This window comes from Coregonus lavaretus, assembly GCF_964263955.1.
Source record: "Coregonus lavaretus genome assembly, chromosome: 6".
NCBI classification, from domain to species: Eukaryota; Metazoa; Chordata; class Actinopteri; order Salmoniformes; family Salmonidae; genus Coregonus; species Coregonus lavaretus.
Genome location: NC_139993.1, coordinates 1182393 through 1470750, shown reverse-complemented (window position 1 = coordinate 1470750; position 288358 = coordinate 1182393). Strand labels below are relative to the sequence as shown.

Genomic DNA, 288358 nt, shown 5'->3' with positions numbered 1-288358 from the left:
CTGACACCTCACCCTAACATCCCCTTTAATTCTTCACTTCAGCAAAACATGGTACAGCCTTCTGAGCTCTATTTTGCCCAATTGGTTTTCAAAAAAGGATAATGGGAAGCAAAACGCTCTTCAATCGGTAGTAGTGGAGAGACTGCTGAGAAATTTATATTCTGTCAGGCGTGCTCAAACATTTGACGCGTACACAGGTTTTAATTGCAGGAAATACTGAACGTTCATTCCCTGGGTATTTGGTCCAAAAAACAAACCCCTGAGCTCATGTAGATAATAGATTTGTGTTTGCTGAAGTCAACACAATGCAAGTTCCTTTTGTTTGTGCGTTGGCTATGGACCCCAGAAGATCACTCGCGTCAGGGTCTTTGAAATCGAAAATGTTTCAAGCTAAACGCATCCACATAATCACATTTTGAGTGGTTATTGAAATGCAAAGCCCCTAATGAATGTGAGACTATTTGGGGAACAGAAACTAGGTGTTAAATTGGATGAATGGCATATTAAGTGGGGAAACTTTAGGCAGTGATGCCATGTGGGAACTTTTTGTGCAAGCTTAATGGAAGTGGTTCAGAACCATGCTTGTGTAATGAGTAACCTTAGCTGAGACGTGAAGACTTGCATTAGCTCCCCGAGCTAATGCCTACCCAGCTAGCACAGTGGATCTGGGCTTATTCCAGCTGAGAGTCGGGGCACTATTCCAACTGTCATAAACTGCCACTAGAGCTCGACCATCAAGACGGTAGGTAGACCCCCTTTTGTTAAGATGGAAACAAAATAGCTAGCCAGCTAATTAGTCTTATTTTGTTACAGTTCTAACGTTAAAGGTAATATATTTATGATATTTTGTTTGTGGTATCGTTTGTTAAATGGTCTGGTAAAATGATCGGGAAATCAAGAGTACGTTCACGTTATGTGTTTCTGTGATTGTGTTTACAATATAACGTTAAACTTCAACGGTAAATAATATTTCTTATCCAATTTGGACATTAAGTAACTTGATTATTTTTGTAATAATATTCTGCAGAAAAGTATGTTAAAAAGTTATTTTACTGCCGCTTAAGTTACCAGTGTGAAAAGGCAGGTTGCAGTAGCCTAATGTTAATTTATAGGACTGAGTAGGATATCAACACATAAAACGACTAACGTTAACGTTAAGGGATTTCTAACATGTTTCAAGGCCAGTTTCATAATCAGCAATCAGTTTGTGTTGTCTGTGATGTTAATTTACAGCAAACTGCTAACCATCCTCTTCTGATTAATCAAGGTGAGTGTTCTCTGAAAATGACACAGGTTTTTGAATGTTAATGTTTCACTTTGACACCTAGAAATCTCTGCTCTTGTCTCTCTAGTCTGCCAGCTAATTCCAGCAGTAGCCTCAGCTCTTCCTCCTGCAGCCAGCCAGCTATTCAGCCAACAAAGGTGATTAAGGTTCCTAAAAATTAATGCAAGTCGCTATAAATGCCCTTTAGTAATTCAGTTAATCAATGTGTGTTTTAGAGCTCTGGCCCTCAACATCAGCATTTGTCAGAAATGACTGAGAAGTATTCAGAGTATAGTGTGACTTCAAACATCCGGCGAAAGTGTACTGCAAACGTGTCAAGATTTCTGACATCTATCCAACAAGGGCAGTCTACACTTAATGTAGAAAATGCTGCTGTTCCTCAGACATTTTATGTCCAATGAGGCCGCTGAGGAAATGTTGTTCAGTGGTCAGGACTTTGAGGATGAACTGTTTGTGGATGCTTTGGTGGACACTGCAGGTGTGGGAGAAGGTGGAGGTCAGGGTGAGGTTGATGATGCTGAGGAGAACATTGATGATGAGGGTGGTGATGTCGAGGAGATGGTTGACGATGAGGTTGAAAGTCCAGCGGACCGTTTCAAAGGCTACTTGGTGAATTGGGCTCTTGAATGTGGAATAACAAGAAGAAGGAGAGTGAAGTTGTGACTTCATCATGGGTCCAGGATGGCATGAGCTACTGGCCCCCTTATACATCCACAGAACGCTGCACAAGGGCAGTGAAACGTCAAGAAGCACCTGACGAAACATGGGGTTTGTTTGATGTTAACATCAGGTACACTAGAGGTGAGTTAATGTTATATTTGCAGTCAACTATTTATAACTGACATCAACCTTCTGAGACAACAAAATGTATCTGCAATCTAAACACAATACATTGATATTCCCTTACAGACACATATGAAGAGGCTCGCCGTAAGCTTCCTATGGCTGTGGTCCAATCTGATCTTCAGACTGAGGAGGAAGATGACCACCCCGCATAGATGAAGAGAAAAGGAAGGTATAACAACTACAACAAATATACTTTTTTAAAAAGTGGATGGCCTAAATATCCAACATATGTTTACTTCACTGGTCGTTCTTATGAGTTCAATAACCATATCTTTAACATCAGGGGCACAAATATGCAAATATTCAGTGCCGCTGAAAGTGAGGATGAGGGACCAAAGGAAAAGTTTCCACTCAAGGACCAGTCAAACCCCTCGAAAGGTTTGCCACCTGCACCATTTATCAGACCTCCAGAGGACAGACGAGAGACACCTGGGAATTCTGATAGGCCAACAAGGCTTGAGCCAAACATTCAAGAACAGCAGCAGCCAGTGTGTGATCGTAAGTGTTACATGTAAGGTACATACAGTGAGGGAAATAAGTATTTGATCCCCTGCTGATTTTGTACGTTTGCCCACTGATAAAGACATGATCAGTCTATAATTTTAATGGTAGGTTTATTTGAACAGTGAGAGACAGAATAACAACAAAAAAATCCAGAAAAATGCATGTGAAAAATGTTATGAATTGATTTGCATTTTAATGAGGGAAATAAGTATTTGACCCCTCTGCAAAACATGACTTAGTACTTGGTAGCAAAACCTTTGTTGGCAATCACAGAGGTCAGATGTTTCTTGTAGCTGGCCACCAGGTTTGCACACATCTCAGGAGGGATTTTGTCCCACTCCTCTTTGCAGATCTTCTCCAAGTCATTAAGGTTTTGAGGCTGACGTTTGGCAACTCGAACCTTCAGCTCCCTCCACAGATTTTCTATGGGATTAAGGTCTGGAGACTGGCTAGGCCACTCCAGGACCTTAATGTGCTTCTTCTTGAGCCATTCCTTTGTTGCCTTGGCCGTGTGATTTGGGTCATTGTCATGCTGGAATACTCATCCACGACCCATTTTCAATGCCCTGGCTGAGGGAAGGAGGTTCTCACCCAAGATTTGACGGTACATGGCCCCGTCCATCGTCCCTTTGATGCGGTGAAGTTGTCCTGTCCCCTTAGCAGAAAAACACCCCCAAAGCATAATGTTTCCACCTCCATGTTTGACGGTGGGGATGTGCTTTCTTGAGCAGGGGGACCTTGCGGGCGCTGCAGGATTTCAGTCCTTCACGGCGTAGTGTGTTACCAATTGTTTTCTTGGTGACTATGGTCCCAGCTGCCTTGAGATCATTGACAAGATCCTCCCGTGTAGTTCTGGGCTGATTCCTCACCATTCTCATTATCATTGCTCCACAAGGTGAGATCTTGCATGGAGCCCCAGGCCGAGGGAGATTGACAGTTATTTTGTGTTTCTTCCATTTGCGAATAATCGCACCAACTGTTGTCACCTTCTCACCAAGCTGCTTGGCGATGGTCTTGTAGCCCATTCCAGCCTTGTGTAGGTCTACAATCTTGTCCCTGACATCCTTGGAGAGCTTCTTGGTCATGGTGGAGAGTTTGGAATCTGATTGATTGATTGCTTCTGTGGACAGGTGTCTTTTATACAGGTAACAAACTGAGATTAGGAGCACTCCCTTTAAGAGTGTGCTCCTAATCTCAGCTCGTTACCTTTATAAAAGACACCTGGGAGCCAGAAATCTTTCTGATTGAGAGGGGGTCAAATGCTTATTTCCCTCATTAAAATGCAAATCAATTTATAAAATTTTTGACATGCGTTTTTCTGGAATTTTTGTTGTTGTTATTCTGTCTCTCACTGTTCAAATAAACCTACCATAAAAATTATAGCCTGATCATTTCTTTGTCAGTGGGCAAACGTACAAAATCAGCAGGGGATCAAATACTTTTTTCCTTCACTGTATTGTGGCCCCCACCAACATCAAAGTTGCCCACCCCTGATCTATAATGTGATTGTGTTGGTTATGTTGTTTATATTTATCTTTGTTATCCTTTCTAACTTTAACTACTTAAAGAATGTGAGGGATAAAACACAACTGTGTTCGGTTTTGTATTTTTGCAGCAATTCTTCGTGAGATCTTAACCTCCGTAGAAATGATTAAGCAACAGCAAAAGCTGATTTTGCTGCAGCTGCAAAAGCTCCAGGCGAACAGTTCAACCCTGGATGAGGTTCCAGATTTGACAGACCTTTGACTTCCAATGTCCTCGCTGGAAGAATTGAGGAGAGTTGAGGGCCAACTTTCAGATTTAAAAAAGAACCTGGTATGACAAGATATCATTATATCATTACATGTATTGCTGAAAAGTAATCAACCAAGCCACAATCTGATGCAGAGTACCATTCCAGCTTTCTTCAAATTAGTATTATATTCATCATATACGAGTTTTTGTTTTTTAGACCATGTATTTGGGACTGTCTGGAGGGATGACCACCAAGGAGAATGTGTGGGGAATCCTCTCAAAACTCCTTACAAATGGCCTGGCCATGAAAATGAATTGGGGAGGGGCCAATTGGAAACAGGCTTTTGAACCTCTTGCCTTAAAAAGTGTTGTTATCGGTAAGTTTGCTTTCAAGGCCACTGCGTGGGGCAGAGAGGCATAATGTCACAGAAGTGATTAATTAAATAAAACAGGCCAGCATGTCAATTTGATTGTCAGCAGGGAAGTTCATTATTACAACATAGTTTTCAAGGCAGGAAGAATATAATGAACTGGAAATATTTTATAAAAAGCCATTGATAAATCTATTTTGTAGGGATATGGGTGTTGCATAAACAATTAGTCATATTTCAGGGAGTATTTCAATAAGTGTTCGCAGCCATTCTGAAGTTCCTGATGTGGAGATAGAAAAATACATAAAACGATGGATGCAGCTAGCCCCTGACAGAGCTGGAGGGAGAAAAAGGAGAGAGAGAGCGAGTGAGAAGTGACCAGACCTTGGAGGGGTGATGGAGAAAACGGAATGCCTACCAGAGCTTAAATAGAAAGAAAGCTTAAATTAGACAAAATCAAACTATTTCTCATTGTTTCTGTGAGAAAAAAATAAAATGTAGTCTTTCCTGTTTAAGTAGTATTTTAGTATTTTGATCCTTTGTGCAAGGCAATTGATCAGCATTAAAAACTTTGTGGATGGGTATAATTTGTGTGTATAAAATGTATAATAGTAATATTTAAAATGACTAAATCTGGTAATTTTGTATACATTTATTAAAATTTGCATCGGGCCACTTCTGGGGGGATTCTGGTAAAATGCTGGCAAAGTCGGCAGAATTCCGGTAGACTGAAGTGGCCCGATGTACTTGGGCCGATTCTGGGCAGTCATTCATTTTGATTCTGGGCCCATTCAATCAGTTCCAGCCCCCAGGAAGATGGCCACTTCTGGGCCGATTCCTCATTGCTAGCTGGGTAGGCTTTAGCACAATGGGCTAACACGGTCTTGTGGTGTACAGGTGACCCAGGTTTCAACCCACAAGCACAGAGTTGATCTAACATAACAATGCTGGTCTGGTAAACATCTGAATATTCAAGGATTTCCAACGAGTGATCGACAAAGCTTTAGATAAAAGCTATCCAACTTTGGTTTAAACTTTGAGACATTTTGTAGATTCACACAGTAGCTTGTGTTAATTGAGACAATTTACTGACGCCACTGTACGCCCATAAAATAAACCCAAACTGAGAGTGACATAAAGACATACGGCATATAGCATATGTGTGAAACATTTTAATTTAATCATGCAATTATACAGGACTTGTCATTGCTAATCATGGTGTAAATCAGACCCTGAGGATTAAAGTGAGCTGCATACTGTATCTCATTTGCAAAGTGTAGGCTAGCACAGCTGCATGGAACACGCGCGCACACACACACACTAATTCTCTCTCTCTCTCAATATCTTAAGATCAGTAGATCACCATCAGAAAAAGTGCCAGAAACAACATGCCCCCTGGCTTTGAACAACTTTTCCAAAATCTACACCCTGATTAGACTAATGTAATCAAGCTTTTGATTAAGAACAACCGTAACTCAGCCAGGAGTCCTTGTTAACAAGGACTTACATAAACATGAACATGAATTTCTAATAAATAAGAAAAACAATACATTATATTATTTGTGTTTATAAACTGGGTGGTTCGAGCCCTGTTTGTTTGGTTACCATGGCAACTACTGTAGCTATCTAGTAAACTTGCTAGCTACTTCAGTGGATGTTGAACACATTTCTACTGGCAAATGAACACATTTCTAGTGGCAAATGGGTTCAATTATAGCCATGGTATAAAAGGGATAATCAACTCTGGGATCTATGTGTTCTCTGGAAAATAATGAGCACCTTCCACATTGTTAATTCTTTTCCATAGAACGCGTAGCCCTTCGTCGAGTCACGACACCATAACCATAATACAGTTTATACAACGGTGGGTCTAATCCTGAATGCTGATTGGTTAAAACCTGTTCCACAAATTACCACCGGCAAAATCTATGACGTTAAAATGCCTATTTACTCTGTTCCATCTGACTGCGCAATCCACTGTCTCATCAGCCCAGCCAAGCAATTTATAAACTTGATCTCCACTATAAAAAGCTAGACATTATCTCACATTTCTTTTAGACTAACATTTAGTTTTCAACAGCGGAGATTTGTATAAACCTTGCTGTCTGTCTCCGACATTAGCAACATTGTTTCAATATTTAAATTTGATCTCCAGCTGTCCTATAGTAATGAACAAGTCGGGAAGAGACAGAAAGGCAGGCAGCATTTCTCAGCCAGTCGAAATCATGAATCAGTTGGCATAATTTTCATGGATATATACAAAGAAATGTCAAATTAAAAAAGGTAAAACTAAACAAAGCGCAGCTAGTTTGCAGTCTTTCCAGCTTCAGTATGAAGTGATTGTGTTAGCTGTGTTGTTGGCTAGCTCCTCTGAACAACAGTGTCCTGACGAGTGAGCACATTTTCTATGCCAGGCGAAATCATGCTCATTAGCTCATTGTTATGGATGTATCCAAATAAATGTCACTAGAAAACAGCTTAAACAAATGCAAATACAGCTACTTTGCTGTTATTCTGGCTGCATAATAACGCTTTTTGACGTGTGTGTAAGTTAGCCGTAGTTCGCTAGCTAGCAAGAAAGGAATAAGAATGTTGCGAGCCAGTATGGCAACCGAACTGATAGAATGAATGACCAGCCTGCATGGTTAGCAACCCTAGATTTGTGTTAGGACTATATCTTGTGGAAAGATGAAATAGTATGAATAAATTCATTAAAATAATGTTTTTAATGAAAATATGTCAATCAATATTTGAATATGTTGGTAACCTGTTGTATAAAAGTGATAATGCCCTCGAAGCCAGTGTTTGGAGGATATATGTGACTAGTTTCAGGAAACTAGGCATATGTTGTGGGTCACTACTTCACAGGAGAGCCATTTGAATGTAAACTTTTTTTTAAAAATCTAAATGCTTTTTTGGCAGAAATACCTTCTGGAACATGTGACCTTTCATGTGCCTTAATAACAAACTTGTATGCCATCTGTAAATAAGAATAAAATAGTTAAATTACAAGCCTAGCTGGTTAAGCCACAGAAAAAGACAGCAACCTTCCCACATGCCGAGAGAGGAGTTCGGATTTGTCTGCCATATAGCACGCTTCTGTCTATTTGAGCTGGGCAGTATGTGTAGGTAATCCTGTCTAACGCGGCTTTAAAAAAAAGTTATTGTGTAGTGGAGCTGCGTAAGTGTTGCTCTCCACTTTCTGGAGGATCTAGTTTTGAAATCAGTGGAATTAGAGTATGATAGCTAAAGAGATGGAGAAAACACCTGTCTCCGGATTACATCTTCAAACTAAGGGCAACCATGGCATCTGTAACAGGGATGATGTACAGTGAGGGGAAAAAAGTATTTGATCCCCTGCTGATTTTGTACGTTTGCCCACTGACAGAAATGATCAGTCTATAATTTTAATGGTAGGTTTATTTGAACAGTGAGAGACAGAATAACAACAAAAAAATCCAGAAAAAACGAATGTCAAAAATGTTATAAATTGATTTGCATTTTAATGAGGGAAATAAGTATTTGACCCCCTCTCAATCAGAAAGGTTTCTGGCTCCCAGGTGTCTTTTATACAGGTAACGAGCTGAGATTAGGAGTACACTCTTAAAGGGAGTGCTCCTAATCTCAGTTTGTTACCTGTATAAAAGACACCTGTCCACAGAAGCAATCAATCAATCAGATTCCAAACGGCCAAGACCAAAGAGCTCTCCAAGGATGTCAGGGACAAGATTGTAGACCTACACAAGGCTGGAATGGGCTACAAGACCATCGCCAAGCAGCTTGGTGAGAAGGTGACAACAGTTGGGGCGATTATTCGCAAATGGAAGAAACACAAAATAACTGTCAATCTCCCTCGGCCTGGGGTCCCATGCAAGATCTCACCTCGTGGAGTTGCAATGATCATGAGAATGGTGAGGAATCAGCCCAGAACTACACAGGAGGATCTTGTCAATGATCTCAAGGCAGCTGGGACCATAGTCACCAAGAAAACAATTGGTAACACACTACGCCGTGAAGGACTGAAATATTGCAGTGCCCACAAGGTCCCCCTGCTCAAGAAAGCACATATACAGGGCTGTCTGAAGTTTGCCAATGAACATCTGAATGATTCAGAGGAGAACTGGGTGAAAGTGTTGTGGTCAGATGAGACCAAAATCGAGCTCTTTGGCATCAACTCAACTCGCCGTGTTTGGAGGAGGAGGAATGATGCCTATGACCCCAAGAACACCATCCACACCGTCAAACATGGAGGTGGAAACATTATGCTTTGGGGGTGTTTTTCTGCTAAGGGGACAGGACAACTTCACCGCATCAAAGGGACGATGGACGGGGCCATGTACCGTCAAATCTTGGGTGAGAACCTCCTTCCCTCAGCCAGGGCATTGAAAATGGGTCGTGGATGGGTATTCCAGCATGACAATGACCCAAAACACACGGCCAAGGCAACAAAGGAGTGGCACAAGAAGAAGCACATTAAGGTCCTGGAGTGGCCTAGCCAGTCTCCAGACCTTAATCCCATAGAAAATCTGTGGAGGGAGCTGAAGGTTCGAGTTGCCAAACGTCAGCCTCAAAACCTTAATGACTTGGAGAAGATCTGCAAAGAGGAGTGGGACAAAATCCCTCCTGAGATGTGTGCAAACCTGGTGGCCAGCTACAAGAAACATCTGACCTCTGTGATTGCCAACAAGGGTTTTGCAACCAAGTACTGGCTGTATGATCTTAGTATTCGTATCTCAGAGCCATTTGCTTGGCTAGTTAGAGCCTAATGTTAGCTAGCTAACATTGAACCTGGTTGGTTAGCTACCTGCAGATTCATGCAGGGTAGTAACGTCATGAGTTGGGATTATGGTTCATTGTTTACCTAGCTAGCTACATGTCTTAAAAAAAGACTCCACTATGCAAGTAACCATTTCGGGTGCGTTCGTAAATTCAGTCTGAGTATGCCAGAACGCAGAATAACTGATGAATTTACGAACGCACAACACCCGTTGAATATGGCCGGTGTCAGTAAACGTCGGCAAAAAAGCGTAATTAAATTGTTGCCAGCAGCACAGTTACAGTCACCAACACTCTGGATAACATGAAAACAGCCTAACCAGCTCTGCTAGCTGTTTTCATGTCACCCAGAGGTAAACAATGGACCATAATCCCAATTTTGTGTCTGGAAGTAGCTAGCAAGCTAGCCAATGTTAGCCAGTTAGCTTGAGTGCTTGACTGCCGTTGTGAGTTCAGAACGCTCGGATCAACCCTACTCATCGGGCCAGAGCGTCAAGTGTGCGCTCTGAACGCTCCGAAAGCGAAACGAGATGGGTGGGGCTAAAGCTTAAGAGGATATCACACACAGGCACACACACACACACACAAACACACACACACACACACACACACACAGTATTGTAAAACTAACCTTGTGGGGACACACAATGCAGTCCCATTCAAAATCTTATTTTCCCAAACCCCTACCCTTACCGTAACCCTAACCTTAACCCGAAAACCTAACCCTAAACCTAACTCTAGCTCCTAACACTAAAACTAACCCTAGCGCCTAACCCTAAACCTATTTCTAACCCTAACACTAATTCTAACCCCCTAGAAATAGCATTTCACCTTGTGGGGACCAACAAAATGTCCCCAGTTGGTTAAAAAAAAAAAGTTTACTATTTTTCTGGGGACTTCTGGTCCCCACAAGTGTAGTTAAACACGTCCACACACACGCACACACACATACACACAGCGGATTGTCCAGGCAGGATCCTAGTGGACCATGAAATTAATCTAGCGTGATAAATTATTCATTATTTTAGTTGCCCCTTTTTATCCCAATCTATCTCTGGAAGAATCCTTGAGAGTATTCATGTTGACAATGCAGAACAGAACTGGACACGGCGTTAGCTGCTTGTTTGTTATCCTTAGAAACATGAACCTTAACACTGTAGTACTAAGTGACGCTAAGGCTGTTTGTGTCATCATACTGTAATTTATACTATAATAATATGTCCCAAGGCCTTTATATGTGATATTCAAGCTGTACCTAGTGATAGTGTAGAAGGCCACCTCGGTAATTTATAATACCTCAAGGTTTATTCGTTTCATCTCTCAATCTCTGAGGAGGAGGCTTTTGTTGGATTTATCTGGGAATAGAATGTAATATAATATAATAGTTCTATACCAAGCTATTTCATAATCTGGAATTCTTAGTCAGAAGTTGGTCAGAGAAAGGATCAGGGTGTGTACTAGTAAATGAAAACATGTCATACAGTATAATACAGTTTTAGTTATAGCCTGTTAGAAGATGATTTCAAGTACTGTTTTCACAAACTGTGCGTGGCTCTTAAAGGAACACTTTTTTAAAGAAACTTCCATCCATTAAGTGATCCACATCTAGGGTTGCCAAGCTACTGGTCATTTACCAAAGTTACCGGAATCTTTTGTAATTTTGGTAATTAACAGGTAATTTATGGCAATCTATGGTAACTTTGGTAATTTATACTTGAATAACTTTTAAAACATGTATTAATATATGAAGAGTTTATTTCCAAAACGCTATATCCACCAATTTTTCACATTTGTGTTTTTTCGCTAGAAATGACTGCATATGGGTACCTTCGTGTGTGTAAAATATGACTGTCCTCAGATGTTTTATTAATAGATTTTAGATGTGTATTATTATAATATTTTTTGGCAAAACACTATATATCCATTATTTAGCTGAAATGGAATGTTAGTATACTCTATATTTGACTGTGATATGTGGTTGTCTCACCTAGCTGTCTTAAGATGAATGCACTAACTGTAAGTCGTTATGGATAAGAGCATCAGCTAAATGATTAAAATGTAAAATGTGAATGTTTTACATGCAGCTCTCATGTTACAGTATTGATTGATTCATAAAAATAAAAAATATTGATGTCACAAATGTATCATTTCATTTGTACAGTTATTTATTAAAAATGATATTTGTGTAAAACATAGCAGTACTACTTATTTCTCTGAGAGTGAGGCAGATATATAGTGTTTTGCAAAAAAACATGATTATTTGTCTCTTTGAAATGAAACCATCAAGTGATAGATTTCAAACAAATACATGTCTGTCATTGAACATACTATAATTAGATAGTTAAAAAAACACATATCTCTTTCATAAGTTCTTTAAAAATAAAAGTTAATTTACAAACATTTCTGAAACTCTTGGTAACGCTTTACTATAGGTGTCCTTATTCATGCATTCATAAAGTCTTTATAACAGCTATATAACACATTACAACATTTGTCATAACCTGACATAAGTGCTTTTAAATAGTTATGAGTAATGGCATAAGTTCATCCTGTTGTTATATGCTCTAATGTCAGCTGTTAATAACAACTGCTATTATACAGTCTGTATGACAACTTACAGTGAGGGAAAAAAGTATTTGATCCCCTGCTGATTTTGTACGTTTGCCCACTGACAAAGACATAATCAGTCTATAATTTTAATGGTAGGTTTATTTGAACAGTGAGAGACAGAATAACAACAAAATAATCCAGAAAAACGCATGTCAAAAATGATATAAATTGATTTGCATTTTAATGAGGGACATAAGTATTTGACCCCTCTGCAAAACATGACTTAGTACTTGGTGGCAAAACCCTTGTTGGCAATCACAGAGATCAGACGTTTCTTGTAGTTGGCCATCAGGTTTGCACACATCTCAGGAGGGATTTTGTCCCACTCCTCTTTGGAGATCTTCTCCATGTCATTAAGATTTTGAGGCTGACATTTGGCAACTCGAACCTTCAGCTCCCTCCACAGATTTTCTATGGGGTTAAGGTCTGGAGACTGGCTAGGCCACTCCAGGACCTTAATGTGCTTCTTCTTGAGCCACTCCTTTGTTGCCTTGGCAGTGTGTTTTGGGTCATTGTCATGCTGGAATACCCATCCATGACCCATTTTCAATGCCCTGGCTGAGGGAAGGAGGTTGTCACTCAAGATTTGACGGTACATGGCCCCGTCCATCGTCCCTTTGATGCGGTGAAGTTATCCTATCCCCTTAGCAGAAAAACACCCCCAAAGCATAATGTTTCCACCTCCATGTTTGACGGTGGGGATGGTGTTCTTGGGGTCATAGGCAGCATTCCTCCTCCTCCAAACACGGCGAGTTGAGTTGATGCCAAAGAGCTCAATTTTGGTCTCATCTGACCACAACACTTTCACCCAGTTCTCCTCTGAATCATTCAGATGTTCATTGGCAAACTTTAGACGGGCATGTATATGTGCTTTCTTGAGCAGGGGGACCTTGCGGGCGCTGCAGGATTTCAGTCCTTCACGGCGTAGTGTGTTACAAATTGTTTTCTTGGTGACTATGGTCCCAGCTGCCTTGAGATCATTGACAAGATCCTCCCGTGTAGTTCTGGGCTGATTCCTCACCGTTCTCATGATCATTGCAGCTCCACAAGGTGAGATCTTGCATGGAGCCCCAGGCCGAGGGAGATTGACAGGTCTTTTGTGTTTCTTCCATTTGCGAATAATCGCACCAACTGTTGTCACCTTCTCACCAAGCTGCTTGGCGATGGTCTTGTAGCCCATTCCAGCCTTGTGTAGGTCTACAATCTTGTCCCTGACATCCTTGGAGAGCTCTTTGATCTTGGCCATGGTGGAGAGTTTGGAATCTGATTGATTGATTGCTTCTGTGGACAGGTGTCTTTTATACAGGTAACAAGCTGAGATTAGGAGCACTCCCTTTAAGAGTGTGCTCCTAATCTCAGCTCGTTACCTGTATAAAAGACACATGGGAGCCAGAAATCTTTCTGATTGAGAGGTTGTCAAATACTTATTTCCCTCATTAAAATTCAAATCAATTTATAACATTTTTGACATGCGTTTTTCTGGATTTTTGTTGTCTCTCACTGTTCAAATATACCTACCATTAAAATTATAGACTGATCATTTCTTTGTCAGTGGGCAAACATACAAAATCAGCAGGGGATCAAATACGTTTTTCCCTAACTGTATGTCATATGTTAACTGAATAAAAATGTAAACACAACATGTAAAGTGTTAGTCCCACGTTTCATGAGATGAAATGAAAGATCCCATACATTTCTCTCAAGTTTTGTGCACACATGTTTTTACATCCTGTTAGTGAGTACTTATTATTTGCCAAGATAATCCATCCACCTGACAGGTGTGGCATATCAAGAAGCTGATTAAACAGCATGATCATTACACAGGTGCACCTTGTACTGGGGACAATAAAAGGCCACTCTAAAATGTGCAGTTTTGTCACACAACGCAATGCCACAGATGTCTCAAGTTTTGAGGGAGTGTGCAATTGGCATGCTGACTGCAGGAATGTCCACCAGAGCTGTTGCCAGAGAATTGAATGTTCATTTCTCTACCATAAGCCGCCTCTCACGTCGTTTTAGAGAATTCGGCAGTATGTCCAACCGGCCTCACAACCGCAGACCACGTGTAACTACACCAACCCAGGACCACCACATCCGGCTTCTTCACCTGCGGGATCGTCTGAGACCAGCCACCCGGACAGCTGATGAAACTGAGGAGTATTTCTGTCTGTAATAAAGTCATTTTGTGGGGAAAAACTAATTCTAATTGGCTGGACCTGGCTCCCAAGTGGGTGCACCCCTGCCCAGTCATGTGAAATACATATAATAGGGCATAATTCATTTATTTATTCAATTTACTGATTTCCTTATATGAATTGTAACTCAGTAAAATCTTTGAAATTGTTGCATGTTGCGTTTGTATTTTTTCCCCAGTATAAATGCTTCAGAAGTGTCTACATACCAGATGTTATAACATGGCATTATATAATTTATCAAACTCTGTGTCACATTATTACATTGAATGGAATGATGGGTGTCATAACCACATCACATGTTGTTATAGTGTGAACAGACACCTTAAGTAAAGTGATTGATTTGAGGTGTAAAACAATTATGAATGTGCTTAATATCACAGTTGAGAGTATTACAAAACCATTCAGAATCTCCAAGAAACAATGGGCAAATTGGAGCACAGATGTATTTAGGATTTTTTTTATTTAGTCAACAAGACAATAAACAGATTGGACCACGTCCAGATATACAAAATATACATTATTATAATAACATCAACTTGCCAAAAAGCAAATTGAAGCAAATATATTTTGACAACAAAATCACAACAGGATTTGTGAAAGCTGTGAAAAAAGGAAGATGTGCAGTCTACAATAACAATGACAGATACATGTATATTATTTATTTGTCACATGCTTCGTAAACAACAAGTGTAGACTAACAGGGTCCTTTTCCAACAATTCAGAGTTAAAGATAAAAAATATATAAATAGTGACACAATAAGTAAATACACAGTGAATAACGAATAAGTTGGGTATATACACAGGGTACCTGTACTGAGTCGATGGGCAGGGTTACGACGTAATTGCGGTAGCTATATACAGTGAGGGAAAAAAGTATTTGATCCCCTGCTGATTTTGTACGTTTGCCCACTGACAAAGAAATGATCAGTCTATAATTTTAATGGTAGGTTTATTTGAACAGTGAGAGACAGAATAACAACAACAAAAATCCAGAAAAACGCATGTCAAAAATGTTATAAATTGATTTGCATTTTAATGAGGGAAATAAGTATTTGACTCCCTCGCAATCAGAAAGATTGAGCTCTTTGGCATCAACTCAACTCGCCGTGTTTGGAGGAGGAGGAATGCTGCCTATGACCCCAAGAACACCATCCCCACCGTCAAACATGGAGGTGGAAACATTATGCTTTGGGGGTGTTTTTCTGCTAAGGGGACAGGACAACTTCACCGCCTCAAAGGGACGATGGACGGGGCCATATACCGTCAAATCTTGGGTGAGAACCTCCTTCCCTCAGCCAGGGCATTGAAAATGGGTCGTGGATGGGTATTCCAGCATGACAATGACCCAAAACACACGGCCATGGCAACAAAGGAGTGGCTCAAGAAGAAGCACATTAAGGTCCTGGAGTGCCCTAGCCAGTCTCCAGACCTTAATCCCATAGAACATCTGTGGAGGGAGCTGAAGGTTCGAGTTGCCAAACGTCAGCCTCGAAACCTTAATGACTTGGAGAAGATCTGTAAAGAGGAGTGGAACAAAATCCCTCCTGAGATGTGTGCAAACCTGGTGGCCAACTACAAGAAACGTCTGACCTCTGTGATTGCCAACAAGGGTTTTACCACCAAGTACTAAGTCATGTTTTGCAGAAAGGGTCAAATACGTACAGTGGGGGAAAAAAGTATTTAGTCAGCCACCAATTGTGCAAGTTCTCCCACTTAAAAAGATGAGAGAGGCCTGTAATTTTCATCATAGGTACACGACAACTATGACAGACAAAATGAGAAAAAAAAATCCAGAAAATCACATTGTAGGATTTTTAAATAATTTATTTGCAAATTATGGTGGAAAATAAGTATTTGGTCAATAACAAAAGTTTCTCAATACTTTGTTATATACCCTTTGTTGGCAATGACACAGGTCAAACGTTTTCTGTAAGTCTTCACAAGGTTTCACACACTGTTGCTGGTATTTTGGCCCATTCCTCCATGCAGATCTCCTCTAGAGCAGTGATGTTTTGGGGCTCTCGCTGGGCAACACGGACTTTCAACTCCCTCCAAAGATTTTCTATGGGGTTGAGATCTGGAGACTGGCTAGGCCACTCCAAGACCTTGAAATGCTTCTTACGAAGCCACTCCTTCGTTTCCCGGGCGGTGTGTTTGGGATCATTGTCATGCTGAAAGACCCAGCCACGTTTCATCTTCAATGCCCTTTCTGATGGAAGGAGGTTTTCACTCAAAATCTCACGATACATGGCCCCATTCATTCTTTCCTTTACACGGATCAGTCGTCCTGGTCCCTTTGCAGAAAAACAGCCCCAAAGCATGATGTTTCCACCCCCATGCTTCACAGTAGGTATGGTGTTCTTTGGATGCAACTCAGCATTCTTTGTCCTCCAAACACGACGAGTTGAGTTTTTACCAAAAAGTTATATTTTGGTTTCATCTGACCATATGACATTCTCCCAATCCTCTTCTGGATCATCCAAATGCACTCTAGCAAACTTCAGACGGGCCTGGACATGTACTGGCTTAAGCAGGGGGACACATCTGGGTCTGCAGGGTTTGAGTCCCTGGCGGCGTAGTGTGTTACTGATGGTAGGCTTTGTTACTTTGGTCCCAGCTCTCTGCAGGTCATTCACTAGGTCCCCCCGTGTGGTTCTGGGATTTTAGCTCACCGCTCTTGTGATCATTTTGACCCCACGGGGTGAGATCTTGCGTGGAGCCCCAGATCGATGGAGATTATCAGTGGTCTTGTATGTCTTCCATTTCCTAATAATTGCTCCCACAGATGATTTCTTCAAACCAAGCTGCTTACCTATTGCAGATTCAGTCTTCCCAGCCTGGTGCAGGTCTACAATTTTGTTTCTGGTGTCCTTTGACAGCTCTTTGGTCTTGGCCATAGTGGAGTTTGGAGTGTGACTGTTTGAGGTTGTGGACAGGTGTCTTTTATACTGATAACAAGTTCAAACAGGTGCCATTAATACAGGTAACGAGTGGAGGACAGAGGAGCCTCTTAAAGAAGAAGTTACAGGTCTGTGAGAGCCAGAAATCTTGCTTGTTTGTAGGTGACCAAATACTTATTTTCCACCATAATTAGCAAATAAATTCATTAAAAATCCTACAATGTGATTTTCTGGAGAAAAAAAATCTCAATTTGTCTGTCATAGTTGACGTGTACCTATGATGAAAATTACAGGCCTCTCTCATCTTTTTAAGTGGGAGAACTTGCACAATTGGTGGATGACTAAATACTTTTTTTCCCCACTGTATTTTCCTCATTGAAATGCAAATCAATTTATAACATTTTCTACATGCGTTTTTCTGGATTTTTTGTTGTTATTCTGTCTCTCACTGTTCAAATAAACCTACCATTAATATTATAGACTGATCATGTCTTTGTCAGTGGGCAAACGTACAAAATCAGCAGGGGATCAAATACTTTTTTCCCTCACTGTACATATAGGTAGGGGTAAAGTGACTAGGCAACAGGATAGATAATAGACTGAGCTGTAGCAGCAGCGTATGTGGTGAGTGTGAAAGTGTGTGTGTGTATGTGTGTGTGAATGTGTGTGTGAGTGTTTGTGTGGTGTCAGTATGCATGTGTGTGTCAGTTATGTGTGTGTGTGTGTGTGTGTGGGCGTATGTAGCGTGTGTGTATATGTGTGTGTTTGGGGTGTCAGTGTAAGTATGTGTGGGTAGAGTCTAGGTTGTGTGCATAGAGTCAGTGCAGGAGAGTTAGTTAAAAAAAGGGTCAATGCAGATTGTCCGGGTAGCCATTTTGATTAGCTATTTAGCAGTCTTGTTTAGCAGTTTAACTCTTACTAGCTAACGTTATTATTATCCATGTTATTTGCTGTGGCTAGGTTTGCTAACATGAGCCGGCATCTGCCTTCTCCCGGGAGAAGACAGATGCCAGCTCATGTAGCAAACCTAGCCACAGCAAGTAGCTAATGACAAAGTGAAAACAAGTTTAAAACATTTCTGGCAAATTCATTGAAAATGAAATACAGAAATATCTCATTTACATAAGTATTCACACCCCTGTGTCAATACATGTTACAATCACCTTTGGCAGCGATTACAGCTGTGAGTCTTTCTGGGTAAGTCTCTAAGAGCTTTGCACACCTAGATTGTACAATATTTGCACATTTTTCTTTTTTAAATTCTTCAAGTTGGTGGCCATTTTCAAGTCTTGCCATGGATTTTCAAGCAGATTTATGTCAAAACTGTAACTAGGCCACTCAGGAACATACAATGTCATCTTGGTAAGCAACTCCAGTGTTTATTTGGCCTTGTGTTTTAGGTTATTGTGCTGGCGAACATGTCTCCCAGTGTCTGTTGGAAAGCAGACTGAACCAGGTTTTCTTAGAGCATTTTGCCTGTGCTTAGCTCCATTCCGTTTCTTTTTGTCCTAAAAAAACTCCCTAGTCCTTGCCGATGACAAGCATACCCATAACATGATGCAGCCACCACCATTCTTGAAAATATGAAGAGTGGTACTCAGTGAGGTTGTGTTGGATTTGCCCCAAACATAATACTTTGTATTCAGGACATAAAGTTAATTTCTATCCCACATTTCTTGCTGTTTTACTTGAGTGCCTTATTGCAAACAGGATGCATGTTTTGGAATATTTTTTTATGTACAGGCTTCCTTCTTTTCACTGTCATTTAGGTTAGTATTGTGAAGAAACTACAATGTACAACAGCCATTAAACTCTGTAACTGTTTTAAAGTCACCATTGAAATCCCTGAGCGGTTTAATTCCTCTCCGGCAACTGAGTTAGGAAGGACTCCTGTATCTTTGTAGTGACTGGATGTATTGATACACCATCCAAAGTGTAATTACTAATTCCACTATGCTCAAAGGGATATTCAATGTCTATTAATTTTTTTTCCATCTACTAATAGGTGCCCTTCTTTGCGAGGCATTGGAAAACCTCCCTGGACTTTGTTGTTGAATCTGTGTTTGAAATTAACTGCTCGACTGACGGACCTTACAGATAATTGTATATGTGGAGTACAAAGATGAGGTAGTCATTCAAAAATCATATTAAACACTATTATTGCACACAGAGTCCATGCAACTTATTATGTGACTTAAGCAAATGTTGCCATGACAAAGCCATATTATACTTATTGACTCAAGACATTTCAGCTTTTCATTTGTAATTCATTCGTAAAAAGATAATTCCACTTTGACATTATGAGGTAGTGTGTAGGCCAGTGACACAACATGTCAATATAAACCATTTGAAATTCAGGTTGTAACACAACAAAATGTGGAATACTTTCTGAAGGCTGTTTATTGTTGGTTAACACTTTTAATGCGGGATGGTTAGCCTAAAAAGGTTACCAATGTTTTTATTCGCAAAGAAATAAGAGGAGGAGAGGGACTGGTGTGGGAGAAAGAAAGAAAGCAAAAATATTTTAATTGCCACCCACTTTTGTATCAGATTATTGGACTGGCATGCTACTCTGTATATCATACTTCATTCATCACATCCAAGACCTTTAGAAGAGACATGATCAAACAGAATAGACTCAAGGCGTACACATGATCAGACAGACAAAGAAATTGGAATTGCTGAGAAATCTTCTTATCTTGTTTCTGATCTCACATTACTCCAACAAAATAGTCTGGCATTACAAAATAAAATTGAAGCGTGGTATTTACTGTGAGCTATCTCAACTCCCCGTTGAGGTGTCACTCTCTTGACGTGTCCATAATATTCAGACACCAACCAGGGATCTCAGATTTCAATGCTCTCACAGCAACCATGTTCAAAATGACATAACTAGAAACAAGTAGCCAGAAATAGATGTAGGCCTACAAGTAGTAACTGCATAGAAGAAGCTGCTAGTAGAAGTAGTAATAGCTACATGTAGAAGTAACAGTAGAAGTGGTAACTAGTGGTAGCTAGATTTGCTATCAAACTATGTTTGGTGTTCAAAAGGACAAGTTGAAGGTCTCCTTGTTTCTCAACACGGTGGCTAGCTTCCGTTTGAACTCTCACCTCTAGAACACCCTTTCCGAGACATTCCTTTAAGCCCCGTGTCAGCGATTATAGGGTGGCTTGTATTCCTCTGCGTGTGATTTGAAGCCTGGGTGACATTTACCAGTAGATTGACCCCCAGAAAGACCTATTTTATAACCTTACATGGCAGTCTTGAACCGCGTGTCGGCATGAATGATCTGATTCTGGGTTTGTTGGGCTGAAATAGTGTTTCTGGAAAAGGAGGGTTGAAGAGCGCACTGGTGGTGGTGAGTCATGGCTAAGGATTGTGTTATGGCAAGATAACATTGGTTTGATCTACGCTGAAAAAAAGATAAACACATTTACATTTCAGCAGACACTCATATCCAGAGGGACTTACAGTAGTGAGTCCATACATTTTCATTCGTACTGGTCCCCTGTGGGAATCAAACCCACAACCATGGCATTGAAAGTGCCATGCTCTACCAACTGAGACACATGGGACCTGCAACACGTAAAGTGTTGGTCCCAAGTTTCATGAGATGAAATAAAAGATCCCAGAAATGTTCCTTACGCACAAATTAGTTTACATCCCTTTTAGTGAGCATTTCTCCTTTGCCAAGATGATCCATCTACCTGACAGGTGTGGCATATCAACAGGTGCACCTTGTGATGGGGACAATAAAAGGCCACTCTAAAATGTGCAGTTTTGTCACACAACACAATGCCACAGATGTCTCAAGTTTTGAGGGAGTGGACAATTGGCATGCTGACTGCAAGAATGTCCACCAGAGCAGTTGCCAGAGAGTTGAATGTTCATTTCTCTACCATAAGCCACCTCCAACGTTGTTTTAGAGAATTTGGCAGTACATCCAACCGGCCTTACAACCGCAGACCAATGTATGGAGTCATGTGGGTGAGCGGTTTACTGATGTCAACGTTGTGAATAGAGTGCCCCATGGTGGGTGTGGGGTTATGGTATGGGCAGGCATAAGCTACGGACAACGAACACAATTGCATTTTATCGATGGCAATTTGAATGCACAGAAATACAGTGACAAGATCCTGAGGCCCATTCTGAGGCCCATTTTTAAAAAAGGTATATGTGACCAACAGATGCATAACTGTATTCCCAGTCATGTGAAATCCATAGAGTTGGGCCTAATGAAATTATTTCAATTGACTGATTTCCATATAAGGGAAACGGAAAGGGGGATACCTAGTCAGTTGTACAACTGAATGCATTCAACTGAAATGTGTCTTCCGCATTTAACCCAACCCCTCTGAATCAGATATATGAACTGTAACTCAGTAAAATCTTTGAAATTGTTGCATGTTGCGTTTATATTTTGGTTTAGTATATTTCTTGGGTAACACGGTAACTCAATACCTATAGGTTTGTCATTGCCTCAAAATGATTGGCCCCAGTGGCCTATAGTAATGGACTCATCGAACCTAATGTGGATTTCCCGTTTGTCTACCGATCGTTCAGAGTTCTGTTGACGTCTGACTGCCGACATTTTCGCACGATTCTACATGTAAAATTGTTTCGCAAAGTACTCTAGGCAGGCAAAAACTATTGGTGTATCCGAGCCCTAAAGTGGAGATAAGATAAGATCATATTCCCTAATTAACCAATTGCTCTTTTGAATTGAGACAACTGCTTTTGCACGATAGGCAGTATCTTTACACATGCATAACATTGATGATAATCATTTTACCATATCCTTGGTTTTATCTATGGATCTCTACAGACAAAGCAACATACATTACATTCTGGATGAAGTCATCACAATTGACTAAGGTTGTCCAAAGGCAGTATTATCACCTATGTCCCTTTGCTCAATAATTATCGTCCCTCCCTCCCTTTTTCTCTGTCTCTCTCTCGCTCTCTCTTTCTCTCTCTCTACTCTCTCTGCAAACAAAATGGCTTATCCGGTGTCCCATCTGAATGACATGGAGATAATTATCGAAGGAAGGCCTCATCGGAATTCACCAGAAGCCCTCTCTTTCTATGAGACAATGTTACTATTGTGCTAAAATCCCTGTCAGCTATTTTCATCATATCAGCAGCCAGATCTGGTTGTCACTGAATTCATAGCAGAGGGTAATTACCTTATACGCTCTGGAAAAATAGGGCGGCGGCAGTTAACAGCTTGAGTGAGATGGGTTTCTCGACAAACCAACCAACACCCTAGGGTTGTCTGGCAACTGAGGGAAGAGATGGAGAGATGGAGGGATGGAGAGAGAGAACGATGAGAAATACAGTTACAATCAGGGGGGAGAAAATGAGATGAAGAAAAATACTGTATGATTACTATTCTGTCCAATTAGTGTTTACTGCGAGGAAACAAAATGGCGGGCGGCGGCTGTGATGAGTGTGATTAAGTCGTAGTCCCTGAGCGAATTAGAAGTTGAGCCACTGTGCATTAGGTCGGATTGTGGATTTGGAATTGTGCAAATGACTTGTCGCTGTGTTCTGGTAGGAACAACATTGAGAATTTGTGCCATTTTATAGCAATGTTTGGAAACTGTGGACTCCAGAACAGTTTTAACGAGATACATTTCTCATGAAGTTCATGTACAGTATCTGTCATTAAAATGTTAATTACATGCAACGCTGGGACTGTGCTTTTTAGCAGTGATGTTTTTGACAGTTTGGTGGCTTGAACTGGGGCCCAAACTCTAGGCCCTACTCCTATTAGCATCCAAAGAGACACGAAAACAGCAATGGTGTTATATGTAATGATAACTGACCTTAAGCTATACAGAATCACCAGTGTTTGACTTAGACTGAAATAGGTGCCGGTACTCATTTTGGTTGGCAATTTAGGTGCAGGAGCTCCACAATAATTTCTATAAGAGGAACAGGAGCTCAAGCAGTAGATAATGTGAGGTGCCGGTACTCAGCTCCGGTAAGCTCCTGCCCAAGTCAGGCACTGAGAATCACAATAACATACCTTTATGGTTGAAGACAACAGCCTACATAATCTGTAGGCCTAATGTTCATTACAAAAACACAGAGGAATGATTCAGTCGATTCTATTTCCTCTCACCCTATCCATCACCATTCAGGTGAGACACCTTTTTAATGAATCTGGATCACACCAAATGATCACATTTATCATATAGACATGCGCAATTCGCCAAAGTGTTGTTTGAAATGGAAAGAGGGACTGACAGGAGACATATTCCCCCATCAATCGTGCCTCCACCCTGGGACTAGAATAGATTTGAGAAGTGCCGAATAATAATGTTTTGTTCTCCCCATAGACACATAGTTAATGAAACACGCTTTTGGAAATGTCATTTTGTAAAGTAGCATTTCATGCATGGAGTAGTCTGAGTGGTGCTTTATTCTCCTATTAACAAGCTGTACTGTATGTAGCTACTACAGAGGAAGACAATGAACAGCACAAGTAATCAAAATCGAACCAGGCTAACATTTAGTCATGCAAATAATGAGAGGACGCTTACATAAAAAGGTATGTTGATAACAGGACACAGAGCATTTATTATGTAGCAACCTCCAAGGTTGATTGGGTAGGAAAACATGGAACGATTGATCAGATTATTTGAAAATAATCACCAAAATGACATCTAGAACCTAAATAGCCTCAACAACACTACAGTAACTCCCGATATATCTATATCACAGCATTTAACCACTGTGACACTCTACACCCATCCCTCCCAAACGTCAATATAAATAGCCTATTCTCCACGTTCTATCAACTGGTGGCAGTATAAGGCAGTACAATCTTGTCATAAAGACTTCCTTGTTTTTTCATGGTGGTACCAACGATCCAACATTCCCCGGCCCTCTCGATCTTTCACGGCCCAATCAGAGCCTCCCATTCTGGAGGCGTGCCAGGTGAGAGAGTTGCTGAGTGACCAGCTAGGCAGAAGACCAACCAGTGTTTATTTAGTACTGAGAGAGAGAGAGAGAGAGAGAGAGAGAGAGAGAGAGAGAGAGAGAGAGAGAGAGAGAGAGAGAGAGAGAGAGAGAGAGAGAGAGAGAGAGAGAGAGAGAGAGAGAGAGAGAGAGAGAGAGAGAGAGAGAGAGAGAGAGAGAGAGAGAGAGACAGAGAGAGAGACAGAGACAGAGAGACATGGTTTGTTGGCAGGGAAGATGGCATCAGGGAGATTGATGAGGTTGCTGGATTTAATTACTTTTATTGGTGTTTTTGGCACAAGGTATGTTTTTAGGGAATACAAATCACAGGCGTTGCAGGATTCACAGGATGGGCTAATCTCTCTTCTTCTCACTCTAGTTTGTCAGTCATCATACCTGGAGAGAGACCATATGTAAGACATACGTTCCTCTCTAGGAGGTGTGGAAATATCAATGAAATACAAAGGTTTGGGAGAATTTCTTGACACGTTTTGTGTCTGTTTGAGGTGTCAGGATAGAATAAGCAGCTGTCCTTAAATTAACCCAATGTAGACCTTTATACAGTTTTAGCACAACATGATGTTGCCCAATAAAAACACAATGTAATATTAATATCTCTTTATGTAGACAGATGTTATGCCCAGTGAGTCAAAGGACAGATGTTGAGAGAGAGAGAGACACACCAAGGGAAAGAGAGAGAGACATGAAGAAAGAGAACGAGAGAGAGACAGAGACAGAGAGACATCAAGGGAGAGAGAGATAGAGAGAGAGAGAGAGAGAGAGAGAGAGAGAGAGAGAGACAGACAGACAGACAGACAGACAGACAGACAGACAGACAGACAGACAGACAGACAGACAGACAGACAGACAGACAGACAGACAGACAGACAGACGAGAGAGAGAGAGAGAGAGAGAGAGAGAGAGAGAGAGAGAGAGAGAGAGAGAGAGAGAGAGAGAGAGAGAGAGAGAGAGAGAGAGAGAGAGAGAGAGAGAGAGAGACAGAAAGACAGAAAGACAGAAAGACAGAGAAACAGAGAGGTATATTGCTGAAATGACCCCTATATGTTGGCAGGTAATTTTTGAGCCGTATTGTGCAGTTGCAACAGTGAAGGACCTCCTCAGGCTTCTCAGCTGGCAGGAGATAAAGGATAGCTACAGTAGAGGAAATGTCTGTCTGTGTGTGTGTGTGTGTGTGTCTGAGTGAGTGAGTTGGTCTAGAGAGCCTGTGTGTGTGTGTGTGTGTATGTGTCAGTGAGTGAGTTGGTCTAGAGAGCATGTGTGTTTGTGTGTGTGTGTGTGTGTGTGTGTGTGTGTGTGTGAGAGTGTGTTGGTCTAGAGAGCCTGTGTGTGTGTGTGTGTGTGTGTGCGTGCATGTGTGAGTTGGTCGAGAGCCATAACCTTCAGAAGACTGGTAATCACCCCCTTAGCTGTCGGTAGTTGAAGAGACACAGTACAGGAGGCTCTGTTGATGTGGTGATGACTGATGACAATAGGTGTTATTCTGAGGTGTGGTTTGGGAGGGGGGATTGTATGATTGTATCCACTACTAGATGAGTCTTGTTTATAGGAATGATGACATGGTGTGTGTGTGTGTGTCTGTTCTTCCGTTTGTGTGTGTGTGTGTTTGTATGAACTAACTATTCAGCACATTGTTTTTGATAAGACCGGACATGTGAGGTCTCTTAGGGGGGAGTAATGTAATGCAATGTTTTATTGACTCGATAGAGGATTGTGAAACTCCTGTCAGATGTGGAGAGGACGGGTAGAGACAAAGGAATGATGCACGAAGAGAGATAAATAAGAAATTGCCTTCTGTTTTCAGTGTTCATTTTCAGTGCTGCTGGAGTCAAAGCGTAAATTATTACTTCACATGAACATCCTGATGCCTTGAGGGCAGTTCACTACTTCCATTTTGAGGCAAACGTCCTCACTACCTTATCTTCCACCTTGCTCAGCTAGCATAACAAGTATGATGAAAATGTGGAAAGTCAGGGTTTATCAGGAAATAGGGATCCCCAACCCCCAATTCCAAACAAATGCATGAGATTATAGTGATATTTTTTTCGTTAAAGTGAAGAATTGACAGCAGGGAGAAAGAACTTCGAAGGAGACAACATGAAAAGTATTGAATATGTCACGTATTGATCAGGGAATTTGGCCTGTCTTAGTTTACATGTTCATCTCCTGCAAACAGTCAGACACACATATAGAGTACAGAACCAAAACAACCAAAAATGTGTCTCTGTCCTAATACTTTTGGACCTCAGCATACAGTGGGGGAAAAAAGTATTTAGTCAGCCACCAATTGTGCAAGTTCTCCCACTTAAAAAGATGAGAGAGGCCTGTAATTTTCATCATAGGTACACGTCAACTATGACAGACAAAATGAGAATTTTTTTTCCAGAAAATCACATTGTAGGATTTTTAATGAATTTATTTGCAAATGATGGTGGAAAATAAGTATTTGGTCAATAACAAAAGTTTCTCAATACTTTGTTATATACCCTTTGTTGGCAATGACACAGGTCAAACGTTTTCTGTAAGTCTCCATGCAGATCTCCTCTAGAGCAGTGATGTTTTGGGGCTGTCGCTGGGCAACACGGACTTTCAACTCCCTCCAAAGATTTTCTATGGGGTTGAGATCTGGAGACTGGCTAGGCCACTCCAGGACCTTGAAATGTTTCTTACGAAGCCACTCCTTCGTTGCCCGGGCGGTGTGTTTGGGATCATTGTCATGCTGAAAGACCCAGCCACGTTTCATCTTCAATGCCCTTGCTGATGGAAGGAGGTTTTCACTCAAAATCTCACGATACATGGCCCCATTCATTCTTTCCTTTACACGGATCAGTCGTCCTGGTCCCTTTGCAGAAAAACAGCCCCAAAGCTTCACAGTAGGTATGGTGTTCTTTGGATGCAACTCAGCATTCTTTGTCCTCCAAACACGACGAGTTGAGTTTTTACCAAAAAGTTATATTTTGGTTTCATCTGACCATATGACATTCTCCCAATCCTCTTCTGGATCATCCAAATGCCTCTAGCAAATTTCAGACGGGCCTGGACATGTACTGACTTAAGCAGTGGGACACGTCTGGCACTGCAGGATTTGAGTCCCTGGCGGCGTAGTGTGTTACTGATGGTAGGCTTTGTTACTTTGGTCCCAGCTCTCTGCAGGTCATTCACTAGGTCCCCCCGTGTGGTTCTGGGATTTTTGCTCACCGTTCTTGTGATCATTTTGACCCCACGGGGTGAGATCTTGCGTGGAGCCCCAGATTGAGGGAGATTATCAGTGGTCTTGTATGTCTTCCATTTCCTAATAATTGCTCCCACAGTTGATTTCTTCAAACCAAGCTGCTTACCTATTGCAGATTCAGTCTTCCCAGCCTGGTGCAGGTCTACAATTTTGTTTCTGGTGTCCTTTGACAGATCTTTTGTCTTGGCCATAGTGGAGTTTGGAGTGTGACTGTTTGAGGTTGTGGACAGGTGTCTTTTATACTGATAGCAAGTTCAAACAGGTGCCATTAATACAGGTATCGGGTGGAGGACAGAGGAGCCTCTTAAAGAAGTTACAGGTCTGTGAGAGCCAGAAATCTTGCTTGTTTGTAGGTGACCAAATACTTATTTTCCACCATAATTTGCTAATAAATTCATTAAAAATCCTACAATGTGATTTTCTGGATTTTTTTTCTCAATTTGTCTGTCATAGTTGACGTGTACCTATGATGAAAATTACAGTCCTCTCTCATGTTTTTAAGTGGGAGAACTTGCACAATTGGTGGCTGACTAAATTATTTTTTTCCCCCACCTGTTTAACTGCATAGTCATACTGCTTACTAAATATTGTTTGGTAAGGACAAAACATAGCATCCCTGAGGCATTACTGTTTTCAGTGCATCAGAAGCAATCTGCCTTGCTCAATACTGTCTGCCACCACGGACCTTTTATTTTCTCCTTGCAAAAGAATAGTCTGCGTCCCGAATGGTACCCTATTCAAATTTTTAAGTGCACTTGGCAACACTTGCCCCTGTGGACCCTGGTCAAAAGTAGTGCACTATATAGAGAGAGAATAGGGTGCAATTTGGCACATAGCCTAGTCCTGGGTTTCCATTAGCGATTAAACACTGCAAAAGAGGTAATTTGCAACAGATTTGTACCTCGAGGCCCTAACCATTGTCACCCAATTTCAGCTGTATTATTCTGCACCCCTAGAATCAAGTGACCTGTCCTCTGCCTCCTCTCCCTTTTCTTCTCACATTTCACTCTAAAGAGAGAGGGATAGATGTGGAGAGTCCTGTTTGGGAGTTATTTTGTCCTGGCTGGTGATTACAAAGGCCCCAGATAGTGTGTGTGTGAGTGTGTGTGGTGTGTCCAACTTGAAGTGGTCCTTTGGTTGATGGCGCCTCACAGGATGCCCTGCTCTCTCCAAGAAACGGGCAAGTTGTCCTGTCTTCAATAACATCCCTCCCCTGAGGAAAAGTCATTGGCATTTCTAGTTGTTTGTCTGCTCAGTTTTGAGGACTGCTACGTGTTCATCAGTCCCAGTTCTGTTCATTTTGACACTTTGCTGATACCTTGGTGTGTCTGGTTCCTGGAGAGGAAACGGGAAACTGAAATGGATCCCCCTGTAAGACAGTCATAGGTGTGTCTGTTTGATATTGAGTGTCGGGGACTGAACCTGGCAAGTGCACCGAAACATGAGGCAGATTGATGAGGCATTAAGTGATGTCATTTGGCACAAAATGGCCACCCTGCACCTGAGACTATTTCTCCCAGTTTCCCTAGTGAACACTGATTGATAGGTGTCACAGTGGTGGGAAGGTTCGTCCAGAATGCCGCCCATTATCCTGACTAGGAAGAGTTATTCGCCTCAACTTTAGTTTAGCGAAATGGAGGAGCGGGTCAGAGGTATTGAAATAATAAGCAACTGAATATAAAGTTGATATAAACTTTAAAGGCCTCAACTTATTACAAAGTTTCTATTGAATAACTTGAACTATGTTGATTTTTCTGTTAAAAGAAAGGTTCATGCCTTGTGGGTATATTTACTGACTGCTATTGAGAGCTACAAGACTGATTAATTGAATGCATGTTTCCAAATCCGAGAGACTAAGTTGTAATAGGTCAACAGGAATATTCCAGATACTTTGAGGGAAGAGGTCTTAAATTGTCAAAGTGTTCTTGTCCGAGCCAATTGAAGGATTAAGCTGGAGGGATCAAGGAGTGTGTGCATGCATGAATCAAAGGCCCTGTTCAAATACACACTCTCTGTTTGGATTTCAAATGAGTGGAGGCATCAACTACTTTGATAATGCATATAGATTTTTTTCTTCTACTTTCACTTTGCGTTTCAAGGACTTTTGCCGAAGTGTAAATATCACTTTGCTACACTTGCAAAAAATATTATAGTATATCTTACGTAATGGCAGATGACAGAGAAAAAATATGCTTTGCTTTTAGATGTCAGGTTCGCTCTTGAAGTGAAAAATATTTGTTTGCAGGTGAAGTTATTCTTTGATTTTGACAAGGCTGCGTTTCTGAAAAACATGTCCTGATCATAAATTAATCTGTTGACAACTGTACAGAGGCGTAGGCAGGAATTGCCATATGGCTGGGCCTGAGTAAAAGTGACTGGGCCAACATTTTCCAGCCAAAATACATCAGTCGTGTAGTCGTGGTGCATGGAGATGTGGGTATACTCTAATTTTGCCCCAACATTTCCCAAACGTCCTGTCTGGCGAATGAAAAGAGCCCTGTGTGAAAAATGCTATGAGAAACAGATGTAGGCTACTCGGAATGACCTAAAATCATGGCAATGCGAAATTCATCCATCATGATATCCAGAATTAAATAATAGGCCTAACCCTTATGGATGATATGTTAGGCTAGATAAGCACAGAGGTAAGAAAATGAACAGATTTCTGTGGTGGTGCGTTACATGAGAACGGGATACTCGAGGAGTTCCTACCCTTCATAGCACCTGAAAGCTTGGATGCTAGTCGCTGCTGATTCATCTCTGTATTGTGCGTTTTGCTAGAGGATATTTATTGGTTACAAAAAAAGGCGTTCAGATAGCACACTGGACGCTCTGGCCGAGGAGTAGGGTTGATCGGAGCGTTCAACGGCAGTCAAGCACACAAGCTACAGTGCCTTGCAAAAGTATTAATCCCCCTTGGCGTTTTATTTGTATTTTGTTGCATTACAACCTGTAATTTAAATTTATTTTTATTTGGATTTCATGTAATGGACATACACAAAATAGTCCAAATTGGTGAAGTGAAATGAAAAAAATAACTAAACAAAAAATTCGAAAAAATAAATTACGGAAAAGTATGTATTCACCCCCTTTTGCTATGAAGCCCCTAAATAAGATCTGGTGCAACCAATTACCTTCAGAAGTCACATAATTAGTTAAATAAAGTCCACATGTGTGCAATATAAGTGTCACATGAGCTGTCACATGATCTCAGTATAAATACACCTGTTCTGAAATGCCCCAGAGTCTGCAACACCACTAAGAAAGGGGCACCACCAAGCAAGCGGCACCATGAAGACCAAGGAGCTCTCCAAACATGTCAGGGACAAAGTTGTGGAGAAGTACAGATCAGGGTTGGGTTCCAATTTTTTTTTTGAAACTTTGAACATCCTATGAGTACCATTAAATCCATTATTAAAAAATTGAAAGAATATGGCACCACAAAAAACCTGCCAAGAGAGGCCCGCCCACCAAAAGATCCTACATCTGTAGGTAATTACTCTCTTAGTATCCTTAGGGTAAAAGTAAGAGAGAAACCGTTGTGAGTTTGCAGAGAGAGTAAAGCAAACAGTGAATTAGCTTACTTTGATTAATGTTCTTCTATGCTAAAGTCTTTCTTCTCCCTCTCATTCATTATCTCTCTCTCGTTCATTCTTTCTCCCTCTCCCTCCACCTCCCCCTCTCTCTTTCTTTCCTTCTCCCTCTCTCTCACTTTCTCCCTCACTCCCCCTTTTCACTCATCCCATCATTCTCTGTCCCTTCCTCTCTCCATCTTTCTCTCACTCACCCCCTTCAGCTCTCCTTCTAATCATTAGTTTGTGCCACTACACAGCTGCACCACGACATATCACATACAGTGCCTTGCAAAAGTATTCATCCCCCTTGGCGTTTTTCCTATTTTGTTGCATTACAACCTGTAATGTAAATTGATTTTTATTTGGATGTCATACAATGGACATACACAAAATAGTCCAAATTGGTGAAGTGAAATTAAAAAAATAACTTGTTTCAAAGAATTCTGAAAAATAAATAACAGTAAAGTGGTGCGTGCATATGTATTCACCCCCTTTGCTATGAAGCCCCTAAATAAGATCTGGTGCAACCAATTACCTTCAGAAGTCACATAATTAGTTAAATAAAGTCCACCTGTGTGCAGTCGAAGTGTCACATGATCTGTCACATGATCTCAGTATATATACACCTGTTCTGAAAGGTCCCCGAGTCTGCAACACCACTAAGCAAGGGGCACCACCAAGCAAGCGGCACCATGAAGACCAAGGAGCTCTCCAAACAGGTCAGGGACAAAGTTATGGAGAAGTACAGATCAGGGTTGGGTTATAAAAAAATATCTGAAACTTTGAACATCCCACGGAGCACCATTAAATCCATTGTTAAAAAATTTAAAGAATATGGCACCACAAAAAACCTGCCAAGAGAGGGCTGCTCACCAAAACTCACGGACCAGGCAAGGAGGGCAATAATCAGAGAGGCAACAAGGAGACCAAAGATAACCCTGAAGGAGCTGCAAAGCTCCACAGCGGAGATTGGCGGATCTGTCCATAGAACCACTTTAAGCCGTACACTCCACAGAGTGGCCAGAAAAAAGCAAACACGTTTGGTGTTCACCAAAAGCCATGTGGGAGACTCCCCAAACATATGGAAGAAGATACTCTGGTCATATGAGACTAAAATTGAGCTTTTTGGCCATCAAGGAACACGCTATGTCTGGCGCAATAGTTATGGGTGAATAGTTATGCACGCTCATGTTTTTTGTTTTTTTGTCTTATTTCTTGTTTGTTTCACAATGAAAAATATTTTGCATCTTCAAAGCGGTAGGCATGTTGTGTAAATCAAATGATACAAACCCCCCCAAAAATCCATTTTAATTCCAGTTGTAAGGCAACAAAATAGGAAAAATGCCAAGGGGGATGAATAATTTCGCAAACCACTGTAACTGGCTAACTTTGGCTAGCTACTTCCAGACACAAATGAGAGAACACCTCACTCTGACCATTTTACTCACCCTAGCAGAGCTAGTTAGGCTGTTTTCATGTTATCCAGAGCATTGGTGACTGTAACTGTGCTGCTGGCAACAATTTAATCACGCTTTTTTTGGTTTATTGACACTAGCCATATTCAACGGGTGTTGAGCATTTGTAAACTCATCAGTTATTCTGCGCTCTTGCACACTCAGACGAGAGTGCTCTGAAATCGGAGTAGATTGCCAGAATTAACAATGTTAATTGAAACGCACAATGACTATACCACTTAGCTAAGAATGACGTGAATAATCAAGTCAATAAACATTGGGTAGCTAGTTAGATAGCAGATAGTTAATATACTGCCTGGCAAGTTCGACGTATTAGTAGCCAACTATAACGTTAGGTAACTAGCTAACATACCGGTACATCCTGCTGTAATACTATGCGGTTCATAAGGATAGCGTAGATAACAAATTGGCAGCCAACATAACGTGTAACGTAACTTATTTGAAAAGTCATTACTTTATTACATTGCTCAACATTTTCTTAACATTTGTCATAATTAGTTAAATCAATGTATTTGTATCCGCTCTCGTCGGACTTCGGCTGCATATTTTACGCCATTTTCTTCAAATCTGAAAACGTTGTGTAGACATGCCCATTTTCTGAAGAATTGCATTATAGGCCCTAAAAGCACAGAAATAGTGTCCAGTACTTGTATACTTCGTATTTTGGCAAATTTAGTACAACATCCAGGAACTTTTGGCATACTAACTATATCCATATTATGACCAATAAGCATACTATATACTCAATTCATGTCACAAATAGTACGGTTAGTGCGGTTAGTATGAGTATTCGAACACAGCTCATGATTTCTCTATTGTACTACATAATTGACACGGTGTATACCTCCAATACACTACTTTGATACGCATCAGTGGGGATTAAGAAGTGAGTATATGCAATGCCCACTGAAAAAAAACATGAGTATCCCCTCACTGCCCGACATATCTAAGTGAAAATGAGTGCAATCACATTGTATCAGTGGAGACTGCTGAGGGGAGGACGACTCATAATAATGGCAGGAACAGAGCAAATGGAATGGCATCAAACACATAGAAACCATGAGTTTGATACCATTCCACTCTTTCCGCTCCAGCCATTACCACGAGCCCGTCCTCCCCAATTAAGGTGCCACCAACCTCCTGTGCATTACATCATTTAACACATAACACAGCAAATGTCCCTTGACAAACAAGCCCGTTATTATTGCCAATAGGCAGCGCAAGTGCACAACTACACAGCTACCGCTGACAAAACAGGCCGATTGTCTGAGTCCCACAGTAAACAAACATAATACAATACACAACATTTCTACCACCTACATAAAGTATTCAGAGAGAGAGAAGGAGAGAGAGAGAGAGCGAGAGAGAACAGAGAGAGAGAGAGAGAAAGAGAGAGAGAGGGAGAGAGAGAGCGAGAGAGAACGAGATTCTACAGCAGCAGACAAGTGCAGTGGGAAAATAGGAGAAAATATACTGTCACAAAATACGGATAATGAATGAAGCGTTCAGTTTGACAGTCCAACCTCATGAAATAAACAACATATTATCAGATCAGATCGACCACTCCCACTCAAAGGAGCGATCTACGAGCACAACAGGTGGATTCAGGACCATGGACAGCGCATCTGCCGGACAGCAGCTCGGCACTAGATTGGAATATGGACAAACAGCTTATTGCACTATTGCACAAGAAAGAATATAATGCCCTGAAAGTGTTTTCATTAAGCCCAAAAATGCACACTTTTTGTCATATGAAAACAGCCAAACACAATACAATGCACACACTTTAGACCTGTATCTCGAACTGTACGGCGGGCATGAAATGAATAGCTTACTTTGAATAAGCAAACGCTACTGTATAGGCATTCAGGCATGGAAACATAAAATCATTAACTATAATACCACGGAGGGTATGAATTAATAGCTCACTTGAATCAACAAACATAAACCTGGCCTACCAAGGCAGTCATGAAAACATGACATCATCATACATAGCCTAATATCACAGCGGGTATGAATACAATAGCTCACTGGAATCAAACACATACAGTGCCTTCAGAAAGTATTCATATCCCTTGACTTATTCCACATTTTGTTGTGTTACCTCTGAATTAAAAATTGATTAACTATGTTTTTTTTCTCTCTCACCCATCTACACATAATACCCAGTAATGACAAAGTGAAAAAAAGTTTTTTGATTTTTTTTCAAAGCTATTGAAAATGAAATACAACTTTTGACACTACCGGTCAAAAGTTTTAGAGCACCTACTCATTCAAGGTTTTTATTTATTTGTACTATTTTCTACATTGTAGAATAATAGTGAAGACATCAAAACTATGAAATAACACATATGGAATAATGTAGTAACCAAAAAAGTGTTATATATTTTATATTTGAGATTCTTCAAATAGCCACGCTTTGCTTTGATGACATGCATGGTGTACATGGTATACAGTGTATTCGGAAAGTATTCCGACCCCTTGACTTTTTCCACATTTTGTTACGTTACAGCCTTATTCTAAAATTGATAAAATAGTTTTATTTTCTCATCAATCTACACACAATACCCCATAATGACAAAGCAAAAACAGGTTTTTAGAAATGTTAGCTAAATAAATAAAAACCCGGAAATATCACATTTACGTAAGTATTTAGACCCTTTGCTCAGTACTTTGTTGAAGCACACTTGGTAGCGATTACAGCCCCAAGTCTTCATGGGTATGATGTTACAAACCTGAGCGCACTGGAGCAGGTTTTCAAGGATCTCTCTGTACTTTGCTCCATTCATCTTTCCCTCGATCCTGACTTGTCTCCCAGTCCCTGCCACCTAAAAACATCCCCACAGCATAATGCTGGTCACCCCCATGCTTCACCGTAGGGATGGTGCCAGGTTTCCTCCAGACCTGACTCTTGGCATTCAGGCCAAAGAGTTCAATCTTGGTTTCATCAGACCAGATAATCTTTTTTCTCATGGTCTGAGAGTCCTTTAGGTGCCTTTTTGACAAACTCCAAGTAGGCTGTCATGTGCCTTTTACTGAGGATTGGCCCAGCCAGAGCCCGGACTTGAACCCGATCAAACATCTCTGGAGAGATCTCAAAATAGCTGCTGCGACGCTCCCTATCCAACATGACCGAGCTTGAGAGGATCTGCAGAGAAGAATGGGAGAAACTCCCCAAATACAGGTGTGCCAAGCTTGTAGCGTCATACCCAAGAAGACTCAAGGCTGTGATCCCTGCCAAAGGTGCTTCAACAAAGTACTGAGTAAAGAGTCTGAATATTTAAGTAAATGTGATATTTCCGTTTTTTATTTTTAATACATTTGCAAACATTTCTAAAAACCAGTTTTTGCTTTGTCATTATGGGGCATTGTGTGTAGATTGATTAGGGGGAAAAAACAATTTAATCCATTTTAGAATAAGGCTGCAACGTAACAAAATGTGGAAAAAGTGAAGTGGTCTGAATACTTACTTAGTGTCGAGGTTGGAGGGAACAATAGTATTGAATACTGAACTGTAGTCAATGAACAGCATTCTCACATACTGTAGGTGTTCCTCTTGTCCTGATGTATTATGGCCGTGTGAATAGTGATGAAAATGGCATCTTCCATGGATCTGTTGGAGCGGTAGGTAAATTGGAGTGGGTCCAGTGTGCCTGGCATGCTGACCTTGATGTGGGAAATGATTTGAAAGAAAACAGTGTCCCTTGTCGAATTGTATTCCAGCCAATAAAACTGTCCATTCCACTTCCATGAGAAGTAGTAGTGGTACCATATGATTGCAATATAACCAATTAGATCCCTGGAACCTACTACTGCATTCTTCAACATTTCTGATTAGTCAGGAGACAACACAAACAACAAATCAAATTCATTCATTATTTTATTATATATATATATATCTATATATATACTGTGTGTATATATATATATATATATATATATATATATATATATATATATATATTTTTTTTTTTAAGCGATCCTGATTGGGTGGGCCAGTTCAATCTGGCCTGGCCCCACCATGGCTTCGCCTCTGCAACTGTATAAATGAACTGCAAAAATGATTATATATTCAGATTTTAAACCATATTCTCAATTTCTAGCTCTCAGCAGTTAGCAACCCATTTCACATATATCAAGCACACTTTTACAATATACTATCCCTTTGTTAGAAGAGATGTTATGCAAAGCGGGTAAGCATGAAAATCACCATCCATTATTTTGTGAAGTTTACACATTACCCTCTTCATGTCGCTATATAAAACTTCGTACGAACATGAAACATGAAGGATTTTGCCTGCTCATGCTTATGAATGAGGTTTTGAATGTGCAATAATGTTGTTCCTAGGAGATAAATAAAGCAATCTCCACTAATCGTTTTAATAAACCCCTTGGCTCAAGCACACTTCAGGAGTGGTAGCTACTCCTACGTATTGTACCCAGGCTTCATGTTGAGAGGAGCACTTGTACAAACACCACAGGGACTCTCACTATGGTTGAGAAAAGACAGCAGCCACTACATTCTATGCTTGTTATTTCTCTCATATACACCAACCTGAATCATTATGCAATAACTCGAAGAGCCATTTTCTCTGGCACTAACTGACCAGTCATTTAGGATATTATCCATTCGTTTTTGGATTCAAATCCTGCACTTTTAAGAGTCTACTAGGAATTTTAGAGCAGTGTGCCTTATTATGACAATTTAATATAGTCAGCTCACTATAGCAACCGAACATGATTCGTTAGTTGATTGATTGACTATTGATTGACCCATTGGAATGTCTCATCTACGATCTACGGTCCCCTCTATCCTGGGTAGGAACTGTTATGTTAGCTGATGAATGACTGTAAGGAGGCTTGTGATTTCATTACAGTATTGACTATAGCTTCTGGATCAACATAATCCACAAGTGTTAAGGACATTAGATGCAATTGCATTTTGATTGGGTTGATCCTCGTTGATGGACACCCATTCACCCAACCCTGGTTCATCCACCCCGACCACATGACTAATCCCTCTGTGTATCAATCAATTAGTGACCAGTTGAAACTAGTATTTCTCACATATACATTACCTCATGTACAACCATTTTAATGTATGTGAAGTTAACATGCTTGGATATTTCAGTTACCTGTATAGCTACAGTGCCTTCAGAAAGTACTCACATCCCTTGACTTTTTTCACATTTTGTTGTGTTATAAAGTGGGATTAGAATGGATTTCATTGTCATTTTCTGTCAACAATCTACACAAAATACTCTGTAATGTCAAAGTGGAAGAACAATTATAACATTTGTAATAAAATACAAATATATCTTGATTAGATAAGTATTCAACCCCCTGAGTCAATACATGTTAGAATCACTTTTGGCAGCCATTACAGCTGTGTCTTTCTGGGTAAGTCTCTAAGAGCTTTCCACACCTGGATTGTGCAGCATTTACCCATTATTATTTTCAAAATTCTTCAAGCTCTGTCAAATTGGTTGTTGATCATTGCTACATCACCACTTTCAGGTCTAGCCATAGATTTTCAATTAGATTGAAGTCAAAACTGTAACTCGGCCACTCAGGAACATGCACTGTCTTCTTGGTAAGCAACTCCAGTGTAGATTTGGCCTTGTGTTTTAGGTTATTATGTCTGGTGGAAAGCAGACAACCAGGTTGTCCTCTAGGATTTTGCCTCTGCTTAGCTCCATTCCCCAGTCCTTAACGATTACAAGCATACCCATAACATGATGCAGCCACCACTATGTTTGAAAATATGGAGAGTGGTACCCAGTAATGTATTTGCCCCAAACATAACACTTTTGTATTCTTTGTAGTGACAGGGTTTATTGATACACCATCCAAAGTGTAATTAATAACTTCAACATACTCAAAGGGATTTTCTGTCAGGCTTTTTTTACCCATCTTTTTGACCTTATTTTGCCAGGCAAGTTGACTGAGAACACATTCTCATTTACAGCAACAACCTGGGGAATAGTGGGGATGAATGAGCCAATTGGAAGCTGGGGATGATTAGGTGGCCATGATGGCCAGATTGGGAATTTAGCCAGGTCACCAGGGTTAACACCTCTACTCTTATGATAAGTGCCATTGGATCTTTAGTGACCACAGAGAGTCAGGACACCAGTTTAACATCCCATCCAAAGGACAGCACCCTACACAGGGCAATGTCCCCAATCACATTGGGATATTATTATTTTTTTGACCAGAAGAAAGAGTGCCTCCTACTGGCCTGACAAGACCACTTCCAGCAGCATGTGGTCTACCATCCAGGGACAGACCAGGACCAACCCTGCTTAGCTTCAGAGGCAAGCCAGCAGTGGGATGCAGGGTGGAAGTGGGGTGCACACTTCAATCTACCAATAGGTGCTCTTCTTTATGGCATTGGAAAACCTCCCTGGTCTTTGTGGTTAAATCTGTGTTTGAAATTCACTGCTCGACTGAGGGACCTTACAGATAATTGTATGTGTGGGGTACAGAGATGAGGTAGTCATTCAAATATCATGTTAAACCCTATTATTGCACACAGAGTGAGTCCATGCAATTTATTATGTGACTTGTTAAGCAAATGTTTACTCCTGAACTCATTTAGGCTTGCCATAACAAAGGGGTTGAATATTTATTGACTCAAGATCTTTTCATTTTTAATGAATAAAAAAACTAATTAAAAAAATAACATAATTCCACTTTGACATTATGGGGTATTGTGTGTAGGCCAGTGACAAAAAATCTCAATTTAATTTATTTTACATTCAGGCTGCAACACAACAAAATGTGTAAAAAGACAAGGCTTGTGAATACTTTCTGAAGGCACTTGATAAAACAACATGTTTGGCGTAATCGGCATTAAATCGGGGCATTATCACCAGCATTGATCTGCGGCCAATTTTAACCTCATTAAGCGGCTTCAGACGTTTCTAGCCCAAATTGTGAATCAGCAAAAAAAGTGTTGGGTGTGGGGAGGGAAAAACCAATCGCCGCCCGCTGCCCGCCATGATATTCACTCGTTTATGAATCCTCGGAGGGTGTAAAGGTTAAGAACTGTCATCAGATTAGCCATTGATTTCAATTAGTGCTGCCTGCACTAAACAACCTTTGTCTGTCTGCGATCACTGCTCGGGTATTGATTTGCCAGGCTTGTTCCATTACGTTTGATTGCTGCCGGGGCACTGTCAGTTCTGAGAACCTGATTACCGACTTTTCTCGCTCCCCCACATTTCCAACCACCCCTTTTTAGATAGATCCAGGAATAAAGGTGTATAAAGGTTGCTAATAAGGTTAGCCCACGCACTGCTTCCATATTGGTACTTTGAGAGGTCAAACGGAGATATTATGGCTGTGGTAAAGGAAACAAAATGGCTGCGAATGGCTCATTATGAACTGGGTACAGAGAGGCCTGGGTAACTGCAAACAGCACAGTCAGGTCAGACAATACACTATATACACTGGCTGACCAAGAGTAAGGGCACAATACAAAGAGTCTTACAGCAGTGTTATAATAGGACAGTAGTTAGTTCAATTACACCAGTTTGTGATTTCGAAACGCTTTCACAGATAATTCCGATTGCATGTAAAGATTTTGTTGTATTATTGAACAGCAAGGGTAAAACATTTCATAATTTCTCCGGGAGAAAATATACTGATTTCTTTTCCCATACAAACTGAAGTAAATTCATTGGGCCCCCACACTGATCTACAGTACATCAATATTTTAGCCTATTCCACCATAGTCTATACTCAGTGGCAGCCATGCTAGTACAGGGCATTAAAATTGGAACTGAGCCTCGTCTCAAAATAGCTGCATCGCTACAAATGTCATCACCCCTTCGCTTGCTTAAATTAAACGTGTTTCAGGCAATTAATGTCCTATAAATGCCTATTACCATCCTGACGCTTGGAAGTTATGGAGTTTCTTGAAACTTTTAAATTAGTTTATTGATCCTCTTTGTTCTACCTTGACCCCCTTATCTCATCGAAATATGTGTTTTCTTGAAAACATTTTTTATTTGTTATGCGACGGAAATTGGTTAATTGAATGTAATTGTAATTATTATTTACTTGTCTGATGTATTTATCTAAGTTAACGATAATTTTATTAAGTTCAGCAAATGGTAGATGTTATCTGTAGAAGTGTACATGAAATAATTTGTTTTTACTCTGTGATCTGTACCACAGTGTTACATACACCAAGTGAATCACTAATTAAGGCTTTAAGACTTCCAGCAAATGGTTTTTACATTGGCAGAACACTTTAGCGGAAGAGGATTTTTTTTTGTCAGACCACACTCCCACTCATTCCCCCAAAATAGAAGCATTACTGTCATTTATAAGTGTTCAAGGCTTCACACATTTCCTAGCCACCCAAAATCAATACTAGAAAGTTGCTAATTGGCCAGTAATTTTAGAATTTCCAGGTGGGCATTCAGAGAAGACAAGTTCTGTTTGTACTGTATAGAATTAATCAAGAGAATCTTCAATTTTCCTTTGATCGTTATTTAAGGACCCAAATAAAAAGGAATACTTCCTACATGGCTGCTCATTGTTGCCCGTTGTCAGGGTTGAGTGTAGAGGTGGTGTAGAATCAGGCGCAGGACACACAGAGGTTACGAACAGCGTCTTTAGTAAAGTCCAAAATGAGCCAAACACGGCAACAGGCTACAGGCGAACTTTACGCACAACAGTAAAGTATGCTAAGGCGCACAAAGTGCGGAACTCTCTCTCAAAACACAAAGAGAACAGAAAATGTCGAACTAGCACACAACGTGACACGGAAACAATTACACACAACACCTGGCCAAACTCAAGAGAACTAAATAGGACACCTAATAAACACTAATAAGGAACAGGTGTAGCAACACAGACAAAACCAATCAAACATAGAAACATAGAATGGTGGCAGCTAGTACTCCGGAGACGACGACCGCCGAAGCCTGCCCGAACATGGAGAAGGCGCAGCCTCGGCCGAAACCGTGACACCCGTTCACTGGGCTCTCATTTGAACTAATTATTTGCTAAAGAGAAGTCCGGGTGAGGCATGAAGAATATGAATCAATTACGATATTTCTCAGCTTTCGCTTTTGATAAAGAACAAGAAACCACTAATGAGCTAGTCTGGAATCCCTGGAATCGCTGGGAATCCATGGTGGGTCAGTGTCTTTTCTCTTCTGAGGTCTGGCATAACACAAAGAGACAGTTCAAAGCTCCTCCATAGCTCAAAGCCATTTAGTAGCCTCCAATCCCTTGCACAGATAAAGAGGACAGTAATTAAAATAGAGAGGGATAATCAGGTTTTTTGACATGTATCTTTTTATTTTATTCTCTGCAGGCCATGGCGTTGTAGAGGACAGAGGACGTTATCTAGATTCTAGGCTACTACTGTACTGTGTAACAATGCTGTTTTCCATTTTTGAGGCTGGGTGAAGGTGATTAAGATGATTACATTTCTAGGGTTACATGATTCCTCTTGTGTATAACTGTACTGGACAGTCCATGTCTTATACATCTAATGAATAAGGTCCTGCTTTGAAAGGCCTCCATGACAGAGGAGGATGCCACATACCTGTTACACCAGAGGACTGTCAGGTCCCCCGCTTAATCGATATCATTGCGACGATGGAAGAAATATGAATGTTTTTCCTCCATATTAAAAGTCCTCTCTGTAGCTCCCTTTGGAGGATTGTTTCACCCCTTCAACTCTGCGGAGGGAGAGTGGTTAGAATTCTGTGTGATAGATTACAAGGCTATAATCTCGCCTCTTGAAAGGCACACAGTGTGGTAGGGATGGGATGCCACGGTGGTAGATAAAAGGATCTTAATGTCTAGTGCATGGTGCTGATTTAAATATAAGCAATGCTAAAACACAAAGTAGACTAGAGAAGAGTTGAGGAATATTTAAACAATTCAAATATGAGCAATGCATAGCCAATCCCAATGCGACCAGTTTCGGCCCAGTTTGGGAAACATATTTGATATAAATGTGTTTTTTAAATATATGAATAAGACTAGGTTGGCTCTGTCTTATGGTTAAGTAATGAATTAATACTGAGTGTAGTTAATTACAATAAATGTAGTCCATGTTTTATGCACAAGGGTAAACAGAGGAGCAGATTATACAGTATATAAAAAATTAATCTAACTATAGTAGCTTTTTAGATATTTTTAGATCTTAGAGTTAGATCTTGATCCCCTGTAGCTCAGTTGGTAGAGTATGGCGCTTGCAACGCCAGGGTTGTGGGTTCGTTTCCCACAGGGGTCAGTATGAAAATGTATGCACTCACTAAGTATAAGTCGCTCTGGATAAGAGTGTCTGCTAAACGACTAAAATGTAAATGTAAATCATATTAATATACTGGCTCTATGTCTTAGGCACTGATTGAAGATTAAATTAACATTAACTAAAAATAGCTCTCTGTATTGTCTTAAGTCTTCACAAGGTTTTCACACACTGTTGCTGGTATTTTGGCCCATTCCTCCATGCAGATCTCCTCTAGAGCATTGATGTTTTGGGGCTGTCGCTGGGCAACACAGACTTTCAACTCCCTCCAAAGATTTTCTATGGGGTTGAGATCTGGAGACTGGCTAGGCCACTCCAGGACCTTGAAATGCTTCTTACGAAGCCACTCCTTCGTTGCCCGGGCGGTGTGTTTGGGATCATTGTCATGCTGAAAGACCCAGCCACGTTTCATCTTCAATGCCCTTGCTGATGGAAGGAGGTTTTCACTCAAAATCTCACGATACATGGCCCCATTCATTCTTTCCTTTACACGGATCAGTCGTCCTGGTCCCTTTGCAGAAAAACAGCCCCAAAGCATGATGTTTCCACCCCCATGCTTCACAGTAGGTATGGTGTTCTTTGGATGCAACTCAGCATTCTTTGTCCTCCAAACACGACGAGTTGAGTTTTTACCAAAAAGTTATATTTTGGTTTCATCTGACCATATGACATTCTCCCAATCCTCTTCTGGATCATCCAAATGCACTCTAGCAAACTTCAGACGGGCCTGGACATGTACTGGCTTAAGCAGGGGGACACGTCTGGCACTGCAGGATTTGAGTCCCTGGCGGCGTAGTGTGTTACTGATGGTAGGCTTTGTTACTTTGGTCCCAGCTCTCTGCAGGTCATTCACTAGGTCCCCCCGTGTGGTTCTGGGATTTTTGCTCACCGTTCTTGTGATCATTTTGACCCCACGGGGTGAGATCTTGCGTGGAGCCCCAGATTGAGGGAGATTATCAGTGGTCTTGTATGTCTTCCATTTCCTAATAATTGCTCCCACAGTTGATTTCTTCAAACCAAGCTGCTTACCTATTGCAGATTCAGTCTTCCCAGCCTGGTGCAGGTCTACAATTTTGTTTCTGGTGTCCTTTGACAGCTCTTTGGTCTTGGCCATAGTGGAGTTTGGAGTGTGACTGTTTGAGGTTGTGGACAGGTGTCTTTTATACTGATAACAAGTTCAAACAGGTGCCATTAATACAGGTAACGGGTGGAGGACAGAGGAGCCTCTTAAAGAAGTTACAGGTCTGTGAGAGCCAGAAATCTTGCTTGTTTGTAGGTGACCAAATACTTATTTTCCACCATAATTTGCTAATAAATTCATTCAAAATCCTACAATGTGATTTTCTGGATTTTTTTTCCTCAATTTGTCTGTCATAGTTGACGTGTACCTATGATGAAAATTACAGGCCTCTCTCATCTTTTTAAGTGGGAGAACTTGCACAATTGGTGGCTGACTAAATACTTTTTCCCCCACTGTAGTACAAGAGCCCTTTGGGCCCAGGTCAAAACTAGTGTACTAAATTGGGAATATGATGCCATTTGGGACTCAGATGAGGATTTCTAGGACTAGGAGATAAAGGAGGCCAGATTTACAGCATAAGCTTGCCAGTCCCAACTTTCAGCCTTTTTCAGTAGATCTGAAGGATTAGCTGACAGCTAACGCATCTGCTCAGACATGACTACATCTATGACTACATCTGTATGGAATCAATATCTCATACTTTTGTGAAATTGAATTTCGGAGCGAGTATGGAAGAGATGCTGAGCCGGGCCAGTTATTGGAGAACTTAGAGAATGTGATTTCACCCACAAAGGTGTTGGAAGAATGAAGGTTCTTGTGTCTTTTCATTATTTCTATCGCCTTATGAAAACATGCTTAGCATTTTAACTGGATAATCGCCTTTGTAAGAGATAGCATGCTAAACAGGTATTAATTGTTGAAAAACGATTCCATATGTTCCCTTGCTGTTCTTGACTAGGTATAGGTAGAGTATAGGCACTGTATTTTTTTAGATTATTCCAATACAATTTAGGCAACAGTACAATACAATAACACCTACATCATCACAAACTTCATACTGAATACTAATAGACCTGTATACCAAAACACATACTGTAACAGCCATTCCATTTCATGTTTTTGGATACAATTGTGCAGGTTCCAAAGACACACAAAATAGACAAGGAGTGCACATTCACATCTCTGAAAGATAAGCATTTGCGCTTTCTTTCCCCAGTAGGACAAAAACGACATGAGAATCCTCTCAGACTTCTAATCAGCGCAGTAGCTTTGCTCTCTGCATGGAAAACACTTGGGCAGAGAGATCTACTTGTAAGAAGAGTGGATTCTTAGATCATAGATACACATATGCTATCTTAATTTGATCACTCTCTCTGTTGTCGCAACGCAGGAAATGCAAACTTGTAGTGTATTCAAGGTTTAAAAAGGCTTCTAAAGTTTGTAATTTCCACTTTAAAATGTCAGACTTGATTTGCCCTCACAAAAAATGCATCAACCCCTCGAAAATGTCCATTAATTATAACCCACATAATAATTCAAAATTCCTGTTGTTGCAGGATTATTTTCCTGCTGTGAGAAACTGGTCAAATTAAGACATACTACGTCTGTAAAATACGCCTAATCAATACAATTATCAGCAAACTCTGAAGCATTGTTGCTATACAGTCTGTCGATGTTGATCCAGGTAGAGCCCCAGCATATGTTACAAAACATGCCAGCCAGCCTGTGAATAAATCTACTCTTGCCATGTCTTAGGGTCCTAGGCCTGCCTAGCTACACCTTAACCCAGTGTTTCCAAACCCTGGTCCTCACGTACCCCCAACTGTACACATTTTTATTGTAACCCGGGACAAGCAAACCTGATTCAACTTGTCAGCTAATCATCAAGCCCTCAAAGAGTTGAATGAGGTGTGTTTGTCAAGAGCTACAACAAAACGTTATACTGTTGGGGGTACTCGAGGACCAGGGTTGGGAAACACTGCCTTAACCTGTCTGAATGTGTGCTTTTAGCGTTGTATTTAATCATACATAATTTCTCTATCTCATTTGGGTTTTCTGAATACCAGTATACAATAGGAGAACAGGGCTATACATTTTGTTCAACAAGTGACTTAGTTTGACAACATTTGCCCTTGTAAATACATCTATAATGAATTCACATTGCACAAAAAATGTCCTTGCACAACCCCCCCTGTAAGTGCTAACCAACTGCTGATTTGTAATTCTAATACAAGGCGGAAAAAAGCAGGGTTGTTTTCTTGTGCGAGGTCTAGCTGGAGCAACTATGATTTAGTTTGCTCTGATACCTACCTCATTATAACGACAGCAGCTCTTGCAAAACAACAGTGAATACCGTCACCTAACTATTAACTCCAATTAGTAATTTCATGCAGACTTCTCAAGGCTATAACAGCCATATTCATATCAGAGCATCTAGATCCATTTAACCAGCAAAATCATCAACATACGCTCATACAATGTGTTACATACAGTGGGGAGAACAAGTATTTGATACACTGCCGATTTTGCAGGTTTTCCTACTTACAAAGCATGTAGAGGTCTTCAACTGTGAGAGACGGAATCTAAAACAAAAATCCAGAAAATCACATTGTATGATTTTTAAGTAATTAATTTGCATTTTATTGCATGACATAAGTATTTGATACATCAGAAAAGCAGAACTTACTATTTGGTACAGAAACCTTTGTTTGCAATTACAGAGATCATACGTTTCCTGTAGGTCTTGACCAGGTTTGCACACACTGCAGCAGGGATTTTGGCCCACTCCTCCATACAGACCTTCTCCAGATCCTTCAGGTTTCGGGGCTGTCGCTGGGCAATATGGACTTTCAGCTCCCTCCAAAGATTTTCTATTGGGTTCAGGTCTGGAGACTGGCTAGGCCACTCCAGGACCTTGAGATGCTTCTTACGGAGCCACTCCTTAGTTGCCCTGGCTGTGTGTTTCGGGTCGTTGTCATGCTGGAAGACCCAGCCACGACCTATCTTCAATGCTATTACTGAGGGAAGGAGGTTGTTGGCCAAGATCTCGCGATACATGGCCCCATCCATCCTCCCCTCAATACGGTGCAGTCGTCCTGTCCCCTTTGCAGAAAAGCATCCCCAAAGAATGATGTTTCCACCTCCATGCTTCACGGTTGGGATGGTGTTCTTGGGGTTGTACTCATCCTTCTTCTTCCTCCAAACACGGCGAGTGGAGTTTAGACCAAAAGCTCTATTTTTGTCTCATCAGACCACATGATCCACTCTGGATCATCCAGATGGTCATTGGCAAACTTCAGACGGGCCTGGACAAGCACTGGCTTGAGCAGGGGTACCTTGCGTGCACTGCAGGATTTTAATCCATGACGGCGAAGTGTGTTACTAATGGTTTTCTTTGAGACTGTGGTCCCAGCTTTCTTCAGGTCATTGACCAGGTCCTGCCGTGTAGTTCTGGGCTGATCCCTCACCTTCCTCATGATCATTGATGCCCCACAAGGTGAGATCTTGCATGGAGCCCCAGACCGAGGGTGATTGACCGTCATCTTGAACTTCTTCCATTTTCTAATAATTTCGCCAAAAGTTGTTGCCTTCTCACCAAGCTGCTTGCCTATTGTCCTGTAGCCCATCCCAGCCTTGTGCACGTCTACAATTTTATCCCTGATGTCCTTACACAGCTCTCTGGTCTTGGCCATTGTGGAGAGGTTGGAGTCTGTTTGATTGAGTGTGTGGACAGGTGTCTTTTATACAGGTCATGTGTTCAAACATGTGCAGTTAATACAGGTAATGAGTGGAGAACAGGAGGGCTTCTTAAAGAAAAACTAACAGGTCTGTGAGAGCCGGAATTCTTACTGGTTGGTAGGTGATCAAATACTTATGTCATGCAATAAAATGCAAATTAATTACTTAAAAATCATACAATGTGATTTTCTGGATTTTCTGGTCTCTCACAGTTGAAGTGTACCTATGATAAAAATTACAGACCTCTACATGCTTTGTAAGTAGGAAAACCTGCAAAATCGGCAGTGTATCAAATACTTGTTCTCCCCACTGTATGTAAGACAGGATAAAACAATGTTCTTCCCTTGCTCCTTTGGTCCCCGCTTGTCACAGAAATGATTATCTCTCACACTAATAGCATAAACAGTGGGGGTTCCCCGCTTCATTTGCTCAATGACGGAGGACAGTAATGCGCCTTATTCAATTTTCCAGCGTTTTGTACAGTACATTAAGGCTGCGGGTTGCGCTTCAGCCTCTTTATCAATGTTCTTGGACATTATGAAGGTCCACATTTGTAGTGTTAATGTCTTTATGATAAACTCTACCACCCTGTAAATCTTTAACCTTGTAAACTGGAGCAAAAATAAATCCAACATGTATTGGCATTCATCAATCCAATCTAATTCTGATGAACAATTTTTTATTACTGGATTACTATGTAACAACATATTACTGGAGTAGTCACACAGTTATTGCACAGGTACACGATCAACTGAATGTAAAGTATAAAATAAACGTAATGTAAAGGTATAAGATAAACTTAATGCAAAGGTAAAGGATAAACTTAATGTAAAGGTAAAAGATAAACTTTATGTAAAGTTATAAGAGAAACTTAATGTAAAGTTCTAAGAGAAACTTAATGTAAATGTATAAGATAAACTTAATGTAAAGTGTTACCCAATAGCATCATAGTTTTCACATGTTTTCATATGCTAATTAGGAACCATGGCAAGAAGCCTACATAGCTCTCAAGGCTTTTCACTGATGAATAAATGACAACAATTCTGCCGTTCCCTTCAAAATCCCCCGCAATACCTTCATTCACCCCCTTCCCCTCTTTCGCCTGTGAGTTGTGTGTGCAGCAAAGGGCCCATAATTGACTTCCTTCTTGTCTTATTAAAGGGGAACGCGCCAGGATAGATCCCCTGAGCCTTTCCTCTGGCCTTTATTAGAATCTTGAGCAAACACAAGCCACACAGAGACGGATAAACGGTTTTATACCTAGCCCTTTCCTGCAATCAAATGACCTAGTGGCCTCATGGGTGGAAGGTTATTCATATTTTTCATAACTTCATAATGAATAAACATAATATATAATTAAAATTCATTAAAAAACGCTGAAAATCTGGTGTTTCTATGTCAAAGAGTTTAGTTATATTTCAGTCTTATACAAAGTGTAATATTGGGATGCAAACTCAAAACTGAATACATTTCAACGCTATATCTGACATGGTACAGGTGTCTTCTTTTTTTAAGCCCATAACCACATGTGTGAGGTGTATACATTTGTTTCAAAGTAGATTTGTTTAGCCCCAGCAAGAAACACTCTGTGTGACCCTGATTTAGCCAACTGCAGTAAAAGGTTAATGGCTCCTCTTATCAAGGTGTTTTTATTTTCTCTGTTGTTCATTAAGGGTAAATACTGCTTGTGCATTATACGACAAGACTTAGAAGATGTTAATAGGACTCGTTATGTGAGAGATCAATGAATTATTGCAGTAAATTGACAGAAATAACAACAAACGTACAAACACTGCATTCCTTTCAGTTATATTATGCACATTGTCATTGATTCAATCATTAACTTCATTTTTGGGATGATAAATGCAATTACAATTGGATTTGTGGCTGTTTCACCCACATTATCTGTCAATGTTAAATCAAATATCAGCAGTTTTGAAGGCCTTATCGTGTCTTGGGTTAGTTGCTCCGTCTATCCTTCACATTAATCTCTCTGCCCCAAAATGAAGTCTAACTGTCATCCAAAATACTCAGCTCACATTTCATGTCAAGATTCGGAACTTGGGGCCTATTGTTCCTATCCAAAAACGTTGATTTTTGGAGCATTTTCTTTCTACTTCCTCCTTCTGTTCTCTTGTTCTGTCTTGAGGCTTCTTACAGTTTTTCTCAATTGCTAAAACACTAAACCCTATTGTCTGAACCAAATGCTCAGTTGCCTGAACCCACTGATTGAATCAATCACTCTTTTGGCAAAACCATAAGCACTTTTCACCTGTTTAGACATAACTTGCCAACACATTTTCATTGTGATGTACCCGTGCTGCATAATGGTGAGCACAGGTGACAAAAGTCAAACACAATTAGAGCACAGGTGTCACCACTTGAACACAACAACTCAAAATTGATCACACTTGTGGCTAATGATGTGAGGGAACATATACAGTAAGCCAGTTCAGAGAGCACTGGATAGAAATCTGAGAGGAAGAGTTCGTGTGAGAGGTGGTCGAGGTGGTCGAGGTGGTCGAGGTGGTCAGCGAAGACAAAGAACAGTAATATCTGATGAAATCAGAGCTACTGTGATTGACCATGTTCTTGTCCATGGTATGAGCATGAGGGAGGCTGGACAAAGGGTACAACCAAACATCAGTAGATTCACTGTGTCCACCATAATCCGAAGATTTAGAGAAGAGAACAGGTAATTACCTTTTTTTGACATTATAGTACAGTATGTAAATGTTGACAGCAATTACTGTATGACATACTATATACTGTACCACAGTATACTGTAAGTAAATATATGTTTCAGTACATCACTGTACCAATGTACTGTAGTATTGTAATGGAGGGTTGGTCTAACTGTTTGTAGGCCTAGTATTCCATGTATATTTTTTGTAACTCCATGTTCTCTTTTTGTAGAATTGAAAGACTGCCACATGGGGGTGGGAGGACAGGTATGTTCTCCCCACACCAAGAGACCCTAATTGTTGATATGGTCCGTGAGAACAATGCCATTAAACTGAGCGAAATTCAGCAGAAGATCATTGAGGACCATTTACATTTTGAGGGTATCAACAGTGTCAGCCTCTCTACTGTTGATCGTGTCCTCAAGCGCAACAGACTGCGCATGAAACAGCTATACAGAGTGCCCTTTGATCGCAACTCAGACAGAGTCAAAGAGCAAAGATTCCAGTATGTACAGGTTGGCATATATCCAGACACATTCAATGTTGATTACTATAAGTAGTGATTTACTGTAGTGGCCTAAATCACTTTTTCCGTATCACTTACAAAACTATATCTATTTCTACAGAGGGTTTTTCAACTGGATGCAATGGAAAGACCCCATCAATACATCTACATGGATGAAGCTGGGTTTAATCTCACCAAAAGGAGAAGGAGAGGCCGTAATGTGATTGGCCATCGGGCCATTGTTGGTGTTCCTGGGCAGCGTGGTGGCAATGTCACATTATGTGCTGCCATCAGCAATCATGTGGTTGTCCACCATCATGCCAACCTGGGGCCCTACAACACTCACCAGCTCCTCATTTTCCTCAATCACATGCGAGATGCTTTGTTAGGGCAGCAGGATGAGCATCCCATCTATGTTGATGTTTGGGACAATGTGAGTTTTCACAGAGCCCTCCAGGTTAGAGAGTGGTACAATATGAACCAAGGTTTTATCAATCTTTGCCTTCCACCGTACTCCCCTTTCCTAAACCCCATTGAGGAATTCTTCTCCTCATGGCGGTGGAAGGTATATGAACGCCAACCTTACACCAGGGTAAATCTCCTGCAAGCCATGGGACTTGCCTGTGGTGACATAGGTGTGGAGGCATGCCAAGCCTGGATACGGCATGCCAGGGTTTTTTTCCCCCGTTGCCTGGCCAGACAAAATGTGGCCTGTGATGTGGATGAAGTCCTGTGGCCTGACCCAGTACGGAGACATGATGCTGTGGCTGAGTAATGCACTTATTTGTATATTTTTGTACTTTATTTTTACATGGGCTTACTGTACACAAGTGGCAAACGCATAAGATTTCTGTTGTTTTTACAAGTGCTACATGTAAATGCACAAGATTTCTGTTTTGTTTTTTTGTACAAGTGCTAAATGCACAGTTTTTTTTTGTTTTGCAACATGCATTTAGCCTACAGTGAGCAATAAACATTTATTTCTCCAGCTTCATGTCCTGAGCATTGTGTTTTCTATTTTTCTACGTAGTGTTTAGTGACTGTTCAGTGGTGTTTTTTATTTTGATTGACTCGGGGCACGATTTGACAACATAGTTCAGTTTTGAGCACAGATTGAACTGTTTTGAGGTGAAAGTTTGGTTTTGCAAGAAGAGTCTGATGTTTTGTGAATGTAGCTTGAAAATGGGGTTTTGTGTTCACAGTTAAGAGAAAAGGAGAGCAGCTTTCAAGAAATGTGTCTTAGCAATCGAGAAAAACTGTAATGCAGCAGTGATTTGTGAGGTCCACAAACAAAGACAGGGTTGATGGACTCACAGCAGCCACCCTACTCTAACTTCCTTCTGGTTCAGTAAAGCGTGTTGGTTTAACAAGTTCATGACATCCAATGTTCAAGAATTTAATCCCTCCGGGGAGGCAACAGAAATATCAAAACCGTTCCCTGTTGCTGCCGTTGTGTGTGTCTTGCCTCACCCACACACACAGATGAGCGCATGCACGCACGCACTACAGCACTTCTCTGCCAACAGTAGAGAGGCAGTACAGTAAGCAATCTTAACTGAACCCCCCCCCCCCCCCCCCCCCCCTCCCCTCCAACGCTCTTGGCTGCGCTGGCTGATTTCTACTTCATGGGCCCTATTTAAAATAACGCTGACGTGCTAACAAATCTGACAATTAGCTCTTTTTCTGTTTTAATAACTCCGCTGCAGTAACAATGAGTTCATATTTCCTTCTACTCCACCACACGCTGAGGTGGAGGGTGGGGACCTGAAGAAGAAGACGGCCTTGGAGAAGAGTTAATATGTGCAATTACCACAGCTTCGCTCTTTGACAGGTGTTTTTTAAACATTGCCTGTGAGAAAGTCCCTATACATAGCAACGTACTGTACAGAACATGTCACCCACCACACTATTAGCAGTGCAAAGCCTTTCTACAGTGTCAGTGGCCATTGTTAACAATGTTTACTTTACATTTTAGTAATTTAACAGCCACTCTTATCCAGAGCGACTTACAGTAGTGAGTGCTTACAGTAGTGAGTGCATACCTTTTCATACTGGTCCCCCGTGTGAATCAAATCCACAACCCTGGCATTGCAAGTGCCATGCTCTACCAACTGAGCCACATGGGACCATATCTGATTTTCATGAAAGAGCAAGGGATCTTGTATTAACATGCCCTCAGCCTGGCCTACTGTGGAGGTATATTCTCTTTATGTACTGACTACTGGAGCCTAGTCATCCTTCCTTACATTCATTTGACTCCCTGTGCTACAGCAAATTTGTGTTTGCATTATCGTTGCGGATCTGGACTTCTGCGAGGGATTGCCGACAAAGGCATTCAATTATCTTGACGAGGGAATATTTAGTGTTCGTTGCAGACCCAGTTGAATGGACCGGGTCCTTTTGAAGAGAAATCCTTCACAAGTGGTGCTACTGTCTCTATGCCTCAGTGTCTCCTTGTGTGTCTGAATGCACCGTCTCCCCACTTGGTATTTTTATTAACTAAAATTAGGTTTCTGACACTCCGAATATAAGCAATAATTGAAAACCGTCTTCGAAGAGGTTTCTTGCAACGTTGTGCAAAAATGACTAGGTTGTAGGCCTACAGCGTCACTCTCTAACAAAAGGGTATTGTGCTAATGCATCTAAGCTACAAAAGGCACATTATAATATTTATGATTTTATCAAATTAGGCAGAGGCATGCCATTGGCTCTTGGCAACGGTTGCTGTGCTTCTTTCTTACTGACACGTGCTAATTTCTGTAATTGTGTGAACGGAACAAGACCATTAATGGGCATTCATTTTTAAAACAAATTAATATATTTTTTATGTAGTACCTTCCCCAATAAGATATTTGAATTTGTCAAATGTTCATTTCAGTTTATGTGACTGGGAGCACCCTCAGCCTAGCATATTCCACTTTATATCAAGTTACCCTACACCTGTATAGTTACACTGTAATTAGTCTAGTAATAACATGTTAATAACTGTGACTTTGTCATGAGGTTATGTTCACATTATGTGCATAATGCAGTAAACTATTGGTGAATATCTGATTTTCCATGCCACCTCCACATTTACAAAGGTAACTTTCCCATATATAGTCTTCAAATACTCAGTATAGTAACCATTCATAAGATACCAAGACCGAAGACCAAATAATACAACAAAAGAGCTCTGATGATACAACCGGGAGAGTACTTTTTCAAGGACAACATAAAACATATTTCATTTACAACACAGCCTCCTGTAGCTCAGTTGGTAGAGCATGGCGCTTGCAACGCCAGGGTGGTGTGTTAGATTCCCACGGGGGGCCAGTATGAAAAATGTATGCACTCACTAACTGTTAGTCGCACTGGATAAGAGCGTCTGCTAAATGACTTAAATGTTTTTAAAGTGTATATTAAAGGTATAAACTAATCCAATCCTAACAGATATTTCAATAGACGTCACACCCTCAAAGAGCCTGTGTTCGGTTTTGATGCTGAAAATAATTTATGAATAATATGCCAGTGCAACCTTGATGTGTTGGCCATGTAGATTGTTTCAAAGAGGGTTTTGAGCTAAAGCTCAGTTTTTTCTTTCTGAAGGCAATTTCGTTGTTAAGAATCTCCTCATCGACAAGCTAATAGTCAACAGTGTCAGTGTAGTTGTCGGGCTTGAGATAAAAGTAAGAGGACATGTAACTGGTCACTGGTGATGACTTCAGAATCACTCGGTCTCTGATATCCGTACTAGGTCATGTAAGGTGCTTAATGCAGTTGTATACCAGCATTGCCTGCAAATGTGTTACCCAAAAGTTAGGCTATACTTTACAAAGCGAGTGTTACCTAAATTACTTTTCATCAATGAATTCTCAACTTATGTCTTCAATCTTAATCAGCAAAGTGGTCCGTCAAGGAGCAGGAAAATCGTATCTTTCACACACAAGCAATAAAGCATGTCGACTAGTCTAGTGGCTGTATTAATATTGGCAGACGAAGGTGAAAGCGCTTTTGAGACTAAAGAAAAAAAAACGTCTCTCAAGAGTGTTATTGTCCGTGACAACTAATCTCTATGCATCTCTATGCATTATTAAGAGACTAAACCAGAGAATGATCGAGAGGAAGAAGAGAGAGAGAGAGAGAGAGAGAGAGAGAGAGAGAGAGAGAGAGAGAGAGAGCGAGAGAGAGAGAGAGAGAGAGATAGAGAGAGAGAGAGAGAGAGAGAGAGAGAGAGAGAGAGAGAGAGAGAGAGAGAGAGAGAGAGAGAGAGAGAGAGAGAGAGAGAGAGAGAGAGAGAGCGGAAGGAAGGAAGAAGAGATTCAAGCCGATGCAAGCCATGGCCCCATATTTTGATCTAGAGGACTTGTGTCAAAAGCGGTGACATAAATGATGTATCTCGCAGGGCCCATCAATAACTCCCAAAGAGCTCCTAATGGAGGTATAAAACTGGACAGATAAGAAGTTTGGCCAGGAGCATCCATAAATCACCGGCTCAGAATGACCTATATAAAAGTGGCCGTGACAGGCACACATAAATTACAAATGGATACTGTATTATAAGAAGTATTACTATTATTTTAATTTTCTAGGCACCATGGACACCTTGAGTACATATAATATATTAAATATTCGGATAAAGTGCTGCGGTTTACAGCACATTAGGGCAATGTGTCATGAGCCCTCTCACTCCACCGGGTTACCACCTTAATTTGTTTCCACTATCTTCCACTCTGCTCACCACTCTCTCTACTCAGCCTAACTAGCTCCACCTGTCCCTGCTCTGCTCTGCTCTATTACTCTGCCAGCTGCGCTGCATTACCCACTAACCTCTCCCAGTATTTAAAGCCCTGTCTTTCAGCTCTCCTTTGTCAGATCGTCTGCAAAGCTCACACCCGGAACCTGTATGCTCGCGCTTCTGGCTCACCCTTGTTTTGTGACCCCGGACCTGCCTGATTCTTGGATACTCTTCTGCCCCAGGAAAACCAGACCTGCTTTCTGCCATAACGACTCCTGACTACTCTTCGATCCCGGTAACTCTGACCAGCCTTCTGCCTTGCTACAACGTATTTGGATTTCCCTTGAACTGTACTTCTGCCTTGTTTCATCCGCCCCGTTGTGTCTGTGTTTCCCCCCCCAGGACTTCTGGACCACCCACCACCGGCGTCATAGGACGCATCGCTGCCACTGGGGGGGGGCACAGACCCAGCACATTGGACGGAATCCCTGTTATTCCCAGTAACCCCTGGAGCCTTCACTCACTCCCTACTTCCCTTTTCCCTTAAGTTTTAATAAACTTTCTGGTGTGACGCAATTGTGGTCCTCTGGTCGTCTGTCTGAACCGTGACAGTACGATCTGACCATCATGGACTCAGCGCACACTTCCCCCGACATGGAACCCGACGAACCTGAGCAACCCACCGCCATGCTACGCCTGGAACACACTGAGAGAGGGCTAGCCCGCATGAGCGGCGACATCACCTCTCTGCTTCAGGTCGGCCACCAACAGCATCAGCAGTTCCAGCAGCACCAGCAGCAGTTCCAGCAGCAGCAACAACAACTCGCCATGATCATCCAACTCCTCACCAACCTTACCCCAGCCACTCCGCCCACCGGCCCGTTTCCAGGCAGTCTGCCCACCAGCCCTGCCCCCGAGTTACCTGCCCCGGTCATTGCAGCCGCTGCTCCGGAACCCAAGATTGGAAACCCCGAGCGGTTCAACGGCGATTCAACCCAGGTCCGGCCATTCCTGACTAGCTGCCGACTTCAGTTCTCCTTGCAGCCAAGGACCTTCGCCACGGAGGGGGCTAAAGTTGGGTATGCCATCACTCACCTGACGGGCCGAGCTCGACTCTGGGGAACAGCAGAGTTCGAACGTCAAACCCCCGCATGTGCAACCTTCGACCTGTTTGCTGAGGAGATGCTGAAGGTGTTTGACCTGGATTCACCAACCGCGGAGGCGTCTCGTGAACTGTTCAGTATTCGACAAGGCAGACGTACAGTCGCAGACCATTCCATCGACTTCCGAACCCTGGCAAGACGAAGTTCTTGGAACACACCATCGTTGGTGGACGCGTTCTTCCATAGCTTGGCTGACTATATCAAGGACGAGTTGGTCTCCCATGAACTGCCTTCCACTCTTGATGAAGCCATCGCACTGACTGTCCGGATCGACAGAAGGATACAGACCCGTCGTCGTGAGAGGGGGCGCCAAGGTCCACCAACTACCGGCATTCGGAGAGATCCGACTGGGCTCCTGTCATCTACTGCCACTCACCCAAGTCAGCTTGATCAGTCTGAGCCTATGGAGATTGGGCGAGCCTCTCTCACTCCTGCAGAGCGCCAGCGCCGCTTCACCTCAAACCTCTGCCTCTATTGTGGAGGTGGTGGACATCGTGTGGTAACCTGCCCTTTAAAAGCCGAAGCTCACCGGGCATAGGGGGAGTCCGGTTGAGCTCAATGACCATCCAGTCCTCCGACCGCAAACCCCTGCTGCAAGTTCACCTCCGCCTCTCTGACTCAACTCACACCCTGGCTGCTCTGGTGGATTCTGGCGCCGAAGCCAACATAATGGACATCAAGCTGGCACGCCAACTGGGACTGGAGAACCTCCGTTTGACACCTCCTATTCCTGCCCGGGCACTGGACGGACACTTACTCGGATCGGTCACTCATGTCACGGCCCCGGTCTCGATGGGTCTGTCCGGAAACCATCAAGAAACTATCCAGTTTCACCTGCTCCCCTCTCCAGGCCAACCCCTCATCCTGGGTTACCCATGGCTCCGCCGGCACAACCCTCAGCTCGACTGGGTGACCGGGGTGATCAGGGAGTGGGGAGAGGACTGCCACCGAACCTGCCTGCTTGCTGCCGCACTACCCCCTCGGCCAGTACCTACTAACTCCGCTCCTGACCTCTCCAATGTCCCAGAATGCTACCATGGTCTCAGAGAAGTGTTTAACAAAGCAAGAGCCACATCTCTGCCCCCTCACCGACCGTACGACTGTGCCATCGACCTCCTCCCTGGAACAGCCCCTCCAAAGGGCCGTCTTTATTCGTTGTCTGCTCCTGAAAGAAGGTCCATGGAGGACTACATCAATGACTCTCTGTCCGCAGGATTAATCCGTTCATCTTCATCTCCTGCTGGTGCTGGCTTCTTCTTTGTGGGGAAGAGGGACGGATCTCTTCGCCCCTGCATCGACTACAGGGGACTCAACGACATCACAGTGAAAAACCGTTACCCTCTGCCTCTGCTCACCTCTGCTTTTGAGTTGCTCCAGGGAGCCACTGTTTTTACCAAGTTGGATCTCAGAAACGCTTACCACCTAGTGCGGATCCGGGAGGGAGATGAATGGAAAACCGCATTCAATACACCAACAGGCCACTACGAGTATTTGGTTATGCCTTTTGGCCTCACCAATGCTCCTGCTGTGTTCCAGGCTCTAGTGAATGATGTACTGCGGGACATGTTAAACAAGTTTGTCTTCGTTTACCTGGATGACATCTTAATCTACTCCAGAAACCTGTCTGAACACACCCGCCATGTCCAGCAAGTCCTTCATCGTCTTCTGGAGAATTCCCTCTACGCCAAGGCAGAGAAATGTGAGTTTCACGTCAAGACAGTGGCCTTCCTGGGGTACATAGTGGCAGAGGGAAGTATCCAAATGGATCCTGCCAAAGTATCAGCAGTCACTTCATGGCCAGTTCCGGAGAACAGAAAGAAGCTGCAACAGTTTCTGGGGTTTGCTAACTTCTATAGAAAGTTTATCCGGAACTACAGTACCGTTGCTGCCCCTCTCACTGCTCTAACCAGCACCAAGCAACCCTTCACCTGGACCCCAGCAGCCGACAAAGCCTTCAGTACCCTCAAGGTAAGGTTCACCTCCGCTCCCATCCTCCAGATGCCTGATGTGGACCGGCAATTCATTGTGGAGGTGGACGCCTCGGATGTGGGAGTTGGTGCTGTGATTTCTCAGTGGGCTGCGGAGGATAGGAAGCTCCATCCCTGTGCCTTTTTCTCACGTCGGTTGTCCCCCTCTGAGTGCAATTACGACATAGGGAACCGAGAGCTGCTGGCTGTGAAGCTTGCCTTGGAGGAGTGGCGTCACTGGCTGGAGGGGTCCACCATTCCATTTCTCGTTTGGACCGATCATAAGAACTTGGAGTACATCCGCACGGCCAAACGGTTGAACTCCAGGCAGTCCCGCTGGGCCCTGTTCTTCACCAGGTTTAATTTCACTCTGTCATACCGGCCTGGATCACGCAACACCAAGCCAGACGCCCTCTCCCGTCAATTCCAGAAGGATGACACCCCCTCCAAGGATCCTGTGTCGATTCTGCCAAGTCCCTGCATCGTAGCAGCTCTGACCTGGGCTGTTGAGGAACAGGTGCTGGAAGCTCTCCGTAACCAGCCAGGTCCCAGCACTTGCCCCGCTGACCGCCTTTTTGTCCCCGAAAACCTGAGGTCCCAGGTCGTTCAGTGGGGACATGACTCCCGCCTAGCTTGTCACCCTGGCTCCACCCGCACTTACAACCTGCTCGCCCAGAGGTTCTGGTGGTCCTCTCTGAGAAAGGATGTACGGGAATTCGTCCAAGCCTGCCCCATCTGCAACCAACACAAGTCGTCCTGCCAGCCCCCAGCCGGATTGCTGCAGCCCCTGCCTGTGCCCAGACGTCCCTGGTCTCACATCGCCCTTGACTTTGTCACGGGGCTGCCCCCTTCAAGTGGCATGACCGTCATTCTCACCATAGTTGACCGATTCAGCAAGATGGCACACTTCATTCCCCTCCCCAAGCTCCCAACCGCCAAGGAGACCGCCCAGGTGGTCCTGGAACACGTCTTCCGGATCCACGGACTGCCAAAGGATGTAGTTTCTGACCGTGGTCCACAATTCTCCTCCGCTTTTTGGAAGGAGTTCTGTCACCTGCTGGGAGCCACAGTCAGTCTGACTTCCGGATTCCATCCCCAATCCAATGGGCAGTCAGAGCGGGCAAATCAGGAGCTCGAGAAGGCACTGCGATGCATGACTTCACGCAACCCCCACTCCTGGTCGCAGCAATTGACATGGGTGGAGTACGCACACAATTCTCTGACCTGCTCTGCCATCGGTATGTCCCCTTTCCAATGTGTTTATGGATACCAGCCTCCTCTATTTGCCAGCCAGGAAGGGGAGGTTACTTGCCCATCTGCACTTGCTTTTGCCCGTCGATGTCGCCGCACCTGGTCACAAGCCCGAGCCACACTCCTCAGATCCGTTGCCAGCTACACTACCGGGGCCAACCGTCGGAGAATTCCTGCTCCCACCTACCATGTTGGTCAAAGGGTGTGGTTGTCATCGAAGAACCTGCCACTCAGGGTGGAGTCGCAAAAGCTGGCACCTCGGTTCATTGGCCCATTCCCTATCATAAGAGTGATTAGCCCAACTGCTGTCCGGCTCCAACTGCCTAATTCCTTGAGGGTGCACCCCACTTTCCATGTGTCTAAGATTAAGCCCATTCATGAGAGTCCGCTGGTCCCTGCTGCGCCTTGTCCTCCTCCTCCACAGCTCGTCGATGGTGGTCTGGTTTACACCGTCCGCCGCCTGCTTCGGTCCAGACGGAGGGGTAGGGGTCTCCAGTACCTCATTGACTGGGAGGGCTATGGACCTGAGGAAAGGACCTGGGTGCCAGCTAGTCGGATTGTGGATAGGACTCTCATCACCGCCTTCCACCAACGGCATCCTGATCAACCTGCAATCCGTAGGGGCCGCCCCAGAGGGGTCCCTAACCGTCCTGCCCGCTCGGCTTCCTGTCCTGTGCCTGATCCTGTCTCGGGACCTGTCCCATCTCCCGACCACGGCCCTCCGGCTTCCTCCGAGGATGAGGACGTTCACTCGGACCGTTCGGAGGAGTTCTAGCCCTCCTCCGGCTCCCCTCCTCCCGCCCGGCGTGGTGTTGCTCTTGGGACTTCTGGGGCCGTCCCTTGGGGGGGGGGTTCTGTCATGAGCCCTCTCACTCCACCGGGTTACCACCTTAATTTGTTTCCACTATCTTCCACTCTGCTCACCACTCTCTCTACTCAGCCTAACTAGCTCCACCTGTCCCTGCTCTGCTCTGCTCTATTACTCTGCCAGCTGCGCTGCATTACCCACTAACCTCTCCCAGTATTTAAAGCCCTGTCTTTCAGCTCTCCTTTGTCAGATCGTCTGCAAAGCTCACACCCGGAACCTGTTTGCTCGCGCTTCTGGCTCACCCTTGTTTTGTGACCCCGGACCTGCCTGATTCTTGGATACTCTTCTGCCCCAGGAAAACCAGACCTGCTTTCTGCCATAACGACTCCTGACTACTCTTCGATCCCGGTAACTCTGACCAGCCTTCTGCCTTGCTACAACGTATTTGGATTTCCCTTGAACTGTACTTCTGCCTTGTTTCATCCGCCCCGTTGTGTCTGTGTTTCCCCCCCCAGGACTTCTGGACCACCCACCACCGGCGTCATAGGACGCATCGCTGCCACTGGGGGGGGGCACAGACCCAGCACATTGGACGGAATCCCTGTTATTCCCAGTAACCCCTGGAGCCTTCACTCACTCCCTACTTCCCTTTTCCCTTAAGTTTTAATAAACTTTCTGGTGTGACGCAATTGTGGTCCTCTGGTCGTCTGTCTGAACCGTGACACAATGTGATTTACAGTACAGAGTCAATATTGTCAGCAATTGAGGCTTATGCTATAGTGATTGATTTGTCCTATTAATATCAACACTAAAGTTTTCATTTATGGTGTCAGATACCTGTTTTTGCATGACCATTATCTCTGGGCAACTTCCTTGAACAACTATATGTCTGGTTTACCAAATACCAAATATCCTTTGTACAAGGTTTTTTAACTAACTAAACTAACTAAGTAACTAACTAACTTACTAACTAATCCCTGTTGTTTACGTGTGACTGTACTTGTTTGATTAATCAGCCAATACAGTTTGATGAGTGAGGAACAGAAACATTTCCATCATGACCTTGAAAAGATAATGACTTTGCGGTTTAGAGTTGAATCCCTGGGGGATACTCCATTTTGGGGCTCCAACCCTATTTGACATATGAGGTATATTATCACCTACCTCTTCAATATAACAAGAAAATGACCTTTCAACATAACATAGAGTTGGAGATGAGAATGAACTCATCGAAGATGAATTGCAAAACCATGTACACTGCCTTCGTACATCAAACTTCACATCTTGCCTCAAGCCACCTTTCCAAACCCCAGACAAAATTATGTCTGAATCTCCACTGTAGAGCCAAACATGGAATGAATGCCATTTGTGATGAAATTCTACATGATCGGTTTGATCTCACAGTGCATTACTTCCCTGTTCTTTTAATCTTTCATCAGCATCAACCTCTTGAAAAGCTCCAACTGTACTGTCCCAATCACTATTACTGTAATGAAGAATGCTCCAGCTGCCCCATTTATAACTAGAGCCTAGCCTACATCAGCAGTATGGAACCGAGTCAGACAGTAGTTGCAGTGAAGCCTTTAATGCTTCCTACTCCTGAATAAATGTCTGTTTTTAGGTAGCAAGGCTCATTTCCCAAAGACGTCAGGTAGAACGTTTTGGATGGTCCAAAACTTCTAACAACCCTCTCTTCCCCATTCAACGCATGATAAGATGTCTGGGATTTGCAGGAAATTCAGCTGAACTGCAAACTTGCATCATTTCCCCGTCCTCTAGCATAGGCCCGGTAATCAAGTGAAACTGGTTGAGACAGCTCTTCCACCTTGCATTGCTAACAGAGCTGAATGAAAGAGTTCTGGCCACTGACTGGTGGGTGAAGTAGTTTGTCCCGTTCTGTAACAAGTTCTGTCCAACGCTTGAGCAATGGGAAAGGCAGCTGCCTTTGCCTCACTCACCACAGAGAATGAGAGAGATGGAGAGACTGAATGAGTGAGAGGGAGAATGAGAAGAGAGAGAAGGAATGACAGACAGAGAGAGAGAACAAGACATAACACTAGAGAGAGAGAGTTAAAGAGACAGAGCAAGAGAAAGGATGAGAGCGAGAGAGAGTAAAAGAGAGAGAGAGAGACAGAGAGAGAGAGAGAGAGAGAGAGAGAGAGAGAGAGAAAAAGAGAGTGCAAGAGAGATAGTGCATGAGAGCTGAAAATCATTTAAAGCTAAATGCCAACTAAGAATAGACTTTGAATCAATCAAGCACAGCTGTCTGGCAGCAGAACTAATATGTCCCTTAGAAAGCAACGCCTTCCCCCAAAGTCTGCAGCCTGGGCCGGACATAATGTTTTCACAGCACATCGCTGAAATATTAGCACTGTTAAAAGACAAACATTTTTCTACTTCTTGAGATTCACTTTTGTGAACCATGTAAAATGCAATAACAAATTAGGTATTTCTGAAGAAGATAATTACTTTCGAAACGATGAAATGGTCAATAAACAGAACATCTCTGAAATATTAGCAGTCAAAGCACATTCTTTTTTACTCCTTCTACTTCACATAATATCCTACACAAATGGGGATTAAGTATCACTAGAGAAGAGTATGACTTCAGCAACAATGAATTGGTCGATAAAAGACGAGAACATTGTGTTTCGTCGATTCCTGTTGCCTTTTAGCATGCCTTCAAGCATGTTTTCACCAGATAAAAATACCTTGATGAAAATAACTTCCTAACACATTATATTTTTGACCACTTATAAAGAACATGACATTTATCATGCAGCAACTACATTGAAATTGTCCCTCCAAACAGCTCCCCTGCCTTTGTACCAGTATATCAGTTACTGGTCTTGTGTTCTTGCTTTGATTTAACAACCCAGAGCTGCTAGCTTCCTATCTCCTGAGAGTTAGAGTGACCTGTCTTGATTCTAAGCCTGTGTGATGGACTCTCTATACCCCTTCTCTCCAACAAAAAGGTCAATTTAAACCTTAAAAGCTAGATGGAGTCCTGCAGCTTTGCACATTTCTCAGATGTATTTTGTGGAATACAGGTCTAGTTTCTCAGCACTTACAGCTATTGAGAAAGAAGCCACAAGAAGTCCTGGAGTCTGGACACAGTGACCTGGTATGACATCTCTGTTATGTGTCAAATAATGAGGAATTCTCATGTGCTGAGGTTAACGCTATTAGTTCATTGCATGCATGAAGCCATGAACATTCAAGACAACAAAGTCTGGTCCTTAACTTGTAGAAATACACTTTTTGTATGTACAGTGGGGAGAACAAGTATTTGATACACTGCCGATTTTGCAGGTTTTCCTACTTACAAAGCATGTAGAGGTCTGTAATTTTTATCATAGGTACACTTCAACTGTGAGAGACGGAATTTAAAACAAAAATCCAGAAAATCACATTGTATGATTTTTAAGTAATTCATTTGCATTTTATTGCATGACATAAGTATTTGATACATCAGAAAAGCAGAACTTAATATTTGGTACAGAAACCTTTGTTTGCAATTACAGAGATCATACGTTTCCTGTAGGTCTTGACCAGGTTTGCACACACTGCAGCAGGGATTTTGGCCCACTCCTCCATACAGACCTTCTCCAGATCCTTCAGGTTTCGGGGCTGTCGCTGGGCAATACGGACTTTCAGCTCCCTCCAAAGATTTTCTATTGGGTTCAGGTCTGGAGACTGGCTAGGCCACTCCAGGACCTTGAGATGCTTCTTACGGAGCCACTCCTTAATTGCCCTGGCTGTGTGTTTCGGGTCGTTGTCATGCTGGAAGACCCAGCCACGACCCATCTTCAATGCTCTTACTGAGGGAAGTAGGTTGTTGGCCAAGATCTCGCGATACATGGCCCCATCCATCCTCCCCTCAAAACAGTGCAGTCGTCCTGTCCCCTTTGCAGAAAAGCATCCCCAAAGAATGATGTTTCCACCTCCATGCTTCACGGTTGGGATGGTGTTCTTGCGGTTGTACTCATCCTTCTTCTTCCTCCAAACACGGCGAGTAGAGTTTAGACCAAAAAGCTCTATTTTTGTCTCATCAGACCACATGACCTTCTCCCATTCCTCCTCTGGATCATCCAGATGGTCATTGGCAAACTTCAGACGGGCCTGGACATGCGCTGGCTTGAGCAGGGGGACCTTGCGTGCGCTGCAGGATTTTAATCCATGACGGCGTAGTGTGTTACTAATGGTTTTCTTTGAGACTGTGGTCCCAGCTCTCTTCAGGTCATTGACCAGGCCCTGCCGTGTAGTTCTGGGCTGATCCCTCACCTTCCTCATGATCATTGATGCCCCATGAGGTGAGATCTTGCATGGAGCCCCAGACCGAGGGTGATTGACCGTCATCTTGAACTTCTTCCATTTTCTAATAATTGTGCCAACTGTTGTTGCCTTCTCACCGAGCTGCTTGCCTATTGTCCTGTAGCCCATCCCAGCCTTGTGCAGGTCTACAATTTTATCCCTTATGTCCTTACACAGCTCTCTGGTCTTGGCCATTGTGGAGAGGTTGGAGTCTGTTTGATTGAGTGTGTGGACAGGTGTCTTTTATACAGGTAACGAGTTCAAACAGGTGCAGTTAATACAGGTAATGAGTGGAGAACAGGAGGGCTTCTTAAAGAAAAACTAACAGGTCTGTGAGAGCCAGAATTCTTACTGGTTGATAGGTGATCAAATACTTATGTCATGCAATAAAATGCAAATTAATTACTTAAAAATCATACAATGTGATTTTCTGGATTTTTGTTTTAGATTCCGTCTCTCACAGTTGAAGTGTACCTATGATAAAAATTACAGACCTCTACATGCTTTGTAAGTAGGAAAACCTGCAAAACCGGCAGTGTATCAAATACTTGTTCTCCCCACTGTATCTTTCAAATAGCTATATAGAGTTTTACAAAGAATACTTAAGCCTCCTTCCACTTGTGCTTGTGAAAAGCTCATCGCTGCCAACAATGATATAATGGATATCAAGTGAAACTCAGGCTCGCAAAAATCCCCATGTCCCCATTTATCACTCTAAATCATTTCCTGCAGATTTCTCAAGACCACATTTATTGAATGCATCTATCTTTCTCTCGCTGGAGCCGCAGACAGAAACCGATGATCCTGTGTAGCTCAGTTGGTAGAGCATGGCGCTTACAATGCCAGGGTTGTGGGTTCGATTCCCACGGGGCACCAGTATGAAAACATGTATGCACTCACTAACTGTAAGTCGCTCTGGATAAGAGCGTCTGCTAAATGACAAAAAATGTAAATGGTCAGGAGCCTGGAGATTTAAGGACTACCCTAGCCCCACAGAGCAAGGTTGACAATTCTTCTAAATGGTAACCACTGTTCATCTCAGGCACACATTTTGCCAGCACACACACACATGGCTTGAGAGACAAAAGTTAAATGGCTGTATATTCAACTCTGTTGACTGGAGTGCTTGAGATCAAGGCTTGTCTTTAGTGTTGTGAAATGTTAAGTGCTTAGTACAAATCAAAGACATGTCCTGTAGCCTTACTGTAGTAACACAGATGTATGTAAACTGTTGACAAAACTGCAAATTCCAGCTCATCAAACATTGATTACATTTTGCTAACTTTAGGTATCCATGAATAGTTGTGACAGGTTGATACCAGTTCAGAAACAACACCTGTGATGCTATGCTTTGTAATTTAAAGTCTGTTTTAAGATAGTGCTTAACACAGCACTGTGCCTGGAGTCTCAATCTCAACCACTAAATGGGTTAAAGAGATTACCATTTGCACAATTTAAGATATTAACTATGCCCCCTCAGTGTTGTGTAGCTTAAAATGACTGAAAATGTATTCCGCCATTATGCATGAGTGCAACCCCCCCCCCCCCCCCCCCCTCTCTACCCCCCTCCATAGAAATTGCTTCCTGCTTTTGCATGTGACCAGCCAAGAGGTTGCGACCCTCATTAAAAGATGGAGTCGGAGAAGCGGAGAGGGACTTTTTTTTTTGATTGCTGAATAGACTGCAGCCGAATTAGAATAACGCTTTGAAAAAGGTTTGTATGTTGAGCTGGCTGCTGCTGCTGGCTGCTGAGAAAATGTTTCCTGTTTCGCCCGCAGTACCATTTCTATACGTAATCACCTAGCTCATGAAAATTGCAAAGGTAGCGGTGAATTATTTAAAATGCCTAGCGATGAAAATTATGTGTTGCATGGTGTCATAACTATCCATGGTGGTCCAGAGTAGACGTGCGAGTCAAAAAAGCGAGGAAAGTAGATAAAAAGAAATCTTGGTAACTGATTTTTCTTTGTCATTCATTTATAGTGCTCACATTTGATATTCCTCTGTTCTCAATATTTATTTATTGGTACTCTAGGGGCTTTCTTAAACCCAGCCAGGGTACTGTAGGACTCGAGAAGAGATGGAACGAGGAGAGAGTGAATGGAATAAGAAGTCGGAATAAAAACATATATGCATATTTTACATTGCAAAAATATGGGTTACTATATACGTTTCCTAAGGGTTATTCATGTCCAAGATCATTTACCATAGATACACTACAAATATGTTGTTTTTATCTCATTATAACATATTCATTAAAAGTCTAAGAGTTTATTGTTTTCTTTCTGCTGGCCAAAGAGGAAGCACAGTCATTAGGAGAGAAAATATTGAAAATAGTTTGGTGTTTAACACCTGGGGGGTTCTGGACTGATATGAGATGATTAACTGCAATCTTAATGTAATCTTTCATGTTTTCCACCAACACACTGCTCTTCACTGTAATACAACCTTGTGCAGTAAGTTAAAAAGCAGTTAGGAGTCGAGCAAGGAGTAAATTAAAACGATGTTTCATATTGTGTTAGTGCAGATATATAGGTTATTAACAACGAGAGTAATGATGCAACGTTTTATGATATAAGGTAATGGCTATATTGTGTAATCACAACAGCTATCAAACCAAGCCAGGCATGCATTAACTACGGGTTGATTCAAGCAATATTTATTTGTAATGAGCTCATGAAGCATTATTGGTCATAAAACTGTTCATATCTAACCCAGTGGGGGTTATTGTGCTTTTTGAGTCATGCTGAGGTCCTCATAATGATGGTGGCTTATGAGGTCGGTCTTTATAATGCTGGTGGTTGATGAGGTCCTTATAAATACATATTAATCACTGAAATATGAATCACTTTCTGTCTGCGACAACTGGGAAGAGGATGGAATTGGAATCTGGTATTTTAATGAAGTTACAGTACAGGCTAAACATGTACATGACCACTGCAGCAGAGGGGAAGTACTGTAGGTCTTGGATTTGGTTCCCCTAGCAAACTTTTTCCTTTCATTCCTTTTTCCTTTCATTCAATGCAACTAACAACTCACAACCAAATAAGTAAATTCATTATAATTCACAATTATGTCTTTAAATACAGTAATGGGGTTTGGCCAGGAGAATAAGTGTGATGACATTATACTTCAACACAGATATGTAATTAGGCAATGACCTTTTAATGCTGTCTGGTGATTTTAACTGTTGTTTTCTTCCACCGAAAATCTATTCTAGTCAACTCACTGCAACTACGGTGATTTGCTTTTCCCTCAGATCTAGTCACTAAGCCCAGGGTAGCAATTGGCCTCACATAATCACTGCCTCATGGGTGTAGCCTTCACAGCATTTATATGCAGATTGCTTGTTAAACATTTGATGGCCGCATACTACCAGTGCCTTGGCAATTTCCCAAACCCCCTAATGTCAAATGCAGTGTTTGTTTTTAAACTGAGCCGTCCCCAATTCCAGAGTATCTTTTTTTCTTAAAGAAATCTTTAATTACCTTTCTATAACTACCTAAAAATATGAACAAACTTTGTCAACTCCCGTCACCTTTTCCCCTGCTTCATTAGTCAGTATTTCACTGCCCGAGTGTCAATGGCACATTTGCAGGCTTTAATTAATTTGGCTTTTTATGATAATAAGACACCTGAAATATTATCGGTGACATAATCCATTTAAACAATGACCCTACAGTGATGTATGTCTCATTCCAAAGTCTTTATGATGAGCCATTTTCCATGCAATATACGATCCGAGGGTGTGTATGTGTTATGAATAACCATCCATCTCATTCCCATTTAAAAAGCCAGTTCCCCAGCTGTATTCTCAAATATATTTGAATACTGCAATGGATGAATAAGAGGTAAATATTGTGCATAATGGCTCATATTTCATGGCAACCCTGCAAAATATTAATGTCTGTATACCGAGGTGTTGCCATGCCGTGCACATCAATACTGGTAGTCAACAAGCAAGCAATCATATTTCTTGAAGATATATAAACACAGTCGTTTCTGTGACAGGCCTGCTGTTTTACATTGTTTTTACCTAAGGTTTAATTTTGGCTGCTACATGACGGTTATTTTTCCAAGTTTTGCAGAATGATGATTGTTCAAAACAAATATTACGTTTCCCCATTTGCCCTTTAAATGTAGATCGTACAGTGAGGCAAAAAAGTATTTGATCCCCTGCTGATTTTGTTTGTTTGCCCACTGACAAAGACATGATCAGTCTATAATTTTAATGGTAGGTTTATTTGAACAGTGAGAGACAGAACAGCAAAAAAAAAATCCAGAAAAAACCCATGTCAAAAATGTTATAAATTGATTTGCATTTTAATGAGGGAAATAAGTATTTGACCCCCTCTCAATCAGAAAGGTTTCTGGCTCCCAGGTGTCTTTTATACAGGTAACGAGCTGAGATTAGGAGCACACTCTTAAAGGGAGTGCTCCTAATCTCAGTTTGTTACCTGTATAAAAGACACCTGTCCACAGAAGCAATCAATCAATTAGATTCCAAACGGCCAAGACCAAAGAGCTCTCCAAGGATGTCAGGGACAAGATTGTAGACCTACACAAGGCTGGAATGGGCTACAAGACCATCGCCAAGCAGCTTGGTGAGAAGGTGACAACAGTTGGTGCGATTATTTGCAAATGGAAGAAACACAAAAGAACTGTCAATCTCCCTCGGCCTGGGGCCTCATGCAAGATCTCACCTCGTGGAGTTGCAATGATCATGAGAACGGTGCGGAATCAGCCCAGAACTACGCGGGAGGATCTTGTCAATGATCTCAAGGCAGCTGGGACCATAGTCACCAAGAAAACAATTGGTAAGACACTACGCCGTGAAGGACTGAAATCCTGCAGCACCCACAAGGTCACCCTGCTCAAGAAAGCACATATACATGCTGAAGTTTGCCAATGAACATCTGAATGATTCAGAGGAGAACTGGGTGAAAGTATTGAAAGTGTTGTGGTCAGATGAGACCAAAATCGAGCTCTTTGCCATCAACTCAACTCGCTGTGTTTGGAGGAGGAGGAATGCTGCCTATGACCCCAAGAACACCATCCCCACTGTCAAACATGGAGGTGGAAACATTATGCTTTGGGGGTGTTTTTCTGCTTAGGGGACAGGACAACTTCACCCCATCAAAGGGACGATGGACGGGGCCATGAACCGTCAAATCTTGGGTGAGAACCTCCTTCCCTCAGCCAGGGCATTGAAAATGGGTCGTGGATGGGTATTCCAGCATGACAATGACCCAAAACACACGGCCAAGGCAACAAAGGAGTGGCTTAAGAAGAAGCACATTAAGGTCCTGGAGTTGCCTAGCCAGTCTCCAGACCTTAACCCCATAGAAAATATGTGGAGGGAGCTGAAGGTTCAAGTTGCCAAATGTCAGCCTCGAAACCTTAATGACTTGGAGAAGATCTGCAAAGAGGAGTGGGACAAAATCCCTCCTGAGCAAACCTGGTGGCCAACTACAAGAAACGTCTGACTTCTGTGATTGCCAACAAGGGTTTTGCCACCAAGTACTAAGTCATGTTCTGCAGAGGGGTCAAATACTTATTTCCCTCATTAAAATGCAAATCAATTGATAACATTTTTGACATGCATTTTTCTGGATTTTTTTGTTGTTATTCTGTCTCTCACTGTTCAAATAAACATACCATTAAAATTATAGACTGATCATGTCTTTGTCAGTGGGCAAACGTCCAAAATCAGCAGGGGATCAATTACTTTTTTCCCTCACTGTATCCATTATCATCTGAATGTCTAAAAGTATGACGTTTTAGGTACTCAATGGCATATAGTGATTGACTTGGAAACACTATTATGTCATAACTTGCAATAAAGTATAACTGCCTTTTCTGTGATGCAGATCCTTCAGGTCTTAAACACAGTTGATCAACTCAAACCTCCGCTAGTTTACATTTTAGTCATTTAGCAGACACTCTTATCCAGAGCGACTTACAGTTAGTGAGTGCATACATTTTCATACTGGCCCCCCACGGGAAACAAACCCACAACCCTGGCATTGCAAGCACCATGCTCTACCAACTGAGCTACACAGGGCTGGTTGTTGCAACATGTAGGTTGTAGCACCATTAAGCACACTGCAGATTCTAAGAATACTAAAATAACAGCTTTAAACCAAGTGTACAGCTTTTGCTCTATTCCAAGTTCTCTCAAATTCAAGTCTGTCGACACCTGTGTTTTGTCAAGGTGTCAGACACACAGAAAGCTGCATTTTCTACCTCCTCATTACCCATCATCCTTTGCTTCCTTAGCTCCTTCTCAACCCCCGCGTTACAAAACAAAACAACAACCTCGATCCGACACAACCCTATTTAGACTGCCACAGTGAAATACGCACTGACACAGGTTTGGCATCTTGCCCTTCCAACCAATTTGATTAAATATAATCTCATTGTCCTGGGCTAATGAATGCTAGCGCAATATCAGTCACCTTTGTCCAATAAACACTACAGCCAGCTAGAGGAACATGATCTCTTGAAAATGCATCCAATCTGATGATATATCAGCCAAACATAATGATTGATTGACTGTTTCACTCACTAAAGCCCTTTTATAAAGCCATAGATTGCCGAGCCGCCATCTTAGCCAAAACCACGATTCCCGCCGATAAATCGTCCATGCCGATAGGGCGACTATTTAATCATAAATATGTATAGTGAACTCAATCACTCAGCATGTCATATATACACCACTGTCCTGGCCAACAATTTAAGTCTGCGTAAACAAATGTGTTATTTATTTAGGTTCATGTGAGGGTGTGAAGGCGTTTGCGGTGTGAAATGTAATGGTCAGCTGTTTTCAGGTGATTTGTTTTTCTACTGTGTGTGTTTTGGGCCATGTTAATATGGCAAGTGTGTACGAGCCATTTCCATGATTGAAAATGTTTATGTTATATCCCTACTAGAAATAGAACACTTTGTTATTTTCCTTTGAGGAACACGGTTTCTTCCATCATGTATGCACTGCAGTATGTGTATCTAGCATGTTAGTTTTTCAGATGATTTGGTAGTAAACTAAAGCTAAAATGCATTTAATATGTACAGAGCTATGTCCACTTTTGGGAATAAACACATTACCAACACATTGACATTTCCCAACCACAAACTCTCTGAGTGAATACATTTGGAGGAGCATGGCCATGAAGATCCCCAGGAGACCCAGTACTACTGCCCCTTCATGAAACCCAAGGAAACCCCAAGTGAGTGGATCCATGTGTATTGGTAACAGCCTGACTGGGTCTGGGCTAGATAGTTTACAGTCACAGAGCCGTGGAGCTGGGTGCTGCGATGCAAAACAAATCATGAGATCTCTCTACAGGCTACTAGCATTTTTCATCTCTTAAAGACATGATGCATTAAACCTGAACGTTACATGTTGACAACCTTGCAGGGTAAACAGGTGGCATAGTCAGCATCATTCCTCCCTTAGACATTAATATTGATACATCCACTTGTTCTATTAATTGAGTTAATGTGAAATTACACAGTCAAAACATTGAGGGATAATTTTGTGATTGTTTCTCACATGGGTGGTCAAAGAGGGACTAAAGGTGAGAATGTAGTGACGGCAACAATAATATTCGACTTGCTTCTCTGTGCAATTATTCAGCAACGCATCACAACAGGGGATAACTGCTAATAGTTCGTGAGAAGCAAGACACATCTCTTATTAAACGTTTTTCTCAGACTGGCAGTACAAGAACAGCGACCGTGTTGCAATTAAATTCTGGCCCGCACCTCATATTAGTGCTTAATTAAATTTTTCACAATTATATCATTTGCAAACTCTTCCCCGGGTCAAAGTTGTCAGGGTGGCGAGGGGGTAGAAACTTAAAGACATCATTATCTCGGATACACTAATAATTATACTCTCAGTCTGGTGACTCTGATCAGATGTGAGGTCAATTACAAATATACCTATTTGCATAGAGGTGCATGCAGTAGAGGATGCATATTCAACCTGACGAATCACGACATTGCTACCCTGCTGCATAAAATCCTCCATTGAACACGTTTGGTACATCATAATAGGAGGTGGTGTGTGTATGGACCAACTTGGCATATTAGCTCAGTTTTGGTTTTAGTCAATACATTTTTTTATTTTATTTAAAGGCTTTTTAAAGACTAGTTTTCGATCGCCTCAATGTAAATATGGACTCCTGCACAATCTTCATTTGTTGTAAATAAACTTCAAGGCCCTGGTATTTCAAGGATCTGTTGTGTGCAGGGTCTTCCTATCAGATTATCTATGACCTCGGCGTTGGATATCCTCACTCCATTCATATGCGGGTTGAAGCTCTTGGATCATGATCCATTGATCTGCTGGTTTAAGAACAGCCAGTGGTCATCAAAAATAAAGATGTGACTCTTTCAGCTCTAACATGGCACTGAAACACTGTCACAGTGTGTAGAATAGCGGACCCAGAGTTGCCAATGGAGGTGATAGGTGGGAATGAGGAGGACCCGTGGTTGTAGAGAAAATAGTATATGATATATTGCAAATTTGGGATTTTCAGGAAACATGGCTTTGCTTGAAAAACAGTTGTCCATAGCAGCAACATTCAGGATACAAGAAACTCACAAAAATGAAAGATGATGGCGAGTCTAAAGCTCAGCCCCTCAATTAGCTATTCAAAATATTGCCTAGTCAGATCATCATTAATCTGTTCCAGCTGGCTGATAGGCCTTATTAGGTGCATACTGTTAAGTGTAGCACAGAGAATTTTCAACCAACCTTTAATTGGCGATACTTCCTCAATTCCCAACTTGGAAGACAACATGTCTTCTAAACTTCCATGGCTAGTTTCAAGGGGTTCGTTTGAATTTACAAAATACAATTATTTATTTTGCTCCATGAAGTAAACCAACAATGTGTACGCCACCATCTTATCTATTTCAAATCTTCTCGCATTGTTCAAGACAGGCGAGTGTCATCATTACATGCGGCACATTGGGGTGTACACCCACCCGTTGCTATCAATGAGAAAAGATTGGAAATAGACAAGATGGCGGCGTACATATTGTTGGATTACATCATGGAGCAAAACATGTATTTTATTTAATAACGGGGCAATTTCTAAATTCAGACGAAGTCACTGCAACTAGACAACATCACCTACAGTTGAAGTTGGAAGTTTACATGCACTTAGGTTGGAGTCAAACTATACATTTACATTTTAGTCATTTAGCAGACACTCTTATCCAGAGCGACTTACAGTTAGTGAATACATATTTTTTTATACTGGCCCCCCGTGGGAATCGAACCCACAACCATGGCGTTGCAAACACCATGCTCTATCAACTGAGCTACATCCCTGCCGGCCATTGCCTCCCCTACCCTGGACGACGCTGGGCCAATTGTGCGCCGCCCATGAGTCTCCTGGTCACGGCCGGCTGCGACAGAGCCTGGATTCGAACCAGGATCTCTAGTGGCACAGTTAGCACTGCGATGCAGTGCCTTAGACCACTGCGCCACTCAGGCGCATAGTTTTGGCATGTCGGTTAGGACATCTACTTTGTGCATTACATTTTTCCAACAATTATTTACAGACAGATTATTTCACTTATAATTCACTGCATCACAATTCCAGTGGGTCAGAAGTTTACATACATTAAGTTGACTGTGCCTTTAAACACAGCTTTAGAAGCTTCTGATAGCCTAATTGACATAATTTTGTGATGAGTGTGATAGGAGTCAGGCGCAGGAGAGTAATACGCATCCAAAGAGTTTATTCCGTCGATAAACAGTTGCGCAAGCATGCGACAACAACACTCAGGCACAGGGGAAAATACTACCCTGGCAACAACAAGGTAAGGGTAGCTCAATCGAGCTACACACAACTCACAACAAACAATCACCCACACAGACAAGGAAGCAGAGGGAACACTTATACAATGACTAATTGGGGATAAGGACCAGGTGTGTGTGATTAATTAGACAAGACAAGTGGAGTGATGATAAATGGATCGGCAGCAGCTAGTAAGCCGGTGACGACGAACGCCGAAACCTGCCCGAACAAGGAGGGAGGCAGCCTCGGCGGAAGTCATGACAGTACCCCCTCCCTTGACGCGCGGCTCCAGCAGCGTGCCGACCCCGGCCTCGGGGACGGCCAGGAGGACGCGGAGCAGGGCAGGATGGCGACGGTGGAAATCCCGTAACATGGAGGGATCGAGGATATCCCTCACCGGGACCCAGCACCGTTCCTCCGGACCGTACCCCTCCCACTCCACGAGGTACTGAAGGCCCCCCACCCGACGCCTCGAATCCAGGATGGAACGGACCGAGTACGCCGGGGCCCCCTCGATGTCCAGAGGAGGTGGAGGGACCTCCTGGAGCGGACCAGCTACTACCGGCCTGAGGAGAGACACATGAAACGAGGGGTTAATATGGTAATCAGGAGGAAGTAATAACCTATATGTGACCTCGTTGACTCTCAGGACTTTAAATGGCCCCACAAACCGCGGGCTCAGCTTCCGGCAGGGCAGGCGGAGGGGCAGATTCCGGGTCGAGAGCCAGACCTGATCCCCCGGTACAAAGACGGGGGCCTCACTGCGGTGGCGGTCAGCGTTGGCCTTCTGACGACACACGGCACATTGGAGGTGAACGTGGGCAGCATCCCACGTCTCCTCCGCGCGCCGAAACCAGTCATCCACCGCAGGAGCCTCGGTCTGGCTCTGGTGCCACGGTGCCAGAACCGGTTGGTAACCTAGAACACACTGGAAAGGCGTTAAGTTAGTGGACGTACACCTTCACGTCCTTAGCCAAGGTAGGCCACCAGTACTTTCCGCTCAGGCAGCGCACTGTACGGCCGATACCTGTGTGACCAGAGGAGGGTGACGTGTGTGTGCAGTAGATCAGACGATCACGGATAAGAGCAGGCACGTACTGCAGCCCATCTGGACACTGAGGTGGAGAGGGATCTGTGTTTAATGCCTGCTCTATATCCGCGTCCATCGCCCATACTACCGGCACTACAATGCAGGAGGCCGGCAGTATGGGAGTGTTGTCTCTGGGCCTCTCCTCTGTGTCATACAGCCTGGACAGCGCGTCTGCCTTCACGTTCTTCGTACCTGGGATGTATGATAGAGTGAAATCAAACCGGGTGAAGAATAGGGCTGGATGTACTCCAGGTTACGGTGGTCCATCCAGATGAGGAAAGGGTGTTTTGCCCCCTCAAGCCAACAGCTCCCGATCACCAACGCCGTAGTTCTGCTCCACCGGGCTGAGCTTCTTCGAAAAGAACGCACAGGGGCGGAGCTTGGGTGGCATACCCGAGCGTTGAGACAGGACAGCTCCTATCCCAACCTCGGACGCATCCACCTCCACTACGAACGCTAGTGATGAATCGGGGTGGGCCAGTACTGGGGTTGAGGTGAACAGACCCCACAGTTTACTAAAGGCCAGGTCAGCCTCAGCAGACCAGCGGAGCCAGGACGGCCCACCCTTCAACAGGGAGGTAATGGGAGCTGCGACCTTGCCAAAGCCCTGGATAAACCTCTGATAATAGTTGGCAAAGCCAAGGAAGCACTGCACCTCCTTAACCGTGGTTGGAGTCGGCCAATTACGCACGGCTGAAATGCGATCTCCCTCCATCTCCACACCTGAGGTGGTAATGCGATATCCAAGGAAGGAGACGGACTTCTGGAAAAACATACACTTCTCTGCCTTAGCATAAAGGTCATTTTCCAACAGTCGGGCCAGCACCTTGCGAACCAGGGACACATACTCGGCGCGCATAGTGGAATACACCAGGATGTCATCGATGTAGACCACTACACCACGACCAAGCATGTCCCGAAACACCTCGTTCACAAAGGACTGGAAAACTGAGGGAGCATTCATCAAACCATAGGGCATCACCAGGTATTCATAATGCCCCGTGGTTGTGCTAAATGCTGTCTTCCACTCATCTCCCTCTCGGATATGCACCAGGTTGTACGCACTCCTGAGATCTAATTTGGTGAAGAAGCGCGCCCCATGAATTGATTCAATCACTGAAGGAATGAGGAGGAGAGGATAACTAAATCTTATCGTCTTCCTGTTCAGTGGTCGATAATCAATGGACGGGCGCAGACCTCTGTCCTTCTTCTTCACAAAGAAGAAACTCGAGGAGGCAGGTGAATTGGAGGGACGTATATACCCCTGGCACAGGGACTCGGTGACATATGTTTCCATAGCCACCGTTTCAGCCTGTGACAGGGGGTATATATGACTCCTGGGAGGTACAGCGTCTACCCGGAGGTTTATCGCGCAATCCCCCGCCCGATGAGGTGGTAATTTAGTAGCCTGCGTTTTAGAGAACACTTGCGCCAGATCTAGGTATTCAGGGGGAATGCGCACAGTGGAGGTACTGTCTGGACTTTCCACCGTGGTTGCACCAACGGAAACACCTAGACACCTACCCTGACACTCTCGCGACCACCCCGTGAGAACCCTCTGCTGCCATGAAAAGGTGGGGTTGTGGAGCGCTAGCCAAGGGATACCTAATACCACAGGGAAAGCAGGAGACTCAATAATGGAAAAAGTCACCTGCTCACAATGATTCTCCTGGGTAATCATGGTGACTGGTGCAGTAACTTCCTTAACCAACCCGGACCCTAATGGTCAACTATCAAGTGCTCTGATGGGGCGTGGAATGGATAGGGGAATCAATGGAATGCCTATACGGTCTGCGAATGCCCATAAAGTTCTCAGCTGCGCCTGAATTGACTAGTGCCTTACACTGGGGAACATCCATGTGCTCAGGAAAGGAGACGAGTATTTTACAGTGCGCAGCAGAGGGCTCTGAACGAGTGTGGGTGTTCGATACCTGGGGTGATGCGAGAGTGCCCTGCCTGCCGCCTCCAGGACCAAAAGAACGTTGACTACGACGTGTGGTGAAATGTCCCATCGTGCCACCAGAGTGGCACTGTCGCTGTCCTCCTCCGCTCTCTCGGCCGGCGGCTCCACCCAGCTCCATCGGCTCGAGGTCCGAGTCTTCCGGGGTGGAAACGGGCAGACCCCTACCAGGACGTCCTCTGGCTGCCAGCAGGTTGTCCAACCGAATGGTCATGTCCACCAGTTTATCGAAGGACAACATGGTGTCCCGGCAGGCTAGCTCCCGTCGGACGTCCTCCCGCAGATGGCACCGGAAATGGTCGATCAGGGCACCGCTCGTTCCACCCGGACCCCGCTGCCAGCGTCTGGAACTCCAACGCGAAGTCCTGCGCGGTCCTCGTCCCCTGCCTCAGGTGGACCAGTCGCTCACCCACCTTTCGACCCTCGGGCGGGTGGTCAAATACCGCCGAAGAGGCGAGCGAACTGCCTGTAGTCCTCCAACGCGGCTCCTCCCTCGTTCCACACCGCGTTGGCCCACTCCAGGGCTTTCGCACAGAGGCAGGAAACGAGGACAGACACCTTCTCCCGCTCCGATGGTGCCGGCCTAATGCTGGCGAAGTAAAGCTCCAATTGGAGGAGGAATCCCTGGCACAGCGCCACTGTCTCCTCAAATGCCCATGGTCGGGATATCTGGATCCCTCCTGGTGTTGGGGTGTAGGTGGCTGTTTCCGGTTGGCCAGCTGGTCTCGACAGATCGGGTCTGGTCCTCTCCAGGCGTTGGACGACCTGAAGAACCCGATCCATTGCTTCCCCCAAGCTGGCCAGCATCTTGGAGTGCTCCTGGACCCGTGCCATGACTCCAGGCATGCGCTCTTCTCCCGCTGACTCCATAGCGGGTGGGTGATTCTGTGATGCGTGTGATAGAAGGAGTCAGGCGCAGGAGAGTAATACGCATCCAAAGAGTTTATTCCGTCGATAAACAGTTGCGCAAGCATGCGACAACAACACTCAAGCACAGGGGAAAATACTACCCTGGCAACAACAAGGTAAGGGTAGCTCAACCGAGCTACACACAGCTCACAACAAACAATCACCCACACAGACAAGGAAGTAGAGGGAACACTTTGGGGATAAGGACCAGGTGTGTGTGATTAATTAGACAAGACAAGTGGAGTGATGATAAATGGATCGGCAGCAGCTAGTAAGCCGGTGACGACGAATGCCGAAACCTGCCCGAACAAGGAGGGGAGGCAGCCTCGGCGGAAGTCTTGACACATTTGAGTCAATTGGAGGTGTACCTGTGGATGTATTTCCAGGCCTACCTTCAAACTCAGTGACTCTTTGCTTGACATCATGGGAAAATCTAAAGAAATCAGCCAAGACCTCAGAAAAAAACTGTAGACCTCCTCAAGTCTGGTTCATCCTTGGGAGCAATTTCCAAATGCCTGAAGGTACCACGTTCATCTGTACAAACAATAGTACACAAGCATAAACACCATGGGACCACGCAGCCATCATACCGCTCAGGGAGGAGACATGTTCTGTCTCCTAGAGATTAACGTACTTTTGTGCGAAAAGTGCAAATCAATCCCAGAATAACAGCAAAGGACCTTGTGAAGATGCTGGAGGAAACAGGTACAAAAGTATCTATATCCACAGTAAAACGAGTCCTATATCGACATAACCTGAAAGGCCGCTCAGCAAGGAAGAAGCCACTGCTCCAAAACCGCCATAAAAAAGCCAGACTACGGTTTGCAACTGCACATGGGGACAAAGATCGTACTTTTTGAAGAAATGTCCTCTGGTCTGATGAAACAAAAATAGAACTGTTTGGCCATAATGACCATTGTTATGTTTGGAGGAAAAAGGGGGTTGCTTTCAAGCCGAAGAACATCATCCCAACCGTGAAGCACGGGGGTGGCAGCATCATGCTGTGGGGGTGCTTAGCTGCAGGAGGGACAGGTGCACTTCACAAAATAGATGGTATCATGAGGAAGGAAAATTATGTGGATATATTGAGGCAACATCTCAAGACATCAGTGAGGAAGTTAAAGCTTGGTCGCAAATGGGTTTTCCAAATGGACAATGACCCCAAGCATACTTCCAAAGTTGTGGCAAAATGGCTTAAGGACAACAAAGTCAAGGTATTGGAGTGGCCATCACAAAGCCCTGACCTCAATCCTATAGAAAATGTGTGGGCAGAACTGAAAAAGCGTGTGCGAGCAAGGAGGCCTACAAACCTGACTCAGTTACACCAGCTCTGTCAGGAGGAATGGGCCAAAATTCACCCAACTTATTGTGGGAAGCTTGTGGAAGGCTACCTGAAACGTTTGACCCAAGTTAAACAATTTCATGGCAATGTTACCAAATACTAATTGGGTGTATGTAAACTTCTGACCCACTGGGAATGTAATGAAAGAAATAAAAGCTGAAATAAATCATTCTCTCTACTATTATTCTGACATTTCACATTCTTAAAATAAAGTGGTGATCCTAACTGACCTAAAACAGGGAATTTTTTACTAGGATTAAATGTCAGGAAATGTGAAAAACTGAGTTTAAATGTATTCGGCTAAGGTGCATGTAAACTTCCAACTTCAACTGTACCTAATAATGCCTTCTAGCCAGCTGGAACAATAATAATGTTCTGACCAGGCAATATTTTTAATAGCTTCCACTCAATAGGGTTCCTACTGCAGCGAAGACTAGGCCTAAGTGCTTAACAGCATAACTAGGGATTACCCCTTTTCCAGTTCTAAACAGAGCCTACTGTAACTCTGCCCTTTACCAGGACTAATGTGTCAACCAGGACAGCTAAAATCAACATGGAGCCAGTTGTAAAATGTTGTTCAACCCTGAGCTTAGAGTTTAGAGAAACCCTGAGCTTAGAGAAAATAACATAATTTCTACCTTTGCTCCTAAAGCCCACACACAGCTATTAACCAATGAGAATGTACAGCTGAACTTTACTTTGTTAATTAGACCAGGCAATACTATAAAAAAATGATTTTAGTTAATTGCATTCATTATTTAAATTACCATATTTAGTCAAGTACGCTTTAGTTTAAAAGACATAGAGCTGCATCAAATAGAACATGATTAGAGCTACTACTTAGGGACACTGAAAGCATGGCTGAGCAGCGCACTAATTATCTAACTTACCACACCTGTGTAATCAACTTGGTAGCAAATAATAATGTATATATTGTAAACCCTGGAATACAGATGCTATGTATTGGTCAATGAGAGGCTTAGAAGCCACCAGTCGGCCATATTGGAACTCCCCAGAAGAAGCAGTCTCCCATTAGAATTCTACAGTCTTTCAATTAAATGTTTCAAAGAAAACATTACATGTATTTAAGTAGTTTTTTTGTTGTAGTGGGGGCAGTAACATTAGAACTTTCAAAAAATTATACTTTAAGGAAAATGTTTTTATATATATATATATATATATATATATATATATATATATATATATATTAATGTTTATGTTTAGCTCACATTATATAATTTCAAGTATGCATTAAGGTGTCTGTAATAGAACAAACGTGGCAGAAACAAATGTAGACATTAATATATGCATTTCTAGAAGCTTCCAAATTATTTTTTACAATTGTGAGGAAGTGCCAAGATGGAGGCACAGTGCCTTCAAAACAGCGACTTCAAATCATTGGTAGCAAACAATACAAAAAAATGATATAGCCAGAGATGTGTATATAATGACGAGATGCTCATGTCTCCACCCTAACAATGGGAGTCGTTGTCCCAAAGGCAAGAAGGCAGGTCGTCACTAGTTACCACAGCCACAAAGTTATAAACCCCGCCCATTTATGCAATTTATCTTCTTAACAATCGGAGTCGTACTTTTAAGCATTTTAGATTATATTAACTTTATGAAATACATTTTAAAGACCTTTTAAAATGGTGATAAGGCCAGGCTACCTCATCACACAGTGTGCAATGGCAAATAATGTCTGGCAAAATATCAAAAAAAAGTATAATGCTTTATCAAACAATGTCACTGTGTGAGAGAGAGCTTCATTTTCACCATAGCAGCTCTTTGAAAGGACATCCCAGCATCCCAGCATCAGTACAAGAGAGGGAGAGACTGATGCGCCTATTGAAATAAAAGCCAGGCATCTGTCGTATCATTTTTAAAGACACTCGATTCATGAATAAATCATCATAGAGGAGCACAAGGGTTGAGGTAAACAATTGTTTTTAAAGTCACAACTGCAAGATCTAAAACTTTAATCCCATAACAGATTGTTCTGTTGTAGACTGGTGTGTCCAAATTTGAGGCTATGCTTTCCACTTTCAGTACAGTGAGCTTCTGAAATTAGAGCCATTAATAATTATCATTGCTTCACTCCAAAGGCTCCCGGTAATGTTCAGTCTGCAGCAAAATATTAATATTTCAGCCCCGGTAGGGAAAGCTTTTAAAGTAGTCGCTGATCTAATCCCTCAAATGGATTGAGAGTGATCGTTTTCCCTCTCTCTTACCTGGGCTCCTCCAAAAACCTTTCAGCAGCAGATGATGTTGATGAGAGTACTAAAGAGATTAGTATAGAGTTGTGTTGACAGACCATTTTATTTCTGATTGTGGATGGCCCATCTTCAGTCCCTTTGTTCGTTCCTGTTAGTAGGGCACTTAGGAACTGAAATAAGTTTAACTAAATAAAACTGAACTGTATCAAGTTGAACTAAATAAAACTGAACTGTAATAAGTTGAACTAATTAAAACTGAACTGTAATAAGTTGAACTAAATGAACAATAGGGCTTAAGTGTGTTCACTAAACTACCGTAAACAACAGTAAATCAGACATCAAGTCATTCACAAACTGCCTTTATGGAAATTACATTAAATAAACTGAATATTCAGTACTCTATAAGAAATAGGAGTTATGCGTTTCTAGAAAGCCGGAACAAATCTATAGTATTCGAGCTTTGTGTGTGATTTGACTTACTTGATTTATTCCTGTTAGCCCCTAGTGTAGCAAGGGCCCTCATGCTTCTAGCTTTCTGTGTGAATTATACTTCTTTCCTAAACCTTCTCAAAGGAACCACTGTGTATGAATGGGAAACGACTCTGTTAATATTCTGGAAGATCATTATTTCTTTGTTGTTGATAATAACTGCAACCATTCACAATAGCAGCTCTATAGTCCAATTAAGTACCCTGCATGAAAACATAAATTTGGAGGGTAAGTGAATTAAGGAGAGTGCAATAAGGGCTTGATCAAGTACAGCGGGTCGCTCCCTAATTGCACAGTGTGGCAAAACCTCTCTTCAAGATCACCCAATGTGAAAAATGTAAAAATTAAGAATCACTTTCCACAACGTAATCAAAAAAAATAAGTGTTTTATGCATTGAACGAAAAAGTTTATCTGACGATATATTATATTGGCTGGCTTCAGTGGGTCCTTTTTATAAAAGCTACTGTACATGTATAATGCTTTTATGACTGAGGCTTTTGGTTTTAGCTGGATGACATCATTGCTAAGCTCTGGCTTGGTTCATTAGAGGAGATATCTCATTACCATAAAACCTGTGTCTCTCAGTTCTGTTTAAACGGATAATCCATTTATCCATGTCCCAATGCCTCACTATATCCACCAGACCTTGGGGTGGATTCAACTCAAACTGAGACAATTTAGAGGAAAGGAATTGAAATTTGATTCATGAATTGGAAACGTGGGTGTTAACTTAACCACCCACAGTCAAGCCTACTTTTGTGTATTTTCATTCATTGCCATTGGGCTTCTGATTCTCCCAAAGTCTGAGTTTGGGTTTGAAACCTCATATTGTTATGGATGGACGGTTGGGCAATTAATCTTTCCTAGAAACAAACATCCCAAAACAGTGGAAATTGAAAGTGTTGAACTCTGCTGTTGAACTCTTCACAATGAGTCACTGCCAACTGATTGCTCCTGACCCGACTATTGAACCCGGCAGAACCCCACAGAGGGTGAATACCAAATAAAGGCTATAATACGGGAAACATCTCCATTCAATAGAACTCTCTGTTTGAGACTCCACAAAGTGGAAAGAAAAGAACCATTCACTTGATCTCTTGTCTTTTCTAGCTTTTCCTGGAGCTGGAGACTTTCGATTTTTTCCAAGACTTCAGTTCCTCCTTTTCCCTTTATTCCAGTCACCACTTGTTCTCCTCTCACCCCTTTAGAAAAAGATCCCTTTGGTTGCATTTAGAAAGGCAGCCCAATTCTGATATTTCCCCCCCACTAATTGTTCTTTTAACCAAAAGATCTGATGTGAAAGGATCTGATGTAGTTGGTCAAAAGACCAATTAGTGGAAAAAAGATCAGAATTGGGCTGCCTGTCTAAACACAGCCTATATGTAAATCATGTATTGGACAACTTTCTTGTTCAAGAGCTACTGTCACGAAGGGAATGTTTTGGCAGATAACTATATAAAAAGCCATGGCTTTTCTAGGTTGTGTCTGGCGATTTCAATTACTTGTTTGTGTTGGTGTTGCGAGCCTGTTTAACAGAGCCTGGGGTTTATGCTATCTGTGGCTGTGGTGTGGAAATGTGGCCCTGGGAGCTTCACTAGGGAAATGCAGGGATGCAGTAAAACTAATTGAATCCCAAATGTATGAGTAATAGTTTCATCTGTTTAGCACGGAGGCCCAGTTGATCAGCTGTCACAGAAACTTCTAACCAGAAATAACAATTATAACCTAAAAAAGGGGTTTCCGTGACTAAGTTACATTTCATGTAACTATTTGGGTTACAAACGAGACATACATTTGCTTGTTTTTGAAAGAGTCCTTCCGTGAAGTTTCTTATATGCCCTTCAGAAATCTTACCCAACATATTCTAAGGCTAGTCTGAATCCCCTACACTCCACACACCTCTACAGTCATCTTCAATCAGCTGGCATCATATACCTAACCACCCTCCTTATGCGTCACGATACTGTACACTCCTCTCTCCCGGTCCCTCTTTCTGTGTGACTCATTGACCTTGTCGTGCATTCATAGTCCAAGTGCATACTACTACACTACAACTGGGTACAAATCAGACAAAGTAGGGTCTGAATATCATATTCCGCGACATCCATTTCTGCTATTGACAGGGCATCGATTCTGTGTGAATGGATGGCGTGTCCAGACTTGGATGTGAGATGATGGTGTGTGAGACTGTACCACCCAATCACACACATGCAGGTGCATACACACACACACACACACACACACACACACACACACACACGTGCACACATGAAACACACAATCGCACATGATACACACACACATGAAACGCATGCCCACCCACGTACGCACACACACACACACACACACACACACACATACACACACACACACACACACACACACACACACACACACACACACACTCAGCCAGGCAGCCATCTCCTCAATCACCATCACTCCCATCCTCATGTCCATTGGTGTCTGCCTCAGTGTGTATGTGTGTGTGCCTGTGTGCACACTGGGGGAAGAACAGCTTGATAAGTGTCTTCCTGCCACGTGGGGCCTGTCCATCTCAGGACCATTAATCCAATCCAAAATGTCTGCTTAATGCAGTGTGCCACCGAGAGAGGCAATACTTAATATATTTGATGTCTCTGGTAGGAAGTCAGGGGATTTAGCCCTTTAGGCCACCATTAGAGGATAAACATTCCAGTACAATGGGAATTATATTGGAATTCTATACCAATGATGGAGAATGAAACCTTTAAAAATACACATTGGGAATTGGATAGCCTACCACTGAACAAAGTCCTTAAAAATTACCCTTAGATCAGTTTTTAATCTGAGATCGATGTTATAGGTTACATGGATGAAAGCCAAGAAAATCCATCTTTTTATATTTCCATTTATTGTATCAACAACTATTTTTGTATGAATAGAAGAAAAAAAACTGTCAAGGTGGTTTGTGTTCATTTGTATTTCCCTCTATGCATTTAAACGCTCATTAGCATAACAATTACCGCATACATAATACATAACGTATAACGTCATTAAAAGGAAGAGAAAAACAAACAGCTACATTTCTGGCGTGTTTGTGTTTTCCCCTAAGTTACTGACATTGACCATTTGCACAGTCTATAGGGACCTGTGCCGTTTAAATGGGAATACTCTTCTTTCTGATGTGTGAAGAGAAAATAACAATATCTCATTATGATAACCGTACCTAGGCTATATGTTTACTCTAGTGTTCTACACTGGTGGCATCTCTCACGTTATGAAACATTTTCAGATAAAACAATTATTGACAGCGTCAATTTGGCAAGGAGGCACGTTCTAGCAAGTCTCAGGTGAACTTGAGTCTCTTAGATATTGAATGTATCACGTAGGCTAGTGTATTAACGACCTCACATTGCTTATGATGTTCTCACATGTAGAGAGATCATCTAATATAATAATAATAATATGCCATTTAGCAGACGCTTTTATCCAAAGCGACTTACAGTCATGTGTGCATACATTTTTACGTATGGATGGTCCCGGGGATCGAACCCACTAAAGCAGGGGTTTCAAACTCATTCCAAGGAGGGCCGCGTGTCTGTGGGTTTTTGTGTTTTCCTTTCAATTAAGACGTAGACAACCAGGTGAGGGGAGTTCATTACTAATTTGTGTCCTTAATTCATCAATCAAGTACAAGGGTTGAGCGAAAACCCACAGACACTCGGCCCTCTGTGGAATGCGTTTGACACATGTGATCTAAAGTATAGATTCTATATTAATTGTCATGCCCATATAGAGGGTATTTAAATCTTAATGATTGCTTAATAAATAATATGTCTATGTGATCCGTGACATTATGCGTAATTGGAGTTTAATTAATATTTTCCAATTTCACCCCACCCCACATTGACACCCCCAAAGAATCATAAAAGCAATAGTATTTAAAGAGAGAGCGAATAAGATGACTATTACAGATGTACGATAAATGCAAACAAATTGTTTATTACGAAATTATTAATGCGTCGTGCTGGGTGAAGGGAAAACACACAGACGCAAGAAGAAATCTCGCCTATCTTTTCCCTGGATTCTGCCAGCTCCTCCCCCCCGCGCGCAGGGCTGCATTCGATCAAATCCTTCAACTGGGACCACTTCGCCGAATCGCACTTTTTAACACTGCAGAATAATTGGACGCGCCACAACTTGCGAGGAGTTCTGTTGCTTAACATCAATAACAGTCACAAAGGGAAGAGAAGAAGAGAGTAAAAAAGGACTTGTATCCAGACTGAGCATCTTTCTCACTATGGAGAGGGGGGTCAGAATTTGCCCTATCTGGCACACTAGCGTTTTTTGGTTTCTGCTTTTGATAATTATATCTTTCTTTCTAGCGGTTAAATCAGAGATAACTTGCAGATCATGTCAGCGGGGAGATAAGGGGCGTATTAAGGAATTACTGCTTAAAACGGACACACGAGAATTCGCAACAGGGTACGGAGGGGAAGTTATTGGAAATGGAGCCGGGGCAACTGCTCCACCGAGTTTAAATTCTGCAAGTGCCGAAACTCGACCGCTTGAATGCGCATCTGGGTCTGATGAATGCATCCAGGGGAAATACATCTACTCAAGGCGAAAACGGAATACTGACATGCTCCTCCATTCCAAGACCGCACTACTTGGTGGAGGAATGCACTACGGTAGTGGTAAACAGAGAGAATTCACCCGGCGCGGTGAGTACAAAGTTTCCAACCTCAAAATGAACGTTCATGCAGGCAAGACAGATGTCGGGAAGGCTCGCGAAGATTTAATTCCCGGCATCTCACACAAGCACCGAGTTCGTAGGAACAGCCCGAGAGCTAATATTGGGGATGATAAAGTGAAGTCCTCCGGATCACCCCAAAGAAGGGAGACGCTGCCTCTGAGTTACTCGCGAGAGGGCATCACCTCACCGGCTGGGCGCAGCAGAGTGACACGGTCCGAATTGCGATGGAGCACCGAGGACAGGAGAGCGGCCAGTTCGAGGCAGGACGAACTCAAACTCACCAGTTCAACCTTCGCATTGACCGGAGATTCCGCTCACAACCAAGCCATGGTGCACTGGTCTGGGCAAAATAGCAGTGTAAGTGAATACTTGTTCAGTGGTTTTAAAATAATATTTGGTCTATGTGCGAATTCATGCAGCGCATCAATGGAGAGAAAATGTAGCCATCAGTTTGACTTTGGTGAAATTGCCAATAACTTAGGCCTACTAAAGGTGTATGTGTGTGCGTGCGTGCGTGCGTCCGTGTGTGCGTGCGTGTGATGTAGCGCGCATAGAGTGTGGGATTGGCAGGATTCATTCCGAGGCAACAGTGTGCGTGCTGTTCATCCCCAGTATAATTGCCAAAGCCTATTCGACATGCATCTCTTTTGTTGTTAAGTGATATCATCAAGTGATTGAACAATCATCTGAACAAATCATGGCAAAGACACTCACAGACAGTTAACACAATCACCTCAGCATTTGCGTATCCGAGACAGTTTCCCCATGCGTTTCAGAGTGAATCTGTCTGACCCAATTCCTCATTACCCACACTTAGTCCTGTCTGTAACGAAACTGATTTCATTTCAACACATCACCAGCTCTCATGCCCCCAGTTAGTCATGGCAGAAATGAGGTCCCCCATGCCTCCAGGTGTTTCTGAGGTGGCTTGAAAAACCAACTTCCAAAGTTTGACCTTATACACTTGAGGTGGGGGATATCAAATACACCAAAATGTATGACCTATTTCTTCTGTTGAGTAGTTAAATAGTCATTCTAGTCTCTTGTCAAGGGTTTCCAAATACACAGTGGTGCACATTTTTGTTCCTACCCAGCGCTAACACACTCTACTCTATTCTACCCCGTGTAGCTCAGTTGGTAGAGCATGGCGTTTGCAACGCCAGGGTTGTGGGTTCGATTCCCACGGGGGGCCAGTATGAAAATGTATGCACTCACTAACTGTAAGTCGCTCTGGATAAGAGCGTCTGCTAAATGACTAAAATGTCAAATGTAAATGTACTTAACTCTACTGTACTGAACCCTACTCTATACTGTACTGAACCCTACTCTATACTGTACTTAACCCTACTCTATACTGTACTGAACTCTACTGTACTGAACCCTACTCTATACTGTACTGTACTGAACTATACTGTAGTGTAATGAACTCTACTGTGCTGAACTTTGATGTCCAAACTTGTGAAACGTAGACATCTATGATTGGTTCAGATTTTGTCTGGTCTGGATCAACCATATTTGGTCTTATTTGGGGGAAGAGCTCATAAACATACAGTGAGGGAAAAAAGTATTTGATCCCCTGCTGATTTTGTAAGTTTGCCCACTGACAAAGACATGATCAGTCTATAATTTTAATGGTAGGTTTATTTGAACAGTGAGAGACAGAATAACAACACGAAAATCCAGAAAAACGCATGTCAAAAATGTTATAAATTGATTTGCATTTTAATGAGGGAAATAAGTATTTGACCCCTCTGCAAAACATGACTTAGTACTTGGTGGCAAAACCCTTTTTGGCAATCACAGAGGTCAGACGTTTCTTGTAGTTGGCTACCAGGTTTGCACACATCTCAGAAGGGATTTTGTCCCACTCCTCTTTGCAGATATTCTCCAAGTCATTAAGGTTTCGAGCCTGATGTTTGGCAACTCGAACCTTCAGCTCCCTCCACAGATTTTCTATGGTATTAAGGTCTGGAGATTGGCTAGGCCACTCCAGGACATTAATGTGCTTCTTCTTGAGCCACTCCTTTGTTGCCTTGGCCGTGTGTTTTGGGTCATTATCCTGCTGGAATACCCATCCACGACCCATTTTCAATGCCCTGGCTGAGGGAAGGAGGTTCTCACCCAAGATTTGACGGTACATGGCCCCGTCCATCGTCCCTTTGATGCGGTGAAGTTGTCCTGTCCCCTTAACAGAAAAACACCCCTAAAGCATAATGTTTCCACCTCCATGTTTGACGGTGGGGATGGTGTTCTTGGGGTCATAGGCAGCATTCCTCCTCCTCCAAACACGGCGAGTTGAGTTGATGCGAAAGAGCTCCATTTTGGTCTCATCTGACCACAACACTTTCACCCAGATCTCCTCTGAATCATTCAGATGTTCATTGGCAAACTTCAGACGGCCCTGCATATGTGCTTTCTTGAGCAGGGGGACCTTGCGGGCGCTGCAGGATTTCAGTCCTTGACGGCGTAGTGTGTTAGCAATTGTTTTCGTGGTCACTATGGTCCCAGCTGCCTTGAGATCATTGACAAGATCCTCCCGTGTAGTTCTGGGCTGATTCCTCACCGTTCTCATGATCATTGCAACTCCACGAGGTGAGATCTTGCATGGAGCCCCAGGCCAAGGGAGATTGACAGTTCTTTTGTGTTTCTTCCATATTGCGAATAATCGCACCAACTGTTGTCACCTTCTCACCAAACTGCTTGGCGATGGTCTTGTAGCCCAATCCAGCCTTGTATAGGTCTACAATCTTGTCCCTGACATCCTTGGAGAGCTCTTTGGTCTTGGCCATGGTGGAGAGTTTGGAATCTGATTTATTGATTGCTTCTGTGGGCAGGTGTCTTTTATACAGGTAACAAGCTGAGATTAGAAGCACTCCCTTTAAGAGTGTGCTCCTAATCTCAGCTCGTTACCTGTATAAAAGACACCTGGGAGCCAGAAATCTTTCTGATTGAGAGGGGGTCAAATACTTATTTCCCTCATTAAAATGCAAATCAATTTATAACATTTTTGACATGCGTTTTTCTGGATTTTGTTTTTGTTATTCTGTCTCTCACTGTTCAAATAAACCTACCATTAAAATGATAGACTGATCATTTCTTTGTCAGTGGGCAAACGTACAAAATCAGCAGGGGATCAAATACTTTTTTCCCTCACTGTAATAGCCAGTATGTAGAGTAATACCCAAATTTGCAAAGGAGGATACTGCATATTATACCTTTGTGTACCTATTTACGATACATCACCAGGAAGAGAATGACATTCGTAGCCATAATTATGCATTTCTGTGTAGTACAGATCAGGGACCCATGATGATATTCCGTTACCGTAATTCCGTTACCGGGTATAAATTCAAGTCAATGTGTCATGTCATAGCTGACACCCCATTCTTTCTGCAGACATCGTTGAATCTTAATTCAGAGCAGCATTTACGATTTCTTTGGAAAATGTGGACACAAAAAAAACGATGGGAGATTTTACCAAAATTCTGTTACCAAAACGTTGCATCTGCACAGTTCATCCAGTAAATGTGTTTTTGCAAAATGTTCAGTGTAAATTGTTAAAAGTAGTCCTTGTGCATAGAGTTGAATGGTTTGTTAAACTTTGAAATTAATGTTTTTTGTTTGACATACATTTTCATAGAAAAATCTGATTCTGTTACCATGGAATTGCCCAGCATCATCACCACCATATAGCCACACGGAACCTGTGCTATTTTGTGATATGAATAGATTGGGTTCTAATTGTGTGCAACTGTAAAACAATTCCCCCCTCTCTTTTCACTTGTGACGCAAGCAACTTTCTAATGAGCAAGAATAGGTCCCCTGCATTAAATATGTAGAGTTGTTGCTGTATGCAGAAATAGATAGAGCCTCTTAGATTTTTCCCATCTGAGCACAAGTGCAAATAAACAGATGAGTTGACGATGCGTCATGGAGCAGAAATGGAAGTGTCTGTCTTTGTGTCGTTATATGGGATGTGTGCTGCTGCTGCTGCTGTATATCTAACCTATTGGGCATTTACATAGTTCAGGGGATTAATGATCCCATATGCTGTGTGTGTGTGCCAGATTAGAATATGAAGGAATGTGCCTTCTCATAATAGCCCAAGAGACAGTGGTGGATTAAGTGATGGAGGGATGGAGGCATGCAGTAGAAGAGATGGGAGGTCTGGGTCTCTCTCTCTCTCTCTCTCTCTCTCTCTCTCTCTCTCTCTCTCTCTCTCTCTCTCTCTCTCTCTCTCTCTCTCTCTCTCTCTCTCTCTCTCTCTCTCTGTGTGTATTAAATACTGTATGATTTTACATGTAGATGATGGATGATTCATCTGATCATATCCAGTAAGATAAAAAAAAATGAAAAAAGTTTTCTATCTAGTTCAATTATGGAAATGTCTGTGTCAAAAAGCAGTTGATATAATTTGTGCATTCTGATCATTGTTAGGAGAGACGTTGGGACAGGCTTGGGATTTTAAATCTCATGGAAAGGTTACAGCAAAACGCCGGAGTCCCATCGGGGGATATGTGGCAATGGCATATTGCTTGCATGCACATAAAAGTGTGTCAGGAGACTGCATATTTACATTATTGAAATGTCAGGGCATTAAGTACTTTGCTTGTCACTCAAGATAACAAGTTGCAGCCTGACATAATCAATCCATGTAACAAGTTTACTCCGCAGCTTTGGACTGCCTCGGAAGATGTAGAATGTGCCCACATGCATCATGGGTGTTAATATGGATTGAGTGGTATGGAAGTCAACTGCCCAATCCTGAATCGACCCCTAAGCCAATCGCCTTACGCACTTGTGGAGATCTGATAGGTTAAGTGTACGTTTTAACCATATTGCTTACACCAATCAAATCCTCTCGGATCTTCACAAGTGCATAGGGTGTAGGGCTTAGGGGTCCATTTGACATTGGGCCAACATAGCGTTGAAGCTTCATCCTTGAATTCATTTTGCCACAGTACTCCTCAGTATCGGATATTGCTCAGAAACGTCTTCACTTTAGTCATAGCAGATCTGGGTTTAAATAGTATTTGTTTTCTGTCAAATACTTCAACTGTGCTTGATTGAGCTTGCCTGGCGCAATGGAACCAATGGAATAGTCCCAAAAGTGCCAACCCCGCCCATCTAGGACTCCATGAACCCAGGTCTGAGTCATAAAAACAGAATCAATAGAACCAGAACCAAAGCCAGACTTGAACCAATCCAGGAGCCATACTCAGATTCCATTTTCCCAGTTGAGGCAGTTCTTTCTAGAGTCTTTGACAACTCAAGACAATGACAAAACCCTTACTGAAAATGAAACGAGTTCTTAGCCACACAATGATCAAACATACTTCGAAACAAAAGCGTTTGTCAGAGAAGTTTCTTCTTGAGCTGAAAAGAAGTAGAAAATCAAACGTTTTTGTAGCCAATTAGTGAGTGAGTTGATCACATATAGTTTGTAGTGAAGTGTGTTGTGAGAAACCAGCTCACACCAGCTGTCTCGGTTTGACGACGGTCTCACTCTGGCTGTTCCTATGTGTTGAGGGAATCTATTTATGGTTCTGTACAGCAGTCGTCTCGTACAGCAGTGGTGGCACATTTACAGCAAAAAAAAGAGAAACAGTCCTCTTTCAAACTAACATCTCTGATGTTTTTCTACCTCATCAAATATTCCATAATTTGCTTGTTTTCCAACAATTTGACGGTGTCAATGGGTCCCGCTTGTAGTAGTGGCCACGACGTAGCTAGTCATGTTAAACCAAGCAAATTTACAACCTGTTATCCAAGATGGCTGAAAATCAAACAGGCAATTTAAATGATGCTAAACTGACAGACCCACACAATCAGGGCCACTGCAGTTAAACAAGAGAATACAACCATTCAAATGTACTATTACATATTCATTGGCCCTGCCAGAAATGGTCAGAGAGGAGTTTGTGTTTGCTGTTGCTATTTCTTTCCATTCATTTGGCACTTTATTATTATCCTGCACCACCAACTGTGCTGTTCCTGTATTCCCACTCCTCACACCCCAACTCCCATGTACAAAACAGTGAGTCACAGAGTTATATCACTTGAATACGAACAACAATAACAGCAGCCTAACAAAGGCGCAGTGCAATCCACTCTTTCAATTATCCCCCGAAGAAAGTAGTCATAGAAACACATTTACTTGCATTGCAATGGGATTCCCTCCGAACTACAGTGGCTAAGGGGCTAATGATAGTACTGAGCAACTGGTAAATATCTGGTCATATTCTATAACATATACAAATATTTGTCATACTGTGCTACATTCAACAGTTGAATTTGGTGGTTGTGGTACACACTAATAAACAGATGAGTTGACGATGCGTCATGGAGCGGAAATGGAAGTGTCTGTCTTTGTGTCGTTATATGGGATGTGTGCTGCTGCTGCTGTATATCTAACCTATTGGGCATTTACATAGTTCAGGGGATTCATGATCCCATATGCTGTGTGTGTGTGCCAGATTGGAATATGAAGGAATGTGCCTTCTCATAATAGCCCAAGAGACAGTGGTGGATTAAGTGATGGAGGGATGGAGTCATGCAGGTAAATATCTGGTCATATTCTATAACAGATACAAATATTTGTCATACTTTGCTACATTCAACAGTTGAATTTGGTGGTTGTGGTACACACTAATATTCAGTCGTGTAGACAGACATACTATCTTGTGATAACTACTGTATCAATGCCATATGATTGGCCTACTATCTTACTAGAGAACACTTCCCAAGCTCTGTCCCCCCCCCCCCCCACCACCACCCACCCCTGGTAGGAGAGTTAACTCTGATGTCTGTCTGGGATAATTGAGCCGCAGGTATGTGCTGGGTCAGGCACTGATCTGGCGGCGGGCCTGCGGAGGCCGTCACAGTGCACTAACCAGCGTTTATTTACCGGTCTGGCTAACACAGCCCTCCCTCGTTTGCCTGTAAACAAAACCCCCCATGCCCAGTTTTGCTCTTCGCTTCTCGCTTTTCTTTCTCAGACAACTCCCAGAGGAATTATTCACAAATAATAAAGACTGCCTGAGTTGGAAAGCTAAACAAAATCTAGTAGCGATATTGAAAGCGTCAGCTTTCCTTTTTGTTATAGAGCCCCAGACTCTGCATACATGGACAAATAATAAAACAAAGTTTGTAAGTAATGTACCTGGGTAGCACTCTAATCCCACCATCGGAGGCCTCAGGAGTGCACACTTCATTTCAGTAAGTGCCCTTCCCCTGTCTCCCACCCTCCTCCACTTGCACTCACTGTTGGATCCTGTCTCAATCATATTTTCTTTCACGTTTGCTTGCCCTGGACAATATTCCAGGTCCGTATAGTGTTAAGTGTAGTAGATTAGTAATTTACCAATAGAGATTGAATCAAGTAAAAGCCAACTGGTAGATGTTGCTTGCTGAGAGCTTGGGTGTAAATAGATGTGGTTCAATTTCAAGGTTTATCAGTGTAATTATATGTTCTTTCCAGTGGATTGTAGGTGAAATAATTGTGTTTTACATGCATGGTTTGGTGTCAAGATGTTGGACAGCAGGGATGGGAAGCCATTGGAGCACGTTACTGCTGTAAAATAAAATATACTTATCTATCTTATCTGTCGTTAACTATACAATATATTATTTAATTCAAACCCATTCATTTTTAATATGTTTATAGATTTTATAGTGTTGATAATAGATAAGAAAGTATTTTATCAACCACAAAGTGCCAATTTGTTTGCGCTAGCCAATTCAGCTGAAATGAACAACAAAACATGTGTCATATTCCTTTTTGAAAGTACTCCTAGTTTACCTTTTGACAAATGTTGATTCATTTGGATAACTAACTCGCACTCAAATAACAGTCAGTGGTGCAGTCATACAAGTGCTAATTCTCCCTCTCATCACATCACACATCTGGATGGATTCCCTCTCCATAATATCCAGTGACACATCACATACCAGGCAGGTGGTTGTGGTAATGGCATATTATCCTCCCACCACTCTTCTGGTTCCCCTCTCCTGCTGAGTGGTGGCATTATTTAAAGCCATCTCATGCGCACACGCATGCACACAGAGGCACACATACACACACACACACTGAGGCAGACGGCGATGGACATGATGATGGGAGTGATGGTGATTGAGGAGATGGCTGCCTGGCTGAGTGTGTGTTGGTGTGTGTTTGTGTGTGCTGTGTGGGAGAGAGGAGAGGTGTGCTTAGCAGGGCCATGCCATTAGAGGTACATTGAAGCGTGGTGCAAAGGCCTGGCTTCAAGGTGGAACACGATCATGGATCAGGTTCTGTGAGAATTCATCACTGTTTGGATATATATGATTTATGTATATACTGAAGAGTATGCAGACGTCTGAGGATGACTCAAATATGGAAGGGGTTTATAAGAATGACTGAATAATGAATCAGGTTTTTCCTTCTGCAGGTGTTTCAGGAAAAGGCTAAATTACTTGTCAATGAGTAGGAAATAGTAATATGTATATATGTTGTGATGGGTGTTATGGTTGGTGTCATGCATCAGCTTAGACTACTTTAAAACAGAAACCCTTTTGACTTCCGGTAGAAAAGTTATCATGTGTTCACAAGTTATCATGTGTTCACATGTGGATACTGTTGATGTCCACACCTGCTTCAAAACTGCAAAAAGGCACGGAAAATATGAATAATTGGTGGCATCATATTCTTACAATTACTTGAGTAGGGAAGCAGAAAATGCATTTTGTGTATCTCAAGTGGTTGATTTCCTTGATTGCCATGTTATTGAGTTGATTATCTTCTGTGTACTTTCGTCTCTGCTCTCCATATGGAATAGAATGGGCCCAGTGCAGAGTTTTCATATTAGATCAGTTTTGTCAGATGTAATATTTCTCATTTCAGATTTGATTGTAACTGTTGAGTTTCACATTCAAGGCCTAGCCACTTTGGCTGTGAATTGAACCACTCATGTTCATAGCGCCAGTAAGTGGAGTTTGTCCTTTAACCAGACCTGAACAGAAATAGTAGAGGTTACAACTTCCAGTAGGAGGATGGTTGAATATCGGGACCGTTCATACCACACATCGTGCTAATCCCATTGAAATGTTGGACATTTGACACAGTATGAGGAACATTTGATACATCAAGCCACATTTCCACGTCTATCTTGCTAATCACATCGAAATATTGAACGTTTTATACATCCATCTAACAACATTTCCCCCGGTTGCGAGATAAGGCATTTGAACGTCAGCTTTGTAAGCAATCCACGGCAACAGCTGCATGAATCCAAATCTGATCATTATGCCCCTTCAGTAAACAGCTACAGCGAGATCGAGACGGATGAAAAATACAAGATGAACGTTTATTGAATAGGTTGTGTTGCAACACACAGAGAGGCAACACACTCCTCCTGACACATAGGCCCTGCATCAAGATGCCAGAATGAGTTCAGCGTTCAGCTGCCCTGTTCGTCTTCTTCTCTCTCCTCTTAATCTCAGGCACATAGGAATGAATTGGGATGAATCGCTGTGCACAGAGTGTATCCACATTAGTAGTTTCCTCGGAGCTCGTAGCAGCTCGTGTCCCCTTTAGCCATTCAGATTGACAAGGATGATTGTTGGCAGCTATTGAAAGACAGTCGGAGGTCCTCTTTAGGCAGCCAGACAGTCCCATCTAGGCCCATCTCCGCACTGATCAGGTGCAGAATTGTATGTGGCACAAATTGAATCCCAGGCAATCTGTAACCCAGAGGAGTACGGCTGAAAGCGAAGATAAAAATGATTTTTTTTTCAATGGAGAAATGCTGGGGAGGCAGACGGGGTGAAAGAGATGAGGTGGGATGAGATGACTGGCTCCAGTCTATTGATCAGGTCCAGAGTTAGCAAGGAGACAGAGACAGGGGAGGAGGGGGGAATGGTAACCCAGCCCCAAAAAATGTAGAATGGCGTTTGCTCTCCTTAGGAACCATCAGCCGACATGTGTTTCTCTTTTCAATAAGCGGCTGGTTATGTCTGGCGCCGTCTAGGGGCACAGCGACAAAATCAAACTCGAGATAAACCTTGTTTTTGCCCCACTTACGCTCTCAAAAACCGACATACAAGGGACGTTCAGATTCAAAACCAAAAAACGAATGGCAAAGTTCTCTGTTCTCCTTTTCTTTTACTACCACACCCACTGGAGGTAGTTTTAATAGATTACAATGGATGACCTAGAGGAGTGCTTTACCAGATGGCATTACTGTGCATTAACGTCTATACGTTCCCTTCTTTACGTGATTTGGCTCTGTATCAGCTTCTGCTCAGAGCTTCTTTTTAATCGTGGGCTGAGAAATGACAATGCTATTATAGAGAACATATATTCTGTTTCTTTTTTTCACCCTATTTTTATATCGCACTGGTTAATTAAGTCCAGACAATATTTCTCCAGCTAAACTGAAGGCCGTGTGTGTGTGTGTGTGTGTGTGTTTGAGAGAGAGACAGAGAGAGAGAAACATCGATAGATAGAGTGAGAGGGGTAGATAGAAAGATGGAGAGTGAGAGAAAGAGGGATGGAGATGGACAGAGAGCGAGAGAAGGGAGTGAGAGAGAGAGATGGCCCCTCTGGGGAAGGCCAGAAAGTCTAATCAATCTTACATGTGTAATTGACATTCCCCCTAGATGTTATTAAACATGCAGCTCGCTGTTGCCCAGGACAAACTGAGAATTCTAGCTGCCCGCTTCCGCCGCTACCTGCCGACAACCACCTGACAACATTAAACAACTGGAAAAAGGTTTACCACAATGGTGTGGTTGCACACAAAATGGGTAGAGTTCCTGCTATTGGTTACAGGATTTACTACAGTACAATACTGGATTGTGTCATGAATAAAGCCAGATAGAAAAAAGGAACAGAAAAGAAACTAAGAATTAACTTGTTAATTTAGATAAGATCTCTGCTCTTAAAGTGAAGAGGAGTAGTGAATATGCATAAGTAGAATCAACAAGTTAACATGATGATTTATCTGTAGAATTAACCTTTTAGTGAACAGATTCAACTCAATCTTCTATGGTATGTAAATTACATCCTGTTAGATGAAAAAGCACATCAGCTATACCTGGCACGCATTGGTGACTGTTCACACTCTACCGATCATTTCAGTGTATATTCCCTTGGCAACATACATATTGGACTAACTACTTACAATTTCAGTGTATTCCCTTGAGAATACTGCAGATTGGACTGTGAAAAACTAACCCTTTCAGCTGTCTTTTCGTGAACCTGTAAGGGCTCAATTCTTCCCTCGGTAGCTTTAGATATTCTAGTCAGGTGAGCGGTGGCCCTATTAGCAGATTGAATAGAGAGGTATTAATATTAAATGAGGATTTATGGAAGAAAAAAACCTTCCCTAGAATGCAACATCAAACAGCTGTGAGTGTGGAGAGGAAGGGCCCCCCTGTCTTGAAAAGGCGAGAGACATATCAAAGGCAGGTGTGAATTAATATGTTAAATAAATAATGTCCAGAAAATGTTCATTCCTTTGAATCTCTAAGCTGGCGCGCTCATATGAAAATATACATAACTTTGAGGCACAAAAACAAACCGATGTGTAATCTCGTTGTTTACACAGTAAGATGATGTTTGTTCAGTAAATTAGTTTGGCATGTTTTTTTTTGTGTGAGAAATCTGATACTGACTGGGCTTTTAAAGTTCTTTTTTTAGCGTTCTGATATGTGCCTCGGACCGGTTCCCACCCGATTTGGTAGATTTGGAAACCGGACTGACATTTTGGTTCTGTCTTTGAAGTAAGGAATGGTTTGGATGCGACTGCCGGAGATAAGGCTGGTGGTTTTGGCGACTCCCATCTGTGTGAAACCTCATTGAAAGACACGTCAGAGACGGATGATACTACCTGCCACATCTGCCTGCCACAACTACCCGCATCCAAATGCATTTACCTCAACAGGGCTCATCACTGCCGAATTACCGTGTAGCCTTCAGATGAAGCTTTGATCGGGCCGCTCTCAATGTCGCAGCTCCCGGAGCCAACCGTCAACCAGCCATCCGGTCATCAGTCTCCATTAGCTGCCACCAAAGTGACTGTTTTGACACCACACATAGGCTAGGCTACAGTAGAGGCATCCTGGCTGGACTTCATCTTTATTCTCATAGACTAGAGACTGGCTGTGGATGTCCGTTTCTCTTGTTGTTGTTTTTCAGTCTTTTGTCTAATGTGTGTAATTGGGTCGTAGGTGTTCAGTGGCTTTGAATCCCATCACCATGGGCTAATCACCATCATCCACCAACCTCACTGTCATCCTCATTTACCAGATCTGATTTCCTGCATCTAAACGTTGTCACATATTAAATGTGCCTAGAATATAGTTGCATTAAAAGGGATGCTTTTTGGTGTGTAATTTCTATGTAAAGTAGTGGAGGGGGAGAGTGGGAGTGCAGGTGGCGGTTGATTGATAGTGTCTGACTACAGCGGGGCTTAGCTCATTAGTATTTTGGGGCTTTCGATTGGTGCGCCAGGAAACAGGGGCTTAATTCATTCATCCACTCAGCAGCGATATGCTCCTGGGGTTCACTGGGCCTAAATAAAGGTTTCTACCATTCAGACAGCAATGAATTCTCAGCACTCTTCATTGACATGGAGTTCAAAAGAAATCACCCAAGACTAGATAAAACGTCTGGCAGTCTTGGTCAATTTAGTTCTGTCTCTGTGTATTACCCCTTTCATACTTCTTTGTACTGCCAAGATGCTCCAGATAGATGGGAAAGACTAGAGAGACCGAGGATATGGATATCTACCTTCACTCTTTCCCAAAGACCTTCATGGAGGAAGCTTGAGTGAGTCCTCTTGCGAGATTAGGTGATACTGTATTAGATTATTTTAGCATGAGTTGCGATAGAGAAGGCACATTTTCAACCTGCCAGATAGGGGCTCATGGGAGCGCTGGTGGTGCGACACTGTATTACCTCCCAACTGCCTCCAACTCTAGGATCTAAAGGAGTTTGTTTGTACATTCCATTATTAATTAATCAGTAATTTATTAATTATACATAAGTGTTTTTTTCTAAAGCAGGTGGGCCTTTTGATATTTAAATTATGTTTTTTAACGGGGTCCGGCCTTTATTTTGATTAAGGAAAAACAACATCAATCAAATTCAATCAATCAAATGTATTTATAAAGCCCTTTTTACATCAGCAGATGTCACAAAGAAACCTAGCCTAAAACCCCAAACAGCAAGCAATGCATAATAAAATAATGTGCTTGACCAAACATCTGGAGTGTTTCTTTGTTTGGTACTCGGGGTGAGTGCTTCAGTCACTACAGTGCCTTACAAAAGTATTCATCCCCCTTGGCATTTTTCCTATTTTGTTGCATTACAACCTGTAATTTTAAATGGATTTTTATTTGGATTTCATGTAATGGACATACACAGTGAAATGAAAAAAATAACTTGTTTCAAAACATTATAACGAATAAATACCGGAAAAGTGGTGCGTGCATTTGTATTCACCCCCTTTGCTATGAAGCCCCTAAATAAGATCTGGTGCAACCAATTACCTTCAGAAGTCACATAATTAGTTAAATAAAGTCCACATGTGTGCAATCTAAGTGTCACATGATCTGTCACATGATCTCAGTATATACAGTGGGGAGAACAAGTATTTGATACACTGCCGATTTTGCAGGTTTTCCTACTTACAAAGCATGTAGAGGTCTGTACTTTTTTATCATAGGTACACTTCAACTGTGAGAGATGGAATCTAAAAAATCCAGAAAATCACATTGTATGATTTTTAAGTAATTAATTTGCATTTTATTGCGTGACATAAGTATTTGATACATCAGAAAAGCAGAACTTAATATTTGGTACAGAAACCTTTGTTTGCAATTACAGAGATCATACGTTTCCTGTAGGTCTTGACCAGGTTTGTACACACTGCAGCAGGGATTTTGGCCCACTCCTCCATACAGATCCTTCAGGTTTCGGGGCTGTCGCTGGGCAATATGGACTTTCAGCTCCCTCCCAATTTTCTATTGGGTTCAGGTCTCGAGACTGTCTAGGCCACTCCAGGACCTTGAGATGCTTCTTATGGAGCCACTCCTTAGTTGCCCTGGCTGTGTGTTTTGGGTCGTTGTCATGCTGGAAGACCCAGCCACGACCCATCTTCAATGCTCTTTCTGAGGGAAGGAGGTTGTTGGCCAAGATCTCGCGATACATGGCCCCATCCATCCTCCCCTCAATACGGTGCAGTCGTCCTGTCCCCTTTGCAGAAAAGCATCCCCAAAGAATGATGTTTCCATCTCCATGCTTCACGGTTGGGATGGTGTTCTTGGGGTTGTACTCATCCTTCTTCTTCCTCCAAACACAGCGAGTGGAGTTTAGACCAAAAAGCTATATTTTTGTCTCATCAGACCACATGACCTTCTCCCATTCCTCCTCTGGATCATCCAGATGGTCATTGGCAAACTTCAGACGGGCCTGGACATGCACTGGCTTGAGCAGGGGGACCTTGTGTGCGCTGCAAGAGAGGGCCGCCCACCAAAACTCACGGACCAGGCAAGGAGGGCATTAATCAGAGAGGCAACAAAGAGACCAAAGATAACCCTGAAGGAGCTGCAAAGCTCCACAGCGGCGATTGGAGTAAAATAAGCAAACACGTTTGGTGTTCGCCAAAAGCCATGTGGGAGACTCCCCAAACATATGGAAGAAGGGACTCTGGTCAGATGAGACTCAAATTGAGCTTTTTGGCCATCAAGGAAAACGCTATGTCTGGCGCGAACCCAACACCTCTCATCACCCCGAGAACACCATCCCCACAGTGAATCATGGTGGTGGCAGCATCATGCTGTGGGGATGTTTTTCATCGGCAGGGACTGGGAAACTGGTCAGAATTGAAGGATGGATGGATTGCGCTAAATACAGGGAAACCTGTTTCAGTCTTCCAGAGATTTGAGACGGGGACAGAGGTTTACCTTCCAGCAGGACAATTACCCTAAGCATACTGCTAAAGCAACACTCGAGTGGTTTAAGGGGAAACATTTAAATGTCTTGGATTGGCCTAGTCAAAGCTTAGACTTCAAGATTTGCTGTACACCAGCGGAACCCATCCAACTTGAAGGAGCTGGAGCAGTTTTGCCTTGAAGAATGGGCAACAATCCCAGTGGCTAGATGTGCCAAGCGTACAGAGACATACCCCAAGAGACTTGCAGGAGGGGAGGGGAGGGGGGGGGGGGGGGATAGTTATGCACGCTCAAGTTTTCTGTTTTTTGGTCTTATTTCTTGTTTGTTTCACACACAAAAACAAATTTGCATCTTCAAAGTGGTAGGCATGTTGTGTAAATCAAATGATACAAACCCCCTAATAATCCATTTTAATTCCAGGTTGTAAGGCAACAAAATAGAAATAATGCCAAGGGGGTGAATACTTTCTCAAGCCACTGTACGTCTTTTTTAGGATGTTTAAGAGGCAAAACCAGACCAATATTTTCAGTCATTTCAACAATATACATCACCAAGTCTGTTTCATCCCCTTTCTTACTTATCTGAAGACTGGATCAATTTACACAGCCACTGTATTATAAAACCTTATTGCTATTCACCTTTGTAATATAATCATGGTAATTCCAAGTCATTTTCTAATTTTAGCAGTTAAAGAAGATTACATCCATTTTCATTTAATTCTATAAAAGCAGACTAACTGAACCATAATCACCCTCATCTGTCATTTTGTAATTTTCACTTTGACAACTGTTTAAGATGTTTTTTCACACACCGCTAATTAACATCTACTTTTTAATCAAGTAATTATCTAATTAGTGGAACTTTTGAATCGAACTTAAAAGCCTGTGCTAGCAGACAATAAACCATAATGATTACTTCTAACACACAATATGATTATCACTTAGGTCTTTGTAAATGAAATCACTCCTACACATACAATGGTCCATTCATAGGCTGTCCATTCAACACCATTCAATGCTTTCAATTCCAACTTTTATGTGGTATTCCCCTTTAACAGAGGCATATGTACACCTGAGACCAGTAGGAAGTCAACTTTGACCTTTCCTCTCCGCTTGGTACCCTTCCAGTCAGAGATGGTGCCATGCTGGGTTGTGCCATCCAAATCAAAGTGGACTCTTTCCTCCTCTGGCGGCCTGCCAGATCCTACTATGCCAGGTTTGACAGGTGCTCATGGCCCCGATGCAGGGACCCAAGGCAGGTAGCCCTCCCCAGTCCCCAGGCCAGATGGCCCAACCCTGGGGCTACGTCACCGAGACCTCCCCCTGGGGCCGTCGGCCACTGTCCACTGGTCATCACCACCAGGGGTGCCAAGAAAACCTATTACCATCCCCTTTTAAATTTAAATCGGAGAGATCAAAGAATCAAGAAACTGAGCTTTTAGTGAACTTAGGTAACACATGGTGCCTCAGAGTAGAGTCACTTTCCTAGCGCTGCTCTTCCCATGTCTGATACCCTGCCCACTGTGATTTAGAAAGGGCAATCAAGGCGGATTTCATCTTGAGATTACTTTGCTGTTAACATTAAAGCATATCATCGTAGGATAGCATGGCAGAGGACTCTTTTAGGCTTTAAACATACTGTACCAGCAGTGCTTGATTGCAAGTAAATCAATCCACGGACAATCAAATAGAAAAAATACTATACCATGCAGAGGATGGCGAGAGGAGCTCAAAGCATAACCGTCCAGTCTTTCCACATAACGCACACATCCCTCCAGGCTTGTCCAAGGTCAAGGTCGGTTGGCAGAACTGACTGTGCAAGCATATCTATTCACTTCATATCTGTAAAAACCTCGACTGGTTGTCTCATGCGAAATAACCCAGGGTCTGCAGAGCTGTTGCCTACAATGTTATCTCTTTGGATGAAGAGATTTGTGGATGTGGATAACAAGTTTAAAATGGTGTTTATACAAATGCAGATGATTCCCCAAGACGATAAGTGCTGTGTTTGAACAATACAGGGGGACGCAATCCCACAAACAACACGCTTTTGTGGATGTTCAATGTGATTCTGAATAATTATTTGACTACCAAACCATTTGCACAAAGACAAAAGATTAAATTGAATTTAATCAATTATGCTGACATACAAAAATATAAATGCACATGCAATAATTTCAATTTTCCCCACTAAAGGGCTTTATTACAGACAGAAATACTCCTCAGTTTCATCAGCTGTCCGGTGGCTGGTCTCAGACGATCCCGCAGATGAAGAAGCCGGATGTGGAGGTCCTTGGCTGGCTTACACGTGGTCTGCGGTTTTTAGTCCGGTTGGATGTACTGCCAAATTCTCTAAAATGACATTGGTAAAGAAATGAACATTCAATTCTCTGGCAACAGCTCTGGTGGACATTCCTGCAGTTAGCATGCCAATTGCACACTCCCTCAAAACTAGAGACATCTGTGGTGTTGTGTGACAAAATTGCACATTTTAGAGTGGCCTTTTATTGTCCCCAGCACAAGGTGCACCTGTGTAATGATTATACTCTTTAATCAGCTTCTTGATATGCCGCACCTGTCAGGTGGATGGATTATCTTGGCAAAGGAGAAATGCTCACTAACAGGGATGTAAACAAATTTGTGCACAAACATTTCTGGGATCTTTTATTTCAGCTCATGAAACATAGGACCAACACTTTACATGTTGTGTTTCATATTTTTGTTCAGTATAGTTTGTAGGCTATTGTTTGCACATTCCATTTTGTCATAATTTCCTTTTTAAATTTTGCTGGATAAGCTATGGTATCTCACCAGAGAATAGTACCATCAACTCAACAGCAGTTGTCTATAGGGAATAACGGTAATATTAGAGACCAGTAAAGTAAAGGTACTACTGCAACACACTCTTAGAAAAATTGGTTCCAAAAGGGTTCTTCGGCTGTCCACATAGGATAACCCTTTTTGGGTTCCATGTAAAACCCTCTGGGGAAAGGGTTCTACAAGGAACCCAATATGGTTCTACCTGGAACTAAAAAGGTTATACCTGGAACCAAAAAGGGTTTCTCAAATGGTTCTCCTATGGGGACAGCCGAAGGACCCTTTTAGGTTCTAGATAGCATCTTTTTCTCTAAGATTGTATGGTAGCTCTTGTATTCCTCTGTTGATCAGAGAAATAACAATATTTGCTTTGTGTGTTGGCACCTCAATGCCAGATCTCTCTCCCTCCTTTGCTCTCTCTCCTGTCAGATTTTGACTGAATTGGGTTAGACATGTGAGGCACAAAAACAGAAGCATCACTGATGAAAATGACAATGCATCTGTCATGTTGTTATATTGAGATGTAAAAAAAAAAATACCTTCCAAGCAACAGCAACTTATGTAACCACGGCAAACCACAAACTTATGCGACAGTTGTGTTGCTTACATACAAAAAAGACTGTATATACATTGTGAAAAAAAGTTGAGATCTCTTATAATATGCAAATGTGGTACGCCTATGTTGAAAACTATTTGGCACTTAAAGGGAAAATCCACAAAAAAACTATCTAGAAAATTAAATGCAAAACAGTTTGGGACTGAATCAACAGTAGACTAATGAACAAAAACGGAATTCAAGATTATTTTTGTGAAAGCCCTATGGATATCAATGCCTGATAGTGTGCTGCAGAATAACATATTCAAAGTCTATTCTGTTTGGAGTGGTGGTGTGGCATCTGTATTTGGTATTCAAATTCCTTTCTGACCCACACACCATCATGGATCGTGGTGTCGTGCACAAGGACCTGTCTTGTCTGTCTCCTTGTGCATGCTGGTGAGTAGACAGGGCCTGATTCCTCCTCCATGTTGTCTCTTGTTTCCCTGCCTGCTGCTTCTCCTCCTTCCTGTTTTATCTTTGCCACATGCCTTCCCACCTCCCAGAATAAATGTGACAGCTAGACATCGTGCCAATGTGTAAGATGCCTAAGTTTAACTGCTGAACATGTTCAACTGTTAAACACTGATATTGTTGTTAACTACTGAAAAACACTGATACTCTCTGAATCCTCTCACAGAAAGGTATATGTGAGGAAATAAAAATAAATGGTGCATTTGTAAAAACTGAGCTAATATAATTCAGAAGTTTGACTCCATCTTGAATTTGTGTTTTTATGACTCATGCCAGAGAGGTGATTAGATTGCATCATGATACAGTCTGCTGTACAGCCTAGTTTACTGACTTAGCTAATTTAACCATCCAGATATTTGTTTGTAAACAGGCGAGACATTCGGCCAGCATTTTCATGTGAGATTAAGTTATTGCATTTGATTTACTTCTCACTACTGGAGATTAATTGGAATATTGCGTTAAATATATCTCTAGCAAGGGAGTGTGTGTGTGGGCGTGTTTTTTTTGTGTTGGTGGGATATCTTCCCTTTGTGGTCCTTGAGCATTCACGAAGTCTGGACTTGTTTGAAGTTATCTATTTTTATCTGAGGGAAATTTTTGTTTATGTGTGCGTCGTATGCAAGAGCTTCCTCCACCTGGGACTCTTAAATATTGCTGGTTTGAGCACTTTTACTTTTTAACAAGCACATTTTCAGTTGCTGCAGCTTTTTTTATGCGTCTGTTTCCAGTGCTGCTGAGGTCGTACGAAGCGCTCGTTCGCTCGCGCTGTGTTTCCTAGGTTTTCCCTCTCCTCTCGCTACACCTCTTCATCTGAATAGCTCTGTCCTTAAAACCTGAGTACCTCAGCTTCCCCCAACTCCTATGGCAGGGCCCCGTAGATAGAGAACAGGTATGCTACCTAATGAGATTTCCTCTATCTTTTCCCCCTTGCCCGGGGATCTACGAACCGAAAGCCTGCTTAGTTCAAACGGGTAGCTAACTTATTACCGTATTCCTCAGTCGAAAGACTCCTTCAGATTCACACCTCAAGCAAATTCCCATCATGTTTGATCCGTCAGCCCCGGCTGAATTGATGTGAGGTAAATCAAAGGTGCTGCACTCTGGCAGGATGAAAGGGAGGAGACAAGCTGTGCACCACAAGTCTTCTACTTCGGCTTTCCAAGCTTTTTTTTAATTACTTAGAAATAAAAAATATATAGATTATTGGTTAAGTTTTGGTCGGAACTAACGAAGACATTGGCTCGTTAGAGTGTAGCCCATATAACGTTATGTAATTTTTTGGGGCATCAAGTCCCTGTATGGAGGGTAATTACAGTAGAATAATTGGATACTTTTCCATGACAGGCTAAAAAGTCTACATACATTGATGGCATTGGGATAACACTGATTGGTAACTTCTTATTAGTATCTTGAAGGTGTCATTTTATGGTTGAATTGAGTTAGGCCAGTTTTCCATCCATTTATATGGAATTCTTCAATTGAGCACTTATAATAGGCGCCTAACAAATGGCGAGGTCATCGCCTCTGGATAGCACCTGTCTGAGCTTTGTACTGTACAAGACTTTGACATAGACTTTAACACTTCAACCCCAACGCTCAAAGGATGAATTTTCTGCTCAAGGGATGGATTCTTTTTCCCATCCAGAGGAAATCGAGGAAGTCGTGATTGCCAAACAGATGACGTAACATATTGGGTAATTCTCTGATAAGTCTTTGGCATTCTTTAGTTATTCATGAGGTTGTTATGGCAATAGTATCAGAGACAACGTTAGGATTCGTAGGAGAGAGAGAGAGTGAAGTCTCTGCTAATGGAATCTGCTAATGAATAGAGTGAGGGCAGTCTTTTCATGACCATCAATCATTTAATTGTTAATTTCAATGATTAATGTTGGCTTCAGTTTCATCCACCAGAGTTGCCTGTCTGTTGCTGCACGTATTCTGTTCATAGGATGATTTCAAAGCCTGTGTAACTGGGAAGGGATCCACAGATCGCACTCCAATGCAGTGCTATGTGTTTGGTGGTACATGGACTTACACAGTGACAGAATTAAGATGAACGTATGACCAATGTCGACTAAAGAGGGAATACATTTTTCCATGTACTTCAAGTTTAAGTTTAGCTGGATTCATTAAACATGAGATTGAAAAGTAATACACTATATATACAAAAGTATGTGGACACCCCTTCAAATTAGTGGATTTGGCTATTTCAGCCACACCTGCTGCTGACAAGTGTATAAAATAGAGCACACATTTTACATTTTTACATTTAGCAGATGCTCTTATCCAGAGCGACTTACAGTTAGTGAGTGCATACATTTTTCATACTGGCCCCCTGTCAGAAACGAACCCACAACCCTGGTGTTGCAAGCACCATGCTATACCAACTGAGCTACACGGGGCTAGTTGTTGCAACATGGAGGTTGTAGCACCATTAAGCACACTGCAGATTCTAAGAATACTAAAATAATGGCTTTAAATCAAGTGTACACCTTTTGCTCTATTCCAAGTTCTCTCAAATTCAAGTCTGTCGACACCTGTGTTTTGTCAAGGTGTTTATTACATATTGTCGATCATCGTCATTTCCAACTATGTTTATGTTGTTGGTGGCAAAACGTCAACATTTCATTATATGAACATTGAACGATATATAAATGAGTTGTCATTATTGTACATAAAGCAAGTGGTGGTAAAACCAGTAGCAACAGCCCATTTGTTTATCTTTACTGTATGACTAGGTTTTGTTAGGCATTACACATCCAAAGATGGGGGGATATTGAGTGAATGAATCGCAATCAAACGCATTTAGCCACAAATTGGATGGACATCTGCTCTCCTCGCCTGATTGTTGACACATTTCTGTTGATTTACCCATTTCTCTAAATAGATGTGATAATCAAGCTCAATAGTGTAACTTGGCGAGTTTAGTGTAGTCTTGTTGAGTGTTTTCTATGGTCTTTCCCTCCATAGGGCCATAACTCTCTTTTTAATGTCAGTGTCATCTTTTATTTTGACTCCGACCTGTCAGCAGCCAAGGAAGGAAAGAGGCTGTTTATCACCATCAGTCACTGTGTGTAGGGTGTTATTACATCAAGCAGGTAGAGGGTTCCTATCTCTTTGATATATACGCTATGTGCTGTGCACATTTACAAAGCAAAGCATTGCTTTTATTGAAGTTTCCGGTTACACTTAACATTAGTGTTCTTATTTTGGTGTTGTTATTCATAGGTTCTTGCAATCAGAGGACTAGTTTAGACTATATTAGCTTAGGATAAGAGAAGATAATATATTTTTTAACTTACTCGTATACGGTTAAAAAAAAAGCGTCCGGAGCTTTTTATTAAGTGATTAGATTCCACTCTTTTTCTGCAAAGTGGACACATTGTGACATGAATTGACATAAAATTACTCTTGCATATATTTTCTGCAGTGTGTGTCAATGGTTTGCTGGATAAGGCTCACCCATAAAGTGCATTACTAGTTCCTTTACTTCGAGAACATGCTTTCACATCACAAACAAGTGCATCAGCAATTTCTTAAATTAAAGTGGTGAAAGTTGTACAGGAAAGCCAATTTCATTTAATCTATAGGTTCAGACAGAAGGCTATTCCCCCAGTTAGAATTAGAATTAAATGACTTCATCTATCCTTAGCTGGTGAAGAGACCACAACCCTGCTGAGTTCTTTAACAAACATATAATATGAAAAAGTTACAGCAAAGAAAAGATTAAGTCAAAGTAGGTACTCTTCACTTAGATTCAAATGAATATATTTATATGTAAAAGTTTGGATTCATATGACTATAACAGGAGAGTTAGGAAGATATTAAGTAATAGCGCGAAACAACAGATGTACAAATTATTAATTATATCTGAAGACTGTATTTAATTATTTGCCAACCACATTCCATTGTATGATAATTAAGTTATGCTAGGTCTTGCTGAAGGCAGCATATTATCTCAAAACATCTAAATATAAGTTACAAAATATTGTTGTCACGAGCTGTGATGATGATTATTATTATTATTATTTATTATTATTGTTTTTTAAACAGTCATGCATTATGGATTTATATAGATTTATTATGAAACATTGTAAGATGTTATTTGGCTGTATGTAAAGGTGTTACCAGATACTTAAATAGTTATTTTTGTTGTACAACTTATCCTGGACACACAGGAAACCAGTTTGATTGAATAGTGCTTGAATTTCTAGTTTCTGTTAAACACACGGCAGGTGCCAAGGCAACCGGCTCGCTGTTGAATTTGATCGCTTTGTGTTTGGACTAGTTTCCTCTATAAAAGGCAGCTGGAGGATTAGGGCTTTACGCAGGGAACTACACATCCCTGAATAATTTGGCCAAATTATGCACTGTCATATGCCACTCACTGCTAAAAGCCTCACTAGGCAAATGTTTGTGTTCCTCTCATTTGTTATTGTGAAAGTAATCTAGTTGGTTGTTAGGTGTATCGTACCTTTAATCTAAGTAAAAAGCAATGTAATGTTTATGCTGTTGTTTTCTGTGTTTCCGTAACGTAGCAGGACGTTTTTTGCTTTTGTTCTTCACAGAATTTAAGTGCCAAGTTTCCTGACTTTTCTGAAAGAAGATAATAATGTTTTCTGCTAGTAGATATCAAAATTGGGTAGCTGTAAGTAGGGCTGGCACAATTACCGTACAACCATGTAGCTGACTGTTATGGATGAAGACTGTCATGAAAATAAAATTACCGCCACCGTTACATTTTTGTTGTTGTATTTCTTATAGCTTTTGGGAGGAATGAACAGCTGACTGAAGACAGGATGGCAGTTGAGTCAGTTTCTGCGATGACATGGACTCTTAACAACGTGATGAAATGTGTCCTTTGCTGAAACAAGCAAGGTGTCGGTATTTAATAGAAAGTCTCGGCCCGCCCACCTGTGGGGAAAGCAACCTGTGGTTACCTAGGTTACCTCATTGCCTCACAGCAAATACTTTTCAAACACAATTTTATTTTTGTCTGCTTATTTTAGTCAATTATAAAACTACTTTAAGCATAGTATAACATGTCTAAAGATTACTTTTCAACATTGCCTGCTCCTGAGTGTTCTCTCTACTTAGAAAAAAACGTAATATTGTAGGGCTTCCCTCATGCCCCTTTATATGATGGCGCTAGCAGCCACATGAGTGAGTGAGTGCTAGCTAGCTACCAACTGGAACATTAGCTAGCCAAACCAACAACACAAAAAGACTATACAGCTACAAATCAAATCAAATCAAATCACATTTTATTGGCCACATGCGCCGAATACAACAGGTGCAGACATTACAGTGAAATGCTTACTTACAGCCCTTAACCAACAGTGCATTTATTTTTAATAAAAAAGTAAAATAAAACAACAACAAAAAGTGTTACAAACAGACTATACTAAACAAGTAAAATGTCTTACCTGTGATTAAATGTTTTCCACACACATAGCTATGTTTAGCCTACCTGGACACCGGGTCCCCACATTTCCCACTCTCCCACGCCGAATAGCCTGAAGCCACAGGGTTCTTCTCGCAGGCTATTTCACTATGTGAGAGCATTGCGAACCGTAGGTCGGGATTTTTGACCTGGTTACATATACATTGAACAACACAGCAGCTTTTCGGCATGTTTTGTTATTTCTGTATAACAAAACATCGACAACAAAGTCAGTGGCGTGTATTCATGGATGCCAAGGGAAGCCAGGCTTCCCCCAAAAAATTACCAATAAAAAACATACAAAATAATGTATCTTTCGTCTCTCTGTGTTTCATAAATGTCCATCATTTTGCAAGAGGCTGAATGTATCTCACCAGAGAAAGCATCCAGCGAACGAAACAGTGCCCCTCAAAAACTAAAAGCGTGTACTACTGTATAGACTGGATGGCATTGGCATTTCTCTACAAGTAGGGTGAGTCAACATCATGTTTTTTTCTACTTGCACACACACACACACACACACACACACACACACACACACACACACACACACACACACACACACACACACACACACACACACACACACACACACACACACACACACAGCAATCAGTGCCATGGACAGCCACATCATATTTAGCTTAAGTTGATTGGACTAAATTGTTTTTGGTATCTTTTAGTTGTTACTGTATTAGACTAAGCATAGGTGATTTGATGATGTTGAAATGATGCTGGAATAGTGGAGGCAGCTCCTGTTTTCTTTGCGACTTGCGGTAACTCTCCGTGGTTCTAAATCAATAGTTGTTTATTGGTCCGAAAATGTCGGAAACCTTACCTTGCTTGACCATGCTGTAGGTCATGTTACATGAAATATGTTTTGTGGACTTCACCAGACAGATCTTGCTCTCCGGTTTTTTTATGAAACAAAGGTGTGGTTGAATTTATTCTGCCACTTTGTCTTCTTATTGTCTCGGCCTTAGGCCTATATATCACGGTGTCAAGGCATATGAACTAAGAGGTTATAGAGCAAACAACGCCATTATCCAACACAGGTTATAATATGGCTTTCTTTCCCTGGCTTGGCTTCCCCGGTGATTTTACCCATGCACCGCTACTGGACGAAGTTGGCTCTTTTACACTGGGGGTCAATGGGAAAGAATGTTTGTTTTCCCCAATTTGTGGGCGTGGTCAAGGGGAATTCCTTATTATTATGTGAATATTAACTCAGACTATGGCTGCCTGGTATTGTGATGCAATCATTTCCATGGTAATGTAGAATGTTCATTCAAATGATGTTAAATGATGTGGCTCATGCAATGGAATGTATTTTTTTGTGAGATTAATCAACAAATCACAGCACATATTGATGGGTACACTTCCTGCTTTTACTTCCTGCTTTGCTACTATGCGTAAACTTGCAATGGCCGCCAGTCCACCCATTATGCCATCATTGACTTGAATGATGCCCGTTCTATTCATTTTATTACTATGGCAGCACATACCATAGTAAAATAATGCTATTTGAACGGTTATTTGTCTGGCCAATTACCATCATCCAAAATTAATTAACCGTCACAGCCGTAACTGTAAGTCAATGTTTTTTTTTTTTAGTTGCAACTTTAGGCTACATTGCATTATAAACAGAACATTCCCTCAGTGGTATAAAATAACCGAAGGCATCTAACAATCTCCTCCATTTATTGATCAATGCTTCTATTCCCTTTTTACTTCCTCCCTGTTCTTTGGCACTGATCGTGGAATTCAAAATGAAAGACCTATGTAAAGAATACCTTTTTCTGGGAACACACTTCTTATTAAATGATGACTGTAGGTGTATGACACGACAGTGATTTCTGCTAACACATACACTACATGGTGTGAGCTGCCATCTTATTTATAGGAACTGTTTATTATTTATGCCGGTAAATTACTAATGAGCCTCATTGGTGGGTTAAGTACAAGCTTCTGTAGCTTTTTCTTTCTCTTACTGCATTGGGGATGTTCTGAAAACATTGCACAAAGGTCATAATTCTGCTTTGGAAAAAAATGTCTTGGCTTAAGTTAAATAAATGTGTCTGCTTAATGCAATACAAATAAGGAGGTATATATTGTTTTTAAGGAAACAGAAGCACAGTATTGGCAAGGTAAGATTCATGTGAATCACTTCAATTGGAGGATGATACAATCCAGATCCTCTTTGAATAATAGCAATTAGTTACCTTAGCTACATTATTCCCCTCAAGCCCTGAGCCAAGTAAATCAAACCCTAAATAACAGTAGCTTTAGCTGCCAGTCTTAAATTTGTCACGCGGTGCCTCGAGAGATCCAGAGCTATAGGCCGGAGCTAAATTTGCTGTCTGTAGTAGGATAGCTTCGAGAATAGACTCACACTACTCGACTCAGGGCTTCTGGGCTTTCCAGAACATACCGCACATGATTTATGTGGATTTTCACCTAAATCCCTATTCCAAGAACAGTGTCTGAGGGGCGGAACAACCTGTCATGGAATGAAACCTAACTCTCTCCTCCTAGCACCTGCTCTCTGCAGTGTTATGATATTGTCATGGTCGGCTCTGGATAATCGTTGAGTCTTAGCATATTTGAAATCAGTACACGTTGCTTATTATTTGGCTAAATGTTGTCTTGAAACAAGACCTGGGTTCATATAGTATTTCAAATCTTTTAAATAGTTAAGCTGTGTTAAATTGAGCTTGTCTGACACAATGGAATCAATTGAATTGACCCAAAATTGCTAACTCCACCCATCTGGCACTCTAGTCAGGCTCAATCAAACAAACTATTCAAAAATAGTGTTTGAACCCAGGTCTGCATGAAACACACCGTCAATTAGGCATAGCAATGACCCACAATACAGTAACACTTTATTTGGATAGTCCATCTGTAGACGTTCTACAGCAGGACTGCCCAACCCTGTTCCTGGAGAGCTACCGTCCTGTAGGTTTTGGCTCCAACCCTAATCTAGCACACCTGATTCTATAGAGCATCTACAGATGGACTATCAGGACTATCTAAATAAAGTGTGACCCACAATCCTTCTCAATGGCTGCGAAACCAGACTTTTCTCAGTGACATGAATTAGCAGCGTTCCCTAGACCTTGCATTTGTCAGTGGCTAACGACCAGCGTCCCTCCCCTCCGCTCGGGTGTTGCTTTACCTATAATAGTGGATTGATTTGTGACTCCCAGGCAAACTGTCTGGGAGTGAGTGAGTCGAAAGTTATCATTGAACTCATTAAAGTTTGTATTATCCAGTGTTTAGCATACTGATTATGGAAAGAGGAGCCATCTGCTTGAGGGACCAGGGCTCCCCTAACAGCCATGTGTAATTCAACCAAACAAAGTTTGCCTCTCCATCCAAGATGGCCGCCCTGGGGGGAATAGCCAATGCTTCTGTTGCTCTGCTCTGCACACTACAGGAGCAGGTGTATCTTGTGATTGAATCAATACAGTAGTATGTGGCTGTTCCTTTGATGTCTTCCCTTCCCGACGCGTTCGTCGCCGATCTCCTATCGGCCAAACATTCATTAATGAAGTCTCTCATTAATCAGTTCCACACAATTGGATTGGCTGATTTAAATTGAGTCACGGTGCCTTGTCAGGGGGGTAATATCTCTGAAGTTCCCCCCACTCTGGACACAATGACACCATTTATCTTTGGTTCCTATTCACAGGCTTTGGCTGCTGTTTGGCAGCTGTGGATGACACAATGCTGTCGAGATGGGGTGATATTTAGGATAATGATCGTTTTCGCCTGAATGTATGTGTTATGCTTGCTTTTGCTGGAATTGATAGAAGGGGAGTTGATGCACGGTTGATTATAGATGATGGTAACCTTTAATGGAGTAAATAAGATAAGCAAAACAATGGATCACAAGCAAGACAAATAGTGCCAACACTAAGTAAAGAAAGCTGGAGGTTTACTTTTACAGTGTCTCTTAAAACTTCTATGAAAAGGTTTATGAAAACTAGGACAGCAGACCATTAAGTACCTTTGTACTTTTGACAGAAGGGGGGGAGTGAATTGATTTGATGTGATGGATTTCTCTGCTATTTCCTTGATTACTGCTAAATCATTCAACAGATATGGTGGAGAACACCTGATTGCTGTTATTAAATCAACAGAGATAAATGATGAATTAGAAAACCATTAAAGTGACACGCCCCGTTCTTATCCCACAGATGGGCTTTCATCACTCATTTATTTGAGAAGTCTTTGAGGAGAGTTTGAGGAAGTTTCACAGGACGTTTCAACAAATCATGGTTGGTTGAGCGTCTGCTCAGACCACAGCTGTACATTTGTTCACTGCAAAGCCTGACCAATAAGGTCCTCTGATATGTTTACAGGTATCTAATGTATTTAGTAGTCAATTTTAGTGTCTTATTTAAGTCCTCACTAAATTTCTCACAGCTAATAAAGCTGGGAAACTTCTCAGGGGATAAGAGATGTTCATTACCTTTCAAAGTTCAATGGGTTTTTATCTTTTCTGTTAAGAGGGTTTTAAGCACCTTGTTAAGTTGCCCATTAATTCAGTCCATATTGATCTCTCATCGTCCGCTGGAGTGCTGGCCAACTATCATATTTCCCCAAAACTACCTCTTGTCTTGGTAAAATGCTTACATACTAATTATTTTTGAAAAGTTGAACCCGCACAACCCCTTACTCAAACCATTAGTAATCAATGTTGTTTTATATTTCACCGTAAGTGGTAATTATTTGTACTAGTGTTGCAATTAGGTACTGATGTGAAGCGGCTGCTCTTTACTCAGGTGTTGATGTACATGTTTAACTTATGGCACAGAAGGGAGTATTTTACCAGAAAGTCAGGATTAATCATTAGGACTTTTTAGACTCGTTTTTCCTCCACTCTCATTGGTCATCCATATTTCTTCAATAGTCTGCCATATTGATCATATGTCATGCAAACGTCTTCGATGTTTCCCTTTACTCTATCCAGTCACTATTCCTTATTATCAACAGCACAAACGAACAGTACAGTAACACTCCTGTCATTTCCGAAACTGTGATGAGGTGATTTGGAAGGAGTCAGGCGCAGGAGGGTAAATCACAGAATAACAGGATTTATTCTGAAGCACAAAGTTACGCATAATGCGTCAGAACACTCAAGTGAGCAAAACAGGCGCACTGGAAAATACAAGGCACACGGGGAAATATCCCGGTGATACAAAATACACGGAGCTCCACCGAGCTACTCTATCCTCCACAATAAACAATCACACACAAAGACAAGGGGGCAAGGGAACACGTTATACAGATACTGATGAGGGGATATGAACCAGGTGTGTGTAATAAACAAGACAAAACAAATGGAATGATGAGATGAGGAGCGGCAGTGGCTAGAAGGCCGGTGACAACGAACGCCGAAGCCTGCCCGAACAAGGAGAGGAGGCAGCCTCGGAGGAAGTCGTAACAGAACCAATCAACACAACTTTTCTCACCCGCCCCCAAAACTCCCAAGTTCACATCAAATAGCAAAGTCAGGCACCTTTGTCATAAACATTCTTTCCAAACGTTTCCCTCTGATTACCTCCAAACCCATCCTTCTCTATCCTCCCATCCCTTCCCCTGCTGGGAGATGTAGTCAATTATAGCTGTAGGCATCTGTCCATCTAGACCCCTCCCGGCCCTGCCAGGCTCTAGGTGATTGATCCTGGTTCCCCAGCGAGGCTCAGCCCCAGCCATGGCTCCGGCCCAAGGCACCGCCACACGGCCACCTCTCAGCCTCCCTTCAGGGGGAGACCTTTTGTTCTCATCACCGCTGAGAACGATCTGAGGACGATGACCTGTCTGAAGTGATTGAGCTCTCCAGCATGTGAAACGGTGGCGGAGGAATACATTTCGCACCTAGGAGGAAGGGGGAGGGATGGAGGACTGTACGCCAGGGGGATGGCAGAGACGAAGGTCACGGGCAAGGCAGGGAGGCAGACAGGCATCACTCAGAATATATGACTGCTGGTTTGACACTTGTATGATCGGCGTGTTCGAGGGTTGTAGCAATGATGGAAGTGATAAGTAAACTTAGTGATTCAATGGTGCTTGTTCTGGTGCGTTTGTAAGATAATAACCTTTTGATTGGTCATTTGTTTTCATCTAGAAATCCTAAATGATCCCAAAATAGTTCCAACAGATGTTGAATGTTGACTCCTTGAAGTACTTCACTTTGTCACATAGGCTTATACATTCAACTTTTGGATATGCTCATCTTTTTGTGTCCTTCATGGTTATTAAGAGACCAGTAGCAGTCCAACATGATGGCTTTGTTCCAATATAAACATTAGCATGCCACTTAGTATGAAGCAATGTATCGAGCAACTGGTATGCTACTGTAGCATAGACATTGGAACTTGGCCGATGTTTTGGTTTACAGCTGTGGATAGAGACCACTTCATATGATGCGGTTCAACGTCAGAGGAAGGACACTAGAGAAAACAGGAAAAACACAATTATTGATTTCTATGCTGTATTGCCAGTTATGCAGACTACCTTGAGTTGGCACGTCCTTAGCATACTCTGTGTGTTGATCCTTTGCTGTGCTTTGTACTGTTTACTGTTAACATATACTGTAGACTTGAGAGAAGCTGGCTGTGAGTTTATAACTAAGATACTATTGGTCAGCTCTAGAAGACTGATTGAAAGGCTGGTGTAAGTGTATAGAACATACAGTACATAAATCCAGTTGCATTATTGAACATAGGGTGACATGATCATCAAGCTCACGTTTGATCGTTCTACACTCTCTAAACGTTGTGTACACTGAGTGAACAAAATATTAAGAACACCTGCTCTTTCCATGACGTAGTCTGACCAGGTGAATCCAGGTGAAAGCTATGATCACTTGTTAAATCCACTTCAATCAGTGTAGATGAAGGGGAGGAGACAGGTTAAATAAGGATTTTTAAGCAATGAGACAATTGAGACATGGATTGTCTATGTGTGCCATTCAGAGGGTGAATGGGCAAGACAAAAGGTTAAAGTGCGGGGTATGGTAGTAGGTGCCAGGCCCACTGGTTTGAGTGTGTCAAGAATTGCAACACTGCTGGGTTTTTCACACTCAAAAGTTTCCCGTGTGTATCAAGAATGGTCCACGACCCAAAGGACATCCAGCCAACTTGACACAACTTTGGGAAGCATTGGCGTCAACATGGGACAACATCCCTGTGGAACACTTTGACACCTTGTAGAGTCCATGCCCTGACGAATTGAGGCTGTTCTGAGGGCAAAACAGGGGATGTGCAACTCAATATTAGGAATGTTTTGTACACTCAGTGTATATTTCCATTATAAAATGACTAAGTGGGATGTAGGGACACATTGTGCATCAACGCGTTAGTAAAAGTTCAATCACACACCCATAATGACAAGCAATTTATATAGAAAATAATTTCAAAAAATGCTCATATGGAACAACTTTAGAAACGAAAGCTCCAAAAACCCACCGTTAATTCATTTGGGTTATAAATATGATGCAGCTGCTCCCGGCTTCTCCAAACCTGGTTTAGAGGGAGAAAAAATGTCATTGATGCATGATCATTTGCTGGTGGAAATGATTGATACCAGCCATTGGATGGACTAAATTGCCACAATTTGTTTAGATCCCTCTGCAGAGAATATCTGAGCATGAATAAAACATGATCGGTCATTAGTATGTAACTGAGAGGGATCTTGTGAGCTTCGGCACAAATTTGTCTCCTCTGTTTCTATGGAAGACGTGCTACCCGGCAGACCTAAACATATATGTCTTGTCACTTACGGTCTGCCCATGCCTGAAATTTTAAACATGCCAAATAAAATGTTGTTATGTATGAGGATTGTTGTGCTTATCGTATCTAAGGTAGGATTAATGGGAAAGTGACTTACTTTGTGGAATGGCTGTCCCTCCTGTCTTCTACCACGATTCATTTCAGTATTGTCACTCAATGCTCATAGGATCTGCCTTCATTTACCTCTTAAGAATATTATTAGATGAATATTGACTCATGTCTGTGCACCTGCTATGCTGTATATCCAGAGGTACGTTGTATTACGTGAACCTATCATTTTATGGTCAATTGGGTAATGCCCCAAGTGTATGGTAGGGCAATGCTAATGATACAGAACAAACAACCTGCCAGTATGATTTCATGACACTTCAACATATTATCGATTCATTATAAATATAAATAACCTGAGGTGTAAGCAGCTAAAGAAGTTCCTGTGAGAACGAAGAACAAAAAAACATCTCTGCAGAATAATTTTTCTACCTCATCTTATGTTTAAGTATAGAGAACAGCGTCAAGGAACGGAGAAGGCTTCAGAAAATAATTAGTCTCCATAGAGGGAGAGAAGAGAGATACTCATTTCTTTCCATCCGTGGGCCTTTTTTTTGTACAGGACTTTCTTTTCCATCAATCCCAGAGAACAGAGGTACCGTTCTGTTCTTCTTACCTGTGATGTTTGCATCTATTTACTCAGACGTGAGCATCTGAAGTAATTAAACAATAATAAACCCAGACAGGCAGGAAAACTGGGGAGGAAATCGAGAGCTCATTGGGCAGATGATACCGCTGTCGATTTGTTGCTGTTCCTCTAATGACACCTGAAAAACAGAGTTGTGCAGAATAACCCAGACTGGCCTCAGCATGGGATGTCATTTATTGACCAATGATTATCAGTTACGGTACATAATGCTTTGTGGAGGAGCTTGTAAGTGAAAATTCTAGCTTCATCTCATTTTACTATGAACATCATCCCCAAACTGAAAAGGTCTATAATGATCAAATGGAGCCATCACTATTATCATCACAACCAAGAACAGAAAACTGTCCAATAGCAATCCCCTGTAGTTTCTTTCCTGGGTCTGGTATAATAAAAAGATCTAGGCGATACTCTCCTCTCCTGATTTAGCGACCGATATCGACACTGCTGGCGTCTATGCAATTTGGCAGTCGCCTGGGCCCCGACAATGGCCCACATGCAAATTGAGGAGACAGCATGACATTTAAGTAAGCACCATGCCTTCTCCTTTGACTTCAGCTCTCCCTCCGGCGTCTAACCCCTGTCCCATCTTGAAAGCTGATGCAAGCGGTGCGAAGGCTTCGGTATTGGATTCCCTAAAGGAGGAATGGAGAGAGACTCAGTGTCAGCCTTTTATTCGGAAGGCACTGTGGTAAAGGAACAGGCAATCTGGAACAGTATGGGAGATGCATTGTCCATGGCATGGCTTTTATGGTGGGAATGGCAAAGATGGGTTTTGAGAAAATTGTGTTAGACTCCATGTAGAGTTCATTGTAGAAGACTTCCTCTGGGCGGACTGTGGTTACCACTTGTGGCTGAGCGAACCATGTTCACAAAGGTGAAAACCCCCAGATATTACAGGAGCTATTCATGAACCTCAATGGACAACAATAGGGGGTCAGCCTCACATGGGTAGCCTAAAAGCAGTAGATATCAAAGATGTTGATAAATGAAGATAGTTCGCTCAGGCCAATTTTTGTCAGTTCTGGTCTACTTAACTGGGTTTGTCTCCTATAGACACCAGTTGGATCTGGTATACTTAGTTCATTTACTTTTTCATTGAACCAGAAAGAAAACAGAGTGGGGTCTCTCGCTTCCTCTTCCGTCTCTGGTAGATATCTTTCCAACACTTCCTGTTCCGGTTTTCAGTACTTACACCTTAGCATGAAGAGTTTCTACAGATCTTCTACAAATCTGATGAATCTCCATCAGACTGGTTGCAGTTAGCCTGAATTTCCTCTTAGCTTTCTCCTCATGTACCTGGAATACACTTTTTAAAACTCCAGTGCTAGCCGTTTAAAGAGTATGAGGTGTAGTGTGGGCTGCAGGTGTGTGGTTCACTGGCCTCGATGCAACAGGGCAGAGGAGCGGTAGAGAGGTAACTGAACTACCCACTACCCATCAACCCCGCTGTGGCCTTTTCATTGGACCCCAGCTGAACGCTCCTACACTGCTCCCCAAGAGCCTCCACTTCCTGGTATTTAAGATAAGGTCCAGGAGGGAAGGAAAGACAGGCAGAGGGAGGATAGAAAGAGAGAGAAGTAGTCAAAGAGAAAGAGAGAGAGAGAGAGAGAGAGAGAGAGAGAGAGAGAGAGAGAGAGAGAGAGAGAGAGAGAGAGAGAGAGAGAGAGAGAGAGAGAGAGAGAGAGAGAGAGAGAGAGAGAGAGAGAGAGAGAGAGAGAGAGAGAGAGAGAGAGAGAGAGAGAGAGAGAGAGAGAGAGAGAGAGAGAGAGAGAGAGAGAGAGAGAGAGAGAGAGAGAGGGGTAGTCAAAGAGAGAGGGAGAGAGAGAGAGAGAGAGAGAGAGAGAGAGAGAGAGAGAGAGAGAGAGAGAGAGAGAGAGAGAGAGAGAGAGAGAGAGAGAGAGAGAGGGAGAGGGAGAGGGAGAGGGAGAGGGAGAGGGAGAGAGAGAGAGGGAGAAGTAGTCAAAGAGAGAGAGAGAGAGAGAGAGAGAGAAGTAGTCAAAGAGAGAGAGAGAGAGATAGGGAGAGGGAGAGGGAGAGGGGGAGGGGGAGAGGGAGAGGGGGAGGGGGAGGGGGAGGGGGAGGGGGAGAGAGAGCAGAAAGAGAGAGAAGTAGTCAAAGAGAGAGAGAGAGAGAGAGAGAGAGAGAGAGAGAGAGAGGGAGAGGGAGAGGGGGAGAGAGAGAGTAGAAAGAGAGATAAGTAGTCAAAGAGAGAGAGAGAGAGAGAGAGAGAGAGGGAGAGGGAGAGGGGGAGAGAGAGGGAGAGAGGGAGAGGGGGAGAGAGAGTAGAAAGAGAGAGGGAGAGAGAGAGTAGAAAGAAAGGGAGGGAGACAGAAAGAAAGAAAGAGAGCTAGCGAGAGAGAGAGGTAGTCACAGAAAAGTAGGGAGGGAGAGCGAGAAAAGGAAAGAGAGAGTTAGACAGGGAGGGAGTGTGAGAATTGTATTTTGTTATGAACCGTGCTGGCGGCTGCATGGGATTTCCCATGGGACTGAGTGTAAACAGACCGTATGGGGAGTCGAGTGATCTCTTAATTTCTCACCCGCTTCTCCGCAAACCATTGGGGCTTCGCTCAACGTTCAGGGATTTTAGTAGAAACATTTTAATTAAGAAGCCAATCCCGCTGAGTGCAGGTTTAGACTAAATTTAGTTAACACATTTTCCTACATCTCCCCAGATTTGAATTTGGACTGAATTTTAATTTCCCTCCCCAAATGATAACCTACCTTTTGAAATCAAGTAATCTGGATGAAGTTGTCCCAGAATATGAGTAGTAATACAATGCAGTGCGGATGTCTTGGCCCTATGTAGCCACAGAAGCCAGCATTAGGTTCGAGATTTAGTTGATGGCATAGTGCCCTTAAAGTCCTTGGCATATTGGGTCTGAAGTCACAGTCCTCAGTAAACACATTGTCAGCACTAAAGGATTATTTCTAATCTATTTGATCTCATTTAAATGCTCAATGGCATGCAATCATGCTTAAAGGCCCAGTGCAGTCAAAAACGTGATTTTCCTGTTTCTTTAATGATATTTCTACACTGTGATGGTAATGCCCTTTTTGTGTAATAGCTGTATGAAAAAAGAGTTTTTGACCGTCGCATAACATCACAATGCGATCTGATTATAATAGACCAATGAATGTTTATCGTTTAATTTGCATATATCCGCCTAGTTCTGATGCTGGCCCTGCCCAAAAGCAAGAGAGACTGAAGTATGGCTGTCTTCCATCCGAACAATCACTTTGTCTGATTTGGCTTCGATTTATTTTTCATAATCAAGTGTCAAAAACTTCAGTCCGAATCGCCGCACATGCACAGCACACTTTGCTTCGGACTGCATTGCAAATCAGGCTAGGTACACACATGGCTAGGTACACACATGGATTTCCCAGCAGCTCCGATCTTGAAACAGGCGTCAGCAGTAACCATTCAAGTAAGTGTCTAGATGGTTATTTTTCTATTATCAGTAAAGGACATGCTATTCATGGGTTGCATGCTTCGTCACAATATTGTTTTGAATGTTCTCTTGAGGACTGATGCCCGAATGAACTTTCTACTACTCAATCAATGCATTTTCTGAGCTACACTATATATATATATATACAAAAGTATGTGGACACACCTTCAAATTACAGGATTCGACTATTTCAGCCACACCCTTTGCTGACGGGCGTATAAAATCAAGCACACAGCCATGCAATCTCCATAGACAAACATTGGCAGTAAAATGGCCTTACTGAAGAGCTAAGTGACTTTCAACATGGCACCGTCATAGGATGCCACCTTTCCAACAAGTCAGTTCGTCAAATTTCTGCACTGCTAGAGCTGCCCGGGTCGACTGTAAGTGCTGTTATTGTGAAGTGGAAACATCTAGGAGTGGCGCAGCGGTCTAAGGCACTGCATCTCAGTGCTTGAGGCGTCACTACAGACCCCCTGGTTCGACTCCAGGCTGTATCACAACCGGCCGTGAATGGGAGTCCCATAGGGCAGCGCACAATTGGCCCAGCGTCATCCGGGTTTGGCCGGTGTAGGCCGTCATTGTAAATAAGAATTTGTTCTTAACTGACTTGCCTAGTTAAATAAAAATAAAAGAAATAAAAAACAATGGCTCAGGCCATACAAGCTCACAGAACGGGACCGCCGAGTGCTTAACCGCGTAGCGTGTAAAAATAGTCTTTCCACGATTGCAACACTCGCTACCGAGTTCAAAACTGCCTCTGGAAGCAACGTCAGCACAATAACTGTTTGTTGGGAGCCTCATGAAATGGGTTCCCATGGCTGAGCAGCCTCACACAAGCCTAAGATCACCATGCGCAATGCCAAGCGTTGTGTAAAGCTCGCCGCCATTGGACTCTGGAGCAGTGGAAACGCGTTCTCTGGAGTGATGAATCACGCTTCACCATCTGGCAGTCCGACGGACGAATATGGGTTTGGCGGATGCCAGGAGAACCCTACCTGCCCCAATGCAGAGTGCCAACTGTAAAGTTTGGTGGAGGAGGAATAATGGTCTGGGACTGTTTTTCATGGTTCGGGCTAGGCCCCCTTAGTTACAGCATACAATTACATTATAGACGATTATGTGGTTCCAACTTTGTGGCAACAGTTTGGGGAAGGCCCTTTCCTGTTTTAGCATGACAATGTGCCGTACACAAAGTGAGGTCCATACAGAAATGGTTTGTCGAGATCGGTGTGGAAGAACTTGACTGGCCTTCACAGAGCCCTGACTTCAACCCCATTTAACACCTTTGGGATGAATTGGAACGCCGACTGCAAGCCAGGCCTAATCGCCCAACATCAGTGCCTGACCTCACTAATGCTCTTGTGGCTGAATGGAAGCAAGTCCCCGCTGCAAGTCCTCGCTGCAACATCCAGTGGAAAGCCTTTGCAGAAGAGTGGAGGCTGTTAAAGCAGCAAAGGGGGGACCAACTCCATATTAATGCCCATGATTTTGTAATGAGATGTTTGACGAATAGGTGTCCACATAATTTTTGGTCATGTAGTGTACGTGCTGATAAAGATTTAGTCTAAAGTGCATTATAGTGACTTGGTAAAGATTGACATTTCTAAAGGAGGCAAATCAGTAGTAGGAAAACCTTTTGTCATCACTGACTTTAGATGGAGTATAGCATTAGCTAGCTAGCTAAGATTGAGGGACAGGACTTTAGCTAGCTAACATTAGCATTGCTAGCTAGCTATTTTTGACAAACTTTTCTAGCTATGCCAATTGCCATCTCTCTAAAGTAAATTTGATGACATGATAATGATGGCAAATTTGTTTCCTACTAATTACTTGCCATTGTATTTCCGGCCCACTATAGTGTCTCCTCAGATAATGTTAGCTAGATTGCTAGCTAGCCTGTTGACTGTTTTTCAAGCTGCAGTCAGTCAGTCACCCAAGGCGGACCAAGGTACAGTAGCCTACTTGATTTGGGAAAAAACTGATTCTGATTGGCTGGGCCTGGCTCCCCAGTGGATGGACCTGGCTCCCAAGTGGGTTGGCATATGCCCTCCTAGGCCCACCCATGTCTGCGCCCCTGCCCAGTCATGTGAAATTCATAGATTAGGGACTAATGAATTTATTTAAATTGACTGATTTCCTTCTATGAATTGTAACTCAGTAAAATCTTTGAAATTGCTGCATGTTGCATTTATATTTTTATATGCAACAATTTCAACGATTTCACTGAGTTACAGTCCATAGAATGAAATCAGTCAATTTAAATAAATAAAGTAGGCTCTAATCTACAGGCATACATTGTCATAATATTTCAGTTATGGACTATCAGATATGAAATTATGTTACATGTTTTCTCAAATGTTAGAATGAAAACCTTTCCATTCATGATCCCCTTATGTCCTAAAGGGTAATCACTGAGGAAGGCCTGCAGGATGAGGTCATGGACTTCTGGGAGGAAGATGCTTTTGATGAGGAGCTACTTGGTGAAAATGAGGACGAAGAGTATGAGACACACACAGACAGGACAGACAGGACAGACAGGACAGACAGGACAGACAGGTGAACATGGACTGGCAGAGAAGCAGCTGAACTGGTTCCCCCTCTAACCCTCCTAGGTTGATTCTGGTGGAGGTGGCTGCTGTACATACCAAGCTGGTGTAGAAATGCTCTAGCCTGGTCCCATATCTGTCTATGCTGTCTTGCTAACTACTAATGTATGATAGTTGACATGACATGTTACCATAATAGTTGGCTATACATAGGATTTGGCAATATAACACAAACAGAAGATCATGCTAACATTTGGCTGATTGTCAGAACAGAAAGAGTGAAACTTCAATGTGCTTGAGGACTACTGTAGAAAGTGTTGGCTTTGTTACAGGAGAGATAGAAAGGGGAATATGACGTGGTTTGCTTGTGTGGAACCTGAATGTGACGGTAAATGGTTGTGTATGATGTTATGGTTATGATGGGGATGTAACTTGCACTTTGTTTTCAGGTTTGAATGAGACAATGTATTCCCCTAACCTTAATCTTTCAATAAATGTATTGTTTTATTAATATTATAATAGTTGTGTTATGTATTTCCTTATCATATGTAAGACTCAATGCTTTCTGTAATTTATTTTGTTGAAGATTTAATTTACTATCTGGATAAGAAAGTGTCTGATCATGAAAAATTCCATAGAATCAGACACTAAAACAGAATCAGAAACAGGTCTTCCTTATTTGGTAAGAATCAGAATAGAAATACATTTTACTGTGAGTTAAACCTTCCAGAGCTTTAATTGTAAAACAATAACTTGAAATGATACTTACATGCCATGATTTTGACTTTCATTGTCAACTTGTTTACGATCTGTTTATTATGTTAAGTAAATAACTGACAAGAGAATTTATGAAGATGACAACCTTTCATTTCAGTCTGGTTTATTTACTTTCAAAAACAGAAAACATTCCGAAATGTGTAATTCAATAGTGTTTACTCATTAGAAACATTTAAATAAATTATAATCTCCAGTATCATCACAGTCTTTTTTGCAAAATTATGAAATAGACTTTGTGATGATACTGCAGATTATACCATGGGTGTCTGCATCTCAGAGGCCTAAAACAGCAAGTAGTACTAAGTTTGACTTACTGTGTTTGTCCTCTGAGACGCAGCGACCTATAGTCTGCCCTGTAGATGATCATGGCATTCTGCAATTAATAGATGGCAAACAGGGTATAAACCAGGATGGTCCACCATGTAAACAGGCTGGTCATGCATCCTCTGGTGATCTAGTGCAGGGTTTCCCAAACTGCCCTAGCACAACACAGCTGATTCAAATAACCAACTCATAATCAAGGTTTGATTAGTTGAATCAGAATGTGTAGTGCTAGGGCAAAAACCAAAACGTGCACCAGAGTTTGGGAAACCCTGACCTAGTGCACCGTCTGGTGACCTATTGAAAACAGTACAACAACGATATAGCAAATTAAGATGTGTGATGTATGCCTTTTGTTTTGAGGACAAAACAAAGTAGCCGTAACACACCTGTGGAAGTTTGTAGCTTTCAGGGTCCAACTCCAGCTCCAACTGACAGGTTGAATACCATTTGCCTTTGTTTTTTTGAAAGGGGTAAGGGGGTGGGCTCTAGACGGTTCTATCAGCCAATCAGGGTGTATGTAAATATATTCAAATTTGTATCCCACGCAAACAGTCATACTGAGCAATTCAGTGGGCCAAGGAGGCTCAGGGAAATAAATGACTAAAAATACATTCTGGAGTTTTATTGGAAAAAATAAACACACAGTGATTTATTAGACAAAGTGATGATTTAAAAATTAAATTAAAAAGACTGCATGAGGGCTTTAATGTGGGCATCTCAACAGCAATCGTTTTTGGAGGAGAAAAACACTGAAGTTAGCCTCCCTCTGTCACGAACGTTGACAGATGAAGCGGACCAAGGCGCAGCGTGATAAGCGTACATTCTTTATTAAGTACACACACGAACCAAAACAACAAACGAAACGTGGCACTGGCGCAGGATATCCGGGACCGAGGAGGGGTACTGGAGGCCACGAGCGTTGAGCCGGCACACTCCGTCCTGGCTGCATGCCCACCTTAGCACGACACGTGCGTGGTGCTAGCACAGGACTTACAGGACTGTGCCGGAACACTCGCGGCACAGTACGTGGCTCCGCATAACACGGAACCTGCCCAGTCTCACGCTGCCTAGCCTGAGTACGGGGAGTTGGCTCTGCTCTACCTCTAGGCTCTGCCAACCACCCTTCCAGCCCCCCAAACCTGATGGCCTCCTCTCCTAGTCCGCCGATTCGTCCTGTAGCTGCCTCCAGCAGCCCCGTCGTCCACGCCGTGTGCCCCACCAAAAAAATTACTTGGGGTTGCCTCTCGCTTGTCCGTCGTCGGCACGGTTGGCGCCGTTTCTCCTCTCCTGCCTGGGCATTTACTTTTGCCCATGGCCCTCTGCCCGCGAATATGTCCTCCCAAGACCACCATTCGCCCACCTGGGACATCGCCAACTTCTCCTCCTGGGCACGCTGCTTGGTCCTCTGGTGGTGGGATCTTCTGTCACGAACGTTGACAGATGAAGCGGACCAAGGCGCAGCGTGATAAGCGTACATTCTTTATTAAGTACACACACGAACCAAAACAACAAACGAAACGATACGTGAAGTCCTAGGTTATACACAAAACCTTACGGAACAAGATCCCACAATAAACTAGTGAAAACAGGCTGCCTAAGTATGGTCCCCAATCAGAGACAACGAGCTACAGCTGTCTCTGATTGGGAACCACCCTGGCCAACATAGATCAACACGATCTAGAACCAAAAACATAGAAAACAAAACATAGAAAATCCACACCCTGGCTCAACATATAAGAGTCCCCAGAGCCAGGGCGTGACCCCCTCCCCCAAACCATTTGTTGAGCTTACTTTGGATGGGGATATCTTTTTAGTCCTGGTTGTGTTCTGCTCTCGAGGGGAAGAATAAAAACATTATATTTTTGTATTTCCAGTTGTCAGCCCTTAAAGGAAAAGCGGTGAGCAGACGTAGAATAGGAATGATTGATGTGTGACCTATGAGATGTCTTGATGAAAAAATAACGTAATTCGATAGTCTATTTACTTTCAGAGTAAATCTTTATATGAAAACAGTCACTTCTTTGAGATTGTAGATTTCACTTGGCGCCAGAGAAGAGTGTGACATTGGCATCTAAAGCAGTCCCCAACCCCCTAGTGGGATGAGGACACAATTTACATAAGTAACATCTTGATTTGCTGTAACACGAAATTAGTGCCTCTGTTATGTTCAATTAACTTAGCGGTTCTCGTCGTAATTAAAAACTCCCGGTCCCCTACTGTTCAATAAGAAGCCCTCGCCAGGAAAGAAGGAAAGGAAGAAGGGAAGGAAAAAAGATCAAAAATAAACTGCTGGTTCATCAGGTTTTCATCAGATACGACCTTGGCAATCCTAATGAAGCCGGGTTCAAGATATCTTTGGAGGAGAGCCACACTATCCATAAGTTGAAAGTTAATGGGGGAAGCATCAGCTGTAGCCAGTCCCCTGACTCCCTGTTATGGAAGCCCTTGCCAGCTGTTATGTGGAGGAAGTGGCGGTTGGCTTAGTTGCACCCCCTTACTAGACATTTCTCTTTAAATTGATTACATTGGGGAGGGATTATGTTCCGCCGTATTATGCTAAATAGTTTAGCTTTTTTGAGGGTAACAATTTTCCAAATTCCCACTAGAGCCTCTGGAGCTTTTTTGCTCTTTGGTAATTGCCGTAATGCTGTGTTTAAGAGCAAGTGGGATGGAACCTCCGCCGCGTTCCGTTTCACGTTCCGCCTTTATCTTTCAATCCCACTGGACGTGTTAAGAGGGAGAACCAATGAACTTCAGCCGACTAATCGCCTCTGATTAGTGTTTTGATTGGCCAGAGTCTATATGTGGGAGCGTTTCAAGGTCCCCAGCAATACTCCATAGTGGAGTTTAGGTCTCTCGCTTTTGTAACGGTGCCACAGTGTGAATGGTACACTGCAGAGTAGGGAACCCATGCTGTCATTGTGATATGTGGCTATTCTACAACACCCTATTTAGCTCCCATACTTTTATTTTATGCAAACCATTAATCTTTATTTTACACTGAAGATGAAGACTTGCAAAAAGGAAAATGCCCAAGTCTCTCTCTCTGCCTGTAACAGTATGCATCTAAAGTGGTTGTTTTATGGGATCAGTTGCAGAACTATAAGCCATAATCCCATTTTTTTTTAACAATTGCTTTCAAATACTTTCTATGTTTAATTCATGAAGTGATAATATGCAGGTAATAAATCTGGGAGCGAGAAAAGCCAACCCAAACCATATTCATTAGGCATCTGCACCAGTTACACTGCGTTGTCTTACAGTATAAGTGGTACCACTCTTTGCTTCACTTACTTTTATGTAAAAGGCTTTGCTGTATCTACAGTTTCTTTGAGTGGATGAATATAGTCCTGTTGAATGCCCAAGCTAGCTGGTTGAAAATAGGCCTATCTGTTGAATTCCCTAGCTAGCTGGTGGAATATGGGCCTATCTGTTGAATGCCCTAGCTAGCTGTCAATCCTCCCTATGTCTATCAAAGTTTCCCGGTTAGGTCACATGGTCAGAGAAAACTCCTGACCATATTTGCATATTAAAGTTGGGGCTAGGAGTTCATTTCTTGCCATTTACGTTTGCCATTTTAGTCATTTAGCAGACGCTCTTATCCAGAGCGACTTACAGCATTCATCTTAAAATAGCTTGGTGATAAACCACATATTACAGATGTAGTATGGCTTGACCCGGAAAACTGAATTCATCGTGAAGCTAACATAAATAAGTGAATATTTTGGTTTCAATGTGACTATAGCTGTTAACGTTCAGAGAAAAAAAAATGATTGTCCCAAATTGCCAGATTACTGACAGATAATGACCTTACCGTGTCCCAAGCCCCAGACATATTAGAGTTCCACAGCACCCCAGTTACCTTGATACCATGTTTTATTCATCACAGCAGTAAATGTGGCCTTGAATTTTTCCATTTTTCCATTATTTATATTTCTAAAAAAGTCATGCTCATTAGGCTTTAGGTACGGTTGTTTAAGTCAACGTCCAATTTTGGATTTTTCCTAGCGAAAACAAGTTCAAGGACCTTGAACATTAGAATAATTTGCTCATTAAAATGTTGGTAAAGACCAGCTTGGCCACATTAATTTGTTAATGTTTTCATCCAAGTTGGCAGTGCTGCTTACACCTGCAATTTCCAATACAAAGCCCAACAGGCCCAACTTACTCTAAAATGGTCTGCATAAATTACTTCTACATGAAATGCTGCATCCTTGCTGCTGTAATCAGGAAATGCATTCTCTCCGTGGGGATACCAATGCACTCTATTTATACACAGTGGATTCATAATAGGCTACTCTGAGGCTATTCTGCTAGTCCACTTTCAGAGATGAACATTTCCTGTCATAAGTCCAGATTTGGCCAATTAGCTATATTTACATATTAACGGCATGCAAAATGACTGCAGTTTCCCCTGTACACTTATACAACCAAGTAGTTATAGATTATTAGGTGTGGAGTAGTGTGTTGTCTTAAAAGGAAATCAAATCAAATCAAAGTTGAATGGTCGGGCAGGTGGGATGCTTGTTACTAGCTCCTACAGTGCAGTAGAATGTCTCGCAAATACAAAAATACACAAATAATCAAAAATCTAAACAAGAAATGAAGAAATGACAGAATGAGTCCAATTAACAATCCATGGGTAGATATATTAGAGTGATCATGTGTCAGAATCCAGAACATATCAGAACATTACATTTACACATAACCTTTCATGAATACCACAGCTATATATTATACAACAATTAGGATGACATCATTCTAAAAACTAAAAAGAAGCCTCCCAGGTCAGGTGACCATTTTGAAAGAAAGGAAAAACCACTTGTCTATTTTTGGCCCAAGGTATACTGTAAGTGCATCTTCAGAATCAAGCATCCTTCTGTGGAACGCTGCTTGTGGATATTATAGATTGCTGACAACAACCTGGCAGGGACCGGGAGGCAAGACGCAGGCTACAGTCTAATGGCTGAGGCTAGCTGTGTGCAGTGCTTCTGTGAAAGAGTAATTTTTTTATCACCAAAAAAGTTACGTCCCAATCAATGAAAATGTAAAGCGAAGCCCGCTCTCTTCAATTTGTTCTGATACCAGCTCAAAGCACCGCTATTGAAGGGGCTCAGACTCCATTTGCAAGCCCCTGGCAGGACTCCTAGTCATGTTCTGAGCCGAGTAGCCGACACAGATACTGTTAAAAAGGCTTCCTTTATATTGTGGGGCTGGGAGATGGAGACATCATTGGCAGGCGAGGGTGGATGGAAAGCAGTAGAAGAAGTGGAATCAATGGGAACAGGGGCGCATGCACCAATTATGGCCATGATTTAAAATGTTATCCCATAACGGGTATTAAAATACTTTTCCTGTTGAATTAATTGAAAACCGTTTTTACATTGCACAGGTGATTATTCCGTCTGGAAGCCAAATAGTGTGACATGCTCTTTTTGTAGCTGTAGTGTTAACGGTACCCTCTTAGCATCGAATACATAATGAATGTAATTTCAAAAGCTGCTGTTTCGGTATAACAAATTATTCCTTTCCCCCATTTTGTGTCTCCTGATAGTGTTATGTATGTTCTCATACACTGACACAGTTTATTTCGCTGACGCCTGTGTTTTTTTCCGCTAAGTCGTCAAAATGCACGGCGTGGCTTGTTAGGGGTAAGCTAGTGTGTCAGACACTGATAAGGGAAACTTGAGACATAATTCACCCTTGAATCTTTATGGTTCTCGCTAAGCGCTAGTGTTTGAAAGGTCTAAAGGAAGTATTAATCAAAGTGAATAAGGCTATGCAATAATGGCAAACATTCATCTTTGCATTATGTATTCTACTGATAATATACAGATATGTTCAATGAACACCTACAATACATACCCTGAATACAACAATGCTGAACATCTACATTTTAGTCATTTAGCAGACACTCTTATCCAGAGCGACTTACTGAGTTAGTGAGTGCATACATAATTTTTTTATTTTTCATACTGCCCCCCCGTGGGAATCGAACCCACAACCCTGGCATTGCAAACACCATGCTCTACCAACTGAGCTACATCCCTGCCGGCCATTCCCTCCCCTACCCTGGACGATGCTGGGCCAATTGTGCGCCGCCCCATGGGTCTCCCGGTCGCGGCTGGCTACGACAGAGCCTGGATTCAAACCAGGATCTCTGGCGCAGTGGCCTTAGACCACTGCGCCACTCTAAGACAAACCTTCAGCCAGTGTCCCTCAAACAATTGACAATTCCTTCTTGTTTATTTAGCAGTATTTATGGTCCTCAAGCTCCACTCGACAAAGACATAAAGACCTCTTTGTTGGATACAGAGGAAAACACACACTTTTAATGGCCACTTATAGTAAACGAAGACGTAGAGAATGATGATGCCATGCAATATAAACATTGCTAGATAATATCCAACTGTTATGGTGTAGAGGATGGGTTCACAGTCAATGGAATGCTGATGGCATAAGGCGGAACTATCCACCACTCACCCTCATTAAAGCTAGAATCCTTAGTTGTTACATCCATTTTTGGACTTATAAAAATGTATGATATATATACCCATTGATTCTTAAAGAATGTAACTTAGAAATGCCTCACGAGCTTAGTTCAACTGTCTTACCCCATCAGAACCCAAAAAATAAGCTTGTTTTACTTCAATGTTTGTAAACAATGTAAATGTAAACAAACACTATATAGCCTCAAAGTATGGTTACAACTATAATTTTGATATCATGGATGGTCAGTCCATGCATCCAAAGCTCTGTGTTTGAATTTGTGGTTACATTTCTCCAGGCCCATCTCTCAGCTTTTTACCAAAACACAGGAGGGTCAACTGCTTTGTTATTGTTTCAATTTTAGCTTTAACAGTGATCACAAAATTCTGAGTATAACTAATGACTGTATATGAAACTCAGGCTGCTGAAAACTTAGACTGATATTGTCCTTCCAATTACCAAAGCCTTTAGGCCTTTTATTGTAGTTTCTGTGATGATATGGCATCAGAGGATACTTGAGTGTCAGCTGCATCTTGACAGTTCTACCCCATAAATCATCTATGCAATACATCCCAGGGTGGTTCCTGGGTAAAGCTAAGATTCCCTGTACAATTCTACCATGATAATCAGGTTTACCACCTGTTTGTATAGCTGTAGGTACGCTGTTTCACCTCCCAGAAATCTAATTATGCATCATTTGATGACATTTTCACAGCGACGTAATGCAATTATCCCAAAGGTCTCCAAGCTTAGCCGCTTCACTTTTTGCTTTATACCTCCGTTGGTGTTTTACAGAGGAACTGTTGTCTTTGAGGGTTGTTATTTTTCTGAAGGTTGAGATTTTTTTAAACGTCTGGTCTTCTTTTTAAACTCCACAGATTTGTTGCTCTGGTAAGGAGGGATTTGGAATAAATTTAAAGCAATCATGTTTTGTTTTTAAAAAAGCCTCTGCACAACAGTTGCAGTCATCTCCAGAGATGTCCACACAAACCAGGCCATCTGTTCAGAATCATTTATGCACAAATTGCCCTAGCACTTCACTATGTGACATAAGACATTCCATTTCATTTGACCCCCATTACGTTCATATTCTCTTCAGGGTTTATTGCTACAACCAAGGTTATGTTGTTATAAGGCTACTGACAAATAATCAAATTTTACATTTTCTCTTCAGATATTGTGCTAGAGTTATATTCCATATAAATTATTACAGATGTCGTTTGGATGTCAATGTAAGGATGTTGTGCTAACACAGGCCTACTTATAGTCCAAATAGATTATACCATGAATGTCATTTATATGTGAAAAGTGGATATGGGCAGTACTAAAGGCTTAAAGGTGTCATGCATTCACATGTCGACAATGGAATAGGGGAAGGATGACATTTAGTGCTGTGCTCAGGTGAATCACAGGAGGGATAATATTATTATTATTATTATTATTATTATTATTATAAGGCTTTAGAGAAGGGAATCAGTCAGAACATGGACAGGTGAGATAGCAATAGGCTTCATGTTCACAGAGGGAAGGTAATCAGAGAAGATGTGATTCCATCTCAGTGGAATCATAAGCACCTTGGTCAGCGGTGAGGATTCGCTGATCCCTGACCTTCTGTTTTAAAGGCTGAGGATTTTAAAGTAATGAGATACATGCTATGATACAGCTTCTACCCCCAAGCCAGTGGTCCTCTGTAGCTCAGCTGGTAGAGCACGGCGCTTGTAACGCCAAGGTAGTGGGTTCGACCCCCGGGACCACCCATACACAAAAAAAAAAAATGTATGCACGCATGACTGTAAGTCGCTTTGGATAAAAGCGTCTGCTAAATGGCATATTATTATATTATTTATAAGACTTCTAAACAAGACTGCTAAATAGCTAATCAAATGGCTACCTGGACTACCTGCAATGACCCTTTTTTGCACCCTCTTGCACTGACTCTATGGACACACACTGGACTCTACCCACACACTCACACATACTCACACTGACACCCCAACACACACACATACACACACACACATAACATGCACACACATGCATACTGATGCAACACACACACTTTCACACTCACCACATACACTGCTTCTACTGTCTATTATCTATCCTGTTACCTAGTCACTTTACCCCTACCTATATGTACATAGCTACCTCAGTTACCTCATATCCCTGCACATTGACTTGGTACTGGTACTCCCTGTATATAACCCTGTTATTTTCTACTCACTATACTGCATATAACAATGTTATATTTAGTCTTTATCTTTATTCGTTATTCACTGTGTATGTATTCCTCGTGTCACTATATCATATACTTTATTTAAAACTCTGCATTGTTGGAAAAGGACCCGTAAGTAAGCGTTTCACTGTTAGTCTACACCTGTTGTCTACGAAGCATGTGACAAATACAATTTGTTTTGATTTTGATGAAACGGCTATATCGCAGACTTACATAGACAGACGCTAAGCTACACCATAAGGTGCGAGTCAAAGCACATCAGATGAATGTTCACGAATTTAGAAATGCACCGTGCCAGCGAAGACACTATGGTTCGAGGGCAGAAGAGGGGGAAATTCACATTTTGTCAGCAGTAAATAGCCAATCCAACCAGGTATGATAGCATCAGCGATGGGGGGTCAGATGGATTTGCCATGATATTTAATGTGGAAAGCTTTCTCCCCTCCTTTGCAAATTACCCCGTATTGGAAAAATCAGCTGTTTTAAGAAATCCATGAGATTAGATTCTGCTACGTTATGGTCAGTAAGGGAACAATGTAATCACAACAGTTGATTCTGCAGCAGAGACAACTGTGTTTGTGCTCTCCCCAGGAATGCTGAATGTGGTTTTGACCCTCTCAGCACAACAGCTCTATAGGTCGTTATCAATAAAACTGCACAATAAGGTACAGAGCGTTCGATTTGCCTGCTGGGGGGCAAGGATCCCCCAGCTCCGCTAAAACCATTGACAACTGTGTGCCGTTTTTAAGGGATTGTTAAATACATGTGAATTATTTGGTTGTAATATCATCACCTCTTGAAGAGCATACACTCTTAGAAAAAAGGGTTCCAAAAGGGTTCTTCGGCTGTCCCCATAGGAGAATCATTTTTGGTTCCAGTTAGAACCCTTTTTGGTTCCAGGTAGAACTCTTTTGGGTTCCCTGTAGAACCCTCTGTGGAAATGGTTCTACATGGAACTCAAAAAGGTTCTACCTGGAACCAAAAGGGTTCTACCTGGAACCAAAAATGGTTATTCAAAGGGTTCTCCTATGGGGACAGCCGAATAACCCTTTTAGGTTCTAGAAAGCACATTTTTTTTCTAAGAGTGTAGTCAGAAAATCTAATTTCTGATTATTCCTGTCACACCCTGGCTCTGGGACTCTATATGTTGAGCCAGGGTGTGTTCTTTCTGTTGTGTTTATTTCTATGTTGGCCAGAGTGACTCCCAATCAGAGGCAACGAGTGTCAGCTGTCGTTGGTTGTCTCTGATTGGGAGCCATATTTAAACTATCTGTTTTCCCTTTGTGTTTGTGGGTTCTTGTTCCGTGTTGGTCATTGTTACCGTGGACTTCACGAGTCGTTTCTTGTTTTGTTTATTGTTGTCTATTATCACTAAAGATAATAAAGTTTAAACATGTTCGTTCATCACGCTGCGCCTTGGTCTGTTCCCTACGACGATCGTGACAATTCCATGCAAAACAATTGCATACATTTATCCTGCTCCAGTGTCACGTGCTGTTATGCCAGTACGGGTACACAGCCCTGTACGTCCTGTGCGGATGCCTCACACAGAGTGTGTGAGGGTAGGCATTCAGCCAGGACGGGTTGTGGCCGCTCTTCACTCCAGGTCTCCTATCCGTCTCCACAGCCCGGTTCGGCCTGTCCCTGCTCCACGCACCAAGCCTACGGTGTGCGTCGCCAGCCCGGTCCGGCCTGTCCCTGCTCCACGCACCAAGCCTACGGTGTGCGTCGCCAGCCCGGTCCGACCTGTCCCTGCTCCACGCACCAAGCCTACGGTGTGCGTCGCCAGCCCGGTCCGGCCTGTCCCTACTCCACGCACCAAGCCAGGGGTGCGAGTCGTCAGCCCGGTCCGGCCTGTTCCTACTCCACGCACCAAGCCAGGGGTGCGCATCGTCAGCCCGGTCCGGCCCGTTCCGGCTCCACGCACCAAGCCAGGGGTGCGCGTCGCCAGCCCGGCCCGGCCTGTTCCTGCTACTCGCACTAAGCCAGGGGTGCGAGTCGTCAGCCTGGTAAGGCCCGTTCCTCCTCCACGCACCAAGCCAGGGGTGCGCGTCGTCAGCCTGGTAAGGCCCGTTCCTCCTCCACGCACCAAGCCAGGGGTGCGCGTCGTCAGTCCAGCACAACCCGTGCCTGGGTCACCGGTGCCTGGTAAGGTACCGGTCAACTGCTCCACGACGGAGCTGAAGCTAACCGCTCCTGCTGCGTCCAGTTCCGCTCCAGCCAGCGGGGCCAGACTGGACCAGGGGCGCTATGGGGGGTTTATTGGAGGGTGGTGGGAAAGGCCGGAGCCAGAACCGCCGCCGAGGAGGAATGCCCACCCAGCCCTCCCCTGTTTTGTTCAAGTTGAGGCGCGGTCGCAGTCCGCGCCTTTAGGGGGGGGTACTGTCACACCCTGGCTCTGGGACTCTATATGTTGAGCCAGGGTGTGTTCTTTCTGTTGTGTTTATTTCTATGTTGGCCAGAGTGACTCCCAATCAGAGGCAACGAGTGTCAGCTGTCGTTGGTTGTCTCTGATTGGGAGCCATATTTAAACTATCTGTTTTCCCTTTGTGTTTGTGGGTTCTTGTTCCGTGTTGGTCATTGTTACCGTGGACTTCACGAGTCGTTTCTTGTTTTGTTTATTGTTGTCTATTATCACTAAAGATAATAAAGTTTAAACATGTTCGTTCATCACGCTGCGCCTTGGTCTGTTCCCTACGACGATCGTGACAATTCCATGCAAAACAATTGCATACATTTAGCGATATCATCAGAGTTATACAGCAAGTAACTGTTTGCTTTTCATGATCAGTAAACATCAATTGATCATGTAGCTCAGTTGGTAGAGCATGGCGCTTGTAACGCCAGGGTAGTGGGTTCGATCCCCGGGACCACCCATACGTAAAAAATGTATGCACGCATGACTGTAAGTTGCTTTCGATAAAAGCGTCTGCTAAATGGCATATTATTATTATAATTTCAGATATGGAGGGTAGCCTCATGATTGGTCAATATCAATTGTATATTTGAGTGATATAAAATAAAAGTGAACTATACCAGACAAGTATGAGTGGTTTAGGTTAATTTCCCATCCTTTGTGGGCTCTGTCTGTCAAGCAGCAGAAGTGTGCATTTGCCAATGTACTGTTGATAATGTTTACTTTGCAAGCTACCAGTAGAAACTTCGTACAGTTGGCTAAACATACAGTAAAGTGGTAAGTAGACCTAATGTACTTTTTTCTCCAACCAATGTAGGCCTACCTAGTGAGGTTAGCTAACATCACATTTTCAACATTGTTTTTAAGAGTGTTTAATCACGATTGCTGCTGACAGACATGATAGGCTACATTTATGGACCACATCAAATTGTCTAGCTAGCTAATAACAGGCTAACTTTCAAGGGATAAACTAGATGACTACAGTGCCTTGCAAAAGGACAAAATAGTCCAAATTGGTGAAGTGAAATGAAAAAAAGAAATTCGAACAAATAAATCATGTAAAAGTGGTGCGTGCATATGTATTCACCCCCTTTGCTATGAAGCCCCTAAATAAGATCTGGTGCAACCAATTACCTTCAGAAGTCACATAATTAGTTAAATAAAGTCCACCTGTGTGCAATCTAAGTGTCACATGATCTGTCACATGATCTCAGTATATATACACCTGTTCTGAAAGGCCCCAGAGTCTGCAACACCACTAAGCAAGGGGCACCACCAAGCAAGCGACACTATGAAGACCAAGGAGCTCTCCAAACAGGTCAGGGACAAAGTTGTGGAGGAGTACAGATCAGGGTTGGGTTATAAAAACATATCTGAAACTTTGAACATCCCACGGAGCACCATTTAAATCATTATTTAAATATTGAAAGAATATGGCACCACAACAAACCTGCCAAGAGAGGGCCGCCCACCAAAACTCACGGACCAGGCAAGGAGGGCATTAATCAGAGAGGCAACAAAGAGACCAAAGATAACACTGAAGGAGCTGCAAAGCTCCACAGCGGAGATTGGAGTATCTGTCCATAGGACCACTTTAAGCCGTACACTCCACAGAGCTTGGCTTTACAGAAGAGTGGCCAGAAAAAAAGCCATTGCTTAAAGAAAAAAATAAGCAAACACGTTTGGTGTTCACCAAAATCCATGTGGGAGACTCCCCAAACATATGGAAGAAGGTACTCTGGTCAGATGAGACTAAAATTGAGCTTTTTGGCCATCAAGGAAAACACTATGTCTGGCGCAAACCCATCACCCCGAGAACACCATCCCCACAGTGAAGCATGGTGGTGGCAGCAGCATCATGCTGTGGGAATTTTTTTAATCGGCAGGGACAGGGAAACTGGTCAGAATTGAAGGAATGATGGATGGCGCTAAATACAGGGAAATTTTTGAGGGAAACCTGTTTCATTCTTCCAGAGATTTGAGACTGGGACGGAGGTTTACCTTCTAGCAGGACAATGACCCTAAGCATAGTGCTAACGCAACACTTGAGTGGTTTATTGGGAAACATTTAAATGTCTTGGAATGGCCTAGTCAAAGCCCAGACCTCAATCCAATTGAGAATCTGTGGTATGACTTAAAGATTGCTGTACACCAGCGGAACCCATCCAACTTGAAGGAGCTGGAGCAGTTTTGCCTTGAAGAATGGGCAAAAATCCCAGTGGCTAGATGTGCCAAGCTTATAGAGACATACCCCAAGTGACTTGCAGCTGTAATTACTGCAAAAGGTGGCTCTACAAAGTATTGGGGTGAATAGTTATGCTGTTTTTTTGTCTTATTTCTTGTTTGTTTCACAATAAAATGTATTTTGCATCTTCAAAGTGGTAGGCATGTTGTGTAAATCAAATGATACAACCCCCCCAAAAATCAATTTTAATTCCAGGTTGTAAGGCAACAAAATAAGAAAAATGCCAAGGGGGGTGAATTGTTTGATTTGCCTGCCATCTATAGTGGTGATGACAGTAGGCCGACTGACAACTTTACCAGGACAAGGACTTGTTGATGTCAATCACTTTACAAAAGCCTAATCTCTGGTGAAGCACACTAAATGACACACTGTTTGCTTAGCTAGCTAGCTAGTTATATGTTAAATGGATAGGCTACCCTCATGTATCTGAAATTACATGATCAATTGATGTTTAATGATCATGAAAAGCATGCAGTTATTGGCTTTATAACTCTGATGATAGAGCTAAATGGGGATTAATTGGAAATGTGTAGTTCTGACTATGCTCTTCAAGAGGTTATGATAATAAAACCAAATAGTTTAATACATTTATTTAACAATCCCTTGAAAACGGCACATAGTTGTCAATGGTTTTAGCGGCGCAGGGAGTCTCCTTGAACTACTTAAGCCTTAGCTCATTAATGTATCAACACTCTTTCCAATGAACTGTTCATACGTTAGCATCCTTGTTTTCTAAGACATCATCTCTAGCTTCTCAAGCTACAATAACAAGGTCAGAAAGTGAACAAGGCATGCTTCAGAAGTCTCCTCTATTCTTCCAACCACCCAATTAGAACATCTCTCCTCTTTCTCTTTCCAGTCAGTACCTAATTGGTCCCTGCATGTTATTTCAGCTTATAAATGATCTGATAGTTAAAAAGAGGCAGTCTTTTTCATACCAGTGTGGAAAGATGTGAAAAGCTCGACTCATTAATAAAATCCTGCTGTCTCCGTCACCCAAATGAAGGGGAATCGTGCGAAAACTCTTCAAGAAGGTCAAACAGCTCAATTTGGGGAATTACACGCGCACGCACGTGCGCGCACACACACACACACAGAGAGTCTTAAAAAACGTACCATTCATTCATCTAATTAGACTAACTAATCAAGACCATGCATCCTGTTAATTGGTATAATTTATTTCATAATTTTTTCTTTTCAACTGAATGTGGGAGTTTTAGTTGGTTGGAAGCGTATTTAAATGTCAGATCTGGTTGATATTAACAAGCATTTTAATGTGATGTGGGTGGTGTGTGTGCGTGACTTTGTGTGTGTGTGAGAGTGTGTGTATCTGTTAAAAATTCATGGTGTCTTTCCTTTAACACTCATCACCAGCACTGGTGTCAGATCCTATGATGTCATATGTTGACGCTACTCTGTCAAATAACTTCTTTCTCAATCACGAATGAAAATCTGATTCTCTCATTGTAAATTCCCCATCGCTCTGAACCTTCCCACAAAGGAAGTGGGGGGGGGGGGGGGAAGTATTTAGTCAGCCACCAATTGTGCAAGTTCTCCCACATAAAAAGACGAGAGAGGCCTGTAATTTTCATCATAGGTACACGTCAACTATGACACACAAAATGAGAATTTTTTTTCCAGAAAATCACATTGTAGGATTTTTAATGAATTTATTTGCAAATTATGGTGGAAAATAAGTATTTGGTCAATAACAAAACTTTCTCAATACTTTGTTATATACCCTTTGTTGGCAATGACACAGGTCAAACGTTTTCTGTAAGTCTTCACGAGGTTTTCACACACTGTTGCTGGTATTTTGGCCCATTCCTCCATGCAGATCTCCTCTAGAGCAGTGATGTTTTGGGGCTGTCGCTGGGCAACACAGACTTTCAACTCCCTTCAAAGATTTTCTATGGGGTTGAGATCTGGAGACTGGCTATGCCACTCTAGGATCTTGAAATGCTTCTTACGAAGCCACTCCTTCGTTGCCCGGGCGGTGTGTTTGGGATCATTGTCATGCTGAAAGACCCAGCCACGTTTCATCTTCAATGCCCTTGCTGATGGAAGGAGGTTTTCACTCAAAATCTCACGATACATGGCCCCATTCATTCTTTCCTTTACACGGATCAGTCGTCCTGGTCCCTTTGCAGAAAAACAGCCCCAAAGCATGATGTTTCCACCCCCATGCTTCACAGTAGGTATGGTGTTCTTTGGATGCAACTCAGCATTCTTTGTCCTCCAAACACGACAAGTTGAGTTTTTACCAAAATGTTCTATTTTGGTTTCATCTGACCATATGACATTCTCCCAATCCTCTTCTGGATCATCCAAAACTTCAGACGGGCCTGGACATGTACTGGCTTAAGCAGGGGGACACGTCTGGCACTGCAGGATTTGAGTCCCTGGCGGCGTAGTGTGTTACTGATGGTAGGCTTTGTTACTTTGGTCCCAGCTCTCTGCAGGTCATTCACTAGGTCCCCCCGTGTGGTTCTGGGATTTTTGCTCACCGTTCTTGTGATCATTTTGACCCCACGGGGTGAGATCTTGCATGGAGCCCCAGATCGAGGGAGATTATCAGTGGTCTTGTATGTCTTCCATTTCCTAATAATTGCTCCCACAGTTGATGTTTTCAAAACAAGCTGCTTACCTATTGCAGATTCAGTCTTCCCAGCCTGGTGCAGGTCTACAATTTTGTTTCTGGTGTCCTTTGACAGCTCTTTGGTCTTGGCCATAGTGGAGTTTGGAGTGTGACTATTTGAGGTTGTGGACAGGTGTCTTTTATACTAATAACAAGTTCAAACAGGTGCCATTAATACAGGTAACGAGTAGAGGACAGAGGAGCCTCTTAAAGAAGAAGTTACAGGTCTATGAGAGCCAGAAATCTTGCTTGTTTGTAGGTGACCAAATACTTATTTTCCACCATCATTTGCAAATAAATTCATAAAAAATCCTGCAATGTGGTTTTCTGGATTTTTTTCTTCTCAATTTGTCTGTCATAGTTGACGTGTACCTATGATGAAAAGTACAGGCCTCTCTCATCTTTTTAAGTGGGAGAACTTGCACAATTGGTGGCTGACTAAATACTTTTTTTCCCCACTGTACATGTAAATCCCAGCAAAAAAAGTCCTCTCACTGTCAACTGCGTTCATTTTCAGCGAACTTAACATATGTAAATATTTGTATGAACATAACAAGATTCAACAACTGAGACATAAACTGAACAAGTTCCACAGACATGTGACTAACATAAATTGAATAATGTGTCCCTGAACAAAGGGGGGGGGGGGGGGTCATAATCAAAAGTAACAGTCAGTATCTGGTGTGGCCACCAGCTGCATTAAGTACTGCAGTGCATCTCCTCCTCATGGATTGCACCAGATTTGCCAGTTCTTGCTGTGAGATGTTACCCCACTCTTCCACCAAGGCACCTGCAAGTTCACAGACATTTTGGGGGGGAATGGCCCTAGCCCTCACCCTCCGATCCAACAGGTCCAAGACGTGCTCAATGGGATTGAGATCCGGGCTTTTCGGTGGCCATTGCAGAACACTGACATTCCTGTCTTGCAGGAAATCATGCACAGAACGAGCAGTATGGCTGGTGGCATTGTCATGCTGGAGGGTCATGTCAGGATGAGCCTGCAGGAAGGGTACCACATGACAACAAGCTCAGTCTGATGATGCTGTGACACACCGCCCCAGACCATGACGGACCCTCCACCTCCAAATCGATCCTGCTCTAGAGTACAGGCCTCGGTGTAACGCTCATTCCTTCGACGATAAACGCAAATCCAACCATCACCCCTGGTGAGACAAAACCGCGACTCGTCAGTGAAGAGCACTTTTTGCCAGTCCTGTCTGGTCCAGCGACGGTGGGTTTGTGCCCTTACAACAGGCCTACAAGCCATCAGTCCAGCCTCTCTCAGCCTATTGCAGACAGTCTGTGCACTGATGGAGGGATTGTGAGTTCCTGGTGTAATTCGGGCAGTTGTTGTTGCCATCCTGTACCTGTCCCGCAGGTGTGATGTTCGGATGTACCGTTCCTGTGCAGGTGTTGTTACACATGGTCTGCCACTGCGAGGACGATCAGCTGTCCGTCCTGTCTCCCTGTAGCGCTGTCTTAGGCGTCTCACAGTACGGACATTGCAATTTATTTACCTGGCCACATCTGCAGTCCTCATGCCTCCTTGCAGCATGCCTAAGGCACATTCACGCAGATGAGCAGGGACCCTGGGCATCTTTCTTTTGGTGTTTTTCAGAGTCAGTAGAAAGGCCTCTTTAGTGTCCTAAGTTTTCATAACTGTGACCTTAATTGCCTACCGTCTGTAAGCTGTTAGTGTCTTAACGACTGTTCCACAGGTGCATTCTCATTAATTGTTTATGGTTCATTGAACAAGCATGGGAAACAGTGTTTAAACCCTTTACAATGAAGATCTGTGAAGTTATTAGGATTTTTACGAATTATCTTTGAAGGACAGGGTCCTGAAAAAGGGCCGTTTCTTTTTTTGCTGAGTTTATATACCATATTTACATTTACATTTACGTCATTTAGCAGACGCTCTTATCCAGAGCGACTTACAAATTGGTGCATTCACCTTATAGCCAGTGGGATAACCACTTTACAATATGTTTTTTTATTTATTAATTTTTTTGGGGGGTGGGGTAAGGATTACTTTATCCTATCCCAGGTATTCCTTAAAGAGGTGGGGTTTCAAGTGTCTCCGGGAAGGTGGTCAGTGACTCCGCTGTCCTAGCGTCGTGAGGGAGCTTGTTCCACCATTGGGGTGCCAGAGCAGCGAACAGTTTTGACTGGGCTGAGCGGGAACTGTGCTTCCGCAGAGGTAGGGGGGCCAGCAGGCCAGATGTGGATGAACGCAATGCCCTCGTTTGGGTGTAGGGACTGATCAGAGCCTGAAGGTACGGAGGTGCCGTTCCCCTCACAGCTCCGTAGGCAAGCACCATGGTCTTGTAGCAGATGCGAGCTTCAACTGGAAGCCAGTGATGAACACCAGGTTTTTCATGCTGTTTTAGCCTCATCACATGTTAGCCGCCACTACATAATCTAGGGCCTAGCGCTAAAATGGCGGATAGTATCCTTATAGCAATCATCCCATAGCATGCTGATGGGCCCTGATGTCTGCTTGCTCCAGTTAGCTGCCTGCCTCTAGTCTAGCCACGGAAATCTGTCTCGTCTGTCTATTTCTGCACATCAATATGAAAAAAGAGCCGTGCCTGCCATCACCATCGAAAGCCGGTACAAAGAGATGGGAATGATTGGATTGAAGAATGGGAGTGAGGGATGAGAGGAAGGCTGGAAAGCTTGTTTGGGTATGCACAGAGACTGGATGTATACTGTATTTATATATACAATTCAGTAGGAGAACAAACTAGCTGTGGTTCTGGTTCTGATGAGTTGTCCGTTTTGTGTATGTACTAAAATCAAATCAAATGTATTTATAAAGCCCTTTTTACATCAGCAGATGTCACAAAGTGCTGTACAGAAACCCAGCCTAAAACCCCAAACAGCAAGCAATGCAGATGTAGAAGCACGGTGGCTAGAAAAAACTCCCTAGAAAGGCATCAACCTAGGAAGAAACCTAGAGAGGAAACAGGCTCTGAGGGGTGGCCAGTCCCCTTCTGTCTGTGCCGGGTGGGGATTATAACAGTAGATGGCCATTAAGGCCAGATCTTTCTCCAAGATGTTAAAACGTTCATAGATGACCAACAGGGTCAAATAACAGTCACAGTGGTTGTAGAGGTTGCAACAGCTCAGTACATCAGGAGTAAATGTCACTTTTTCATAGCCGGGCATTTAGAGGTTGAAATAGCAGGTGCGGTAGAGAGAGTTGAAAACAGCAGGTCTGGGACAAGGTAGCAGGTCTGGTGAACAGGTCAGGGTTCCATAGCCGCAGGCAGAAGTGTTGAAACTGGAGCAGCAGCATGACCAGGTGGACTGGCGACAGCAAGGAGTCATCAGGCCAGGTAGTCCTGAGGCATGGTCCTAGGGCTCAGGTCCTCCGGGATGGGAGGGAGAGAGGGAGAGAGAGAGAATTAGAGGGAGCATACTTAAATTCACACAGGACACCGGATAAGACAGGAGAATAACACCAGATATAACAGACTGACCCTAGCCCCCCGGCACATAGACTTTTGCAGCATAGATACTGGAGGCTGAGTCCGGGGGGGTCGGGAGACACTGTGGCCCCGTCCGACGATACCCCCGGACAGGGCCAAATAATACTGTTGAATAGTTTCGGTGTAACATTTATACTAAATCATTACAACCATTCCTGAAGAAACCCAAAATTGATAGATAGCAACCACTTTTTAAAAATGAGTTTTTTTCTTTCAGATAGTGTTCCCATTTGCCATTCATCTAATTTGAAACCAAGACGAGTGGCTAGTTTGTAGTACAGTGGGTTACGTCTCATACATGGGTAACAATTACCTCCTGTGACCTCGCCAAGTCAATACATCCACTTATTACTAATTCCATCTGGTAAATATGGTGGACAGTCCAATTGGTGAGGTAAGCTAAGTGTTGAATTGGCAGAATTTGGAATGCTGGAACAGGCTTGTTTTCTTCATTTCAGGTATTCTCCCACATCCCTTTGCTAAAAATAACCATATCCACAGGATACACAAAATTAATTACATCTAAGTGAACTTTGCGTAGCTGTATAGTACAATATTGTACAGTAAAGCTGCTGTCCACATTTTTGTAATCATAAAAAACTTTTCAAATGTGAATTCCCTCTGTGTTCTTCAGATTTATAATGAATTTCTTCAGGGGCCCACAAATCAAATCAGCTGCTGACCTTTTTACAGTTAGCATAGATTTGAGATTGAAGATTTAATCATCAGGTAACAACTGTCTAGGGAGAGGGAGTTTAATTTCACAAAGTCAGTGTCAAAAAGGACAACTTCATGAAGGGATGGTTTCAAGTTTATGGATTTAAATGCAGCAGTTTAGAATGGTGTCAGTATATACTGAACAACAGTTTGTTTTTAGAGTTTATTCATTAGTATGCTCAATCTCTTCCACTGACACTTTGCTCCACAGACTGGGCTGAACTTTTGTCCCTGAAAAGTAAGCAGAATGTCCCTATCCGCTAACCACGAGTCAACTTGTACTCTGCATTCTACAGAGCAGCTTATTTTAGCGGTGCCTTTCAAACGGGGCTTTTCTCCCCTGCATTACAAGAACGTGTGGAACGATCTGCAACAAAAAGGTCAGCTTCCCTTGGCTTTATATGGATCCTGCCTGAGCCTTTGTCGATAAGTCAATAGATCAAAACTTAAAACCAGTTATGCGTCTGTCAATTGTTAATTCCCCTTTCCATAATCTCCCTGCTATCCATAAGGACCCATTCGCTCTCCTCCATTTTAGCTGACCAAGAAGAATCCCGTTCCTTTTTTCCTTTCTCGGGCCTGTAGAGGTGGGTGGATCTGTGTGTAGTGCCGTTGTATATGTGAAGTCACAATAAGCAATAAATAGGCAAGAGGATAAGGGGAGTGGAGGTTTATGTCCTACCAATAACCCCCAGGGTTTATTGCTTTCAGTTGTCTTGTCACGGTGGAGTTCCTTGTATACAGTAGCCTCCTTTCTCCATGAGAGATTGAACAACTCCCATCCCAGTGGCCCGGCCTATTAATTTATGCATTAACTTGGACGCGATCCAGTCTCAAATTTCCAAAATGCAGCCAGTCATCAGCTCTCCAAGCCCAAATAATTATTCTAAGTAATTGGATATAGTGTCAAGAACGCCATTAAAAACTGTAAAGGTGGCTGGCGGACGTGGGTCAACCAGTCAATCAGTCCCGATCCCTAACCAATAGGGGCCTCCCGCCTGTTCGTTACACACAACAACTCATTATCCTAAAGATTTTAAATAGCGGTATGGTTCCTCCTGGACTTGCCCAGGCATGTCCCTCTATAGTAAACAAACACGCCACGGCTCACTAACCCCACTATATACATGATATACTGAGACATCTATGAAAAGGTCAACGTTAAAGGTGTTGTGGCAATTCCGAGTTTAGAGTACTACCGTTCGTGGTGTGGAATGCGCCCCCATATGATGATATACCCTAAGTAATCAAGGAGGTGAGAGAGGCCTATAAATTGTACTTGAATGGAGTTTACATTACAGTGAGGGTGAGGCTATTTAAGCGTTGTGTTGAAAGGAAAGGCCTTGGGGAGACGGACATTGATCATGTTTACATCATGTCCCCTGCATTAAACCCTAGTTAATGACACCGTTCAGATCAATGAATCTGATTGCACCCCCGTAAATGGATTCGGTGGATGGTAGCCAATGAGATCGTCTCCAGATGACACTTTAGAAATGGGCGCCATTAACTCAACGACTCGTTGTGTTTTCTGCCTTGCTGCCTACAGTGTTGGTCTTGTCTGGTCCTATCAATCTTTTGGTGTTATTTGTCCTAGTATGGCGGCTTCCCTTCTGTCCCTTTGTGTGTGTGTGTCTGTATGTGGCCTCCTCAGCCAAGGCTGGCACTAACAGTCTGGCCTTGAATGATTTCCTGTGTGGGCTGGGTTGAAATCTTGGTCAGATCTGACATCATGGGGAGATTGATAAAACTCCATAAAACAATGATTGAAACCAGAGTTCTCTCTTTCTTCTCCTTCCTCTTATCTTGTTTTTATTTTTCTGCTTTATACGGGACATATTGAATATACTGAATAATGCTATATCTCTAACATTGATGACATTGTTGAATATTCGGAATACTGCTATATCTCTAACATTGATGACATTGTTGACTATTCTGAATAATGCTATATCTCTAACAATGGTGACATTGTTGACTATTCTGAATAATGCTATATGTCTAACAATGATGACATTGTTGACTATTCTGAATAATGCTATATCTCTAACATTGATGACATTGTTGAATATTCGGAATACTGCTATATCTCTAACATTGATGACATTGTTGACTATTCTGAATAATGCTATATCTCTAACAATGATGACATTGTTGACTATTCTGAATAATGCTATATGTCTAACAATGATGACATTGTTGACTATACTGAATAATGCTATATCTCTAACGTTGATGACATTGTTGACTATTCAGAATAATGCTATATCTCTAACACTGATGACATTGTTGACTATTCTGAATAATGCTATATCTCTAACAATGATGACATTGTTGACTATTCAGAATAACGCTATATCTCTAACAATGATGACATTGTTGACTATTCTGAATACTGCTATATCTCTAAGATTGATGACATTGTTGACTATTCTGAATAATGCTATATCTCTAACGTTGATGACATTGTTGACTATTCTGAATAATGCTATATCTCTAACGTTGATGACATTGTTGACTATTCTGAATAATGCTATATCTCTAACAATGATGACATTGTTGACTATTCAGAATAATGCTATATCTCTAACAGTGATGACATTGTTGACTATTCTGAATAATGCCATATCTCTAACGTTGATGACATTGTTGACTATTCAGAATAATGCTATATCTCTAACACTGATGACATTGTTGACTATTCTGAATAATGCTATATCTCTAACAATGATTAAATTGTTGACTATTAAGAATAATGCTATATCTCTAACAATGATGACATTGTTGACTATTCTGAATACTGCTATATCTCTAACATTGATGACATTGTTGACTATTCTGAATAATGCTATATCTCTAACATTGATGACATTGTTGACTATTCAGAATAATGCTATATCTCTAACAATGATTACATTGTTGACTATTCTGAATAATGCTATATCTCTAACAATGATGACATTGTTGACTATTCAGAATAATGGTATATCTCTAACAATGATGACATTGTTGACTATTCTGAATAATGCTATATCTCTAACAATGATGACATTGTTGACTATTCTGAATAATGCTATATCTCTAACGTTGATGACATTGTTGACTATTCTGAATAATGCTATATCTCTAACAATGATGACATTGTTGACTATTCTGAATAATGCTATATCTCTAACAATTATGACACTGTTGACTATTCTGAATAATGCTATATCTCTAACGTTGATGACATTGTTGACTATTCACAATAATGCTATATCTCTAACAATGATGACATTGTTGACTATTCTGAATAATGCTATATCTCTAACAATGATGACATTGTTGACTATTCAGAATAATGCTATATCTCTAACGTTGATTACATTGTTGACTATTCTGAATAATGCTATATCTCTAACAATGATGGCACTGTTGACTATTCTGAATAATGCTATATCTCTAACAATGATGGCACTGTTGACTATTCTGAATAATGCTATATCTCTAACAATGATGGCACTGTTGACTATTCTGAATGCCATCTATTTTCTTACTGTAGCTTATACAACACTCTCTTGTGCTGAAATTGAGTGTGCCTATTGGTGTGCAGCGAGCGTCGCCTAGTTCTATTACCAGAGTATGAAGCTCAGCAACAATTGCTCCCGTATTGATACAGCTGTCTATGTACACGTTAGAATACGGCTTATTCCAACCCCCCGGGGATTCGTTTTATCATCTCATTACAGTGACGTGCGAGACAAGGTTAAGACCCCCGTTGATTGCAATTCTCATTCCTCCGTGTTCTCGTGTTAACGGCGTTCTCTTTAGCCACTGCGTCAAACTCTCCAACTTGAAAAGCTTGTTTCTCGTTTGTATCGTATTTATCCATCAACAAAATACCCACTTTGGTTTGTCTTTTTCCCAACGTGTTTTCTTTGACGCAAATTAAGCACATGAATGATGTTGAGGCGCCTCACACGATGGTTTGATACACAACAAAGCCGAACAACAACAAAAAGGGGGTCAGTGTCATGCCGGTGGTGAGTGTTGGTGGTGATTGCAACACTAGCAATAAGTGGGTGGGCTGTGACGATTCCCATGGAGGGACGTGTTGGTTTAGACTGTGGAGCTGTACTGCTAATCACCTTTAATCACATGCAAATGCTGGGAATCAGGAGTCTTTGATTCTGAATAATGGGAACAAAGAGAGAGATTGACAGAGAAGAGCTTGTTAGCTACTACCACCATCTCATCTCCCCCCCCCCCTATCTCCCTCTCTCTCTCTCTCTCTCTCTCTCTCTCTCTCTCTCTCTCTCTCTCTCTCTCTCTCTCTCTCTCTCTCCCTCTTCCTCCTTCACTCTCTCCCTCTTCCTTCTTCTCTCTCCCTCTCCCTCTTCCTCCTTCTTGCTCTCCCTCGCTCTCTTTCGCTCTCTCTCTGGCAGCAAAGCCTGAAGGGACTTTTTATCTGCCTTCGGCTCCTACTTATCAAACTACCCAGCCCCAAACTGGAGGCAAATTAACCAATATCAATGAGACAAAAAGTGAGATTATTTTGCCTCAGATGGAGAGAGAGTGAGAAGAAAGAGAGGGAGAGGGAGAGGGAGAGAGTGCCTTTGCCAGATAGATAGATAGATAGATAGATAGATAGATAGATAGATAGATAGATAGATAGATAGATAGATAGATAGATAGATAGATAGATAGATAGATAGATAGATAGATAGATAGATAGATAGATAGATAGATAGATAGATAGATAGATAGATAGATAGATAGATAGATAGATAGATATACAGACAGACAGACAGACAGACAGACAGACAGACAGACAGACAGACAGACAGACAGACAGACAGACAGACAGACAGACAGACAGACAGACAGACAGACAGATATACAGACAGACAGACAGACAGACAGACAGACAGACAGACAGACAGACAGACAGACAGACAGACAGACAGACAGACAGATAGATATACAGACAGACAGACAGACAGACAGACAGACAGACAGACAGACAGACAGACAGACAGACAGACAGACAGACAGACAGACAGACAGACAGACAGACAGACAGACAGATAGATAGATAGATAGATAGATAGATAGATAGATAGATAGATAGATAGATAGATAGATGTAGCTTTGTAAATTCCTTTGGTCTTATTATCCCATTAGTGAGCTGATGCTTCTTCTGAGGATAGGATGAACATCTGAATAATTAATCTGCGATGAGCAAGATTCTTTTTAGCTTTATTTATCACGCTCCATCTGTCTGGTAGTGTAGCGACTGTAGTTAATAATCTCATGTAGGTTGTGTTGTTAACACATGGGGGAAAAACAGCCGCTAGATTAGCCTCTTGGGCCTCTGTAGTCTAGTACTGAAATCCAAGTCAACCACAGCATTTTACTCATAGACTCGGTTTCACATCCAGTCTCAACTTTGAGTATGTCTGTGTTGTGTAGTGCTTTCATATCCAAACCTTTCTGTCACCGCTAACATAGAACTTGATTTTCAACACATTGAAAATCATATACCCACAGACTTCTCATTCCCATTCAATACCACTAGAAACTTTGAGTATGTCTGTGAGTTTCGTAGTGCTTTCATATTCACACCTTTCTGTCACCGCTAACATAAAACTTGATTTTCCACATTGACAGTTCAAGGTCTTATGTGTTATTGCAATATTCCCCGGGGATATGTGAACGGGTTCATTGGATTAACATTCATAAATTCCGTTTTATTTGTCAAATGATCAGGATTGAGCAACCACATTCCTCTCTCGCGGCACGGAAGTGATGTACTATATTTAACCAGTGGGTGGATTGTAACCTACTTTGGAAGTTAAAACTCAATTGTTGTAGCTCTGGCTTTTCATTCTACGCAGGCAGGAACCCTTACCTACTTGGAATAATGTGAATAGTCCCGTTATCTTTTGTCTAGAGCGAGAGTGTCCATGAATTCAATTTCAATAATTGTGTCAAGTGTTATCTTTCCCTCATGGGAAAGTACTAAACAGTGATTTATTACCCGAATCAACATTGTTTTCAAACACATCATTCATTTGAGGACCCACATGCACTCATTCAATGCACACACACACACACACACGCTCATTCGCACACACACACACATTTGCACTCACTCACACACACGCATGCAAACACACACTCACTCAAACCCCAAAAACAATAGATTGTGAACAATCTCTACAGTCTAATGCATAATTCATGGCAGTATATATAAGTGAATTCAACAGTGTTCAGTTTAAATGACGTTGGGGAGCCTAGTAGCTCGTACATCTAGACACACACGCACGCACACACGCACGCACGCACGCACGCACGCACGCACGCACGCACGCACGCACGCACGCACGCACGCACACACACACACACACACACACACACACACACACACACACACAGTAGCTCGATGTCTTCCCCTTTAACAGTGATCACGCTGTGAAGAAAGTAAATCCTGCCATCTAATCAGGTCATTAGTATTGTAGGTGGCAGAGTCAAACTACAGCAATGATAATCTTCATTTGCACTTTGGATGTGTGTTAGTAACTTCAGTCTTCTTCCCACCATGGTGTCTTGTGTTTATCTGTTCTGCTGCTGATAGCAGCTAAGCACCTACAAGCATGGCAGATAACTACTAAGTACCTCAGTACAATATAACATCTTATTAACATAGTATTCAACCTGGAATATACATATCAACATAAGGTATCCAGCCGTGGCTAGAGATATGATGAATGCAGTGTGACAGATCTTGACTAAAACCCTGGGGTTATGTCAACAAGTTGGTTTACAACACTGAACATGTTGGTCTTAAAGTATACAGAAAACGATATCACTGTGGTTTCTGGGTAATATTGTCAGAAAAAAGTTTACATACACCTTAGCCCATTCCTCCTGACAGAGCTGGGGTAACTGAGTCAGGTTTGTAGGCCTCCTTGCTCGCACATGCTTTCTCAGTTCTGCCCACACATTTTCTATAGGATTGAGGTCAGGGCTTTGTGATGGCCACTCCAATACCTTGAATTTGTTGTCCTTAAGCCATTTTGCCACAACTTTGGAAGTATGCTTGGGGTCATTGTCCATTCGGAAGACCCATTTGCGACCAAGCTTTAACTTCCTGACTGATGTCTTGAGATGTTGCTTCAATATATCCACATAATTTTCCTTCCTCATGATGCCATCAATTTTGTGAAGGGCACCAGCCCCTCCTGCAGCAAAGCACCCCCACCTCATGATGCTGCCACCCCTGTGCTTCACTGTTGTGATGGTGATCTTCGGCTTGCAAGGCACCCCCTTTTTCCTCCAAACATAACAATGGTCATTATGGCCAAACAGTTCTATTTTTGTTTCATTAGACTGGAGGACATTTCTCCAAAAAGTACGATCTTTGTCCCCATGTGCAGTTGCAAACCGTAGTCTGGTTTTTTTATGGCGGTTTTGGAGCAGTGGCTTCTTCCTTGCTGATCGGCCTTTCAGGTTATGTCGATATAGGACTCGTTTTACTGTGGATATAGATACTTTTGTACCTGTTTCCTCCAGCATCTTCACAAGGTCCATTGCTGTTGTTCTGGGATTGATTTGCACTTTTCGCAATGGTACCAAATCCAAATTGAGTGTATGTAAACTTCTGACCCACTGGGAATGTGATGAAAGAAATAAAAGCTTAAATAAATCATTCTCTCTACTATTATTCTGACATTTCACATTCTTAAAATAAAGTGGTGATCCTAACTAACCTAAGACAGGGAATTTTAACTAGGATTAAATGTCAGGAATTGTGAAAAACTGAGTTTAAGTGTTTTTGGTAAGGTGTATGTAAACTTCCGACTTCAACTGTGTGTATATATATATATATATATATATATATATATATATATATATATATATATATATATATATAACAGAAGACTAACTAATTAGGCTCCAGAAATAGGGAACAAAACCCAGAACATTACTATGCATGTTTGGTATTTATACTATCATTTCCTTCCCTGGGACATTGCATCTCAAATGACACGTTTTCATCAGTTTTGATCCTCAATGGAGACAGATTTTTAGGGGGGATATCGAAGAATTTGACAGATTACTTGAAAATCCAGGTTTCGCAGCTACATTTTACTTTCATATCTGGGATAGGCATGGATTGTGAAATATTTCCAAAATATGAAACGACAACAGCTAATCCTACAGAGAGAAGGCATGTTGTCACCATGATCCCTCCGGAGTTTGACAGATTCAGGTTTTTGAACATCTAGGAAGATGAATCATGTTTAGATATGATATTTATATATTTGACTAACTTGTTTTTTCTCAGAATATCATAGATATGTAGTGTGCAGAGGTGTAGTAGCTTGCAATGCATTCCTTATAGATTCAAAACACAGAGAAGCATTGGGTGCGAGCGGTGTTCACTACACGGTTACGAAAACACTCAAGACTCTAGAGTGCATCCACCTACTTCAGTATCTGAATATCTGAGACGATTCCTAAAACATTAACTAGAGTGAGGATTACTGAATTGTACTTTAGCATGCAGTCAGAAGAAAATGTGACTAAACTCTCTCTCGTGATTACAATTTAGTGACAGAAATACAGAAGAAAAATGGTGTGTGCTTAAAATGTCTCATTTCTGGGAGTTCCACAGTCAGACAAAGCCGTGGCTAGGATCCCTCTGTTTTATATTTGTTTACAGTTCTGGGCTCTCTGTGCCATAGGAGATTGTAATTGTTATTTGTATATGCGTGTTTGGGGATTTCGATCCTTGTTCATCTTTTGTTTTCTCCCCCTGCCAAGGACAATCACCAGACAGCGGGAAACACAACAAGCCGTTTTCTGGCAGCATAGGCACTCAGTGTGTGTGTGTGTTTCTGTCTCTCTCTCTGTGTGTGTGTGTGTGTGTGTGTGTGTAGTTGTGTGTGAAAGAGAATCTCTAAGCACTTAAGTCTTTGCAGAGACACAGCTGTTATTGATCCGCACCCTGAGCTCAAACCTCTCTTTGCATTTCTAATACCCCCTAATATTCTGCCAACCAGAGACTTAGCCTAACATTTGCAAACTCCCTCAAGTTGACCCTCCATGCACTTTGAAAGTTTTACCTATTCGAAAGGGGACACTTATCTTAATACAAACCTCACCAGGCATACCACCTCGAACATTTTCTGAAGCTTAATGACTAACTTCTATGTGGGGTTTTCAGCATAATGCATCAATAACAGAGCTGCCGCCTCAACCTGCCACAGCCACATAAACCCAAACACCTCACAAGCTAATGAAAGTAAAACAGTTCTCCATCTTCTCTCCCTCACACAACTCCTAACCACTTCTGATAGAATCTTCTTCTTCTTCTTCTTCTTCTTCTTCTTCTTCTTCTTCTTCTTCTTCTTCTTCTTCTTCTTCTTCTTCTTCTTCTTCTTCTTCTTCTTCTTCTTCTTCTACTCTCCCTCACACAACTCTCTCCCCATTGCTCGGCAAGGTAATATTTACAGTAGGAGTCTACCCACGGGCCTAATTGGCAAGCTTGGTAATGTAGCATATGCACTTTCCAGCGGGGAGACCATCTGACACGGACGCACGCTGATGGCCACCCACATTAGGCTGCGTATGTGGCAGACAGAAGGGTCCGTATGCACACTGTCCTTCAGCTGATGATGCCAGCTACACAGCCAGCCCCACCTGGCCTGCTCCGTTTTTACAGCTCTGCTTACTTTGCTTTTAAAGGACTTTATCTGTCCAGGTTGTTGGTTGTTTGAGCGAGGGCGAGGTGATAGAGAACCTGGCCCTAGTACACAGAAACAGGTGGACGGGAGGCATAGGCATGGAATACAGAGATACATTGGTACAAGGGCATGGAATACAGAGATACATTGGTACAAGGGCATGGAATACAGAGATACATTGGTACAAGGGTATGGAATACAGAGATACATTGGTACAAGGGAATGGAATACAGAGATACATTGGTACAAGGGCATGGAATACAGAGATACATTGGTACAAGGGCATGGAATACAGAGATACATTGGTACAAGGGCATGGAATACAGAGATACATTGGTACAAGGGCATGGAATACAGAGATACATTGGTACAAGGGCATGGAATATAGAGATACATTGGTACAAGGGCACCTGCTCTGGCACACATACCACATACAGACATAGATAAACAGAATTTAGAGGTTTGGTAGAATTTCGGAGAGAGAGAGGAGATAGAGGGAGAGAGAAGGAGAGAGAGAGAAGTCTTATGGAGGTGGTTGTGTGTGGGTGCGTGCGTGCGTGCGTGCATGCATGGCTGTGTGTGTTCCTGTGTGTGTGTGTGTGTGTGTGTGTGTGTGTGTGTGAATTCCCCCTCCAGCTGGCCAGCAAAATGGACTGGGTCATTAGCATGCATTGGTCTCATCTGCACATGTAAGGTTATTCATCCCCTGGGGTAATTCTCTCCTCACCGGAGTATCTACCGCTCAGACGCTTAGAGGAGATGCCGGGCTACATTGTGAACAAGCTTTTAATTTAAAGGAGTTTTGTGTTGATGGTTTCTTCCCTCTAACCTAAACTCCTCCACAGGTCGACCCAAAGCAGCCATGTGTGTGTGTGTGAGAAAGTGTGTGTGTGTTGGTTCGGTGCGTTCCAAGGCTGCAGATGTTACCTCATACATAATACAGGGTGATCAAAGGGGCCTTCCTCACAATGTAATTCCCCGCTACCGAGGTGCATCTGTTCTGGCGTTGTAACGCACTCGCAGGGCCCCCACGCTGGCGGAACTCACTTCACAAAGTCCCACAAGTCCCACGGTGACTCCTCCTCCGCCACGCCTGCCTCCATAACATGCAGCGGGAGGTAGACTCAAAGGTATCCGGGGGACAGGGAAACAGTTGGATGTTGCCATGACACAGCGTGCAGCCAAGCAACATTGTGTAGCTGGCCTTGGAGACGGCATGTACAAATTGTTTATAGGCTCCGGTTGTTTGTTTTTGCTGTACACTATGGGCTTGGACAATATTCCACAGAAATCAATTTTTTCCTGAAAATGCATACAGTGCAGTTCCCCAAAGTTCCTCTTAGAAGTTTCAGACCAGCTAAGGGTGTTTGTGTTTGGAGGGGAAAAAATAAGCTATGTACATGATGCTAAGGTCATCTGGATGACACGAGGCTAATATAGATAGACACAACACTGCTGCTGGATCTGTTCGACTTGTCCATGTTGTTACTGACCTCTGTGTTGTATGACATCCACACGCATTTGAACAATCACGAAACTGTCAAACCCATGACATCATACTCCAGGCGATTCCACACAGTTAGCAACATGCTAACAGACAACAAACATTGCGTGGAATGTCAGGGGTCTGTAGTACCATGTCAAAGTAGACTGGCAAACTACAGGTGTGCTCGGTGAATAGCTCCACCGCCACAAATTGCAATGATTTCAAATATACCTCTAGTCATAAAGTAAATAGATTGAGAGTGCTTCTGTAGTTCTTATTCTGCTTCTAGCGGAATGCAATTTATCTGTCTTTTCATTTTCCCTGAAGACTTGGATTGACCCAGATTTTCCTTCTAAACCCCATGCACTTTAAGGGTGTGACAGTTATAAATAATATTTACAGTGCTGCGTTTACATTGAATAGGATATTATTAAATAATGAGCACTAAATAATTAGTCATCACATTCGTCTGATGTGTCTTTCAGTTCCTTTCACTGACAGTTCAGCTGAGCTTGCTAGTCAATAGTCAGATCCCCTGAACAAGCTTGGGGGAGGACACATTCTTATAATGTATTCTCTATCAGGTAGACAGTGAGTTTCCCAAAGACGGAACTATGCCTTTCATGTGCGGCTACAGAGGCTACATATCCAACATATCCTCTGTCGCTCCTGTTTTCTGTTTTGAAATGATGTGATAGGTGATTTAGAAAGTATGGAACAAGCATCTTGTATTACACAAGTGATCATGAAATAAAGGGACACCATTTGAACATGGGAAAGGGAAAGGAAAGGGGGAGACCTAGTCAGTTGTACAACTGAATGCATTCAACTGAAATGTGTCTTCCGTATTTAACCCAACCCCTCTGAATCAGAGGCCCCCCTGCCTTAATCAACATCCACGTCATTGGCGCCCGGGGAACAGTGGGTTAACTGCCTTGTTCAGGGGCAGAACAAAATATTTTGACCTTGTCAGCTCGGGGATTCGATCCAGCAACCTTCCGGGGATGTTACAGGCCAAATTGTTGATGACCTGTGGCTTGTAACTCCAATAACAGATCATTTCCTTGAATTTCACATACTATAGAAGAAAACACGATCTCCTTGACTGCTGACAATGTAATTCAGGATGAATCATCACATGCTTTGAAATGCTATGTGAAATGTGATTACGCCTATGTTTAAGATTAATTGTGTGTTGAAACGTGCATTTATTTATCACTGAAACATTTATTTATTGTAGACTGTTTATTAAAGTGTATTAATAAGGATTTCTCTTATGTCTTGCAGGTGATTCTCATGCTGACCAAGCTGTTTGACTTCAACCTGAACAGTGTCACAGAGAGCTCGTTGTGGAGGTAAGCACGTCATACTTTGTCATTGCAAGTCTTCTGTGTACATTTCTGTGTAAAGTCTTCTGTGACTGCCTGCATATCTGATTTTAGCAGCAACAAGGTTGTGTTTTGTATTCTGTCTCCTTTGTATACCAAAAACACAATAAATACATAGGTGCATCGCCATAAGAGGTTGACAAATCTAAGACTTACACGACATCTCCTTGAATATTAAAACTGTAAACTTGCCCTCTCCTCATTGAGGAGACTTTTCGCCCGAAAAATGTGCACCCGTCGCCAGAACCTTCCAGCCGACCGACCAGATGTTTAATTCAGCCCAAAGCAAACAGACATTAGTGTGAATATGAGTCACAGTTACTCACAGACAGCCAATGTCCTCTCCAGTGTTATCCAAATGCACTTACTTTGACTGGCCTTGAGTGCAGCTCAAGCGAGTCTCGTTGCACTTTCAGCTCAAGGGGCTTCTCCGCATTACCCAAAATTGAATTCATACATAATCCTCTCCCTTGGCTATAGTTGTAATATCTTGTATTTGTAGGTCTACAGGTTGCGTTCTTTCTACCTTGAGATTCGGTGCCCAATAGGTTATGTATACAGTGTGACATTCTGTGATTCTGTTCAGAGTGACGCACAAGTATGTTTGAGACTTTGCTGAAAATAGAAAGTGTTTGACTGTCCATTTGAAACCCCACAGTTAGAGTATTTTAGTTGTTTTTCTATAGTCTCGGCTTATTTTACCCTGATCTTTCATAAAAAGAGAGACAAATTGAATGCTCTTACGTTTGTTCCACTTGGCGATCATTAAAGTTGATTGAATGCGGTTTTGGCATTTAAGAGACTTCGGAACAGTAGGCCTGTCAAATCTGTAAAAATCCCAGCGGTGCGGGTCTGCTGGAACATTGTGGCCCTCCTATGAAAAAGAGGAAAACAGAAAATGGACCTCAGGACTTTCCAGTGAACTCAGCGGCCTTGCTCACAACAGACCCGTGGGTCACCCCAAGGCCTATCTCCCAAACACAGCAGTGGTAAATGTAGCGTTATAAGACTGTCTCCACTTAAGTCCTAACCACTAGCCTTTAGTGGCTTAAGTCGTGGATGGCTCAAACTTGAACGGGCATGATACCACATTACCCTGTTAATGGTGCTTCTAACATCGACTGTTCCCTGACTTCATTATATAGAGAGAGAGAGAGAGAGAGAGAGAGAGAGAGAGAGAGAGAGAGAGAGAGAGAGAGAGAGAGAGAGAGAGAGAGAGAGAGAGAGAGAGAGAGAGAGAGAGAGAGAGAGAGAGAGAGAGAGAGAGAGAGAGAGAGAGAGAGAGAGAGAGAGAGAGAGAGAGAGAGAGAGAGAGAGAGAGAGAGAGAGAGAGAGAGAGAGATTCGGTTTCCTGGTTGGAAGGCAGCCGTCAAACCTGGGGCAGAAATGGGAGGGGGGTACAAGCCCAACCTGCTGCTCTCAAAGTGGAGTGGCGAGAGAGAAATACTATCGGAGTGCGCCAAGGCACTCATAAGTTAATTTGGAATACTCAGCAAAGCTGCCATCCGTTGGACGTTTCAAGCTGTTTATTGTTTACGTTGCACCTCGCTAATGCGATTAGCGACCTCTCGCTAACCAACTCCAGATACCCCCCACTCATTGATTAATCAAACTCCAATAGGGAAGACAACAGGGCTTCGGGCTGCTGCTGTTATCGTACAGTAGATAAATGGGGGGGAAATCTAATTGGGCGTGTACTGGGGGTCTCCACCCAAAATGAAGTTGTTGTCCTTGAAAAGAACCCAACAAGGCAGTATCACATTAGTCCGATATGAATAAAGGAGCTTGAAATTGAACCCTCAAATAGAGTAGCTAGGTATATGATGTGAGGAGTAGCTAGGTATATGATGTGAGGAGTAGCTAGGTATATGATGTGAGGAGTAGCTAGGTATATGATGTGAGAAGTAGCTAGGTATATGATGTGAGGAGTAGCTAGGTATATGATGTGAGGAGTAGCTAGGTATATGATGTGAGGAGTAGCTAGGTATGTGGAATAACTCAATCACCTGTAACACAATACACAATCCCCAGTGATCCAGTTTCACAGTGAATCAGATTACCTTTATCAGACTCGCTTTACATTTTTATTCAATTAGCAGATGCTCTTATCCAGAGCGACTTACAGGAGCAATTAAGGCTAAGTGCCTTGCTCAAGGGCACAACGGCATATTTTTCACGTAGTCGGCTCGGGGATTCTTAACCGATTCTTAACCGCTAGGCTACCTGCCACCCTGTTATTCTTGTCTCTATATAATGTTTCATTAACTCGACAATGTTCCATCCAACACATGAACAATCCAGAGAATTGGCTGGATGAAACCAGAGGCCATATGGAGAAGATAACAGCAGAGGGTAGAGGCTTTATTGGTTTTATAGATTAAAGTAGTTGCTGCACCAGTAAAAGTAAGTCATTGGGCCTTAAATCACAGCAGCTGTATGATGGGGTTCTATGAGGAGCAGATCAATAGCCAGATGATGTCATTGTACCGTTGTCCAAAGTGTCGATGGATCCACCCGTTGATCGATGTTACCGCCGGTATTCAGGAGTTCACCGAGAGATGCCTATATTTAATCGCCACGGAAACCATCCCATAATAAATCTGAAAAAGGGAAAATGAAAGAAAAGGGAAAAAAGAAAGTCACCTGGCTGGTGTCACGAGGCTGGGCTATTTTTGTGTTTCTGTGTGTTGTTTGTCAACTTCACTACAAAAAAACTACTTAAAAATTGTAATGCTTCCATTTCAATTGAGTTTCCAAAATCAGGATTTAATAGTTCTTATCACCACAGGATGAATGAAAACCCTGTATCGAAGTCAGTGATTGCTTTGTTTGAAGTAGTAACAAGCATTGTAGGGTGATGCATGCATGGTGTATTTTTGAAGCTTTGCCTGCTTTGTGTGTGTGTGTATGTGTGTGTTTGTGTGGGTGTTTTAGCTGAACATGAAATAGCTCCTTGATTGAGCCTCGCTTCTCTCTAAATAAAATGGACTTGGCAGCGGAGATAAATTGTTCAAACCTTGAGACGTTCTGGAATGTCACATCTCAGACGGAACACACATTTCACATTAGCACTCTGACCATCGCTTAAATATTTCAGCACAATCCCCTCTCATCCACCGTTAGCTTTGACTCAACTGTTGGGATCCATATTAGGTTAGTAGTTTTATGCAGACAGATATGGTGATACTTTGAAACAACAAAGCTACCTAGACATGACCTCCAAAAAACTTCACACATTATTTTGCCTTTTCAGTATTCTTTCCAAAATCCACTCAAACATTGCTGTTACTTCCTTTAAAACGGGAAGCTTTGTGTGAATGACAATGCAGGAGGCCACGTGAAAACTTTACACAAAGCTAGTCTAACTCCTGGTTCAATGGCTTCATCTTTGACCAGCTATTGAACTTGAGATTATGCAGCCAGTCTTTCAGCTTTATGTGAAGTTTCACACTTCGTTGTGCCTTTTTCTCCTAAAAGATTGGACTGAAGGAGTAAGGGACATAATTTGACTTCAAAAATATTGTCCTGGACCATAACAGAGCAACTATTCCAGAAAAATTGCTATTGTTCCTGATGATGTTTTGAATTCTGTGCCTTTTTAAAAGAAGAGATGGGCATTGTTCAGATAGTTGGAGACATACTGTATTTCAATGAATTTTGAAGTAGTTTGTTTAGACAGCCACATATGGCAGAATGTGAGACACGGAATTTGCCAATTTGGAGGTTGGACATCTGTTTCAAACTGGTAGGAGAGAAAACGATTTAGATGTCAACAATTGTCACAAAAAAGTAGTATTCTACTGAGCTAACAAGTGGCTAACAAGCACATGCTTTACTGTGGAACTATTTAACTGACATTAAAATGGACAGTCGTGTATGATGTTATTTAGACCAGTTTTCTCACAGCAGGAAAATAATCCTGCAGCAACAGAATATATATTTTTGTGACGGTTGATACATTTTTAGTTAGGGCAAATTAAGTCTGACATTTTAAAGTGGAAATTACAAACTTTAGAAGCCTTTTTAAACCTCGAATACACTTCAAGTTTGCATTTCCTGCAACAACATGGTGATCAAATGAAGATCCTACATCTGTATGATTAATATGAAAATCAAAGATGAAAATGGTTAACTATGTCAACTATGTGCACAGCCCCCTATTCTAACTATACTTTACATGTACTGGTATATGGTGCTTAGGCTTATACAAAACATAAAGGTCAAACTTCACACTTGAACCACTACAGCCTGGCTAGGTTATGGTTGTTTATCCCTTGTAATCGGAGTGTGTTGTCGTAGAACAGCGAACCACAAGGAGGTGGGACTTAATTGTGCATGTTTTTTTCTCCTCTACTAAAAATTCTCCAGGGGATTTTTAATTACAACAAGTAATTCATCAAGTCCTCATCAAACACTCTGATTAAATTCCAGGTCAACCGACTACGGAACCACTTACCAGAAGCTCAATGAGAAAGTGGGGGCGAAAACAATTCTCAGCTACTTGTACGTCAGTCCCAACAACAAGAGAAAGGTAAGGTGTTTTTAAGTGTTTTGAGGTGTTTTAAGTGTTATTATTTTGTCTTATCTCATAGTTAACATTCTAGTTTTCCGTCTGCTTTCTAAATGCCTCTCTGTGTGGGGTGTTTCTTACACTGTAAATGCTGACAAATGTCCTAACTCATGTACAGCAGTCCACTTGACTCAAATTTGAACAATCTGTCAGTATAACTTCTAAGTCATTTTGGACTAGAAAAGTGAATCTACTCATTGTGGTTCAGTTAGATACACTTACGAAGGCATGGCAATGGACTTGCAATGCTGATGTCAACCGCCAATATATAACGAACATACATTTTTGAAGTTTGTACTGCCATGTCTGTTTGGTACCTCTGTCATCTTCAACAATATCAGACACATCCATTAAACCGTGCTAATCTCCACCCAGAGAGTTAGCAGTGCTCTTCTAAGAAAATACTCCCAATCGTTAATATTAATACCGACCCTATAATTTCTCTCTCTTTCCAGAACTAATGAATTATAGACCAGACAAAGAAAAAAAGGAAGAAGAAGGGTTTAATAAATTCCAGTGTTTTAATCAAAGGATAGACAAGCTCTTCATATTTGCGACCGTTCGCTCACAAACCCCCTGCACCCCCACCCCCATCCAACCCCTTCTCCCACAACCCTCAAGAGAAGCAATCCTGACTATTCTAATCATTAGTCCCATCTCCCTTCTTCCTTCCTTTCTCCCATTCCTCCCTTTTAACATGACTGTAATCAGAACAGGTCATTTTCTCCTAGTTAATTCTTGTCTAATAATGAAGACGAAATGCACCCCCCCCCCATCCCCACCCGCCCCCCCAGTCTCCACCCCCCACTCCACCTCTCCTCACCCCCAGGTACATTCCAATGAGAAAGCGTCTGTCATAGACCAGGAAAGAGGTGTCAAGGTAATGGTGAGAGGACGGGAAAAACAGCAGTGAGCTTTATCATTGCTGTGGAATGTCATGTGGAATGTTAGCCTGTTTTGTTTGGAACATGAACACTTTTAATTAACAAGAGGTAGGAAGTGAGCCTAGATGATCGTGCAAAATAAAAAGCAGCAAAGACCAGGAAAAGCTTGTCAAGCTAACTGATGTTGATAGTGAGACATACAGAGAATACAAACCTTCTAGCATACACTGAGTGTACAAAACATTAGGAACACCTTTTGTAATATTGACTTACACCCCCATTTGCCCTCAGAACAGACTCAATTCGTCGGGGCATGGACTCTACAAGATGTTGAAAGCGTTCCACAGGGATGTTCATAATGTTTTGTACACTCAGTGAATGTCTCTCTAAACAAAACACAGACAGCTAGTGGGTTTCTAAAATGGCAACAGCATACTACTCAGAGCCACCCCTCTAACACAGAACTCAGGTGATATGACATGTAAAAACAAGTAACTGGGTGCTAATGCCCCCCCCCCCCCCCCCCCCCCACACACACACACACACACACACACAGCCTGGGAGGAGAGACCCAGGTTACCTTTGTCATCATCACTCTGGCCAGCTGTCACCCACGCTGTTAGGGTAAATCAACCTTCTGTTGCTGCAGGAGATGGTAGAGTAGAGAGGAGTGGAGGAGAGAGATGCATGGGGTCACTGGTGTACAAGGACCAGTGGAGACCAGTCAGAAACAATGGATCGCTATTTTATCACTGCACTGCATGCATTCTGACTCATTCTGTGTAGGAGAATGCTTATAAGGGAAAAGCTTGCGAAGGCAAATAACCATATTATATAATAATAATAATAATAATAATATGCCATTTAGCAGACGCTTTTATCCAAAGCGACTTACAGTCGTGCGTGCATACATTTTTTGTGTATGGGTGGTCCCGGGGATCGAACCCACTACCTTGGCGTTACAAGCGCCGTGCTCTACCAGCTGAGCTACAGAGGACCACATTTACCTACAGTGGGGAGAACAAGTATTTGATACACTGCCGATTTTGCAGTATAATAAGTCTGGTAGCAGCCGTTGTAATGTGTGTGTGTGTGTGTAGCATGAATATATATGTGTGTTTGTGTATGTCTGTGTGTGTGTGTGCATGAGTGAGTATATGTGTGTAAGGTGCAGAGAATCAGAGCAGGTGGTCAGTCCAGTTCAAGTGTAACCAGAAGCAAATAGCGGATAAACAGGTTTTAATACAGATAAATGTGTGAGAGAAATAACGCGTAATGACGGTAAATATGAGAACCCCTCTGACATGCTTGCAGGTCATTTTCTTGTACAAATGTTTGGTAGGGCGGCTAATGCTTATGGAAAATTATAGGAATTTGAGTGGAGGGTGTTTGAGCGAGGGACAGATTCAGACAAACAACATCTCTGGTTCCCTCTCGGAAGCAGTGATTTTTTTGAAGAAATAGCAGTGTTTTCCATGAAAATTGCCTCTGGTACATTCTAGTGCCTTAATTCCATCCAAAATGCACCCATAGCCTATAGAATAATTTAATGACTTTTCCTCGCATTTTGGTAAAGTTTGTGGTGGTATTAAGTAGAAAGACATGACTTTACAATTAAATGACTGGAAATGATTGAAATTGAGTGTGTTAGTTGTTTTGGATATCGTCTAGGCCTAGACCTACAGTGGGGAAAAAAAGTATTTAGTCAGCCACCAATTGTGCAAGTTCTCCCACTTAAAAAGATGAGAGAGGCCTGTCATTTTCATCATAGGTACACGTCAACTATGACAGAAAAATTGAGAAATGTTTTTCCAGAAAATCACATTGTAGGATTTTTAATGAATTTATTTGCAAATTATGGTGGAAAATAAGTATTTGGTCACCTACAAACAAGTAAGATTTCTGTCTCTCACAGACCTGTAACTTCTTCTTTAAGAGGCTCCTCTGTCATCCACTCGTTACCTGTATTAATGGCACCTGTTTGAACTTGTTATCAGTATAAAAGACACCTGTCCACAACCTCAAACAGTCACACTCCAAACTCCACTATGGCCAAGACCAAAGAGCTGTCAAAGGACACCAGAAACAAAATTGTAGACCTGCACCAGGCTGGGAAGACTGAATCTGCAATAGGTAAGCAGCTTGGTTTGAAGAAATCAACTGTGGGAGCAATTATTAGGAAATGGAAGACATACAAGACCACTGATAATCTCCCTCGATCTGGGGCTCCACGCAAGATCTCACCCCGTGGGGTCAAAATGATCACAAGAACGGTGAGCAAAAATCCCAGAACCACACGGGGGGACCTAGTGAATGACCTGCAGAGAGCTGGGACCAAAGTAACAAAGCCTACCATCAGTAACACACTACGCCGCCAGGGACTCAAATCCTGCAGTGCAAGACGTGTCCCCCTGCTTAAGCCAGTACATATCCAGGCCCGTCTGAAGTTTGCTAGAGTGCATTTGGATGATCCAGAAGAGGATTGGGAGAATGTCATATGGTCAGATGAAACCAAAATATAACTTTTTGGTAAAAACTCAACTCGTCGTGTTTGGAGGACAAAGAATACTGAGTTGCATCCAAAGAACACCATACCTACTGTGAAGCATGGGGGTGGAAACATCATGCTTTGGGGCTGATTTTCTGCAAAGGGACCAGGACGACTGATCCGTGTAAAGGAAAGAATGAATGGGGCCATGTATCGTGATATTTTGAGTGAAAACCTCCTTCCATCAGCAAGGGCATTGAAGATTAAATGTGCCTGGGTCTTTCAGCATGACAATGATCCCCAACACACCGCCCGGGCAATGAAGGAGTGGCTTCGTAAGAAGCATTTCAAGGTCCTGGAGTGGCCTAGCCAGTCTCCAGATGTCAACCCCATAGAAAATCTTTGGAGGGAGTTGAAAGTCCGTGTTGCCCAGCGACAGCCCTAAAACATCACTGCATGGAGGAATGGGCCAAAATACCAGCAACAGTGTGTGAAAACCTTGTGAAGACTTACAGAAAACGTTTGACCTGTGTCATTGCCAACAAAGGGTATATAACAAAGTATTGAGAAACTTTTATTATTGACCAAATACTTATTTTCCAACATAATTTGCAAATACATTCATTACAAATCCTACAATGTGATTTTCTGGATTTTTTTCCCTCATTTTGTCTGTCATAGTTGACGTGTACCTATGATGAAAATTACAGGCCTCTCTCATCTTTTTAAGTGGGAGAACTTGCACAATTGGTGACTGACTAAATACTTTTTTTCCCCACTGTATATCATCAGGACTATTTTCTAAGTAAGAAAACCTTTTTTAACATTAAACCTGTTTTCTCTTGAGATTCAAGTCACATTTACAGTTTTACTTCAACTGGTATGATTGAAGAATGAAGCAGGTGTTAAACATGGGCTTTGCTACACATAAAGCAGCAGTTGACTACTAACTTTAATTAAATCAGTAGGCCTATATCAATATCTTTAATACCAGCATATAAGTATCATGACATTAGCTTTTATAACCTTCAATCTGTTTTCTTTTATCATATTTCGGACCAGAATGAGGCGCTCTCTCCACTACATATTGTTCCTGCAGTGAGAATTCAACATCTTCATCGAATGTTTTCATAATTTATCTGCAGATAATCGCTAAAAAGCAGTAGTGGCCTACCAGTATGCAAATTAGGGAGCCAAAAGAAACATCTCTCTTACCGATGAGATTCGGTTCCGTTCACCTAACAGATCCATTCAAAAAGAGCCATTAGTTCGCAAACAACCCATCACTAGGCTACACTGCCGAGCCACTTTAGCAGTCACTGGCAAGTCTCTTCATGGCCTTCGAATCCTAGGAAAAAACAAACAAGATCTTTGGTTTACATGTCCCGATGCGATACCATGGACATATAGCTACATTGTATAATTTTTGAATAGCAAAGGGACATAGGAGATTGATTTTATTCAGACAGTTCGACACCTTTTATAAACTAGTCAACACTTGCTGTTCGGTCATCAATCAAAGCACAGTAAATAGTCTATGCGCCCCGACTCCGTGGCTGTATAGGCCAATGAAACACGTGAAAGACTGACAGGCGTCTGTCCTATCAATAGATCACTAGAAGATGCATATCATTCATTTTAGCGGCAGAAAGCTATATGGACTTTTCTGACTATCTAATTGAAACTTTTAAATACAAAAAAGGCTAGTGGAAAAAAGTTATCGGATATTTATCCGCCGGCTGGAGTTTATGGAAAACACTGATGAATGCTTTTTTTCATTAACATATTGACTAAAGTAGCAGTCAGGGCCACAAATGTTTCAGGCGAAGGCCTTATTTATTTGTGTGTGTGTTTGTGTGTGTGTGTTGTGCTCCAAAACAATGACAGCCTCTGTGCAGCTCAGACAGCATCAACAGGCAGGTGGGAGGAATATGAATTCGCTTCAGATGAGATCTCTCCCACTACAGAGTTCAAATACTTCCATTCATTGCCACTCTTTTTGGAACAAGCCCATATTTATAAGTGCAAATTAATATTTCATGTCCTCGAACTGTCCTCAAAGTAGTAAAGACAAAAACTCTTTAGAAATGTTCCCGTCACTTCCCAAAGAAGTGCAAGTGAGGGTACATACAGATGTAGGATCTTCATTTGATCACTTGTTTGTTGCTGAGAATTGGAAATGCAAACTTGCAGTGTATTCAATGTTTAAAAAGGCTTCTAAAGTTTGTAATTTCCACTTTTAAATGTCGGACTTGATTTGCCCTAATAAAATGTATCAACCCCCACAAAAAAATTCCATTAATTATAATCCGCATTTCCTGTTGCTGCAGGATTCTTTTCCTGCTGTAGCACACTGGTTCAAATCCTTACTTGTCTATTGACGCACCCATGCATCAATCTAAGTAACATAATACAAAAATCCCCATTAAAATCTGTCAGTTTAGAGATATTAGGTTTTTTGTATTGGCTGCGTCTCAATCATTTTTACATTTACATTTTAGTCATTTAGCAGACGCTCTTATCCAGAGCGACTTACAGTTAGTGAATACATATATATATTTTTTTATACTGGCCCCCCGTGGGAATCGAACCCACAACCCTGGCGTTGCAAACGCCATGCTCTATCAACTGAGCTACATCCCTGCCGGCCATTCCCTCCCCTACCCTGGACAACGCTGGGCCAATTGTGCGCCGCCCATGAGTCTCCCGGTCGCGGCCGGCTGCGACAGAGCCTGGATTCGAACCAGGATCTCTAGTGGCACAGTTAGCACTGCGATGCAGTGCCTTAGACCACTGCGCCACTCAGAGCCACCACTGCGCCACTCAATCCACCACATCCGCCTATGTCGGCCTTCCGCATCTGCGGTGGAAGGTGACCGAGCTACAGCGGTGTTTGTCAGACCATGAGACATCCCAAAAATCGGTCTTCTCACGAAAACGTCTGTAGCATCCGAACGGTTTGGCCTACAACCCATGGAAAAGGGAAACTCTCACGAATAAAATGGTGTTCTTCATTTTGCTCTACGACCCCCACAAGTGTCACGGGACTCATCTGAAGGTAACCCATACAAATGAATGGAAGTATGGAGGTAGTTTTGTGGCAAAAAACACAAGGGGTTAAGTATACTTCCTGAACTGTCTTATATTACCTAGATATAGGACAAACACTTTGAAACCTTATTCCTTATGATTTATTTTTTTTACTGTCTTTTTTGCCATTTATGAATGTCTTATTCAATGTGTTTCTATGGGCTATAGTAGTAAACACCAAACTCAATATTTTATAAAATAATTTCTTTAGCCCCCCCTTATATTTGTAAGCATAGAATTAATGCCTCTTTCTTAATCAATTGATTGTTGTTGATGTTCTGTTGTAAGAACAACCTTGCAACAGGATATCATTTGATAGTTGAGGTACTAATCTCATACATCAGTAAAATGATTAAAAAGCGGCTTTCAGCCATGACTATAAAATAACACGCCAAGGTTACAACATATGCGATTATCTAATATGCATTCAAAACTCAGTATGCAAGGTATCATTAACTCAGTATCATTAACTGCAAACATCTGTCTTAATCTTAATAGCTATAGTGGATGATTAGCTAGCTACAACACATGGTATGATAACTTCTCTATGCAGGATAAATCCCTATACAGGAACACTCCAACAGTAAAACAGGGACGTGGAACTACCATGGGAGCCAGCTAGCACTAGTATGTTAGTTTAGCGTGCTAGCCACTAGAACTGCCATGGGACCCAACTGGCTCTAGCATGATAGTGTAGCGTGCTAGCACGGTGCAATTTACCTGTTCCTCACGATCCTTCAGCTGGTGGAGAGTGGTTACTCATCTCACAGTTCTTTATGGGAGACAATACAGGCGTGATCTGAGTCAAGGCGAATTAGCCATGCTCTGGCTGAAGGAAGTGAGTAGCTGTGCATGTGGTGGTAAATGGGATGGAAGCGAACAACCTAACGGTGGAAAAAAATATAGAACATCTGTCAGCCCTAAGGCACAATCTACAAATGGCTGCTATGAGGAGAGCGAGGCAAGAACACTAAGGCCCATGAGCAGTCTAGGAGAGAGGAGGAGAGAGGTAGTGAGCGTGAGAGAGTGAGGAAGAGAGGGAGGGAGAGAGGGAGAAGCCAATGAAGAGAGAGAACCCCTTGGAGTGCTTCCGCAATCTCACACAGATCGCATCGCATGACGCCACATGCGACTATTCTTACATTCCATTATTAACACACATGATTTATTAATGTTCCACATTCCACGTGATTGTTTGAGAGGAATCTAAATCAAGGGTGTGGCAAAATGGCATGATTCCTTCCCTTCAAACTTTGTTGCATGCCTTTCCTTGTATGACCTGATTAGTATGTGATGCAGTGTAGAGGGTCTGCACTCTAAAAATGGAATGTACTTTTTGTTTTTCATTCTAGAGGCAACAAGTGCAACACAAACAGTATTATCATTAATATGCTTAATGTGCATCCATCCCCGACTAGCTGTGCTTGTTGTACACAAGACTCCAACATGTCTTCCAATTTGTGTTTGTGTGTGTGTGTTGGGTGGGGGTTGGGTAGGGGCTAGGATGGGAGTCAGAAAGCCCCAATTACTGTCGGTGTGAAGATGAAATGTTAGTGTTTGTGAGGTCCGGGCCAGGGTGCAGTGGAAATGTCAAGGAGATAGTCAATTAGTCTAGACATCAAATGCCTGGGCTCAAGAGACAGTACATGTGTTTAATAAGGAGAGTTCAAGGTGTTACAGCACCTGGTTGGCTGGTGGACTCCATCAGGGAGTCGAGAATAGAGAGCTTTAATGCTTTAATACTGTATGCAAAAGACAAGACAAAGTTTTAAGGGAATGGTCAAATACGGGTAAAATGAAGAGGGGAACTAATGACGAGGTAATAATGATACAACCTCTGTCTGTCTGTCTCAATTAAAATAAAAAAAGATGATCCATGCACCATTTGCCGCATCTCACTAAATGTCCCTCTTTCTCCCGCTTGGCCCCCCTTTCATTTTGGTGAGACCTTTGCCCGAGCATCCCAAGTCTCCCGGCTGACATTTTATTACCCTCTTATGAAGACTTCACTTCTTTTCCCATGCCAGACTTTGTCCCTGCTTGACTGCCCTTTTGCCCGTAGCCTCAATTAGCCATCTACTCGGTCTCCCGCTCCAAAGCAAGACCTGGATTATGTTGAAATGGACGAAAACAGACTGAAACAGAGAGAGACTACCTGGACGTGTCCACTAAGAAATGCTGATTTTAGTTTTCCGTTGGAAAACATTTTAAAACCTGCCCTAAATGAACGTAACCCTGTAGTTAAACCCATTCAATCCCTTTCTACTGCTGACATGGTCTCCGTAAATAGGATAGGCCCTGGGTTCAAAGCAGCAACCGCTAAATAACTCCTTAGGTAGATCTTTAGTAAGCGCTGGTACAGTACATTGTATTTCACCATAAAAAGAGAATAGCAGATGGAGAAAGTGAAGTCCATTAGGCAGAAATGATCTCTCCAAGGCACTGTAGGGCTTTTCATTAAAGATGTAATATCTTTCCTAGGTCTTAGTGAGTGTGTTAGACTGAGAGGAGGCAATTTTTATTAATTCCAGACTGGCATTCAAAGGAAATGAAGCAATTCTGTCAGTAATTGAAATGCACTGTGGACAATTATCTCAGTTGTAATAGCAGATACATTCTTAAGACATTAATATAGAATGTCCATGTGAATATTAGAACATTTCACTCATAGTAGGCTAACTTTAGTATCTAATGGGCTGTCCACTGTTTAAGAGCATAGTTAAGATAGATGTACATTCAGATTTACTGTAGTTCAAGAGCAGTATGTCTTATAAGATGTATGTAATATGATCAGGCTGCCTTTTCTCCAGCCAAGTTGGACGGTTTCAATTCATGATTTTCCTCATGAAAAACCCATAAGCTTCCTATCCATCAAACTCAAACTTACAGTATTTGCTGGGGAGTGTTACGGAGTCTAGTTGATAGGTAATCGACTAGTTGGACTGTTCCCCAGACTCCACGCGTAGGCATTTGTACAAGGCTTAACAAGGCTATTGAACTGAACATTGGTGTCTGTCTTTATTCCTTAATCCAACATATCATACAGAAACATGGTATCAGAAGTGGCTCGGAAAACACACGTTTGTTATTTTTGTAGCTAAGTACAGTATAGGCGCAGTTACGTTCCATATGCGAACACAAGCCGTTTCCTACTCACAACACTGATCAACTCGTGTTAGCTGGCTAGCTAGCATCGCTACCTACCTCCATGACTGAAGACAAAGAAATCTCCTATTCCATTGCTATGGCAGCGAACATTCCGCCACCAAATCACATGGTTCTCACAGGGGACTGGAATACTAATTGGGACAACTTCAGGGATGAATTCGAGGACTATGCGCTGGCGACCGGTCTAAATGAGAAACCCAACGAGGTACAAGCGGCAACTCTGAGGAGTTTAATGGGCAGCGAATGCAGGCATATCTACCGGCACAATCTCACCCTCACGGCACGACAACAGTGTGATGCAAAGGCTATATTGGATGCATTGGAGAATTACTTCAAACCCGCCAGAAACGTAATTTACGAGCGGTTCGTTTTCGGAAGCTGCAAACAGGAAGAGGGTGAGTCAGTACACAACTTTGTAACCCGTTTGAGAGAGAAATCCGCCACTTGTGAATACGGGGGATTGAAAGATGAACTGATTCGTGACAAAATAGTACTGGGAATTGCAAATGAGAATACGCGCCGGCGTCTACTGAGAGAGAGAGGCTTAACATTAGTAACTGCCATCGAAATGCGCCGCACTGCTGAAGTCACTGACATGAGAATGAGAGCAATGGAAACGGAAACCCCACGCTCCGACGTTGATACTGTTCACGCTGTTGCTAGGCAGACATTCAGACAAAACCAATCGAGGCAGAGTAATTCACCACGAACGGTGAACACAGAGAGCCCCGTAGCATGTAAATACTGTGGGAATACACACACACGTGGCAAAGAGCACTGCCCGGCCTATGGAAAACCATGCAGAGCTTGTGGAACTAATAATCACTTTGCAAAAGTGTGTCTCAAAAGCAAAAGAAGGGTGAGTGAGGGCAAGATTCACTGTGTTGATGATGTTACTCAATGTTCAGAGCTGAACAGTGAAAGTGACATTTACATGCATGAATCCATTGGGGCTGTACACTCAAGAGGGAAGAAATGGTTTGTGACACTACGATTACACAACAAGCAACAACAATGTCAACTGGATTCGGGTGCTACATGCAACGTAATGAGCTACAAAGACAAAATCAATCTGGCACCTGACACACATCTATTTCCCAGCGATACTAGACTAAAGCTGTACTCAGGAGAACTAATGAGCTCTATGGGCACCTTTGAGACCGAATGTGTTATTCGGGGACGCAAACACAAGCTGGAGTTCGAGATTGTGAAAACCAGTCAAAATCCTCTCCTCTCAGGCTCTACATGCGAACGCCTGGGACTGATGCAGTTCACTGTACCAAATGACCTGCACATTGTGGATCATGTCCAGCATGGACCCCTGTCCAAAGAACAACTACTCAGCAGATATGACGATGTATTCAACATGCCCGTTGAATCAGTGCCTGGGGAGGTACACTTTGAAGTGGATGAGAGCATTACTCCAGTCCAGTGTGCTCCTCGCAATGTGCCCATTGCAATGAAAGTGGCTGTGAAGGCCCAGCTGGACAAGTATGAGGCCGATGGCCACATGACATCTGTGACTGAACCAACTGACTGGATCAGCAATATGGTCATAGTGAAAAAACCAGAGAAGCTGAGGGTCTGCATCGACCCAAAGCATCTGAACCAAGCACTGAAACGATCCCACTACATCATGCCGACACTAGAGGATGTCCTCTATAAGCTTCCCAAGGCCAGGATTTTCACCTTGGTGGATGCCCGAGATGCATTCCTTCAATGCAAGCTGGACGAAGAAAGCAGCTTCATGACTACCTTCTGGACCCCCTGGGGTCGGAAACGCTGGCTCAAGCTCCCGTTTGGTGTCTCAGTGGCGCCCGAGGTATACCAACGCAAGCAGCACGAGTTACTGGCTGGGCTCAAGGGCATTGAACCCATCGCCGATGATATCCTGATCGTAGGCTGTGGTGAAACGGACGAAGAAGCAGAACGCGACCACGATGTGAAGCTCCTGGCACTGATGGAGCGCTGCCGATCAGTTAAGCTTCGTCTTGGCCTGAAGAAGCTGCAGTTCAAGGTGAAAGACGTCCACTTCCATGGCCACATTCTCTCGGCAAAAGGCCTGAAGCCGGACCCAGACAAGGTCCAAGCGATCCTCGACATGCCAAACCCGTCTGATGCAAAAGGAGTACAGCGTCTCATCGGCTTTGCAAACTATCTTGCAAAGTTCATGCCACACCTATCAGCAGTCTGTGAGCCTCTGCGCCGGTTGCTGGACAAAGACACACCATGGCACTGGCTACCCAAGCACGAGGCCGCAGTGCAGGAGATGAAATCTCTGGCTTCATCCATGCCAGTGTTGCGCTACTATGACGTCACGAAGCCTGTCACAATCCAGAGCGACTCTAGCCAAAGGGGACTTGGATGCTGCCTTATGCAGGAAGGCCAGCCCGTTGCGTTTGCCTCGAGAGCGCTCACCCCCACCGAACAAAACTATGCACAAATTGAGAAAGAGTGCCTCAGCATCGTCTTCTCCTGCCAGCGATTCCATCACTACTTATATGGTCGAGAGCTGGTCACCGCTGAAACTGACCACAAACCACTCATTGCCATATTCAGTAAACCTCTCCTCAACGCGCCCAAGAGGCTTCAAAGTATGCTCCTGACTCTGCAAAACTACAGCCTGAAGGTCATTTACAAGCCAGGACCTGAGATGTACATCAGCGACACACTGAGCAGGGCAACAGCACAATGTACAGGTAGAGGCACTGCCTATCAGCGGCAGGCCATCTGTTCGCTACAGCAGGAACAACAAGATGTTCAACAGATCAATCAGGCAGACTACTTAAACGTGACAGATCACCGCCTAGCCCAGATCAGGCAACATACTGACAAGGACGAACACCTACAGTCACTGAAGTCCATGGCTCTAGCAGGTTGGCCATATCTGAAAGAGGAGACACCTTTCACAGTGAGAGAATACTGGACCTTTCGAGATGAGATCAGTGTGCAAAATGGCGTCTTGTTCAGAGGTCAGAAGGTCATTATTCCCAAATCACTACGTCCAGAGATGCTTACCCGCATACACTCCAGTCACGTCGGAGGTGACGCATGCTACCGTCAGGCTCGTGAAACATTATACTGGCCAAACATGCAATCAGAAATTAAAGACTTTGTCAGCAACTGTACCACATGCAACGAGTACGCTCATGAACAGCAAAAGGAAACCATGATGTCACACGAACTGCCCACAAGGGCCTGGCAAATCATCAGCATGGACTTATTCAACCACAGACAAAAGGACTATCTTCTCCTCGTTGATCATTACTCTGACTTTTGGGAAATTGAACTGCTCCCTGACTTGTCCGCAGAGACGGTCATAAAGCGCTGCAAGGCGCAGTTTGCAAGGCAAGCTAAGTGCTTCTACGACCGGACTGCTCGAGACCTACCAGAGCTGGAGGTGGGTGAAACTATAAGGATGAAACCGCTGCCGGGAGACCACACAGGACTTTGGAGGCTGGGCACATGCCTACAGAGAGTTGCACCACGTTCTTACCTGGTGGATGTTGGTGGCTCCCTCTATCGTCGCAATCGGGTGGATCTGCGCGTAGCAGAGCAGACAAACCAGAACATGCCATACACTCACTTAGATGAGCTGGATCACAGTCCAGGCCTAAGGGTAAGGGGTGCAGAATTGAGACATGAGCCAACTGAAGGTGAAGCTTCTACCCCACCAAACTCTCCAGCTCGTGGCCCTAATCCTACCCCTGTCAGAGCCAATACTTACTCACGGGTGGGTCGGCTGTGCAAGCCACCGGACAGGCTTACTCTGTAAGCAAGAGACTTAACTTGTTGTCTGTTAATAAAAAATAAAAAAAAATAAAAAAAAATTAAAAAAGGAAGATGACAGCTGAAGTAAAAAGAAAATGTCATGCTTTTCAATTGTTATGACTTGACTGTTAAGAACGCAATGTTATGCCGTTATGTTTGCACTTTCTATTGAAAAGGATGATGTTACGGAGTCTAGTTGATAGGTAATCGACTAGTTGGACTGTTCCCCAGACTCCACGCGTAGGCATTTGTACAAGGCTTAACAAGGCTATTGAACTGAACATTGGTGTCTGTCTTTATTCCTTAATCCAACATATCATACAGAAACAGGGAGGTTTCTTCTGTTTTTGGACACATTTTGGAATCGCTCTAACTCAAAAATATAAATTGGACTACCCGACCAGATGATGCAGAGCGATGTCGAATGGCCAAATGGATAATTCAAAGGCTCTGTAAAAGTTAAATGAAGGACTTTGAAATGTTCATGCCACTGGCATGTTTATGTATCAGTGTACGTCAAAGGCATTCAACCGGGGGCCTGAAAATATTACTCAAATAAAATAAAGTGGAACAAATATTTATTTTATTTACATGTTTTTATGAATATCGCCAGCAACAACAGAATAAACACATTTTGAATTACAGACATACAATAGAACAGAGGAGAATATCTTATTTCTAATGATCTCAACTTTATTTCTCGACTTCCTATATTGAGCAAATTGCACTCATTGGTGCCAATTACACTTACCGGATTATCTGACATTTGAAAAAGCACCTGCATTATAGGCTACCAGTGCAGCAAGTGCCACTGGCTGCTGGTAAGCTTTCTTAACTTGGACATACAGTACCAGTCAAAAGTTTGGACACACCTACTGATTCGAGGGTTTTTCTTTATTTTTACTGTTTTCTACATTGTAGGATAATAGTGAAGACATCAAAGCTATGAAATAACACATATGTAATCATGTAGTAACCACAAAAGTGTTAAACAAATCAAAATATATTTTATATTTGAGATTCTTCAAATAGCCACCCTTTGCCTTGATGACAGCTTTGCACACTCTTGGCGTTCTCTCAACCAGCTTCATGAGGTAGTCACCTGGAATGCATTTCAATTAACAGGTGTGCCTTCTTAAAAGTTAATATGTGGAATTTCTTAACTTCTTAATGCGTTTGAGCCAATCAGTTGTGTTGTGACAAGGCAGGGGTGTATACAGAAGATAGCCCTATTTGGTAAAACACCAAGTCCATATTATGGCAAGAACAGCTCAAATAAGCAAAGAGAAACGACAGACCATCATTACTTTAAAACATGAAGGTCAGTCAATACGGAAAACTTCAAGAACTTTGAAAGTTTCTTCAATTGCTGTCGCAAAAACCATCAAGCGCTATGATGAAACTGGCTCTCATGAGGACCGCCACAGGAATGGAAGACCCAGAGTTACCTCTGCTGCAGATGATAAGTTCATTAGAGTTACCAGCCTCAGAAATTGCAGGCCAAATAAATGCTTAATGGAGTTCAAGTCACAGACACATCTCAACATCAACTGTTCAGAGGGGACTGTGTGAATCAGGCCTTCATGGTCGAATTGCTGCAAAGAAACCACTACTAAAGGACACCAATAATAAGAAGAGACCTGCTTGGACCAAGAAACACGAGCAATGAACATTAGACCGGTGGAAAGAGTCCAAATTTGAGATTTTTGGTTCCAATCGGCGTGTCTTTGTGAGACGCGGTGTGGGTGAACGGATGATCTCTGCATGTGTGGTTCCCACCGTAAAGCATGGAGGAGGAGGTGTTATGGTGTGGGGGTGCTTTTCTGGTGACACTGTCTGTGATTTATTTAGAATTCAAGGCACACTTAACCAGCATGGCTACCACAGCATTCTGCAGCGATACACAATCCCATCTGGTTTGGGCTTAGTGGGACTATCATTTGTTTTGTTTTTCAACAGGACAATGACCCAAAACACCTCCAGGCTGTGTAAGGGCTATTTTACCAAGAAGGAGAGTGATGGAGTGCTGCATCAGAAGACCTGACATCCACAATCCCCCGACCTCAACCCAATTGAGATGGTTTTGGATGAGACGGACGGCAGAGTGAAGGAAAAGCAGCCAACAAGTGCTCAGCATATGTGGGAACTCCTTCAAGACTGTTGGAAAAGCATTCTAGGTGAAGCTGGTTGAGAGAATGCCAAGAATGTACAAAGCTGTCATAAAGGCACAGGGTGGCTATTTGAAGAATCTCGAATATAAAATATATTTTGATTTGTTTAACACTTTTTGGGTTACTACATGATTCCATATGTGTTATTTCATAGTTTTGATGTCTTCACTATTATTCTACAATGTAGAAAATAGTACAAATAAAGAAAACCCCTTGAATGAGTAGGTGTGTCAGACAGTATAGTTGTCATGCATCTAATTAGCCATTCTCTCAGCAGCGCCGGCGACAGTCCGCCTCGGCCTCCTCACCTAATTGGCTATCAATAGTTCAAAAAAGTTTGGTGAATCAGGTCGGACTCGGATGGAGAGTGAGTGCATAGTTCAAGATGGATGACCAAAAGGCAAGACCAAGTGGTGCAGAAAAATCACGCAAAAAAGCGTTATCTGACCAAGCTCGTGCCAAATTACCGAAGATAACCACATAAGGAAAGCTACCACCTCGTCCTCGACTGACCAAACACCAGGTGGAAGCTAGTAGGCCTAGTTATGCAGCTAGTAGGCCTAGTTATGCAGCTAGTAGGCCTAGTTATGCAGCTAGTAGGCCTAGTTATGCAGCAGCTAGCACTAGACAGAGACCTCACTGCCCGGGCCCTGCTATGAGAGTGGCCTTGCTCCTCCTCTTCTTCCACCCCTTGCGAATAGTGACAGTTCCTCTAGTGAGAGTGTCGAGCCTCCTTCTCCTCCTTCTCTCCCAGAAAACCAAGCTGACGGGTACTGCTAGAGAACCAGCAGCGCTCATGAGAGCGACCCCCCCTTTCTGTTTCCGAGTTCCAATGTGTAATATATATAGGCTACCAGCTAAATACTGTATATAGCTATAGACAGGCTAGTAGGCTAGACTGCATTGTCTGCAAAATGAAACAATCCCTAGTAAGCTATTGTTTTGACATGGGCGGTAATAGACTGGTTTTACACAACACAAACGTTCTACCCGAGAGCGTGAGGACGGCCAAGGTAGGCTATAGGCCTACAGGACAGTTGTATCCTATTTAAAAACATAAATTGGTTACTGATTATTATGTTGTTGCATCGAACATTCATTCATTTTACAATCTGCAATGTTTGAATGTCCCGCTTTAATTACTGAACAAGTAAATCCATTATTTAAACCAGCCAGCATTCTAAATAACAGCATTGCAACACTATAGGCCTATAGCTTAGTGAAACATAAACGTTAGGCTTAACATGAGAAAATGACGACCAAATAAAAATAAACATGTATCCAGTAAAGCAAAGCTATAGGATACTGTAAGCACTAGCACCAATCTGATAGCCTATCGATAGGCAGCCATGTAGACGTTGCAATTTCAGAACCACGGGCAGCGATCGGTAGTCTATACTGAGGGGCTGACGCATTAAAACATTTTTTGGGGAAAGTATGGGGGACGGGGAGGGGGGAGGGGCCCAAACTCTGACTTTGCGGGGGTCCAGAGAAACTGCACTACGCCAGTGCGCTTAGCAAACATGTGTTTGGAGTTACCTTTCTAGCTAATAGGCTATGTTATAGTTTACACTTCCTCTTCCAATTATAATTTGGGGAGGTCCAAATATTGAAAAACTATACCAAATGTATTCATTATAAAATGTTAATTACTTCTCCTTGCAATTATCATTCACCTGATGATAAGACAAGACGTGAAAAAAAATATTTTTGCTAAGGTATGATGGGGGTCCCTGGGTCGCTGGTTTGCCTGGGAGGGGGTCCCTTGGCAAGAAAAGGTTGAAGACCCTTGGTCTAATTATATTGGGTATTGTGTAATTTTGACTTGGGCCACTAGATGGTGGCTGATTCATGGCTGCTCTTCATAAGGATAAAGAGACAGTAAAGAATGAACTTTTTGTCTGAGTTCACTTACTGGTCACCGACAGTCCATGGGATGACATGAGTGAGCACGCAACTCCTCTTGTTCTCCATTCAACAACAAATGCACCTGCTGCTGGTTTACAGGGATTAACATCTCATAATCTTGTCTGGGTAGTCAAACTAGTAGCAACATGTCAGCCTAAAAGTGGGGGTCTGTTCTTAGGAAGCTCCAATTTAGCGAGTACTACTTTCGCTCTACTCTCCATAAGTTTCCTTGAAATCTTGCCATTTGAACTTCCTATAGTGCAGAGAGAGTATATTTGTCGCTGGGGCACCGACTGTGTTACACTTGGATTTAGAGCGAGGCTTCACAATCCAATTACTCTGACTGGGGTGAAATGGAAAATATGGGCCTAATTTCATTAATATTCTATCACTGAGTATTTACTGCTGCACGGCTATTAACTCACTGTGTTATTCCTCCCACACTTCTTAAACGTCTTGCAGTTGGTGGCTGCTTCATTATCCTTTGGTCATTTTGAACCTCTTTGGCCTCATAAACTAAACACGCACGTACATATACACACACTGGAGTGCACACACACACACACACACACACACACACACACACACACACACACACACACACACACACACACACACACACACACACACACACACACACACACACACACACACACACACACACACACACACACACACTGGAGTGCACACACACACACACACACACACACACACAATGGTAGCCATTCCAGGCATGCCCTCTCTTTCCCCCGTGTGTGTGTGTTCATCAGGGGAAAGTGTGAAGTGTAGAAATTAACAAAATGCGAGAGTTTATGTGTGGATTAGCATGGAACTCTGATGGAGAAAGTTTCAGGGTCAGCATGATTTTTCAGTTTTTCTCCTTTTATTTATACAACTCCGTTCGTTAAGCAAAAAGAGAAGGATTTAATTGGGCGGCATAACGTTACGCAACGTTTGTGATGGTTTCTTGAAATTACCATTGGAAACGTTGATTGATTCAAAACATCTTCAGTCTGTCATTTCCTGTCTAAACATGACATTTCTATGCAGTTTTATATCAATCTCAGAGATAGCGTAAATAAAGATACAGCTATGTCTAAACAAACAGTCATGTAATTTTGCATGATGAGGATGTTGACATTTTTATACAGTTTTATATAAATGTGTGAAATGACAAGGTGTAGCTCCGTGATGACATAAGTCTAAAGGCTTGACCTTTATTATCCATATTACAGTTTTTTCCAACTGCTTACACACGTTTTCAAAACTATGTCTCCTTTTTTCAAAACTCTACACACAATTCCCAAAACTGCACACACAAAATGCAAAATGCCTCACATCTCCTTCAAAATGTAACACTGCATTCAAAATGCCGTAAACACATGTCAGAATGAAGCATTTGCATCAAATGGCAAACACTTCTTTCATAATAGTACATTTTTGGATATACCATGTAAACACTGTTGTTCTAAATCTAAAGCGCTTTGGTCTTTCATAGGCTTATATCTACATTTCAATACAATGTTCTACAGTGAAAGTAATCTGCTGAGAGGGGTAACAAGTACACTGTAAACACCAATGCAATGTAGAAACAGAAAATATTTATTAGGCCAAACATTACTGTTGTATACAGTAGCACACAACAAAACCATAAACATATGTAAACCAAAAGTATATTCTTTAGAATACAGTAAAGAACACAATTGTGTGTGTGGGGTCCCGGGGGGCAGTCCAGGAATTGGTAGGGGGGTGGGCAGTCACCAGTGCTAAGCTACGCTTCATCTCTTCTCCGGGCTGGGTCTGGCCACAATACTTTGTCCACATCACAAGATACGTTTTCTCTTGCCAAACATCGAGGGAAGTATCTCCTAGCATGGCGTATCCAACCTTGGACAGAGGCAACCTCTATGTCCCCACATGCGTCCTCCATTGCCTGGAGAAGCGGCATGCGGGCATAGGGTTGGCAATCATACACTTTCCAGCGCCAGGCTGAGAACAATTCCTCTATGGGATTTAGAAAAGGTGAATATGAGGGTAGGTACAAAACTACAAATTGTGGATGGGTGGCAAACCAGTTTTGGACCAGAACAGCCCGGTGAAAACTAACATTGTCCCATATAACCACAAATCCAGCAGGCTCCTGATCTGGATCAGGGACAAGCATTGTGTAAATTGCATCCAGAAAAGTGAGCCTATGGCCGGTCTTGTACGGACCCAGTGTGGCATTGTGATGGAGGACCCCGTTTTGAGTGATGGCAGCACACATAGTTATATTACCCCCACGCTGTCCAGGGACATTGGTAATTGCCCTCTGTCCTTTTACATTTCTTCAGCGGCGCCTGGTTTTGGTGAGGTTGAAGCCAACCTCATCCACATAAATAAATCTCCTTCCTTCTCTTCTTTGCCCTCGTCCTCTTCTTCCTCTTCCTCTTCCTCTTCATTTTCCTCTTCCTCCTCCTCCTCCTCTTCCAACACTTCGTCTTTGAATTTGTCCTCGTTGTTGTCCCCTGCCTCTCCCTCCTACTCCTCTTGCTCTCTGTCCATTGTTGGCATCCATTGTTCAAAACAGGTAATCTGACCTTTTACCTATTTATAGGCCTATACTACAGTAAAGCAGTGATTGGTTAGTGATCAGTTAAGCAATTAGTGTTTGCACATGTGAAGAGTGTGTGTGTGACCTGGTGAATAAGTGTAGCATTTTGAATGGTTGTGTTTGGAAAAGGAAAGCAAGTCACTTCCTGTTAGATTTTTGTGTTTTAGGTAGAGAATTGTGTGTAGTGTTTTGAAAAAAGTGTTTTATGCAATTGACAACTGAGTCAAAGGCTGAGAAATAGCTTATGGTTTTGGAGATTTGGTGTGTAGTTTTGCACTTTGAGTGAGAGGTTTCAAAAATCGTGTGACATGAAAAGATTTTGTGTGTAAGCAGTCGGAAAAAACTGTAAGTAAAGATGAGTATTTAGATAAAAGTATAACAGCTGAATGCTTGGCATCTTCATTGCCCTGGTTACCGCTCATGGTTAATGTCATCTTATGAAGCGGAATATAGTATTCAACACAACTCCTACAGGATTCATTCCCTCACTGCCACATCTGTCCATCTCTTCCCCTCATTTCTCTCTCATCTGAAGGTTATAAGTGGAACTAATCAGATATACAACCACATCCCCGAGAAGCTCACCAGAATCTTCATAACCCATTTTCACGTCGCACTAGGATATATCGATTTCTATATTCCAATAACAAATTATTGAAATAAGCCATCATGTGAGTGTTCCCGAATTGATGAAACCACTAATAATCCTCCCTTCACAATAGCAGCATTAGCCTACATAGGCTAGGCTAGAATAGGGCTGTATCACAATAGGGTGTTGTTTCCATATTCATAGGAGCAGACAACGTTTTAATAGTGCCCAGAGTTAAAACCCTGTCTGTTACAAAGTGTTAATTGCGTATGGAATGTAAAAATAAACCGTGTTGGATTTGATTGGATTGGTTAACATGTGGATCACGTATGGCGCTACGCTAGCTAGCACACTGTGATTATGAACTTGTGTTTGGGGTCGGCCCACTATAGCTACCATTACCATGCATAGTTTGACAAATGACTTAGCAAGCTTGAGCAGCCACGGCTGAGACTCTATGTTATATGGCCAATGGTGCCTGCTGGAAGTGTATTGGGCATTTTTAGCTCATGCCCAATTCCCAAATCCACCCCTATTGATGGTAATCAGGGAAACTTAGGAGCTTTGTCAAATGGGGAAAGCCGAGAAAGAGTGATAACTGATTGGAAAGACATCTGTCATGTGACACAGCGGAACCTGTTAAAATCACCTTGGGTTGTTGGTTGAAGATGGTGTCTCCCTACTCTGTTAGCCTTTCCTCTATCCTCTATAACCCAGTCAGCATGGTTCCATAGCGGTGTGATCCCTGCACGACTGATGTCATTCATTACAATTTGCTAGCGTAATGTGATCAGTGGTCTCGCTGGGGAAGGGTGAACTATAGAAATAGAATCCCTAGAACGAATATCGTCATTCAAGTCAATGTTCAAGTTATTTTATTTCTATGGGGTGAACGCCCCTGAAGTTTGAATGACGTGAGATGATGGTGTGAGGAGACTCATAGACTTCAACGGTTTGACGGTTGCATAATGTCTTGACACTGAAACTCTGGAGATTTCAGAGTCGTTGTCTGACACTGAAATTGTGGGCACTACTAGGATGGATGAGTTAGGATAATAAGTGCCGATCAGTTCATGGTTTTATTAACATAGTGACTCGAGAAACACACACACACACACATGCACACACACACACTCTTCTTCCTTCCCACTGTGCTACTGATAAGGGGTTATGTAAGTGTTCAGGATGACTGATTCAATTATATTTGCTGCTGATTAAATCTTTTGATATATGTTTTTTTCTCACTTGGCACATTCACAGGGAAAACATTGTGAAACTCCAAGAAAAGAACAAAGCTTGTGGGAAATTAGAGCTTTCAAAGCCTGACTGAACAGAGAGGAGGAGAAAGAGAGAGGGAGAGAAATCTGAATGCATTACCCATACACACTCGCTACAAGATAGGCAAAGGGTGTGTTAAAAGACTGTCTGTACAACAATAATTAGGATTTAGCAGAGCGGAACACAGGTTTGTAATTGAGATATCTAAGAAGCGGGAGATAACAGTGAGGCAAGTCTAAAGACGCCAATTTAGAATCCGCAAATTAGTGACATTATATCTGTTATTAAATGTAGACTTTATAATCAAATCATCTAATCTAATAATCTTAGGGTTTGTTTTTTCAATCATGCAACTTCAAACTCTCAAACTGCCCATCACATGGATTCAGTGGCAGTCGGTAACGTTTAATATGAGGGAGGATTATTTTAATTTTTTTAAGCATGGCCTTATTGACTGTCATTCATATTCCATTCACCCAGCTCAATGTAACATCGATAGGTTTAGGCATGATACTAGAATTGTCCCTATACCCATTTTGAGGTTACTACTGTAGTATCTAGACAATTTATGACTTTGCTGACGTTTGCAAATGGTGTGTTAGAGGATGTTGACTCAGCTTGAGGAAGCATATGGAGAGCATTTCTATAGGGGTGTCACGGATTCTGCCTAGGCTGCTCCTCCTCCTTGCTCGGGCAGGCTTCGGCGTTCGTCGTTCCCGGAGTACTAGCTACTGCCGATCGATGTTTCGGTGTTTGTCTTGTTTTGTCTTAAGTGGTTACACCTGTTGTCTATTATGTTTGATTGTAGATCCTATAATTACCCTTGTCTCACGTTTGGTATTTGTGTGTTATTGTTTGTGTCTAGGCGGCATCGGCATCGCTTTTGTCATATTACGTGTATGTTGTTTTTCCCTCCCGGTTCGGAGGTTTTGTTTTGTTCTTTACTATTAGTAAAGTACGTCTGCTAGTATATCTGTGTCCTGCGCTTGACTTCACTCACTGCATACACGTCGCTCCTGACAAGGGGCACCCTAAAACAGAGGAAGTCTGTTATGTGGCATCCTGGGATTGGTCTGTGGAGGAAAACACCCATATCAGGTTACATAGGATATATATACCTTGGTTGGGACAAAGGACTGGGAGAATAACATATTAGAGATTGGGGCCGGTTGTTCTCCAGATGTCTGCAGAAGTCTGTAAATTGGCGCTGAAATCTTCAATGTAATAAACAATTATAATCGAGGACAGTGTCAGCGGATTTCTTGTCATCACAGCATCTCAGCATCGTTCTCGACACTACACTACAACTTAATCTATGAATGAAAGTGTACAACTTAGTTGCACAGGTCGAGAGAAAAATTTGAATAATCAAGGTGAGAGACAGTGACACATTCAATACCTTGCACACTCTTGCCTGCATCTAGCTGATCTAGGGTGTAATCATTAGTCCAACAGTTGCAAACTAGAGTTTCTATTGGACAAATTAAGGTATGTTTATCCCTGTTTCGTTCTGTTTGCTTCTGTTTAAGAAATGTTTTTCAACATAATCGGTGGAAAGAATACGCCCCTGATCACATGCAAACACAGTTTACTTTCATAGCGGCCACATACAAACAGCATGATCATTTTGCTCATTGTGTAATTCCTTCTCGCATCTACATGCTCTCCTCCTCTCACCTTTTCCCTTCGCTTGTGGACTTCAATGCACAACACATCAGCTGTCTGTGACCAGGCGAAAAAACCTTTCCAAGCCAAACCTTCATATCATAACAGCTAACCGCTACACACAGCCTACATCATTGTCACCATATTAGCTAACATCATAGTCAACATAGCTACTAGAACTAACGTGTTAGTAAACCCGCTACAATCACGCAGTACAGTGTACAGTCAACAAGCAGTTTAGCAGTTACACCGGCGGGCCCCGGTAACAATACATTAATAAAACCAAAAGCTTACCTTGACTTGGAAGAGTTCCAGTGTTGGATTGCCATAGCCAGCTAGCTAACATAGCATCCCTCTCTGTTTGAGCCGGGTGTTTGAGTAGGCTAAACTAGCTAGCTGCATTGGCTAGCTAAGTGAAAGTGGAAAAAAAATACAACAAAATATAGCTATCTCTCTTTCTCTCTTGCTTCTCCTTCATTTTTAAAGAAATTAATTTGTTAAAAACTGTTCAACTATTGTCTTTCTCTCTCTTTGAGTCAACTACTCACCACATTTCATGCACTGCAATGCTAGCTAGCTGTAGCTTATGCTTTCAGTACTAGATCATTATCTGATCCATGAACAACATGTCTGTTCATGCTGCAAGAGCTCTGATAAGTTGGCGGACGTCCTCCGGAAGTTGTCATAATTACTGTGTAAGTCTATGGAAGGGGGTGAGAACCATGAGCCTCCTAGATTTTGTATTGAAGTCATTGTACCCAGAGGATGACGGAAACTAGTTGTCCACCAGCTACACCATGGTGCTACCCTACAGAGTGCTGTTGAGGCTGCTGTAGACCTTCATTGCATAACATTTTTAATGTTTCACTATTTTTTATGAAATTCACTGAGGAGGATGGTCCTCCCCTTCCACCTCTGAGGAGCCTTCACTGCATGGATTACCAAAATATATACCATTTAAATCTCAGTTTTGTATGACAACGGATGGAGTTCCTAATATGGATGCCGTACTATGCGCCAAATTATCCACAAGTCGAATCTGCCATATTGAATGGTGTCATTGTGACGGATTCCTCTATGTTTTACTGCGTGAAATATGAATACAGCACACCCATCCTTATATCTTTATCCAACACTGATTCAAACTAATATCTCCCAGTCATCCACCAGTCTTCCAGCACCTCTCCCTGCTTCTGTACAGCAGCAGCTCCCTCCATGGCTAGCTCTGATTCTATTTCTGTCTGCTCTCATTCAGATCATGCTTCTGACTGACCCGGAGGTGGAAAGCAGCCTGCTGATCAGCTCCGATGAGGGAGCAACCTATCAGAAGTACCGCCTCAGCTTCTACATCCTCAGCCTGCTCTTCCACCCCGAGCAGGAGGACTGGATCCTTGCCTACAGCCACGACCAGAAGGTAAGAGGAGAGGGAGGAAGGATCACTGAACTACTGACTGACACACACGCACACATACACACACACACACACACACACAGAGAGAGATCACTTAACTACTGTATCTGGTAGCTAGCTACAGTCTCTTCTGTCATCAGAGGCTTTCTGTCTCGCATCGGTTTTGCCCTCTGTCAGACATCAAAACAAGACGAACTGTTATGAGTCAGGCGGTGGTGCGAAAGTGAGGTGTGAGGCGGCATCAGTTGGGGACTATTTACTCTGCAGTTGAGTGAGTGGGGTTACCATGGCGAGAGGATAATGTCTGACGAGAGAGAGAGAGAGAGAGAGAGAAGAGAGAGAGAGAGAGAGAGAGAGAGAGAGAGAGAGAGAGAGAGAGAGAGAGAGAGAGAGAGAGAGAGAGAGCGAGAGAGAGAGACATCAGTGGATTTAAACTTATGATAGCTCTCAACTAAGAATGATTCTATGTAATATATTGGAGTTTAGACGAGTGGCAAAGTCAAGTGTTCATAACTTCCTCAATGATTTGCTTTATTTGAATAAATTGAGTTTCTGTGGCTGAGACTAGAGCCATATACTCTATAGCCAATATATTCCATATATAGTGCCATATACTCAATCTACTCCATATTGCTGTATATGGAACCATACTCCATATACTCCATATATATTGCCATACTGTATACTCAATATTCTCCATATATTCCATATATAGTGCCATACACTTAATATACTCCATATTCTTAATAGAGTCGTACTGTATATGTGGCTCAGGTGGCCCTACATGAGGATTTTCCGGTGCAGTTTGGGGACTTTTGAGGACGAATCCCTAAGTCCCTTAAGCTCCTCATCCATTAAATGTAGGCCCGGGATTCCTTCCAATAACTTTATGAGAAAGCAAACCAACAGAGGTGATCCCTGATAAACAGTCATAAGCACCTTAACAAAGGTTAAACGTGTATTATATACCCTTAGACTGATGATTTGACTAATTCCTTTTCTCCATGACTCAGGGATTTGATATCCCCTATTTTCGGTCAAGGCATCAAATGTATAAATAATGTGGTGATGAATCATCAAGATTCGAGTCCAAGGGAATGAAGTGCATATGTTTTAAGAATAAATAACCATCTAATATATGAGACGCTGTCTGATGATGGTAATTACCGATGAACTGCTGAGGCAAGAGATGGTAATATGTAAAATATATATTCCATACCTGCGATTTATAGCCATTTTGAGAATGACCATTACCATTAATAAAATGCCTTGCTTGCAGCCAGAGCAATTTGGGCCTAATGTTTCACATCTGATAAATAATTAATGTGTCTTTTTTTTCCGAGCAGGTACTTAGTGTACCTTGGGAGGTGTTTGGCTGTAGTTATAAGATGCACCTGGCCATGCATATACACTGAGTGTACAAAACATTAAGAACATCTTCCTAATATTGAGCTGAACTATCATACCCCATTCAAAGGCACTTAAATATGCTGTCTTGCCCATTGAATGGCATACAAACAAAATCCATGTCTTTATGTCCTTCTTTAACCTGTCTCCTCCACTTCATCTACTCTGATTGAAGTGGATTTAACAGGTAACATCAATAAGGGATCATAGCTTTTACCTGGATTCACCTGGTCAGTCTATGTCATGGAAAGAACAGGTGTTTGTATACTCAGTGTATACAGCATACAGGTGTAATATACAGTACCAGTCAAAAGTTTGGACACACCTACTCATTCCAGGGTTTTTCTTTATTTTTTACTATTTTCTACATTGTAGAATAATAGTGAAGAGATCAAAACGATGAAATAACACATATGGAATCATGTAATAACCAAGAAAGTGTTAAACAAATCAAAATATATTTTATATTTGAGATTCTTCAAAGTAGCCACCCTTTGCCTTGATGACAGCTTTGCACAGTCTTGGCATTCTCTCAACCAGCTTTATCTGGAATGCTTGAATGAGTAGATGTGTCAACTTTTGACTGGTACTGTACCTGGGCTCCTGAGTGGCGCAGCGGTCTAAGGCACTGCATTTCAGTGCTAGAGGCATCTCAACAGACCCTGGTTCGATTCCAGGCTGTATCACAATCTGGCTGTGATTGGGAGTCCCATAAGGCGGTGCACAATTGGCCTAGCGTCATCTGGGTTTGGCTGGGGTAGGCCGTCATTGTAAATAAGAATTTGTTCTTAATCGTCCTATCAATCTTTCCCTCTCTCTTCCTCCCTTTCTCTCAATCGCTCACTCTCTCCTTGCCTACTTACCTGGCTACCCTTACTCTGGCCAAATGCTACGCCACGCCCACAGACGTTAGTTTCTTCTCCGCAATGAGTACCTCTCCGACGATTTCTTGAATGCAAACAAATTCTAACCGTTCTGATTGGTCCAAGAAACCGATGGGTTGGGCCAGCGCCAGAAATGATCCAATCACTGATGACTTTGATTTGTACAACACCCCTCATTTGGATGTCACCACAAATGACATAAATGATGGCAGTCTTAGACTGAAGTATGTAGTGAACATAGAGCAGCAGAATAATTCAGTGTGAGTCGTCAGGCAACCTCCCTCCCTCCCTTCCTTCCTCACTCACTCACTCTCCCTCTCTCCTACTCCAGTCTTTCCCTTTCCCTTAGAGCTATTCCTCCTCATTATTTGCATTTCCTAGATTGAGGGACTTGCCCGGCTCTCTAGAAAACACACACACACACACACACACACACACACACAGATCACTTAACTACTGTATCTGGTAGCTACTGTCAGCCTCTATTGTCATCAGAGGCTTTCTGTCTTTCGTCGATTTTGCCCTCTGTCAGACATCAAAACAAGGTGAGCTGTTATGAGTCAGGTGGAAGGTGAGAGTGAGGGGTGAGGCGGCATCAGTTGGGGACTATTTTCTCTGCCGGTGAGTGAGTGGCGTAACCATGGCGAGAGGCTATTGGCTGGCTCATTACTCATATTCAGATATGACAAAGAGAGAGGGAGGAGGGGGAGAGAGAGAGCAGAGAGGGAGAGAGTTGACAAAGCGAAAACAGGTTTTTAGACCTTTTTGCAAATGTATTAAAAATGAAATACAGATACCTTATTTACATAAGTATTCAGACCCTTTGCTATGAGACTCGAAATTCAGCTCAGGTGTATCCTATTTCCATTGATCATCATTGAGATGTTTCTACAACTTGATTGGAGTTCACCTGTGGTAAATTCAATTGATTGGACATGATTTGGAAAGGCACATACCTGTCTATATAAGGTCCACAGTTGACAGTGCATGTCCGAGCAAAAACCAAGCCATGAGGTCGAAGGAATTGTCCGTAGAGCTCCGAGACAGGATTGTGTCGAGTTACAGATCTGGGGAAGGGTACCAAAAAATGTCTGCAGCAGTGAAGGTCCCCAAGAACATAGTGGCCTCCATGTTTCTTAAATGGAAGAAGTTTGGAACCCCCAAGACTCTTCCAAGAACTGACCAAACTGAGCAGTCAGGGGAGAAGGACCTTGGTCAGGGAGTTCCTCTCTGGAGATGGGAGAACCTTCCAGAAGGACAACCATCTCTAAAGCACTCTACAAATCAGGCCTTTATGGTAGAGTGGACAGACGGAAGCCATTCCTCAGCAAAAGGCACATGACAGCCCACTTGGAGTTTGCCAAAAGGCACCTAAAGGATTCTCAGACCATGAAAAATAAGATTCTCTGGTCTGATGAAACCAAGTTTGAACTCTTTGGCCTGAGTGCCAAGCGTCACATCTGGAGAAAAAAAATAGGGACTGGGAGACTAGTCAGGATCAAGGGAAAGATGAACGGTGCAAAGTACAGAGAGATCCTTGATGAAAACCTGCTCCAGAGTGCTAAGGACCTCAGACTGGGGTGAAGGTTCACCTTTCAACAGGACAACGACCCTAAGCACACAGCCAAGACAGCGCAGGAGTAGCTTCGGGACAAGTCTCTGAATGTCCTTGAGTGGCCCAGCCAGAGCCCAGACATGAACCCGATCGAACATCTCTGGAGTACCTGAAAATACTTGTGCAGCTACGCTCCCCATCCAACCTGACAGGTGTGCCAAGCTTCTAGCGTCACTTACATTTTAGTCATTTAGCAGACGCTCTAATCCAGAGCGATTTACAGGAGCATTTAGAGCATAAGTGCCTTGCTCAAGGGCACAGACATATTTTTCACATAGTCGGCTCGGGGATTAGAACCAGCGACCTTTCGGTTACTGGCACAACGCTCTTAACCACTAAGCTACCTGCCGTCATACCCAAGAAGACTCAAGGATGTAATCGCTGCCAAAGGTGCTTCAACAAAGTACTGAGTAAATGGTATTTCTGGTTTTTATTTGTAATACATTTGCTAAAATTTTTGCTTTGTCATTGTGGTGTATTTTGTGTAGATAGATGAGGATTAAAAATCAATTTCATAATAAGGCTGTAAAGTAACAAAATGTGGAAAAAGGCAAGGGGTCTGAATACTTTCCGAATGCATTGTATAGTGCCATATGCTCTATGCTCCATATACTTCATAGAGTCCTATAGGTGGTCCTACATGAGGATTTTCTGTTGCAATACAGTGGCTTGCGAAAGTATTCACCCCCCTTGGCATTTTTCCTATTTTGTTGCCTTACAACCTAGAATTAAAATTGATGTTTTGGGGGTTTGTATAATTTGATTTACACAACATGCCTACCACTTTGAAGATTAAAACAAACAAGAAATAAGACAAAAAAACAGAACACTTGAGCGTGCATAACTATTCACCCCCCTAAAGTCAATACTTTGTAGCGCCATCTTTTGCAGCAATTACAGCTGCAAGTCTCTTGGGGTATGTCTCTATAAACTTGGCACATCTAGCCACTGGGATTTTTGCCCATTCTTCAAGGAAAAACTGCTGCAGCTCTTTCTAGTTGGATGGGTTCCGCTGGTGTACAGCAATCTTTACCACAGATTCTCAATTGGATTCCAAGACATTTAAATGTTTCCCAATAAACCACTTGAGTGTTGCTTTAGCAATATGCTTAGGGTCATTGTCCTGCTGGAAGGTGAACCTCCGTCCCAGTCTCAATTCTTTGGAAGACTGAAACAGGTTTCCCTCAAGAATTTCCCTGTATTTAGCGCCATCCGTCATTTCTTCAATTCTGACCAGTTTCCCAGTCCCTGCTGATGAAAAACATTCCCACAGCATGATGCTACCACCACCATGCTTCACTGTGGGGATGGTGTTCTCAGGGTGATGATAGGTGTTGGGTTTGCGCCAGACATAGCGTTTTCCTTGATGGCCAAAAAGCTCAATTTTAGTCTCATCTGACCAGAGTACCTTCTTCCATATGTTTGGGGAGTCTCCCACATGCCTTTTAGATGGACTTTATTTAACTAATTATGTGACTTCTGAAGGTAATTGTTTGCACCAGATCTTATTTAGGGGCTTCATAGCAAAGGGGGTGAATACGTATGCACACACCACTTTTCCGTGATTTATTTTTTAGAATTTTTTGAAACAAGTTCTTTTTTTCATTTCACTTCACCAATTTGGACTATTTTGTGTATGTCCATTACATGAAATCCAAATAAAAATCAATTGAAATTACAGGTTGTAATGCAACAAAATAGGAAAAACGCCAAGGGGGATGAATACTTTTGCAAGGCACTGTATGGGGACTTTTGAGGACCAATCCCTAAGTCCCTTAAAAGGAAACTTCACAATTTTTCAACTTCATATTCATTATCTCCAGCACCACCCCAACATCAACATATGTGACAATGGTTTATTTCTATGTTTGCTAGTAAAAAAAGATAGAGGAAGATAACTGTTTCCAATGACATCATCGTTGTGCATTGTGTGATTTTGACCAATTGTGAGTAGGCATTGCCAACTAATTGCCTACTAATTGTCTACTAATTGGTTGATGTCATTGGAAATACTTTTCTTTATCTATTGTTTTTACTACAAAACATAGAAATATGCCATGTTCACAAATGTTAATTTTGGGGTGGCGCTGGAGATTATGATTATTTCCTTTAAGCTCCTCATCCGTTAAATGTAGGCCCGGGATTGCTTCCAGTAACTTTATGAGAAAGCAAAACCAACAGAGGTGAACCCCGATAAACAGTCATAAGCACCTTAACAAAGGTTAAACATGTATTATATACCCTTAGATTTGATATCCCACTGTTCACCATAGCAACACCCACCCGTAGTCTGCGCTCCAGCAGGTATATCTGACTGGTCATCCCCAAAGCCAACACCTCCTTTGGCCGCCATTCCTTCCAGTTCTCTGCTGCCAATGACTGGAACAAACTGCAAAAATCTCTGAAGCTGGAGACTCTTATCTCCCTCACTAACTTTAGGCGTCAGTTGTCAGAGCAGCTTACCGATCACTGCACCTATACACAGTCCATCTGTAATTAGCCCATCCAACTACCTCATCCCCATATTGTTATTTATTTTGCTAATTTGCACCCCAGTATCTCTATTTGCACATCATCTTTTGCACATCTATCATTCCAATGTTAATATACGAAATTGTAACTATTTTGCACTATGGCCTATGTATTGCCTTACCGCCATAATTTACTACATTCGCACACACTGCATATATATTTTCTGTTGTATTTTTGACTTTATGTTTTGTTTACCCCATATGTAACTCTGTGTTGTTGTTTTTTATCACACTGCTTTGCTTTATCTTGGCCAGGTCGCAGTTGTAAATGAGAACTTGTTCTCAACTGGCTTACCTGGTTAAATAAAGGTGAAATAAATCCAAGGGAATGAAATGCATATGTTTATCGTATAAATAATAATCTAATATATGAGACACTGTCTTGTGATGGTAATTGTCGATGAACTACTGAGGCAAGAGAGAAGGTAATATGTAAAATATGTATTCCAGACCTGCAATTTATAGCCATTTTGAGAATGGCCATTACCATTAATAAAATGCCTTGCTTGCAGCCAGAGCCATTTGGGCCTAATGTTTAACATCTGATGAATAATGTCCCCCCCCCCCCCCCCCTGCCATGCATATACCAGGCTCTGTAAACCTGCACCCTCTCACCTCTTTCTTGACTTTTCTCTTTCTCTCTCTCTCACCTCTTTCTTGACTTTTCTCTTCTCTCTCTCTCTCTCTCTCTCTCTCTCTCTCTCTCTCTCTCTCTCTCTCTCTCTCTCTCTCTCTCTCTCTCTCTCTCTCTCTCTCTCTCTCTCTCTCTCTCTCTCTCTCTCTCTCTCCCTCTCTCTCTCTAAATCTCAATCTCTCACACTCTCTCTCTCTCTCCCTCTCTCTCTCTAAATCTCAATCTCTCACACTCTCTTTATTTACTCTCAATGGTGCCTTGGAGCTATTCCTTCTTCCTCCTTGGCATTTCCTAGATTGAAGAACTTGCCCGGCTCTCTAGCCAGTACGTATTTCATTGTACAAATCCCTCTCACTCTCCCTCCTCTCTGACTTGCCTGATTAAGTGCTAACACAGTGTGTCCCAAATGGCACCCTATTCCCTACATGGTGCACTACTTTTGACCACCATATCCATAAGGGCCCTGGTTAAAATTAGTGCACTAAATAGGGAATAGGGTGCAATTTGAGACACAGCCTCAGTGTGGGGGTTAGCTAATTAGTCAGAGTGATTTCCTGCCTCTCTACCCAATCTGCTTGCATCTGTTTAATTCAGCTCTGTTCCTTATGAAAGTCATAGCTCAGTTCAAATAGCATTTTTCAAAATTTTCTCTGCCATGTATTGACATAGAAATATATTGACCATGTTCTGTGGCCAGAATAGCATATGCTCATAGGCAGATATTTTATATGGCACATATGGTATGGAAGGAACAGACTGTATAGTACATGCAGTACACTACATACATACAGTTGAAGTCGGAAGTTTACATACACCTTATCCAAATACATTTAAACTCTGTTTTTCACAATTCCTGACATTTAATCCTACTAAAAATTCCCTGTCTTAGGTCAGTTAGGATCACCACTTTATTTTAAGAATGTGAAATGTCAGAATAATAGTAGAGAGAATTATTTCTTTCAGCTTTTATTTCTTTCATCACATTCCCAGTGGGTCAGAAGTTTACATACACTCAATTAGTATTTGGTAGCATTGGCTTGAAATTGTTTAACTTTGGTCAAACGTTTCGGGTAGTCTTCCACAAGCTTCCCACAATAAGTTGGGTGAATTTTGGCCCATTCCTCCTGACAGAGCTGGTGTAACTGAGTCAGGTTTGTAGGCCTCCTTGCTCGCACCTGCTTTTTCAGTTCTGCCCACACATTTTCTATAGGATTGAGGTCAGGGCTTTGTGATGGCCACTCCAATACTTTGACTTTGTTGTCCTTAAGCCATTTTGCCACAACTTTGGAAGTACGCTTGGGGTCATTGTCCATTTGGAAGAGCCATTTGCGACCAAGCTTTAACTTCCTGACTGATGTCTTGAGATGTTGCTTCAATATATCCATATAATTTCCCTTCCTCATGATGCCATCTATTTTGTGAAGAGCACCAGTCCCTCCTGCAGCAAAGTATCCCCACAGCATTATGCTGCGACCCCCGTGCTTCACGGTTGGGATGGTGTTCTTCGGCTTGCAAGCGTCCCCCTTTTTCCTCCAAACATAACGATGGTTATTATGGCCAAACAGTTCTATTTTTGTTTCATCAGACCACAGGACATTTCTCCAAAAAGTACGATCTTTGTCCCCATGTGCAGTTGCAAACCGTAGTCTGTCTTTTTTTATGATGGTTTTGGAGCAGTGGCTTCTTCCTTGCTGAGCGGCCTGTCAGGTTATGTTGATGTTCTGGGATTGATTTGCACTTTTCTCACCAAAGTACGTTCATCTCTAGGAGACAGAACGCGTCTCCTTCCTGAGTGGTATTTATTTTTTATTTTTTTATTTCACCTTTATTTAACCAGGTAAACCAGTTGAGAACAAGTTCTCATTTACAACTGCGACCTGGCCAAGATAAAGCATAGCAGTGCGATAAAAACAAACACAGAGTTACATATGGGGTAAAACAAAACAAAGTCAAAAATACAACAGAAATACATATAATATACAGTGTGCAAATTTAGCAAGTTATGGAGGTAGGCAATAAAATAGGCTATAGTGCAAAATAATTACAATTAGTATTAACACTGGAATGATAGATGTGCAAGAGATGATGTGCAAATAGAGATACTGGGGTACAAATGAGCAAAATAGATAACAATATAGGGATGAGGTAGTTGGGCGGGCTAATTTCAGATGGGCTGTGTACAGGTGCAGTGATCGGTAAGGTTCTCTGACAACTGATGCTTAAAGTTAGTGAGGGAGATAAGTGTCTCCAGCTTCAGAGATTTTTGCAATTTGTTCCAGTCATTGGCAGCAGAGAACTGGAAGGAATTGCGGCCAAAGGAGGTGTTGGCTTTGGGGATGACCAGTGAGATATACCCGCTGGAGCGCAGACTACGGGTGGGTGTTGCTATGGTGACCAATGAGCTAAGATAAGGCGGGGATTTGCCTAGCAGTGATTTATAGATGGCCTGGAGCCAGTGGGTTTGGCGACGAATATGTAGTGAGGACCAGCCAACAAGAGCGTACAGGTCACAGTGGTGGGTATTATATGGGGCTTTGGAGACAAAACGGATGGCACTGTGATAGACTACATCCAATTTGCTGAGTAGAGTGTTGGAGGCTATTTTGTAAATGACATCGCCGAAGTCAAGGATCGGTAGGATAGTCAGTTTTACGAGGGCATGTTTGGCAGCATGAGTGAAGGAGGCTTTGTTGCGAAATAGGAAACCGATTCTAGATTTAACTTTGGATTGGAGATTCTTAATGTGAGTCTGGAAGGAGAGTTTACAGTCTAACCAGACACCTAGGTATTTGTAGTTGTCCACATACTCTAGGTCAGACCCGTCGAGAGTAGTGATTCTAGTCGGGTGGGCGGGTGCAAGCAGCGTTCGGTTGAAGAGCATGCATTTAGTTTTACTAGTGTTTAAGAGCAGTTGGAGGCTACTGAAGGAGTGTTGTATGGAATTGAAGCTCGTTTGGAGGTTTGTTAACACAGTGTCCAATGAAGGGCCAGATGTATACAAAATGGTGTCGTCTGCGTAGAGGTGGATCTGAGAGTCACCAGCAGCAAGAGCGACGTCATTGATATACACAGAGAAAAGAGTCGGCCCAAGAATTGAACCCTGTGGCACCCCCATAGAGACTGCCATAGGTCCAGACAACAGGCCCTCCGATTTGACACATTGAACTCTATCTGAGAAGTAGTTGGTGAACCAGGCGAGGCAGTCATTTGAGAAACCAAGGCTATTTAGTCTGCCAATAAGAATGCGGTGGTTGACAGAGTCGAAAGCCTTGGCCAGGTCAATGAAAACGGCTGCACAGTACTGTCTATTATCGATCGCGGTTATAATATCGTTTAGGACCTTGAGCGTGGCTGAAGTGCACCCATGACCAGCTCGGAAACCGGATTGCATAGCGGAGAAGGTACGGTGGGATTCGAAATGGTCGGTGATCTGTTTGTTGACTTGGCTTTCAAAAACTTTTGAAAGGCAGGGCAGGATGGATATGGGTCTGTAACAGTTTGGATCTAGAGTGTCACCCCCTTTGAAGAGGGGGATGACCGCGGCAGCTTTCCAATCTCTGGGGATCTCAGACATTACGAAAGAGAGGTTGAACAGGCTAGTAATAGGGGTTGCGACAATTTCGGCGGCTAGTTTTAGAAAGAAAGGGTCCAGATTGTCTAGCCCAGATGATTTGTAGGGGTCCAGATTTTGCAGCTCTTTTAGAACATCAGCTGTCTGGATTTGTGTGAAGGAGAAGCGGGGGGGGCATGGGCAAGTTGCAGCGGAGGGTGCAGAGCTGGTGGCCGGGGTAGTGGTAGCCAGGTGGAAAGCATGGCCAGCCGTAGCAAAATGCTTGTTGAAATTCTCGATTATTGTAGATTTATCGGTGGTGATAGTGTTTCCTAGCCTCAGTGCAGTGGGCAGCTGGGAGGAAGTGCTCTTATTTTCCATGGACTTTACAGTGTCCCAAAACTTTTTGGAGTTAGTGCTACAGGATGCAAATTTCTGTTTGAAAAAGTTAGCCTTTGCTTTCCTAACTGCTTGTGTATATTGGTTCCTAACTTCCCTGAAAAGTTGCATATCGCGGGGGCTATTTGATGCTAATGCAGTACGCCACAGGATGTTTTTGTGCTGGTCAAGGGCAGTCAAGTCTGAGGAGAACCAGGGGCTATATCTGTTCTTAGTTCTGTATTTTTTGAATGGGGCATGTCTATTTAAGATTGAGAGGAAATTACTTTTAAAGAACAACCAGGCATCCTCTACTGACGGAATGAAATCTATATCCATCCAGGATACCTGGGCCAGGTCAATTAGGAAGGCCTGCTCGCTGAAGTGTTTTTGGGAGCGTTTGACAGTGATGAGGGGTGGTCGTTTGACCGCGGACCCGTTACGGACGCAGGCAATAAGGCAGTGATCGCTGAGATCCTGGTTGAAGACAGTGGAGGTGTATTTAGAGGGTAAGTTAGTCAGGATGATATCTATGAGGGTACCCATGTTTACGGATTTAGGGTTGAACCTGGTAGGTTCGTTGATAATTTGTGTGAGATTGAGGGCATCTAGTTTAGATTGTAGGATGGCCGGGGTGTTAAGCATATCCCAATTTAGGTCACCAAGCAGTACGAACTCTGAGGATAGATGGGGGGAAATCAATTCACATATGGTGTCCAGGGCACAGCTGGGGGCTGAGGGGGGTCTGTAGCAAGCGGCAACAGTGAGAGATTTATTTCTGGAAAGGTGGATTTTTAGAAGTAGAAGCTCAAACTGTTTGGGCACAGACCTGGATAGTATGATGGAGCTCTGCAGGCTATCTCTACAGTAGATTGCAACTCCACCCCCTTTGGCAGTTCTATCTAAACGGAAAATGTTATAGTTGGGGATGGAAATTTCAGAATTTTTGGTGGCCTTCCTAAGCCAGGATTCAGACACTGCTAGAACATCAGGGTTGGCGGAGTGTGCTAACGCAGTGAATAACTCAAACTTAGGAAGGAGGCTTCTGATATTTATGTGCAGAAAACCAAGACTTTTACGGTTACAGAAGTCAACAAATGATAGCTCCTGGGGAGTAGGAGTGATACTGGGGGCTGCAGGGCCTGGGTTAGCCTCTACATCACCAGAGGAACAGAGGAGGACTAGAATAAGGATACGACTAAAGGCTTTAAGAACTGGTCTTCTAGTGCGTTGGGTACATAGAATAAAGGGGGCAGTTCTCCGGGCGTTGTAGAAAAGATTCAGGGCATTATGTACAGAAAAGGATATGGAAGGATATGAGTACAGTTCAGGTAACCCTAAGCGTTGGGTAACAATGAAAGAGATAGCGTCATTGGAGGCATCGATTGAGCCGGTCTCGGCGTGTATGGGGGGTGGAACAAAGGAACTATATGAGGCAGTTTGAGAGGGACTAGGGGTTCTACAGTTAAATTGTATAATAAGAACTAACCCAAACAGCAATAGGCAAGGCATAATTGACATGGGAGAGAGGCATAAAGTAGTCACAGGTGTTATTAGAGAGAGCTAAGACACAACTGGAAATAGCGATAACGTTTGGGCTAAGACTAAACAGAATCAACAGGACAGGGTACCGTGTAAAGGAACAGTCCAGCAGGCATCAGCTGTGCAGCTGAGTGATCATAAGGTCCAGTGAACAGCAATATGTGAGTCCGAGAGCTAACTGGCTACTCCCGTCCGGTAGACCTAGAGGTAGATAGCCAGGATATGAGCCTGACTCTAGGCTAGCTCGAGGCTAACTGGTGCTTGCATCGGGGGCAGTGGTGATTAGCCAAACAGCAACATCCATTCGGTTTCGGCTAGCTAGTTGCGATCCGGTGATTAATGTCCAGTGATTAAATTATTCCGGCAGAAAATCTAATGTTCTGGGTGAAATAGCAACTGTGGCTAATAGCAAGTAGCTAGTTAGCTGGCTAGCTAGTTTCAACTGGAGATTCTAGATAAAAGATAAGTCAATAATAGAATCCGTTCCACGTTGAGTGAGGCGGGTTGCAGGAAAGTATATTTTGTAGGAGGATGAAAAGTCTGATAGGAAAATATGTACGAAAAATACAAAAAAAACAGGGTATTTACAGGCTATTTACAGACACACGACAAAAACAGGACTGCACTAGTACGCCATCTTGGAAGAAGGTATGACGGCTGCGTGGTCCCATGGAGTTTATACTGGCGTACTATTGTTTGTACAGATGAACGTGGTACCTTCAGGCATTTGGAAATTGCTCCCAAGGATGAACCAGACTTGTGGAGGTCTACCATTTTTTTCTGAGGTCTTGGCTGATTTCTTTTGATTTTCCCATGATGTCAAGCAAAGAGGCACTGAGTTTGAAGGTAGGCCTTGAAATACATCCACAGGTACACCACCAATTGACTCAAATGATGTCAATTAGCCTATCAGAAGCTTCTAAAGCCATGACATCGTTTTCTGGAATTTTCCAAGCTGTTTAAAGGCACCGTCAACTTAGTGTATGTAAACTTCTGACCCACTGGAATTGTGATACAGTGAATTATAAGTGAAATAATCCGTCTGTAAACAATTGTTGGAAAAATGACTTGTGTCATGCACAAAGTAGATGTCCTAACCGATTTGCCAAAACTATAGTTTGTTAACAAGAAATTTGTGGAGTGGTTGAAAAACGAGTTTTAATGACTCCAACCTAAGTGTATGTAAACTTCCAACTTCAACTGTAGTAACGTGTTCAACCTGACCTGATCTAATGTTATGGAATGGTTAATGATGCTACAAATGGCTGGCGTTCAGTGGTGTTCTTTGAAGACCATTGTGTAAAGACCTTGTTTGAAGACCTTACGTAATGGAACATATTGTCACTACAGTTCAAATGCCTGCAATTCAGCTTGGCTTTAATGGTGGTTCGGATTAGTTTAATTAAACATTATTTTCAATTAAATAACAATAATTGTCAAGGGGATTATTTGAATGAAAATGTGCTGATATTGAGGTCTTTTAACTGAGGCCTTGGCTTCACCCTTCAGGAAAGAGTAAATAAATACAATTTAAAACATAAACAAATATTAACAAACAGTATCACCATTCAGTCGGCCGTTAATAAATATTATGCTTGATTGCTCACGTTTAAAATAGAAATAGTCCACAAACTAAAACAATTAAATTAAGTCTCACGCCTCGTTGACTTCTCTGCTGTAATCAGTAAACAAATAAATAATTTGGCTTAGCTGTTGCAGGTGTTTTATTTTTTATTTTTTATAATCACACATCCAAACTTTCACAACCTTACCATTCTCACAAGGTTTGCGCCTCATTGGCTAGACAGCAGTAAACAAACTAAGCTCAAAAAACAACAAACAAAACAAAGCCCAATATTGACATCATTCATGTAATTATCTTGGATAGTTCACAGTAACCAGTTAGTAAGAAAAATGCTGACTCCAAAATAAATCGTGAAATAAGAAGCAAACAAAAGGCATTTATTCCATGATTATTCAGGATATTCAATTGTACCATGCTTCCTTCCCCAAATAAGCTTTTCTGTTTCTTGAAAGAATCCCCCCTCGGCTCAAACCATCTACCGATAGAGATTGTGATATCTTTGTGTGTGTGAACCATCTCTGTGTAGCAGCTCTCAGTAGAGATTGGGATATCTCAGCAACCTACCGAAGTGCTGACTAGCGAAACAATGCTCACATTGAGACCACCGGCTGTGCCCCGGCTCCCCTGCTAGATCCCCCACCACACACACACACCAGCCAGCGGATCTCTAGCCTTGTTAGGAGTGTGTAGCCATATCTCCAGCACAATGACACCCTCACCATACATGATCCCTTTTACAGCTTCATATTTAACCTGGGAATGTGTGTGGGGTTTTCACAGTGAAAGAATGTGGGGAATGTGCCCTCAGCTTCAGCCCTGTTCTGGTGATTCTTCTGAGGCACATTTTTGATTCCCTCTTGTGCCATGTGGGTAACATAGCTTCTCAAGAAGGTAAATTAACTTGAGAGCAATTCTTCCTATGGAAATAGAAGTATTGCATGACATTGAAATTATTGGTGAAGTGAACAGGACTAATTATAAAACGAGTTATGCTCATATTGTATTACATTGACATGAATGTAATGGGAAAATGCTAAACTTTTTGAATTAAAGTAAATTATATCTGGACTATCATTTAGGGTTTGTGTGTTGAATGATTATTTTACAGTATTAATCTAACCTGTCTTGTCTGACTGAATACAGTATGTAATTCCCATCGTCTTTCTCCCCACAGCTGTACAGCTCGGTGGAGTTCGGAAGGAGGTGGCAACTTGTCCATGAGAGGGTGGCCCCCAATCGATTCTACTGGTAAGAACAGCAACCTACAACCTTCTTCCTGTCTTCCCTTCTGTCAAGACTAACTATAAATTGAAATCCTTGTTGGTCTTTCCACATTCTTAATGGAAGGAGATATGGCAGAGTGAATCGTCTTGTTTGCGTTATATTATTGATGTGTCTGCACCTATGCTTTCTCAGCGTTAGATAGCGAGGTACTGGCACTCCAAAGATGTTCAGACTTTTAATGAATGCAGCGACCCATAAGAGCTTGTTAGTGAATTCACTGTGCTGAATGTTTCAGCATTTGCAATGCAGCTAACAATGTGGTCTTCATTTGATCAAGCGTGGATAATGAACAAGGGAATGTCAACAGACAGAGTAGTCAACACATGAGTGGGATTTTGGATGAGTTTTGTGATCTCACTTGGGCCTGTTGGAGCTCAGGTGGGACCTGTTCAATGTTATTCCTAAAGCAAGGTTATATCCAAGGTTTTGGAGTTACATTTGGAATGTTAAATTGAGGGAGATAAATGGATTTGGATATGCATGAATTACCTTGCACAATTAATGCTGCAAATATATATTTATAATTCTCTATTATGAACTCCCCTATCATGGGATACAGCAGTCCTTGATAATACTTGATAGTAAGAGCATTATAGTTTGATTTGAACTTATGTTTGAACCATATAGCCCTAGGTCTCCGATAGCATGACCTTACTTGACCGTGTCAGTCAAATCCACCCCATGAGAATGCCCTTGTCTTCTATCTATATGAGATTGGATCTTTCTTCTACTGTTTCGTTTCTTGTTATCCTCCTCTGTTCTCCATTTGTTCTACTTCGTAGCTGGTCCCACATCTGCCAGACACGAACTGTCAAATCCAGTAATTTTTAACACAACTGATGTATAAAAAAAGCTTTTGAGCAAATTTGTGAGAAACTGTCAGTGGTAACAAGCTAGGCAGTTCTGGGAGGAGGACGCCTAGAGGGTTTGCTTCTGCAGTGCTTGAGTGAGTGAGGTTTATTTTTAGGACTGTGTGAACCCTGTTAATAAGGTTTTGGGAAACTTCCTTTCGGAATCGGACCATGGTAGTTGAAAAGAAAAGGCACAGTCGGGAGCAGGTTAGTGTTTTTCGTCATGTATCTTGTTCTGGAGGCAGCTTTGTGGAGTGGTCACTAGCTAGCACAGCCACAAAGTCATGAAATCTGATTTTAAACCTAACCCTAACCTAAACCCGACTGCTAACCATGATGCCTGACCCTAACCTTAAATGAGACCAAAGAGCTAATACATTTTTACAATATAGCCAATTTTGACTTTGCAGCTGGCCCATCTAGTGAAAATCGCTCAGTTCTGCATCAAGGACTAAACTCTTCCCGAAAAACGTCAACCTGCCAGCCGTGAGCAGATTTTCATCTAGAATCTAAATCACATCTGTAGATCATTTACATTTTAGTAGACACTCTTATCCAGAGCAACTTACAGTTAAGTGAGTGCAGACATTATTTTTTTATTTTTCATACTGGCCCCCCGTGGGAATCAAACCCACCACCCTGGCGTTGCAAACGCCATGCTCTTCCAACTGAGCTACATCCCTGCCGGCCATTCCCTCCCCTACCCTACCCTGGACGACGCTGGGCCAATCTCCCGGTTGCGGCCGGCTACGACAGAGTCTGGATTCGAAACAGGATCTCTAGTGGCACAGCTAGCACTGCGATGCAGTGCCTTAGACCACTGCGCCACTCGGGAGGACAAGATTGTCATATCCTCTCTGTTTTTTTTATGTGAGGCAAGATCTCCATCTCATGACAATCCTCCTCCTTATTTTTACCTGTTTAAACCACTAGTCTCAAGGGAGACAACATCACAGCTAATCAAATGTTAAATCATTATTACTGCCCCATACATATTCCCACATTGTAGATGCTGTAGGTTCAAACTCACCTCTAGTACAGTCTATGAGAATTGAAATAGGTGATCTTAAAGAATGGTTGTTATCCCTTAGTTTTTGAACTGAATAGAGAAAGAGGGAGAACGAGAGAAGGTAAATAGGTCAGTCTCCAGATATGATGCGTTTTATCTGGGAAATCACCAATACTGCCAGTAGGTGCCATAATTAAGACCGGGGGGTGGGCTCTGTGCGTGATCTCCTCTCCCTTTGTGTGCTGTCTCTTTGCTCTATGAAGACATCCCTCTGATTTCCTTTTAATAAATATTTCAGGCCTGTAATGATTTTGTGCAGCTGCACCGTGTCAATTACTTTCCCTCTCGCTAATGATGTCAGGATGCGTTCCCTGTCAAACTGTCAGGAAAGTCAGGGCAGTCTCGTAAGGTTTGGGCTTGAACACGGTAACATCACACGCTACACCTGAGGTAGTTTTCCTTTTTACCTCAATGTACAACCTTTTGAGGTGTTCCACAGGGGTATAGCCTGGGCCCTTGAAATTTCTGGCAATTGTCATTCTGGTTGTCATTTCCCCTCAATGTTCTGAATTTATCTGACAAGCAATCTCAGGGATAAGAAGGTAGGTATAGGCTAGGTAGCATCTGTGATATCCTTCTGTCCTTCCTTGCTAAAGAATAGTGATGTACATTCAATAAATGTGTCTTCTCCCTTGCAGGTCGAAATCGGGTTTAGACAAAGAACCGGGCTTAGTTCACCTGGAAACCATCATCTCCGAAGGACGTGAGTAATTCAATTTTCAGAGTTCCTGCTCTGTTCCTCACTTTTCTGGTGTCTTTACTGTACCATGAGCCTTGAACTGAAGTGGAAAGTGATTGGGAGGGTATGAAGGGCTACGGGCCACACGATTGAAGGGTAATATGAGGAGGCAGTTGTAATGCACTGGCGCGGGGGACACACAATGACGATTGAGAAAAGCAATGCATATATTAGAAAGCCTTTAAAACCAGAGTGATCCTGATACTCAACATTCTGAATGTCAATGAATGGATGGAAACACAATTGCCACCTGTCCATGTTTTGGCAGAACAGATTCAGTTGAATGGATCTACCTGATACAGTAACACAATATGCATAATACAATTCCAATTCACAATGTATGTTTTTCTACTCTGTCATGAACATGTTATATTTACCATATATCTTAAAGTCAAACGGTTGAGACAGATATGGAGGTAACACATTACATATATCCCTCATAGTTAATCTACCACATTGTACTGGGAATACATCTCTCAAAACTTAAGGGGTATTCTCCCCAGCCCTCAACTAACTCAATGGACAAAAATAGAATCCCTGACTGAAAGCAAACAACCACCCTTTTGTTCGGGGTGGCAGAATCACCCCCAGTTAGCAGCCGCCACAGATACAGACACCCTTGTGACAGCGCAAGCCTTGCCCCTGTACGTCCATCACCCATTGATCATGCGGCTCGCTGTGTGAACCAGACAACATAGTTAGCTGAAGCCTAACACACAGGGACAGCCAGTCCCACACCTCTCTCCCCACCTCAAAACGCGATTGAGGGGAAAGAAAGCAATTGGCCTCCCTGGTCCACCCTCCGCTTTCCCCTCGCTTTTTGCTCGCCACTTTATTGACACAATTAATGTGAGACACCTGATGGAAGGCTAGCTCGCGGTGAAGGCTGCCTGTCCCCCACTGGCTAATATGATCATTGGTTCAATGGCTGCGGTTTCTTCTCTCCATGTGTGCAGAGGCGCTGTACGTCACCTGCAAGCTGCAGAACTGCACCGAGGCCAATAAGGGCAAGCCGTTCCCCGGCTACATTGACCCCAATTCCCTTGTGGTGCAAGACGAGTATGTGTTTGTCCAGGTAGGTAATTGCCCATATCTGACGTGAACCGGAAGTTAGAAGGACATGAACCAGAACAGATGTATGTGTGAGAGAGAACATGTTATAGGATTATCGGAAATGTTGAAGATCATATTACTCTTAAGTGTTTATTTTAAGGCTATTATGTATTTTTGGGATTGATGCATTTTACTGCTGAACATGTTTTATTGATGTAATCCAAAGGTGTGTGTGAGAGAGAACATGTAATACGTTTCTTGGAAATGTATTGTAACACAGTATATTAATCAGGGTTTAGTATGTACCATATGCTTGATGGGTTGTATATCTTGAATGGGTTTTCATTCAATGGTTTCATGACCTGCAGGTGTCAACTGGTGGGCGTCCAATCTACTACGTGTCAGCCAAGCGGGAAGTCTTCACACCAATGAAGCTACCCAAGTACACCTTGCCTAAGGTATAACCCACAGACACACATGGTCATGCAATGGTCATACACTGTTGCAATGGTCGATCAACATTCCAGTGGTAATACCACATGGTCATGAAAAAAACGGAATTCTGAACTTCTTTTGTATTTGTATTATTTTATATGACAGGATAGGAACAGAAGCAGGGAGACACAGTAGAGGGAACAGATGCAGGGAGACACAGTAGAGGGAACAGAAGAAGGAAGTCACAGTAGAAGGAACAGAAGCAGGGAGACACAGTAGAGGGAACAGAAGCAGGGAGACACAGTAGAGGGAACAGAAGCAGGGAGACACAGTAGAGGGAACAGAAGCAGGGAGACACAGTAGAGGGAACAGAAGCAGGGAGACACAGTAGAGGGAACAGAAGCATGGAGACACAGTAGAGGGAACAGAAACAGGGAGACACAGTAGAGGGAACAGAAGCAGGGAGACAGAGTAGAGGGAACAGAAGCAGGGAGACAGAGTAGAGGGAACAGAAGCAGGGAGACACAGTAAAGGGAACAGAAGCAGGACGTCACAGTAGAGGGAACAGAAGCAGGGAGAGAGAGTAGAGGGAACAGAAGCAGGGAGACACAGTAGAGGGAACAGAAGCAGGGAGACACAGTAGAGGGAACAGAAACAGGGAGACACAGTAGAGGGAACAGAAGCAGGGAGACACAGTAGAGGGAACAGAAGCAGGAAGACAGAGTAGAGGGAACAGATGCAGGGAGACACAGTAGAGGGAACAGAAGCAGGAAGACAGAGTAGAGGGAACAGATGCAGGGAGACACAGTAGAGGGAACAGAAGCAGGGAGACACAGTAGAGGGAACAGAAGCAGGGAGACACAGTAGAGGGAACAGAAGCAGGGAGACACAGTAGAGGGAACAGAAGCAGGAAGACACAGTAGAGGGAACAGAAGCAGGGAGAGAGAGTAGAGGGAACAGAAGCAGGGAGACACAGTAGAGGGAACAGAAGCAGGAAGACAGAGTAGAGGGAACAGATGCAGGGAGACACAGTAGAGGGAACAGAAGCAGGAAGACAGAGTAGAGGGAACAGATGCAGGGAGACAGAGTAGAGGGAACAGAAGCAGGGAGACACAGTAGAGGGAACAGAAGCAGGGAGACACAGTAGAGGGAACAGAAGCAGGGATACACAGTAGAGGGAACAGAAGCAGGGAGACAGAGTAGAGGGAACAGAAGCAGGGAGACAGAGTAGAGGGAACAGAAGCAGGGAGACACAGTAGAGGGAACAGAAGCAGGAAGTCACAGTAGAGGGAACAGAAGCAGGGAGACACAGTAGAGGGAACAGAAGCAGGGAGACACAGTAGAGGGAACAGAAACAGGGAGACACAGTAGAGGGAACAGAAGCAGGGAGACACAGTAGAGGGAACAGAAGCAGGGAGACAGAGTAGAGGGAACAGAAGCAGGGAGACAGAGTAGAGGGAACAGAAGCAGGGAGACACAGTAGAGGGAACAGAAGCAGGAAGTCACAGTAGAGGGAACAGAAGCAGGGAGACAGAGTAGAGGGAACAGAAGCAGGGAGACACAGTAGAGGGAACAGAAGCAGGAAGACAGAGTAGAGGGAACAGATGCAGGGAGACACAGTAGAGGGAACAGAAGCAGGAAGACAGAGTAGAGGGAACAGATGCAGGGAGACAGAGTAGAGGGAACAGAAGCAGGGAGACACAGTAGAGGGAACAGAAGCAGGGAGACACAGTAGAGGGAACAGAAGCAGGGAGACACAGTAAAGGGAACAGATGCAGGGAGACACAGTAGAGGGAACAGAAGCAGGGAGACACAGTAGAGGGAACAGAAGCAGGGAGGCACAGTAGAGGGAACAGAAGCAGGGAGACACAGTAGAGGGAACAGAAGCAGGGAGACACAGTAGAGGGAACAGAAGCAGGGAGACACAGTAGAGGGAACAGAAGCAGGGAGACACAGTAGAGGAAACAGAAGCAGGAAGTCACAGTAGAGGGAACAGAAGCAGGGAGACACAGTAGAGGGAACAGAAGCAGGGAGACACAGTAGAGGGAACAGAAGCAGGGAGACACAGTAGAGGGAACAGAAGCAGGGAGACACAGTAGAGGGAACAGAAGCAGGGAGACACAGTAGAGGGAACAGAAGCAGGAAGACACAGTAGAGGGAACCTAAGTGTCTAGGGCTCATGCCGGGAACAAACCGGGATCCCTGCCGCAGATATATGGTTCCGGAAGTGAGAGTGTTTCCCACTCGACCAGACTCCGGTCCAGTGGTTATATATCTATGTTTCAACCTACCTTAAATGCATCAAAGTAATAATCTCTATGGGAATTTAAACCTAAGCCATGATGAGACCAAAACTGGAAACAACACAGGTAGCTTTCTATCCAGCTTCTCTTTGTTATTTATGAGTGAACTGAGGCCAAAACCAACTGGCGTTGGCTCTGGCATTGTTATTCAATGCAGCTATATGACTGTGGCCTCTCTTGTGCCCTTCCCACCTCTCCATTGACAATTAAACATGTTGTATTCAATCAAGCCCTGTGCCATCCTATCCTCTCTCTCTCTCTCTCTCTCTCTCTCTCTCTCTCTCTCTCTCTCTCTCTCTCTCTCTCTCTCTCTCTCTCTCTCTCTCTCTCTCTCTCTCTCTCTCTCTCTCTCTCTCTCTCTCTCTCTCTCTCTCTCTCTCTCTCTCTCTCTCTCTCTCTCTCTCTCTCTCTCTCTCTCTCTCTCTCTCTCTCTCTCTTTCTCTCTCTCTCTTTCTCTCTCTCTCTCTCTCTCTTGCTCTCGCTCTCTCTCTTTCGCTCTCTCTCTCTCCCCACTGATATGTTGCAGGCACAGTCAGAGGTAGATGAAATTCACTAGCGAGAACAGCGTGTGTCCCTCTGTGTTATTGCGGGCCGACAAGCACACAATTCAAGTTAATATGTGTAATATCCTCCTTGCCGGAGTTACGTTGGTGAGAATGAGGTCTGATACTGATTTATTCTTATGATTAAACCCAGCAGGGGTGGGATGGGTAAATTGGGTAGACGGGGGTTCTCGAAAGGCCACTGTAATACACCCGTTGGCATATTACAATTAGCAGGCGTTGATTGTGACTACATGGAAATCAAAACTGATTCAAAGTGTCAATTTTATTTAAGGTTAATCAAGGGGGAGGTAAGATTCGATTATGATTTATGTTATTTTCTTGTGATTATGCGCTGGATTAATTAAAATGCATTCTAAGTGGGTAGATGCTCGCAAAAGTGGGTAGATGCTCGCAAAACAGTAGTTAGATATAGTATCAAATAAACATTTTATTTAATCAGATCACTTCCACTGTACTATACTTCTGAAGCAGTAGATTGTTTTTCTCTTACATTACTGGTGAAAAGGAGGGGGAAGTTATACATTTTGAGAGTTACATACTGCATCACCTCTGTTCTAAAATTGGAGGTGTGAGTTTGAGTCTGTGTTGCTTGATACTCTCTTAATTAAGTTGTTAATTCCAGTGTAATTGCACTGTAATTACTATTGTGTAATTATTCTATTGTGTAAGTGAAATTAGTTGGCCTGCATGTCATTAATTAAACCTGATTGTGTCACCAATGTACTCTAATTGAAATGGTTAGCTACCAACTAATTATTGAATTGTAATGCTGTAAAAATGATTCATTTAAATGTTCAATTAGTTACCAATAAATATACACACTCCGTGTACCAAACATTAAGAACACCTTCCTAATATTGAGTTGCCCTCAGAACAGCCTCAATTTGTCGCGGCATGGACTCTACAAGGTGTTGAAAGCGTTCCACAGGGATACTGGCCCATGTTGACTCCAATGATTCCCACTGTTGTGTCAAGTTGTCTGGATATCCTTTGGGTGGTGGACCATTCTTGATACACACAGGAAACTGTTGAGTGTGAAAAACCCAGCAGCGTTGCAGTTCTTGACACACTCAAACTGGTGCGCCTTACACCTACTACCATACCCTGTTCAAAGGCACTTAAATATTTTGTCTTGCCCATTCACACTCTGAATAGCACACATACACAATCCATGTCTCAATTGTCTCAATGCTTAAAAATGCTTCTTTAACCTGTCTCCTCCCCTTCATCTACACTGATTGAAGTGGATTTAACAAGTAACATCAACAAGGGATCATAGCTAGTCATGGAAAGAGCAGGTGGTCCTAATGTTTTGTGCCGTCAGTGTATTAGTCTGTAATTAATTAATTTGTTCCAATTACATGATACAGTATATATGCAACTTAATGTCAAATGTAACCCGCTGACATTCTTTCTCTGCTAGGACCTGCATGTGATCAGTACGGATGAGAACCGGGTGGTTGCGGCGGTGCAGGAGTGGAACCAGAACGACACCTACAACCTGTACGTGTCAGAGACTGGAGGGGTCTTCTACACCCTGGCCCTGGAGAACGTAGTCAGCAGCATGGGGCACGAGGGCAACGTCATGATAGACCTGTATGAGGTAAATATACAGCGCCATGATTGACCTGTATAAGGTAAATATACAGCGCCATGATTGACCTGTATAAGGTAAATATACAGCGCCATGATTGACCTGTATGAAGTAAATATACAACGTCATGATAGACCTCCTGTACATGTACGAAGTCAATATACTGGAGATAAGATATACCTGTTTGTGTGCCTGAGGCTGGTCTAGTGGGTAACACTGCTGCCTGCAGCACATATATCATCCTGGCTCCACTGCTTCTCTGAATATTCCTCCCTCTCTGTCTCTCTGCTCATCTCTACCTATCTATGTCTCAATAAAATAAAAATACTGTAAATCATATATATACAGTGGGGAAAAAAAGTATTTAGTCAGCTTAAAAAGATGAGAGAGGCCTGTAATTTTCATCATAGGTACACGTCAACTATGACAGACAAAATGAGAAAAAAAAATCCAGAAAATCCCATTGTAGGATTTTATATGAATTTATTTGCAAATTATGGTGGAAAATAAGTATTTGGTCAATAACAAAAGTTTCTCAATACTTTGTTATATACCCTTTGTTGGCAATGACACAGGTCAAACGTTTTCTGTAAGTCTTCACAAGGTTTTCACACATTGTTTTCACACATTGTGGCCCATTCCTCCATGCAGATCTCCTCTAGAGCAGTGATGTTAAATTACAGGCCTCTCTCATCTTTTTAAGTGGGAGAACTTGCACAATTGGTGGCTGACTAAATACTTTTTTCCCCCACTGTATACAGTGAGGGAAAAAAGTATTTGATCCCCTCCTGATTTTGTATGTTTGCCCACTGACAAAGACATGTTCAGTCTATAATTTCAATGGTAGGTTTATTTGAACAGTGAGAGACAGAATAACAACAACAAAATCCAGAAAAACGCATGTCAAAAATGTTATAAATTGATTTGCATTTTAATGAGGGAAATAAGTATTTGACCCCTCTGCAAAACATTACTTAGTACTTGGTGGAAAAACCCTTGTTGGCAATCACAGAGGTCAGACATTTCTTGTAGTTGGCCACCAGGTTTGCACACATCTCAGGAGGGATTTTGTCCCACTCCTCTTTGCAGATCTTCTCCAAGTCATTAAGGTTTCGAGCCTGACGTTTGGCAACTCGAACCTTCAGCTCCCTCCACAGATATTCTATGGGATTAAGGTCTGGAGACTGGCTAGGCCACTCCAGGACCTTAATGTGCTTCTTCTTGAGCCACTCTTTTGTTGCCTTGGCCGTGTGTTTTGGGTCATTGTCAAGCTGGAATACCCATCCACGACCCATTTTCAATGCCCTGGCTGAGGGAAGGAGGTTCTCACCCAAGATTTGACGGTACATGGCCCGTCTATCGTCCCTTTGATGCGGTGAAGTTGTCCTGTCCCCTTAGCAGAAAAACACCCCCAAAGCATAATGTTTCCACCTCCATGTTTGACGGTGGGGATGGTGTTCTTGGGGTCATAGGCAGAATTCCTCCTCCTCCAAACATGGTGAGTTGAGTTGATGCCAAAGAGCTCGATTTTGGTCTCATCTGAACACAACACTTTCACCCAATTCTCCTCTGAATCATTCAGATGTTCATTGGCAAACTTCAGACGGGCCTGTATATGTGCTTTCTTGAGCAGGGGGATCTTGCGGGTGCTGCAGGATTTCAGTCCTTCACGGTGTAGTGTGTTACCGATTGTTTTCTTGGTGACTATGGTCCCAGCTGCCTTGAGATCATTGACAAGATCCTCCCATGTAGTTCTGGGCTGATTCCTCACCGTTCTCATGATCATTGCAACTCCACGAGATGAGATCTTGCATGGAGTCCCAGGCCGAGGGAGATTGACAGTCTTTTGTGTTTCTTCCATTTGCGAATAATCGTACCAACTGTTGTCAACTTCTCACCAAGCTGCTTGGCGATGGTCTTGTAGCCCATTCCAGCATTGTGTAGGTCTACAATCTTGTCCCTGACATCCTTGAAGAGCTATTTGGTCTTGGCCATGGTGGAGAGTTTGGAATCTGATTGATTGATTGCTTCTGTGTACAGGTGTCTTTTATACAGGTATCAAGCTGAGATTAGGAGCACTCCCTTTAAGAGTGTGCTCCTAATCTCAGCTCGTTACCTGTATAAAAGACACCTGGGAGCCAAAAATCTTTCTGATTTCGAGGGGGTCAAATACTTATTTCCCTCATTAAAATGCAAATCGATTTATAACATTTTTGACATGCGTTTTTCTGGATTTTTTTGTTGTTATTCTGTCTCTCACTGTTCAAATAAACCTACCATTAAAACTATAGACTGATAATTTCTTTGTCAGTGGGCAAACGTACAAAATCAGCAGGGGATCAAATACGTTTTTCCCTCACTGTATATATATATAGACAGATAGATAGATAGATAGATAGATAGATAGATAGATAGATAGATAGATATATAGATAGATAGATAGATAGATAGATAGATAGATAGATAGATAGATAGATAGATAGATAGATAGATAGATAGATAGATAGATAGATAGATAGATAGAGGTGTGGGGAAAAGGGTATTTAGTCAGCCACCAATTGTGCAAGTTCTCCCACTTAAAAAGATGAGAGAGGCCTGTATATTTCATCATAGGTACACGTCAACTATGACAGACAAAATGAGAAAAGAAATCCAGAAAATCACATTGTAGGATTTTTTATGAATTTATTTGCAAATTATGGTGGAAAATAAGTATTTGGTCAATAACAAAAGTTTCTCAATACTTTGTTATATACCCTTTGTTGGCAATGACACAGGTCAAACGTTTTCTGTAAGTCTTCACAAGGTTTTCACACACTGTTGCTGGTATTTTGGCCCATTCCTCCATGCAGATCTCCTCTAGAGCAGTGATGTTTTGGGGCTGTCGCTGGGCAACACGGACATTCAACTCCCTCCAAAGATTTTCTATGGGGTTGAGATCTGGAGACTGGCTAGGCCACTCTAGGACCTTGAAATGCTTCTTACGAAGCCACTCCTTCGTTGCCCGGGCGGTGTGTTTGGGATCATTGTCATGCTGAAAGACCCAGCCACATTTCATCTTCAATGCCCTTGCTGATGGAAGGAGGTATTCACTCAAAATCTCACGATACATGGCCCCATTCATTCTTTCCTCTACACGGATCAGTCGTCCTGGTCCCTTTGCAGAAAAACTGCCCCAAAGCATGATGTTTCCACCCCCATGCTTCACAGTAGGTATGGTGTTCTTTGGATGCAACTCAGCATTCTTTGTCCTCCAAACACGACGAGTTGAGTTTTTACCAAAAAGTTCTATTTTGGTTTCATCTGACCATATGACGTTCTCCCAACCCTCTTCTGGATCATCCAAATGCACTCTAGCAAACTTCAGACGGGCCTGGACATGTACTGGCTTAAGCAGGGGAACACGTCTGGCACTGCAGGATTTGAGTCCCTGGCGGTGTAGTGTGTTACTGATGGTAGGCTTTGTTACTTTGGTCCCAGCTCTCTGCAGGTCATTCACTAGGTCCCCCCGTGTGGTTCTGGGATTTTTGCTCACCGTTCTTGTGATCATTTTGACCCCACGGGGTGAGATCTGCGTGGAGCCCCAGATCGAGGGAGATTATCAGTGGTCTTGTATGTCTTCCATTTCCTAATAATTGCTCCCACAGTTGATTTCTTCAAACCAAGCTGCTTACCTATTGCAGATTCAGTCTTCCCAGCCTGGTGCAGGTCTACAATTTTGTTTCTGGTTTCCTTTGACAGCTCTTTGGTCTTGGTCATAGTGGAGTTTGGAGTGTGACTGTTTGAGGTTGTGGACATGTGTCTTTTATACTGATAACAAGTTCAAACAGGTGCCATTAATACAGGTAACGAGTGGAGGACAGAGGAGCCTCTTAAAGAAGAAGTTACAGGTCTATGAGAGACAGAAATCTTGCTTGTTTATAGGTGACCAAATACTTATTTTCCACCATAATTTGCAAATAAATTCATTAAAAATCATACAATGTGATTTTCTGCATTTTTTTTTCTCAATTTGTCTGTCATAGTTGACGTGTATCTATGATGAAAATTACAGGCCTCTCTTATCTTTTTAAGTGGGAGAACTTGCACAATTGGTGGCTGACTAAATACTTTTTTCCCCCACTGTAAATACACTAGCGATAAGGTAAATACACATGCAGGTTCACAATGCACAAGGGTGGTATATAATGTTAGAAACAGAGGTGGTTTGCACGAGAGTGTAACCTTGAGATACCAAATGCCTTCATCTTTCCTGAGACCGGAAGTGAATTGTTGCCTCTGGAGCTATGCTGTGGAACACCTATACCACATACTCTAGTGGTATATAGGCCTAGGTCTATAGTTGGCTTTGAAATGTGGCGTGCCTGTGGGGGCATAATATCGAATGCAAACAGAGTTGGAAGAAGTACAAACTATACAGTTTCAAGGTGTTCAACCGCCAAGCACTTTGAGGTATTGAATGATTCCCAATCACACAGTTGACAGATGGAATGAATATATCACTGATAATAACCATCAAACACAGCCTCGTTTCAACACAATCTTCCCAAATAGACCTGTTCTTTCTCTATATTACCTTCTCCAGTAATATTAGGTTATATAGACTAGAGATCAATGTGAGGGAGTTTGACGACCAGGAGGTGTAGAGTATAAAGTAATCTCCTGTCACTTTTGGAAGTAAACCGAGTCGCTGTTCCATTTTCAAAGGCGCTTTGGAATGAACACAGAAGCAGTTTCAAACTGCTGACGTGCACATTATTTTCTTTGATGAATAACTGCAGATATTAGCTTACATACCTGATACAAACGTGGGGCCCGCTGTATACTAGATTGCCAGGGAAGAAAATATCAGCACTGAATGGATATCAGCTTCATGGAAAATAAAATAATTAGGCTGTTGATGATATACCAGCCGTGTCTAAACCCCTCATTTGGCCTTGCGATCGGCGATAGAATCAAATCCAGTCCCTTGATTGGGGTCGGGGACCCGAAACATAGCATATGCTAAAATCTGAGCTCCAGGCGAGATTGAAGTATCTGTCAATTTTTGATGAGAAGGGTGTGCTTGGCTGATGCATGTGAGGACTTCAACTCAATTTCATATTCAGAGTTATTTCCCAAGCCCCCAAGTCAGGTTAACTTAGGACATGTATCTTACTACATACAGAGTGTCTCTAGAGTATAGACGATAAATTGCATCTTATTTATTTTCTAATATATGGCTTTTAGCGAGATGTTATCACGCTTTTATGGTTATAGGATGTTTGTGTGTATCGCCAGAGGGGATCTACTGTAATGTGCATCATAATATATTGTGCTCTGCTTAATGCAGGAGATATGATTGTGATACAGGTGTCTCTTTTGTTGCTGAGAATTTTCCCGCACCGCAGAAAATGCAGATGAGCTTCATAATTTCCTTAAATTCACTGAAAACCCGCACTAACACACAGTTATGTAGCCTACTTTTTGCCGGCTAATAGCCTAACCACCGATCAAGGTACATTATGGACTAAACATTCAAATCCTGTTGCTGCAGGATTATTTTGCTGTGACAATATAGGTCTAATTAAGATGCTACATCTGTATCGCAATCATATCTCCTGCATTAAGCATAGCACAATATATTATGATGCACATTACAGTAGATCCCCTCTGGCAATACACACAAATATCCTATAACCATAAAAGCGTGATAACATCTAGCTAAACACAATATAATATATGTTTGTATTACAAGATAAGTAAGACTTGATTTATTGTCTAGACTCTATGAAAATGCGTAATATTAGTCAGGTATTTTTATCCCTCATCCATTATCTTGATGAGACAGCCTGGTCTCGTATTTTGTTCATTACATACTTACACTTTGGACTTTTTATGTTAATAAAAGACAAAAAATAACATAAGACCACTTTTAGTTGAGAACAGTGTGTCTGACCATTTTCCTATAAATAGGTCTAGAACCTTCCTTGAAGTAACCACTCATTATTAGACAAGCTACAATTTTGTACTGTTAGCAGGATATAATAGAAGTATTACATCTTCCAAGCATGTTTTCCCTAATCTCTATCTCCTAGGTGGCGGGTATAAAAGGGATGTTCCTCGCCAACAAGAAGATGGACAACGTGGTGAAGACCTATATCACCTACAACAGAGGGAGAGACTGGAGGCTACTGCAGGCTCCCATTGCTGACCTGAGGGGCAACAGCATCCACTGTGAACTAGTGAGGACACACACATGCATGCACACACACACACACAAAAACACAGACACACGGATACACACACACCACACAAACGCATGTACCAAACACGCATGGATACACACATGGATATACACACACGTCATAACACTGTTGAACTTGTCAACGGGGCCTTGTCAGAAGTTGACTGATCCGGGCCGTTGCCGCGGTGCTGAGGTGGTGAAGGAAGGGGGATAGAGCTCTGAAAGAGCACTGCTCGTCAAATCTGAGCGCTCCGGAGGTTGGGCAGCCGAGGAAGGTAGCGGAGCTGAAAGGTCAGCCATTTTGATTTTGATCCAGTCCAATAAACTGATCTCACGTTTAGAGAGAAACGTGCCAGAAAGAGAGAGATAAAGAGAGATAAACTATGCCTTTCTTTTGTTTGTTTCTCCACAAACTTGGGTGTTGATTGTTCATGCTAGCTAGTAGCTACTTTCAATGGCCAAAGTTGAGATTTTTGCTATATTGTTTATTCAGTGTCTTTCTTATTTATTTTTTAGCCCTTTTTCTTCCCAATGTCGTGATATCCAATTGGTAGTTACAGTCTTGTCCCATCGCTGCAACTCTCGTACGGACTCGGGAGAGGCGAAGGTCGAGGGCCTTGCATCCTTCGAAACACGACCCTGCCAAGCTGCACTGCTTCTTGACACACTGCTCGCTCAACCTGGAAGCCAGCCGCACCAATGTTGTCGGAGGAAACACCGTCCAACTGGCGACTGTGTCAGCGTGCATGCGCCCGGCCCGCCACAGGAGTCGCTAGAGCGCGATACGACAAGGACATCAAAACCCTCCCCTAACCTAGACGACGCTGGGCCAATTGTGCACCGCCTCATGGGTCTCCCGGTTGTGGCTGGCTGCGACACAGCCCGGGATCGAACCCGGATCTGTAGTGACGCCTATAGCACTGCGATGCAGTGCCTTAGACCGCTGTGCCACTCGGTAGGCCAGTGTCTTTCTAATAGTTAAGCGTACTGGCCGTCTAAAAGGCTCAAAGTAACACGCATTTGCTCTAATGGTCAGTTTTATTACAGTGTATATTATAGATACAGGTCCCAATCAGCCAAGGGGTAGAGCATAACCCCTTTTCAGCTCCCTTAATACACCCTCAAAGAATTACCCTTTGATAAAGTAATTAGTGATTCGAGAGCGCACCTCGCCTTCGCCTAGTATTATGCAGTCATTTGTCAGAAAATGTCAGCCTTTTAATAAACCTCTAAACACAACACACACACACACAACACACACGCTCGCACCACTGGCATTTGCAGTGTCCTAATGAGAATTGTGTAGCTAAAGGTTATTCCAATCAAAATGAATGGTGGAAGGAGCCAATGGGGAGTAGTGTTTGTGTGAGGATTTATGATAGGGGGGGGGGGGGGGTTGTATGTGTGTGCACATGCGTGCGTATGTTCGTGTGTGTGTGCGTGCATTCATGCTTGCGTCAATAAATCCCACCTCCATGGCCATTTGCTTGGGGGTCTTCTCTAATGAGTGTTTGTGTTGACATACAGTTAAGTATATTCTGTTGACAGATCTTCCCCCTCCTTTGTTAATGAGTCTGGCTAACTGTTCTGTTCGTCCTTCCTCCCCAGCCATACTGTTCTCTACACCTCCACCTACATGTGTCGGCCAACCCCTACACGTCGGGGAATATCGAGAGTAAGGACTCTGCACCGGGGATCATTGTAGCCTCAGGTCGGTGAACATGGGATTTTATTTAAAGTGACAGTGTTGCGAAATGTGAAGCTCAGATACTTGAGGGGTTTCTTTGACTTAATGAGTTGAGTTTAGATAACTTACTTACTTTATCGTTCCGGGAAGATCATATAGGCCTGTATTAAAGTTTTCAAACACTGCCAGTTATACAATTTAGGGGTTTCATTAATGTTGGAAATATATTTGGATTTAAATGATGTACTCAGCCCAAAGCATTTCCTGAAAAGTTTTTTGATCCAGCATACTTTAGGACGGCCATGCATAATATTTGTTGTTGGCCCATACTGACGTCCCAGCGCTGTCACCACTGTGCGTCGTATACAGATGGATTTACTAGCTAAGTGCTACACTTGGGAATTGTAGAGTGGGACAGCATCTTCAGAGTGCCTTCTGTTCCTCTTAAGTGCCTTTTCTTATTCTCCTACAGTCACTGCCTGACTAGCGCCCTTCTTTTGTATTTTATATTGTGCTGTATGTAACTGTTGACTCTTCATGACACACTGCTTATCACTGGCTTTACATGGCTCTTTCAGTCAGATATTACATTCTCCCATTTGCACATGAACAGAGACAAAATATATGGTTTCGCAATGTTAAAATAACACTTTTGCCACCTAAGGGACATTTTGTTATATATATATATTTATTTTTTTCAAACACCCAACCCTACCATCCACAGTGAGTTTTTCTCTCCCACGGGAACCTAGGTGGCAGCATGTCTGTGTCAACTCAAATGTGTGGCCAAACACAGGAAACCACATTGCAGAAACCCACAATGGTGCACAAAACTATACCATCACGGTTTAGCCCTTTATGGCTGGCTACCGGGCGTCCAGGCACAGGAGGGCATGTCTGCTCGATGCACTCATCATCTCCCCACCATTACTTGAGTAAAACAAACACCACAGGAGGATCAGAGACTATGTTGTGTCCCAAATATCACCCTATTCCCAATATAGTGCACTAATTTTGACCAGAGGCTATGCACTAAATAGGGAATAGGGTGCCATTTTGGACGCAGTCCGTCACTATCAGCATCAGTCTCAGAATGGCTTCCCATTTTAGCTGTAGGGCTTTTAATTCCTGCTGGGCTAGACTAGTCTATGACATATCTCCACACACCGTAGGAGTCAGGAGTGGGACTAGTCTACTACTGTACAGTGCCATGTGGTCTCTGGAGAACTGAAGGGCTGGGACTTCATAGGGAAGGATGACTGGCATAGTATGACAAAAGGTATATTGTCTATCGCTAGTACAAGTAGTATTTTTATTACAGAATATCTCTGTATCCATTATATATAATATTATATCTATAATGTAACTGACTGTGTTTAGCTGAGTCATGGCTCTGGAACAACAGCTGTGGGACCAGTCATTTACATAGAAACACACACATAATACATCTCTGTATCCATACTGTAACCTACAGTGTTTTGCTGGGTCATATATCTCTAAAGCAAAAAAAAAAAAAACAGCTGTAGGGAAAGTGAGCAGAGCTCTGTTGTACCTCAACACTGGATAAAAGCCCTTAATCCTAGTGTACAAATCAAATCAAATTAAATCAAATCACATTTCATTTGTCAAATGCGCCGAATACAACGGGTGTAGACTTTACTGTGAAATGCTTGCTTACGAGCCCTTCCCAACGATGCAGAGTGAAAAAAATTCTAATAAAATGAAAAATAGTAACACGAGGAATAAAATACACAAGAATGGAGCTATATACAGGGAGTACCAGATCAATGTGCAGAGGTACGAGGTATTTGAGGTAGATATGTACATAAAGGCATGGTAAAGTGACTAGGCATCAGGATAGATAATAATAAGGTATTTGAGGTAGATAGGTACATGAAGGCAGGGTAAAGTGACTAGGCATCAGGATAGATAATAATAAGATATTTGAGGTAGATATGTACATGAAGGCAGGGTAAAGTGACTAGGCATCAGGATAGATAATAATAAGGTATTTGAGGTAGATATGTACATGAAGGCAGGGTAAAGTGACTAGGCATCAGGATAGATAATAATAAGATATTTGAGGTAGATATGTACATGAAGGCAGGGTAAAGTGACCTGGTATCAGGATAGTCAAACAAAGAACAGTAGCAGAGGCATACAGAATGCAGCGTGGAGAGAGATTATTTGGAGGGCGGGATTGATGGAGAGGGGGAGGAAGGGGGTTACACTCTGGAACAGTGTTAAGAAGGAGGGAGGTGAGTGTCAAGGTGACGTGTATGCGGGAAACAAAGTCAAGCGCAGGACACCGAACTACTGGCAGAACGTACTTTACTCAACACAGTAAGAAAAGTACAAACAAAACTCCAAACAGGGAGGAACAATAAACGCATACAACCAGCACTGCCGACCTAACGGAAAACAATCACACACAATAACCAATGAGAGACAGGGGGTTATAAAGGGAATACAATATAACATAATGGGAAACAGGTGAAAACAATCAGGACAAACTAGACAACCACCGAAACATAGATCGGTGGCAGCTAGTACTCCGGGGACGACGAACGCCGAAGCCTGCCCGAGCAAGGAGGAGGAGCAGCCTCGGCTGATTCCGTGACAGTATCCCCCCCCCCCCCCTTGACGCGCGGCGCCAGCCGTGCGCCGACCCCGGCCTCAGGGACGGCCAGGAGGACGCGGAGCAGGGCGAGTCGGATGACTCCGGTGGAAGGCCCTCAACATGGAGGGATCTAGGATGTCCCTCCTAGGGACCCAGCACCGTTCCTCCGGACCGTACCCCTCCCACTCCACGAGATACTGCAGGCCCCCCATCCGACGCCTCGAATCCAAGATGGAACGGACTGAGTACGCCGGAGCCCCCTCGATGTCCAACGGGGGCGGAGGAGCCTCTCGTATCTCACACTCTTGGAGTGGACCAGCCACCACCGGCCTGAGGAGAGACACATGGAACGAGGGGTTAATGCGGTAATTAATGGGCAGTTGTAACCTACAGCATACCTCGTTCAATCACTTTAAATGGCCCCACAAACCGCCGACCCAGCTTCCGGCAGGGCAGGCGAAGGGGCAGGTTTCGGGTCGAGAGCCAGACCCGATCTCCCGGTGCATACACCGGAGCCTCACTGCGGTGGTGATCGGCGCTTGCCTTTTGCCGCCTGATAGCCCGCTGCAGATGGACATGCGCAGCGTTCCAGGTTTCTTCCGAGCACCGAAACCACTCGTCCACCGCAGGGGCTTCGATCTGGCTCTGATGCCAAGGTGCCAGGACCGGCTGATAACCTAGCGTGGAGAGAGATTATTTGGAGGGCGGGATTGATGGAGAGGGGGAGGAAGGGGGTTACACTCTGGAACAGTGTTAAGAAGGAGGGAGGTGAGTGTCAAGGTGACGTGTATGTGGGAAACGAAGTCAAGCGCAGGACACCGAACTACTGGCAGAACGTACTTTACTCAACACAGTAAAAAAAGTACAAACAAAACTCCAAATAGGGAGGAACAATAAACGCATACAACCAGCACTGCCGACCTAACGGAAAACAATCACACACAATAACCAATGAGAGACAGGGGGTTATTAAGGGAATACAATATAACATAATGGGAAACAGGTGAAAACAATCAGGACAAACTAGACAACCACCGAAACATAGATCGGTGGCTCACACTGGAAAGGCGTAAGGTTAGTGGAGGAGTGGCGGAGTGAGTTTTGGGCTATCTCAGCCCAGGGAATATATCCTGACCACTCCTCCTGCCGGTCTTGGCAATAGGACCTCAGAAACCTACCCACATCCTGGTTCACTCTCTCCACCTGCCCGTTACTCTCGGGGTGAAAACCTGAGGTAAGGCTAATCGAGACCCCCAGACGTTCCATAAACGCCCTCCAGACTCTAGAGGTGAACTGGGGACCCCGATCAGACACTATATCCTCAGGCACCAAGATCGTTGTGTTCCCCTGGGAGGGGGGAAGGTCCGTGACAAAATCCACCGATAGGTGAGAGCACGGCCGTTGTGGAACGGGTAGGGGTTGTAACTTTCCTCTGGGCAGGTGTCTAGGCGCCTTACACTGGGAGCACACCGAGCAGGAGGAAACATAAACCCTCACGTCCTTAGCTAAAGTGGGCCACCAGTACTTCCCACTAAGGCAGTGCACTGTCCGACCAATTCCAGGATGACCAGAGGAGGGTGACATGTGAGCCCAATATATCAATTGATCGCGAACCTCGAGCGGCACGTACCTCCGACCCTCTGGACACTGTGAGGGAGTAGGATCGGTACGTAACGCCCGCTCGATGTCCGCATCAACCTCCCACACCACCGGTGCCACCAGACAAGACTCCGGGAGTATGGGAGTGGGCTCAATGGACCTCTCCTCTGTGTCATATAGTCGGGACAGGGCGTCTGCCTTAGCGTTCTGTGACCCTGGTCTATAGGTGAGCTTAAATACAAATCGGGAGAGAAACATAGACCACCTTGCCTGGCGAGGGTTCAGCCTCCTCGCTGCCCGGATGTACTCCAGGTTACGATGGTCAGTCAGAATGAGAAAAGGGTGTTTAGCCCCCTCAAGCCAATGCCTCCACACCTTCAGGGCTTGAACCACAGCCAACAGCTCCCTGTCCCCCACGTCATAATTGCGCTCCGCCGGACTGAGCTTCTTAGAATAGAAAACACAGGGGCGGAGTTTTGGTGGCGTACCCGAGCGCTGAGACAGCACAGCGCCGATCCCAGCCTCGGACGCATCCACCTCAACTTGGAACGCCAAAGAGGGATCGGGATGTGCCAGCACCGGAGCCGAGGTAAACAGGTCCTTCAGATGTCTAAACGCCCTGTCCGCCTCAGCCGACCACTGCAGACGCACCGGACCCCCTTTAGCAGGGAGGTAATGGGAGCTGCTACCTGTCCAAAGCCCCGGATAAACCTCCGGTAGTAATTGGCAAAACCCAAGAACCGCTGCACTTCCTTTACCGTGGTGGGAGTCTGCCAATTACGCATGGCAGAAACGCGGTCAATCTCCATCTCCACCCCTGACGCGGACAACCGATGTCCCAGGAAGGAGATGGACTCCTGCAAGAACAGACATTTCTCCGCCTTCGCATACAGGTCATGCTCTAACAGTCTACCAAGCACTCGACGCACCAGGGACACATGCTCGGCTCGTGTAGCAGAGTATATTAGAATGTCATCAATATACACCACTACACCCTGTCCATGCAAGTCCCGGAAAATCTCGTCCACAAATTATTGGAAGACTGAAGGAGCATTCATTAAACCGTATGGCATGACGAGGTCTCATAGTGACCCGAGGTGGTACTGAATGCTGTCTTCCACTCATGTCCCTCCCTAATGCGCACCAGGTTGTACGCGCTCCTGAGATCCAATTTTGTGAAGAATCGCACCCCGTGTAATGACTCCGTCATACTAGCAATCAGAGGGAGAGGATAGCTGTATTTGATTGTGATCTGATTGAGACCACGGTAATCAATACACGGGCGTAAAGCCCCATCCTTCTTCTTCACAAAAAAGAAACTTGAGGACGCAGGGGAAGTGGACGGCCGTATGTATCCCTGTCTCAGAGATTCGGTGACGTATGTCTCCATAGCCGCCATCTCCTCCTGAGACAGAGGATACACATGACTACGCGGAAGCGCAGCGCCTACTTGGAGGTCTATCGCACAATCCCCCTGTCGATGAGGTGGTAATTGAGTCGCCTTCTTTTTACAGAAGGCGAGTGCCAAATCGGCATACTCAGGTGGAATGTGCATGGTGGGAACTTGGTTCGGGCTTTCCACCGTCGTTGCCCCTACGGAAACACCTACACACCGCCCGAAACACTGATCAGACCATCCCTTGAGAGCCCTCTGTTGCCATGAAATGTTGGGGTCATGAGATGTTAACCAGGGAAGCCCCAACACCACGGGAAACGCAGGAGAATCAATCAAATACAAACGTAGTATCTCCTCATGGCCCTCCTGCATTTTCATCCTGAGCGGCACTTTGACTTCCCTAATCAATCCTGACCCCAAAGGGCGGCTATCTAGGGCATGGGTGGGGAAGGGCACATCAACAGGTACAATAGGAATCCCTAACTTATAGGTGAATTGGCGATCAATAAAATTCCCAGCTGCGCCTGAATCTACTAGTGCCTTATGCTGGGAGTGAGGAGAAACCTCGGGAAACACAACCTTAATACGCATATGCGCAACAGAGAGCTCTGGGTGAGTTGGGTGCCTACTCACCTGGAATGACTCATCAGTGCGCTGCCTACCGCCTCGATTCCGAGAAGACCCTCCCCAGCACCGACCAGCAGTGTGTCCTCTGCGGCCACAGTTGGTGCAGGGGACGGCCTCCCTCCTGGTCTCTCTCCTGGTCTCCCTAGCACCAGCACCTCCGAGCTCCATAGGGGTCGGCTCGGAAGTGCTGGGGGATGGAATGGACGGCCCTGAATCTGGACGTTCGCGGGTAGCCAACAGGGTATCCAGGTGAATGGACATGTCCACCAGTTGGTCGAAGCTGAGGTTGGTGTCCCTGCAGGCCAATTCCCGATGCACGTCCTCCCTCAGGCTACATCTGCAGTTGTCGATGAGGGCCCTCTCATTCCATCCCGCGTTGGCAGCCAGCGTCCGGAAGTCCAGCGCGAACTCCTGTGCGCTCCTCCTCCCCTGTCTAAGGTGGAATAGACGCTCACCCGCCGCTTTACCCTCTGGTGGATGATCGAATACTGCCCTGAAGCGGCGGGTGAACTCTGCATAGTTGACATTAGCGGTGTCTATTCCCCCCCACTCGGCATTGGCCCACTCCAGCGCCTTGCCGGACAGACAGGAGATGAGGGCGGACACGCTCTCGTATCCCGAGCGACCGGGTGGATGGTTGCTAGGTAGAGTTCAACCTCGAGCAGGAAACCCTGACACCCGGCCGCTGTGCCATCATAAGCCCTCGGGAGCGAGAGCCGAATCCCACTGGACCCCGGAGGTGAAGCGATGGGCATCGCCGATGGTGGTGGTATCTTTGGAGAAGGCGTAGGCAGACCCTCTCTTTCCCATCACCCAATAGTGCTCACCACCCGTTCCATGGCGGTGCCGAGAGCCTGGATCATGGCCGCTTGGTGTTCGACGCATTCCTCCATTGATCCAGCTGGCACCGCCGCTCCTGCTGACTCCATGAGTGGTGTGTGATTCTGTCAAGGTGACGTGTATGCAGGAAACGAAGTCAAGCGCAGGACACCGAACTACTGGCAGGACGTACTTTACTCAACACAGTAAAGAAAGTACAAACAAAACTCCAAACAGGGAGGAACAATAAACGCATACAACCAGCACTGCCGACCTAACGGAAAACAATCACACACAATAACCAATGAGAGACAGGGGGTTATAAAGGGAATACAATATAACATAATGGGAAACAGGTGAAAACAATCAGGACAAACTAGACAACCACCGAAACATAGATCGGTGGCAGCTAGTACTCAGGGGACGACGAACGCCGAAGCCTGCCCGAGCAAGGAGGAGGAGCAGCCTCGGCTGATTCCGTGACAGTGAGAGAGAGAGAGAGAGAGAGAGAGAGAGAGAGAGAGAGAGAGAGAGAGAGAGAGAGAGAGAGAGAGAGAGAGAGAGAGAGAGAGAGAGAGAGAGAGAGAGAGAGAGAGAGAGAGAGAGAGAGAGAGAGAGAGAGAGAGAGAGAGAGAGAGAGAGAGAGAGAGAACTCTGCCTCTGAGGGGTATACCCTGGAACACTTCTCCTCTAGCCTCCTGTTAAACCACCGGACTCTAATTAGCCACTAAATGGGGGTAATTATAGTAGAAGACTCAACAGCCACAGTCTGATAGCAGAGGTCTTTATATGATAGAGGAGACTGGATGGTTAATACAGCACAGTAAGTGGACTATATTACTGTGATGAGTTCGGAAACCTTTTTTAGTTATCAATGTATGAAAGGACACGACTGACTTTGACTATATATATACTGTATATACTGTTGACTGTATACAATCTGTGCGTCCTTCAGGAAGAAATGACATTAATCACTTCTGTAATGTAAGACACTTCCTGTATGACTTTCCATTTTTTATTAAGGTCATGTACAGTACATCAGGCAGCTGTGGAATTTGGGATTTTATTAAAATCAGCGCCACACCCTCAAGGATATCAATAGTTTAGCACTTGGCTATAGTCATCTCTCATCCCGATCACTTCACCCAACCTCCCCCCACCCCTCTCCTCAGGCTCCATCGGAGCGGAGTTGACCACCAGCAACGTGAGCATGTTCATCACCTCGGACGCCGGCAACACCTGGAGACAGGTGAGGAGCAGGAAGAGCAAAGTGTGTGTGTGAGAGAGAGAGAGATCCTCACCATCTCAATAACTACATCATCATCCTCTCAGGATGGTGTTTAATCCACCAACACTCCGCCCGCCGCTGTGATTTAGTGCAGATAATCAAATGAGATTTCGAGACTCATTGAATTCGGTAGCCCCCCTGCCTTTTGCCCATACAACGATGCCTGTGGGTGGGTGTCTTTGTCACCTCTCCACTACCTCCCTTATTTGACGGCCGCAATTTCCATTTATGGGGCCTCGGGTCTAATTAAAGGACGCAGATGAAAAATAATTAATAGAGAATTGACGCGGCAACGTCAGACCACATTGGAGTGTGATGTGTTTTGGTTTTGAGGAAGAGAGAGGGAGGGAGAGAGAGAGGGAGGGGAGGGGTTTCTGATGTATTATCATCTTGCGGATTTGAGCCATAACTAATTTCAGGTGTGTGTGTAAGGGGTGTGTGTGTATATGTGTGTGTACTTTCTTTCATTAGGATGCTCTTTCATCAACATTAAAGTCCACTACTAAAACAAAAATTTCTTGGTAATCTATAACGCTAGTCATTTGATGAGTTTATACTTTATACCTTTTGTCTTTCAGATCTTTGATGAGGAGTACAGTGTTCTCTACCTGGACCAAGGAGGGGCTCTGGTGGCTATAAGACACACTCCACTCCCCATCCGACACCTATGGTGAATCTCTATTAGAGAAATATCATTTGTCATGGTTTGCATCGACTCTCTCTCTCTCTCTTTCATTTCTCTCTCCCTCTCTTCCTCTCTTCCTCTCTCTCTCTCTCTCTCTCTCTCTCTCTCTCTCTCTCTCTCTCTCTTTCTCTCTCCCTCTCTCTCTTTCTCTCTCTATCTATCTCTCTCTCTCTCTCTCTATCTCTCTCTCTCTCTCTCTCTCTCTCTCTCTCTCTCTCTCTCTCTCTCTCTCTCTCTCTCTCTCTCTCTCTCTCTCTCTCTCTCTCTCTCTCTCTCTCTCTCTCTCTCTCTCTCTCTCTCTCTCTCTCTCTCTCAGGAAGACTCAATCCTCACGTTCCCACAACCCTGATAGCGTAATGAGTATGTCTAAGAACATAGGAAGTTATTAGTGTAATTCCGAACCAGTAGGCCGTGAGATATTCTCCTCCTTTGACGATTGCCATTCAATTTCACCTTTCCCTGTTCGTTACTTGATGTAAGCCTTGCCTTTCAGTGCCTTTGGAATGAAGTGATCATATCCTGTGTCATGGTGGAATAATTTTAATATAGTTTTTATTAGTTTGATAAGACACTGGAGAAGATGTGTGTTTTCTCCCATAGAGATGTATAAAATACTGTAATATTATACACAATAATATGTTCTAATTCTGTCTGTCAGTTATGGTGTGTGCCAGCAGCATACTACTGCTGGCTTGGCTCTGAAGCTAAGCAGTGTTGGTCCTGGTCAGTCCCTGGATGGGAGACCAGATGCTGCTGGAATTGGTGTTGGAGGGCCAGTAGGCGGCAGTCTTTCCTCTGGTATAAATAAATATCCCAATGCCCCAGGGCAGTGATTGGGGACATTGCCCTTTGTAAGGTGCTGTCTTTTGGATGGGACATTAAACAGGTGTCCTGACTATCTGTGGTCACTAAAGATCCCATGGCACTTATTGTAAGAGTAGGGGTGTTAACCCCGGTGTCCTGGCTAAATTCCCAATCTGACCCTCATACCATCAAGGCCACCTAATCATCCCCAGCTTCCAATTGGATCGTTCATCTCCTCTCCTGTAACTATTCCCCAGGCCCTTTACTGTAAATGAGAATATGTTCTCAGTCAACTTGCCTGGTAAAATAAGGGATAAATAAAACGTTCTTATTCTATTGCTATTGTCTCTCCCATAGAAAATACTATAATGCTGTTAAATACACTAATGGAGTTCTAATTCTAGTTCTATGGTTCCTCCCACAGGATGAGTTTCGACGAGGGGAGACAGTGGAATAAATACAGTTTCACCATGTCGCCCCTGTTTGTGGACGGGTTACTAGGGGAGCCGGGGGAGGAGACTCTCATTATGACGTAAGTCAACTTTATTTACCCAATTTTGAATGAGAGCGAGACAGTAAGGGAAAACTCAGAGCCGAAAGTGGTGGATGCAGGATTCAAACGTTGGCCCAAAAGTGTGCTGTATGTGGTCCGTATAGACGACGGTGCTACCACTACACCACACAGTAAAATGAAATCACGTCTGATTGCAGATATACAGTATGTTTGATATGTTAACATAATGAATTGAGATTGAATGAACCGTAACCGTGAAAGATGTGTTAACATTATGTGTGGGAGTTTGCTCGTATCCAAACCCTGGTAGAAACGACAGCGCTGACTGCCCATTTTCCTAACATGAATTGAATAGATCCCTCTCAAGGTCTAGCCTCACAAAACCATCTGTCTCGGGATTATGATCACAGAGACATCAATGGTGTTGGGAGACCGGCGACAGCAGAACACTCCATTTGAAGAACATGAGGAACATCATCAAAAATAAAATAGTCGATGTCTAAAGGACCGAAGAGGAAAGTAGGGCTCTAAAAGTTCTTGCTGCATTATGTAGCAACATTAACTCAATCGTTTTAAGAAACATGGCATATGAAGTTTTCTGTCTTTTCTATAACTTCTTTCATTCTAGAATGACCCACTTAGCTATACTACATGAGATGATACTGCTCTTATTTGACTTTTTGGTGTAAAACCTTGAGGGCTGCGGCATAAGGTTTCCCATAGCCCTTACATCCGTGTTTTATAACACCTGTCATCACCATAACTGAGTGACGGACAGACAGTTGACTTTGTAGTCAGCACCGCAACCGAAGGGTAGGCCACAGCTGCTGAGACTGGGAGAGGGAAGGACAGAAGTAGGGAGAGAGAGAGTTGAGGGGAGAGACTGAGACAGATGAAGGGAAAGAGAGGGGGGGGGGGACTTACAGAGAGACAGTGAGAGAGGAAGATGGAAGGAAAAGATAGGAGAAATGACTTTCTCCCTGTAGGCCCAGAGTGCTATACACTACTATGAACCAGCTGAGACAGACAGGACTATGGGATATGATACTGTTAGGAGATTGTTGACAGCCTACTACAGCTTTTCACAGAAATAAATCAATGTTGTACTCGTTTTCTCTGCATCTCTGTGTATGGACACCTCATTATTTATCATTAGTTCATTTCAGACCATTTTCTTATCAATGAATAATGATTTTACAGTTAGTGACAGTTATGGACCAGCGCCTCAGTCCGTTAATTGATGGATTGATTGTGATAAATTTGTTGTATGATTAGCAGAGATAGGAGGTAAATTCCAGAAACACTCCCACCCAATTTTCTCGGAGAAGTAATTTTATCTGAGACGTGTGAATGTTCATTTGATGTGGTGTCATAACCTTAAATGTCTGTTGAAGTTTGTGTTGAATCTGAGGGAAAGTGATTGTAAAGTGATTAATTTAGATTCCATAGTATACATTCCATTAGTTGCCAAATGTCAGGTGCGAGCGTGGATGTGGTGTGGAATCAAGCGCAGGACAACAGAGGTTTCGTCCAACAGTCTTTAGTAAAGACACGTAAACAAAACACACGGCTAAAATCCAAGCCGGAGGCAAGCGAACTTTACGCACACTGCGTAAAGCACAAAATATAAAACAAATGCGCACACAGTGCGGACACTCTCTCAAAACAATAACTGGAGAGAAAATACTAATAGCCCTTGCTGACTGGAGAAACAATTACACACAACACAAGACTCAAACGACGAGAACTTATAGGACACATAATAAGCACAAAAAAGAAACAGGTGTAACCAATCAGACAAAACCAAACAAACATCGAAACATACAACGGTGGCAGCTAGTACTCCGGGGACGACGACCGCCGAAGCCTGCCCGAACAAGGAGGAGGAGCAGCCTCGGCCGAAACCGTGACACCAAATGCCATTTCTCTAAAGCTTTTAGTAATAACTGTCATGTTCATCCAAGTCAAAGAAAGAAAATATCTTTACTCCTCGGTCTGACAACTGAGGGACTTCCTAATATGGGTGCTGTACCTGACATGCCTTAGTTTGTCTAGTGTTTTTCTCTCTGCCACCTTCTGTCACCCTAATAATTATAACCAGACTTCTGTGTTTCAGTGTAGTGTACCTATCAGTGTTCACAGCTGCTGTGGCTTTGCTATCTGACAACCAGATACCAGTGTACCGTTTCTGCTGCAGCTGTACGGTTCTTTGCTGTTTGCAGGATCTTTGGCCACGTCAGTCACCGGTCGGAGTGGCAGCTGGTGAAGATTGACTTCAGGTCCATCTTCAACCGGAGATGTACAGAGGGGGATTACCAGACATGGCACCTACACAACCGGGTAATGGCACCTACATAACTCTGTCTGCAGAAGAACTGGCTTCAGAGGCCTACCTCAGCCTTGTCATTACAGCTTTGGACAGCTCCCAACATGTAGCATACTAGCAACCCCACTCTCAGTGCTTTATGACCAAAGCACTTCCATTGCAAGAAGTTGTGAGCACTTTATATCTTGCACTTACCTCTATTTTGAAGTGTCACCCAAACTTTTAAGATGGGGATAGAACTTGTAACTCACTCAGACTTCTTCAAAAGGTGTCTAACGTTAGGAAAATGTTATTAAGTTAAAGCTGCAATATGTAACTTTTTGGGCGACCTGACCAAATTCATATAGAAATGTGAGTTATAGATCTGTAATTCTCATTGAAAGCATGTTCTATGTGCGCTATTTCTATGCTTCCCATTCATAAGTTTTGTTTTTGCGTCTTACTTACGATTTTGTACACCAGCTGAAAATACAATATTTTTGGTTATGCAAAATATATTTCATATGGGTTTAGATGGTACACTGATTCTCTACACTATACTTGTCACATAAACTAAAATTAGGCCAGCTATTAGAAATTTAGCAACCAGGAAACGGTGGAGTGAATTCTGCATAATGCATCTTTAAACTGCTACATTTTAATTTTTGTCAAACTCTCTTATCCAGGTTAAGTGCCTTGCTCAAGGGCACATCGGCAGATTGTTCACCTAGTCGTCTCGGGGCTTCGAACCAGTGACCTTTCGGTTACTGCCTCAACGCTCTTAACCGCTAGGCTACATGCCACCCCTACTACTACAACGTGTGCTTTGGGACCATTCCCACAAACCCCCATCTCTTATAATTTACTTGATAGAGAGGTCTAGATAGACTGAGACCCTTGATCAAATGAAATACTGTTTTGGCATGCAGTGTACTGCTTGATCACTCCCCTACATCCACGCTCTGCTTTGTGTTGAGCTGTGGAGTGTGCGCTGGACAGGTGCCGGACGTTCCTCTCCCTTAGGCCCAAAAGCACTTAGGCATACTGCCTCTAATTCTTGCTGATGTATATGTGTCTCTACAATTCTCCTTAAAAAACACTGCATACATTTGAGGTAGAGCATTCGCTCAGGCTCAAATGTATGCAGTGTTTCATAAGTAGAGCCTAGACAGACCCAGAGTCAAACATAAGGATGAGACGGAGAGTGCTTCTTTATTCTGACCAAGCTACCATAATTGACTCAAACACCCATATGATTGGTTGGCCCTAATGATCAAAACATATAGCCATGGAAGTGGACAACAGTCCAATTCAATTATAGAGGTAAACATTGGGCAGCAAGAATAGATTGGGAACTGGTCCAAAGGAAAGGCTGTGGTGTGTGTTTTTAAAGCAACAGTCTGTCATATCTGTCATATTTACCCTCAGCTTGCCAGACAAAGTGGCAGGGTAAGGTGTTGAAATGGCAGATTGTGGCTTTAAGACCATTTGGACCCAATCAGGCCATTTGTGTTATCACGTTGAACACCAGGGATATATAGAGCTCTTACTGCTGATAAATTGAGATTTAAGATTGGAAGCATCTCACTACTGACACCTATTGGACCGACTAAGAAAGTTTCCCTGGATTACTGTAGTCAAGCAAAGTAAAAACCCCACATTCAGTGTGTAGAGAGAGAGAGAGAGAGAGAAAGAGAGAGAGAGAGAGAGAGAGAGAGAGAGAGAGAGAGAGAGAGAGAGAGAGAGAGAGAGAGAGAGAGAGAGAGAGAGAGAGAGAGAGAGAGAGAGAGAGAGAGAGAGAGAGATACTCTGGAACACTTCTCCTCTAGCCTCCTGTTAAACCACCTGACTCTATGAGAGAGAGAATGGCAGAACCACCAACTCAAGCGAGCTGCAACAGCTTGTGTGTAGGATACATGAGAGAGAAGTGTTTTAAGTTTAACATCGCTTATCGCTAGCACACCACACAACATGGTCCTCAGTGGGCATCGATGCAAAATAATCCCATGTAAAGGAAAAAGCAACGGCATGCCTTTTCACACACAGTATGATACAGATATGGTTCACCGCACTGCGGTAAATTATTGATGACGATGGGGTGAAATATAACAAAAACAATCCTTTTTCTCAGTTTTTTTTGTTTCAATTCGTAAAATATATCCACAGGGCGAGCCGTGCATCATGGGAGTGAAAAGAATCTACAGGAAGTTGAAGCCCGTAGCCAGGTGCGTTATGGGTAAGACGTACTCGGTGACGATGACCTCGGCGCCCTGCGACTGCACAGAGTCCGACTTTGAGTGGTGAGTAGACAGATGGGTCCCCGTTCACATTAAGTACCCCTAAATGATGCATAAGTAGGTACAGTGTAAATACAATGTAAGTAAACTGGCACACAATAAACATAGTAAACATTACACAAGTTAATGGTTTACTTGAATGGAATAGTGCTGAAATAGATCAAATAACTGGAACTGGCTGAGGGTACTTGAGGAGAGACTCCAACACACTACTCGAACATAAAAACACATTAAGCATTACAACTACTGCCTAAGCCGCCCTATCAATATACCACTGGCATATGGAGTGGAGGATGAAAAAAAGAGGTCTGGAAGTGAAGTTTGAAAAGATAAGAGATCACCGTCATGGTGAAGCTCACTCCAGATTAGAATTGCAGAGGAGACTTAGCTGCTGGATTCTCTTGGAGGCTGCCCCGGCTAAATGGAATGCAGTCAACTGCACCACTCCAAGCTGTGTGTGTGTTGAAGAATGAAGGAAAAAGTACAGAGAGAGAGGAGGGTTGCCAGGATCCAAGTTTGCATGCTGATAGGGAGTGGGATAGGGAAGTGTGTGGGGGTGCGTGTGAATGTGTGTGTGTCTTTCTCCTTGAATGTCTGCCATTGCTCTCCCCTACAATGTCGTCATACGTTTAAGAAACCAACTCTGTCACTGCTTTTGTGGCTTTCAGCTTTTGCCAGTGACTCTCTGTTCATCAACGACACATTTCCAAAGCATATTTGCTACAAACTTCACAATCCATTTCTTTGAATGATCTATCAGTATTATTAATGTTGCTTTTGTCAATTCCCAAATCCGTGGGCCCCTTGAGTGAGGCGTAAACTTGGAATGCGTTTTAGTAAGAGACAATTAATCGTCGGGCTTAATAGTGTTCATTAACAATCACAACATTTCTGCATCTGTGTGCATGTCGGCCTAATTGGGCCAATTTGTTCCTATCATTTTGGGGACGCGCGTGCTGGCAACGTTGCCTTTTAATTGTAGGACAAACAACACAGAGCTGTGTTTTTAGAAAACAAAAAAAGGCATTTTTTTGTCAAATCAGTTTGTTTGAGATGTGTTTTCAGGCCCCAGTGCAGAGTCCCACCCCAAACCCTCAAAGACAATTCCTCTATATCACATTCATCAAATGTATCAAAACAAACTTTGTAGAATTTCACTCAACTGTATTAATGCAATAATTGTAGCATAAACAACATTGGCTGGGTTTGAAAAACTAAAAAGGCAATATTATACATTTTATTACCATTGAAATACTTCAATTATTTTGACTCCAGGGTCACCAGTATGAGTCAGTAATTGAATCACTTATAAAAGTTTACTTTGTAGCGTTTCACTCGACTGTTTATTTTGGTATGATCCAAACATTACAGTGACTATGGCTACGAGAGGCGGAGTGACGGCAAGTGCACCCCCGCCTTTTGGTTCCTCCCATCGTCCATGTCTAGAAGCTGTACCACAGGGACTACTTTCATCAACAGCACTGGGTAAGCAGATTATCCCCAGCACTCTCAGTAGCCTCTTACAGATGTTGGATCTTAATTTGATCAGCCTGTTGCAGAATAACTTTCCTGCAATGCAGGAAATGTAACACTTGTAGAGTATTTGAGGTTTAAAAAGGCTTCTGAAGTTTGTTATTTTCCCTTACAAAAAATGTATCAAGCCTTACAAAAATGTCCATTAGCCTTTTCCTGCAGTCAATGACCAAAAGCTCAGTTTTCGGTCCCATGGGTGAATGTTATTAATATTTTTCATAAAAACAACAAAAATCTGGTGTTTCTATGTCGAACATTTTTGGTATATTTCAGTCTTCTGTGATGTATATGAAGAGTAATTTTGGGATGCAAACTCAAAATGGAATACATTTAAACTCTATATCTGACATGGTACAGGTGCCTTCCTTTTTTTAAAGCACATAACCATGTGTGTGAGATGTGTGTGAGTATACTCTTGTTTCAAAGTAGATTTGTTTAAGACTACCAATAATGACTCTGTGTGACCCTGATTTAGCCTACTGTAGTAAAAGGTTAATTAAAATCCACATGATAATTCACATTTCCTGTTGCTGCAGGATTATTTTCTGGCTCAAATTAAGTTCCTACATCTGTATGTACACTCATTCATTATTTAATTAAAACTGACTGCAAAGGTAGACTTGGAATAAGGATATTTCAAATGACAGGACATTATTGTAAGAGAGTATGTTCTCAGTAGCCAAGCTGCTTAAGTAAAGGTCGTTATTTTCTATGCTCATGTATCCATCAGCAAAGCTTCTAACCGCAGTTGTGACCTATGTACATTCAGCTACAGGAAGGTTGTGTCCAATAACTGCACAGCGGGAGTGATAGCAGAGTACATGGCCAGGAGGCAGCACTGTCCTACCCAGGCCCCCAAAGGCCTGCACCTCGTCACCAGTGAAGGAAAGCTGACAGCTACGCTGGGCACCAATGTCACCTTCCTGGTGTTTCTTGAAGAGGTGAGCGGTGTTTCCTTAGGAGAAATACAGTAACTGGCTCCCTGTTCATTCAGACCGGGCACTGACTTTAACTCAGTATGGTAAAATGTATGTCAACTCTCCACTTCTGTAATAACAACAAAATACTCTCTATTCTATTACTATGCCATTACATCTTCATATAAAGTGTTACCAAATAACATTATTTCAAACATACTTACAGTAGCTAGTGTAAGAATACCGTATTTTTTTCTATCCTTGATGACTGTTACTTCCTGTATAGGGAGACGGAGCCAGGACGAGCATCATGGTGGACTTCGGGGACGGTCACGCTCTGACCTACTCCAACGTGAGCTCCATAGAGGATGGGATCAAGCACATCTACAAGGCTGTGGGGATCTTCCGTGTGACCGCTACAGGAGAGAACAGCCTGGGGTCGGAGAGCGTGGTGCTCTACCTCCATGTCACATGTGAGTCTGTCTCTCACTGTGACCAAATCATGGTCCTCAACCTCCATGCTTCATGTTTGGTCTTCAACCTTTAACATGTGAGTGTAGTTAAATACCTTAACTTACCTTACTTCAGTGTAGCCCGTAATCTACAGACATATGAGTGAGGTAGTTATACAATCAAATCAAATGAAATGTTATTGATCACATACACATATTTAGCAGATGTTATTGCGGGTGTAGCGAAATGCTTGTGTTCCTAGCTCCAACATTGCAGTAGTATCTAACAATTCACAACAATACACAAATCTAAAAGTAAAAGAATGGAATTAAGAAATATATAAATATTAGGACGAGCAATGTCGGAGTGGCATTGACTAAAATACAGTAGAATAGAATACAGTATAGACATATGAGATGAGTAAAGCAGTATGTAAACATTATTAAAGTGACTAGTGTTCCATTATTAAAGTGACTAGTGTTCCATTATTAAAGTGGCCAGTGATTCCATGTCTATGTATATAGGGCAGCAGCCTCTAAGGTGCAGGTTTGAGTAACCGGGTGGTAGCCGGCTAGTGAAGGCTATTTAACAGTCTGATGGCCTTGAGATAGAAGACATACAATTCTAACACACAAAATTGTTCCTTTGCAAACATTTACAGCAAGTGTTGTTTTTGTTTTACTTGCATAGAAAAGTGTTTCCCAACCCTGGAGTACCCCCAACAGTACACATTTACATTGTAGCCCTGGACAAACACACCTCATTCAACTCATTGAGGGCTTGATGATTAGTTGACTAATTGAATCAGGTGTGCTTGTCCAGGGTTACAATACAAATGTTTTCTGTTGGGGGTACTCGAGGACCAGGGTTGGGAAACTGGCATAGAACATTACATTTCTTATCTGCTTGTGTAATATGTCATGGTCCGAGATCAGTGGAGATGAAGGTAGCCTATATCCCATTACAATTATAGTCAAGCCGAAGTCATTTTCTCTATATAATAGCTCTTCAGGGTACCTCCACTCTAACTCTAACATGCAAGTCATTCCCGTCTCCTCTGTGATGACGGGGCTGACCACCCCCGGTGGTTTCGTGAGTGACAGATGTAACGTAGTTGACTTATTGATCAGGGAGCTGTGGGACCTTGCAATCTGTCCATCTTGATGTGCCAGCCGTTACAAATGGGACCAGCCAGGACTCAGGAGTGCCAGGGATGAAAAATAACACACAGATGGTGACCACAGCGTCCCAGAACGGACCAGATCCTCTGAATGCAGCTCACTTTTTTTGTTGTTATGTGCCTTCAATTCATAAGGGGCCCAGAGACGGATACTCTGAAGTTTTCTGCTTACCTTAATTTAATTAGAGCCCCCAAAACTTTAAGGAGTCAATCGGTTCACTGTAATACATTGCTCAAAAAAATTAAGGGAACACTTAAACAACACAATGTAACTCCAAGTCAATCACACTTCTGTAAAATCAAACTGTCCACTTAGGAAGCAACACTGATTGACAATAAATTTCACATGCTGTTGTGCAAATGGAATAGACAACAGGTAGAAATTATAGGCAATTAGCAAGACACCCCCAATAAAGGACTGGTTTTGCAGGTGGTGACCACAGACCACTTCTCAGTTCCTATGCTTCCTGGCTGATGTTTTGGTCACTTTTGAATGCTGGCGGTGCTTTCACTCTAGTGGTAGCATGAGACGGAGTCTACAACCCACACAAGTGGCTCAGGTAGTGCAGCTCATCCAGGATGGCACATCAATGCGAGCTGTGGCAAGAAGGCTTGCTGTGTCTGTCAGCGTAGTGTCCAGAGCATGGAGGCGCTACCAGGAGACAGGCCAGTACATCAGGAGACGTGGAGGAGGCCGTAGGAGGGCAACAACCCAGCAGCAGGACTGCTACCTCCGCATTTTGTGCAAGGAGGAGCAGGAGTAGCACTGCCAGAGCCCTGCAAAATGACCTCCAGCAGGCCACAAATGTGCATGTGTCTGCTCAAACGGTCAGAAACAGACTCCATGAGGGTGGTATGAGGGCCCGACGTCCACAGGTGGGGGTTGTGCTTACAGCCCAACACTGTGCAGGACGTTTGGCATTTTCCAAAGAACACCAAGATTGGCAAATTCGCCACTGGCGCCCTTTGCTCTTCACAGATGAAAGCAGGTTCACACTGAGCACGTGACAGACGTGACAGAGTCTGGAGACGCCGTGGAGAACGTTCTGCTGCCTGCAACATCCTCCAGCATGACCGGTTTGGCGGTGGGTCAGTCATGGTGTGGGGTGGCATTTCTTTGGGGGGCCGCACAGCCCTCCATGTGCTCGCCAGAGGTAGCCTGACTGCCATTAGGAACCGAGATGAGATCCTCAGACCCCTTGTGAGACCATATGCTGGTGCGGTTGGCCCTGGGTTCCTCCTAATGCAAGACAATGCTAGACCTCATGTGGCTGGAGTGTGTCAGCAGTTCCTGCAAGAGGAAGGCATTGATGCTATGGACTGGCCCGCCCGTTCCCCAGACCTGAATCCAATTGAGCACATCTGGGACATCATGTCTCGCTCCATCCACCAACGCCACGTTGCACCACAGACTGTCCAGGAGTTGGCGGATGCTTTAGTCCAGGTCTGGGAGGAGATCCCTCAGGAGACCATCCGCCACCTCATCAGGAGCATGCCCAGGCGTTGTAGGGAGGTCATACAGGCACGTGGAGGCCACACACACTACTGAGCCTCATTTTGACTTGTTTTAAGGACATTACATCAAAGTTGGATCAGCCTGTAGTGTGGTTTTCCACTTTAATTTTGAGGGTGACTCCAAATCCAGACCTCCATGGGTTGATACATTTGATTTCCATTGATAATTTTTGTGTGATTTTGTTGTCAGCACATTCAACTATGTAAAGAAAAAAATATTTAATAAGATTATTTCATTCATTCAGATCTAGGATGTGTTATTTTAGTGTTCCCTTTATTTTTTTGAGCAGTGTATATATTTGTATACAAATATTATGAATGCAACTACATTTTTTGTGCCTTCATATCATAAGGGGCTACAAACTTACTTTGTGTATTTAGTCAGTTCACTGTGATGCATTTATAGGGCAGATCATTTTGAATGCAACTTCATCCATTTCAGAAGAGGCCCCAAAACTTTGTGGAGTCAGTCGGTTGACTGTGATGTAATTGTGTTACTGAACACAACTCACTTTTTATCGCCCCTTCATTTTATAAGAGGCCTCAAGACTTTGTGGAGTCAGTCTCAGTGGGTTCACTGTCATGTATTTTTGTGACTTTGAGTAGGTCAGCTGGAGTATATCCATCTCTCCACTCCCTTTGTGGCAGTGAAGAGTAAGGAAGTCAACCTCACCGCTGTGCTGTGGCCTAGCCAAGTGGGAACAGTCACCTACATCTGGTGGTTCGGAAATAACAGTGAGGTAAGATAAGATACTTCAATACTGCTGGGACTTGTAGTTTTATTGTATGCTCATCCTTCACACTGTAAGATAAAGAGACGTGAAGAAAGATTTGTGCTAGATTTACAAATTAGAGCAGTATTTGTCTGACTTAATTCAGAATTTGTTTTGTTTGGTTGGGCAACGAGTTTAGCTACTAATGCAGCTGCTAGCTATGCTAGTGCATGAGAAAATGTTCCAGAATTAGCATATCTGAGCCATTTCAAGAACAAATGGAGATGCGAGTAACTACAGAGAACCTGTTCGTGTCACATGGAACTCTCCGCGGACAGTTCTATGCAGCACAGCTGCGATCATGGTTCCTTGGGGGGTGATGTGGGTTGTGTTTATGTGTGTGGCTGCCTGCCTGCCTCCCGGCTGACACCTCTGTAGTGTAAATAGTGTCTGTGTGAGATGTTAACAAGGTTGATAAGGGCCTCCCATGGGAACCCCCTTGCTCTCTCGCTCTTCCCCTCTCTCTCTCTCTCTCTCTCTCTCTCTCTTACTCTCTCTCCCCTCTCTTTCTCTTTGCAGCCGATAATCACCCTGGAAGGGAGCGTGGCGTGCACGTTCTCCCGGGAAGGCATCAACACTGTCACCGTGCAGGTGTCCGCTGGGAACGCCATCCTGCAGGACCGGAAAACCATCGCTGTCCACGGTGAGCAGTGAGCACGGTGGTGGTGACGATGACTACGCTGTTTTTTTGGTTTTGTTTTGTGTTGTAAACAGCCATGTATACTGCCAGAGGTTTGTTTCTAGAAGTTTACTTAGAGGAGTTGACTTTGTAGATTTTAGTGCACTGGAGGTTGGCTAGTAAGTATGACTCAAAGTAATTGTTTACTACTCATTAATTTGACACATTTGTTATTTGAGACAATGCAATAGGACAGAAATAGAAAAGCATCGTCATCAGCTGATCATCATACACTTGTCACTGATTGTTAGTTTTTTCTCTGTGTAGAATATTTCAGGTCACATCTACTAGCCTTCTCATCTAACCTGGATGACCACAACCCCGACGTGGCCGAATGGAGACTGGACGTCAGCAGAGTCATCAAGAACACCATGGTTCAGGTGAGTGGTCCTCGTATCTAACTGTATATTACAGACACACACAGACACACACACACACACATACACACACACACACAGACACACACAGACACACAGTATATACTGAGCAGAAATATAAATGCAACATGCAACCATTTCAACGATTTTACTGAGTTACAGTTCATATAAGGAAATCAGTCAATTCAAATTAATTAATTAGGCCCTAATCTATGGATTTCACATGACTGGGCAGGGGCACAGCCATGGGTGGGGCTGGGAGGGAATAGGCCCACCCACTTGGGAGCCAGGCCAACCCACTGGGGAGCCAGGACCAGCCAATCACAATGAGTTTTTCCCCACAAAATGGCTTTATTTCCCCCCCACACACACACACCTCAAACGATCCCGCATGTAAAGAAGTCAGATGTGGAGGTCCTGTGCTGGCGTGGTTACACTTGGTCTATGGTTGTGAGGCCAGTTGGACTTACTGCCAAATTCTGTAAAACGATGTTGGAAGCAGATTATGGTAGAGAAATTAAGATTCAATTCTCTTGCAACAGCTCTGGTGGACATTCCTGCAGTCAGCATGCCAATTGCACGCTCCCTCAGAACTTGAGACATCTGTGGCATTGTGTTGTGTGACAAAACTGCACATTTTAAAGTGGTCTCTTATTGTCCCCAGCACAAGGTGCACCTGTGTAATGATCATGCTGTTTAATCAGCTTCTTGATATGCCACACCTGTCAGGTCAATGGATTATTGTAGCAAAGGAGCACTAACAGGGACGTAAACACATTTGTGCACAAAAGTTGAGAGAAATAAGATTTTTGTGCATATGGAAAATGTCTGGGATTTTTTATTTCAGCTCATGAAACATGAGACCAACACGTTTATATTTTGGTTCAGTGTATTTAGTCTGTGGCCCTCTTTACAATACATCCTCTGTGACCTCAGGTTGCGACTGAGATGAATCTACGGTTTATGATGTTAAATGACAAGGGAAAATTACTTAAAGTACATTCTAAATTGCTGTTGCACTGCCTTCCCTGTCACATTGAACTCTGGAATTGCTGGTCGCCTGTGAGTTCAGGGTCGTATTTGTGGAGGCCATACATGTACAAATAAATCTCACTGAACGTCTGATTGTCATGGTTTAGTGAAGTTAGACCCAGCTGGACTGTAGCTCCGAATGTACTCAACCGTCAGTGTGAGGGACATACACTACATTAACAAAAGTATGTGGACACCTTCTCGCCAAACGTCATATTCCAAAATCATGGGCATTAATATGGAGTTGGTCCCCCCTTTGCTGCTATAACAGCCTCCACTCTTCTGGGAAGGCTTTCCACTAGATGTTGGAACATTGCTGCAGGGACTTGCTTCCATTCAGCCACAAGAGCATTAGTGAGGTCAGGCACTGAGTTTGGGCGATTAGGCCTGGCTCGCAGTCAGCGTTCCAATTCATCCCAAAGGTGTTTGATGGGGTTGAGGTCAGGGCTCTGTGCAGGCCAGTCAAGTTCTTCCACACCGATCTCGACAAACCATTTCTATATGGACCTCGCTTTGTGCACGGGGGCATTGTCATGCTGAAACAGGAAAGGGCGTTCCCCAAACTGTTGCCACAAAGTTGGAAGCACAGAATCATCTAGAATGTCATTGTATGCTGTAGCATTAAGATTTCCCTTCACTGGAGCTAAGGGGCCTAGCCCGAACCATGAAAAACAGCCCCAGACCATTATTCCTCCTCCACCAAACTTTACAGTTGGCACTATGTATTGGGGCACGAAGCGTTCTCCTGGCATCCGCCAAACCCAGAGTCGTCCGTTGGACTGCCAGATGGTGAAGTGTGATTCATCACTCCAGAGAACACTTTTCCACTGCTCCAGAGTCCAATGGCAGCGAGCTTTACACCCCTCCAGCTGATGCTGCTCGGCCATGGAAACCCATTTCATGAAGCTCCTGACGAACAGTTCTTGTGCTGACGTTGCTTCCAGAGGCAGTTTGGAACTCGGTAGTGACTGTTGTAGCCGAGGACAGATGATTTATACGCGCTACGTGCTTCAGCACACACCGGTCATATTCTGTGAGCTTGTGTGGCCTACCACTTCGTGACTGATCCGTTGTTGCTCCTAGAAGTTTCCACTTAACAATAACAGCACTTACAGTTGACCAGGGCAGCTTTAGCAGGGCATAAATTTGACGAACTGACTTGTTGGAAAGGTGGGATCCTATGACGTTGCCACGTTGAAAGTCACTGAGCTCTTCAGTAAGGCCATTCTACTGCCAATGTTTGTTTATGAAGATTGCACGGCTGTATGCTCAATTTTATATACCTGTCTGCAACGGGTGTGGCTGAAATAGCCTAATCCACTAATTTTAAGGGGTGTCCACATACTTTTATATATATAGTGTACTTCAAATCCACACATGACATGTTGGGTAGACATTGTAGTATCCACAAAATGTATTGAATTGCTCATACTATTCAGTATATTTGAGAACGGAAATATTTGATTCAAACAGCTCCGGACCTGAGTAGTATGATAATTTCAGATCTAAGTCTCATTGATGTTTGTAATAATGTATCACAGTAAGTATTTCAGCAATGTATCGCAGTCACACTAATTACAACCATCCAGACAATTCCTATTTTTCAATGCCACTGCTTTCCTCTTTGATGATGTGCTTAATGACATGAAAAGCGATCTAGTCTAGTCCTAATGGTTGATGGGGAATTCTTTCTGTTATTCTTCCCTTTCCTCTTCATCTTCCTCCTCTCCCTCTCCATCTCCCTCCTCCTCCTCTTCTTCCCCTCCCTCCTTTTCCTATTCCCCTTCCTCTCCCAACTCCTCTTCCTCATCCTACCCCTCTCCCTTCTCATCTCTCTCTTCTTCCTCTCCCTCCTCCTCATCTTCCTCTAGGCCACGGGGATGAGCCCGGAACGGCTCCTTGTCACCGTCCTACCTGGGTTGCCCACGGCAGCAGAGTTTTTCATCCTGCCAGACAAAGAGTTAACGGAGGGCAAGCCAGAGAAGAACTCAGCTCATTTAGACCAGGTATGATTGATTAAATAACAGGCATGTTGTGTCAGTTGAAACATAGACAACATATTATTGGCCTTAGCCTTATTCACAATGCATGATATAAAGGCTTATTCATGCTTATAACAGGTTAAAAAAGCATTATACCTGTCAGTTAATTATTACCAAAATGGGTATCTGACAACTAAGTTTCCATTATTTCCATAAAAGTAAACCATAAAATTGAATGCATTAAGTTCCTATATTTATTAATGCCAGATGTTTGAGTGGGAGTAGGAGCATACTTTTTATGAGTTATTTTGGCATATACTGTACTTACTCTGAATTATCACTGAATGACATTTGGAGCTATATTTTAGGAGGATATTACTCTGCTTGTTGGATGTTTGGGTTTGACAGCTAAGCACTAGTTTTCTTGCACCAACATGTTCGCCATCTGTTGATTTTCTTGTCATTCCATTTGGCATAATTTAGAGGTCTCCACTGAACTAAACATGAGTAGGCTTAGAAATATTCATTTTTCTAACATTCTTCACTAATACATAGCTGTGTTAGTCTACACTGCTACGGTCTGAAAACATAATTGCAACGTACTTATATTTTCAAGGCTGAGTTCATCGTTTCTCCAGTAGATGTCAATATTGTCCACAGAGGCTTACACATGCGTGCGCGCACACACACGCGCCCCCACTCGCACGTGCGCGCGCACACACACACACACACACACACACACACACACACACACACACACACACACACACACACACACACACACACACACACACACACACACACACACACAGAATATCAACTAGCCTCATCAATAAGTGTGACAAGCTTTCAAAAGTCCTCACTGGGGACGGCTTTACTGTAGATTACCCCGAGTCATCTCTATGTGAGGGGGCGGAGTTGCAGTCTTTCACAGGAATAAACCCAGACAAAGATAGTGTCTCTGCTGATACTGGCTTCTGAATCACCTGCAGGTATCAAGATGTACTGAATTAGCTCCAAGGCCCATATAAGAGATAATGGATGATCATAAAAAATATCTGAATAGAATAGAACCAGGAAGAAATTAATTGTATTTTCCCCTCCTCAAATCTGCCTTATTGCCTGGGTATGGCAAGACCCTTCTCACTCAAGCCCCGCCAATACATCTTTATTCAAGGTTTGCATCTTGAAAGTCTAATGTACGGGTGTGCTTATTGGAATGTATAATAGATTTAGTGACCCCGAAAAAGTAATTATTCATAGCTATAGTCTAATTTTAAACTTGGTAAGAAATATAAAAGCGGGAAGGAATGTGAAGGACTGGGAGAAACTACTCATATCACAATTCATTTGGTAAATGAGGCAGATAAAATTAATGAAGCCTAGCAAAGAAATAAAATGGATTCCGCAGGGAAAAGGGAATTTGTTTAGCCAGGGTCTTTCTATGCATGAAGTGCATACATATTCTCTGTTTTAGTCTTTGGCCCGAATGCAAAGTAAAAAGGATACAACTTTGTTAAACGACATATCTGATATAATGTGTTACAGTTGAGATTTAAAATGGTACAAATCATCATTTGTGTGATTGATATCATATGGACAGTATAGTTCAGGGGATTATGCCCGGACTAGATTGGAAGCATCATGAAATGTAACACTGTATTCCAGCTGTAGCCTCTAGGTCAGGGTGATACATCTGATTTATGTCCAAACTGCACGTTCTCGGTGCAAAAGGTTACTTGTCGCTCTAAAAACCGGAGTAAAAGCAAGGTTTTTCATCAAATAGGCTCTACATTATGTATTAAATTGGTGAGAACCTGCACGGATTCATCCATAGATATTTCACTTTAACTGGGGGTGTAGCTCAGTTGGTAGAGCATGGCGTTTGCAACGCCAGGGTTGTGGGTTCGATAAAATAATGTATGCGCTAACTGTAAGTCGCTCTGGATAAGAGCGTCTGCTAAATGACTAAAATGTAAATGTAAATGTAAACTGGGTTTCTGGGTGGAGGGAGGGTGCAGTGAATTAACTAAGGTTTCAGTGAGCCGTGGGGTGTGTAGTATCAGCCATTGGTTGTGGGTATCAGTAAGTATGTGGTGGAAAGATCTGCCTCAGCATGGTATGCATGAGAAGAAACTCATTCTGAGACGAACCAATAATGTGACTAGAGTGGTTATATTAGTTATACTATTTAATGATACTGCCAGATGTCTTTATTCTCTCTCTTATACGGTGAAGTGTTTTGAGATGTTTTATGCAGTTTAGATACAGTTGGATTTGATTTAGTGTTGATCTATAGACTAGCGGTTAAAAGCGTTGGGACAGTAACCGAAAGGTTGCTGGTTCAAATCCCCGAGCCGACTAGGTGAAACATCTGTTGATGTGCCCTTGAGCAAGGCACTTGACCCTAATTGCTCCTGTAAGTTGCTCTGGATAAGAAGCTAAATGTAAATGTACTCTCATAGATCTCTGCTATAAAAAGTTCCAATAAGTTGATTTAGAAATCTTAATACTTTAATTATGTCAATCGATGCGCATATACTTTTTTAAATTAATGTTTTTTGTCGTGTTTGTCTCTCCCTCTCTAGCTCTCTGAAATCTTGCTTAGCGCCCTCAACCAAAACCTGGTCCAGTTCACCCTTCGGCCTGGGGTCCAGGTCACAGTATATGCTGCACATTTGTCAGCAGGTAAGTGTCTGCATCTCTTCGAAAACAAATACCTACATTTTGGTTGTGTTTGCTAGGTGTATTGAGGATAACAGGGTATTTTTAATGAGTATGTAGATAGATAGAGATAGTTCTAGATAGAAATAGAGAGCCAGGGCCTGTATTCAATAAGTGTCTCAGAATAGGACTGCTGATCTAGGATCAGTTTTGCCTTTTAGATCATAACAAATAAGATTATATGGAAAGGAAGGACCTGATCCTAGATCAGCACTAACTAACACCCCCCAACCCTGTTGTCTGATTGGCTCCCATCATGTAGCTACACAGAGACATTCAGAGAGTGAGCATCGTTACAAGTGTGTGTGCCTCTTCCTTTTGGGGATGCTGCTACTGTCCTAGGGGCTTATAAGATAAAGAGTAAGAGAAGTCAATAAATACTTACCGTATCAAAAACTTAATCACAATGCAATTTTATATTTTTTTATTAATTATTTTGTTATATTTTGTATTTTATTAATTAGTAGGTGTCACTTTTCATGTTGACTTCTTAAACGCATGATTTACTTGTTCTCTATAGAAACTGTTTGGAATTCAATGTATACTGTACTGTGTGACTCTTGTCTCCCACCTCTACAGCGCCCCTAGTGGACACGAGTGAGAACCACAGCGGCTCGGCCATGCTGATGCTGCTGTCGGTTGTGGTTCTGGGTTTGGCGATATTTGTCATCTACAAATTCAAAAGGTATAGTGCTCATTATATGCTGTAGAGATGATCTTTATAACCCATATCTGGTTGTAAGTTGCCAGGACATTGGGAGAATGTTACTAACCAAGTGGGAGAGTTCATGAGTGTTGACGAAACATTTTGAGTGAGCTATGATCTCACTGTTCGACTAGGGTCTAATCCCTCTTCTGACACAAATTGTGAGCTATGAGCTACAGTATAATTATGGTTATACATCAGAAAGAACATTGGTGGAAAGTTACTAACCAAATGGGAGTTACTGAGTGTCTAGACATTTGGCATTTAACAAAAATACTGTCTATCAAACGTCTGTGTGAAAACATAGCGTACACCTTCAGTTTCAAGGGAGAAATGGCATTTCTCTCAACGTTCTTAGAATCCTTTTGTCGAGGTATTCTCTCTGTACGCAAATGAAATGCCAGTCAGCCTTCAGGCATTATCAATATTTAGCCCTTTGAGCTTTGCTAGTTGACCTTTCTGAAATGTTAAATTATTTCCATCCACCAAGGTACAATTCTGTGTGAAAAGGGCAGGAGGGGTCAATGAGACAAGATCTATAGAAAGAAAGAGAAGAGAGAGAGCGAGCGAAACAACGCATACGTCTTAGAAAAGAAATGTGTTCATACAGTAGAATGTGTAATTGCCTTCCTTTTTTAATAATATTTTTTTCCCCTTTTTTTTTTTAACAGCAAATACAAACATACACATACGAACAACTTACAGATACACACACAACGACTACATCTCCTCTGCCCAGACCCTCTGACTTCCAAAGACATACAGTATAATCTTTTTTTGCATACAAATATATACAAAATTATATATAAGGCCGGAAGCCAACAAAACAAAACAATTAAGTCAACTGGGTATATCTCCTGGGAGCGGCTACACATTATTGGGTTGTAAAGAGGAGTATCAGAATTATTTGGTCCCCGAGGCAGGCAATGCAACATCCCTCTCCCATTTTATTAGCCTGGCGAATTTCTTTATCCCCCGTCTCATTGTAAATCTTTCCTCAAGGAAGATCCCAGGCCTCAACGTCTATGCACAGATGCAGAACGAAAAAGAACAAGAAATGATACCAAGTCCAGTAAGTCTGACGGAAAGCACCCTGGTGTCCCCGAACACTCCGAGGGAGCTGGTGACTTCTCCGGAGCTTATGGACACCGAGTTGAACACACGGCCCATCGGTGAGTGACTACGCCACTTTTATTACATTTTTATTTTTCCTTTATATATATATTTTTTAATTTAGTTTCTAAGTCTAGTACTACTAATTTCATTTAACTTTTACTGCAATTTCTTATCATATAATTTCATTTTGTTCCATCACTTTCACATACTATATCGGTTGTCGTGAACCTAAGCTTTTGTGTCATTCACAGAGACTTCCACTAAGGTTTTGATTAATAAATTGATAGCCCCATTCCACTCAAGGTTTCAGCAAGAGGCTCATTCATTGTGGAGAAATGTGACTTAACTCATACTGACTGGAATGTCTTCTGACATCTTTCCTCATGTCTCTGTCTCCCATAATTTTCTCCTTTAAAGGATGCATCAAACCTCACGCACATGTCAAATTCTCAAATGAACTCCCCACATACATCAACATTTAAAAACTCTGGACAACTCCGAAAACAGCAACTCCATTTTGTGTCATGGACTTTTTTAACCATTTGAGCAGACACAATGGTTTTGAGCTTTATACCTGTGCATGTTGGACTTTACTGACTTTGCTGACATTTACTGTGCTCTGTGAAAACCAGAAGAAACTGTATACAGGTTTTTATTTTATACATAATATATGTCTATCCAATAAAAAATAATTTTTGATTAAATGTATTTATACAAAGTCAAGTATGTAACTAGAAATGGAAAGCCAGCATGAACTAAAGAAAAACATACATAAAAAACCACACTCTTTTGGTTAGCTTCCTGTAAGTGTCTTACATCCTTTTGTGCTACTGTGTGTCGCTAACAGCGGTGGCACGCTATTTATTCATAAGAATATACTTTAAAGTATATAATTTAATTTAAAGTCACATTTATTTTGTAAATTATGAATGTCTGTTTGATATTTGTGTATTTTAATAACAAATTACAAACTAAACAGAAAAACTATATCAATTATTAAGACAACCATTTTGTTTCCGTTCGCTGTCTCATGGAAAGCTGATTATGGCACAATACACTTTTGTACTGAAATGTTTAGTTTTTGCTTACAATGTAATAAGTCAAAGACAGATACAGGGTTTGGTTGTCTCTCTTGATTTGGTGATTTTATTTAACTTTGCTGTTAATCTCTACACTACGAGCTATATTTAACAAGAAACACTAGTTGTATGACATTTTGTTTTTTCCCAATGTAATAGCTTGCCTGAGAACCATGGTGCTAGCGTGCTACCATGATAGGGACTTCAAGAGAAGCCAATGTAGATTCAATAACTTTTCAGTTCCCTCTGACACCATGCATTAATTATACCTGATTTCATAGAAGAGAAATGGGCAAAAGACAGTTCTTTGAGGGGCACCAAAATCAGTCAACGTTTTCTCAAAGTAAGCTTTTTTTCCGAAATTATCTGAGGTCCCAATTTGGAGGTTGCAAAAGTTAAAATTAAATACAGCTGCTTTAAGATGAAATATCAAGTGGAGCGTTCAGAGCGAAAAAAGAGTGGACTGCTTTTTAGGACAAGACACACCAGGGCATTGAAATGGGGAGAACAGAACAGAACTGGAAGTCTAGTTTGGAATTTAGTTAATGCAGCCAGTCAAGCTCAAGGCTGGTTAAGGTTGGTGACACATTTAGGCTAATGTCCCCTAGTCTCGGCCCCGTATTCTCCATCTCCATAGCTTATTTTACCCACTTTCAAGAACCAAAGGAAGTGGAGCGCAGACAGTATGGGAAGATGGGGTACATGGATGGTTAACTTGTTTTGAGAAGCAGGGTTAGACGCAGTCGAACCCCGAAGTGTTTCACATGTGGAATCTGACAGACGTGATTGTCTGATTGATGGTAATGGAATTTCGGAAGGCACTTCTTATTGTCCTTGTCGTTCTGTAGAGAGTTATGGAGGGGAAATGTTGATAGTTCTGGAAGCTTCATATAACCATTATTCTACTGTAGATGAACAGTGATGCTAAAATATTCCAAGTGACTATATAGCATACATCTTGTATACACACACATGCACACACGAACACCCACCCACCAACACACAACCTAGAATGTAAATCGAGAAAGAAACAGGACAATGTTCGTGTCTATGACCTTAGAAAAGAGAGGCCTTTTCAGATGGATATGGACTGGATACACCAATGTACTGTATTATATGAATTCAGATGTAATTTACTAACTCATATTGTTACATTGCTATCTTCCCATAGTGTTTCATAAGAAAGCATCTTAGATATTTCAGTATAAAAAAACAGCCCTTCCTCCAGTTTAAATATGTATATTTGAGGCTGCATGCTAGTACTTTTTTAAATAACAAACCTGATTTCATCTTCTGTTTCTTTTTTTGTATATTTTACTTACAAATTGACAAGAACATAGGCTATTTCCACTCAGAAAGAATAAAGAATAAAGTTGCTATTATTTTATGTATATGAAAAACGATGACATTGTAGCAGCTTTTGGCTATTGTTTTCACAAATGACTGGTTGAACTACAGAATATATAACTCCAGCAGAACAGCAGGAAACTCTAGCAATATGACTCTAAATTTACTCCTGATTATCATCACATTAAAGGATTTAAGAGACTTTTCTGAGTGAATGGTCTCTTTAACATAAGTCTTCGAATAACAAGCTTTGCGTGCTCCATATAAGTATTTTTACCTATAGAACATTGGCGGAGCTCTCAGAACCACCCCTTAGGCAATATTCAGCTGAGAAGGATTCAACCGGCCCACACTGGCTCAAGTTAAGCACCTTCTGCCTTTGAATCCTTCAGGTTCACAAATGGAGGCGGACAGGTGGAACTTCCTTGAAGCTCCGCAGGCGAGTCATAGGGAAACTCTGGCCCGGGATGTTAAGACATTGTGATGTCACAAGACAGGATGTTATAACATACTGTGATGTCACAGGACAGGAACCCAAGGTGTGGGCTGGGCTGTATACGAACGACAGACTAGTTAGAGCAAGAGATGGCATGTCCAGTTCTGAACAGCCTGAATGTCTTGTTTCTAAAGCAGTCCTAATATGGACACCGTAAAACCTTGTTTCACATCTGAAACAAGGTCTGATTTCTACCAGTGAAACCAGCAGTATGGTATCCATTTTAGGACAGTATCCAGGTGTGTGAAGGCATTAAAAGGAAACCAGCAGACACTCACGCCTCACGAGGACTGGATTTTGGTCATCCCTAAGCTATGACTTCGCTCTCTTCCCCCCATAGAGTTAGTGAGATTATTTTTGTAGACAGAGTTTTATTACTGTAAAGCTTTTATATAAAAATACAAAAGTTTAGGTGTACAATGTTTTTCGTTTTGACCTTAACTGTGCTGTGTGTAATTGTTTTATGCATTTACAATCATATTTATTAAATGGAAAGAAAGTTGATGTTAACAGTGTTTTCATTTTCTTACAATATTTGTAAAAAAAATACTATGTATTTGCGGAAGTTATATTCAACCTATAAAGAAAATTGAATCAAACAGGTGTTGGTATTTTCTTATCCAGGCATACATGACAAATACATTGACAAATGGTACATTGACCTATACATGCATACTTGGTAAATACAATGACAAATGTATTTTCTCATATGCATACTTTGAGAGATGAATACATTGACATATGTGTAGCAGATGTGACTTAGCATCTCATAAGTGATTCCAGTAATGCTATATGTGATAATATGTCAACTTTAAGTAATAGCACAAACCTTACCATGCATAGAGCACTCAATATCAAATTTTGCCTATTTGTTCACAACAATGGCTTCACTATAAAATCCTCATCACGCCTCCTGTCCTGTGAGGGTATCTGAGGCAACATAACGCAAGAGTGGTGATGATGGTGATAATTCTGACAGTAATACAGAACCCTGTGTCCCTAACAAAGGGTTCATGAGAGAGAGAGAGAGAGAGAGAGAGAGAGAGAGAGAGAGAGAGAGAGAGAGAGAGAGAGAGAGAGCTGGAGAGAGTGACAGAAAGAGAGAGAAACAAGAAAAGGGAGAGAGAAAGAGGCAGAAAGGAGATGATCGAGCGATAGAAGAGACAGATGGAGAAGAGAGAGGGGGATAGGGAGAGAGATAGAGATATGAAGGGAGGAATAGAGAAAGAAAGAGAAAGACAGAACAATGGAAAGAGAGACGGAGACTAGAAAAGTAACGTCCGGGGCCATTAGTGATGCATGGTGATGCTGCATCAGACTGACTTGAGGGACTCTTTAATCGTTCAAAGTCAGACCAGGGCCGGTGCCCTGGGAGACGGAGGGGAGATTAACCAAAGATCAATGCCAACAGGTGGCCATCCCAGCGCTCCCTACTGCTGCTGCTTACATATCAAGGTAACAGACTGCAGTGCCCCTAGAGACCCAGCAGCCAGAGCACACAACACAGCACCGTGTAGCCCTGCTGCCTATATAGGGCTGGTATTATTAGACTGAAGGAGACACACAGACACAGACAGAGAGAGAGAGAGGGAAAGGCGTTTAACACTGTAAAACATGCGATGATTGCAATGCCAATATTAGACGAATTAGCCTTAGCGAGAGAGAGAGCGAGAGAGAGAGAGAGCGAGAGAGAGAGAGAAAAGGAAGCCAATGAGACACAGGGGTAGCCAACTCTGCCTCTGAGGGGAACACTTCTCTAGCCTCCTGTTAAACCACCTGACTCTATGAGAGAGAGAATGGCATCAAACACAGTTAAGTAAATCAAGTGATTGCATTTCTAGTGTGCTTTGACTTCAATGGTTATTCAACCAATGACATGATATCTACATTATCGATGATCAGTAATACATCGGTTTTAGCAATGACTGCAATCCTGATCCTATATCAGCCCTTACAGAGTTAAGGCCAGCCCTGATAATGTCACCTTCAATAGCTTATGTTGAGTTAAAGCCCAGACTTGAAGACAGGGAGTCTAGTACTGAAAAAAGAAGACCTAATTGCTTGAAGAGAGAGGAAGCTTAGAGGGAAGGACAGGAGGAGGACAGGAGAGTGTGTGTGTCTGGTGGGACAGCGCCCTGGGTGGTTAAAGCCCCTTCTTAGCCTTTACGTCAATCAAAGACAAGGAATTGCATAGTTATGAGTCCATGAGTTATATTCCTCTGCAGGCAACTCGAGAAAACCAAGTAGCCCTTCCCTGCAGTCAAATTACCTAGTGGTCCCATGGGTGGAATGTTATTCATATTTTTCATAATTTCATAAAACCTGCCAAAATCTGTTGTTTCTAAGTCAAACAGTTTTGTTATATTTCAGTCTTCTGTGATTTATATAAAATGTAATATTGGGATGCAAACTCAAAATGGAATACATTTCAACTCTATATTTGTTTTTTAACCCTTATTTTACCAGGTAAGTTGACTGAGAACACATTCTCATTTACAGCAACGACCTGGGGAATAGTTACAGGGGATGAATGAGCCAATTGGAAGCTGGGAATGATTAGGTGGCCATGATGGTCAGATTGAGAATTTAGCCAGGACACAGTGCCATGGGATCTTTAGTGACCACAGAGAGTCAGGACACCCATTTAACGTCCCATCCAAAAGACAGCACCCTAGACAGGGAAATGTCCCCAATCACTGCCCTGGGGCATTGCGATATTTGTTTAGTTTTAGACTGGAGGAAAGAGTGCCTCCTACTGGGCCTCCAACACCACTTCCAGCAGCATCTGGTCTCAATTCAGGACCAACCCTGCATAGCTTCAGAGGCAAGCCAGCAGTGGGATGCAGGGTGGTATGCTGCTGACATGGTACAGGTGTCTTCTTTGTTTTAAGCCCATAACCATGTGTATACTTTTGTTTCAAAGTAGATTAGTTTAAAACTACCAAGAAACACTCTGTGTGACCCTGATTTAGCCCACTACAGTAAAAGGTTAATAGCTTTACAGACAACATGTATTCCTGGTAGTGGTCGTTCCACATCAGTAGACTTCTCAGAAGGCTTATTCATCCTGTAACTACATTTACACCCAAAGATGCGTCTGATAAAAAGCAAAAGTAGGACATGTCTTCTTTTCACGTTGAGCCAACACCTGAAAGTCTAGTAAACACACCCAGGAACTATAGAAGCACATCAAACAGTGAACCATGGAGGTTAAAAAGGGGACCTCTAATACAGGGATGCCAGGGTGCAGTGTAGCAGTAACAAACCAACCATCCTCTCTCTATTAACTCCACATGATGGAGCCTGTATCGTGCACTTTAGAGAGGGAGCTGGCTGTCCCTCGAGGGAGGAAGGAAGTAGGGAGGGAGGGAGGGAGGGAGGGAGGGAGGAGGAGGGTGGACGAGTGAGGACACTGGTGAGAGAAAGTCACTTTGGTCCTCTCCTCAGCGATTTGAATATTAATTGCCATTGGAAATGCTTTATTTCATTAAAGAGGGCTCCCTGGGGGGACAGGTCTGCAGAGAGGCTTCAGAGCAGAGAGTTAGAGGGAGAACTGCCTTTGCTGGTAACCTTCTAAAGCAGCAGAATGGAGAGGGACTGGTAAGAAGTGTGCAGACAGAAGCATGCACACATACAGTACCAGTCAAAAGTTTTAGAACACCTACTCATTCAAGGGTTTTTCTTTATTTTTACTATTTTCTACATTGTAGAATAATAGTGAAGACATCAAAACTATGAAAAAACACATATGGAATATTGAGATGAGATGGTTTGGGATGAGTTGGACCGCAGAGTGAAGGAAAAGCAGCCAACAAGTGCTCAGCATATGTGGGAACTCCTTCAAGACACTTGGAAAAGCATTCCTCATGAAGCTGGTTGAGAGAATGCCAAGAGTGTGCAAAGCTGTCATCAAGGCAAAAGGTGGCTGCTTTGAAGAATCTAAAATATAACATATATTTGATTTGTTTAACACTTTTTTGGTTACTACATGATTCCATATGTGTTATTTCATAGATTTGATGTCTTCACTATTATTCTACAATGTAGAAAATAGTAAAGATAAAGAAAAACCCTGGAATGAGTAGGTGTGTCCAAACCTTTGACTGGTACTGTATATACACACAAACACATGCATTGCAAACAAACACACACACAAACAAGGCCACTAAATGTATCGCAGCCCTTTGGTAGAGAAGTGCAGCATAAGCACACTCAAAGTATTCATTTTACATTCTGCTGATTACTCCTTTAATTATTTCAAGGGGCTTTCTGTGTATGCAGTATTTTGAAAGAATACCAGACCGCTACAATAGCCCTTTTGTTTTGACTGCAGAGGGTGTGTTCATCCATTGAGCTTACAATTAATGTGATTTGACGATGATGTCCCTACAGTAGGTTGGAAAAGGATTTGACAATACAACAGACACACACACACACACACACACACACACACAAACACACACACACACACACACACACACACACACACACACACACACACACACACACACACACACACACACACACAGCCAGTCAGGGATAGCAGTACACAGCAAGTTTATAAATTGTGACGGATTTACATAACAGTGACTGTGTTTGTGTACAATATGTGAGTCACTGCGCTTGATGGTTCTTTTTGTGACATAGGTGCTTGAACATTATTCCATATTTATGTAAACACCACTGTGAAATAATGATGGTCCTATTCTCAAATGAGAAATCACATTAATATACAGTATGCACACACACACGCACACACACACACACGCACACACACACACACACACACACTCACACACAAACACACACACACACACACACACACACACACACAGTAGGCCTACTGTACGTAAACAGGCACACACGGATGCATATGTGCACACCCTCCCACACACATGGTCGTGCACGTACACACTCATCCACACTCAAACACACACACACTCACACACACACACACACTCCTCACCGCCTTCCCAAGATCATTAACATACAGTACCCGGGAGTATAATGGTCTTACACCTTAATGTTCACTCCTTGGAAGGGGAGCTTACAGCCAGGTAGTTAAAACTGAGTTCAATGAGGTTGGACTCTTTAGTTATTGGACCATGGTGCTGAATACTGAATACACACACGCACAACACACACACACTTTCTTGCATAATGATTGGTGAACTCATAATACCTTCAGACACTTTTACGATCAGTCCAACCGTAAAAAGAAAAGACCGACAATATTCAGATCTATAAAGCCAGTAGTCATTATGAAGCAGTTTATTGTGCCATTGTTTGCTTTTGCTATTTAAACGTTACTGGCAACTCAAACAAATATGAAGCCTAGATGCAGTGAGACTGATAGGCACCGGGGCGGCAGGTAGATTAGTGGTTAAGAGCGTTGTTCCAGTAACCGAAAGGTCGCTGTTTCTAATCCCCAAGCTGACTAGGTGAAAATTCTGTCGACGTGCCCTTGAGCAAGGCACTTAACCCTAATTGCTCCTGTAAATTGCTCTGGATAAGAGCGTCTGCTAAATGACTAAAATGTAAATCTAAAATGTTTTCATTAGAAGCCACTTGGGTGCCTCATATTCCTCGCTTATCTCTGTTTCTATGATACTCTGCTCAAAACTCAGTTGCATTGTGTTATGAATGCTGTAGAGTAGAAGTCGTCCTTTTAGTTGAATAATAGAGTCAAATCTAGTTTTGTTTCGTAAAATGTCTTATTAATTGATAATGAATAGATAATAATAGAAAACAGTGATCCAGCTGATAAACAACACAATTCTTCACAAAATGCTTATTTTTAACTTCCTGTTAATCTTTTCTGTGATTCAATTGAAAGGAAATCTAAGAGATTAAAATGGATTAATAATTAATTGAGCCAAAATTAAATTCTCATAAAAACTGAATCAAACTAAAATGTTTCCTTTCCTTTGGCGATTGTGAGTGCAGAAACCAGGAGCTATCATAAGCTTTCAGTCAAACTAACTGTTTTCATCATTCATAGGACTGAAATACAATTTCTGTGAACTACACCAGCCCAGGGAATTCTTCCATTAGACAGCCGAAAATTAAACAGAGCGTAAATGATCAGAAGTGCTTAGCATGGCACAACATGTTGGCAAAACATTAGTCTAATGTAGGGTTTCTTAAACTATGGGTTGGGACCCAAACTGGGCCCTGGGCATGTGAGAGGTGGGCCGCGAGTTATTAGAATACATCTATAATCACCCACTATTTCTTCTTAATTTGGGTCGCTGGACGATGATTTGGGTCCCGGGAAAACGGTCAATTACTCTTTTGGGTCTCGAGCTAATAAAGTTTAAGAACCCCTGGTAATGGGTACAGTACTTTGCTTGGACTCCAAGACCATTAGTTGAACATCATATACACTTTATTTTGTGTATTTGCTGGGTATCATCATTCATCCAATACTCTGACGATATGAAAATGGTCATGTTTCAGTTTGAGGGTGTAGGGCCTGGAGTTTTTCCTGTTCACATTCCTGTCACATGGTCAGGTAAATCTCCTGGCCCTAGTTATGAGGTGCTCTGAAGTTAACGGTAACAGTGGTTGTGCTTCTCATGGTGTGGAAACTGTCTGCAGTAGTACGCTTTTCCGTCAAAAGGGGGAGTTGTGGCTCTGTCAGGTTAAAATATCTTCCACTGTCAGTAGATCTGCAACAAACTGTGATAACAGACCACCCTAAAGGCTCTCAGCTCCTGAAGTGACAGACAATGAAGAAGAGCAGTCAGGTAGACAGGATATATAGCCTACTGCTTATGCTGTAGCCTATTGGATTTAATTGGACTTGACATACTACAGGGTTCCACTAACAGAACCAGACTGTGGAAGTTCACTTCCATACAAAGGCTATACTGGACACGTATCCAGGTATGCATGATTCCCATGTTACCATCATTGCAGAATGACACGCCACTATGGTAAAGAGTTCGGTATGGTTTAACAAAACAACGGCAGTTCATCTCCATATAAAGGTTAGGCCTATAAATTGAGCATGTATTTATATTTCTTATGGTACAGGTTCTTTATAGATCAGTGTACTTACTGTATATTCCATGCAGGCACATGTCTGTGGTAGAATAATGGTAGCCTATTGTTGTATGAAGTTTGATAGGGAACAACAAAACAATATCAAAACAGAACCAGAGAGAAAAATCTATTTTTCCACTAAAATAGGAATAGCAAAGCTTTCATGTCTGTAGCGTAGGAAAAGGGTCGGGACCCACTGCTGGGTGCCGGGCAGTTTGTACCACATCGTAGCGCCGAGAGGGACGTCACCAATGGGCACAGCGACTAAGGCTCACGCTGAGATCCCATGCCTTGGCTCAGAGACATCTTTCATCTGCAGCAATTACAGATTCTCCTGCTTCCTGCATATGCTTCTTCTAAAGGGTCTACATTTAACCCTGCAAGGATAGAGAGATGAGGGAAGAGAGGAGAAGAGAGGGAGGGAGGGAGGGAGGGAGGGAGGGAGGGAGGGAGGGAGGGAGGGAGGGAGGGAGGGAGGGAGGGAGGGAGGGAGGGAGGGAGGGAGGGAGATTTATGAGAAGAGGAGATTGTAGGTCATGTTGTAATTATCGTATTATTACCCCTCAGAAAAAATTATAGCAGGAGGCCGTCTGACAGAAAGATTACAGACTGGGAGGTGAATCATCTTGTTCTCAAAACCTCATGTCTCTGTCATAAAGGCTTTGGAAGAATGGGAGTTCAATTTAGACTTCTTCAAAGTTACACAGAATAGGGACAGCCCACACACACCTGTGGTTATATCCAGGCGTGGTATGTGTGATACGATATTGGCACATAGCTGAGTAAAAGGCTATTGAACTAAGGCTCCATGGAAGTTGGAGAGAAATTAAATAGACACATCTGTTGTTATATCCAGGTGTATAGTATGTGATAAGATATTGGCACATACATATAGGACAGGATGAATGTCTATATCTGTATTATAATACACTAAGGATTTTAAGCCGAGGGAGGATCTCCTCCAGCAATGTTGGGACGGTTTTCTTCCTTTTCGGCTCAAAAGAAGTGTGTTGTCCTCCCACATGGTATTGCCCACTTTACACTGGGTATACCAAACATTAGGAACATTTTCCTAATATTGAGTTGTATTTTTGGGTCCCACTTTAAACGAAGTACAACTTATAAAGGCTTTATATAGCATACAAAAGGCTTCATAAGCACTACATAAATGCTTCACAAATCATCTATAAGCATATGTCATGCTCTATAAATAGTGTATAAAGTGTTACATAACCATTCCCACTAAAGGGTGAAATGTCAGATGTGACATAACGCACTATGTGTGTTTATACAACATTTATAGAGTATGACATATGCTTATAGATGATTTGTGAAGTATTTATGTAGTGCTTATGAAGCATTTATGTATACTGTATATTAAGCCTTTATAAGCTGTATTTTGATTAAAGTGGGACCTTTTGTCTATTTCCCCAGTTTCTGTGTTTGGAATGGCATGGTTACTATTGCATCATGTCAATTACATTATGATGTCATTTCGCTTCCAAGGCAAAGCCTATAAAAGCGCGGGTACAGCTACTCAGTGGGTATAACAATACTCATGCCCAGACGTAGACGATCAACTACTCGCCCAGTCCGCCGGAGGCATAGAGCCACTCGGACATGAGGAGTAGGAGGAGAGTTGGCAGGAGGCGACGTTAGGTCCTTTACTAACCATCAGCTCCATGTTAGGTAGGCTTAAGTGTCCTTTGGGCTGCAAAGCTCACTGGGAAAAAGTATTCTATAGAGTTTGGCTATATTTAGCCTACAAACATAGATTTGATATACAGTAGGCTAAATGTAGGCCTAGATTATTTTAAATTTCAATAGTCTAACTTCTAGGATCCTCTGCACTCCACACTCACTCATTGCTATGTATGAATTTCAATGACTTAACCACTTCATCACTAGGCACCTGTCTAAAGTGCCTGCCTCGAAAATGCATGCCCAAATTGAATAGAGTATATCTCCAAAACGACAAGGGCTATCAACATAATCTTGGTAGCAAAAGAAAGGTAACACATGGGAGATGTATCTTGAAGTGAAATAATTAATATGGGTATTACTGTGTCAGAGTACATGAAGCTAGAACACAGCATAAATTGGGAGGTTTTAATTCCGCCTGAAAGTAACTTCAGGTTTTATAGGGAATAATTTATTGGACTTATGCAGCTGCAGCCCCTAAACACTATGGGACCATAGCCCAATATCTGATGAGTACTTATGTGAAGTTTGATGCCAATAAAGTAAAGTAAACCAAAGTTGTAGGGGTTTTAGTTGAAGTATGTTTAGGCGGATTACCAAATGGAGACATTTGGGTAGATTTGGGCACCATCAGTGCCATTTGACTTTTATCAGGTACCAGACAGCAAAAGGCATTTAATTTCACTAACATATCACTATATGTGTACATTCCATCAAAATACAACTGTTTTGATGTTGTTTCCCATGTTCTCCCAGACCTCTATACGTGTTCCCATTGAAATAAACCATACAATGGGAAAGTTTGACTCCAAACTGAGCAGATTTATTAGAAACTATAAACAACAAATGTAAAAACAAAAATTACACACATCCCAAAACTATAAACAATGATATGGTGTCCTTGGGTGGGTTGTCACACAAAATGTAGACCCTTTTTTCTCTTCTCTATTATGCCACCTATCTTCTTCTTCCTCTTCTTCCTCCCGACTCTTGGGAGTGACAGGCCTACCTCCACCACGCTGACTTGGATGTGCTGACTTTGAGAAAGGTTTTCCTTTTCTTTTGGGTTGAGGGCTTTTTACAGGGGACTCAGTGTCCGATGAAGACCGTGGCCGAGGGAGGGGAGCAGATGTGCGTTGTCTAGACAAGCGGCCAGGCTGAGGAAGAGGAGGCTCTGCCTGAGGAAGGGGAAGCTGTGGCTGAGGAGGCAGATGCTCTGGCTGTGGCTCATACCCCTATAATCATCTTCACTGTACAAACAAGACAAAAGAGGAAAGAAAATCATGACTAAAACACACTTGTATTCATTCATTGACAAATCTGACTCAAAACAGTCAGATATATAAAATAAATAGTTAGAACTATGAGAATGTTGACTTAAGTGATAATTCAGTGACAATAAATAATACACATAGCGTTCTATTGTAAGTCAATTTGCGCGTGGGCCTCTAGGCTAAGCTAGCTAGCGCTAACTTACGTTGAGCTTCAGTTACTCAAATAGATATTTTAGAATGTATGTTTTGTACTCATACAATAAATTAGTAATAGTAGTATTAGAAGTAATACATAACAATGCGATTACATACTCTTCTGATACTTGAGTAGGGCCCTGGACACGATAACCTTCGTTCTCGTCGTTGGGGTCTGGTTCGTCCGGTCTAAGCAGGTCCTCATCGTCTGATTCAGAGTCAATGGGGATACATGGAGTCCAACTTTCATCTGTTACAATTAATAACGCCTCTGTAACTGTATATTTGTTACTAGAGCCTGCCATATTTGAATAAACTTTGCGTTTTACCTCCGAAATTCTAGTGTTGTTGTGCGCTCTGCGTAACCGTGCGTAACGCAGCAAGTCAACTAATATGAGACAATGAGGTGCGCGCTTGGATATTTCAACAACGGGTTGGTCGATTTTGACATGTGACCCCTCTATCGAAAGCTCTGGATCTGTAGAATTAAATGACAACAATGACAAACCACGAGGATTGCATCATATATCCAGAAGATGGCGACAAAACAGTGCCTGTTGTGATTGAACCAAACTACTGACTTCATCTTCAAACACATTGTTGACCATGTAAAACTATGGAAACTCATTGAAATCGACTCGGAATGAGAGAGAGACCCTAGAGTATCTTTTCAAGTGGTTTTATTCGATCAGACACTACTTTTGGTAACATAAACAACAAAGGTAAGACGCAGTTTGTTGTTGTGATAAAAAAAATGGAATTTTGTTATTGACGTTCTTTGATTAATAGTTTAGTGAGTGTTGGTCATAGAGGAACACGGCTATCACTGTTGGAATCTGTGAGCTAGCAGCTTTTGAATGGTGTATCGTTTGTGTAGATAGGCATGCACGGTTTCAAAATGCAGTACTGGTTTTGCTATATGCTTATATATTTGCTTGGAGTTGGAATATTATTTAATTTGGGCAACAACAGTTTAGCTAGATTCACAGTTGAGACGCTTCTCGTTCCAGTAGTGTATAACATTCAGGTATTCACACATGTTTAAAAACCGTACTATGCCATTGATTGCGAGAGGTTATCAAGTCAATAGGCAACATTGTTTTATGTTCACAGCTCAGATTTGAAAGCTGTGCTTCACTGTCCTCAAAGACAAATTGCATTTATCAATTTATCAGAATGAAATACTTTTCTTACCATCAGTAAGGTATCCCATCAACTGCACTGCTGCACTTATAACCTATGGGCACGTGTGTAAAATCTTCAACTAGGCCTACATATCAGATGAGTGATGCCTTGCTGTCCTGTTTTCCCCAACATAAAAGGTTACATCCACAGATTTTTTCATAAGACCACTGTTGATACGGACCCAAAATGTTTTGCATGTCAGCAGTCAAGTTTTGAAGATATTGGACTTTCAAGAAGCAAAATGTCACCTGTCACGTCATCATGATTTTTGCTTCATTAAGGTGATGTTGCCGGTGACACTTTGCTTCTTGAAAGTCCAATATCTTGAAAACTGTCAGTGACTTCAGAAAGTATTAATACCCCTTGACTTATTCCACATTATGGTGTGTTACAGCCTGAATTCAAAATTGACACAATACCCCATAATGACAAAGTGAAAATATATTTTAGAATGTTTTGTAAATGTATTGCAAATAAAATACAGAAATGTACGTAAGTATTCACACCCCTGAGTCAATACTTCGTAGAAACACCTTTGGCAGCAATTACAGCTGTGAGTCTTTCTGGATAAGTCTTTAAGAGCTTTCCACACCAAGATTGTTTAACATCTGCCCATTACAATGTTCAAAATTCTTCATGCTCAGTTGTTGTTGATCATTGCTAGACAACCATTTTCTGGTCTTGCCATAGATTTTCAAGGAGATTTAAGTCAAATCTGTAACTTGGCCACTCAGGAACATTCACTGTCTTCTTGGTAAGCAACTTCGGTGTAGATTTGGCATTGTGTTTAAGGTTATTGTCCTGCTGAAAGGTACATTTATCTCACAGAGTCTGGTGGAAAGCAGACTGAACCAGGTTTTCCTCTAGGATTTTGACTGTGCTTAGCTCCATTCCGTTTCTTTTTTATCCTGAAAAACTCCCCAGTCCTTAACGATTGCAAGCATACCCATAACATGATGCATCCACCACTATGCTTACAAATATGGATAGTGGTACTCAGTAATGTGTTGTATTGGATTTGCCACAAACATTAGACTTTGTATTCAGGACAAAAAGTTAATTGCTTTTCCACATTTTTTGCAGTATTATTTTAGTGCCTTATTGCAAACAGGATTAATGTTTTGGAATAGTTTTATTCTTTAAAAAAGCTTCCTTCTTTTCATTGAACTACAATGTTGTTGATCCATCCTCAGTTTTATCCTATCACAGCCATTAAACACTGTAACTGTTTAAATGTCACCATTGGCCTGATGGTGAAATCCCTGAGTGGTTTCCTTCCTCTCCGGCAACTGAGTTAGGAAAGACGCCTGTATCTTTGTAGGGACTGGGTGTATTGATAGACCACCCAAAGTGTAATTAGTAACTCCACCATGCTCAAAGGGATATTCAATGTCTGCTTTATTTTTTATTTTTTACCCAACTACCAATAGATGCCCTTCTTTGCGAGGCATTGGAAAACCTTCCTGGTCTTTGTGGTTGAGGGACCTTACAGATAATTATATTTGTGGGGTACAGAGATGAGGTAGTCATTCAAAAAATCATGTTAATTAAACACTATTATTGCACACAGAGTGTGTCCATGCAACTTATTATGTGTCTTGTTAAGCACATAAGCACATAAGCCTAGCTTAAGTCTGGACTTTCCTGCATCCTTGGATTATGTCCAAAATACTGTTCACATTTGTACAGTACCTCTATTTAAGGTATTTTTTACCACATGTGCCAATTTTTCCAAAGAAATTAGCAATCACACCCACCACCAAGACTGGCATATTCTGACACCCACATAAAGTACATACACATAGTTACACTTCCCATGTGTTCCATCTATGCATTTTACTTCACTTCCATTAGGTGTCACTGTGCACACAGTCTTGGGCAGAAGTCTAATTTCTCTGACTACTGAATAGTCTGATGACTTTCTCCATTTTCAAAGTTGAACTGAAAGCTATTATTGACTCATCAGTATGTCTGTATTCCCAATTCACATCAATAAAATAACTTTATTATCACTTAACATTTTATGGCTGCTGCAGTATAATATTTTTTTAATTACAGAAAAAACAAACATCTTACCGAAGTAGCCTAGTCGACACTCTTACACAATGCAGACTTGTCAGCAAAAGAGAATGGCCTATACCATGTTTGGTGACACAGTGTATTAGATAGGGACTTCTCCAGCACTACAGGTACTGAGTATTCCGCCTCTTTTGGCTTGAAGCCAAGTGCTACATCAGCTCATGCCAGACAGTCCAACAGTTGGTGCAGTACTTGTATGCTAAAAGTGCTTAGCTGGATGTGCACTGTCAATGAACACACCTGTTTGGCACTAACTATATGGCTGCTTTGTCTATCGTCCGATTGGATGCAACCGGGAGGTGTTCATCCAATAGGAATTGGGGCTCATTTTGGGCTTAGATTTTCTTCTCATGCATTTCTATGGTGCAGAATTGATGGTGCTGTCTTGTCTCGAATGAGCCAAGGCATCTTATTGGCCCACATGTATGTCTTGGAATACTGTATGTCTTGGAATACTCAAAAATGCCAACTCTCACTTAAAAAATATTATAGTGTTGGTACCACAGTACACAAGTAATATACAAAGTAATCACAGGAGGTTGGTGGCACCTTAATTGGGGAGGACGGGCTCGTGGTAATGACTGGAGCGGAATCAGTGGCATGGTATCAAATATATCAAACACACTCCGTTCTGGTCATTATTATGAGCCGTCCTCCCCTCAGCAGCCTCCTGTGAAAGTAATGTATATATATTTCTACGATTGGTACTGCAATTGGATTGAATGTTGCACAGTGGGTGTTTTTGAGAAAGAATGGCTGTTATAGCCCCTTTGGACTCTGGTGATAAAAAAAATTGCCCCTTTGAACTCTCATAAATAAACATGTGTGTTTGTTGGAAACTATGCAGGTCTTTCTTGACATTCTGTAGCCCTTCCAGGATATGAGAAATATACATTTCAAAGGATTTAAAAACAGGTGGTGCGGCTTCAATGGATGCCATTGAATTCTTGCCCCCTTGTGAATAATAAAAGCTGCGACTGACTCGTAAATACATCTGTGAAATCGCCGCTGATTTCATATTCTCAAAATGAGTGTTCATCCACAATAATGTATCACCATTCCCCATCTGGGTTATGCATGCATTCAACAGCCTCATACTATCAGAAGAGCTGGCAGCTCCACAAAGCATCCCATCAAGTTCTTAACATTGAATTTGTCTTGGATCATGACAACCCTAATGGAGTTTGAGAGGTGGGTTTAAAAGCGACATCAAATGACATCAGAAGAGCTACATAGTACAGTCTGGTAGCAGTGAAAAAATACAAACCTTAGCTTAGTTAGGCCGACTGCATAAGCTTGAATATCAAGCAGGACAAACGTCAATGGGGACTGTATAATTTGTTCAGATCATTTAGAGATGCAAAGGGAATTCCAGATCTCTCTCTCTCTCTCTCTCTCTCTCTCTCTCTCTCTCTCTCTCTCTCTCTCTCTCTCTTCTCTCTCTCTCTCTCTCTCTCTCTCTCTCTCTCTCTCTCTCTCTCTCTCTCTCTCTCTCTCTCTCTCTCTCTCTCTCTCTCTCTCTCTCTCTCTCTCTCTCTCTCCTCTCTCTCTCTCTCTCTCTCTCTCTCTCTCTCTCTCTCTCTCTCTCTCTCTCTCTCTCTCTCTCATGTGGTCCCAGTCTAGTGTGTTGACATTGGCCCTTTGACAGACATCTGTAGCTCAGCAGCCCAATGCTGCTCCTGACTGTCAGACCTTGGTTCAAGTACTATTTGAAAGCTTATATATACATATTTTGTTTGTTTTAGCCTGCCAGGAGTGCAAGATGGGCGGGGTTTAGACTTTTGCAACTACTCTATTAGTTCCACTGCATCAGACAAGCTCAATCAAGCCCAGCTATTTGATTTCAAATAGCATTTAAACCCAGGTTTGCGGACCATCTATAAAGAAAATATTTCCCTAGAGTCTCTTAGAATGGATGCAATACAGTACTGTATGTTCTCTGACCTATACTGATAAGGCTAATACAGATGTAGGATATTAATTTGATCACCCTGTTGCAGGAGAACTTTACTGTAATGCAGGAAATGTAAAACCTGTAGTGTATTTGTGGTTTGACACTTCAGACTTGATTTTCTCTTATGAAAAATGCACCACCCCCTATAAAAATGTCCATTAATTATAATCCACATAATAATTCAAATTTCCTGTCGCTGCAGGATTATCTTCCTGCTGTAGAAAACTGGCTCAAATAGCGCTCCTACACCTGTACTTTAATATGTGTCTTACCCATAAACAGTAGCCTGCAATGGACAGCAAGGTAGAAAGTCATATGCTAACCAAACTGGGGCAATCGGTTACAGTTTGACTCTGATCAAAAGTTCAGAGAACATATCAAATTTGTTCCACACATAGAGACAAAACTAATTGTTGACTCAGCAATATCTACAAATCAGGGGTTTCCCTGTAAGTACAGAAATGGTTTTGCTCACTGGGAAATGAATATCCAACTAATCAGTGACAACTGTGTGGAGGTTGTGACAGCAACTATGTGAGTTTATTACAGTATTATAGACACTATGTCCTGGGATGTCCTATGATCTTCTATGTAGAAGACCCCCTTACCTTCTAACTAGTCTTGTGTAGCTTGTGAGTGTCATAGAGCAAAACATGTTACATGTGCATGTTCGTGAGAGTCAACTTTTCAAATATATTTTTTACTGTAATCGTTTGTATCTCAATCCATTCAGATTCTATAGATGTTTTTGAAAAAATACCTGGCCCTGGGCCCCTTTTGTATCCACTGTTGTCTCACAAACACCGCTCTAGCTCAGCCCTCGTTAATCAATAAATAGATTAATCCAATGGTACATCCCAGAAGTCTGTAGCTCAAACACACAATGTTTAAAAGGGGTTAGAAGTCCAAAGAGCACCGGCATTATGGTGAGACTCACTGTCAACATTTATTAAGGGTGTTTCACATTGTAGTGTATACCAAGTGTTTAAAGTATCTCTCTCTCTGCCCCCCCCCCCCCTCCCTCTCAATTGAATTAAATGCAAAGAGCTTTATTGGCATGGGAAACACACATTTACATTGTGAAAGCAAGTGAAATTGATTATAAACAAACGTGAAATAAACAAAATAAAATAATCAGTAAACATTACACTAACAAAAGTTCCAAAGGAATAGAGACATTTCAAATGTAATATTATAGCTATATACAGTGTTGTAACAATGTGCAAATAGTTAAAGTACAAAAGGAAAATAAATAAACATAAATATGGGTTGTATTTACAATGGTGTTTGTTCTTCACTGGTTGCCCTTTTCTTGTGGCAACAGGTCACAAATATTGCTGCTGTGATGGCGCACTATAGTATTTCACCCAATAGATATGGGAGTTTATCAAAATTGGATTTGTTATCGAATTCTTTGTGTGTCTGCGTAATCTGAGGGAAATATGTGCCTCCAATATGGTCATACAAGTTCAGCTCAGTTTCCACCTCATTTTGTGGGCAGTGTGCACATAGCCTATCTTCTCTTGAGAGCCAGGTCTGCCTACGGCAGCCTCTCTCAATAGCAAGGCTATGCTCACTGAATCTGTACATAGCCAAAGCATTCTATAATTTTGGGTCAGTCACAGTGGTCAGGTATTCTGGCACTGTGTACTTTGTCTCCGTCTCTCTCTCTCTCTCTCTCTCTCTCTCTCTCTCTCTCTCTCTCTCTCTTCTTTCTCTCTCTCTCTCACTCTCTCTCTGTCCCCCTCTCCTCTCTCTCTCTGACCCCCTCTCTTCTCTCTCTCTCTCACCCTCTCACTCTTTCTCGCTCTCTCCCTCTCGCTCTCTTTCTGTCCTTTTCTCTCTCTCTCTCTTTCTCTCTATTTCTCTCTCTTTCTCTCTCTTTCTCTCTCTCTCTCTCTCTCTTTCTTTCTGTCTCTCTCTCTCTCTCTCGCGCTCTCTCTCTCTCTCTCTCTCTTTTCTCTCTCTCTCGCTCTCTCTCTCTCTTTCTCTCTCTCTCTCTCTCTCTCTCTCTCTCTCTCTCTCTCTCTCTCTCTCTCTCTCTCTCTCTCTCTTTCTCTCACTCTCTCTCACTCTCTCTCTCTCTCTCTCTCTCTCTCTCTCTCTCTCTCTCTCTCTCTCTCTCTCTCTCTCTCTCTCTCTCTCTCTCTCTCTCTCTCTCTCTCTCTCTCTCTCTCTCTCTCTCTCTGTGTCCTTTATCTCCCCCATGTCTTCCTTTGCCCTCTTTATCCCATCACACACTTTATGTATCTTCCCCTCTGTCTCTCACGTTCTAAAGGTTTTCTTCTGGTGTCTTTGGTGATTGGACATTAGCTATTTGCTCTAATTCCGAGAAGGGGTGATAACTTCAAACGTCTCCAGCCTTATTTGCATTAGCTAGTGACAGTGAACGAAAGCGAGACGACACGCTGCCACCGGAGAGGCGACTAACAGGCTATTTGCACATGTCCTTGCACCGTGCAGCCTAGAGTAATTATCTTTCCCTCCGTGAGTCTAACGCTGAGCAGTATAATGGCAACATTGGTGCTACAAATGTGACCTCTTTTAGATATGTATCATTATTCTTCCCCATTCCCTCATCTGTCTTTGATGGTATTGATGGTTGGTGGTACAGGGCCCATCACAGACATCAGAGACTGAGCTAGATAAAGGCTTTGTACGTCTTCACCAATGCATGTCATTATGACTCCAGCAAGTAACCATCGTTTCAATGTCTTTTGTGTCACAGGCAGCAGTACTGAAAAATATAATAATTTCAATTAAAACCATTGATAGATACTAACTTTTATTTTATTTTGTATTATTCTTTATTTCGTCAGGGAAAAACCATCGAGACCATGTCTCATTCCCAAGGGTGCCCTGATCACAACAAAACAACAACGAGTATAATGTAAAACAAAACACCAATCAATACAAAACACACAATTTATGAAAAACAGTTAAAGTCCTCAGCTACTAGGTCCTCAATAAACACCCTAACATTCAGAATGCAGTATCATGTCTACCATTAACAAATAGTCCAAGTAGCTGGCAATAGACCATTATAACATACTGTACACTCCAAATATCTGCTGACAGAAACTACCGTAATTGATTGACACCTAATCTGATGAAAGATGTGAAATCAAGGAGGTGTCATCTCTTCTTCCAGTGTGGAGAGAAATAATGGACCAGGTGTTTTCTCCCATAGCCAAGTTCCAATTAAGGGCCCAGTAAGGCAGATGAAGGGAGATGGAGATGTGTTAATTGGCACAGAACATGGAATGTCAGAGATGAGAACGAGGGAGCCTAATTGGCTGAGGTTCAGATGTAGCCTATCACATTGCACATCAAACTCAATTTGGTGGGAAGTCTTTTGAACTGGGTAAAATCCCACATAATTCCATGTACATGTCGAATGAATGCGCAGGCTAAGCTAGGTTATATCATCCACCGTTGTACCACCATTAAAGACTCACTACCTCGTGATCGTTTAGCTGCATGGAGTTTCCCTTTGAACATGGAAACCGACCATGACTGGGACATTTTGTGTTTCCTCCTTTCAAATGCTACACATTTTATAAGAAGGAAGGAATTGTCGCTAATTACTCCTACTCAGTGTTTCATTTTGAAACGCTGAATGGTACACATTTTTGAAGACTTTATAAGGGAATTGTTATAGATAGCGTTAGCCACCTTCCACTCATGCTTTTGGTAGTCTAAGTTTAGAATGGTACACGTGTTCTGAGTGTAAGAAGGGAATTGTTGTAGCTAGCTAGCTAGCCAAGGCCTTTAGAAACGAACACATTTTCTTACACTATAAAGGAATTGTTATAGCTAGCGTCAGGCACCTTACTTACTTATTTTGTCATGAATCCCGCTTCCTGAGTCGGTTTCTGTCTGAGTTGCCTGTTTTTGTCCTGGAGTTGTTTTTTCCTGAGTTTCCTGAACGCACCCTGTCTGGTTGTCGGGCGACGAAGCAAGGCAGGAGATCTCTCCATTACCCGCACCTGCATCTCATCAGCTATCTGCACACCTGGTTCTGATCATCACCTCTCCACTTCATAAGTTCTGACCTGACATCCATTCCCTGCCGGATCGTTAGCCATGAACAGTATGTTGTGCCTGCGTATAAGCCTCAGATTACTAAGAGTTAGTTTTGCTGTTTTGTACTTTTTGGTTGCTGTGAACTCACCTTCGTTTACTCTGTCTACAGTTACTCTCCCGGAACATTCACTCCACCGCTGCCTGGTCGTCTGTGGCTTCAGAGACATCATTGGATCTGCCCATTCACTCCCACCAACTCACCTCCACTGCCAGCTCCGTCACCTGGATTCTTCTGCTTCCACATTTAAGTCTTTAAATAAATACTCACCTTCATTCAACTCACCTTGTCCAGGTCTGCTTCTGGGTTCTGCTTTAGAGAATCGTGACACATTTGGCAGTGGGATGTACAAAGAGGGTTGGCCAGGTAATCTGCAGTCCTTTTAGCATCCTCATTCATTAAAAGGAAAACCTAATTTGCGTAGCAGTAGACCAAATTGCCCGAAACAGTTTTCTACAGTGCTTTCAAATAGGTAATTACTATCAATTAATATGCCTCATCCAGTGGCGGCTCCTCAGAGGAGGAAGGGGAGGACCATCCTCCTCAGTGAATTTCATAAAAATCTAAATAGTGAATAAATGTGTTATATTTATATAAAACTATACTAAATATATTCACGTCACTAAATCATTGATTAAAACACACTGTTTTGCAATGGTCTACTGTAGCCTCAGCAGCACTTTGTAGGGTAGCACCATGGTGTAGCAGGAGGACAGCTAGCGTCTGTCCTCCTCTGGATACATTGACTTCAATACAAAACCTAGGAGGCTCATGGTTCTCACCACCTTCCCTAGACTTACACAGTAATTATGACAACTTCCAGAGGACATCCTCCAACCTATCAGAGCTCTTGCCACATGAGCTGACATGTTGTCCACCCAATCTGTCACGACTCCCTCCGAAGCTGCCTCATCTCCTTGTTCGGGCAGGCTTCGGCGTTCGTTGTCACCGACCTTGTAGCCACTGCCGCTCCTCTTTTCATCATTCCATTTGTTTTGTCTTGTTTTTCACACACACCTGGTACATATCCCCTCATCAGTCTCTGTATAATTATTCCCTCAGCTCCCCCATGTCTTTGTGTGTTATTGTTCCATGTGGAGGTGTCGCTAGCTCGTGTTGAGCATTATGTTTCTTTTATCGCCGGGATATTCACCCGTGTGTTTTGTTTTCCCAGTACGCATTTAAGTCGCACTGTATTTGGTTTACGCATTGCTGCAGACTGCTGTATTGGCTAATAAACCCTATTCTCTGATTCACACCTCCTGCGCCTGTCTCCATCCTACTGAATGAATCTAGTACTGAAAGCATTAGCTACAGCTAGCTAGCACGGCAGTGCATAAAATGTGGTGAGTAGTTGACTCAAAGAGAGAGAAAGACAATAGTTTAACCGTTTTGAACAAATTAAGGTGAAGCAAGAGAGAGAGAGAGAGAGAGAAAGAGAGAGAGAGAGAGCTATATTTGGTTGTATTTTTTTTTAACTTTCACTGTCACTTAGCTAGCAAATGCAGCTAGCTAGTTTAACCTACTCAAACACCTGGCTCAAACGGGGATGCTATGTTAGCTGGCTGGCTATGGCTATCCAACACTGGAACTCTGCATGATTGTAGCGGGTGTTTACTAACGCGTTAGTTCTAGTAGCTATGTTGACTGACGTGACAATGATGTAGGCTGTGTGTAGTGGTTATTGGTCATTATTTGAAGGTTTGGCTTGGAAAGGTTTTTTCGCCTGGTCACAGATAGCTGATGTGTTGTACACTGGAGTCGACAAGTGAAGGGAAAAGGTGAGCGGAGGAGAGCATGTAGATAGTTGCGAGAAGGAATTATATATACAATGAGCAAAGTGATTGTGCTGTTTTTACGTGGCTGCTTTGAAAGTGAACTGTTTGCTTGTGATCAGGGGTGTATTCATTCCACCGATTCTGTTAAAAATGAGGAATGAAGCAAGGATAAACATACCTGTTTTGCATCTGTTGGACTAATGATTACACCCTAGATCAGCTAGATGCAGGCAAGAGTGTGCAAGTTGGTATTGAATGTGTCACTGTCTGTCACCTTCATTACTCAAAATTATCTCGACCTGTGCACCTACATTGTAAACTTTCATTCATAGGCTAGGTTGTAGCAACCTCATGATAGGTACAGGGAAAATTCTAGTATCATGTAGTAGCCTAAACCTATCGATGTTACGTTGAGCTGTGTGAATGGAATATGAAAGACAGTCATCCAATATGCTTTAATAGAAATAAGGCCATGCTCATAAAAAAATAAAAATCATCCTCCCTCATCTTAAACGGCACCGAATTCATAAGTGTTACTTTGAGCATACACCCCCAAATAGAGTGAAGTCAATTTGGTCCAATATACAAGATCAATTTGTGTAATTTCACCAATAGAAACAGACTGTTGCTGCGATAAACAAAGTGATGTTCTTGCAAGGATTTCTCTTCTCTTGTTTTGCAACACCTGAGTGAAGAATTGTTTACCTACAAAATAGAGCAATGCCAAGCCAGGTCACATCTCAAAGATAAATTATATTCTGTCTGGCCTCCTGTGTGGCGCAGTGGTCTAAGGCACTGCATCGCAGTGCTAGAGGCTTTACTACAGACCCGGGTTCATTCCAGGGCTGTGCCACAATCGGCAGTGGCTGGGAGTCCTATAGGACCGCCCACAAATGGCCCAGCGTCGTTAGGGGAGGGTTTGGCTGGTGGGGCTTTAATTACCTGCAGGCTGACCCCGGTCGCCAGTTGAACGGTGTTTCCTCCGACACATTGGTGTGGCTTCCTTCCTGGTTAAGGAGCGCGGTTAGGCGGGTCATGTTTCGAAGGACGCATGACTCCACCTTCGCCTCTCCCGAGCCAGTTGGGGAGTTGAAGCGAAGAGACCAGATTGAAAAAGGGGGGTAAAATACAAACAATAAAATACATTCTGTCTTTTAGCACTATTACAATGTGTGTTGGATGAGCTGCCAGAGAGCAAAGTTAGAAAACAGTTATGGATATTGTTTTGACACCCAAAGAAGGAATGTCAGATGAATATTCTGCACAAGCAGTCAAAACTCAGACTGAAAGAGACAAAAGTCAACAGGTCTTGGTTTGCACAGCTCAAAAATAAAATGCTTCTGTCAATTCCCCAAAAGAACAGCTTTCTCAAAGATGATTTAAAATCATACCATAAATTATTTGTAAGCGTTATTATTTTTTGTAAATAATAAATAATATCTGTCAACATATTTTAGCTATTCTCACTATATGAGCCACTTTACAATTCCCACCAAGTGGGTAAACCCAGGTGGGTAAACCCTATAGTTCACTTGCCTGCCCTCCTGTTCGCTGCAATATTCTAGTTTCAAGTTGAATTAGGTTTATTGTTTTGTTGTCACTGAAAAAAGACATGAACCACGCAATGAAGTCAGCTTTCATGTCTTGGAGTTTAGTTAACATTTTTTACTAATTCCAAACCCTACCAACATCTTCATTTCATTCAATTTCTTCTATTTTTATCACACAGTTGATTCACATCAACAACCGACATCCACAGAAGCCAAGACAATATTGTCTGCAGTGACATATAGTTGAAGTCGGAAGTTTACACACACCTTAGCCAAATACATTTAAACTCAGTTTTTCACAATACCTGACATTTTATACTAGTAAAAATTCCCCGTCTTAGGTCAGTTAGGATCACCACTCTATTTTAAGAATGTGAAATGTCAGAATAATAGTGCAGAGAATTATTTATTTCAGCTTTAATTTATTTAATCGCATTCCCAGTGGGTCAGAAGTTTACATACACTCAATTAGTATTCTGTAGCATTGCCTTTAAATTGTTTAACTTGGGTCAAACATTTTGGGTAGCCTTCCACAAGCTTCCCACAATAAGTTGGGTGAATGTTGGCCCGTTCCTCCTGACAGAGCTGGTGTAACTGAGTCAGGTTTGTAGGCCTCCTTGCCCGCAAACACTTTTTCAGTTCTGCCCACACATTTTCTATAGGATTGAGGTCAGGGCTTTGTGATGGCCACTCCAATACCTTGACTTTGTTGTCCTTAAGCCATTTTGCCACAACTTTGGAAGTATGCTTGGGGTCATTGTTCATTTGGAAGACCCATTTGTGACCAAGCTTTAACTTCCTGACTGATGTCTTGAGATGTTGCTTCAATATATCCACATCATTTTCCTTCCTCATGATGCCATCTATTTTGTGAAGTGCACCAGTCCCTCCTGCAGCAAAGCACCCTCACAGCATGATGCTGCCACCCCCGTGCTTCACGTTTGGGATGGTGTTCTTCGACTTGTAAGTTGACTTTTTCCTACAAACATAATGATGGCCATTATGGCCAAACAGTTCTATTTTAATTTCATCAGACCAGAGGACATTTCTCCAAAAAGTATGATCTTTGTCCCCATGTGCAGTTGCAAACGTTAGTCTAGCTTTTTTATGGCGGTTTTGGAGCAGTGGCTTCTTCCTTGCTGAGCGGCCTTTCAGGTTATGTTGAAATAGGACTCGTTTTACTGTGGATATAGATACTTTTGTACCTTTTTCCTCCAGCATCTTCACAAGGTCCTTTGCTGTTGTTCTGGGATTGATTTGCACTTTTCGCACCAAAGTATGTCAATCTCTAAGAGACAGAACACGTCTCCTTCCTGAGCGGCATGACGGTTGTGTGGTCCCATGGTGTTTACACTTGCGTACTATTGTTTGTACAGATGAACGTGGTACCTTCAGGAATTTGGAAATTGCTCCCAAGGATGAACCAGACTTGTGGAGGTCTACCATTTTTTTCTGAGATCTTGGCTGATTTCTTTTTGATTTTCCCATGATGTCAAGCAAAGAGGCACCGAGTTTAGTTTGAAGGTAGGCCTTGAAATACATCCACAGGTACATCTCCAATTGACTCAAATGATGTCAATTAGCCTATTAGAAGCTTCTAAAGCCATGATATCATTTTCTGGAATTTTCCAAGCTGTTTAAAGGCACAGTTAATTTAGTGTATGTAAACTTCTGACCCACTGGAATTGTGATACAGTGAATTATAAGTGAAATAATCTGTTTGTAAACAATTGTTGGAAAAATTACTCATGCACAAAGTAGATGTTCTAACCGACTTGCCAAAACTAGAATTTGTGGTTGAAAAATGAGTTTTAATGACTCCAACCTAAGTGTATGTAAACTTCCGACTTCAACTGTACATCTTTGCATGTTAATTGTATCAGATGTATGTGTTTTTCAGTTCCCTCCGTCGCTACTGAGGTGGCAGCTAGCCCGCTCCACGTCTACACAGGCATCAGACAGATGCATTCTCGCCTTGTGTCTCTGGGGCTAACTCAATCTATATCACATTGGCAGCGCTAACAGATAATCCAAACTCTTTAATTAAAAGGCCTAATTCATTTAGCTATAGAGGTCAAATTTGTTGTCATTGAACTAGAGCAGCTACACCCCAATACTCTTGAATAGCCGCATCTCTTTGCATCTCCGTTTTTAGCTTTTCCTAAGTGCACAGATCTGAGGGAGTGGAATCGGGGGTAAACAATGAATGTTTTAAATCCTCATTGACTTCAATTGGACAGTCAGGAGGAGTTTTCGCCAACTTTGTTTCACCAGTCTAAACTTCAAAGTCAGTATATAAAACAGAAGAGATGAGCAAAGGAGAACATGTATTAGCAATTAACATTGGACTGTAGACTCTCACATGCAGTATTTTGGCTACAAAGAAGTCCAGATTGCCTGATGGAATACTAAACAACAGACTGGATGAAGTTGTTTTTTTGTGAATTCATAATTGTAACACTGTGTTTATTTGTTCTTAAATAAATATGATCAAAACCTTTATCTCATGCGGAGCCCTGGAGTTTATGCCGGGAATCAAACTGGCCACCTTTCAACTACAGGTGGCTGGGCTACCTACCACCCTATTGGATCTCTATACACAGCCTGGTCTCATGGCCTAGACGTAACATAGTATATCCGGGACACTCAAACGAGTATGATATGTTACATTCAGTATGGTTACATACGTCAGAAGGTTACTTAAGGCAAAAACGAAAGGGTAGTTGGTCAGGGTGGATGGGTAGACGTATGACTCAAACGTCTACCAACCCAAAGGTTGCGTGATCAAATTTCATCACCGACAACTTATATGTGTGTATAATGTGATAAATCTGTCCCTGCAATCTTCTGTGAGCCAAAACAATTGTAATGCAGCAGATACATTCATTCTACATCATTCATACCAGAAACAATATGACAGCACATGATTCATTGGCGGCGATATATACATTGCCTCTGTAGGACAAAAACAGTATGTTTACCAACAAGCCCGACTCGATTAAATAAACCTGTTCCACATCAGCAGAAAAAAGGAAAGCTATTCTGAACCCAACCTTATTTTAGCTATCACAGCAACACCACAGAGGATTAAATGCAGTTCTTAGAAATGGAAACAAATGCACCTCTAATGGATACACACACACACACACACACAGACACACAGACACAAATACATGCGTGGACTCACATAAGCACACACACACACACACCCTACACCCCTACCACCACACACACACACACACACACACACACACACGCACAAACCCTTGTATCACGCCTGTCAATTTGGGATCGAGCTAAGAGCTAAGACAATCCAGCTTGTACTGTATTAGTCCTAGCCATAAACCTCAGCATTATCAGGCTTGGGATGTGACTCACAGTATTCATTACGCTCTGATGTGATTTATGCCACTGGTAATTTATTATGCCCTGCCATTGTAAATAATCTCCAAGGAAAATCCTGGAAATTAACAAGTGTGCCATTATTGTCACCGCAATGTGATTTCCCATTCATAATTGCAGCACCGCTGTTTGGATAAGAAAATGCCACACCATAGAAAATGAATACCAAATAGTAAGTCAACTATACACAGAGCCCATGAGACTACTATTAAGTTGTTTTGTATTTATTTTGTGGGGTTATTCTGTCCAAAGGTTTGAAGGAAATGTAATCCAAAGTTTTATGCCACAGCCTTGGGCATAGCAGATTGAGAATGGAGGAAATGGATGAACAAGGATACCATGTTTGCATTCTATGCATGGAACCCTTATGCCTGATTTTTTTTTAAACTGCTCAGCTTTCCGTTGACTTTAAATCAAAAATGTGTACAGAAAGTTCTGAATGTCAAAAATAAAACCAAGTTTGAAGGAGGCAACAAAACAGTCCACCATTTTGATATGATGCACAACAATTGGAAAAGGTATCCTCTACCATATTGGTCTCTTTAAGATCCGCACTTAAAGTCAGATTTAAAGGCCCTTTTAAAGGGCAACTGACCTGCTGCCAAGAACACAGGGGTCAATGATGTGTACTGCCACTGTTGTGACAGAAAGTCTAATAAAATAGATGTATCTAGCACATAGTAAAGGTTAAAAACCGCTTAGGTGTTTCCGCTCAGTCTAGCATCAATAACAAAATGGTGGCACCTTCTTCAGAAGAAATGTCAGCGATATTTAATTGATTGAACTTAAAGTTAACCCTAAAAGCGACAACATATTTTTTAGCTTAAAGGCGCCAACAGGGGTCATTCTTTACCCCTAAGAGACAGTCTGTCAAGCAGTACCACTTTTTTTTTTTTTTTTACCTTTTGTAACAGAAGGAAATGGTTTAAATTCCCCAAAATAAGCATATATATAAAAAATAAAAAAAACATACATTTATAGTCAGGTTACTATATGTTTTCATGTTTTTAACATATATTTTGATCAACTTCTTCCATAGCCACTTTTTAAGAACATGTGTATGCTACTCATTCAAAGTGTTGTGTTTCTGTGATCGACAGAGGCTGAGAAATTGACAATTGAGCTAATCTGACATTTCCGGTAGTACCTAACATGGCCACCAATATAGGCGATATGGGCGTTGGTGCTAAATACGTATTTAGGGGCCAAATCTGCAGTGGCTCCATATCTTCATATTTTCAGGGTAAATATATCTACATCTTTGTGAAATGTGGTGCTTTTATCACAAAGCTTACTATTGAGTCAACATTTTCAGCTTAGCCGTGCACCACTAGTAAAGAAAAGACAGATTATTTTTAATTACTCCATATTAACAGAGAAATCATGGTAGTTGGTGTGTTTTTTGTCATAACTAACTGCTTAACAAAGACTTGATGAAAATCAAATTAGTTGAATGAGGTGTTCGTTCTGGGCAAGAACAAAAATGTGTACCCATGGGTCCCCTGAACCATGGACAGAAGTAACCCTCTGGCTCCTCTCTTTGAGTTTTTGTCGAGTCACTGTAAGCTTCGCCACCTGTCGGGAGTAGACAACAGTACCTAAACAAAAAATCCACTCGTCTCCATAGTATTTTGCACATTACTCATAGACAATCACTACATTTCCCCCTGATGGATTTTGTAAACATCTATCACTCGCCCCAACCAGGATTCAGCAATGGGTCAGACATCAAGAGAGAAAATTATCAGCCGCCATCGTCTTTCCCTGGACAATATAAATATGCCATTTATCGTGAAGCTGATCCTCCATGGAGGCTCCAATTCTAATATATTCCTATTCTGACAGGAGGCGAAATGATAAATCTCTCCTTGGACCATATATGACGAGGAACTTAAAGATGCAACACAAGAGGAAAGACTCATGCTTTATGCATGAGGTGACAAATCGGTGCACCAATCACTGAGCTGTATTTACTGCTGCAGAGTTGTACCCATCTCATTGATATTTAAATGTAATGGGTTGGGAAGATAGATGGATGCGTGATCCAAAGTTAGGGGTTTCTAATGTTAAGGTGATACGTCATCTACAATTACCTTCTTCATGTGCTATTTTTACATACGTTTGAGTACAGTTACTTCTGTTGCAATTAAGAATATGCAAGTTGAGCTTGTACTACCTACATTGAGGGGAAAAAGTATTTGATCCCCTGCTGATTTTGTACGTTTGCCCACTGACAAAGACATGATCAGTCTATAATTTTAATGGTAGGTTTATTTGAACAGTGAGAGACAGAATAACAACAAAAAAATCCAGAAAAACGCATGTGTCACGAACGTTGAGAGAGGGGTCGGACAAAGGTGCAGCGTGAAAAGCGTACATATTTATTAACTAAATATACATTCAACAAAACAAGAAACAACGTAACGTGAAGTCCAAAGGGCTATACACATACCAGTCTAACAGGAACAAGATCCCACAATACACAGTAGGCAATGGGCTACCTAAGTATGATCCCCAATCAGAGACAATGAGCGACAGCTGCCTCTGATTGGGAATCATACCCGGCCAAACATAGACGTAGACTAACTAGAACCTAAACATAGAATTACAATACATAGAGTTTCACACCCTGACCAAACTACCTAGAGAATAACAGTCTCTCCAGGTCAGGGCGTGACAGTACCCCCCCCAAAGGTGCATACTCCAGCTGCACCAACCTGACTCATTAGGGGAGGGTCCGGGTGGGCATTCAGCCTCGGAGGCGGATCCGGCTCCGGGCGTGACGACCTCTCCCTCGCTGCCTCCCCATTACGCCCCTGGTCTGGTCTTGACCTCGGCGCGATGCTTCCCCTCTCCTTCCTCCCGTGATGCACCAAGCCCTGTCTGGACCCTGGTGTGGGAGGCCCCGACCCTGGAGAGGGGCTGACTTCTGGGTCTGGAGTGGACCCACTGACCGGAGCTGGACTGGGCACCAGTGGAGCGGACTACTCTGGCTCCGGAGTGGAGCCGCTGACCGGAGCTGGACTAGGCACCAGTGGAGCGGACTGCTCTGGCTCCGGAGTGGAACCGCTGACCGGAGCTGGACTTGGCACCGGTGGAGCGGACTGCTCTGGCTCCGGAGTGGAGTGGAGTATTAAATGTACATTCACACCTCCATTAATTAACAAAGGATAGTCTAATAGCTCGGCTAGGTGTGAAAAATCCCCCAATTTGTGCCACAGTTTAGACTACCGATAGATGCTGCAGTCAGTCAGAGTTGAGTCGTTTTGTAATGTGTATCCTAATGGCCAAAAAAGGGCAAACTTGCAATGTATTTGATGCTTAATGGCATCTTTAAAGTTTTGTTTTAAAGTAAGGGACAGAGAACTTTCACATACAATAAGAGTGATAGTAATTAAGATGATAAGGATGATGATGATGATAGCTACAAGTTTGATTCTAGAGTTGTGTCTCTAAACCTTACTAGCTGTTAAATCATTGCTCTGACCTTGTTTCCTCAGACAGGGTTTAAGAGGTCTTCCTAAGTGTCTTGGTTTTGTTCCAAGTTAGGCAAATATGACTCTGTGTATACGACATGAACACAGCTAGTCATGAATGTGTCATTTCCCATTTCAAAAGGGGCGGGCCCTGGTACGCTAACGCATTCATTCATTATCCAATTTTGGCAGAAACGTCCTGCATGTATAGACTACTGCCTGATTGGCTAGGCTGCATTCATGCAGCAAAGAAATTAGGTAATCTCATGGAGGTATTATAATAAGTGTGCTTGCTGAAAGCAAGAAAACGTATGTTATTCTGCATACAGTACTTATTAGTGTGCTTGCTCTTATTATTCTGCATCCTTATTATTATTCCTCTTCCGCCCACTTTCTGTGCTCCCTATCTACTTTAAAAGCCATTTAAACTATTATCACCACTTAAACTGTATTCAGTCCAGGGTTACATGCTATTTCCAGCTATTACTTTTCTTCTTGATACTACTTTTACTTTTTATGTTACAGACCTTCTAATACCCCAAAAGCTCCCATAGACTCCTATTCAATTTCCTCAACATTCCAAATTGGCCATTGTTAAATCTGCTGAGTTCTATCTCTTGTATTTTCAAATTAAAACAGCTGAAGTACATAGTAATTACACGTAAAGGTGCTGTAACAATGTTTTTTCTAGATTGAGATGGATTCCCATTGATCACAACTACAATTACTGTACTGGGTATCTGCCATCGTTGTAACATAGTAACTACATAGTCATTACATGAGTAATTTACAATGTGTTTCACTTTACATTAAGTTGCTTGCTCATGAAAACCTACATTAACAATGTACATTATATTATTTTGAACAACATTACACCTTTGAAGCCAGAGAAATACACAATTAAATCCCTTTTCAAAAGCAGGTACATAGTATTAGTATTTACAAAGGTTATACCATTATGTGTTTCCCTTTCCATTAAGTTTCTTGCTCCTGGTTTGATACATTATAGTTACATTCATATCCATTGTAAATACATCGCTCTTACATTTAATTCAGTACATCCTTTAAGGCAAATAATATGGAAATTAGACAACTGAAGCTGTAGTTAATGATAGGGTGTGCATTGTTACAACAGCTGATGGAGTCCTAGCCTAGCTTATTTTGGTGGTAGTGACTTATGTAGTTACATGTAACAAGGTTAAATAACAGGATGCATTGTTATCGTGCTACACAGGAGACTGCAAAAGTGTAATTACAGAACATGTTAGTTACATTTGGAACAAGACATCTTGTAAATACATATACATAAATCATGAGTAATTACACATGTGGAATAACATCCGACAAGCTGATTTGTAATTACATATCCTTGTTCCACTTGTGTAGTAACCTATACCGCTAAACCCTTATTACAGTGCAATTACATAGTATTTACATAGTAATTACATTTAACTACTATGTTATAAATACATGTATTACTATTTAGTTACATATTAATTAATGTACACTTAAGGTTAAGTGTTACCAAATGATGTTATCCAGGTCATTCCTTCTTCATGACAGTTGTCCAAGTGTTACAGTGTTAAGTGTTAAAAAAAAGTATAGAGAAGAAACAGTGTTAAAAATACAGTTTTGGGAAAACCAGTGTTGAAAAAACAGTGTCAACAGTGTTGGGGAAAAGGTGTTTAAAAAGCCTAACTTCAGCATATACCTTTACTCAACAACTCCAGTTTCTCCTAATTCATCAGCACTGAAGTCGTTAAGGAACCAGCAAACCGCGTCACTGTATACTGTCTGAGAGCTTGAGGTGACTAAACAAACCTTGATACATTACTCTTGCTTCAGCCAGCTACACAATAAGCTACAGCTAGGAGCGAAAATATACACAATGCTCTCCCTAGCATCAACACTGCAAATCAGAATCAGCCACTTACTTACACTGCTGCAGGCATCTAGACAGTGCACTGCTGTGGGACGTGGAAAAACAATGTACTGCTGTATTCCTGTCTGTCACAGTGTTACTATGTGGAGAATACATTACCTACAGCTATTAGGGGGATACGTCGCTCTGGATAAGAGCGTCTGCTAAATGACGTAAATGTAAATGTAATACGTGATGGGCATGTCATTAGCAAATAGCAGCTACAACAGTGGTTGTAAAATACTTATGGTAAATGCAAAGGCTGCAAGACAAAGGTTGGCATGAATTTTGTCAATGTTATTAATGTGATAGTTTGTGAATTGCTGTCACCTATACTTGTTCACAAATGATAAAGGCAGTTTTGTGTATTACAGGGTAATATTCCGATAATAAAGTTATGTTATACAGTAATTTCCTGTTCAAGCTACTGTAATCTTTACTGTAGATACTATACTGTATCTCATTATTGTAGATACTATACTGTATCTTGTTATTGTAAATACTATACTGTATCCTGTTATTGTAGATACTATACTGTATCTTGTTATTGTAGATACTATACTGTATCCTGTTATTGTAGATACTATACTGTTTCTTGTTATTGTAGATAATACTGCATCTTGTTATTGTAGATACTATACTGTCGTGACTTGACTTTAACATTAATCTGAAGACTGTTATTTATCTAATTAACTAACTATGTTTAATTGTTACCAATTAAATTAATCATGTAACAATTAACTCATTAGGATCTGGGGCACCACGAGAGCACTTCTTTAAAGAGTTACCATCTCCCGAATTAAACTCTAAAAGGTCTTTACCTATCACATCTATAAACAGTCAACGTATTAATCATTACTTCGCATCATATCATCATTCTGAACATCGTAACCTCCTTGCATCTGCAAAACCCGAGCCTTACTTATGATTCAGTACTACACAAATTGGTTTAAATATTTATTTACTAGCTAATTAAATGGGAACACAGGATAAACACACACACTGCACTGGTTATTGACTGGAGACTTAACATGGCTGCATGTTAAAGAAGAAGAGATGGAGAGGGAGAGAGAGGGACAGAGACACTTAACATTGAAAAATTCAGAAACGACTCTCACCTACAGTAACCATATACTTTGCACACGAACCACTGCCCGCGTTGAGCAAGGAATCATTAAAGTATTTACGTGAAATGCCTGGGTTCACCGGGGATATTTCGGTGAATGGGGCAGCCTTGGAAAGGGGGTTGGGCCCTTTCGCGGCACACTTGTAAGGCTCTGACTGTCCGAAATGGTTCCAACAACTCTTCTCCTGTTGTCCTTCTTCGTAGTTGTCCGGTATCCGGTGACTTGTCATGTAGTCCTGAACAGAACTACATAGTTCATTTTCCTTCCATTCGCTCTTGAAGATTCTTCTTTAAAGATAGGCTAGCCAGCCATATCAATGGTTCCCCAGTGGGGTGATGAGAGTAGCGTAATATGATGGTTTGAGCAGAGTAACAGGATGGTACTACTTAAATTAGCTTTCGAAGATACTTTATTTAGTACAGCTAATCAGCCGTACCAGTGATTGTCCGGGAGGTGAGTTTATCGTCTCCACCTCGTGTTGAGATTCAAAGTTCAAACCATTTTAAATGCTCAGCTGCAGCTTCACGCTTTTCTGGTCCCCTGGGTTAATTTGTAACCCATCATTTATACCTTTTGCTCGAAAGGGGCGGTTCCGGCAAGCTGGGACGCTCTCTGACCTCACTTCGGGGCATTGATTATTCACTGTGCAAAGTTATGAAAAACAATTATCTCTTATAACTTCTCAAATCACATCCCTCTCTTAATAAAAACACTTTCATTTTTCATATTACATGCACAACCTATAGTATGGAAACTTAATCTATGTAGTGGGTATACTTTCCAAGTTACAGTATTTCCTTTCTAACATTTTTAATGACATCACAAAATAACAAACAAAATGACATTAGCATTCTATAGAACGCCTCGGACCATTCCCCACATTCTACGTTAGAAATATTGTTCCAGTATTCGCTTTTGAACGTGTTAGAGTTTCAGCGGGAAAAGGGTCTGTTGAGGCAAAGCACATTCCTTTGGTGAATTTGGAGAGCACATGCCTGGAT

General features: G+C 42.5%; 1 protein-coding gene across 1 annotated transcript; it reads left to right on the top strand.

Annotated features, from left to right (window-relative positions):
- Positions 1–87039: 87039 nt before the first annotated feature.
- sorcs1 (sortilin-related VPS10 domain containing receptor 1) lies at positions 87040–252144 on the top strand (the record flags this gene model as incomplete). The annotated part of the gene is made up of 27 exons (XM_084163198.1): positions 87040–87852; positions 160102–160169; positions 164634–164733; positions 189633–189791; positions 205089–205162; positions 207757–207821; positions 208814–208932; positions 209279–209368; positions 213638–213817; positions 219886–220032; positions 221643–221745; positions 229955–230031; positions 230649–230740; positions 231984–232091; positions 234296–234413; positions 236545–236678; positions 238047–238160; positions 238978–239149; positions 239412–239598; positions 242880–243013; positions 243566–243689; positions 243993–244105; positions 247006–247140; positions 249705–249804; positions 250420–250525; positions 251549–251718; positions 252080–252144. The coding sequence occupies 27 exons, from the start codon at positions 87040–87042 to the stop codon at positions 252142–252144; spliced, it is 3867 nt and encodes a 1288-aa protein (XP_084019324.1).
- Positions 252145–288358: the final 36214 nt, after the last annotated feature.